The following is a 288,358-nucleotide window of genomic DNA, read 5'->3' on the forward strand; positions in this document are numbered from 1 at the left end:
ACGGTAAGCGAAGAAATCGGAACATTTCCGACGTATTCTGCTGTGAGAGTTCAGCAGAAGTATGACAGGAGCTGAGGCATCCAGAAACATTAATACCTTGTATAGGGATAATGAGTCTGCAGCTTATGGTCGGAGCACGGTGTCCTGGTTGCGATTTTCACTTGCACCGAGATCACTGGGTGTTGTTGTGTCGTCATCATCATCATTCATCCCCATTACGGTCGGAAGAAGGTAAGGGCACACCACCTATATTTGGACCTTGCATAGTAAGGCAGTTAGAGTCTCCTGCATCGTTCCCTTACGCTCTGTCAAGAAGCATGGCACTTCATTTCGATAGTGATAATGCAACTGGACAGAGATTGGAATGAAAACGGTTTTCTCGTTTTAAGGAGGATAGTTTTGACATTGATTACTCTATACATTCAAAAAGAATTTCGGGGTTTGATGAAGATCATTTAAACGCATTCATCCAAAGTGACCTGCCAGATGTGATGAAATGTGTTCATTCCAGCATAGCGCGACATTTGCATTCAATGGAAACAGTCCAAAAAGGAATGGGTACTGTACTCTCTAAGCCAAAATCCAAAAAAATCAGCAGGTGGTCATATATGCATCTCTGCTTGGTCGTCATCAAATGGCTCATGAACAACACCAACCATATATATTGCTGGTGATGAGAAATTGTGTCTTTATGCTAACATAAGGAGAAGGAAGTAATTGCTGAGCGCAAACAAAGCAAAAACTCCACGTAACGACTTGCGCGCATCCACTAATGAAATTGTTATGCATCTGGTGGAAATTTGTTGTAAGTTCCTACAGGACCAGACTGCTGAGCTTACACGCTATTTAGTCCAACTTAGACTAACTTACGCTCAGGACAACACACACACACACACACACACACACACACACACACACACACACACACACACTCACACACACAACACACACACACACACACACACACACACACACACACACACACACCCATGCCCGAGGGAGGACTCGAACCTGCGACGGAAATAGCAGGGCAAACCGTGGCAAGGCGCCTTTGACCGTGCGGCTACCCCGCGTGCACATGTGGTGGAACAGCGACGGTGTGGTGTACTACGAATTGCTTCCCCGAAGTATAACCATCACTGCTGACATTTACTGTCAAGAACTGAGACGTCTTGCAGACACAATCCAAGAACAACGACCAAGCAGACAGTGTGAAGCATTCCTACTCCACGATATTGCTAACTTGGATTGTGTCTGCAAGACGTCTCAGTTCTTGACAGTAAATGTCAGCAGTGATATATATATATATATATATGGATGGGTTCGGCGGATGCGACCAACGCTGTAGACAGAGACCACGGAAGCGGCGGAAGCGGAGAGAGGAGACACTCCATGCGGTATTGGACGACGAGGAGACGCGTCTGTTTTGAGAGCACTCGTAGTGGAGTGGGCCCTGTCGCGGCATCGAAGGAAAAAGCGAGATGACTGAATGCTGCGTTCGTGATCTGAATGTTGGAGAAGTCGTAGCAGCGGCAGCTGTCTCGTGTCAGTTGTCTGGGCCGCAGCAAGCAGGCAGCAACCGCCTACCGTCGGTAGATTTATTTATGGAGGCAAAGGGCAGGCCGTACCGCGATAATATTTTCTTTCGAGACGTGAGCAACATCCTATAGACTTATGCTGCTTCTAGACACAGCGAGTCTCTCACATCTATTGTATTCTCAGTCACTGAATGTAGGTTTGATGTAAATGTAAAGTCTTTTGTTACAACCAAATGAACTCATACTCAAAGGGCACACTGCCCATCTTTAATAAGTCACGCACATATTATATTTCAAGATGTTTTACTGGTGTCACATGTTAGCGTTCTCAGACAGTTAGCCGACCGTTGTGGCAGAGCGGTTCTAGGCGCTTCAGTCCGGAACCGTGCTGCTGCTGCGGTCGCAGGTTCGAATCCTGCCTCGGACATGGATGTGTGTGATATCCTTAGGTTAGTTAGGTTTAAGTAGTTATAAGTCTAGGGGACTGATGACCTCAGATGTTAAGTCCCATAGTGCTCAGACCAATTTGAACCATTCAGATCGTTAGCCGTCTCAGCTGATACGCCTACGTGGATGTACTCACCATAAAGTGAAACTGCGACAGCTATCGGTGGGGAAGATGAGGGGAGGAGCGCCCCAGCTTGTCGACGTGTGTAGTTTCTATTGTGGACGCAGCCAGTCCCGTATATTTGCTTACGTGGTTCAATTCTACACCAAGTGAGAAGGCATTCATGTTTGTACCTCCTTTCTACGTTGAGATCGTTCGACTGCGAACTCATATTGACAAGAACAGGGAAAAATTCGGCGAAAGCGTCTCAGATAAACCTACCAACCATTACGAAAAGCAACTGAATGACTAGATACTACTTATTAATACAATCATTCTTGTAATTTATTTTCTGCCTTATAATTTCTTTTCTGCCTTTTTAGGTAATGATATTTGAGACCGTCGTATTATTCAATTAACTTAAAACTTGCTATACTTTCGATCATACAAGATAACTAGTTTTCATTTCCAAACCTCTTAAGGCACTCAGTCATGAATATCAATAAAAACTACCTATTATTTGAGTAATAAATTTGAGCACCTGAAGCCGTAGTTTCGATGTTATGTATTATATAGCTGCCAGTTTCGGTGATTCAGCAGTCCATCTTCAGGCCTTATATGGCGCTGAAGGCACCTCCGCGTTTCTGTTTCACATAGACCACCACCAGCAGCAGCAGCAGCAGTCAGTCTCGATAGCTTCAGAGACCTGAAATGTCCCCGATGGATTTGTTATTCAGGCGACGTCAAATGACTAAACCATTTCCCAACTCACTGAGCTGGCGAGACCGGCCTATTTTACTCTTACAACTTCTCCACTGACAACAGAGTACTCCCCGCATCATTTTCTACTTGTGGGTCCGCCTCTCGTGACATCTAGTAGTCAATTCTGCAACTGTTTTTGGTCATCTGTGTAAGTAACGAGTCATGAATCTGGACACACCGGTCAGGGGTCCATATGTTCCTCAATGAATTTGTCGTGTGAATTGTAGTGTGGAGTCCTGTGTTATCCTGGAATTTGTCACTGGCGATCCTGCTCATGAAGGTTTAATATTCTTGTCACATTTACTCTCCATTGAGCAAGTACCAAATGAATCCTGCTATCATATACAGTAGCTTCCCACGGCGTGTGGAGAAGTTTGGGATGCGACAATTACTGTTTTCTGTGACTTTGAGCAGGTAATCTACGGATACGTCAGCAATGGTGTGACAGACACGAACTGAAGACCACAGGACGCCACTTAATATCCCACCTGACTGACCCTACTTTACATTGAACATAGCCCTCCTCAACTGGTCGTTACCATACGTCCATGACGGTTGAGAAACGCTGAGCAACGCCAGCGGATATATCTCTTACTGATTACGAGTCGTCACAGTATACGCTCGTCGCCCTTACAGGAGGCGCACCACGAACTTCTCACAAGCATTCAACATTCAAACGCCATTTTTAAATGAGAAACCACTACCTGATCTGCCCTTACATAGGTTGGCCCTCCTTAAGAGTTTTGCAACATATAACTGGAGTCAACCCAAACTAATGCTGCCCTTGATGTCTTTCAGGCGATGCCCAGTATCGACGGAAAGCGTCGCTCTGTTCCTCATTAGACACAACATTACTTTCAAAGAGGAATTTTATGTACCCATTCAATACAGCGGTCCCAGACTGGTCTATACTGATATCTGTTTTAGTGATACGCATTAACAAGGACGGTATACCACGGAGAATAATGATTAATCAGTTCTGCAACAGCGACTGAGCAGTGCCGCTACACGGAGGTATCAGTAAGTGCGGACCAAAGTGATGGTGTCATTGCTGGAGTACTGCTCATTCCTAGTGTTTTACTTTCCTTATTAACGCATCCCGATAAAACGAAACCTCACTACGCTTATCCGGCACAGTTCTATTGAATGGGCACGTAAAAATCCTATTTAATCCTCGCTTGATATCAGCATTGTAAAAAAGCACATTACATGCCAGGGGTCTATTTTAAACCCCCAAGTGATTCTAGTTCTTTATGGCGATAAAATGTAAGATATTCTCACAAAAATAATAATAATTTATTTAGACACACTTGCACAATGTAAAAATTACAGCTCCATTGTTGCTTGCTATAATTAAGTTATATACAGGGTGGTCCATCTGAAGTTTCGGACTAGATTATGTCGAAAACTATACATTCTTGTACGATAAAAGAAAACAAATTAAATTTAGTGCATTTCAATGTTTTCAATTTTAATCTGATAATTACATATGTATTGTGTTTGATACTAGAATGTCGTGTTCCCAGTTGGGCACAGCTTTGCCACAGGATCGTTGTCAGAAGGAAGCTAGTTTTTGATTACGCAAAGGCTTCTATTATTTTGAAAAGAACAACCCGGATTCCTTTACGTAATCAGTATGAATTTTATTATTACCTAAGGGACCTTTAACAATGAACAATAAGATAATTGCATTTGCAAATTAAATCATTAATGAATGGGGCAGATATGAGTTGTATAGAAGACAAGGAGCGGCCTTCTGTCTACGACCAGGATGCCGCAGTATTCTCTGCTGTTGTATGGGCTGTTTTGACATTTATAAAAATTATATGACATGGAGGTAAAAAAAAGGAAAAGAATATAATAAGAAACCTGGTGAACACTAAATATATTCAAACAATTCTCACAAGCAATTAGGGATTATGTATAAACTGATAAACTTACATAATTAATTTTCTGACTGTGTTCGTGTGATCAGATTTCATCCTGTCCTGTGCTCGCTTCTTGGTTCATGCCTTTATCACAAATTACTCTCATTACTTTTCTCCTTCCTTCGAGACAATTCTTGCTCCGTTCAATACGTTCATAACAATAACTTGCCGATTTACAGTATCGAACATAAATTCCTTGGATTTTATTGATTAATAACTGTTGTCTGCACGCTGACAAGACAGCTCAATTTTATGGCTTAAAGACGACCTTCTTTACGCTTTCACATTACAAGAAGAAGTACGATAAAATCTGAAGATCTACAAAGGTTTTTTCTGTCATGATTTTTATTCAGATCGAAGCGGAACGCTCAGTTCAGCTTCTGTTTCTTTGATTGCGCAGACGATGTATAGCGTCCGCGCTAGATGTGCATCTTTACAGTTATGTAAATTATATAAAACAAGTGTCTTTCAAAGAATAGGTCTCATCTCATAAGCTGATTGTTTAATAGACAGGTAGGTGAATGCCTTTCCAAGGGTACTCACAGCTTTCATACGATGGAAAGCCCAATAATATTACAACATCGGGTAAAAATAGTGGCTAAGACCAGTTCGCCAGCTCAAAGGGGGACATCAAATGATGTTACACCTGACCCCAGCCCCAGCACACTTGGGCGGGGCGGGGGCAACTTTTAAATCTTAAATGGAGACCCCCATTTTTATTGCAGATTCGGATTCTTCATAAACAAGTTATCAAGTTTTGTCTGAAACATTTTTAAACTTTTGACAGATGCCGCTAAAATCGAGAAAAATGAAAACTGGGGAAGAACTCCGATTTATTTAGAACTATCTTAGAAGGACGTATCAAATGGACACAAAATGTGCACCAATTCTTTCATTACGCCAAATTCAGCTTTTTTTTTTTTTTTTTTTTTCAAAATGTATCCTACCCGCCACAGTTTTTGATGGAGGGAGGCGGAATGGTATTAAAATCTCGTTAGGGAACTCTTCACAACTGCATTACTCACCTGACTCTGGCGCTACCATGGCCAAACTGTGAACTATGGCTCAGTATAAAGGTCGGTGCTATGCGATCAGATGTCACTTCACTTTCAGATTGTGAACCGTTAACATCAACTGACAAAGGTAAATTATTCTTTAGCGAAACATGCCTCACTCTCCTGTTACAGAGATTATTGATATGTATTACTTTTAGGTGAATGCCATAACAATTACACTGCAGCTGCGCAATTGAAAGCGGATAGTTTCCCAAACAAACGACATCCAAGCGAAAACATTATTCGAAATTGCATTCAACGAGCTCGAAATGGATACATGCACCGTCCACCTCGTTATCGCGAATACAGTTAAAATGACGCTCGCACCCTTACCGTTCTAGCCTGTGTTCAACTGGATCCCGAAATTCGTAGTCGTGCTATTCAGAGACAAACTGGAGTACCAAAATCAACTGTTATGAGGATTTTGAAGGCACATAAATATCATGTGTTGTAAGATGGCAAGAACTATGCCCCTTACATGAAGTCATTAAAGATCACCTAACTGACGTTGAGTGAACAGTAGGGCTGAACAAAAATGACTGAAAAGGCACAATGCATCTTGTAGAGGGTATAGTATGGACGTATTGGAATAATTAATGTCGGGTGACGGTTTTAATGTAATTCACACAACATGAAAACTTTGTGGAAACTTGTCGATTTACTGGAGGCTACTTTCCCCGGGGAAGTACTCAGAATTGACCATAGCCGCCGGGGCAGCGGCTAAGGGAAGCGACAATAGGCAGCTTAGGGCGGCTCAACCTCTGAGAAAGCCGCCTTAAGATGAGTGACAGTGAGTGGGTGGTTGACTGCGACTCCATGCTGGTGTACCGGGAAACAGACAGAGAACTTTATGCCTGTTGATAAATGTCCGTCGTCCCGTTTTCTGTGAAACATGCGAGAAAGCCACGCAAAGCTATGGTGGAGCAGTCAACAGAGGTCAAAATATGCGTGTTCATGACTATAGCAACTTCAAGGTGAATTCCCGGTCTGCAGAGCCTCAAGTAAATCAGGTGAAGAGCGACAGAATGAAATACGCCGACCTCCAATGGGAATGTAGGACCAAGGAATTTGATGTACTCTACTGGGAGTCAGAATTCTGGAAAAATTGGTGTTTGTGCAGACAGTAACCTTAATGGGTGGCCTGGGAGGAGCGAGAAACCGGAAGTTGAGAGGAAGGGAAATTTTTTGGGAATTTGTTCACTTCCCAGAGCAGGCATTGGTTAGCACTGGGAAGCGACACATAATTAACGTGACTTGCGCTGCAATTGACGTAAGGGATTTGGCTGGAGAGGAAACCAAGGCGAAGAGTGGACTGTGAGAAGTCTCCGTAGAGGTCTTCCATTCCTAGAGTGCGTACGTGGCATTGTTTACTCAGCTTGCCTGGGAAAGAGTGAGCATCTCTGCAGTTTAGCGGTTTAGGATCTAGCAAATGGAACGATTGAGCTTCGAGATAAGAAGTTTTGGTTCAGCTATATACTGAGCAAGATAGCTAGGAGTGAATAGACAAGCGCAGCCTTGCAACACCACAAGGTCAGCCGACGTATGCACAATGACGCCGCTCTGCCATGCTGTATTCGGTGATATTGATCTCTCTCCAGCCACTGATTAATTTGTTGGATCACGTTGGCAAAGTTTGCATGAGGGTTTCATGAGCCGTGTATTGTTGAATTCTTCTCACACTTCGCATTACACCTGGGTCAGTCGATAGGAATTACTTTTGAGTTATCGCACTTTACTCCACACAAACGCAATTTATTACCACTGCCTGATAGGAAAGTCTTGTCATGTAATGATTGAAGGTTGGGACTCAAAATAAATTTGTACTAATCGCCTGCATCTGTTTTCAATGAAGTAGTTAAAATCCCAAGTCACTTTCTTAATTAATTTTATGTTCAACATTTGCACCTGGTGTTCAATAGCTGAGTTTAACATCAATGCACACCCCTTGTTAATTAAAAGTGATAAATTCTGAATAAATTAATGTCAACACTGCCACCGCAGTTCAATCAGGAGTCACAGGGCCATATTACTTTTTTGCATTATCCGATATTGCAGCAGTTTTGCACTCTCTGTTGATCTGTTAGTCAATTAGTTGGGGTGAACACACGCCAAAACCAGCTAAGTGACAGGTGGGGTGTTACAGTGTATCATATTACACTGATACAGGCATTGACGCCAAAAGGTGTGCAAATATGCGCGCATTTCTGCCAATGGGCCTTGGAAGTGATAAGAGGTAACAATGATTTTTTTTACATACGTTATGTTCATCGAAGAAGCCACATTCAAAAACAATGGCGAATTAAATCGTCATGATTGTCATTATTGGTCCCCTGTCAATCCACACTGGCACAGACCCATTGACAATCAACACAAATGGTCGTTAATGGTCTGCTGTGGAATTTTAAACAAGTACTTGATATGACCGTATTTTTTTGACCAAAATGTTACTGGGGAATCTTATTTACAAATTCTCCGCGGTGATTTGTTGGAGCTAATGGAAGATGTTGATTTAGAAACTAGGCAACGAATATCGTTCCAACAGGATGGAGCAGTTCCCCATTATGCTAAAAATGTGTGGAACGTTTTAAATTTACAGTATCCTGGTCGGTGGGTAGGACGCGGGGACCAATTCAGTGGCTTCCACGTTCACCAGACCTAACATCTCCTGATTTTTTCTTGTGAGGTTATATAAAAAATATTGTTTATGAAAGACAGCCCACAGCCAGAAATGATATGGAGCAACGCATTCGAAGAGCGTGTGCAGCCATACCACGGGATGTGCTGCTCAAACCTGTGGCCAACTTTCGCAGACGATTGACTTTATGCATTTAAGCATATGGGGATATTTTTGAACAATTTCTTCGTGGCTTATTTCATTAATTGAGCACCCCAAATTGTGAGAGGCAAATGGACTCACACTAATGAAGCACCCTATGGGAACATCATTCTACTGTGTCCATGTCGTCCATGTAACGCTATAAGAAGGATAGAGTACATTTTGTACAATAATAGCTTAATTTAACGTAACGAAAGAATTGGTGCACATTTTTTTTCGATTTGTTGCGTCTTTCTCGGATAATTCTAAATAAATCAGAGTTCTTCCCAAATTTAACTTTTTTCCTGATATCAGCGCCACCTGTCAATGGTTTAAAACAAATGTTTCAGACCAAACTTGATTACTTTTTTATGGAGAATCCGAATCTGCAATAAAAATGGGGTTATCCATTTAATATTTAAAAGTTACCTCCCGCGCCAATCAAGGGGGCAGGGGGCTAGAGGTCACGTTGTAAGTAGGCTGTTTAGGTTTTTTTATTGGTAACGCCGCCGCCACGTAGCGCTCTGTATGAAAATCACTGGCTGTGCCGTGTGCAGTCTGTGGCTGGTTTGCATTGTTGTGTGCCATTGTAGTGTTGGGCAGCGGCAGCTGGATGCTAACAGCGCGTAGCGTTGCGCAGTTGGAGGTGAGCCGCCAGCGGTGGTGGACGTGGGGAGAGAGATGGCGGAGTTTTAAATTTGTAAGAATTGGTGTCATGAAGTGATATATATATTATGACTATAAAGGTAAATACATTGTTTGTTCTCTATTAAAATCTTTCATTTGCTAACTGTGCCTATCAGTAGTTAGTGACTTCCATAGTTTGAATCTTTTAGTTAGCTGGCAGTAGTGGCGCTTGCTGTATTGCAGTAGATCGAGTAACGAAGATTTTTGTAACGTAAGTGAATTGTGAAACATATAGGTTAATGTTAGTCAGGGCCGTTCTCTTGTAGGTATTATTGAAAGTCAGATTGCGTTGCGCTAAAAACTATTGTGTGTCAGTTAAAGCACAGTCACGTATAATTTTTCTAAGGGGACGTTTCATATGTCGACCTTAGCCAAGGATACCTCACTGGAATCTTCTGATTTTTTTCTTGTAGTTTGTGTAATTAGTGTAGCTTTTGTTTATTGCTAGCGCGTAATCATAGAGAGAATTTCCTTTGTAGTTGCAGTCTTTCATTGTTGTACAGTAAAATAGTTGTGGCATGCATGTAGTTTTGCACGAAGTATTTCGCAGCTGCGCTTGCAACTAACTAGATATTATTTTCAGTGCTATGTTAATGTGTTCTCTTATTATTGCTCTTCAAATTGTGCTTTTATGTGTTATCGTGTGAAATATTGTGACAATAATGGCGTGTGAAAAACGTAACACTAGGCTCCTAAGTAAACTGAGAAATGACAGTGAAGACGAAAGCAGTGTGTTAGCGTCACCATGTAATGAATTCACTAACGTTCAAAGTAGTAATTTGGTAATAGCGCATAGGGAAATGGAGCGGGCTGCAAATAATGGTGTAGGCAGTGACACAATTAGTGAATAGGGAAGCATTATCGATCGATCGGTCGGCAACAGCTCGCGTCAGGATTCCGAAATGACAGGACACAATCTTGCAAACACTGTAGATTCAGATTTTGCGTCCTCACCGTTTTCTCAAATAAATCAAGACACATTTTCTGCTTTTCAAAATGCGAATAATGCCGGTTCAATAGCACTGCCGAAAAGCACTGAGGAACATGTTTCAGACACCAGTGCACTGTTATTACAGTTAATGCAACAAATGGGACAAAGGCTACAAAAGTTAGACACAACGCTTGAACAAAATCAGAAACAAATGGGACAAAATCTTGATAAGTTAGACACAATGGAACAAAATCGTCAAAAGTTGGACACAATGGAACGACACCAGAGACAAACGCAGCAACAGTTAGACACAATGGAACAACACCAGAGACAAACACTGCAAAAGCTTCAAAAGTTAGACACAGTGGAACAAAATCTTCGGAAGTTAGACACCACACTTGAACAAACACGTGAAGATTTAACTACTGAGTTACATAACATTGAATCGAAATGCCAAAAAATCTGTAATGACATAAAAACACAAATTTGTGAGCATTTTCAACCTATTTTTTCGCGGCATGTAAACGCATTACAGAATCATGAAGCAGCCATAAAAGAACTGCAAACTATTGTTCGTGAAAATCACGACACCTGGCAAGCTAAAATGGACTCAGTTGCATCCACCGATTCGGTTACGCAACTTGCAAGAACTCAGGAAAACGTAAAGGTCACAGTAGATTCGATTTCAACACAAATGGACACTCTGAAACTTGGTTCAGAAAAACACACTGAGGAAATGTGTTCACTATCGGAGAAAGTAGCCGAAATTTCAGATCAGTTCACTAACTTATCTACAAAGGTAGATGATGATCTGATTGATATAGAAGAGTGCGAACAAATTAGGAAATTCAAACAAAATCTGAATCAAATTAATACACAACACCAAAGAGAAATCCGGGAAGTGCAAGATCAGCTGACACAGGTAATACAAGAATTATGTATTTCAGAGGACACTCGCGCTCCAACACGGGAAGAGGGACTTAGAAATACGGAAAAGCCACAAAATAATAACACAGGGCATTTCGGAAATTTTGAAAGAAATTGGCAAAGTGCACCGAATTTTGAGATGGAACTGCCGACACGACGTAACAATGAACGATATGCTACCCGCCGACACGATGATTTTGACTATAGGCTGTTCATTACTACACGTAAATTCAAAACATTTAAGAATTCTGGCAACGACATTCATCCACAAGCGTGGCTCCATCAATTCTCTCATTGTTTTCCTCCCAACTGGTCATTAGAGCACAGATTAGAATTTATGTGTGGCTACTTGGAGAATGAACCAGCTGTAAGAATGCGATCGGTCATTCACGGTTGTCATAGTGAAGGAGAATTTTATCATGCCTTCCTCTCAGCATATTGGTCTCAAGCTACACAAGACCGAGTAAAACATAGCATCATAATGATGAAACATTTCGAACAATCTGAATTTTCTAGTCTTGTCAAATATTTCGAAGACATGTTACATAAGAATCAGTATCTTTCAAACCCATACAGCCCCTCAGAACTCATCCGCATTTGCTTAATCAAATTACCTGAACATTTACGACAGATTATTTTAGCAGGACGATGCAAAGACGACATTGAAGTTTTTCAGGGACTGTTACAAGAACTGGAAATTGACACTGACAATCGCGGAACGCGAAAACAGGAACACAACAATTACAGGTCACACCTGTCACAATTCCGCGATGACAGAAATAATACACGACAAGGCTATTCGTACAACGTAAATCGTGACCAAAACGGACACCACCCGTATGACAACCGTTGGCAGAGTAGCAATTATTACAGGGAAAGATCACCTCTCCGCGGTAATGACTATCACAGAGACAATCAGAGAAACAGACAATATGGAAACCAAAATAATTATTATCAAGGGAGACGGAATAACTTAAGACGCAACCGTCCAACGCGCAGTTACGATTCAGGGAGAAATTCTCCACCACGTGACCGACAAAAAGAAACTATGGAATCTATCGACATGACGACACACGATGTGATCGTAACGACAGCCCTGAATTGCAGCAGAACAGGCGGGATTCAAACAGAGCAGGGCCCTCTCGACAAGGTGAATTTGTAGAAGTTAGGTCTCCAAATCCCATTAACGACTCGCGCCAACAAAGACACAATAGACAATGACTCATACCGCTGGCAGCCACAAAACGTACGCATGAAACTGACGACGCAGCTGCCGTAGCTAGTAATTACGTAAAAATGGAAGACATTAGGGACAACTTACTCCAGGAACAGGACGTAAAACGTAACAACATTGCATATCCTGTGATTCACATTACTGTAAATGACGTAAAATTTACACCAGTACTTGACTCAGGCAGTCCCATTTCAGTAATTAGTGAAACAGCTTTTAGTAAATGCAGCAAATCGAAAGATTGCCCCACACTTCCGTTACGCAAGATTAAATTACAAGGTGCAGTCATTGGAAAAAGTGTAGATGTACGCCAACAAACCAACTTAGAATTCTTTTGTCAAAGCCACAGCTTCTCTATGAATTTTCTTATTGTTCCATTATTGTCGACGGAAATTATACTGGGAGTAGACTTTTTGAATGAAAACAAAGCAATCTTAAACTTTCACGATGCTGAAATAAGTTTAGAGAAAGAAGGTAAGTCAATAGCTTTGAAATTTGAAGATTGGCTCTCAAACCATGACGAGGAAATTAATCGGCTTTACCTTCTGTTAGACAGCAGTTCGGAATTTTCTACGGAACTAGACACTAACAGTCGCTCTGCAAGTACTGACAGAGATGATATCAACGGTACAATTGCAAGTAATGAGTTAATTCAGAATAAAATTCAAACAATTGAGAATTGTAATGACACTGATAGGCAGGACCTTTTTGAGATTTTACAAGCACATTCCACAGTTTTTACTCACAAAACAGTAACAATCAAGGGATTTCAATACTAATTTCGTGTTCGTGAGCATACTAAATTTTGTGTTAGACCATACGTAATTCCAGCACATTATAGGGACCGTGTTAGAACAGAAATACAATCCATGCTTGACGACGGCATTATTGAGCCTGCAGTAAGCTCATACAATAATCCATTACATGTTGTTGAGAAGAAAAATGGATCGATCAGGCTTGTCTTAGATTCGAGACAAATCAATACTATCATTATTCCTGAAACAGACAGGCCGCAAACGCTGGAAGAACTTCTTCAAAATTTTAATGGTGTAAAAGTGTTGTCTTCCATTGATCTCAGATCCAGCTTTTATCAGATCGAACTTCATCCAGAATGTAGAAAATACACAGCTTTCCTTTGTTTCGGCGTTTGTTATCAGTTTCGGAAACTTCCTTTTCGTTTGAACATTTCCTCGGCAGCATTCATTTGCGGGCTAAATTCCATATTACCTGAGCTCTTAAAACGTCACATCACCTTATATGTGGACGATATTCTGATAGCAGAAGCCTCATGGGAACAACATAATCACATCCTCAACAGCGTTTTACATATTTTTGCAGAATCTGGAATTACAGTTAACTTGGAAAAGTCTGAATTCGGTAGGACAAAAGTGAAGTTTTTGGGACATATTATTTCTTCTGAAGGCATCCAGCCGGATCCTGAAAAGTTAGAAGCAATCAGAGCCATTCCAATTCCATCCACAAAAAAAAAAAAAAAAAATCAAGTCCGCAGTTTTCTAGGTCTCGTAAATTTTTACCGTCGTTTTCTGAATATGCAAATTGTAGTTACACCAAAACTTTGTTCTCTCACTGGAAAAAATACTATTTGGAACTGGGACGAACAAGCACATTTGGAATTCAATTCTTTGAAAGAATCGTTACTTAACGCGCCAATACTAGCTCATCCAGATCTCTCACAAGATTTTTGCCTTAGCACGGATTCTTCTAAAGTCGGTCTTGGTGCCCATTTATTTCAAGAAGCCACAGAAAATGACATTACTGTCCAGAAAACCATTGCTTTTGCTAGCCGAGTGCTAACAAAATCTGAAAAAAATTATTCCGTTACTGAATTAGAAGCTTTAGCTATCGTTTGGGCATTTCACAAATTCCGTTTCTTTCTTTATGGTAAGCACGTAAAAGTATACAGTGACCATCGTGCATTACAATTTCTTATGTCTTCAAAATTAAATCATGACAGGTTAAAACGTTGGGCATTGTTTCTGCAAGAATTCCACTTCACAATAGTCTACATTCCCGGCAAGGAGAACATTGTTGCGGACGCACTGTCACGCGCACCGGCTGGGCTTGAGAAAAGTAACACAGAAAGCAGCCTCGAGAAAAATTTCAGTATTCTTTACATTCAGAAAGTCGCCTTTGAAAACTTCATCACCACATCTTTAAAGGACATTGCTCATGAACAAGATAAAGATCCGATTTGGAAAGACGTCAAAAGTAAATGGCATGAAAAGACACACACACAGATTCGGCATTATTATCTGGTTAGAAACAACATACTGTTCAAACGATGCACTGTTGATGACAAGTTATGGGTACTTTGCATTCCAGACGATTTTGTTAATAAGCTCATTTGGTACATTCATTTCAGCTATGCACATTTTGGTCCACGAAAATGTTATCATATTCTTCGAACGACTTGTTATTTTAACAATATGGAAAAGAGAATTCGAAGAGTCTTGTCTATTTGTAAACTTTGTCAAAAGGCGAAACCATCCACTGTCTCTCATCGTGCTCCATTGTTTCCTATCATTCCTTCTAAATTAAAAGAATCTGCTGCTGTTGATCTCTTGGGACCGCTTGTCAGAACATCTAATGGATTTTCGTACGTTCTAGTCGCTGTTGAACTTACTTCAAAATTTGTTTCTTTCACTCCGTTACGTAAAGCCACTGGACGGTCTGTATCCAACGCCTTTGTTAGAAATTTCTTACGTGAAGTTGGACACGTTAGTAAAGTAATTTCAGATAACGGACCGCAATTCAGATCCGCTGTTTGGTCACGCATGCTTCGTAACCATAAAATCAAATCTGTTTTTATTTCATTGTACTCACCACATTGTAACCCGTCTGAACGGATTATGAAAGAAATCAATAAGCTTTGCAGACTTTATTGTCACAGAAAGCATCAGCATTGGGACAGATATTTACACTTATTTCAAAACGTGCTGAATGAAATGCCTCATGACTCCACTGCTTTACCACCTGTTCTTGTACTGAAGAATAAAGAACCACCAAACAGAATCAGAGAGCTTGTAACTTTTCGGAATAAGCGTAAACTTCGACACAAAGACATAATTGATTTGGCTATTAAAAATATAATTTCTGCTGGAGACAAAAGGAGAAAATTACAAGGTAAAGCAAATGCAAAGAAATTATATATTGGTCAGAAAGTTCTCATTAAAGCTCATTCATTGTCACATAAGAAGAAACACTTGAGTCACAAATTCTTTCTAGTTTACAATGGACCTTACAGAATCCAACGTACGAGTATACCACATGATAATTGCGTTGAAGTTGAAACTCTGCATACTCGGAAGAGTAAAGGTTTACACCACATTTCACATGTAAAACCGTTTATTGAAAGATAATCTGCTTTTAACTTTGTCTTTGCCATAACACATTTCACTTCACATTTCTAGTATGCTTTGTCACACTGAGAAACTGTTAACATGGAACAATGTTTTGAAGTTAACTATCCAGTCTAGAACGTAGGGAACATTTTTAAACAGAAATTACGAATGCATTGTTGTAGTGAACAGACGACACAGTGTTGTTATTTGTACATTCTTGCTTGTTAGTTGCACGATTACGTAATGACAATAAGGCTTACATACTTAGAACATATACTGTTAATGAGATTTTAATGCAACATTTTGGTTTAGTTGAAAATACATTCTTTATTTAAAGTACTTTCTAAGAGATACCAGATCACACAGTGGTTAGTTTATTTGACAGCTACACGATTATATCTCTACACTACTAATATGTGACACAATTTACGTTATTGCGTTTGTGCTGTATCTGCTTTATATGTGCACAGTTTTTCTGAATTCTCCTGGAAAGTAAAACATGTTTTAGTAGTAACTTTGTGGCATAGCTACAATGAGAAAGCCTTTTCCGTAGCACAACAATACGTTGCAGCACAGTACTTTCTTCATCACGGCAATAGGTGTGAGATATCTATACGCAAAGCATTTCACTTTTGTTTATCATGAGGTATGTACATTGACTTCTGCAGAATTTAGCTTTCAGTGGACGATAACTACGACATTTCCACACAGATTAACTTACAACAAGTCGCACAGTTTAGCGCTACAGTACACGTATTTGAGTGATTAATTTTGTACTTAAAACATGTATTTTTAAAGGTATTTGAAGTAGAATGATACAAAGGTTTTCCGTGATACATTTCATTCCATTGCTGTAATCTGCAACACCTGAGGATATAATTGCATTAATCCTCAGAGGGGTACACGCTTACTTTGTGTACCATGTGTGTGGCAAGCACAAGGAGCCCTAGCTAATATGGTATTTGCTTATACAACTTTACACATCGGTACCATATTTCTCTAACACATAAATTACACTGCTATCTGATCATTTAACTGAGAGAAGCAAACATTTATTATACTACATCAGTGACAGATGTTTACGTAATTACACAGTTGGATAACTTCACACTTACGAAATTGTATTTTGTCTGTACTTTGTGATCTGTTCATACATTTTCGGAACCATTGTGATACTATGAGAGCTTTGAATGACATAATTGGGTATGAGATCATGATTTTTAAAGTACGGTTGAGGTATATGACACTTTTGACATGAGCAGAGAATTTTTTTTAGGTTTTGAAATTACTGGAAGAAGCTACGACGATTTTGAGATTTGGCTGAGGTTTTATGATGTTATGATGACGATGTGTATTACGCTGTTGCGGTATGTTTATGATCAATAAGCTGATGCTATATGAGTTATTTGATTACGCTACTTATCTGTTATGATGGAATATTGAAGAAGTGTCGACGAATAAGGTAAGAAATAATGAGTAGAGGTTAGGGACTCTGATTTGTGAAAAAGGTTGTTGGAAACTAAGAATCGTACTTTAAGAGTTATGAAATGTATGTAAATGCGTGAATGTATTACAATGCCGACGAAAATTTTTGGACACTGTTATATCAATAGGATTTTGTTTCTACTGATGTGTAACGCAAATTCTTGAACTGTGAATTTTTTTATATGAGACTGCCACTGTAGTGGAAACTGGTGTCGTAAATACACTTCTGGAAATTGGAATAAGAACACCGTGAATTCATTGTCCCAGGAAGGGGAAACTTTATTGACACATTCCTGGGGTCAGATACATCACATGATCACACTGACAGAACCACAGGCACATAGACACAGGCAACAGAGCATGCACAATGTCGGCACTACTACAGTGTATATCCACCTTTCGCAGCAATGCAGGCTGCTATTCTCCCATGGAGACGATCGTAGAGATGCTGGATGTAGTCCTGTGGAACGGCTTGCCATGCCATTTCCACCTGGCGCCTCAGTTGGACCAGCGTTCGTGCTGGACGTGCAGACCGCGTGAGACGACGCTTCATCCAGTCCCAAACATGCTCAATGGGGGACAGATCCGGAGATCTGGCTGCCCAGGGTAGTTGACTTACACCTTCTAGAGCCCGTTGGGTGGCACGGGATACATGCGGACGTGCATTGTCCTGTTGGAACAGCAAGTTCCCTTGCCGGTCTAGGAATGGTAGAACGATGGGTTCGATGACGGTTTGGATGTACCGTGCACTATTCAGTGTCCCCTCGACGATCACCAGAGGTATGCGGCCAGTGTAGGAGATCGCTCCCCACACCATGATGCGGGGTGTTGGCCCTGTGTGCCTTGGTCGTATGCAGTCCTGAATGTGGCGCTCACCTGCACGGCGCCAAACATGCATACGACCATCATTGGCACCAAGGCAGAAGCGACTCTCATCGCTGAAGACGACACGTCTCCATTCGTCCCTCCATTCACGCCTGTCGCGACACCACTGGAGGCGGGCTGCACGATGTTGGGGCGTGAGCGGAAGATGGCCTATCGGTGTGCGGGACCGTAGCCCAGCTTCATGGAGACGGTTACGAATGGTCCTCGCCGATACCCCAGGAGCAACAGTGTCCCTAATTTGCTGGGAAGTGGCGGTGCAGTCCCCTACGGCACTGCATAGGATCCTACGGTCTTGGCGTGCATCCGTGCGTCGCTGCGGTCCGGTCCCAGGTCGACGGGCACGTGCACCTTCCGCCGACCACTGGCGACAACATCGATGTACTGTGGAGACCTCACGTCCCACGTGTTGAGCAATTCGGCGGTACGTCCACCCGGCTTCCCGCATGCCCACTATACTCCCTCGCTCAAAGTCCGTCAACTGCACATACGGTTCATGTCCACACTGTCGCGGCATGCTACCAGTGTTAAAGACTGCGATGGTGCTCTGTATGCCACGGCAAACTGGCTGACACTGACGGCGGCGGTGCACAAATGCTGCGCAGCTAGCGCCATTCGACGGCCAACACCGCGGTTCCTGGTGTGTCCGCTGTGCCGTTCGTGTGATCATTGCTTGTACAGCCCTGTCGCAGTGTCCAGAGCAAGTATGGTGGGTCTGACACACCGGTGTCAATGTGTTCTTTTTTCCATTTCCAGGAGTGTATTTCGATAAGACAGTTAAGTGACCACCTGCACGTAATGCGTCGTGGCACCCAGCTGCGCGACAACCACCTGACAAAAAGAAATCCATTAGTGTGTGCCTTTCAGAGACACAGGTAAAAAAAAAAGAGACCATTATCCTCGCTATTGACATTCATTCCTTTGTAGAAAGCATTGCAAATACGACGCGCTCAAACTTGAAAACATATGATTATACTGTGGAGCTCTTAATTTATGATATTTACTAAAATGCCTAATGAAACGATGAGAAACATTACACGGCTATTACCTTGCTAGTTGAGAGAAATGACATATGGATTGCTTTATATATTTATTTACTCATTTTGTTTAATATCTAGTTTTTATCTGCACTGCAGCATTGGTTAAAATACAATTTAATAGATGTACTAATATAGTTATTTTATGCCCACAGATGCAGTAAATAATAACTTTACGATGTACTTAAAAAAACGAAGGAGCACAAAAAGACTTCCCTTCACAGGAACTGCATACATAATTTTCTTTTCAAGTACTTGGTAATTTTTATGGTAGGATAACTTATTGTGGTGCACCACTTTAATGACACAGATATTAATATGTGAATAGACATTTCCCTTTTCTGCATTGTTGTCTTTACTATAATATTTTTTCTGCTTGAGCTTTGTCATGTTTAGTTATAAGCTATTGCATTTGCTGCTGCTCTGTGCCCGGCGTAATGTTACTGAATTTGACTTTGTATTACTCTGTTAAGCCAGTTTTACTAGGGATTTGTTTTTCTTGTTTGCTGCACAGCGCCTTATATTAGTTGTAATATTGCAATTGCTTGACCAATTTCCAATTTTTGGGACATTGCTGTTTGTATTAATTTGTTTTGTGCTGCTGCTTTGCCTCGTCCCTTAGTTTAGCATCTGAGCTCAGTAGATTTAAGTTAGCTTAAGATGGGGTAGACTATATAAGAATCTAACTATGATGAATTGGAAGAAAAGCATTGAGAAGCTATAAGAAAATGGTTTGGCCAAAAAAGTAGTGTACAGTGGAGAAAAACTATTTTTGAAAGAGGATGTGAACAGAATACAGAAAGCATGCTTGTATAGGATTTTTTTGGAGGAAACAAATGTTGAGATACGATGAAAGATCTACAGAATTAAGTTTTGGGTTGAACTACAGTACCAAATGTTACCCTGAAAACAAACCCTGTCCTTTCCTTTTGTGTTATCCCACTATGTGTTTGTGTACCATTGTGTATTTATTTTCTTCCTGTCTCTGTGTACTGTTTCATAGAATTTTTTCTGTTCTAATACTAAGCTACATTCACTATGATGAGGAATACTGTTATCCTCAAATATAATTTGCATCAATAATATGTTATTTACTTTGTAAAGATGTTTAGACATTATTTATTCTATTTTGTTTTAATGCTCATGTGTGAAGTTGATGTTTCGAAATTTATTCTGATTTTTTATGTATGTGCTCCTGTCATAATTCCTGTAACACTGATGTATATGTTATTTCGATTCTTTTGTAAAGCCTGTATTACTGCAAATGTTATCTGTACTATTATGTTCTTCAATGATATATTTTGTACCTTTCTTATTGTATTCTCATGTTATAAAATTGTAATTGACACCTGTTCATCAAATTAAGTAACTTGTAAGTTACTTTTCACAGCACACATTTCTGTTGGTCATAGTATATGGACAATATGTGAGAAGTAGGGACTGATAGTGTTTGCACGTGTGTTAATAATTCAGTAAAGGACTGGATAACAGCATTGCTGGTTCTAAGGACATTTCAAAAACAATTTTTATGAGTGGACAAGTGGTGGTTTATGGACTTGCTGTATTCTCTGCAAGTCTCTTCAATGGTGATTGTGCACCTGCACAGTTGCAACAGATGGCTGCTAGCCATCTCTACAAGGACTACAGTGGGTCTGCACCTTTGATGACCCACCAATACCATTATTTCTACAAGGACTACAGTGGGTCAGCACCTTTGATGACCCACCAATACCATTATTTCTACAAGGTCTACAGTGGGTCTGCATCTCTGGTGGCCCACCAATACCGTAATCTCTACCAGGACTACAAGGGGTCTACTCTGTGATGACCTACCTACCAATATTCTTCAAAACTTCGACTGACTCTGCTGTGGGTTTGCTCTGTTGTGGCCCATTACCTGTCTGCATGTCAAGAGTCAGCTCTGTCTTTCCGTTGGAAGGACAACACTACTTCTTCAAGACTGCATGGAAATCCACTACTGCTGTGTGTATTTTCTTTTACTACTCAGACTTTGAGAAAAACACTGCAATTTTACTTTGATGAATGATTAGGACTGTCTTTATGGACTGTGAGAAAATTTTAGCTTTTGACCAACATTGTATCGATAAGTGTGTGCATTTCATTTCTTTGTCATTGTAATTGTGAAAAAATTTTTCAAATCTGTATTGGCCACTGCCCAAAACAATTTGTAAATTTTTTGTGGGGAGCATGGGGGCTGTGTAAGTAGGCTGTTTAGGTTTTTTTATTGGTAACGCCACCGCCACGTAGCGCTCTGTATGAAAATCACTGGCTGTGCCGTGTGCAGTCTGTGGCTGGTTTGCATTGTTGTCTGCCATTGTAGTGTAGGGCAGCGGCAGCTGGATGCTAACAGCGCGTAGCGTTGCGCAGTTGGAGGTGAGCCGCCAGCAGTGGTGGACGTGGGGAGAGAGATGGCGGAGTTTTGAAATTTGTAACAATTGGTGTCATGAAGTGATATATATATTATGACTATAAAGGTAAATACATTGTTTGTTCTCTATTAAAATCTTTCATTTGCTAACTGTGCCTATCAGTAGTTAGTGACTTCCATAGTTTGAATCTTTTAGTTAGCTGGCAGTAGTGGCGCTTGTTGTATTGCAGTAGTTCGAGTAACGAAGGTTTTTGTGAGGTAAGTGAATTGTGAAACATATAGGTTAATGTTAGTCAGGGCCATTCTCTTGTAGGGTTATTGAAAGTCAGATTGCGTTGCGCTAAAGACTATTGTGTGTCAGTTAAAGCACAGTCATGTATAATTTTTCTAAGAGGACGTTTCATAACGTGTAATATCATTTGATGTCCCCCTTTGTGCTTACGAACTTGTTTTACCCACTATTTTTACCCGATGTACTGTTTTCGAGATAATCTTATCTGAAACTTCAGATGGACCACCCTGTATAAGTTTTAATTATGTGCTAGCTATATTTGAAATCTGAAAACATATATATTTTTTAGTTTGGTTAGTTCTAAAATTAATTTTGATACAGAATGTTCATCTACGACACACTCTGTAACTATACTATAATTAATTAATATGATGTGTAATATGACTTACAAGGAATAGTGTTTAGAAATAAGCTTCTACTCCCTCTCCATGTCATGTGACGAACAATCATTACACAACTCTCTTACTGACTGCGGTATACTATAAATTGGTATGAAGCGCACAATTGCTGGGGTATAGAAATGAATTGCCTTTCGGCGAAACCGCAGAAGTTAGGTACGGGTAGTGCCAACTACGTATGTTGTATACTGGGTGTCCCTCCTAGGAGTCATCAGGTGCATTTTCTCTGGTGTCACGGTAGATATCGGTAACTTCGCTTTTGCAACGTGCATACGGAGTCATCCAAAACAGATACTGCTCATTACGTCTCTCATGTGGTGCCCATTGTCAACGGAAAGCGTCGTTGTATCCCATTAAAAGGAAAATGATTTAAAACCCTTGCTTGGTGTCTAGGGTCTTTCTATGCCCCAAGTCTCGTTTAAGTACAAATAACTGTTTCAGTGTGGATGTGGACTCCTCATCCACCAGATTTCCTTTTTATGAACCTTTTTATTATAACTGGGCAAAATATTTATGGTTATGTTATTGTTCGTAGTACAATAGTTAGAAATTTTTGCAATGGTGTCAGAAATCTTCAGCGTTATAGTCTAAGGCGGTGCAGTCATGGACTGTGCGGCTGATCATCGCAGAGGTTCAAGTCCTGCCTCGAGGATGGGTGTGTGTCTTTGTCCTTAGGATAATTTAGGTTAAGTAGTGTGTAAGCTTAGAGAGTGATGACTTTAGCAGTTAAGTCCCATAAGATTTCACACACATTTGAACGTTTTCTCACTGCACCTACTCTTGGGTCTAGAACTGGACAGATGTCATATGGCTTAGCACCATCTAATCTGCGCAAGGTGGCTACAAGGAATTGAAATATGAGAGACTGCACATATTACCCGTCACCTAAGACCACAATCGCATACAAAGGCTGATTGTCTCAGACAATGTCTCAGACATTGTTTCTGTTGCATGTAATGGTAATAATTCCTGCCCAAGTTCAAAGAAAAGGAAGTTAACCGACAATGTGTTGAGTGTCACAAGTTTGTAAAAAACATGCCACAGTAAGAGAGTTGTGTAATGATTGTTCGTCACATGGCATGCAGAGCGAGTAGAAGCTTATTTCTAAACACTATTCCTTGTAAGTCATATTACACATCATATTAATTAATTACAGTATAGTTACGCAGTGTGTGGTACATGAAACGTTTGGCCAAATACTTTTGCTAAAGAGGCCAAAAGAAAACAAGCTCTGTATGTCTTTTGCCGCAAAAACAAGCGGAAGTGAACTTCGGTTATTCTCGCCATTGAGTAGCATATATTTGTCATCTGACTGTTGGAAAATAAGCACAAATGTTTCCATGTACCGTACTTCTAGACAAAAAATAAGACTTTTTTTTGAAATGTGAAACTGGAATTTTAGTGTAGCATCAGCCGTAATTATGTCCCATGATAGGAACCATAACTCTGTGTATGAATTTTTAGGAACTTAGCACCACCGCAGTAGCTTCAGTACTTTGATTGTAATCGTGCCTCACGATATTAATAAGAGACCGTAACCTGATTATTACGTGAATATGTAATTTACATCTTTTGAAATTAATCATCAGTTTTATTTATCTATAACTCTCGTTCAAGTTTGCCCTCTTTTAACGTTTTTCTCGGTCGTCGCGGAATTGCGTACCAATTAGCATGTTTAGTTGCCGTGACGCACTGGGAAACGTTTTCATTATAGTGATATCTCAGGCCTTTCCCTTCTACTATTAATTTAAGAGGGAATAGTCCTGTGGTAGGCAATACCCTATTTCAAATGTTCATGTACCTACTTCGCTTAGGGCACTGGGAAGCAACAGTTTTCTCAGGTCCCTCAGTTTACCGTTAATTCTCTCCTCGCCTTCCCAACTCCACGTTCACCATCTAGTAAGATTTCTGAGCCGATTGGAAAAGGGGTAGGATGGAAGGTGGCTTAAGATTAATCTGTTAGATTTACTCAAATGTAGACGAGAAGGTGCACAGTTACTTTTTTTTGTGGTTCGAAGAAAAAAGTTTGTTTAACGATATGTTAACTGCAAAAAATATACTAAAATATGTTAAAGGGCTTTGAAAAGACAAAGATACATAGGAACATACGATAACTGTGCCGAAAGTGGAAATCAGCTGCGAAAAAATGTCTGTTCTAAATGAAAGAAAATAATGGCGGAACAACAATTCTAAAGTAGTTTGGTAGGACGACGTGTGTGGCTGATCAAAAGAGATCCTCTCCATCGCTCATTGCTAAGAACGTGGGAAGGGGTTCAGATACAAGACTCATCTAGCACAAAAACCAGTCTTGTTTCCTGCGGGTTAAATTAGCTTCTAATTTAGAGAGGAACGGATCTGAGCTTGACAAAAGCTCAACGGAAGTAAAAGCAACTGCATAGCAGCAGGCATCTTTATAACACGGGCAGAAATCTGTTGGTGGAGCCATTGTTTGCTCCGTTATGTGGTCAGGATTCCGCAGACAATACCACAATTATTTGCGGTACCTTGTTATTTATTCCTGGCCAGGAAGTCGTACTAATTATTCGAGGGTTGTTAGAGCTCCGCCAGAAATAATTGCTCTTTTGTGTTATAGGGAACAATGCAAACTGTCAGAAACGAAAGAATAGGGTAGCGATTACATTAATTTTACAGAGTTTCTTCTTAAATTGCTACGGACCAGCTTTGCTGCTGCCCGCTGAGAAATTTTGAAAAGAAGAAATATCTGACGTTCGGTAGGAGAACTCCTGGAAACATAATGAACCAAGTAAGTATTTGAGTAGCGCCATCTGTGGGTGTAAAGCAAGTGCACTAAGCAATTACTCATTGGTTTTATATTTTAGTAGTGAAGTAAATTGTGGGTGTCACCGCCAGACACCACACTCGCTAGGTGGTAGCCTTTAAATCGCCCGCGGTCCGGTAGTATACGTCGGACCCGCTTGTCGCCACTATCAATGATTGCAGACCGAGAGCCGCCATACGGCAGGTCTAGAGAGACTTCCTAGCACTCGCCCCAGTTGTACAGCCGACTTTGCTATCGATGGTTCACTGACTTCTACGCTCTCATTTGCGGAGACGATAGTTAGGATAGCCCTCAGCTACGTTATTTGCTACGACCTAGCAAGGCGCCATTATCTGTTGCTATTGGTACTGTGAATCATGTAATGTCAAGAGCGACGTTCGTCATTAATGGATTACAGTTAAGTATTCCACCAGTTACGTCCGTTTTTCTCAATTCTAATTCCCTTGTCATGTTCCAGACCTCACGCCAGACTGCGTGAGATAAAACGCGTGCATTTCAGCCTCCTTTAGTTATACGGGTTGGCTCTCGTGCCAACCACAACATAAATAACATCGATAGACAACTCTTCGTATTCCACTGAAGGCTACATAAAAATTGAAATGAATTAAAGTTTTCATAGTGTTAATGGTAATAAATTACACTTAATTTTATGTTACATACACAGTTTAGCAATTTTCAGTTAAAAGAGAATACGCATGTTCCACTGCCACGAGGCATCTCAAAGACTCCTTTCGACAGTAATCGTGAACCATGCTGTACTTAAATGTGATACGATACGTGGTCGTCCGTCATCTGCAACTCATTCATCGGAAGCCTGAATTCGGCAACTGGGACTCGCTTCTGTATCGGTCAGACAACAGTCGAACAATTGCTTTATCAGCCATTCGGGATATGTTCTATCAATTGATTGTACGGAGGATTCCGATTATTGATTGGTCGTCTGTGTTGCAGTTTACCCTGTACGAAAAATAGGAAACTACATTTTTCCTCGTTTGTTCTTTGTTTAGTAGCTCATTCTTCGTAGCTACTTCGCAGACGTGTGGGAAAACGTCAGAGGCATGTTTTCACATTAAAAGATCCTATAAATGTTCATTTTCCCCGCAGTGGACCTCAACATTTAAAAGTACAACAGTTGATATGCAATGTAATATGCCCTGAGAGAACAGCTTCTGTGTCAATTGATATCATTTCTCTCTGGATCACACAGTGCATCCAGTTGGAGATGCGTTATTCGATGAAACAACTTGATAGTCTTATCTCAAACTCTGGAGGCAACAAATAACTCCCGTAGAGACTGCCTGCTGAATCTCAGCGAAAGTGGCTTACCAATGTGTGTGAGATTCAGAGGTGAGACTAAAATATGGAAACACTGCTAGAAATGTATGCTCTAACACACACTGAAGCGTTGAAGAAACTGGTATAGACATGCGTATTCAGATACAAAGATATGTAAACAGGCACAATACGGCGCTCGGTCGAGAATGTCTATATAAGACAACCAGGGCATGGTGCAGTTATTACACTACTCGCCATCAAAATTGCTACACCTCCAAGATGACGTGCTACAGACGCGAAACTTAACCGACAGGAAGAAGATGCTGTGATATGCGAATGATTAGCTTTTCAGACCATTCACACAAGGTTGGCGCTGGTGGCGACACCTATAACGTGCTGACATGAGGAAAGTTTCCAACCGATTCCTCATACACAAACAGCAGTTGACCGGCGTTGCCTGGTGAAACATTGTTGTGATGCCTCGTATAAGAAGGAGAAATGCATACCATCACTTTTCCGACTTTGATAAAAGTCGGATTGTAGCCTATCGCGATTGCGGTTTATCGTATCGTGACATTGCTGCTCGCGTTGGTCGAGATCCAATGACTGTTAGCAGAATATGGAATCGTTGGGGCTACGATGGTAATACGGAACGCCGTGCTGGATCTCAACGGCCTCGTATCACTAGCACTCGAGATGACAAGCATCTTATACGCATGGCTGTAACGAATCGTGCAGCCACGTCTCGATCCTTTAGTGAGCAGATGGGGACGTTTGCAAGACAACAACAATCTGCACGAACAGTTTGACGACGGTTGCAGCAGCATGGACTATCAGCTCGGATACCATGGCTGAGGTTACCCTTGACGTTGCATCACATACAGGACCGCCTGCGATGGTGTACTCAACGACGAACCTAGGTGCACAAATGGCTAAACGGCACTTTTTCGAATGAATCCAGGTTCTGTATACAGCATCATGATGGTCGCACCCGTGTATGGCGATATCGCGGTGAACGCTCATTGGAAGCGTGTATTCGTCATCGCCATACTGGCGTATCACCCGGCGTGATCGTATGGGGTGCCATTGGTTACACGTCTCGGTCATCTTTTGTTCGTATTGATGGCAATTTGAACAGTGGACGTTACATTTCAAATGTATTATGATCCATAGCTCTACCCTTCATTCGATCCCAGCGAAACCCTACATTTAAGTAGGATAATGCACGACTGCATGTTGCAAGTCCCTTACGGGCATTTCTGGATACAGAAAATGCTCGATTGCTGCCCTGGCCAGCACATTCTCCATATCTCTCACCAGTTGAAAACGTCTGATCAATGGTGGCCGAGCAACTGGATCGTTACAACACGCCAGTCACTACTCTTGATGAACTGTGGTATAGTGTTGACGCTGCACGGGCTGCTGTACCTGTGCACGCCATCCAAGCTCTGGATCAATGCCCAGGCGTATCAAGGCCGTTATTACAGCCAGAGGTGGTTGTTCTGGATTCTGATTTCTGAGGATCTATGCATCCAAAATGCGTGAAAATGTAATCACATGTCAGTTTAAGTATAATATATTTGTCCAATGAATACCAGTCTTCTTCTGCATTTCTTCTTGGTGTAGCAATTTTAACGGCCAGTAGTGTAGATCGGTTACTACTTCTACAATGGCAGGTTATCAAGATTTAAGTGATTTTTTGAACGTCGTGTTATAGTCGGTGCACGAGCGATGGGACACAGCATCTTCGAGGTAGCGATGAAGCTGGGATTTTCCCGTGTGAATATTTCACGTGTGTACAGTGACTAATCAGGAATCCGGTAAAACGTCAAACCAGAAGTTGTTAAAAAAAGCTAAACCAAATAGAGAAAAACAGGAGACTTGAAGGACAGATTCAAGCTTTGTAAACAACAACCAAGAACAGAATATGATGTATATAAAAAGATTTGATTGTTACTTATGCAGTCAAGCAGATAAAACAAGGAATTGAAAGATTAAATTACATTGATCAGAAATCTGTTGAATAAAATGGAGAATATAAAAAAACAAACGATTAAATTAGTACAAAGTACTATTCCAGAAGTTGGAGATGTACCCCAAATTAAACATTATTATAGTGATAGTAGAAATTATACATTAAGTGAATCAGAGATGTAAGACAAATTAAAAAGAAAAAATTGAAATATAAAGAACCAATTGAAGGGAATAAAATACTAAAAAAGCGCAGTCCATAGTCATGTCGTACTGTACGAAAAGCAAATGTCAGCTTCACACTAACGGGCGTGAGCCACAGATGCACAACAATGTTTGCACGATTTTTCAGTAACTAGGCCTTCCACCATTCCTTGCCTCTTGCTGTGAGCTGAAGTCTTCTCCTGGACACTGGCAGAAGGCGTCGTCCACTGTCCAACCAGACGACGTTCGTGTACAGATGGCCACGTCCCTCAGTGACTGTTGTAACTCATCACAATGTGCTGTCCGGTTCCGTGGATGGAGCTTCGCCACTATATGCCTTGTTTGCCAGCTGCCAACCAACTGTCTCACTTCGCTACGCCTGCTACGCATTCTGAGAAAGACTGCGGCGAAACCCGTCTTCCAATCACTGATAAAAAAAAAACTGGTCCTGGTGGCAAGTCAGCAAAGCCCCTAGGCCGCTGCACAGCTTGTCCACCTACATCACACAGAATCCCACTCCTATCACAAGATGGAGTGGCTTGTACCGCTCCTTACTTTTGCCTGCATCCAGTGACGACTCCTTGGTCAACCACGGCGACACGAAAGGGACTTCGCCAACGCTCCCACAGAAGGCACCCTACAACAACTGGTTATTAGCTTGCATGGTGCCCACCATCACTGGTCCAAGACGGTGTCGTCTTCTGACTCCAGCCCGACACTCGGACATTCGAACCTCCATTTCGCAAAATTACAAATGAAAAACATGTGGAAACTGTTGTATTAGAAAAACACAAAGTGGAAAACTGTAGTTCCTGAAAATTAATACAACTTTATGAGATACTTCCGTTAGGTATAATTTAAGGAACACAGTTCACGAGCCGGCCGCGGTGGTCTCGCGGTTCTAGGCGCGCAGTCCGGAACTGTGCGACTGCTACGGTCGCAGGTCGCAGGTTCGAATCCTGCCTCTTGCATGGATGTGTGTGATGTCCTTACGTTAGTTAGGTTTAAGTAGTTCTAAGTTCTAGGGGACTGATGACCACAGCAGTTGAGTCCCATAGTGCACAGAGCCATTTGATCCATTTGAAAAGTTCACGAAATCATAGAATTACAAATGAACTTGTATAATGTAGGAATACTTTTCGCCGAAAATAGGGATTTTATATGAACTTATTTTATAACAGAAACTTCCTTTTCTCTTGTACGCTGCAAGGCACGTGCTTTCGTAATATTTACAACAGCTATGGTCATCAAAACAGTGTCTGTTCCTTCCGAGATGATTGCATATCTAAAGACGTTGTCGTGTAAGATACACTGTATACATACAGATATTGTAGTAATCGATAATATTAAGAATCACGTTCAATTTACCTTATATATGAGAAATTTCACAACTCAGAATGTGCCGTTCTTCATGAATGACCCATGAGCTTCGGGAAATGGCACCGCTGAAATGACACTTTTCTTGTCGTGGCAGATCATGAAGTAACATGCAACGAAACTCACACATCTTAGCGAAGTGGATAAATTGCGAGATAGAGACGTGATGTTTTTCTGGCGCGATGGGGGTCTTCACGCGTATTTTTCAGTTAAAAAAAATAAAAGTTGCCAATTTTGACTTCTCACTTCTCTTGCCGGGGTATGAGAAGATCTTATAATTGATTTCCTTTCACCCTGAATGTTAATTCAACTCCTGAATCTTTCCTTTATTTGCATCACTGCTTCTTTGTAGAGATTAAAAAGTAGGAGTAAACCATTTGACCTGCGCCTTAATTTCCTTTTAATCCGAGCATTGGTCTTGCTTCCATTCTAGAGATCCCTATTGGCTCTTGTACATATTGCAGATTATTCATCTTTCTCTACGGTGTACTCCTATTTTTCTCACGGTTGCATCATTTTACATTGTCTAACATTTTTTCTATGTCGACAGTTGTGATTAATATGGTTTGATTTTTCATATGTATTATCTCCATAACCAAACGCAACGATAAAACTGTCTCACCTGTAAATTTACCTTTCCGAAAGCCAGTCTGATTGACATCTGACAGATGCTCAGTTTTCTTTTCTATTCTTCCGAATATTATCTGCTCAGCAATTTGAATGCATAAGCTGTTATATGACGTGATAGTTCTCAGACTTATCTGCCCTTGCTGTCTTCGACATTGTGTGGATGATGCTTACGTATCTTTGCGCATTACTGTGTGTTTCCCAATGGGCTATCAATGGAGTGGCCCAGACAGTCGTGTCTTCACCCCGCTCATCTTAAACGCCACCAGCAACGTCTTCGACGGCTCAGTTCCCTTGGCTGAGTGGAGATGGAGAGAGTACTCTCAGCAACTCAGCCTTCACAGTAAGGAGTGGAAGAGAAGATACTGTGACGCTCATCATGACCAGACTGTGCATCATTGTGGCAAGTTCAATCCCGTACTTCCCAGAAAAGCGTCATTAGAATCGTGCCACTGTTAGTGGTGATCTGTCAATAGATTGACACGTTAAGTAGTGTATTGTACATATTTGGAGCTATGTATCGTCTCTGGACTTCTTCCACTATTTAATCTATAGACAACTCTAACACAACAACTAGCTCTGTATTGAGCCTTCATAGTCACCTGCACTAAACAGGCAATACTTACGGAACATGACACATCATGAAGGACAGATGCCAGATTGTAGTCATTTCTAGTCGTAATTTGGTAGTTAACTAAATCCTCGGTGTGCTTCAGCTAACAATGTTGTGAATCTGTTCCGTCGACATAAAACGTTATGGTATGTGTGAGAGTGGAGGCTTTTAAGTAGTGCCTAAACAAAGAATAACTACAATGTCCTCAGAGTATGTGAATAAAGGAAATAGTTTCCTAAACGTCTTAGATCATTATGCATTTCCTGTGAATTAAACAGAGATCACTTGATATATTTGTTAAATAAATGTCGTGTGACTAGGGCCTACCGTCGGGTAGATCATTCGTCGGGGGAAAGTCTTTCGACTTGACGCCACGTCGGCGACTTGCGCGTCGATGGGGATGAAATGATGATTATTAGGACAACACAACACCCAGTCCCTGAGCGGAGAAAATCTCCGACCCAACCGGGAATCGAACCCGGGCCTTTAGAATTAACATTCTGTCGCGCTGACCACTCAGCTACCAGAGCAGATGGAAACTCTCACAAATTGTAGGTTGTAGCTTCTATCAGTTACAACAAAGCTACTCCATTTATGCGTAAGGTTCGAATTACAACTGAAGCGGAATTTTGTTTTACGAATTCTCTCTATGGATCTAACGATGGCAGTAGCCGAATCGTCGTTATAAATAAAGGAATATGTTACCCGACCTAGAGGGCTTTAATCACGAATACTCTGCTCAGAGGTTCATTTCCGCCAAGATGACCAAAACTGATTAGAATGGAAGGCTGGAGCTAATGATGTAATCATATTCAGTTTTTGTCGATGTGTGGATAGATTTGTGTTGGTTTAATGGAGAGCTGTGCCTTGAAGTGTGGACACGATATTTTGTCGCTATTAAATCTGTGGATCGTTGCGAGCATTATACGGATGGAAGATATTAAGTGAGCCATACGGATTCGTTCTCCCTTTTCCAGCTAAGTAACACTGAACTGCAATCACACTGATAACCTGCAGTTGTCCATAAGTAAGCTGAAGCATCAGTTTCCCCAGCTGTGTTACCACTGCCCCAGCTTCACGAAATAAGCAACATACATAAGCATATGAATTTTTATGGGAATTGTTATTTACACGTTTCTACATCTACATCTACATCCATACTCCGCAAGCCACCTGACTGTGTGTGGCGGAAAGTACCTTGAGTACCTCTATCGGTTCTCCCTTCTATGTCAGTCTCGTATTGTTCGTGGAAAGAAGGATTGTCGGTATGCCTCTGTGTGGGCTCTAATCTCTCTGATTTTTATCCTCATGGTCTCTTCGCGAGATATACGTACGAGGGAGCAATATACTGCTTGACTCCTCGGTGAAGGTATGTTCTCGAAACTTCAACAAAAGCTCGTACCGAGCTACTGAGCTTCTCTCCTGCAGTCTTCCACTGGAGTTTATCTATCATCTCCCTAACGCTTTCGCGATTACTAAATGATCCTGTAACGAAGCGCGCTGCTCTCCGTTGGATCTTCTCTATCTGTCCTATCAACCCTATCTGGTGCGGATCCCACACTGCTGAGCAGTATTCAAGCAGAGGGCGAACATGGGTACTGTAACCTACTTCCTTTGTTTTCGGATTGCAATTCCTTAGGATTCTTCCAATGAATCTCAGTCTGGCATCTGCTTTACCCGACGATCAATTTTATATGATCATTCCATTTTAAATCACTCCTAATGCGTATTCCCAGATAATTTATGGAATTAACTGCTTCCAGTTGCTGACCTGCTATATTGTAGCTAAACGATAAGCGATCTTTCTTTCTATGTATTCGCAGCACATTACACTTGCCTGCATTGAGATTCAAATGACATTCCCTGCACCATGCGTCAATTCGCTGCAGATCCTCCTGCGTTTCAGTATAGTTTTCCATTGTTACAACCTCTCGATATACTACAGCATCATCCGCAAAAAGCCTCAGTGAACTTCCGATGTCATCCACCAGGTCATTTACGTATATTGTCAATAGCAACGGTCCTACAACACTCCCTGCGACACACCTGAAATCACTCTTACTTCGGAAGACTTCTCTCCATTGAGAATGACATGCTGCGTTCTGTTATCTAGGAACTCTTCAATGCAATCACACAATTGGTATGGTAGCCCATATGCTCTTACTTTGTTCATTAAACGACTGTGGGGAACTGCATCGAACGCCTTGCGGAAGTCAACAAACACGGCATCTACCTGGGAACCCGTGTCTATGACCCTCTGAGTCTCGTGGACGAATAGCGCGAGCTGGGTTTCACACGACCGTCTTTTTCGAAACCCATGCTGAATCCTACAGACTAGATTTCTAGTCTCCAGAAAAGTCATTATACTTGAACATAATACGTGTTCCAAAATTCTACAACTGATCGACGTTAGAGATATAGGTCTATGGGTCTGCAGATCTGTTCGACGTCCCTTCTTGAAAACGGGGATGACCTGTGCCCTTTTCCAATACTTTGGAACGCTACGCTCTTCTAGAGACCTACGGTACACCGCTGCAAGAAGGGGGGGCAAGCTCCTCCGCGTGGTCTGCGTAAAATTGTGTTTAATTGATGTTTTATTGCGATCTCTTCGAACAAATGTTTTTAAACATGCAATAAGACCCTGGCTGCGTCTTATACACAGCGAACACCAATAAAACCAAAATTGTATTTAAACATTTTCACAGCTTCTGTCAGGAAATCATGGAGACGGAAGGAGTGGGTGGTGTGGCCTATGATGATCGCTTGGGTCTTAGAGGGGCTCATCAACCAGTTTGTAAGCTTGATCTCCTTTGGAATACGGTTTTAATTATCTGCTGCTGGAACTACTATTGCGCGATGAATTACAGGGTCCGTAGCGTGAAATGAGAGGCCTAACCACTCCAGTACGGTAATCGATTCCATTTATCTGGGTATAACAGAAATTAAATTCTTTCCTTTGTCTGTGCGACCACAGTAGCTAGCATGATGTCTGAATATGCAGCAATGTCTGCTTGCAATGCAGAGATGCGATACGATTATACAGCGTGCGTTAAATGGCCTGTTTTGCATCAGAGTGTGAGCAGCTGGAGAGATTCCACGATAATTGAGGGCGACTGGTACGCAGGGACGGACCGCTAATGCGCTGATCGTGAATCGCGTCTGATACTCCGCCGCTTCGGAAGAGACGGAATTTGCGAACCACTGATCAACAACGCGCATTCCACCAGTATCCGTCTGCTCTGTTGCTAATACCTGGTTTCCCGAGGAGCAGGACATCCATCAGCTATGATATGTTACAACATACGGAGATAACTGGTAATCAAAATTCAGATTGCAGTGATGGTTCTTAATTTTAACTACACAACCATTTATTTTGAAAGACAAAAGAGTGAAGGATACGGTCAGATATGGACAAATTAAACTCGTTTATTTTGTAAGCCGTCGACATCTGTTTCTCAAACTTAAAATACATGCTTTACAGTTGTGGAGGACTCGAAACCTATAAGTCTGCAAATAACCTAGTTTTTAAAATATTGCCCGCATCTCGTGCTCGTGCGGTAGCGTTCTCGCTTTCCGCGCCCGGGTTCCCGGGTTCGATTCCCGGCGGGGTCAGGAATTTTCTGTGCCTCGTGATGGCTGGTTGTTGTGTGTTGTAGTAGGTTTAAGTAGTTCTAAGTTCTAGGGAACTGATGACCATAGATGTTAAGTCCCATAGTGCTCAGAGCCATTTGAACCATTTTTAAAATATTTTTGAAACGTTTTATCCTGTTTATCTTGGCAAGTCAGCGTTTATGTTATATATTTTATATAACAAAACAATACCAACCGCATGCAGATGTTTATTTGTTTACTGGTGACCGGTTTCGACCACTGTTCTGGTCATCATCAGACCGTTTACTTCCTGGGAGGAGCAGTGGTTAAATGCTTCCTAGAGTGACGCTTGCTCCCAGCTTCAGCAGATTCGCAAGAAGTAAGCGGTCTGATGATGACCGGAACAGTGGTCAAAACCGGTCATCAGTAAATAAACAAACATCTTTATACTGCTGGAACTGTTTTATTACACAAAAGATTTAGCTTTTTGTGCGTCTGCTGTACTGGTATATCTTGCGCAACGTGAATCCGTTGATAGGATAAGATCGACTGAGCTTAGAGTAAACCCTTGCAGCGAATTTCAACGTGCTAATCACTTCCATTGAACAGTAGAGATTTGGCTTTGTCCTTTTTTATGCATGTTAAATACGATAGTCATTATATAAGGACGTGGTGAAAAGTAATGCCTCCGAATTTTTCTTTATGTAAACACTGTTAAAGCTTTTTAAATAAAGTGAACACTACTTGCATGCTAAATCTAAGAACCTTTGTTCATCATGTCTACGTATTTATTTCTGAACGTAGTCACCTTGGCGACGAACGCATTTCCCCCGACGGGAAACCAGTTGGTTGATTCCGTCACTGTAGAATTTTTGGCTTTCTTATTGGAGCCGCAAGTTCAGCTTTGCTGGCAACACTACCAAGATATTTTTAAGTTTTGGAAGAAGATGAAAATCGGATTGGGAAAGCCAGGTGTGTATGGAGGATGCTCGAAGACAGTGAGTATTTGTAGCTTTGAAGGATGGTGGAAGTATGCAGTACCCATGTCCGGCCGACAGGGGTTTCAGGAGGCGGAGTCTGTTGTGAGCTTTGTGTTGAACTGTAAGGAGATGGTGAGTCCAGGTGAGGTGGCGGTCGAGGGTGAGGCCAAGGTATTTGAAGGTAGGAGTGAAGTGGTTAGCATGGCCATAAACGGTGGGGTAGAAATCATGGCGACGGAAGGAGTGTGTGGTGTGATCTATGATGATCGCCTGGGTCTTGGAGGGGTGATATATTAACATTCATTTACTTACAGGATCACGTGTCATTCGCTGCACTAACAATCAATTTCTTTCCGCTGCATTCTTCTGGCGTTGTGCCACTCTACAGATAACTGAGTCATCTGATCAGGATTATTCAGCTTCCGACGTTACTACTAGTTCATTTGTGTATACAATGGCAAAAAATGGTAAATCTGACGTCGATTTTGATCTGATGACGGAATACGCCATCTGGTGGTGGGTAGATGTACTAATAACAGTTTCAACGTTGTCTATCAACAGATACCGTGGAGGAATAGCTGACAGAGTGCCATCTGTATCTATCCTTTAATAGGGAATGCTCGCAGCTACAAAGCACAATGAGAAGCAAGGAGGCTACCAATGCCATGGAGCCACAATCGCCCTTCCTACAGCCAGATGAGCGAGTTTTAAAGGGTGAAACTGTGGCCTTCCGAGTGCCTGGATGAGCAGTGACTGTGACTGTTGTGCTACGACGCTGGAATCAGTGGTCACGTGAACACTCTTACACCCGTAAACGACGTTTTGGGCATTCGCGCATCAAGACTTCCGCCATGATTGTCGTACTGTAAGGGCACCAATGGCAGATCCTATAGCTACCACAGCATACATAAGAGAGATTGTGTCAACACGAATTGCAATACGGCTATTATAAGTAGGACTTTGGGCATTCCCCTCTCTAGACAGTCCACAACTCACGGCACAGGATCGACATGCACTCGACTGGTAGAGTCAGAGGATCACTTGGAAGATGGAATGGCGCGCAGTGTTCTTCAGCGCTGAAGGCAGGTTTGCTTGCACGCAAGTGATGGTCGTTTGAATGTGAGACGTAGAGATAATGAGCGTTGTCTGGTAGAGTGCCCTCGTTCAAGACAAACTGATCCCACCCCAGGCCTCATGGTGTGGAGTGCTAAAAGCTACAACTGCCCCACATCTGTGATATATCTGGATGGGACACCAACCATCTTTCGGTGTGTGCAGAATGTTGATATATCAGTTCTTTGCCGTTTTTGTAACAGGAAGATGTATTTTTCCAAGAGGATAAGGCTCACCCTTATACTGACCGTGAAACACAACGTGCTTTGCAAGAAGTGCAGCAGCTTCCCTGGCCAGAGCAATCTCCGGACTAGTCTCCAAACGATATGAAGGTTCGAGAAACGACTCGTGCAATTCCTCAACCAACATCTATTATAGAACTACGAGAACAGGTCGAGCAGGCATGACACAACGTAGAACCGATTGGACGCCAGAGCCAGCGCCTGCATTGCTACACCACGTACGAATATGGTTGTTTCAGCATGCGTCGATACCTCATACCTCAGAACCGCTTCAGTTATTGAACTGTAAATGGAATTATTTCATGCACTATACAGGGTGGTCCATTGGTAGTGACCGGGCCAAATATTTCACGAAATAAGCGTCAAACGAAAAAACTACGAAGAACGAAACTCGTCCAGCTTGAAGGAGGAAACCAGATGGGGCTATGGTTCTCCCGCTAGATGGCACTGCCATAGGTCAAACCGATATCAACTGCGTTTTTTTAAATAGGAACCCCAATTTTTTATTATATATTCGTGCAGTACGTAAATAAATATGAATGTTTTAGTTGGACCACTTTTTTCGCTTTGTGATAGATGGCGCTGTAATGGTCACAAACGTATACGTACGTGGTATCACGTAACATTCCGCAAGTGCGGACAGTATTTGCTTCGTGATACATTACCCGAGTTAAACTGGACCGTTTACGAATTACGGAAAAGGTCGATATCGTTTGATATATGGCTATTGCGATCAAAATGCTCAACGGGCGTGTGCTATGTATGCTGCTCAGTATCCTGGACGACATCATCCAAGTGTCCGGACCGTTCGCTGGATAGTTACGTTATTTAAGGAAACAGGAAGTGTTCAACCACATGTGAAACGTCAACCACGACCTGCAACAAATGATTATGCCCAAGTAGGTGTTTTAGCTACAGTCGCGGCTAATCCTCACATCAGTAGCAGACAAATTGCGCGAGAATCGGGAATCTCAAAAACGTCGGTGTTGAGAATGCTACATCATCAGCTGCACCCGTAACATATTTCTATGCACCAGGAACTGCATGGCGACGACTCTTAGCGTCTTGTACAGTTCTGCCACTGGGCACAAGAGAAATTACGGGACGATGACAGATATTTTACAGGCGTTCTATTTAGCTACGAAGGATCATTCGCCAACAGCGTTAACGTAAACCGGCGTAATATGCACTATTGGGCAACGAAAAATCCACGATGGCTGCGACAAGTGGAACATCAGCGACCATGGCGGGTTAATGTATGGTTCGGCATTATGGGAGGAAGGATAATTTGCCCCCATTTTATCGATGGAAATCTAAATGGTGCAATGTATGCTGATTTCCTACGTAATGTTCTACCGATGTTACTACAAAATGTTTCACTACATGACAGAATGGTGATGTACTTGCAACATGATTGATGTCCGGCACATAGCTTGCTTGCGGTTGAAGCGGTATTGAATAGCATATTTCCCCACAGGTGGATTGGTCGTCGAAGCACCATACCATGGCCCGCACGTTCACAGGACCTGACGTCCCCGGATTTATTTCAGTGGGGAAAGTTGAAGGATATTTTCTTTCGTCATCCACCGACAGCGCCTGACAACATGCGTCAGCGCATTGTCAATGCATGTGCGAACATTACGAGAGGCGAACTACTCGTTGTTGAGAGGAATGTCGTTACACGTTTTGCCAAATGCATTGAGGTTGAAGGACATCATTTTGAGCATTTATTGCATTACTATAGTATTTACAGATTGACGGACATTTTGAGCATTTTTTGCTTTAATGTGGTATTTACAGGTAATCACGCTGTAACAGCATGCGTTCTCGCAAATGGTAAGTTCACAAAGGCACATGTATCACATTAGAACAACCGACATAAAATGTTCAAACCTACCTACTTTACGTATTTTCATTTAAAAAAATCTACCTGTTACCAACTGTTCGTCTAAAATTGTGAGCCATATGTGACTATTACAGTACCATCTATCACAAAGCAAAAAAAGTGGTCCAACTAAAACATTCATATTTCTTTACGTACTACACGAATATTTAATAAAAAATGGGGGTTCCTATTTTTTTTAAAAAATACGATGTTCATATGTGTTTGACCTATGGCAGCGCCATCTAGCGGGCCAACCATAGCGCCATCTGGTTTCCCGCTTCAAGCAAGACAAGTTTCGTTGTTTTTAGTTGTTTCGTTTGACGCTTATTTCATGAGATATTTGGCCCGGTCACTATCAATGGCCGGCTGCGGTGGTCTCTCCGTTCTAGGCCCGCAGTCCGGAACCGTGCGACTGCTACGGTCGCAGGTTCGAATCCTGCCTCGGGCATGGATGTGTGTGATGTCCTTAGGTTAGTTAGGTTTAAGTAGTTCTAAGTTCTAGGGGACTGATGACCTTAGAACTTAAGTCCAATAGTGCTCAGAGCCATTTGAACCATTTGCGCCATTATCAATGGACCACCCTGTATAGCCCATAATTTTGATTGTTATTGCTTTCTGTCCCTAAATTATTAAATTTTCTCTCAAGTGGATATTTTGTATATAATTAATTTATGTACGTTATTAATGCTCTACCAGTAATGTAATACGTTCATGTCCTGCGTATGCGAAGTATATACTAACAGACATGAAGCATATGGTAAGAAGATAACTGTTAAGAAAACTGTAAGTGTTTAAGATGACCGTTGAAGGGTGGGAAGTCTGCTGTCAAATCATTGAGGGAAAACTGGAAACTTCACCAAAAATTAAAAGTGTATCAGAAATCGGGAGTATGAATAAAAATGTAGTCCAGGAAGCATTAGAAGATAAGCTTTTAGAAGTCAGGACAGAAGAAGTTTTACATGTAAAGCTTTTGATAAAATCGATTGTTTCTTTTTCAGTTCAGACGATAATACTGTGTTTTAATGTGTACAACAGAGTTTCTGAACGCGGCAGGCATTTATGTTTTAAGATATATATCGTCTTTTAACATTAGAAATTCTTTTCATCTTTGTGGACGAGAGCGGAATGTCCTGGATAATTTAAATGCTTAGTGATCTTTCTGTAGATTAGGCCAGCGCAAGGCAGATAAGCGAACCACGGCTCCTCGGCGTATCTTTTTCTTCCTCAATCTCAGTCTCTTACTCGAGCATTGGTAATGTTGACTGCAGTAGTGAAATACAGTGACACAGTTACTAAGGAGACCAGTGAAATAAAGATATCGAGAAAACATAAAAACCCGTGATAGAGATTTTGTAACGTCCCCTTAGACAAATTAATGAACTACTGTGCTGATAAACATCTTATGTTATTTGATTTTCGAACAGCTGAGCAAAATTTAACGTACTCAGACATTCACTAAAGTGACACAAAATATTTTTAGCGCAACGCAATCTGACTTTCAGTAATCCCTACAAAAGAATGGCCCTGACTAACAATAATCTATACCTTTCATGAATTATTACCTAACAAAAATCTTCGTTACTCGAACTACTGCAATACAGCGAGCGCCAATACTGCCAGCTAAATAAAAGATTCTAACTACTGAAGGCACTAACTACAGATAGGTACAATTAGCAAATGAAAGATTCTGATAGATAACAAACAATATATTTACCTTAATAGTGTTAAAAAGTCATATATATATATATATATATATATTGTTGGAGTATATGCTATTGTAGTGTTGGGCAGTTGGCTGTTAACAGCGGGTAGCGTTGCGCAGTTGGAGGTGAGCCGCCAGCAGTGGTGGATGTGGGGAGTGAGATGACATCCAGCCTTACAAATTTACTTTTTCTGTCTAGACCATCAGCTCTCAAAACCCGGCCATCTCACTCCACACATCCACCACTATTAGCGGCTCACCTCCAACTGCGCAACGCTACCCGCTGTTAACAACCAACTGCCCAACACTACAATAGCATATACTCCAACAATGCAAACCAACCACAGCCTTCACACAGCACAGTCAGTGATTTTCATATAGAGCGCTACGTGGCGCTACCAACAACCTAGACAGCCTACTTACAATTTCAATTTCCACCAGTGTTGGAGCCCGGCACTTAATTTATAAAGACTGTATCGGTCGTCTAATGTACTTCATATTTCCCCCTTTATCAATACTTGGAAGGGGCAAATGTACAGAAAATGTAGACCAATATGAGGACTCAAACCCAGGAACTTTAGAATGATTTTCTAGGTGCGGGGCTAGGAGGACAGAGAAAGCTGGAAGCTTGTCACTGGCAGCAGAAGATGTAGATTTGGCATGGCTAAGTACGAGGAGGCATCAAAACAGTTGCTTTTGCACACAGCAGGTGACACAAACCGTTAACCTTCTCGTCTTGTTGCTGATTTACGGTTGCCAGTAACTGCCAGACGCGTACGGCAAACGTTTGTCACATGACAAACATCTTGCGTCCGAGAACCTGTTTCAACGCACAAACAAATACAAGCTAGATTGGAACTTCCTGGAAAGCGTGTATCATGGACTTCAGAATGGAATAAAGTGGTCTTAAGTTACATTTAGATGGGCCTGATGGATTTCAGTATTATGAGCAATGAGCAGAAATTTTGGTGGTAGAAGTGTCATAATTTTGGCAGCTTTCTGCACTAGAGATAGATCACACATCAGTTGGCTATAACACTGGAATGAACTCTAACATGTACGCCGAAATGCTAGAGGCAGAACTGATTACAATGTATAAGTATCTAGACAACGAAAGTGTAATGTTACAACAAGATACTGCACCTGTGCTTGCTTCTGCTACAACCAAAACGTGATTTGAAAATAAAGTATCGCTGTCTTGCCCTGGCCAGCGCGTAGACCAGATTTAAATCCCTCGGAAAGCCTTAGGGGAATAATTGCGAGCCATGTATGTCGCACTAGAGGACAATTTGAAGCCTTATGCGAGCTGAAAAGAGCGATACGAGAAGAATGGCCGACAATTTCACGGCAAGAATTACAAACCTTAACAAAGGCAATGCCGAAGAGAATTTATGAAGTAATTGTAAGGAACGGAGGTTGGACAAAGTGTGAACAGTGCAATGACACTTCACAACAGTGAATGCCTTTATACTAACTTCCATCCAAGAAGTGGAAACGCCTTATTTTGTTACTCGTGTTTTGAAAAAAACTATGTCATTCAGTCGTGATTGTTTCGGCCTTATGAATTCGTCGAACAAACGTTGTGCTCTCTCGTAGGGACCCAGCCTTTATATGTATTTCGATTACTGTAGGACTACACAGCTCAACTTCAAAAATGTTATTGAAGTACACTCTCAGAAAAAAAATTGTAACTTTCGGGAATACCTGTTTCACTCAATGTGCTTTAAACAAAAGTAAGCGCACTACGGTCAGAACTTCGACGTGTTGGAAAGCGTTGGCGCTACCAACACAAAAGCCGCAAATATACACCATATCTGCATATTCTTCATTAGCGCAGATGTGTCAATTTAGCCAGTGCATGTACATAGTTAGCCGATGCTTATCTCTCGTACACTCTGAATACTTCGCACAACTTCACTCACAACACACCATGGACAACGGCACGTTCGGCGGACTAGACAAACAAACGAAGCAAAGTGACTGCAACCAACGAGGTAGGTTGGGCTAGAAAAAACCGCTAAAAGAGTCTGTGTGGGTAACAAATATACGTGTGCGCCACTAGACTACAAAGAAATGTACATCGAATGTGTTCTATCTCGGAAACCATTCCGAATAGGCTACATGTCCATATGAAATTATTTCCTTCAAATGAGCGTTCTGTCATATCACTGAATACTGACCGTTCCTCCTGAAATTCCATGTATATTCAAATCTGACGACGTTATACAAGGCGATCCATATAATCCTGAACTACTTCAATGGGTCATAATTTCTCTTCGAAAGCTCTTAGAACCCGTCATATGGTTTTTGATTGTTCTTTCTGGGCATGAGGTGCTTTGTCCTTGACTGCTTGTCTCGTGCTTGTTCGTTCACAGCCTTGACGGTCGCGGCTCTTGGTCTCTGCGAGTATGACAACAACGAGCAAATCATTAGCAGTCTTTAGCTGGAAGGAACATGCAGTACACACTTCGAGAGCGGGTTTTTGTTGTAAAAAACATACTGGAAGACAGAATAATTGGTTACAACACCACTAGCACTCCGTAGAGAACTGAATGTGCACGATGTTCCAACAAAGGCCACAATTTTATCAACTGTAAGAAAGCTGGAGGCAACTGGCGTTCTAACAGTGACAGTAGTAAACATAGACAATTGCTGAGCACAGAGATTATTGATAATAATCGAAGACGCTTTCAGAGTTCTCCAAGGAAATCGTTGAGCCGATTGAGCAAGGAGCACATGTCAGAAAGCTGCGAAGAAATAGGCATTGCGACCGTACAGAGAGCACATGATGCAAGAACTGCAGGAAACCGATCATGAGGAATGCGTTACTGGCAATGGTTTCAGAGGTCCAGACATTCTCTCAGTAACTTGGTTTACAGGTAAGGCGTGGATCCATCTGTCAGGTTACATCAACACACAAAACAGCAGATACTGGGCTCGTGAAAGCGCCTATAATCGTCCACAAAACACCAATGCATGAAGAAAAGGCAGGATTGGTGGCCACATTTTCTTTGATATGTTACAGTTCATACGAGCAATGTATTTGTGGAGCTGCTGGATGATGTCGAACTTATACTTGGTTATTTACAACAAAATGGAGGAACATGTCACAGTTCTGTCGTTTCCACGCAAATTGTAACCAGTTTGTTTGGTGCCTGAAAAATCTCAAAAAAATCTCACCTGATATAAACCTCCTCCCCCCCCCCCCTCCTTGCCAGGATTTTTTCTTGTGGTGGAATCTTAAAAGCCGAGTTTAGGAGAACAGACCACGGACAACAGCAGAAATTCGTAAGGCAATTAAAAACGAAATAAGCAGCATTGGCACGGATACATTTTACAGAACGTTGCGGGATATGGTGAAATGAGTACAGTTGTGCAACGTCTGTTGGTGGAGGACACTTTCAACGTTTGCTGGGAGGGCTTTGCATGTATGAGTGTAATCTCACAGTTTTGTGTTAGATTCTGCTGAATTTGCAGATGTACCTCATTATTGGTTCAAACGGTATGACACGCTAAAGTACACGCACGCAAAGTCTCTCCGCAGCGGCGTGCTCCGCGTGTCTCGCCGTCTCGCCGTTTCGCCCTGCGGGGCTGGTACGGCCGGCAGCACGCTCTTGTCGCCGTACAAGTAAGGAACAGCGATTCACTACTAGTGGCTGCAGCTGTGTTGGCAGACGAGGTTCAACATTATTACAATAAAAACAATTATATTAATCATATAATTTACAATTAAATACAACGTACTCACCAATGTCACTGTAAGTGCTGAAGATGTCTTCTCATTGTTGAAGTCATTTATTTGCGAACACTTCTACCAATGCTTCAAGTGTGATTGAATGCAGGTAATCAGTTATCGCTCTGTTCAGTTAATCTGTTGTCTTCGGGTTATTTTGATACAAAAATGTTTTAGCTGATCCCAAGTGAACCAGTTTGGCGGCGACAGACCCGGTGAGTGCGGATGCCAGATACCTTTCGTAATTACTCTCTCTCCAAAGATTTCCATTTAAAAGTCCTAAGGACTCGTGTGCCATATGAGCAGTAGAGTTGTCTTGTTGGAAAAATGAATGTTTGATCACATTTTCACTAAACAGGACAACAAACTAATAAATTATCTGCGAAAAATAGATGTCGGAAGTTAGGGTACTACCGAAAGAGATCGGTCCTTTGACACGCGCTGGTTTTATGGCAACTCACACTCCAATTTTCTCTGCGTTCAACGGCGTTACCTAATGCATGTGGATATTCTGACGACCAAATTCGTGAATTTCGAGAATTTATGTCACGATATAGGCGAAAACAAGCGTCGTCAATGACGAAGGTTTGATCTAGAACTCGATCTCCATGACGGTTAACAAATTGCTGAAATCATTCTCAATATGCTACTCGCTTCACATGGTCCATCCAATGCAGCTGTTGCGCAGCAGTAATTTCATACGGATACATCCCCAGTTCTTTGGTTACGGCCTTACGTGCTGTAGTACAAGAGACTTCAGCCTCTTTGCGACAATCTCCTCACTGATAGTTTTGGAGTCCACAGCATGATATCCGAGTCGTCAAGTTTCCGTTGTATTAAAACCGTGGCCCTACCAGTTCGTGGTCCACCATGAACCGAACCTGTTGTCTGGAATTTCCGAGTTAAATCACGTATAGTGCCACGACATGAATACTTCGAAGTAGGAAAACGCAATCTAAATTGCCGCCTCACGTGCTCTGTAAAGTTTTCTCTTGCATGGAAAACTTATTCCACTAAAACGCTTTCTTTGCAACAGTAATAATTCTCTTTAATCACCTTACACGAGAACGAGGCAATATATTTCCCAAGAGATGAAACGCACACGCAACACTACGAGGGTTACTCGGAAAGTAAAATTAGGCGCGAAAGGGAAACAATTTTGAAAATCCGAGGGAACTTTGCACAGGTGTGTTGGGCAGTGCCTTTAGTGTGCCTGCCGACCGCTTCAAGTCTCTCTCTTCAGTTCAGAGCGCAAAGTAACCACGCAGAAATGCCTAAAACATTGTCTGCGCCAAGTACGTATATGGATCTGGTGAGAGATTTCGCCTGAAGATATGCAGCCCACATAACTTAAAATCAAGACAATATTCAGCCGCATTCTGCAGGGTCAATGAAGACACTCCTGTCGTGTTTTCGATGGGAAGTGTTAGACAACCCACAATTCAGCTCCTTCCGTTGTTCATCTCTACTGACATGAACCGCTGGAAACGACGACAACATTTTGGCACAAACAACGGAAGGCAGACCAACGTAGAAAATTGGCGGAAAGCACAGGCGGCTGCTTTCTATGACGTGGGTACTGGAAAGTCTGTACAACGCCACGACAAATGCATATGTCGGAGTGGCGACTATTTAGAGAGGTAGGGTAGAAGGTGAGGCTAATTCTACAACTTTTTGATTTTCACTGTGGTTTTCATTTCGCGACCGATCGCACCTTACTTTCCGAATAGCCCTAGTACAACTTCCACCCTACCAATGCATGTCCACGGAAAACGTTGAGGCGAGACTCGAATGAGCTGCCGACACGCGAGGCTCACCGCTGCGGAGAGCAGTGCACGTCTATGTGGATCGCACTGTACTTCAGGCACGCAGAGAATTCAGTAAGTAATTAGCGGATGCTGGGGATGCGCAGGGGTCGGTTTCCGCTGTGGTGTGGCCTGCGGCAGCTGAGAGCGCGCCCCTCGCCACCAGCGCCGAGTGTTGCCTGCTGGTGCAGAAAGGTGGGCTGGCCCTCCGCAGCATTTGTTGAGTGCCCGGGAGCTTCGGCCATCTGTCTTCGCGGCCGGACCACGCCCTCCACGCAACACAAACACTCCGCTACGGGGCTACGGCGCTCGCCGCGTGGATTCCGCCAGCTTCGAAGGAGATACGGAAGCAACAACGTCCTGCCGTTCATCAAAATGCTGTGTATGCCTATAGCGGCGTTCTTCCCCGTGAGCTATGGCGTGCAGTGTCCCGCTTTTTGCATCTGCCTGCTCCTTCCGTTTGGTTCCGCTCCCAATCTTTCATGGGCGAGAAATTCATATCGTGACAACTTCCCTTCTTTGGTTCCTTTTTGCATTTAAGAAAATGAGAAAAGTATCACAAGTATGTGCTTTTCTGTTCCTGCAAACGTGTTAGAAACGACGTTCGCGTCGCAAAGCGCATATCTATAGGTATTTGACTCGCTCGACGAGAGAAGATATATCTTTCTGTAACTTACTGGCAGATTAAAACTGTGTGCCGGACTGAGATTCGAACTCAGGACCTTTGCCTTTCGCTGGCAACTGCTCTACTGGCAGAAGTAGAACTGTGATGAGCGCTTCTGACTCATGCTTGAGTAGCTCAGTTGGCAGAGCACTTGCCCGCGAAAGCAAAGGTCCCGAGTTCGAGTCTCGGTCGGGCACACAGTTTTAATCTGCCAGGAAGTTTCATATCAGCGCACTCTCCGCTGCAGAGTGAAAATCTCATTCTGGATATATCTTTCTGTTGAACCGTAGAATGTACCTACCAGAGAGTTTATCTCAACTGTACACAGCCAACTTCATCCACTCTTATCTATGACGGCGCCGCTACATACAGTCCGATTTTTGAATCTTGCGGCTCTCGGTTACGAATTGTTATCATGCTGGAAGTTGCATTTGTGAATTTATCTTATTATATGGTGGGGTAACACACTCTGTTTCCATAACTCTGAAGATGATAGGATTCCTTGAGTTAAACATGTCAAAATTAATAAAGAGTTACATACCACTTGTGGCCGCTCTCCAATTTAATTACTGGCGGTTGCTGTTCTCCTACAGGCAGTGCCTGCGTTCGTTCGATAAGGTTTGTGTTACAGTGAACTTTTCGCGAGTAGTAGGCGATTACAGTTGAGGCACGTTAAACGGAATCACAGAGTAAATGACCTCTTCCCCCTACTAGTTTTTACTATTTTATGCAGGACGTTGGAAGGAAGAGGTTCGGGATGTGACCAATAGAGACAGTGTCACATGAACTAGTGGGGAGTGAAGATAAAAGGCGTAATCCTGGATATCGGTGTTAAATAACACAGCTACCTTTTTTTGTAGTTGGTGAATGGGACTCGTCAACGAGACTCCGTAGGAAAGATCACTGACGCACAAATATTCACTGGCACTCGACTCGGGTGCACTTTGTTTCTAATCCTGATGTTCGATGAAATTTTAATTGGCAGTGATTGGCCGGAAAGGAGAGGAGAAGTGGTGGCATAAAGTTCCTGCCTAACCGTCTTTGCGCCAGTGTCCATGATTAAATTGCGAACTTGTCCCCAGAGTCTCCTGAAATGAGAGCACTTGGCACTTTTGATAGTCATCCGTCCGTCGGATAGGAACGTTAAACTGGCTTACGTTGTGGGGTCGTTTCAGAGATATGAAGATCAACGTTGCTTTCTTTTTGTAATGGGATATTATAATTTGGTACTTATTTTCTGATAGTGGCTATCGAGACGAATCCAGTTTATGTGTAACAGTAAGGTTTTAAAGGTCAACGAAGGTCACAAAGGTGGGATGAATGTCCATTTACAGTAGGTGTTCGAAGTGATGACCATTGGTATCAACGAAGTGCTGCAGTCTTCTTATCATGGATTGAGTGGTATTCTTTATCACTTCGGCACTTATCGAAGCACGTGCTCTGACAATTCTCTCTCGCATATCTTCAGGTGTAGTTGGAAGGTCTTTATAAACAATGTCTTTTACGAATCGCCACAAGAAAAAATCCAGAAGCATCAAGTCTGGTGAACGAGCCAGCCACGACACATCTCCTCAGCGTGCAATCGAACGATTTTGGAACTGTCTCTGATTCATCTCTATCCATCAGCGAAAAATGTGGCGGCCACCCATCGTGTTGATACCACATTTGGTTCCTTCTTCGTAAAGATATTTCTTCCAATAACAGACCTAATGTTTCTTGCAATAATGTGGTGTACTCCTACCATTAAGATTTCCTTCGATGAAATAGGGGCCTATAATTCTGTCCTCCAGAATTCCACACCATACATTCACCAACCACGGTTTTTGATGTGCAACTTGACGCAGCTAACGTGGATTTTGAGTTGCCCAATAATGCTTTTTATGCAAATTAACATTTCCATGGTTCGTGAATGTAGCATTGTGAATAAATAAAATCAAATTAATAAATGTTTCATCCCAAGAATCTCGAGCCACAGTGGCAAGAATACTAATTTCCGTTTCCTCGTTAGTAACTTTCCTTCGCCGGAAATGTTTCCGATGCGTTAAAGATACAGTTCTTCCAGATTTATCATACACATATTTAAATGTACGACGTGTAGGGTGAGTAAATTGGGGATATCTTTCAGCATATAAATCTCTAGCTATCACTGAATTTCGTTCGTACTCTCCGTAAATGAGAAGAAAAATGTTCAAATGTGTGTGAAATCTTATGGGACTTAACTGCTAAGGTCATCAGTTCCTAAGCTTACACACTACTTAACCTAAATTATCCTAAGGACAAACACAAACACCCATGCCCAAGGGAGGACTCGAACCTCCGCCGGGACAAGCCGCACAGTCCATAACTGCAGCGCCTTAGACCGCTCGGCTAATCCCGCCTGGCTAAATGAGAAGCATACTGACTTGTTCTTCGAAGGAATACATCATTCACATTCACTTGACTCGACGATACTAGTCTTACCGTTTCTATTAGCGTTGTGTTGCGAAACCGTCGAATGGTGTTTAAATGTCAATGGCACGTTAGATGGACACTGCGTATTCGACGAATATTTGAGGCGTTCGGTCGTAAAATATTGTAACCAACAAAATGAAAACTTACGGGAAATCGGCTGTTAAGTTTTGAGGAAAATATCAAATAGTTTGCTCTAACAAAACTTACATAAGTATGTTGCGCAGATATTCTATGTGTGCTGAAAAGTAAAATTCGTCTTATCTGCTTCTCATAACATTTTGTTTGCGAATATAAGAACGAAAATCAGAGGAAAGATGCCGGTAGATACCATGTTTTTCATTCACGTATGAGATATTGCTACCTTGTTATCAGCCAGATACCATGTTTCACAACAACTGACTTTAAATGTTGCTTCGGGTATGTGGCAGTTACCACATAGATGGAATCTTACCAGGACGTTTACAGTGCAGTGGTGTAACATGATAATCACATTGGAAATAAAATAAAGTAGCCAAAAGTTGCATTACCAATTGTTTTATTAGTAGTTTTTAGGTACAATAATTTTACATTTAATGCTCAGGAACTAAGCTCGTGTAATATCCGTGATATGCCTTTGGAATATACTTGTACAGGCTGAGGATATCGCGCAATTTTTCCTTATTGACTGGTATTGGTGTATTATTCAGCAGTGGAAGAGGTGTGTTAAATTTCTCCAGAAAATCTTCTGTAACAGGACACCCTTTTAACTTCAATGATATTTCTTCACCAGATCCGAAATATGATTTATAAACAGTCAGAGAACATGGTTCTTCACGGACCAGCAGAAGTTTGACAGACGCAGCAATTACATTCTTAGGTGCTCTAAACAATGCTCTCAGTGAAAAGACTTGAAAGAAATCTCCCTGCTGCATTCTGTACACAATAAACGGATGTGAGCGTTGGACGTTTTTCAAGATCTGTCCCCATTCCTCCGGGCAGTACATACACTGAATATGATCCCTCACATACTGCTCTACTCGGCCGAAATCTCTATCTGATGGCAACATAATATGTCCAGCTACTGGAAAAACACGTTCAACACTTTTTACACGGCCACTTGCCAATAACTTAAGCCAGAGAGAGACTATTCTCCAGTTTTTATTTTGACCACAGCAGTTATCTGATATTACTATGGGTTTCTTGCACTGAATGTCATTCACGGTGAGGTGTTTCAATATGCAACTTGCAACTTCATCACTTCCTCTCCTAGCAGTAGCCTCGTTCCAGTAATAACAGTACCCTCCATTATTGGAGCAATCATGCATGAATGCTGAGGTTGTAGCAAAACAATTTTCTTTTGTAAAATGCAGGTCCAGTGGATAATTTTGGAATGGGCAAGGCGTGTTGGAGATCAAATGTTAGAACAAGGGCTTCTTTGTCCTCTGGGGCAACTTGCAAAAATTTTTGGCCGGCAGCAGCATGTAGGTGGTGTCTCTCGATTTCCTGTCCAATTTCTTGGACTTTAGCGTCATTTTCATCGTTTTCGGCTTGTTACAGTTCAATTCTCATTGAGTCGTAGTCCTTACATGTCTGTCTTAGGAGACTTGAATCCTATATTAAATTCTTTCGGAAATATTCTTCTGAACTGGTCTGAAGATACAGGACTGCTACCACTTTCTGAACAGAACTGAGTATATCCTTCAAAACAACGTTTAACTGTGTATTCCATAGACATAAACATCTTATAAGGATTTTTGCGCCTGGTGTAGTGACTTTCGTATTTGGGAAGTTTTGATATAAAAGTATACACATTTTTTATATCGTCTTCTGAATACCTTTTTTTGTGGTGCCCATGTGCACCTCTTTTATCTGATGGTGGAGTATGAGCGCCATGGTTTTTTTTAAACCAAAATTTCGACTCTCCCCCTACTTTTTGCAATCCGTGGATGTTGAGGAAAGCAGTTTTACATACCTCTACTTTTTGCCCTTCAACCAAGACATTGTAAGTAATGGAAAATTTTCTTCGAGAGGGACTTCCACACTTTTTCGTACTTCTGGCAGTTTCTTTAACATCTATTAGACCAAATAGATAAGCGTTTTGGATGTTGTAGTTTCCCATTCTATTGAACTCTTCAAACACCGAGTGTCGTTCGTCAGCATCAATCTTTGAAAAACAGTTTTTCTTAGAAAAGCATTCTGGGCCTGCTTCTCGAGGTGCTTGTGGATTTCCTTTTCTTCGGTAAGAGAAATAACTTTTACCTAAATTTCTTAATTTTTTATTTTTTACCTGCTGGTTTTCTGCACGTTTCCTTTTTCTGCCTTTTTTGTTTGATTTTTCCTGATCATCTACAGTATCCTTTTGTTCAAGAGGTACCGACCATCCTCCGTAACGGATTCTACTAGTCGGATTAGATTTTCCAGAAGCAGTAGGTGACCTCACAGCCGCACTCTTTTCATCATGACTGTTGGTTGTTGACCTACTGGTGCATGGTTCCGATTCACAATCCTGGTTGATATTGAGCGCGGTCGATTCCTGAAACAAATTAAGGAATCTTGTATCGAAAAGCTCATTACCCTTCTTTCTAAAAAAAGTGCAAGGGATAATAATAAAAATCTCATGTGCCTCCCTTCTCTGTTGCTAGTCTATCAACGTGAAGCCACTTGGGAGGTTCCCGTATCCCCAACCTGCAAGAGAAGGCGAACCGCGGCTGTATCTGGCGTAATTCGTACCTTATTGAAAACGATCGGTCCGAAGATTAACTGAAAACTCTTCGTGATCCGACCAGGATTCAATCTCGTGACCTTTGGCTTAGTAGTCAAGCGCTTACTTCGCTACACTACAGGAAGTAAGGTAAAAGTGTTGTGTTTACGTTTCAGGCAGACATTTCTTCTGAAGAGCTGAGCTACACCATGATAATAGAAAAAAATCCTGAGTGATTTAACCTGGTGGATGTAAAACATGGTAACTCTAGTAGATACCGAGGTCACCCTCTCACATATTTATAATTTGCGAGTCAAAATGAAACCTATTTCGGTTATTTCTATATAATGCATTGTGTTTATGTTTTACGAAGTTTGGTTACCATGTACTTAGTTCATATTTGATGAAAGGAACGTTCAGAATTTCCTTTTTTGAGAAGTTTCAATACGGAACAGGCAGTAAAACTTGGTAAGTGCAGTACATATCATCTTTTACTTCAAACAGACTAAGAAATAATGGCATCTGTTCTTACCTTTTTAATGAGGAATTTGCATCCGATTTGTTTGCACTCCCAAACAGGATAATACTCTAGGCTTTCATCTTCGTCATTACAGGAAGAACTGTAGTGAGAATTATTGTTAGCGCTCGAAACTTTCTATTCAAGTTCCTCATCACTAGGTAACAGACTGCGTCGGGCGCCATGTTTGTTACTTACAATGTTTTACCTGCAGTCAACTGTCACTTACCATAACATAATACCAACATAATTTCTTACAACGTACACATCTCCCACATATTCCTTCACTAACCTATGAAATGAGCTGTAAGGAGTCCGACGTTCCCAAAAACGCCATTTGGCAAAAATTGGTAGATACCATGTTTTACTACCGAGTGCCTCATTTATTATTTGCACGATATACGAGAGAGAATTGTCAGAGCATGTGCTTCGATAAGTGTCGAAGTGATAAGGAATACCTCTCAATCTATGATAAGAAGATTGCAGCATTGTATTGATACCAATTGTCATTACGTCGAACACCTTCTATAAATGGACCTTCATGCCACCTTTTTGACCTTAGTTGACTTTCAAAAGCTTACTGTTACACATAATTGGATTCGTATCGATAGCCGCTATCAGTAAATAAGTACCAAACTATAGCACCCCATTTAAGAAAACAAAGTTGACCTTCATATTTCTGGTGCGACCCCACCTAGCAACAAAAAACCAACGTCATATTATGGCCCCCGTAGTCCCATGCAACGTTTATCCCACAAACGTTTCAGCTACTATAATACCTTCGGAGCTATTCTAGGTGGCTCACCCTCTATAAGAATCCATTAACTAACCTACGGTCCATGTGGGCGGACGAAGAACACTCTTTCCGCTGCGCAGCTGAATCCACTACAAGAAATTTACCAGTCAACAATTTCTTATGACATTCACATTTTTAGGGCCGACGGGACGTACTGTTTTCAACACGAGACTGAGTAGGGCGGACCTGCGCGCTCGAATGAACGCAGAGCTGTGTCGCTCAGGTGCATAGAGAGGTATTTACAGACAGTGTTATCCCCGAGTATCTCGGCGTTCAAGAGTGCTACAGGCGAGAGTCTGCTTGAAAATATTGAAGTCAGCGCGCAAATCAAGCGATTTTTGGGCTGCGACTTTCCATCACATCTAATAATTTGCTAGCGTGTTCGCGATAAGTACTTTAGTTACAGTCATTCTCCGTACCGTGAGCCCCTTTCATTGAAAGAGTTATTGTCAACGAGTATTAGTTCACGATACTAGAATTTTTAACTAGAGATTATCGTTTGCTCGAAACGTCGTAGAAAATTCTTTTGCTATAATAACGGAACAATTTAAAAATCAGCATACGTCAGGCAACGTGAAGGCCTGAAAGATAAGTACATCATTTAGGCCATGACTTATCGGACAACTGCGCGCGTTACCCCTCTGCTTCGGGATTAGGGGGACGCGCGGTCCCAGAGAAATTCCGACCAGCGGATTAACCACAAGAGTCGGTGTGGCAGTCAACAGGGATGTCGTTTATAAACGGATTCTCACATCCGAATAGGTGAATACCGGTCCTAGTTAGACAACTCGCGAACATTTAGAAGGCTTTTGCTCACTTTGACATGAGATAACGCTAGACGAAGACAGCTGGGCTGCGTGAAGTCCGGGGCCGACTGCGTAAAGATACAGGATAAAGTCCAGGACAAGGAAGAAGATGCCTGTAGATCACTTGTGCTTTGTTATAGACTCTATACTACATGAGGGTGATTGAAAGCTAAGTAACTACACTGCTTATTTTCGCCCGTTTGCTGTCTCGAGAAATCACACTGTAGACGCAAAACATAATGGCGAACCTCATTGGGTACATTTTGTATCAGAAGGGAAGATAATGTGGCAGGAAGCCATGTCACAAACTGATATGTTTCATGACACAAGAGACAGTGTAGTAAAAGAGACAATGTTGTTGTATCATTCTGCTATAAGTTAAATATAGTACACGCTATAGTTACTGTATTCTAGTATCCCAGCGGTTGCTTAACTCCGCACCTGCCTGCTTCATTAGACTGCGTCCGCACGGATATCCTTACGATCTGCTGAGTGCTTGGTTAAGCCTCTCTGTATGAGAGCACTAATGCAAACTGCTGTTAACGCGGATCAGAACAAACGTCGTCGCACAATGCCCAGATAGAGACTGTAAAAAATTAAATTTCATTTACCGTACTTGCGATGTATAATGTAAGGCGGTACCTCACAAATTTTCACAAAATGCTTCTCAATATACAACTCACGTTTTGCAATGCGAATACACAAATACAGAGATGAAAATTGAATGATGAGTGAGAAATTTAACTGAAAAATTAGCGAAATAGTTCTTTCTAACTTTCCTGTGTACACTTACCTTAATTGACATTTGTTTAAACTACGAAGAAAAGCCATATATTTCTTTATAATATTTTTACTGCAAACTTCAGTCAAATGCAATGTTCAGAATAAGAAGTTACATAGTTACAAAATACTGAATTATCTTAAAATTACCCTTTTGACACTCTTCTGTTGATATAATCTAGTTATCATTCCTCAAAACATATTAGCACAAAATACTTTTTAGATACTGCTGTTTCCACTACATGGCAGGCCGTCTTCCATACTTTTCAAACCAAGTACATAGCCAGACCGTCTGACACACGCTACTTGATAGCCTCTTCAAAAGAAGTAATGTCTCTGACTAATATCTGATGTTATGACTGGGAATTGTGTGATGTCCTTAGGTTAGTTAGGTTTAAGTAGTTCTAAGTTCTAGGCTACTGATGGCCATAGATGTTAAGTCCCATAGTGCTCAGAGCCATTTGAACCATTTTGGACTAATATCTGTGGTCTCAAGAACAGACTGACAAAGAATATCGTTATATCGATATGACGGACGTTGAGTACATTTATGAACTTCACAACTTCATTCACATTTATGGCCAAAACTAACAGACAATTTTCATACCAAAGGGGCAGTCCCCTTTCACCCTGAACTACACACTGTTTAATCAACATACACCAGATATTTTTGCTCATTACAGACGTAGATTCTCCATACCATTGTGCTGCTGCTCGACAGACAGTAGACGTGCTCGTTTGATCGATGGAGGAAACAGTTGTTAAGGCAGAATCTACCATTACAACAAAACACAATAGTTTCTGCATTCAACATAGTATTTCCGTCATTCGCTACGCCACAGGATTTCTGGTCTTCGATTATGTCTGAGAAAAATGGAATGAGGCATGCTTATCCGTATTCCAGCTTCCCACCAAAAGATTTCCCACTGAAATGAATAAAATAATATAAGAAATTTTATAAGGTAGCTGTTTACAGCTGTCAAACATTTGAACGTGCATCTCTGAGCCATCATCTGTTCCAATACGTCTTTATTCTCTACCGGTTTTCCTCCTCTGAAGATGATTATTTATCCGAAGCCGATAGAGACTAAAGATATTTGTACTTCAGATGGCTCAGAGATACACCTCTACAAAAATTAAAACAATGATAAACATTAGCAGACACTAAACGTATTCTGCAGTCGCCGTACCATGGGCTATCGCTGGTCGTTCATGTGGACATCTGCCTTGAGTATGAACGGAGGATCACCGGTACTGTCATTGATATACATCTAAAGAAGACGTCCGCTGTGCGTGTGGTGGCGTTGGGATCCCAGAGCATGTCATTGTTTACTGTAGGGACGTAGAGCGTGATACTAAACGCTTCAGATGTATTGCCCAAGGAATCTCGACATTTGAAATGCTGAGATTGAGATAAGCGTGTGAAGCTTTGGTGCATCTTTGAGATATTCACTAGTAAAAGAACTGCAGGTATGCATCACTGTAAGGTGTGCAACGTTATTGTCGGAAGACCACAATGTGCCACGGCGGTTCGAAATTCGAATGATTGCCACTGTAAGGACGCGACACAGCAACACTGACAGTGAATACGCAGGGCTCGTAGCAATAAAGACGTACAACGTGAAGCGAAGAGCGCCCTCTCTCTAGGTCATCTCAGGCACCAACAACACCCGTATTGGTCGTCGAGATTTGTTGAAGAAAGACTCCAGGGACTTTTTTTTCCCGAAGCCTATGGAGATGGAGACCATGGTCACATGGAGACATAGCTTGAGGTGAGCTGAAAGTAAGCCGGAGCGCTATGAGGAGGGAGAGTGGGGACGCAGATTCATAGCCTGAGCCACACATACATTCTCATCCTATCCCTTCACAAGAGTTCAGTGTTACAGCACAACATGCACAGGCTCGTTAGTTGGAGACTGAGCACTAGTGATGCTCCAAAGGTTTTAATTTCTGCTACGTTTATGGTTGAATTGTTCCAGCAACTGTTTTCTAAAGATAATCGATGTGCATTAAATTTGACTAGACCATCTTGTTAGCGTAGAACCATTCATGTAGCGTCGGGTAAGGTGCTTGGTGGCTTGTGGATGTTATTTCTGAAGGCTACGTTTACCTTTGTTGAGGTGGTTTTAATATTTTCTACATATAATGCTTTAATAAATTTCGGATTTAGCTGTGCCCACATTTGTATTTGACTTTGACTTAAGACTTAAGTGTGGTGGTATTGGAGCAGGCCAAAGGTTTATGATTGTGTCATTGTTGCTTGTGAGGATTATTTTCTGAAGCCTACTTCTACATTTAAAGTGGTTTTAATATTTTCCACGTCTAATGCCTTTGGCTCGTTTAAAAGTTTATATTGTTCTAAGGAAAACAGACATTAATGCGTGGACCTTGTAACATGTTAGAAAAGAGTTTTGATGTACAATAAATTGATCGTGAGTACAGCTAAGTAACAGGCTACTTTCAGTAAGTTTCCCAGGACTTTCTCTAGGAACTGACTGTTGGTGCCCTTATCTTGGTGTGCGTCCTTCTTCACTGTGTCAAATAGTATCTTCATTTTGTAGAGCAGTTAGAAATCTATAATAATAATTGTAATATTACCAGCTACAGTACCTAGGTAGTAGAGAAAAATTCAGTGCCAGCAAATTCACACAAATTACAAAAATGTTTGAATGTATGTTCAACATCTCTTCGTAAATTACTGGACTGGTTTCAGTCGAAGTTAATACACATATCATTTACTATGCGGAAAGAATCACTGTGAAGGTATCGACCACTCACCTATAAATGGGTGAGGGTACGGGTGAAAAAGCTGTGTAACCCGCGACGCGAGAGTACCCATTCTTTAGTGATCCAGGATTTGAGAATGAGACCACTTAAGGAGTTATAAAAATTTTAAACATGATGTCAAACCTTTGCGAATATTTTTCTCTCTGATGAACTAGAAAAAAATGATGAAAGGAAAAAAATTGCGTTTACTACGTTTTCACTGGTGGTGCAGAAAAACTGTCACATGAAGCATGACTTTTAAAGTTATTACTTTTTTTGCTACTGGCTATAATCGTGACAGATTTTAAGACAGTATTCATATATATCACTAAATTTACTGGAAAAATTACATCATTATACGGCATATGTTTTAGGAAATATGACGTCATATGTAACACCCCAAGAAACCTGAAAACCAGAATAAAAATGTCATGATAATTGAAAGTAGGGAACAGCGTTATCCTGACAGGTACGGCAACTTTGGCAATAATATAACATCTTAAAGTTTTGATGAACACTAATTTCAATAATTACTGAGTATGTCATGATATAAAGGTAGAAAGAAAGGTTATTTTTAATTAGCTATCAAACATCTCAGTAATAACTGCAAATCAGTACGACGGGAGTTAATTCCAAAGTAACATGTCGGTCAGAAATAACATTTATTCTGAAAGAGAGTTGTAAACGAGACGAAAAGGAAATTCAATGCGTCTACAATGCTCGATCATGGAAATGTTAGTCCCGTGCTACCTTGCTTGCAATCAAGTCGTGCGAGAGCACCGTTTGTTATAGTACTACAAAAGGTACGCTACGAGATTGTTTCTATTAAAAAATGCACTATTGCGTGATACAGATGCGCGGACTTTGTCCTCAGTTATTCTGACTTGAGAACTTGAAGTGAAGACATATTCTGATAGTGTACGACGAGTTAATGAATTTTAATTATTGGAGATATTATTGTTGGACTCAACCTTCATCAAAGTGAACAATTACAACGAAGAATGGACATAGTATCGAAGACTGAAATACCTGATTAGCCTTGAGTAGGAAACGTTAATACGACCCCACAAAGATAATACAAATACGCAGATTGTAAAAGTTGTCGTAATTGTCACGATCTCGGAACTGAAAAGAATCGTAATTGATCTGATCCATCAGTGTGAGTGTGGTGTGATGATTATAAACTAAATGCTAAGAAGAAACGATAAAAATTGTTTGTCAGCAATGGAAGTCTCAAGTGTTGGCTCCATCATTAATGATCAAAATTAATTAACTGTGAACATTTTAATTGAAAGAGAGACTTGATGAACATTGAGCATTTAAAGGAATGTTACGCTGAAATAATATTACGACGCAAGAAAGCAAGATAGCATTATAGATTATCTCTGGATTTGCGTCCAGTCGTAGTGAACAATGCTGCCAAGCAACGTATCAACAACTACAGATACTGAACCTCAAATGAATGTTTCCTCGCTTCAGTGGTGTGAAACGACGCCGGTGATGAATGATTCACTCAATACTGTAATAACTAACTAACCGGGCATAGCAAAACATCATAAAACCATAACATACAATTAAATACAGCAGTTCGCATCCCGGAGAAGGCTGCGCGGACTCGCAAACGGACTTTCATACATTACGCGAGGAACAATTTTCTTCAGATATTTTCAGGTGTTGTTCCACGTTATCCGACGGGGACAACCATCACTGCGCGTCGTGCCTCCATTCCACCGACAGAGCTGTAGCCGTAGCGGCTCAACATCAACAGCGACAGCAAAAGGGGAGAGGGGACGTCACATCATAAATACTGAATGCGTGAAAAACCACCGCATCATGCAAGACGTTTAAATTTATCACATACCGCAGAATGTACATAGAAAAATATATCATTGTCAGCACAGAGTTCGTCAGATTTGACGACATAAACACTGACATGCCTGAGAAACTGCCGCATCATGCAAGAGACTTTAATATATTACTTCTTTACTACTATCTCCATTCACAACACATTTCGCAGACAGTATTCACACCCACCACTGGATTTTATCGTTGTTTAGCACAAAAGTTCAGGAGATATGACGTCTTAAACATAAAGCTAGATGAAAATGCAACTGCAGGGCGCAATTCTCCGCAGACATACGTAAAATAAGTGTACTTCACCAAAAGACATAACTTCCATAATAAAATCTTTATAAACAAAGCATTCTAGTGGTTACGATGAAATATCAACAAAGTTAATTAAGGCATGTTCTTGTGAGTTTAGTACAATTCTAAGTTACTTTTGTAAACACTCAATTATAACTGAGACATTTCCTGACTGGCTGAAATATGCAGATGTCAAGCCTTTATTCAAGAAAGGGGTTAAAGAGATACCGTCAAACTGCAGACCGATTTCAATTTTGCCAGCATTCTCAAAAAGTTTAGAAAAAGTAATGTACAGGCAGCTTCTCAACCATCTGACCACAAATAACATATTATCAAGAACACAGTTTGGATTTCTGAAGGGATCTGATATCGAGAAAGCTATTTACACCACAATGAAAATGTACTTAATTCATTAAATATCAAATTACAAGCAGCAGGTATTTTCTGTGATTTATCAGAGGCATTGAACCACAACATCCTTTTAAATAAATTAGAATTCTATGGTGTCACGGGCAGTGCTGCAAAATGGTTCAAGTCATACCTCGCTAACAGGAAACAAAGGGTGCCAGTGCAAGGGACTAGTGAATTAAGTCATCAGTCATCATCAGAATGGGAATAAAATACATGTGTTGTCCCACAGGGATCCATCTTAGGGCCATTGCTTTTTCTTGTGTACATTAATGATCTCTCATCAGTTAGACTGCCAGAAGCAGAGTTCGTTTTGTTTGCAGATGACACAAGTATTGCAATAAATAGTATGTCGAGTGTAGTTCTAGAAAGATCTGCTAATGATATTTTCACAGATATTAATAAATGGTTTAAAGTCAACTAACTGACATTAAACTTCGAAAAGACTCACTATATGCAATTCAGAACCTGTAGGAGGTTTCCACCCAGCATATCCATAAAGTATGAAGAAGAGCAGATAGAATAGGGTGACAGTCTCAAATTCCTAGGATTACAACTTGATAGTAAATTCAGTTGGGAGGAGCACACCACAGAACTGCACAAACGCCTTAAAAATTATGTATTTGCAATTCGAGTGTTAGCAGACATAGGCGACATAAAAATGGAGAAGCTTGCATACTTTGCCTACTTTCATCCCATAATGTCATATGGTATAATATTTTGGAGTAACTCTTCAAGTCAAACAAAAGTTTTCAGAGTGCAAAAGCGTGTAATACGTATTATCTGTGGAGTAAATTCACAGACATCCTGCAGAAACCTCTTCAAAGAACTGGGTATACTAACTACTGCCTCTCAGTATATTTACTCTTTAATGAAATTTGTCCTAAATAATATATCTCTTTTTTCCAACAAACAGCTCAGTTGACACATACAATACCAGGAACAAAAACCATCTGCATATGCACTTAAAAGCGCTTACTTCAGTTCAAAAAGGGGTCCACCACTCAGGAACACTCATCTTCAATAATTTGCCAGCAAACATAAAAAATTTAGTTACAAATAAAGATCAGTTTAAAGGAGGCTGAAAGACTTACTAGTGGCCAACTCCTTCTAATCCATTGACGAATTTTTTAATAGAAACAAATAATATATTGTACATACTCATACTATTAATATTGTTATTTCAGCTAAAAATGATGTATTATATATATTCATACTATTAGTATTGTTATTTCAGCTTAAAAAAATTGACAGGTTCGACATCCACAAGGATCTCTTCAGCGCGGATCTATGGAACGAAAAACTAATCTAATCTAAACCATAAAATGCTTTCATTCTTTGATGAATCTCTTTTGGGGTGCACCTTCTGCTATCAAGAATTCAATGACTACATGTTCCTTAAATCGCATTGAACGACTGTGTGATCAGGTTTCCATACTTTACACCGTAACAACACAACCGTTGAATGCTGAGGCCTCCTGTCAACTGGAGCTGTAGAGAAGAGGCTACGTAACAGTACCTGTCGCATACCAATGTTGCCAACTGTTGAAGAGTTACGAATGTGGAGGCATTAATTTTCAGTCAACCCTCGTACATCGTGGTTTATACTATCTGTTTCTGTTTTGTTTGTCTGTTTCTTTCTTTCTTAAATCATTTCTGCCCACGATACCTTCTTTATAGAAGGAAATATAATGCTTTACGAGTTATCGTTTAAAAAGGTGCTCCGGCGCTTGATCCCATCTAGAAACGATAAATTTAGCATACAACGGTGACACATATTGCTTCACCATAACACATGAACAGCTACAGCGTGTAGTGCCTAAGTAACTGAGCGCCATTCAGACTTTAGGAAGCCACTAATGTCAGAGGTGCAGCTGCTGTGGAATTGTAACTATCGACATGTTTAGGCCTCTTGTATGATAGTAGAATACGCAGCAGAAGCAAGGTCATAAGTTAGAACATTGTTTCAGGCGGCAAGCACAAATGAGAAACAGTAATACCCACGACGATAAAAGGGCGTGCAACATTACCGGTTGGTATTTATAGTTGTGAATGACCAAGGGGTGGTACTGTTTACCCGTAACGTTCTGTTTAGTCCAGGAGCATCGATTTTCATAAAAAGAAGAATGTCTAAGAACACAGTTGTCTCAGTTAAAGTCTAATACGCCACCGATGTAGGTGACAGACGTAAGATTTTTACCGTTTGAAGCCATCTTTCATGCATAAATAAGTATCTTAGTAGTACATTTCAAAAAAACATTTGCGTTTCACATCAGTGTAAGGTTTGGTCGTAGTAAGCATACCAAAAACCATGGAACCTCTTCTCTATGCTTCAGAGTTATACAGTTTACAACCTACTACAACATTATTAAAATCTTCAGAATCGATCTCCCCTTATTGTTAACAGCTTTCCTTTAAGCTGATTAGAGGAAACATTGTGAGATTTACACAACCGTAATCTCACGGCAGACACAGAATTGTGTATCCTATAAGAGCAATCATTCGAAATGATCGTTGTTGCAATACCAAATGTGTGTAACATGGTATTTATCGATGAAACAAAATGTACCGTTCTTGTTTCTGTTAACTTCTGTGAATGTGAGTGTATGGTATCAAATTGCTTCTTCTTTTATATTCAGTGCAGTAACAATATTAAACATTCCACCTAATGACACATCTAGTTAGTTGGTTGGTTAGTTCTGTGTTGCATGAATCGTTTGTACAATTTACTGTAATTATGTGGAACGAGGTAGTTCATTTCGTATTAAACATTAGAATGTAGATACAGTTAGATGGTGGACATTAACAAAGTTATTTTTAATGCTGATGTGAGTCAGTAATTCATGCCCGCCACGTTATCCATGTCACTTGAATAGAAATTTTCAACGAAATGGGAGTTGTCAAGGAGACACTTTTTCAGTTTGTTTTCGGGTTTAACTATGCTGTCAGTCAGTCATTTTAGATAATCACAAAATATCGTAAATTTTGATAGCAGCGTTGTGCACCGCTTCTTCTGCTGAAGGCAACCAGCATGTAAAAAATGAATGCCATATTTTCGTCTGGTATTGTAATTCGTGCTTTGTTGTCCCTACTGAACTTCGGTGGGTTATATACAACCAGCTTCTCTAGATATGGTAATATTCCGAACTCAGGTGCATGTTTTGACAAGATGACCGTGTGTGTCCACCACATATTATTCCTACAGCACCTTTTTGAGCAATGAAGACTCTCTTCCTTAAAGATGAGTTACCCCAAACATTGTTTAGTACGGCTTTATTGTGAAAATATGAACAAAAGTTAATTACAGATATATCGCTCACCAAGATTTAGCCGTGCGGGATTAGCCGAGCGGTCTAGGGTGCTGCAATCACGGACTATGGAGCGGGTCCTGGCGGAGGATAGAGTACTCCCTCGGGCATGGGTGTGTGCATTTGCCCTTAGGATAATTTAGGTTAACTAGTGTATAAGCTTAGGGACTGATGACCTTAGCAGTAAAGTCCCATTAGATTTCACACACATTTGAACATTTGAACCAAGATTTAGAATGGTTCGAAATGCAAATGCAACTGGAGAGAGTTGTTTCAGAAATTGAAAATCATCAATATGAAAACTTAAAATTTTTGAAGTTTCTACCTAGTTATAATTTATTCAGCATGTGTTGCACGCGTAGTATGCCTGTAGATACGCAGAACTGAAGTTCTGTTTCCTCGTTTTTCTTTTTTTGTTTGGGTTTGGACTGATTAAGATAGTAAAGTCATTTGCAGAAATAACTAGCGTATTGTATATTAGACACAAGTTCGTTTACAGGCATAAGAAACCACGGTGGACCAAAGACTGACCCTTGTGGAAGCTCATAAGTGATTTTTTTTCACCACTCAAAAGAAATCCCCCTGGTTACATTGATTAAATTACTAAGTACAATTTTCTGCATTATTTTCGTGGTATAGAAGATCGTTCATTTGTTGGCAATAACATAAATATCACAAAACCTCAATTCATTTGGTCAGACAAACGCTGTAGACAGGCCACAGAGAGTAAAAACCTGTATTATTTTGTTTTTTATGGTTTTAAAATTCGACGAGTGAACTTGTAATGCGTCCGTTTTGTGTTTTGTGTTTACTATGCCTTCGCATCCATTCCTGTTAATTTAGAGCAACCTGTTTCCAAACTTGACAGAGTTCTGTTTCATCTAATACTCTCGCAAGAAGTACTGTTAGAAGCTGCAACATATGTAGAAGAAGAAACTTCTCACAAGAAAGCATTAAACCCTGCAGATAGAAATGTTTTACTGTGTTTCTTTTCCTGGAGTACATAGAAACGAGGACAGGAGGGACTGGACTTACATTCTGGGATCGCCCTCCAATATGAGACTTCTGACAGAAACAGGAAACAGATTTTGGAGTTGCGTGCCTGAATTACGAATTTATCGAAAAGACACAACGACATAACTTGAAATGTGCCGGCTGTATGGTGCCCGCGACTCGGCAGTAGCGCCGTGGAATACGGAAAGAGGCGCCGCAGCTGTCGGCGCCCAGGGCCCAGCGCCGCGTCACGGGCTGGACGGAAGGGCGCCCGGGCGAAGGGAAGCTCCGTCCAGTTCGACTCTTATTGTCAACTAGAGGCAGTGCAGACAATCAGTACCCCTACAGTAAATGACGAGTCAGAGGTGTTTTACTCTTTGCTCAGGATTGCTTATTTCTATGAGAGAGAGAGAGAGAGAGAGAGAGAGAGAGAGAGAGAGAGAGGAGAGAAGGCGACGTGGCAGACACTTGTCTTGGCGTTGTGATTAAGACACTGACAATGATATACTAGGAAGAAGGATCACCATGCTTTCATGCGTAGTACATATTTCTGTAACAGTTCATACTAAACTGGGAGACACCGCTTAAGACAGTTTTAAACATTCTCGTCCAGCTTTAATATGTGATAACAGAAAATTTACGTTTCTCTGTGTTCACTTTTGTTTGAAGTTACATGTTACCTGAAATTTAATGGCAATCTGAAAGAAAGTGTCTTAAGTATATACACTACTCGTCATTAAAATTGCAACACCACGAAGATGACGTGCTACGAGACGCGAAATTTAACCGACACGAAGAAGATGCTGTGATATGCAAATGATTAGCTTTTCACAGCATTCACACAAGGTTGGCGCTGGTGGCGATACCTACAACGTGCTGACATGAGCAAAGTTTCCAACCTATTTCTCATACACAAACAGCAGTTGACCGGGTTGCCTGGTGAAACGTTGTTGTGATGCCTCGTGTAAGGAGGAGAAACGCGTACCATCACGATTCCGACTTTTATAAAGGTCGGATTGTTGCCTACCGCGATTACGGTTTATCGTATCGCGACATTCCTGCTCGCGTTGGTCGAGATCCAATGACTGTTAGCAGAATATGGAATCGGTGGGTTCAGGAGTGTAATACGGAACGCCGTGCTGGATCCCAACGGCCTCGTATCACTAGCAGTCGAGATGACAGGCATCTTATCCGCATGGCTGTAACGGATCGTGCAGCCACGTCTCGATCCCTGAGTCAACAGGTGGGGACGTTTGCAAGACAACGACCATCTGCACGAACAGTTCGACGACGTTTGCAGCAGCACGGTCTATCAGCTCGGAGACTATGGCTGCGATTACCCTTGACGCTGCATCACAGACAGGAGCGCCTTTGATGGTGTACTCAATGACGAACCTGGCTGCACGAACGGCAAAACGTCATTTTTTCGGATGAATTCAGGTTCTGTTTCCAGCATCATGATGGTCGCATCCGTGTTTGGCGACATCGCTGTGAACGCACATTGGAAGCGCGTATTCGTTATCGCCATACTGGCGTATCACCCGGCATGATGGTATGGGGTGCCATTGGTTACACGTCTCGGTCACCTTTTGTTCACATTGGCGGCAGTTTGAACAGTGGACGTTACATTTCAGATGTGTTACAACCCGTGGCTCTACCTTTCATTCGATCCCTGCGAAATCCTACATTCCAGCAGGATAATGCACGACTGCATGTTGTAGGTCCTGTACAGGCCTTTCTGGATACAGAAAATGTTCAACTGCTGCCCTGGCCAGCACGTTCTCCAGATCTCTCACCAATTGAAAACGTCTGGGCAATGGTGACCGAGCAACTAGTTCATCACAACACGCCAGTCACTACTCTTGATGAACTGTGGTACCGTGTTGAAGCTGCATGGGCAGCTGTGCCTGTACACACCATCCAAACTCTGTTTGACTCAATGCCCAGGCGTATCAAGGCCGTTATTACGGCCAATGCCCAGGCGTATCAAGGCCGTTATTACGGCCAGAGGTGGTTTTTCTGGATACTGATATCACCCAAAATGCGTGAAAATGCAATCACATGTCAGTTCAAGTATAATATATTTGTCCAATGAATACCCGTTTATCATCTGCATTTCTTCTTGGTGTAGCAATTTTAATGGCCAGTAGTGTATGTAATGACCGTGTAATCGTCAGTGCCCTAATTAAATGGCACTTCCTTTTCACTTTGCTCAACAGAATGTTCCCAAGTAGTCTACGCAATGACGCAACTCTAAAACACAATGGATCTGACCGTGCGATGGCTAGACTATTTTCTACCAAAGTCCAGCCGTCTGAAGGGCTATTAAGGTGTGCAACTCGTCGGGATTCACTTGAAACAGAATCGTAGTTACCTTTTCAAATTAAACAACAACGTATTTTTCAGTACTATTCTTACACAGCGTGAACTACTGTTTGTATTCAACTTACTTTGTCTTTATCAATTCATTAACTTTTAGAAGTCCAAAAGCTCACAAGATGTTTCAGTTCCAATAATACATTCAATTATCTTCATAACAAATTGATCACACGTCTACATAGACGGATAATTCATACCAATGTGAGTCATTTACTTCCCTTCATTGCTTATTTGCGGAGTCCAGAAAGAAGCACCGCTCACCATAGAGCGCATAGCGTCTGTGTCGCTGTCATAAGATATTGTCCGTTATGTAATATTTTTTTCTTTTTCGGACTAACAGTTTACATACTGCATTGCCCGAGCTATACACGCCAGGCACATCATTTATGACAATGCAAATATCAGAAATATAGTCGCCATCATAATAGTTCATTCCAATACAAACAATTGCTGATGGAATCAACATGAAAATGATACTGAGATGCTATGTTATACAGCTTAATTTCCAAACCGCACATAGCCCAAACATCAGAGCCACTTTCGGTGGCAGCGAGGCTCATATGTCCGCAAGCCACTAAGGTTCTACATCGCGTAAGGTGAGTGCCAGAATGACTTCATCCGAACGAACATGGCAGGTTTCTGTGACTGGAGCTACTGTTCTACCTTCAATGTCCTCTTCTTGGATGGGACATTAAGTAAACTTCGGTTTAATCTGTTTGGAGCGCATGTTAATTTCGACTACTTTTTCCTCTTATTGGCAAGAAGGTGATATTGCTTCTGGTCAAGCACCACAAAATTGCATATAGCGGACGACTGCTCTCTATTCAGAAATTAATTATACTTTATAGGCCAAATTGATGGAATTTCGCCATCCAGGCTTCTCACTACATCCCGTGCAAGGCACATTTCCAATTGTTCAATCTATTTGGTAATGTTTTTAAGCGTGTCATGAATTATTTCCGTACAGTGATACTGTGTGAATATTGAAACAGAGACGTAAACAGCGGAACGTCATAAACGTACCCGATCACCCGGGAGAAGTAAAAAAAGCGAGATTGTCGTAAAACCTTTGAGACTGTAAATGATGAAGTGTTACCCTGACGGCCTAGTTACGTGAAGGAATTACGTGCGCTTGAGTTATCAAGATTTCGCGTAGCTCAACACAGAATAGGCACTCACTGTCTCTGCACTCCTATTTCAAGTACTCCACTTTATTGTTCTTTTCTATAATACCATCCATTACAAGTTTTAGAGTTGCCTATCAAATTTTATTTGTTTGGTGTCACTACGTTGATTCATTAGCGGAAATTCACAACTATAATCAAAAACCGTAAAGTCGACACTGAGTCTAGTCTCCGTTACTTCTTATAATACCGTAATAGTTTGTTATGAACAGTTGGAGGTTAATTATTTTAATTGTTTCTTCCCTTCTTCCAGAATGATCAAAGAATGTTCCTTAGCGCCGTGTGAGGAACTATTGTGTGATGTGAGTGTGTAGTAGCAATTAAAAGAAGACGAAATTTCATATTACGGTTCCGTATTGTGCTGTGTTTCTTAATACCGGCCTGGATCTCGTATTGTTCAGCACAGTCATAATATTCAATTTTACAGACACCTGTTGCACGGGAAGCAGACGTTTTCTTGTTTACATCTGATATAAATTTAAAATGGGGAATCCCTCCTTGCGCGGAGACCCAGTATTAATACGGTTTTTTGAGTTTCAGTGTTTCCAACTAAAGTTCATTCAAACATGTACAACAATCGTTAATTTTGCATTTGCGGATGTAAGGGTAAAGGTTAACTGATCAAAACTGGTCCTATTTATAAGATATGCAGCTCAAAAAATTTTGAAGTCTTTGTCCGAGGAGCACATTTCAGACAAAAATACAGCGCACTTATGCATTAAATCATTGCGTTGAACCCAAAAATTGAGAGTCAGGCACTTATCTTTGACAGGAAGCACTCGTAACGGAGGACCTATTTAGGAGGGAGTCAGCTGTCGTTTTGGTGTATCGCAGAGAGAATTATAAAGAGTGTCGAGGAACACACACTGCCAGAGGTGGATTCCAGCCAGAGGCAGCGAGGCCACCATCCATCGTAAAAGGGCCGATGTAGAAGTATCCGTTTGAGGGCGCTCCTGCAGCTCATATGCAACGACGCAGGTATTGAAGCACCGACATTTAGGCAAGGGATCAGTGTGATATCCGAGTCTTTAGGACGTGCCCGTGGTAAATGCATGTAAGTGAACTATGGCGAATGTTTTTACCAGATGCGTCCAGAAAGGACCAACGTGCTGTTATTGTTTTCTTAGCTGCCGAAGGACAAAAACCGGTAGAAATCCACCGGAGAGTGAAGGATGTGTATGTAATTATGACTACGAAAAAACAGCGACGAGGTGTGCTGCTGCTTCATGATGCGATTTTAACTCTTTAGGTCCATTGAAAAAGTTCTTAAATTGTCAACGATTCCAGTCGGACAAAGATGTGCAACAGGCGGTTTTGAACTTCTTCACTCACCAGAGCATGCTGTTTTACCAGACGGGTGTCTTCAACCTGCTGCGTTGGCCGGATGTTTGTCTATGCTCAGTTAGAGATGTTCAAATGTGTGTGAAATCTTATGGGACTTAACTGCTAAGGTCATCAGTCCCTAAGCTTACACACTACTTAAGCTAAATTATCCTAAGGACAAACACACACACCTATGCCCGAGGGAGAACTCGAACCTCCGCCGGGACCAGCCGCAAAGTCCGTGACTGCAATGCCTTACACCGCTCGGCTATTCCCGCGCGGCTCACTTCGAGATGGCAGAGTTTGAGGAGTAACGCGTTTGCATCAAATTTTGTGTGAAACTCAAGAAACCTTTACAGAGGCACATACAATGATGCAGGAAGACTACGGTGATGAGTGTTTAAGCCGTAGTTGGTGATAGGAATGTTTGATACGGTTTAAAAATGGCCCGACAGAAGTTAAAGGGGCCCTCGTTCAAGACGCCCTTCGACGTCTACCGGCAATGCTGCAAGTCAGCAACGTCGGCAAAATTGTGCGTGACAATCGAAGGATGACTGACTGACAAATCGCAGAAGAACAAGCCATTTCAGTTGGTACATGTCATGAAACCTTGACACGGCATCTTGGAATGCATCGTGTTGCCGCCAAGTTTATCCCACGGCTCATGAGTCAAGTCCAGGAAGACCTTCGCCTCGCAATCTGTGAAGAATTTTTGGAGCGCGCAAATGAGAAATACATGTTTCTTAAGAGAATCGTAACTAGTGATGAGACGTGCGTCTACGGTAATGATTTTGGCCCAAGGTTGAGTCTTCCCAAAGGCCCGGGAAACGTTCTCCTAGACCAGAAAAGGACGTCAGGTCAGATCAAATGTCAATGACATGCTGATAGTTTTCTTTGACTTTGAAGAATTAGTTCATCATGAATTGGCACCACACGGACAAACTGTTAATCGGTGGTACAATCAGAACGTGTTGCGACGCCTGCGAGAGAATGTGAGAAGGAAGCGGCCTGAAAGACGCCGAGGCACTTGATGGCTGTTGCGTCACGATACCACACCTGCACATTCATCCCTTCCGGTGCATGACTACTGCAAAAAAAACGAAGTCACTGTGCAGCTTCATCCTCCTTACTCTCCAAATCTGGCCCCTGCAGCCTTTTTTCTAAGCTGAAAATCACACAGAAAGGCCGTGATTTGCCTTGATATAAGAGAAAAAAATTTTGCAGTCGGCGCTTCTCGTGATCCAGCAAGAGGCGTACTCAGACTGCTTCAGGAGTGGGAACGATGTCGGGAGAGGTGTCTCAGTTGTGGAGGAGAGTATTTCGAAGGAGATCACGCACAATAAATAAAACTGAATAGTAGAAACATTTTTTGAACAGACCTCTTATGAGCACGTTCACCATCGGCAATGTGAAACACATACCTCTCTCTGAGCAAGTGCTCATCACTATTAAGAGATGCATTTTAGAGCCCATATTTACTAGAAAATTTTTTCTTGTTTCGATGCATACGACCTTTCAAAACAGTGAAAGCAAAGAGATTAAAGTAGAAAAAATGGCTCTGAGCACTATGCGACTTAACTTCTGAGGTCATCAGTCGCCTAGAACTTACAACTAATTAAACCTAACTAACCTAAGGACATCACACACATCTATGCCCGAAGCAGGATTCGAACCTGCGACCGTAGCGGTCGCTCGGCTCCAGACTGCAGCGCCTAGAACCCCAAGGCCACTCCGGCCGGCGAGCTTAAAGTAGAAGGGATATGTTTCACAGTAACGAAGATGGAGTGTTAATACGACGGTAATCCCAAAAGTAAGGTCTCCTAGACCTGTTTATTTCTACAATGGTCTACATCAGTTTACAGCTGGAACATTTAGCTATTTTTCGACATAATCACCATTTCTGTCGATGCATTTTTGTAGACTTTGTGGCAGTTCGTGTGTGCCCATGTCATACCAGCTCATCGCCATACTGTTCAGAAAATTACGTACTGGCGTGATTGTCGCTTGGTCTCAGATGTAAAGTGCTATGCCGAGGTTTCGTCACCCGTGACAACTGAGTCCAGAAAGTTGTCCTGTTCGGCTGCAAGGCGGTGAAGAAATGCGCGGGAAGCATCAAGTCGTTGTCGCATGTTGTCCTCAGTCACACACATGGCACCCATCTTGCGCACACCGTCCAGTAATTTCCTCAGAAACTGACTGTCTCCTGCTCCATTGTTCGTCGTGAATTTCGGTCCGACCAGCTGGAAACTCGCTACACCACATATGAACATTTCTGCCATCCATGCACGACTCACCATACACTTCCCTCAATTGGCGATGGACTTCAATCGTTGCAGTGCCATTTGCGTCCAAAAACCGAATAACTGCGCGCAGTTCGCACTTGGCGGTAACATCCAACGGGAGCTCCATTCTCAAAGGCTGCCGATCCAAGACTGAGCCCCTCAGCGCGGAGTGCCCATGCTTATACAGCACTTTTCATAACAGTGTGACCAACTGCCACACAAACAGAATTCTGCACTTATAAAAAATAGGAGATCTACTTTTGGGATTACCCTACTAACTCTTAAGTTATGCATTTTAGAGCCAATGTTTACCTCATTTTTTGCTTGTGATGATCGTTCTGTCATATTCCGAAATATTTACTTTCCTCCTGAAACACACTGTCTATACAATGTGCGTCTGAAAAGTTCGATGAATTGTCTGAGAAAATACAGGTAACAAGAGTGACAAACATATTGTTTCCGGCTTTCGAAGTAATCACCTTTACCTACAACACACTTCTGACATCGGTTGTAAGGCTGTTGGAAACTGTCAGTAAACGTTTCGTGAAGAATCACTCAAAGCGGCGTGATCAAGCTTTGTTGGATATCCGCATCGTTAGGAGATATTAGACCATCCAGAGGCCGAGCGACAGTCACTGGCATGGTATCGGAAGACGAAATCTAACATTAAGACTATTGCGTTTTCGGACACCAAGGGTTTGATCCATAATGAATTTCTACCCGAGACAGGCGAGGAAGCCGATAAACACCAAGTCACTGACTGTCGCTTAGTCTCCGAGTCCTCCTGGTAGCACCAGATCACAACTCCTGTAATAATGAGAATATCCAACAATGTGTGGCCATGTTGCTCCGAACTATTCCACAAGAAGCGTTTGCCTACAGTTTCCAACAGCCTTACAATGATGGCTGGTTCTACATCTACATCTACACGACTACTCTGCAAGTCACACTTAAGTTCCCGGTATGTTTATCGAACCACCTTCAAACTATTTCTTTACCGTTCCAGTCTCCAGCAGCTCGAGGGACAAGCGAGCCCCCCCCCCCCCCCCCCCCGTTTTTTTGTGCGAGCTCTGATTTCTCTTGTTTTACTGTGAGGATCGTTTCTCCCTATGTAGACGGGCGCCAACGAAATATTTTCACAGTCTGAGGAGCATCTTAAAGATTTAGATTTCATGAGAAGATTCAGCCGCAACCAAAAATGCCTTTGTTTTAATGATTGTCACCCCAAATTTTGTATTATATCCATGGCACAATCGCCCCTATTTCTCGATAATACAAAACGTGCTTCTCTTCTTTGAACTTTCTCGATGTACTCTGTTAATCCTATCTGGTAACGATCGCACACTACGCATCTGTACTTTCCGCGCCAAACAGACATATTGTTCAAATCATTGTACATTTGATTTTGATCATGTGACGAGTCTACATTGTGGTAAACTATATAAGGAATGGCAGTGGACTCAAAAAACTGGGCAAAGCCAGATATTACTTTTTTTTATTCGATGACTTTCTGTCAGTTACTACGAATGTGGACTTTCTGGCAGGAAATCACAAATCCAGTCACACATCTTAGACGATACCCCATAGATCTTTTCTGAACAAAGGTGTCAAAAGCCTTCTAGAATCTGATATTTGGAATCAATTTGACATCCCCTGCTGACAGCATTCATTACTTCACAAGATGGGGCTCTCCGCGGAACTCACGGACTTCGAACGTGGTCAGGTGATTGGGTGTCACTTGTGTCATACATCTGTACGCGAGATTTCCACACTCCTAAACATCCCTAAGCCAACTGTTCCCGATGTGACAGTGAAGTGGATGGACTGACGGAGACCGCCCAAAGTTGAAATGGGTCGTAATGTGTAATAGGCAGACATCTATCCAGGCCATCACACAGGAATTCCAGACCATCAGGATCCACTGAAAGTACTATGACAGGCGGGAGGTGAGAAAACTTTGATTTCATGGTCGAGCTGCTGCTCATAAGCCATACATCACGCCAGTAAATGTCAACGACGCCTCGCTTGGTGTAGGGAGCGTAAACATTGGAGATTGAACAGTCGAAAGACGTTGTGTGGGGTGATTAGTCACGGTACACAATGTGGCGATCAGATGGCAGGGTGTGGGTATGGCGAATGCCCGGTGAACGTTATCTGCCATGGTTTGTAGTGCCAAAAGTAAAATTTGGAGGCGGTGGCGGTATGGTGTAGTCGTGTTTTTCGTGGAGGGGGGCTTGCGCCCCTTGTTGTTTTGAATGGCACTATCACAGCACAGGCCTACATTGATGTTTCAAGCACGTTCTTGCCCCCCACTGTTGAAGAGCAATTCGGGGATGGCGATTGCATCTTTCAACACTATCAAGCACCTATTCATAATGCACGGCCTGTGTCGGAGCTGCTAAACGACAATACCATCCCTGTAATGGACTGGCCTATACAGAGTCCTGACTTGAATCGTATAGAACACCTTTGGGATGTTTTGCAACGCCGACTTCGTGCCAGACCTCATCGACCGACATCAATACCTCTCTCGGTGCACCACTCAGTGAAGAATGGGCTGCCATTTCCTGAGAAACCTTCCAGCACCTGATTGAACGTGGGCCTGCGAGAGCGGAAATCCGGCCTTTGTAGCCGAGCTGTTCTAGGCGCTTCAGTCCGGAACTGCGCTGCTACTACAGTCGCAGGTTGGAATCCTGCCTCAGGCATGGATGTGTGTGATGTCCTTAGGTTAGTTAAGTTTAAGTAATTCTAAGTTTAGGGGAATGATGACCTCAGATGTTAGGGTTTTTTTCCGGTGGAGTGGAAACTGTCATCAAGACTATGGGTGGGGCAACACCATATTGAATTCCAGCATTACCGATGGAGGGCGCCAAGAACTTGTAGGTCATTTCCAGCCAAATGTCCGGATACTTTTGATCGTATATATATATTAGTCAAGGGCGACTTAAGACGCCTACGTCCTTGAAGAGTTACCCACAAAACGACTAGGAGTGAATGCCGCGTATTATTCTTGCTCTTTATTTTCGTACGATCGGTACTTTCTAAGTAATGATTTAGTCCAAAAAGTTAATCTGCAAAACATTTTGGAGTGAAAATACGCTGCCTGACAAATAAGAGAAGCAGTCAGAAAATATGATCGGATATAGTGAAACATAGTAGACGTACACACTGCCGGCGGGGCCGGCGGGTACGTACATCATTAGAGTTGAAATTCTCTATGTCAGGTGGAGCGACAACTAGAGTGCTTTAGTGCTGTCTATTTTCTGTTTTGTTGTCAGGCCCAATAGGGCATGTAAGCCTCAGATGTTGAATGATCACTGCGAATGACACAACATAGCTGCGACGTACCTGTGTGAGACAGCGTTATCAGCACCTGACATACTCTTAAAAAAAGACACACCACAGAGACATTATCCGAATGTGACGGAACTCGGTAGATGTCATGTAAATTTATATATATAAAAAAAACCAAATAGTTACAGTTTCAGAAAAGTTGAATGATGTATTACAGAGAAAGAGCTCCACCAATTGAGCAATTCAATAACGCTCCCTAATGCAAGCAATTATTCGTCTTGACACTGATTAATAGTGTTGTTGGATGTCCTCCTGAGAGACATCGTGCTAAATTATGTCGAATTAGCGCTTTAGATCGTAAAATTCTAGAAAGGTTGAGGACCCTGCCTATAATGCTACAGACGTTCTCAGTTGGGCAGAGGAACAGCGACCTTACTGGCCGTTGTGGGTTTTTGCAATCATGAATACAAGCAATAGGATCTTCGCCCTGGAATCTCACCAACTGGAGTAAAATTGCCTGCAGTGATGTTCCGCTTCTGACTGATCCCCGATGAACATTGAAGACATGTCTGGAGATGTCCCGAAAAGGGATTTCATAGACTGTCGCCCGCCATACGGACCTACAGCTAGAGTTGCCATTTCTTTTTCCTACCACGACCCCTTTGCTTGTCTTCCGCTGCACCCGTAAGCATAGTAGTACGTGGATGACATTCTATGCCCGCTTTGTTGCCCTTTATTTCAATCCATGCCGGGGGAAAAGGAGATAAAAAAATGTTGTAATTTAATCTCAAAGATACAAGAAGAAAATTTGTTCGACTGTCATACCAGAGAAATACTCTAAAAAACTTTTTTATCATTGAGATACAAAGGAGTAATTTCGAGATTCTTTTATTACTTCTAGTATTAACACCCCTTTTTGTTCTGATGTGCTGGCGTAAAGGCGTACTGTATACTTTCATGTCTATGTGTGTGTTAAATGATGAAAAATGTGTTTTATAATTTCTGTCAAGATCAAGCGTAAATCCCATACCAATGGAGTACCAATTATTCTGTTAATCCAAGAAGGCGAGTTTTAGATGGAGGCGATGATCTTTACGACGGCGCTGCTCAACAATAGAGGTACGTGATTGTGCTGACTACTTTCCTTTGGTGGCCGCTAAGATTAATTTCGATGTGTTTCTGCCGAGACATTCAGAACCCTCAATCTTCATTTTCGTATAAAAATAGGAGTCCGATTGAAAAAGGAATATTCTCAAATATTCAATAATTGCAATTCTTTTACCCAGGCTGCGGGGAATGATAAAAAGTACGTGCCTCTACCCTCTACCTTGGTTGTACGTTCGCTATCTCCGAGTGTGTTGCGACGTAATTATTTTACACAAAAAAATTAAGCTAGATCTTTCTCATCAGATCGCAACCACTGGTACGCGAATGTACGTACGCTCTGAATGTGTCTAGCCAGTCTTGCGCATTGTTATAAAGCTCTTCTGTTAATATTCTATGGATTGCATCTCCGCAATTAATTTTTGTTTATGCCGCAAATCGCACTTCACGTGAAGTATTTATTACGCAAGTTTCAGGCTCCATTTAATGTCAAAAAATTCCGAAGTACGGCTGACAAAGCAAACCGCTACAATAATTTCATATTTATACAACTACAATAACAAGAAATAATAACAAAAAAACAAAATCAATAACAGACAGGGTACGTTACACGGGCTACAATTTCTACAAGATTATGCCATCCTGCACACGGCGAGAGTTTGTATTAATTGTCTTCGTGCTTGTCAAACAAAAACACCTTGGCCATCAAGGGCGACGACGTTGGAAGAGGTCCCATGGATCTAATGCGCTGGAGAGGTATAACGGTGATATTCCTTGCGCCACGATGTAGGGAGACATCGGGTATGACCTGAGGTCACGGCTGGTGGTGATTCAGGGACAACGGTACGTCATGGACATCCTGCATCCCCATGTGTCATTTTCGTATGTCAGTATTGTGATACCCATTTTTCAATAGGATAACGTTCACACACATGGGACGTGAATCCATGAAGTGCCTACATAATGTTCTGGTACTTCTGTGATCAGCAAGATTCCCAGATCACTTCCCGATGCAACTTGAGTTGGACGAGCTAAGGCATCAACTCTGCCCCAACAATAGTCTCCAACAAGTCAAGGACCATTTAGAACAGCTGTGGGCCAGCTGGTATCAGCTAAGGATACAAAGATTATGTGACACTCTTCCCAACTAAGTCAGTCGAAGGATGGTACCACATCATATTGATGAGCTCACACTGCCAAGTGCTTTATAAATTTGACCCGATTTTGTAATCGCTGAAATAGCATCACATACCTCCTCAACCTGTAAAGCTTCATTTTGATCCGTGCTCTCTTTACGGGTACTTCGCAATTTTTGTCAGCCAGTGTATTTCAAATATGTTATGGGGATGATTTGTTTGTTTCCAAGTATAGCAATAATATAAACCGCAAAAGTGGCTTCAGTTGACTGTTTGAGTCGCTCACTAACATGACTCTTCCACTTCAAGATTTCATCATTACGTAAACTAAAAAATTTTAAGAATTCTACCTTATTTGATGGCTTCTGTTAATGTGGTGTATCAGTTGTTGGTATAGCTTTCTTTGTAGTACAGGACTGAATATAGTATGTCATCTGATGTACAATTTCATTTCAAGACAAAAATACATTTATTATTTCAAGCAGTCAAAGGAAATGGAAATGAGCGTTAGGCGTCATTGGCCGGGAGGCCCCTTACGGGGCATGTCTGGCCGCCTTGGTGTACGTCTCATTACATTCGACGCCACATTGGGCGACCTGCACGCTGAACGGGGATGAAATGGTAACGAAGAGAACACAACACCCAGTCCCTGAGCGGAGAAAATCCCCGACCCAGCCGGAAATCGAAGCTGGGCCCCTTAGGACGGCAACCCGTCACGCTGACCATTCAGCTATTGGGGCGGACAAGCAGTCAATGTGTGCATTGAACTGGGCGCCTACTTTCGTGAAATCCTAAACTGAATCCAACAGAGGTAAGAGATAAGTATTGACTCCCTTATTAGTGACTGATATAGAAATGGAGTGTAGACAGGGACTGGAAGTTCCTTTATAATATGATTAAAGAGTACAGTGCAGGCCTGTTTGATGGGGAAGAGTTGTCTGATGACGTGATAGGAGAAGAAACAGGTGTTGATATAGGAGAGAGGGGATCCAGTGTTAGAATTTAAAAGAACTTTTGAAAGACTAAGATCGAATACGACAGAAAGGATAGATAAAATTCCGTCACAATCTCTAAAATCGTTGTGGGAAGAGACAACGAAGCGACTATTCACGTTGGTGTGTAGAATGTATGAATCTGGCGATATTCCATTTGACTTTCGGAGAAACCTCATCCACACAATTCCGAAGTCAGCAAGAGCACACAGGTGCAAGAACTATCGCACAATCAGCTTAACAATTCATGCGCCAAAGGTGCTGAAAACTATAGTTGTACAGAAGAATGGGAAAGAAAATTTAAGATCTGTTGTATGGCGATAATTTTGGCTTTACGAAAGGTAAATATATCAGAGGGTTAGTCTTGACGTTGCGGTTGATAATGGAAGCAAGAGTGAAGAAAAATAAAGACACGTTCATTTCTCGACCTGGAAAAAGCGACAGCTTCAAATGGTGCAAGGTGCTCGAAATTCAGAGAAAAATAGGGGTACGTTATAGAAAAAGGTGAGTAATATACAATATGTTCAAGAACCAAGACGGAACAATAACACTGGGAGGCGAAGTAGTACGTGCTCGGATTAGAGTGTAAGACAGGGGTGTAGTCTTTCGCCCCAGCTGTTGTATCTGTACGTCGAGGAAGCAATAGTCAGGGATTCTCTCTGCCTCGTGATGACTGGGTGTTGTGTGCTGTCCTTAGGTTAGTTAGGTTTAAGTAGTTCTACGTTCTAGGGCACTGATGACCATAGATGTTAAGTCCCATAGTGCTCAGAGACATTTGAACCATTTTTGAGGAAGCAATAACGGAAATAAAAGAAAGGTTCAAGAGCGGAAATAAAGTTCAAGGCGAGGGGATATCAAGGTTGACATTACCATCATCAGTGAAAGTGAAGAAGAATTACATGATCTGCTGAACAGAAAGAACAGTCTAATATCTACAGAATATGGATTGAGAGTAAATCGAAGATAGACGAAAATAATGAGAAGTAGCAGAAACTTAACATCAGGATTAATGTTCGAGAGGTAGGCGTAGTTCAGGGATTCTACTACTTTGTTAACAAAGTATATAAAATGCAGACTATCACTGGAATAAAGAGCGTACCTGGCCAAGAGAAGTCTGCTAGTACCGAATATGGGACTTAATACGGGAAGAATATTTCTGAGAATATTCGTTTGGAGCACAGTGTTGAATATTAGTGAAAATGGAATGTGGGAAAACCGGAACAGAAGAGAATCGAAGCATTTGAGATGTGGTGTCACAGGAGAATGTTAAAAATCGGGTAGTCTGATAAGGTAAGGAATGAGGAGGTTCTCTGGATATTCAGCGAGGAAAGGGAAACACTGACAAGAAACGGCTTAAGCACCCCGATGCTTCTTGTGGTAAACACGCACGTGGTGTCACTGAGGGCGGCGGCGAGGCGAGGTCACGTGACGGGTGGGCGCTGCCGCGTTCCGCGGTAGCGTCTGCCCGGCCCCTAATTTATTCAAAACGGCGCATTGCGACGTCCGCGACCGCGAGACTCGTGAATATTCAGGGCAGGCTTTGTAGCGGGCCGGCTCCGAATTCCGGCCCTCCGTCTGCCGACCGAGACGGAACGCGCAGTTCCGCAGGCGAGGGGCATTCCTGATAAGGCCGGCCGCGGAGAACACTTCCGCGCCGACCTGGGCCGCGGCTCATTATTAAAACATCGAAAACGCCAATTGCAATTCTCAGTCTACGAGATATCCTGCACGTTCCCGGTATTGACTCCCGAATTCATTTCGATGGAAATCGGAATATTCGTTTTCGAAGCTGCTTATTTTTGGCCTTTCTCCGATGACGCTTGCAGAGAGAGGCATATTTCTCTGGAAGATTGCGAGTGCTGATATTGAATGTATCGCTGCGTAGATATCTGATGTGCGACTGTTTCAATCTTGATATATTAAACACACTGAGCGGTACCGTCTGCAAAGTAAGCTCTTATTCCTGCGGAATAAAACAGCTGCAACAGATTCACAGCGTGTTTCACAAGTGTACTGTTTATCAAATGACTTAGTTTGTGCTGAACGATATAAATTCAACAAATTCTCGATTTTTTATTAGTGGTGCCAAATGAGTGTCGACTATGTTGGCGTGCCTCCGAAATACACACCTGGAAATGGAAAAAAGAACACACTGACACCGGTGTGTCAGACCCACCATACTTGCTCCGGACACTGCGAGAGGGCTGTACAAGCAATGATCACACGCACGGCACAGCGGACACACCAGGAACCGCGGTGTTGGCCGTCGAATGGCGCTAGCTGCGCAGCATTTGTGCACCGCCGCCGTCAGTGTCAGCCAGTTTGCCGTGGCATACGGAGCTCCATCGCAGTCTTTAACACTGGTAGCATGCCGCGACAGCGTGGACGTGAACCGTATGTGCAGTTGACGGACTTTGAGCGAGGGCGTATAGTGGGCATGCGGGAGGCCGGGTGGACGCACCGCCGAATTGCTCAACACGTGGGGCGTGAGGTCTCCACAGTACATCGATGTTGTCGCCAGTGGTCGGCGGAAGGTGCACGTGCCCTTCGACCTGGGACCGGACCGCAGCGACGCACGGATGCACGCCAAGACCGTAGGATCCTACGCAGTGCCGTAGGGGACCGCACCGCCACTTCCCAGCAAATTAGGGACACTGTTCCGCCTGGTGTATCGGCGAGGACCATTCGCAACCGTCTCCATGAAGCTGGGCTACGGTCCCGCACACCGTTAGGCCGTCTTCCGCTCACGCCCCAACATCGTGCAGCCCGCCTCCAGTGGTGTCGCGACAGGCGTGAATGGAGGGACGAATGGAGACGTGTCGTCTTCAGCGATGAGAGTCGCTTCTGCCTTGGTGCCAGTGATGGTCGTATGCGTGTTTGGCGCCGTGCAGGTGAGCGCCACAATCAGGACTGCATACGACCGAGGCACACAGGGCCAACACCCGGCATCATGGTGTGGGGAGCGATCTCCTACACTGGCCGTACACCTCTGGTGATCGTCGAGGGGACACTGAATAGTGCACGGTACATCCAAACCGTCATCGAACCCATCGTTCTACCATTCCTAGACCGGCAAGGGAACTTGCTGTTCCAACAGGACAATGCACGTCCGCATGTATCCCGTGCCACCCAACGTGATCTAGAAGGTGTAAGTCAACTACCCTGGCCAGCAAGATCTCCGGATCTGTCCCCATTGAGCATGTTTGGGACTGGATGAAGCGTCGTCTCACGCGGTCTGCACGTCCAGCACGAACGCTGGTCCAAATGAGGCGCCAGGTGGAAATGGCATGGCAAGCCGTTCCACAGGACTACATCCAGCATCTCTACGATCGTCTCCATGGGAGAATAGCAGCCTGCATTGCTGCGAAAGGTGGATATACACTGTACTAGTGCCGACATTGTGCATCCTCTGTTGCCTGTGTCTATGTGCCTGTGGTTCTGTCAGTGTGATCATGTGATGTATCTGACCCCAGGAATGTGTCAATAAAGTTTCCCCTTCCTGGGACAATGAATTCACGGTGTTCTTATTTCAATTTCCATGAGTGTATTAATGGGAAAACTCTCAAAACTTTTAAAATAAAGCAAATATTATTACGATGCTACGCCTTTATTTTCGTGTGCACATGATTGCAACCCTGTACGTAAATTGTAAAGTGTAGCAAGGCGGTGTGTAACGTAACTACGTCGATGACTGAGTAACAACGTGCCGTAATCAAGTTTCTAACAGCAGAAAACGTTCGGCCACACATGGAGCATCCTTATGACATATTGACAAAGTCACACCACACACGAGCACTGCAACATCTGCCACTGTCCGACGCCTTGGCTTTACAGTCATCGATCATCCTCCACGCAGTCCCGAATTGCCCCATCAAATTTTTATCTGTTCCCAAAATTTACAGAATACCTTCGAGGACTTCAATTTGATAGTGATGAAGCGGTGCAAGCAGAGGTGATGGTATCAATGTTCTCTCGTTGGAAAAAATGTCTTGGTCACCAGGGTCAATACGTTGAAAAATAAAACTGAGGACGTGAAGAATAAAGATGTAGAATCTTACTAACTTTTATTTTATTGAAAAAAATTTAAACGTTTTCATATTAAAAAAAATCGTAGTCTTTATTTTTCAGCGCGCCCTCCTAAATGTACATCGTCGACATGCAGCTAGCAAAATGCCAGGTGTTGGTATGCAAGGTAGCACATACGTAGTTTCAATAGATTCTAATAGTAACTCGATGTCAGCACATCGCATATAATAAACATAATCTCTGTCAGTGAAGCGGGAAATGCAGAACGGAACACATGTTGCACTAAATTTCACTCATTCATCCGAAGCAGCGCGATTTCGCATCATACCAATTCGATGTAGCTTCAACATGAAACTACCAATACTTCTGACATGTGCTGCCACGATTTCGTGGTTCGTGTACTTCTAGATCGACATAATTATTATTTTCCTTCTACACAGACATATCCACGTACAGAGGAGTTAATACTATCATTTGGTATGATGCGCATCGCTTATATATGCTTAGCTTTAATATTTATCTCATGTGAAATAAATCAAACTTTATGTAGCCTTTTTCTGCACCAATCGTCATACGTTTACCTTTGCATACTTAACGTCTTCAGTTGACTACAGCCTTCTAAACCAAGTCGAAGTATAAGTAAAGAGAAGTAAAGAATTTAATGTTCTAATTACTATTTTCTGTAAGGAATTGGTTCAATTAAGGATTGACGGAAGAATCTATTGTAAGTGGTTTTGTGGGCCAAAATTAATTGAAAAACTAACCCAAGGGGAAATTTATAGAGTAACTGTAAGAAAACAGGAATGAAATGAGCATATTTTGAAAATCTGGAGCACACTCGGATTCAGATTGGTGGATGAAGTGAAATATATCTTGCAAAAAAATATCGAGTAGTTGTCTACAATTTTACGAGGAAAAATTTACGTGTGAGGAAAGCCAGCAGAAAACAAACGGGCAGATAGGGTCTTCAAAGCAAATGGGATAAATGGTCGTCAAACCACAAAGCATCTTCTCCTAAAAATGGTTGTGGAACACTTCCAGAAAACGCTGGAATGTAAAAGTGTTGACAGTTACTAGTGACGCACGGAAATGTGGTTGCAAAGTTCTCAATACCTTATACAATTGGTGTTGTAGCCCTTAGTCCTAAGACTTGTTTGAAGAAGCTCTCCATATTAGTCTAGCCTGTGCTTGTCTCATACTACTGCAGCCTACATCAGATTTAATTTGCTTTCCATAAGCGGGGATTGGTCTCTCTGTTTTCTTTGTCAGGGATTTTCTCTGCGTAGTGATGGCTGGGTGTTGTGTGATGTCCTTAGGTTAGTTGGGTTGAAGTAGTTCTACGTTCTAGGGGAATGATGACCATAGATGTTAAGTCCCATAGTGCTCAGAGCCATTTTGAACCATTTTTGTTTTCTTTGTTACCACGTTAACTGTTCCTTGATGCTCCAAGATGTGTCCTACCGACCTACTCCGTCTTCTAGTCAAGATTTACAAATAAAGTTTTTGCTTCCTGATTCAGTACCTCTGTTAGTTATCCATTTACCAGGACGTTCTTCAGCATCATTCTGTGATGTTACATTTGAACCAGGTGTATGACTTAAAGTGATGTTTGTTGTCCATTTTTAGATCTACATAAATGTGCACTCAGAAATAACTCCAAAGCACAAAAATGTATGTTAAATGTTAACATGCTGTCTTTTTTCAGAAAATCTTTCTCGCTATTTCTAGTCTGCATTCTGCGTCCGCTTTACTTGTCATCAGTATTTTAATTCTCCAACAACCCATCTACTAATTTCAGCGTCTAAGCTTCTGGTCTAAATCCTTTAAATTTGTCGGTGTCCATCTTATAACCGCTTCTCAAGACAATCCATTCCTCTCAACAATGCTACACATAGGGCGACTCGCATGCCGGTGATGAGGATGAAATGATGATGCCGCCTTTGACAGGATTTCAAAGGAGAAGACCGCGCCGCCGTCGCAGTGAGTCACGGGTGTGGTACTGAATGGAAGAATACGCTGCCACCAGCCGCTGCAACACGAGTCGTCGCCGCATCAGCTGTTACTGGGATGTGCACGCTACGACTCCGCCGTTCTGCAGCCGCGAGAAGCTGAGCGAGTTAAAACACACTATGCCACTCTATTTGTTTAAAGGGTCTAATGCCTCAATAAATAACATTTAGTGAAACCGCCAATGTTTCGCTCACACCTCACCCACTGAGCCAAGGAAAGAGCCCACTCCACCGCCCACAAAGTGGTGTTTCCTTTTCGTCATCGTTGACAAAATAACGACCTTTGCTCCTCTCTGACACTGACGCTCAATATGTAATGTTACTAAACCCTGCCCCGCTACAATCCAACTATCACTCGCCACGAAAACCTCTTACAGGTCTCATAAATGATAATGTTCACCGTTAAAAGTTATTGTAGTTGTAGGATACGTATGGTTTAAGAAACGGCGTACAGTGTACTGTTATTGGGTAGAACAAAATTGACAACTACGCCCTAAACTCAACACCCTATCTCTAGTATTCTAACCATAAACACTGTACTCGAAAAGATACTTGTGATACACATGGGTACAGTGTTATTGTATATTCAATGACGTACATTTTCTACCGAAAATATGAACATTACAATTGTTTTCGACATATTTGTGTTGCTACTAAGCAAGGAATCATTTTAAGCAGTCCAACAGCGCTAATTTTTCTACACTTCATATGAAATGCATTCAAGTTATAACACTTCATATTCACTGTTAACACTATAAACTTTGAGACTTGTGCCACTTCTCCCTACAGCCGTACACATTTTTCACAACTTCGACTCCATGATCCTATGATCGTTACAAACGTTTCTTTGGTGATCTGGTCTGACCACTGACACAATAGCGCCAGGGCTAGTGAATGTGCGACCACGGAGAGTATCTGTCATTCTTGGAAACAGCCAACCCTCGCTAGGAGCCACGTCAGGTGAGAAGTGAACATGAAACGTTACTTTAAAGTTTCTGTCAAGAAGAAACTGCAGCGTCGCGTTCGCCCAATACGTTGCGCCGGAGCGCTGCGTTGGTGGAAGAGCACACGTTCTGCCTTTTCCGGTCGTTTTACACACAATGACGGAAGGAGCTTTTTCTTCAAAACATATTTGTAGGATGCATCAGTCACCGTAATGACCTTTGAAAAGCAGTGAGAAATGGTTACGCCATCGGTTTCCCAGATGATGGTCATCATTTTTTCTAGCACTGGCCCTTGCTCGAAATTTTTTTAATGGCTCTAACTGTGTGAGCGTGCTTAGATTGAGATGTGTGTTTGCTTCCATTGAGCTGACTTGTGATTCGTTTCAAGACTGAAAAACGGCATCCATGTCTCATCAACTGTCACAGTAGATGAAAGTCCCAATAGATGAAATGGAAGTTCCACTTATGCCGTCATCACGCATCGTCATTTCCTGACAACATGCCTCGCGCGGGTGGTCATCTGTAGGCATTCGTGGAACCTACCTGGAGCACACGTTTGAGATTTACAAGTGTTCGTGTAGGATTGTGTGCACGTATCTCACGGAAGTTACAAGTCTGAAGTCGATGTATTTCACACGCATTCGGCGATCCTCCAAACAACTTTCTCAGCTCCCTTGACTATGCCATCAGTGCGGCTGGTGCGAGGCCAAGATAGTCTTCGTTTCGTTTCATACGTTGTTCTGCTTCCTTAGAACTGCCTCACTCACAGACACCCATTACACACAGCCGTGGCATCATCACTACATGTCCCATTCAATGGCGATGCAGTTTATTCGGTATCACACCACGGAACTAGAGCAAACGCTGTTCATGTAATGAAATCGTCGTCATTTTAAGTTCTCTCTCTTGCCGCTGCAGCTAAAGTTGTGTGCTACGCTATCACTCTACACGGGGATTTTAAAACAAACCGCATGTTTCTATGCAGCGACGTTGCGCGGTGGTCAGCACACTGGATTCGCAATCGGGAGGACGGCAATTCAAATCCGCGTCCTTCCATCCTAATTCAGGTTTCCCGTGATTTCCCTAAATGGCTTCAGGCACGGCTTCAGGCAAGGCCGCATTTATTTCCCATCCTTCTCGTGCTTCATGCCTTATGACCCCGTGGTCGACGGGACGTTAAACGCTAATCTTCACTTCCCCCCTCGCAAACTTCTCTTTGCCAGTAATACGCGTGGTATAAGGGGAGTCGGCACGGTAGCTCAGGATGTTCGGTCAGAGGGTTAGCTGCTCTCTGTAACAAAAAACTGAGTGAATAGGTCAACGATCAACTTGAACAAGCTTCTTGGGACCGCCACGAACAAATACAGCGATCAGTAACAACAAAATGAAATTTAAAGAAAAGAAAAAAATGGAGTAGCGTCTTTGATCAGTAATAAAAACGTCCTCGATCCCGGGTTCGGAACCCGCCACCAGTTAAATCTTGAATTTTGATTGGCGCTCGAAGACTTCCTGCATAAGAACGACCTTGTCAAGAGGAGGGAGAAGCGGACATGGGTTCAGGACATTCACTTGTCCTGCCCCTAAAAACGGAAGAATCGGCAACGATCAATGGCATGAGGATAGAGAAAGCAATGGAAACTACTGCTTTAAAGGCACAAAACATGTACCCACAGTGCATGTGGTATTCCGGAGCCAAGGTAGACCCTGAGGGCCGGCAACCCATATTACACCACAGAGGGCGAAGTTGTCTATGTCCAAGGCGTACCAAACGCTCCACGGTAAACACCGACTATTTCAATACAAGGTAAAGGAAACAGACTTTCCGAGCACTACTTCCTGCAGGGGGAACTCGAGCCACGGCCTGGAGGAAGTATCACTACGCCAAAACCTGATCGGCTGGAGACAGCTATTTAGGGGCTAGAACCAGCCCTGAAGTTCAGTTCACTCCGGAATGCTGACCTTGTGTAATTCGAAAATTACGTCTTCGTCTCTGAATTTGACTCTTACCACTAGTGTGTGTGTAAACTTTTGTTTGCCTCAATTATGAGATTTTTACTGGCATCGTTATTGTTACCTTCCGTTTGTTGTTCAGTCATCAACCTTGTGAACTTACATCAATAATAGTTGTGCTTGTGAAAAATTGCGAATTGTCAGTCGCAACAACATGTGAACTGTAATTAAAGAAGTGCTGTAGTGATCTCTCCATTGGCAAAATTTCGGGAATAGTCTCCCACTGGGATCTCCCGGAGGGGACTGCCAAGGGAGAGGTGATCATGAGAAAAAGCATGAATATCGAACAAAAAGATAAGTTTCTACAAGTCGGATCACGGAATGTCAGAAGCTTCAACGTAGTACATAAGCTAGAAAATCTGATAAGGGAAATGCAAAGGCTCAATCTAGATATAGTATGGCTCAGTGAAGTAAAAAGGAAAGAAGACAAAGATTTCTCTGCAGATGGGTATAGGTTAATACCAACAGCAGCAGAAAATGATATAAGCTGAGTAAGATTCGTTACGAATAGTAAGTTAGGACAGAGAGTGTGCTATGGTCAACAGTTCAGTGATAGGGTTGTTTTTATCAGGATCGACAGCAAACCAACACCGACAACGATAGTTCAGGTATACATGTATAATACGAGAAGATTTCAGTTGGATTATGTCATGCTCAAGGAGAGATTGCCACATCAGATACTGTATTGTAAAGCCTACCCAGGATCAGATATAGACTCAGATCACAAATTATTAGTGTTGACGAGCAGGCTGAAGTTTAAGAGAGCAGTCAGGGAGAATCAACACACAAATAACTGGGACCGAGAAGTACTAAGGAGTTATGAGATTCGCTTGAGTCCTCTGAGACCGTAGATAGAGCAATAAAGAATAATTCAGTAGGCAGTACAGTTCAAGACGAATGGACATCTCTAAAAAGGCCAATCACACAAGTTGGAAAAAAAACACAGGTATATACAAGGTAAATGCGGAGAAAAACCATGGATAACAGAAGAAATATTCCAGTTGACCGATGAAAGTAGGAAGTACAGGGAAATTCAGGAATACAGAAAAACAAGTTGCTAAGGAATGAAATAAATGGGAATTGCAGGGAATCTAAGGCGAAATAGCTGCATGAAAAATGTGAATAAATTGAAAAAGAAATCATTGCCTGATGGACTTACTCAGCATATAGGAAAGTCAAAAGACTTTCGGTGACATGAAATACAAGTGTGGTAACATTGAGAGGGCAACAAGAATTCCACTGATAAATGCAGTGGAGAGAGCGGACAGGTGGAAAGAATATACTGAAAGCCTCTATGAGGGGGAAGATTTGTATGATGTGACAGAAGAATAAACAGGAATGGATTTGGAAGAGATAGTGGATCCAGTATTAGAATCAGAATTTAAGAGAGCTTTTGAGGATTTAAGATCAAATAAGGTAGAAGGAATAGATGACATTCCATCAGAGTTTCTAAAGTCATTGAGGGAATTGAAAAAAAAAATGACTGTTCACGTTGGTGCGTAAAAATAGAAGTCTGGCAACAGGCCATCTGACCTTCGGAAAAAATATCATCCACAAAATTCCGCAAGCGCTGACAAGTGCGAGAATTATCGTGTAATCAGCTTAGCAGCTCTTGCATCCAAGTTGATGATAGGAATAATAAATATAAGAATATAAAAGAAAATTGGGGATATGTTAGATGACAATGGCTTTAGGAAAGGTAAAGCAACCAGAGAGGCAATTCTCAAGATGCGGTTAACGATGAAGTAAGTCCAAAGTATAATAAAGACACGTTCATAGGACCTAGAAAAAGCGTTCGACAATGTAAAATGGTTCAAGATGTTCCAAATTTTGAAAGAAATAGGTGTACGCTATAAGGAGAGACGGGTAATATACGAGACATACAAGAGCGAAAAGGGAATAATGAAAGTGGACGACCAAGCACGCCGTGCTCGGACTACAAACGGTATAGCAGGGATGTAGTCTTTTTCCCCAATTGTTCAGTCTTTACGTGGAAGAACGCGGTGTTCTAAATAAACGGAAGGTTCAGAAGTGGAATTAAAGTTAATTGTGAAAGGATATCAATGATACGATTCGCTGATGACATCGCTATCATGAGTGAAAGTGAAGCAGAATTACATGATCTGCTGAATGGAATGAACAATATGATGAGTACACAATATGGATTCAGAGTAAATCGAAGAAATGAAAAGCTGCAGAAATGAGAACAACGAGAAACTTAACGTCAGGATTCATGGTCACGAAGAAGATTAAGTTAAGGAATTCTACTATCTAGGCATCAAAATAACCAATGACGGATTGAGAAAGGAGGACATCGAAAGCAGACTAGCACTGGCTAAAAAGGCATTTCTGGCCAAGCGGTGTCTACTAGTATCAAACATAGACCATAATTTTACGAAGAAATTTCCAAGAATGTACGTGTTGAGGACAGCATTGTATGGTAGTGAAACATGGACTGTGGGAAAAGAGGAACAGAAGAAAATCGAAGCATTTCACATGTGGTGATTTAGACGAATGTTGGAAAGGTGAGGAATGAACAGTTTCTGCGCAGAATCAGAGAGGAAAGGAATGTGTGGAGAACACTGATAAGGAGAAGTGACAGGATGATAGGATATCTGCTATGAACATGAGGGAATGACTTCCGTGACTACAGAGGGAACTGTAGAGGTCAAAAACACTAAAGGAAGAAAGAGTTTGTAATACACCCAATAAGTTTTGCAGGACGTAGGTTGCGACTGCTACTATTATTTGAAGATGTTGGCACAGGAGAGGATCTCATGGCGGCCGCATAAAACCAGTGAGAAGACTGCTAACTCATAAAGAAAAGTTGTGAAAGGATTCTGATTTTTAGCTGAAAAATATGTGCGAGTATTTTAGATAATGGTAGCATTCAGAATCCGTGATTAAGCTTTGAATGCTTTCATTATATCAAACACGGATATGGATTTTTAATTGACACCATTCAGTTTGACATGCATTTAATGAAAACAGGACGCAATAAAAAAGCGTTAATTTTGCATCAGTAGTCTTTTACTAATTAATTGCATTTGCTAATGATGTTATAGTTCGAATTTCAAATTAAATGAGAGCAGGTTTTAGAACACTCCATCTCATTATTGACTGCTGCTGTGCACAAACAAATCATTTTGACAGAATTGGTCTAATTGAAGGGCTGAATAAAGCGCAAACAACTTTATAGCAAGGAAAAAGCTTTTTATTTCCAGTGTGGTCTCATCTTGTAGTGCTATATCTCAGGCTATATTAGAACTCTTAATATCATATTGCGTACTGCGTACCGTATAGGCAGCACGTGGAATAAGACACATGTCGGTTGTTCATGTTATTGAATTTTGGATGTGTTATAGAAAAGACATATCTTATAATGCTGCCGATCGCTTTTTTACTACATAAAAATAAATTGAGGATTCTGGATCTTCTTACAAATACGCCCATTTCTGACAAGATGATGTGAAATAATTTTATCATCGGGCCATAAAGTTTGTAGGCAGCCACTAATAAAATTATTTTGGTCATTCAGACGTGATGAGATTTCTCTTTCCATATAAATTTATTTAATATCTTTTAAGACATTTCCGTGATCTGACCTGATCAACCATATTTCTTGTCAGGCACAATAAACCCAGTTTCAAAGGAAATTATCGTTATGGTTGGCATCGGCTATCCCCAGATCGTAAAATTCATGCATTGTTTCAATCCCGCCCCTGCGGAAACCACATTTTCGTTTGAAAGTAGTGTGATTGTGTCGGACTATATATTATTTTAGAAATAATCAATCTCTGTGCTTCTCCAGCATGACTAATGGTTTTATTTTTTATTTTTAACGAGCTAAAAGTTTATCCTTCCCCTTTTTCTGTCATTCTGGCAATCAACTTGCAGATACCATACCGTATTCTAGGATACAATGATCTGAAATATGCCTCCTTCACTGAAGCCTCATTGCACACTTCATGAATAGAAAATCATCATTGGTTGTAAAGAACCTCAGTGGATTGTCTGTACTGTACGTTGTGAGGATCGCTTCCAATCCCAGAACATACTCCTCGACCAACATATCTTTCTCTCCACATATTACAGAATCATTCATCGTCATTTAGATCCACGAGAATTATGGATAGGGTATCATATTTGTAAAGAGTTTCGGTAGAGGTCGAATCTATGGCAAATCGAATGTAAAAAATTTCCAATGTAGACTCTAAGAACTACATTTGACAACACATTCCATTTAAATGGTTTGTTGCTTAGTGTATTATTTCGAGTGAGCTGTTAGTAAATAAGGTATTTCCTAGTTATTCTTCTCCGGTTTGCGTCTTAAAACAGTGGGTTGGTTGGGTTGTTGTGGGGGAGGAGACCAGACAGCGAGGTCATCGGTCTCATCGGATTAGGAAAGGACGGGGAAGGAAGTCGGACGTGCCCTTACAAAGGAAACATCCCGGCATTTGCCTGGACTTAAAACAATATTTTTATGGAAAGAAAGATGCAGACTACAGGCGTTCATTTCTGTACAGATCATGTGTGACAGTAATGTTAATATAAAGAGGCAGAGTATCGTGTTCTCTGCGAGCTACACTAGTGAATAAATTTTGTAAAACTTATTTACGTGGAACTTATCTCTTAAACCATTTTTACTTCAATGAAGCTATTCATATTCCTCCCTTCGTCTGCCAAGGTGCAGGTTCTTGTACAAGTCCTCCATATAGTAAAGTAGTGGAAAGTAAAATAGTATGGCATGAATAGTAGCTGGGAGAACCCGAAGGGCAGGTTCATGCGCCTAATTGCAAGCGTTTTCCCTAACCTTCGCGCCTGCAGGCACCTTTCCTTCGCGAAGTATTAGAACTGTGTGCGTAAGAGTATCTGTTAAGTGTAGGTGATGGGAATAAGTGTGTGTGTGTGTGTGTGTGTGTGTGTGTGTGTGTGTGTGTGTGTGTGTGTGTGTGAGGCCGCCAAACTTAACATCCCCATCAGACAGACGGATCACCATAAACAGTGTCACACACCCTCACTTTACGAGACACTGTAGAGAGGTTTTTCGTATCTAAACCATGACATTGGTGCAAACTCTGCCGAGAACAAACTTTACGCCATCACCTCTCCTCGCGCAGTCGGCCAAATGTTGGCAGTGAAAATTTTTTCCACCACCAGGGTTCGAAACAGCTTACATCAGGGTCGAGCGCCACCACACAGGCGTGCATTAGCGGACGACGGCCACGAAAAGGGGTAGTAGTCCTTGTTGCTCCTTGAGCCGTGGTGGCTCGTGTTCGTGCCATATCTCATTTGACATCCTGTTTTACTGTGCTACCACATCGTTATGTTAATTTCAGTTACTGGTGTCACTGAGTTGCCGCCTTGCCTGCCCGTGAGCGGCAGCAGCGGCGCTTATCGATATAAGCCCTGGCGTATTATCTTTGCTGACTGCTATTACTTCCCGGTTATAGTGTGTTCGGAGTTAGTCCGGATCTACCAGTGAGTTGCGAGGCGCTAGCAGTGCAATTCGGACCTGGCAATGTCGTCAAACTGCTCAGTTATTTTAGTACTGTCTCCGTGCTGACAGTGGTGTGGGTCAGCCAGGAAATGTCCGCGCAGCGAAGTGGGCCTGGCCCGCTGGCGGTCTCTACGCAGTGTCGGAGTGTGTGCGAGCTGTTCCGATTGCTACGAGGTTCGTGGTTCACCGACCCAGGACATCAAAGTTGAGTGATGATTTAATTACAGAAGCCAGTCTGTTCATATTGTGCAGTTGGTTTTCATGGTTGGCTGTTGAGGGGTATTCCCGTGAGCAGCAGCGGGTTTTCGAGTTGGCCAAGGTCTGGCCACCATTCCGTTGAGTTTAACTGTATTTTGGTTATTTACAGTCCAAGTGCACCAGCGGAATTTTCTGCCTTGTGGCCGTTAGCGTTCCGTTTACCTGCCCTGTCCGCTGATGAAAAATTCAGGCAGTGTCTTTTCCTCACAGTGTTGTAGCTGACCAACACGTGTGAGTAGTTTTGACAGCTTGTGCATACTTGGTTGTGGGCGGCTACGCTTTTTGCGTTTTGGCATTGCAGTTCCTTGTGTACTGGTCGGGTGGAAAGCAAGTCTTCTTGTCGGTGGGTCCATTGACTGTCTCTTGGTTGGGTTGCTGTCGGATCGGATATAGTTGGGCCGACTACCTGCGCAATCGCGCTGGGAGACGAGTGTCAACGGCTGCCGAACGAGCGTTATGACCGTTATATGTTGTGGTGTAAAACTGGTCGGGCGTTTTGGGGACATGGGCAGCTTGGAGATACAAGTTCTGTGACTTCGCTGGGAACATAATTTGAAGTGAAGCGGTGAAGCTGTGGAACCCGCTCCTTCATATTGTGTACGTGATATGAGTAAGTGGTCGTAATTGTGTCTTGTTGACCGACGCACTCAGAGGCGTTTAAATTTTATTATTATGTAGAGTATTTCATAGTCGAACTTTTTGATGGCGTGGAAGAGTTCAATTGACCTAGTTAAATGGTAGCCGTTATTAGAAAGTTTTTTCAGAAGTTTTACTAGTACTCTGTGTGTCCTGTAAACAAATGATATTATGTTGGCGTTTTCAAAGCCTGCACTCTATTAATACAGTTGTCCATGTGTAATAGCCGGCCGCTGTGTTCGAGCGGTTCTAGGACCTTCAGTCCGGAACCACGCGGCTGCTACGGTCGCAGGTTCGAATCCTGCCTCGGACATGGATGTGTGTGATGTCCTTAGGTTAGTTAGGTTTAAGTAGTTTTACGTATAGGGGACTAGTGACCTCAGATATTAAGTCCCATGGTGCTTTTACACTCTTACGGATATATCAAGTCAAAGGTTCGGCTGAGTGTTTCTATGTTTCAGAGTTATTGGAATGACTTTTTGATTCGCGCAAAAACCTTTGATTGTGCCAGCGCCTTGGCGTGGAGTGAAATGTCGTCCGAGGTCCAGGTGTGGCAGTGTTCAAGAACCTGGCCACTACCGGGAGTTGTTCACATACCGCCTTCCAAAGTTCAGTAATTATCTTCCTTCCTATACGAAACTGTTTCCTTAAATATTAGCGACTTGGAACTGGATAAACTTTAAAGTGAATAGCATCTGCTGAGTTCCTTGCGCAGCTCTTTCTAGTAGACTCTTATTGAGGTCTGAGCACGTGAACATTCATTTTTAAAGATTAGTGTTCTGCTACAGTTTTTTGTGTAAGTGGTTCTATCATATTACGTAATTGGATCTTAGCTTGGCACTAGTGTTGGAGTGTCATTAACTCGCCCTTTATTGGGAGCTGTTTTCATTATATGTATTTCGAGGGAAAATTGTCAGTAATTCTGTTTTCTTAATAAGGGAAAAATGCGAGGGGCATTAGTGCCCACCAATGCTAAGTTTGTAATTGACCTTTTAACAATTGCTTCTTTAACGGACTAAAATAGTAAATTTATAAGGGTATTTTAGTGAAGAATGTTAACAGTGGCCATCTTAATGCAATACGTGGTTGAAAGGAGTTTTATGAAGTCGCTATGTGAAGTAATTGAGAATTGCTTTCATGAAGTCGCAATGTGAAGTAATTGATAATTGCTATACTTAAGGTTTCTATAAATGTCTGCCACATTAAGTTATTTATAACTTTCTCTTAAGGGACTGTTTATTCGAATACTGAGTACGCTGGCTTTCTAACTGTATTTGTAGAGCTTTATGTAGTGGCTCATCCACAATTTGTAATTGTCAAATTCCTTAAAAGGCGTAATGTCAATAAACGGTCTTAATTATGAATTGTGACAGCAAACCACGATTCCATCCCGCTTCCTCTTTTATGGTATCTGAGTTTGGTGGGTTAGTGTGGTACGAATAGGGAACCACGTACCACAATGCTAGTTACTTAGGCGGCTCTGAGTAGGAATTTTCGTGCATATTACCCACTTCTAGACATTCCCTTATGCGAGCTTCAGACACTAGGGCTAATTTTCTATACGCCGGTATTATCGGTAATTACGTGTAATAGAAATACCACCGTTATTATTATACCTTGATTGCTCACATTCTTTTCCTTTCCTTTCTTGCCCTTTCCAGATCCTGCTCAGCAGTTGCCTGTTGTGTCGTTTCCGCAGTAGTGCACATTGGGAGAATTATTCTCAACTAGCAACTGCTAACTGATCGTCGAAGTACAGATGTCATTTCTTCAACGTCCGAAATGCTGAACTATGGTCAATATTTCAGTGGTGCGAACATGATCAAATCTTTTTAACACTACTTTCCTCATTTTCTGTGCTTGTTAATATCTTCCACGAGTAGTATACACTGTGAGGAAAAAGGAAACAGAAGGGAATTGAGGTGGTTTGGTACTGTAGAAAGTTTTTGAAAACCGGCTACATTTAAGATATGAAGAGTTTCTTCACAGAATCGGCGAGAAAAGATAACTACTGCCGTTCTGGCCACGGACGGCACAATTTGAACAGTGTAACATTATGTGATTGCCTTATCATTTTAAATCATTCACTAATCGAGTAGTCACGGTTTTCAAAGTCAATAACTCACTGCATCTCTGACGGCGCTTCGACAGTAAAAAAGTTACGTCACAGGTCGTTCACCTTTTACATTCTCGCAACATTATTTGCTAACTGTAGCTGTCGCTCACGAGTCATAATTTATATTCATACAGAATGCAAAATTGTTAACTTTGGCCACCCATGGATGAATGTATGACGCTGTAGCACTATTTCACAGGGACAGTAAACAGGGGACCTGTCTTTACCAGGGCACAAAGTCTTTGCGAATTTCATTTCGTGTACTCAGATTGACAGTAACTACGCTTCGTAGACAGGAGCGTGAACGAGATACGCAGATGTCAGCATTTGAGAGAGAACCTGTAGTTACTCTCAAAAAAGTCGGTTGGAGTAATCGACCAATCGTTCGACAGCTGCACAGAAGCGACACCACTATTTGACGATGTTGGCAGGAATGGGTGTACTATGGCCGAACAGGGTGTTACAAAGGGAGCGATTGGCCTAGATAAAGAAGACGAAACCTGAGAACAGAGCTTATATTCATCATTATCGCCTATCCGACGTACAGCTGGTGCTTCAGCGATTACAAGGACCATTTATAGGCGACTCACAGAAACGGCGCTGAGCTCATTACGTCCCTTGCTTCGACTACCATTGTAGCCTAGAACAAGAAGACCTTTGCAGTGCTGCCGGACACATTCGGCCTAGATTGTCATTGACTGGAGTAGCGCTGTTTTCAGTGATGAGTCTCGCTTCGAACTGAGCCCCTACGGATAGTGAAGACACGTCTGGAGACGCACTGGCCAGTGGCGCGGCACCAACCCCACTGTCGCCCCCCATACGGCCCGACATCCAGGAGCGATGGTCTAGAATGCCTTTTGATTTCATAACAGGACCCCTTAGGTTGCCGTCCATAGTAGCGGCTTACAGAACAGACGTACGTCAACTGTCTCACACGGCCCGTTTAGTTGTCCTTCATGGCAAGCCGTCCTAGATTTCAGCGGCGAGAGTTTGTACCGTTTGCCTTCGTGCTTGGCCAGCATTTTCACCAGATCTGGCCCTCCTATCAGCTCGCGGTTTTGACGATCCAATTCACCAACTGAACAGAATTTAGCCTGATATCCCTCCGGACTACATCCAACAACTGTGACAATCAATGTCAATTCCGATAATTGCATGCATAATGGCCAGAGGTGGATCAATGCGTTATTGGCTTGCTAAATTTGTGAAACTCTCTCTTGAACAAATCAGCCAATTTTAATTTAATCATGTGTTTGTCTGTACATGAACGTCACATCCTTCGCAGTGCGACTTTTGTCTTTGAGTGTTTCCTCTTTCAGTTAACTTACGTTTGGTACTAGTAAACTTCGTTTGGCCACGAATTCCCTCTTTGCCTGTGCTGGTCTGCTTTCTATGCCTTCCTTGCTTTGGCCGTCTTGTTATTTTGCTTCCATAGTATTTCTTTACCTTATCTACTTCTTATTAACCAATGATGATGTTAAATTTATCATCAGTCTCACTTCTGTTACTTCCTATTACTTTCGTCTTAAATCGGTTTGCTCTCATTCGAAAAGTATGATCACTAATCTGTTCATTCCAATAAATGTCTTGTGAAGTTCTTCATTTCATTAACGATTCTTATCGTTGGCATTCTTTTACTTTGAACATAAATCCCGCTATTCAACCTTTATTTCCATCATAGCTTCTTCGATGTACAAGTTGAATAGCCGAAAGACTACATTCCTGTCTTACACTCTTTTTAATCCGAGCATTTGGTCCTTGGGTTCAGTTCTTATATTTCTTTCTTACTTCTTGTTCAGATTGTGTATTTTTCGTTTTGGCTTCTACCTTACTACTATTTTTACTAGAATTTCGAACATTCTGTTCCGTTTTACATTGTCGATTTTCTATTCTATTTCGACAAATCCTATTAACATGTCTTCATTTTTTGAATCTTACCCCCAGTTTCAAGTGTAACGTCGGCCTTCTCTCTGTAGTACTTGTGACTTCCCTAAAGCGAAACTAATTGTCACTCAAAAGATTGTCAATTGAAAACCTCTGCTATAAATAATGGTAAGAGTTATTTTATGAGAAACACCGTTATCGCTTGCAAAACGTGGTAAGTGGCATGCTTAAGTCACATTACTAGACAGTTCACATGTAAACTGAGAAATGGCAGTTCAGTATCTAATTCCAGATGTTCGCTGACGGAAACATTGTCAAAATGTGTGTACGTAAACAGAGGTAAATACCAGAAACATAGCTGACAGCAGTAGTAATGCATGAGATGTTCGTGCCACTAAAATGCTTTTCAGGGACAGTTTTACGAATCAGAGGATGATGCAGTTTACTATGACTCAGATGAAGGCACTGAATATGTTTCTGAATTCAGATGGGCTTCAAAAATTGTTACTAATCAGATATATGTGAATATTTATTTAAGCAAGTGAACAATGGTAAGGTGTGTATCTCACCAGACGTTAGTGAATTTACATGCAAGGGTGGTGGTTGAAATGTTAATGGCCTTCCTTACAATTGCTTACATACTGTTGTAAGATGGGTACTAAAATTAATTTTCATATTGTGCTAAATCAAAGATTAACTTGTGAGAGTGTTGCATTTTATTATTGCAAAAATTGTTAATCCAAATCTTCAGAAACTTAAACAATTCTGACTTCTTACATTTGTATTTTTTACAGGTATCGCAGTAACATTTCATTTATTCGCTCAGAAAGTAAACAGTGGTAAGACAATGCTGAGCTATTTTAAGAGCGAAGTATCTGAGAGAGAAATGCAGTCCTGCACAGCTATAGATCGGAGAAGAAATGACGGAGAAAGTAGGAATATGCAGGGGTTGGACTAAAATTCAGAGTTTATTTAGTTATCATATGGCACATATTAGGGATACTGAACTCCTATATACCAGCACTTCATTACAGCTCTTCAGCATAATATAATACGACTGACACTAGTTGTAGGGGAATATCGGGGTCTTTCATGTACTTTATCACTCCACGCGCTACTGCCCGAAAATCTTCGAAAGCACCTTTCAAATACAATATAAGTTACACTTTGTTGTTCAGACTAGAGTTACAAAATGGTGATTAAAGCTTCCGGCACTGGCGGAGAGTGATTCCATGGCCCGTTCGGATGCGATTCAGAATAATCGAAATTACCCGATGCTGGTGAAATCCAGTGGTTTCTGCTGGATACAGAGCAGCATCAGACGTTGTGAAGGACAGTTATATTGTAGCAGCGTTTCCATTCATCGATGGCAATGAATTTATATTCAGCAAGTACCCTGGCGGTGATAAGGGTGAGATGTCTTGAGCTCAGCTTTTTTCGTTCGAAAGACAATACATCACATAAAACTAGAAGGTCATGGTTATCAACAATCTCCCGATATTGACGTCGTAGCGAACCTCCCATCTGATATGAGGAGTTGGAATGCGACTCAGGATAGAAAACAAGTATGTAGGAGATCACATTGACCGATTATCGACGTGCATGGATTCTTTTCACACATTGACTATCAAGCCAAACAGAAAAACAGTTCAAATAGTTCAAATGGCTCTGAGCACTACGGGACTTAACATCTGAGGTCATCAGTCCCCTAGAACTTAGAACTACTTAAACATAACTAACATAAGGACACCACACAAATACATGCTCGAGGCAGGATTCGAACCTGCGGTCGCGCGATTCCACACTGAAGCGCCTAGAACCGCTCAGCCACCCCGGCCGGCAGGAAAACAGTACTCTGCTGTTAATTGCACCAATCTAATTGCCAATAATAGAAAAGAATCGGGTGAAGTTCTCCAGCTATTGCCACAGAGAGTATTAAGAACATTATTCCTGCTTTTGCAATCAGCAGATGCTCTTGGGAAATGCTTCTTAAGAGAAAGGGCCCTATGTGAGGTGATCTCAAGGTACTACTGTTTCATGTTATGAGGAATATGTCAAGGGCTCTGTGTGGCAAAGTACTGGACAGAAGAAAACGTGGACGTTCCTACCACTCAACGACGCATCCATCAAACCATTTTCGTAGCCGAGGTTGCTAACTCGCACATGTGTGGTGGAGCTCGACTCTGGGGTAAATCGTTTCGAACTCTACAGGTGGATGAAATTTTGAGTGCCATAGTTGGCCTGCAAGTGGAAGGGCTTATCTGGAGCAGCAGCAGACGCTTTCGCAATTCCTGTTGCGGGCGCCTGCCCTGAGGTGCTCACCGTGATTTCAGTTTGGCCATCACTTTCTCGTTCTTTATTAATATCACTTAGTTCCTGATCGAGGGAAACAAATGGAGACGGCAGTTTTGCAACCTCTTCCTAAAGGTGTTTATTAACAGACAGCTGCTGATCTTTGCAGTCGGCTACTGCACCTGTTGTTTCTTGCAAATTAATACTGATTACACCCCTTCATTTTCTTTTCATTACCTTAAGTGTACTATCTTTCTGTTCATCAGTTTCCATTCGCATTTTTCCCTCCGGTTCCTCTGCCTCCTCATCGTACTGTTTTTGCTTGCGAAGTGAGGGAGTTGGACAGGACAGCTCGTCCTTGGAACAACTATCAGTTGGCTCCAGAGGTCGTCTTTTCGGTTGTATTTCAGTTTTACGAGTAGTCGTAACAGGATTTCCCTTCGTTGTTAACTGGGGAAATTGACTGTTATCGTGAAGGGAGACATCAACTCGGCCCGCTGCGTTAACATCCTCAACCAGTTGATCCGGGATATTCTTTGGTAACAGATCATTTAAGGTAAGCTTCTGATGCTGTATCAAATTACTTTTAAGAACAACAGTTCGCCGCGGAACTTTCCTGTCTGAAGTGGCCGATTTAGTTACATATATCACATGTAGCTTTCTGACCTGTATACACAATTTGTGCCTTATATCCACAAACGGTTATGTGAGACGGAATATTCGTCTTAACGTCCATCTCTACACATCGGACCCCGTTGAAACACTGCAGTTTAATGTGAGGAGACCATGTGTCATTTACAATTGATTTAACGTTCCCGTAGTTTGAAAGAGCCTCCTTAATCTTATCATTTTCAATTTCAATGGGACGATTCAAGACACGAACGGTTTTACAATGAATGTCCGCTTTATAGATGGAAACCTCACTTTTATAACCATTTCTAAGCACAAAATCTACTTCATAGCCCCACTTTCGCAACACTTTATCAACAGTCGCAGCACTGATTAACTTGACAAAAACACAGTATTTTTCATGATCCAGTTGCCACGTATGGTCGGTTTCAGAATTGAGACCTGTTACCTGTGTAATCCAGTCATCTGTTACCAGGAATGTCGGCTGAATAGGACGGAATTCCTTGTCAAAAGCTAGCACCAGAGTATTCTTCCTGAGGTTTGTAGCCACGGTTAATACAGCGACGCAGTTTCGGTTAAATAACCGAAGTTCCAATTAGCAGCAGCAGGACCAGAAAGAGCGATCAGATCACAAGGAATATGAACGAACACGGAGATTAACGGACGGACAGCACTCGGCGAAGCACAAGCGCAGCGATGTAAACACGGAAGTGCAGCCAAGCAGCTAACAGCGTCCACTCGCTAGCTCGGCTGAAATGGGACGGACCAACTGGGCTACTGAAGCACTACTCACGCCCCGTCCTCACAGCTTTAATTCTGCCAGTTCCTCGTCTCCTACCTTCCAAACTTCACAGAAGCTCGTCTGCGAACCTTGTAAACTAGCACTCCTGGAAGAAAGTATATTGCGGAGACATGGCTTAGCCACAGTCCGGGGGATGTTTCCATCGTGGAAGTCAAGATTTATGCACAATGAGAGGTAGAAAAACTGTGTTTAGGAAACGGGGGTTAATGGATATCGGTTTACCAACAAAAAAGAGAAAGCAATTTGAAATGTTGAACGTAAGCTCTCAGCTTCAGCATCGAAACTAGGGACACTAGAACTGTACAGGTGCGTGAATGATGTTGACATGGGTTCCACTGGATTCAGACATCGATTTTGAACTTCTCTGCTAGGCTATAAAGTTTTCATATTCATGTGTTAGTTGTAAAAATACGGAATGCACGACTGTTGTTGAAAAAGGAAGAGTGAGAATAACTTGTGATTTTAAATTAATTTCTAATACGTGTGACTATGAAATTTCATTTTTCTACTCCAAAAACATTGGCACTGGTACCTACGAAAGCAGTTTTAGGTTAGCAAATGCTCTGTGATGCCTTGGACAAGGCAGTGAAGGAGGGAATTTATTGTGTGGTTTTCTGAACACGCCTCCATCTTGTGCAAGGTTTGAAAAAATAAATAAAGAAATGTCTCATGCTGTACGCAATGCTGTCAAAGTTTCTATATAGAAATCTGTGGAGTAATTGGTGGAAAGAAACCAAAAGAAATAGATCCTAAGGTAGATATTCATGACAGAGAATCTCCTACAAATGTTACTGACCTGTGTGTGTTTGTAGATGGGACCTGGATGAAAATGGATCACACATCTCTGTATGGAGTTGCATCTGTTCTTGGTATTGACTCAGGTAAAGTTTTAGATCTAGAAATTATGTCTAAATACTACCACCAGTGTGCAACAAGGAGAATGTATAACAAATAAGACAGTGAGAAACTGTGGCAAGAAAAGCATACAGTAGCGTGTGGCTCAAGTGGGGGCATGGAGGCTGCTCCAGCTGCGACGGTGTTCTCCAGATCTGAGGACCAGTATGGTGTTAGATATATTAAATACCTTGGTGATGGGGATCCTCTCTGTTCAAAGCTGTGACAGATAAAAATCCGTACAATACAACAATTGAAAAGTTGGAATGCGTTGGCCACATCCAAAAGAGGCCGGGTGGTAGGTTTCGTCGCTTAGTGAAAGGGAAGAAAGATGAAATACTTGAGAATGGAAAAACACTAGGAGGAAAAGGCACGTGTACTCTCAAAGAAACTGATTCCATTCAGCTATTTTATGGGAGAGCTGTCAGGAAAAACACATATAAATTTGGCAATAAGGTATGTTGTGTGTGCTATTTTTTTCCAAAAAATATCCACTGACCAAACACCAATGCACAACCTGTGTTCGAAAGACGACTGGTGTAAGTTCAACAACATAAATGAGACATGTTCACATAAACACTCATCACCAGAGCCTGTTATGAATGCAATTAAGCCCACATTCAGGTTTCTTGCAAACCCTGATTTATTGAGGAAATGTGTGTGTGTGTGTGTGTGTGTGTGTGTGTGTGTGTGTGTGTGTGTGTGTTTGTGTGTGATATCCTAAGGGACCAAACTGCTGAGGTCATCGGTCCCTAGACTTACTCACTACTTAAACTAGCTTAAACTGATTTACGATAAGAACAACAAACACACCTATGCCCGAGGGAGGACTCGAACCTACGGCGGGAAGGGAGGGGAATCCGTGACATGCGCCTCTAACTGTGCAACCACTACGCGCGCTGAGGAAGTCTCTTCGTGGAAAGGCACAAAATGCAAATGAAAGCCTCAATTATTTAATTTGGTTTAGATGTTCAAAGTGGACATTCAGAGGACTTGAAGTACTCAAAATAGGTGTCTATTATGCAGTTTTACGTTACAATAACGGAAATGTTAGGAGAATTGAAGAACTGAAGATAGTTGATATAGATCCTGGTATGCTTACATGCAAGGCATTTTACACCATCGAGGAGAGCAGGGTCGAGAAAGCTAACAGATCAGTGTCTTACCTGCAAATACAGGCCAGGCAGATTCGAAGAGGAGAGAAGAGAAGAGAAACCTGGAGGATGAGGAGTGTCAGTACGGAGGATTTTAAAATGGAGGTAAGCTTATTAGATGTAAAAGTATGGGAAGAAAATCTTTGAACCTCATTTTTTCAGCTTAACGTTTTATATGTTATCAGAAGCAGTTCTCAAACCGTTTGTGCGCTAATGCTATGAAACTTTCAGGAACTGTTTGCAACTTGTTACTGTCTCCTCGAATTACATTCTGATCTTTAGGTGATTGTATATAGAAAAAAAGTTAAATTTGGATGTGCAAAATTAATAACTCTGTTAACGACACAATTGGTACCATAAATTAATAATTGTAGTTCAGAGGTCTTATAACCTTCTCAGGACACTACAATAAAAATTCCAGATTAATTGCATAATTAGAATTTGAGTTATGGCTTTTTTTAAAAAAGACAATATAAATTCTGGCAAAATATTAATCCTGCATATTTTATTATATTTTTCCATTAAAACACAGCTATTTACCTTTACACATGAAAAATATTAGATTTGTACATCAATAAATATTGCTGTAAACATTTTTTTTTAAATTAATGCTTACATTTTCCGTTACATCGCCCCTTAAAAAAATAAAAAAATTTGGCAGCTCGCAGATTGATGACCTGTGTTCTGGCCAAGACCTACCTTTCCTTCCCGTCCGGCCTGCGCGGCGTCTGCTCACCGGAGGTCAGCAGAGCGCGCTCTCGCAGCGTGAAAAGAGCTCCAAACCAAAACACCGCCGCCGGCTTATCCGAAATACATCGATACAAAAGTATCAGAGAGGATAGGATCTACAAATGTTATACAAATGTTGTAGGTACACAATGTATAATTATTATTTTAATGAAGACTGTAATAAACTGAAGGTGTTACATACAGGAAATCAAACAATAGATTCTTAGTAAGGTAAATTAAAGAAATATTCGGAATTAAAGCCTCGTCAACGTCTAAGTCATTAGCGGTGAAGCACGAGCTGGCACTGCGGAACGATGGGGAAGGAAATCGAGCGCGGTCTTTTGAAAGAACCATCCCGGCATTCGCGTTCAGTTGTTCAGTGAAACCACAGAAATCCTAGGCGGACGAGTATTGGAATTTATGTCCTTTAGTGATGTATTCTTAATACACTGGGTACTGATTTGTTAACTCGCCTTGGAGAACGAGTCCAACTCAATCAAATAGAGTCAATCTGAGCTCTGGAGCGTTATCACGTAAACGACAAGTTTGTAACTGTACGTGTTTTTGAGGATATGTGTGGTATGAGAATATTACAAAAGAATGAAAATTGTAAATATTAAAATAAATTGGTATTGCCTTAGGTTCCGTTTGGAATTGAGCATTACGAGACCAATGAGAGAGTCATTCAGTGACCTTGAGAGTAAAATTTTATCAGTCAATCTGAGTTTAACCCGTAAGAGGTTTTGGTCTTACGTTAAATCAGTAAGCGGCTCGAAATCATTCATTCACTCAGTGACTAGTGACCATTCCGCCACCGATACGGAAGATAACAGAGAGGAGGCCGAAATGCTTAGGTCTTCTGAAATTGTTTCATTGCGGAAAATAGTAGCTAGGTCCATCATATCAATCATCGTACGACCGCCAAAATGGCAGATGCTGAGACAACTGATCGCGGAAGAGAAAGGCAGGTACCTATCAGGCTTACCACGGTCTGTGGAATGAAACAGAGAGAATAGTAACGCTTTTTGTTTGGTATTTTCATGCAAAGAACTTTTAACTGTGAATGCACGGTCTTGGAGAAGGGTCGTAGGACACATGCATACAATTATAGGTGTAATTGTTCACGTCAATGTGTTATACAATAGTGGGACATATTTAGTGCTAAAAAATGATGACCTTTATGGAGACCGAAAATCTCCTCTATGAAAATCAACGTGGATTTGCAAACAGGTATGTTACGAAACTCAGCTTGCGCGGTTCCTCCATGACATTGATAGCGGTGCAGACTACGGCGCTCGGGTTACTGCCTTGTGAAGATAACTCTGCGACCGATCAAAACTTATTATATTTTTAATATCTTCTTTTACTTATTTTCTGCTTTATTTTCATCAAACACTGAAAAGATTATATCAGATTAGGTTCAGTAAATTTAATTCTCGATACCATTGTCTTTCTTTTTACGTAATGCAGATGTTATGAATGTAAATGCCATTTTCAAGTATCCTGGTGTTGTCTGATTTCTTATTTGTTAGCATCGTATTTGAATTCGTTCACTACGGGCAGAATAACACGAAACTGTGGTTTTATATAAAACTTTAAATCGTTGTAATCAGAATCTTTGAAAGTGTTGTGTAAAGGATACATACACTCCTGGAAATGGAAAAAAGAACACATTGACACCGGTGTGTCAGACCCACCATACTTGCTCCGGACATTGCGAGAGGGCTGTACAAGCAATGATCACACGCACGGCACAGCGGACACACCAGGAACCGCAGTGTTGGCCGTCGAATGGCGCTAGCTGCGCAGCATTTGTGCACCGCCGCCGTCAGTGTCAGCCAGTTTTCCGTGACATACGGAGCTCCAGCCCAGTCTTTAACACTGGTAGCATGCCGCGGCAGCGTGGACGTGAACCGTATGTGCAGTTGACGGACTTTGAGCGAGGGCGTATAGTGGGCATGCGGGAGGCCGGGTGGACGTACCGCCGAATTGCTCAACACGTGGGGCGTGAGGTCTCCACAATACATCGATGTTGTCGCCAGTGGTCGGCGGGAGGTGCACGTGCCCGTCGACCTGGGACCGGACCGCAGCGACGCACGGATGCACGCCGAGACCGTAGGATCCTACGCAGTTTGGCCGTTAGGCCGTCTTCCGCTCACGCCCCAACATCGTGCAGCCCGCCTCCAGTGGTGTCGCGACAGGCGTGAATGGAGGGACGAATGGAGACGTGTCGTCTTCAGCGATGAGAGTCGCTTCTGCCTTGGTGCGTATGCGTGTTTGGCGCCGTGCAGGTGAGCGCCACAATCAGGACTGCATACGACCGAGGCAAACAGGGCCAACACCCGGCATCATGGTGTGGGGAGCGATCTCCTACACTGGCCGTACACCTCTGGTGATCGTCGAGGGGACACTGATTAGTGCACGGTACATCCAAACCGTAACCGAACCCATCGTTCTACCATTCCTAGACCGGCAAGGGAACTTGCTGTTCCAACAGGACAATGCACGTCCGCATGTATCCCGTGCCACCCAACGTGCTCTAGAAGGTGTAAGTCAACTACCCTGGCCAGCAAGATCTCCGGATCTGTCCCCCATTGAGCATGTTTGGGACTGGATGAATCGTCGTCTCACGCGGTCTGCACGTCCAGCACGAACGCTGGTCCAACTGAGGCGCCAGGTGGAAATGGCATGGCAAGCCGTTCCACAGGACTACATCCAGCATCTCTACGATCGTCTCCATGGGAGAATAGCAGACTGCATAGCTGCGAAAGGTGGATATACACTGTACTAGTGCCGACATTGTGCATGCTCTGTTGCCTGTGTCTATGTGCCTGTGGTTCTGTCAGTGTGATCATGTGATGTATCTGACCCCAGGAATGTGTCAGTGAAGTTTCCCCTTCCTGGGACAATGAATTCACGGTGTTCTTATTTCAATTTCCAGGAGTGTATTAGTGGTGTAGCACCATATGGTTACGTCGACAGAGAAAGCAGCAAGAGTCGGGAATGAAAAGAGGTGGGTGAAGGTGGTTGTCATGGCGCGCATGTATTGTTACACATTGTGATCGTGGCCGCTGGAAAAAATCTGTCTTTGGATAGTGCTACATTTATGATCTCAATAGGTACCTGAGACTAACAGCTAGTGACTTTATGTGTCGCGTTGCTCATTTGCTGAATTTTCTTTTGACTTGCTAAGTATAAAACTTTGATATGAAGGTCGATAAACTGTCTGCACGCCGTAAAGATACTGTTTTCCATTGTAGACAGCACAAACTGTTTAGTGTGTAACGCAGACTGTGGAATGAAACAGCAAATATATGAACGCATTTTATTGTCATGCATTTATACAAAGAACTTCAACTGTGAATGAACGGGGTGCTAATCGCCGCGTGATTGAACTGATGACGTACACAACTGTGCTCTATGCTTATTGTTCGGTTTAAACCTTGGACTAATGTTTTTCAGTGCAATAGACTCGGACGAATATACTGTGACAAGTGCCGCACTGCGGTTCTAGAGCTTAAATCTGAAAATTTACACTGTGCAACAAATATTATAACGTTGTAACGATTCATGTTGAATGTTACTTAAGTTTCTTCTGTCTGGTCCATTGATGAATGAATGCGAAATTTTCATGCTTTACAAAATTTATACACATTAATTGGCATCCGAACTGCACACTCGTCACGTTAACAAAACATGGACAGACTTCACAGATCTCTTTGACTTCCAAGAGTAACTTCAAAACTGACTCGCTCACAACATCGCTTTATATAGAATTTTAATAATAACTTCCAAAATAAAGCATTATTAATTTTGTAAAATTTTGATGTTAGAATTAAAATTTACAAACGCAAAGAAACTGATGTAATATAAAATACAATATTCAATGACAATCTTTCATAGTAATAACCTTAGTATTCCATAAGAAAATCATTCTGAACTTTAATTACAGTAATGTCTCTCCTTTTATCTTAGTTACGTAATTAATTACAGTTGGGATTTGGTTACTAATATTCAGTGTCAGCACAGGGCTCAGGCTTTATCCGATTTCATACATAAAATGCACAAATAAGGCCTCGAAGTCTGGAAGTTGGAAAACTGTGAGATGTAAACAATTGGAGAGTTAATTAGAAATATAATTACAAAGAATATTAATTTCAGAGGAAGACATAAAAATAATAACAAATGAAAATAAATCGCTTGGTAATAACTTTTAAGCTATTTGTCTTCCCTGTACATTTGACCATTCAAAAACTCACTCTTAAACCCTAGCTTGCTCAGATTCTGACCAAAACGTATTTAAGAACTTTCTTTCAAATTCATCATATGACATGGTACAATTAACATTCTGATAGACCCATGAGGTTGCTTCTCCATACAAAAATCTCTTAACAAATTTAATTTTAACATTGTCTGTCGTACTATCACTAAAATTATCTTGACAATGCTGTAAAAAAAATCAACAGGATGCAATTTACCATCGAAAAAAAGTTCAAATGGCTCTGAGGACTATGGGACTTATCTTCTGAGGTCATCAGTCCCCTAGAACCTAGAACTACTTAAACCTAACTAACCTAAGGACATCACACACATCCATTCCCGATGCAGGATTCGAACCTGCGACCGTACTGGTCACGCGATTCCAGACTGTATCGCCTAGAACCGCTCAGCCACTCTGGCAGGCCAATTTACCATATCCTGGACAGAATTTTAAAGGTATACCACCCTATACACAATTAATTTTGCTAACAACATCTCTTTGAGCTGCACCCTCTTGTAGTTCTGCAACTTTCTTACTTCAATCTACAACATTACTTTTACACAAACTATTTTTTCATCATACTTCAGTTATTTGTTTGGGAATGTCTGTAAGTTTTAGGTCAGAGTTCCTTTTCTAAGCTTCTACTTTCTCTTCTAACAATCTTCTAGTCTGAACAACATGTTCTTTAAGTTTAGAATTTTCTACATCTACTTGTTTATCTAGTTTTTCGAATCTCTCTTCGGTTTTATACAACACTTACGTCAAATTATTTTCTTATATCTCTAATCTTTCTATTGCTCCTACATGAGTATTGAGTTCACCTTGTCCTCTCTCAACAGTAATTCTTAGTGCTGCCAAACCCTCCTGGATTTCCCTAATCTGATTAGTATTTTCAGTGACGGTATTCTTTAATTCTGCCATTTGTTCACTAAATTGCTGACTGAACTGTAGACCCTGTTGACCAATATCCTTAATCTGTCCCACCTGTTCCTTCGGTTCTTGCCTAATCTGTCCCATCTGTTCCTTCGCTTCTGGTGTAATCTCTCCCATCTGTTCCTTCGCTTCTTTCATACGTTGCATTAATAACATTAACAAATCATCTCCACCTACTCTAACCTGTGCAAATGGAGTACTCGAGGCGACATTTTCACTGGAACCCTCTCCACCAAAGCTCCGAGCTATACTTTGATAGTTCACTGATACTTGCACCTATGTTCAAAGTGTTTTCCATTGGTTCGCTGCGTACGAGTTCTTCCTCACTCATTTTTATCTTATTTCTTTATTGGTCATGATAAATTACCAAATATAAAAACTTTCTCACACAACTTGTCACTGTCACAAAACTATTTAATCATAAAGATAAACTGTTATTCATCCGATGGTTGATGGTGTTGTCCGAGAATTTGGTCCTTTTTATCCACACCAACTATTTCCTCGAGGCAACATCCATTCGTTCTACGCGTCCATAACGCAAAATTTTTCAAGACAATTTATGTTTGGCATAAAAGATTCATGTTGAAAGTTACCTAACTTAAATTTCTTCTGCTTCGTCCATTGATGAACGAATGCGAAATTTTCATGCTTCACAAAATTTATTCACATCAATTGTCATCCGAACTGCTTACTCGTCACGTAAACGAAACACGGACAGATTTTACTGATCTCTTTGACTTCCAAAAGTAACTTCAGAACTGACGCCTCGGAGCATCACTGCATCGCTTTATATAGAATTTTAACAATAACTTCCAAAATAAGGAATTATTAATTTTGTACAATTTTGATGTTACAGTTAAAATTTACAAAACGTAAAGAAACTGAAGTTACAGCTGTTACGGTGTAAAATACAATATTCAATGACAATTTTTATAGTAATATCTTGACTTTTCCATAAGAAAATCATTCTGAACTTTAATTGCATTAATGTCACTCATACTATTTTAGTTATGTAAGTAACTACATTTTGGATTTGGTTAATAATATTCAATGATAGTACAGAGCTCGTGCTTTATCCAATTACGTATATAAAATGCACAAATAAGGCCTCAGATTCTGGAAACTGGAAAACTTTTAGATGTAAGCAGTTGGAGAGTTAACTAAAAATGCAATTACAAAGAATATTACTTATAGAGGAAGCCATGAAAATAATAAAAAAATGAAAATACATAGCTTGGTAATAACTTTTAAGATGTTTCTGTAACTTCGGTTACACGATAAATCAGACTAATCTAAAAGCGGTAAATTCAACTAAATACCTAGGTATTACAATTACGAACAACTTCAATTGCAATGAACACACAGAAAATGTTGTGAGAAAGGCTAACCAAAGACTGCGTTTTATTGGCAGGACACTTAGACAATGTAACAGACCTACTATGGAGACTGCCAACACTACGCTTGTCCGTCCTCTTTTAGAATACTGCTGCACGGTGTGGGATCCTTACCATATGGGACTGACGGAGTACATATAAAAAGTTCAAAGAAAGGCAGCACGTTTTGTATTATCGCTAAATAGTGTCACAGAATTGATGCAGGATTTCGGCTGGCCATAATTAAAATAAAGGTGTTTTTCGTTGCGGCGGGATCTTCTCACGAAATTCCGATCACCAACTTTCTCCTCCGAATACAAAAATATTTTTTGACACTGACCTACATAGGGAGGAACGATTACCAAGATAAAACAAGGGAAATCACAGCTCGTTCGGAAGGATATAAGTGTTCATTCTTTCCGCGCGCTACACGAGAGGAATAGTGAAGAATTGCGAAGGTGGTTCGATGAACCCTCTGCCAGGCACTTAAATGTGATTTGCAGAGTATCCATGAAGATGTAGATGTAGATTGTGAGGTCTTCTGTTACTGGATTTTCAGATGACCATTTTATTAATTAAAAGCATTGAATTTTTATGCTAACATCTCTGCAGTCTCTAGTTATTTATTGCTAAGGATTTATTAATTCAGTTTTTTGATTAGTTACTTAATTTAGTATATATACTTAATTTAATCAACGACAACAATCCACCGATAGTTATGACAACGCACGTCCTTCCAGAACATTCCACACACCTGCACAATTAATATCAAGTTTTTTATCAAATAGGACAGAATGATATATATAAAGACACACATACAAGGCCTTAGGAAGCACTGAATTGTCCGATAACCATCCGGATTCATATAAAAAGGTGATATCAGACATTTCATATGAATTCTGGGGAAGGCTGTATCGTTATAACGTCATGTTAATTCGTACGCGTTAATGCGACGGAGCATGTCCTATGTTCGTCACTGCATGCAGTTACGCAAACTGTGATTAAGTCTGACAACATCGAACATTCCTGTCAGATTCGCAATAGGACCCCACTATGAAGGAGCTCACACTGACGGATCATGGACTAAGGACGTGGACGTCGACGACCGGCAGGCAGCATCAGCTAAGTGCTAAGTTTTCCGGAGGAACATTGACTAAGGAACACCACACACTACATTGTTCTAGTGAGTGATGAAAAAATCTTTATACAGAAAAAAACAATAACGTTTTGGCCATTCATTGTGAGTAACTGTAACGCTACTCCGCATTATCTTCAGTAACATTCGTAAGTGTAGTTAAAAATTCGTTTTGAATCATTCCTTTGCCTAATATTAATAATTTTGCAAGCTCATTAACCTATGGCACCGTCTTTGTTATTGCAAACAATTGCTATCAATACAACTGATGTTGTTGTTGTGGTGGTCTTCAGTCCTGAGACTGGTTTGATGCAGCTCTCCATGCTACTCTATCCTATGCAAGCTTCTTCATCCCCCAGTACTTACTGCAACCTACGTCCTTCTGAATCTGCTTAGTGTATTTATCTCTTGGTCTCCCTCTACGAGTTTTACCCTCCACGCTGCTCTCCAATGCTAAATTTGTGATCCCTTCATGCCCCAAAACATGTACTACCAACCGGTCCCTTCTTTTTGTTGTGCCACAAACTCCTCCCCAATTCTATTCAATACCACCTCATTAGTTATATGATCTACCCATCTAATCTTCAGCATTCTTCTGTAGTACCACATTTCGAAAGCTTCTACTCTCTTCTTGTCCAAACTATTTATCGTCCACGTTTCACTTCTATACATGGCTATACACCATACAAATACTTTCAGAAAAGACTTCCTGACACTTAAATCTATACTCGATGTTAACAAATTTCTCTTCTTCAGAAACGCTTTCCTTGCCATTGCCAGTCTACATATTGTATCCACTCTACTTCGACCATCATCAGTTACTTTACTCCCTAAATAGCAAAACTCCTTTACTACTTTAATTGTCTCATTTCCTAATCTAATTCCCTCACCATCACCCGACTTAATTCGACTACATTCCATTATCCTCGTTTTGCTATTGTTGATCTTCATCTTATATCCTCCTTTCAAGACACTGTCCATTCCGTTCAACTGCTCTTTCAAGTCCTTTGCTATCTCTGACGGAGTTACAATGTCATCGGCGAACCTCAAGGTTTTTATTTCTTCTCCATATATTTTCATACCTACCCCGAATTTTTCTTTTGTTTCCTTCTCTGCTTGCTCAATATACAGATTGAATAACATCGGGGAGAGGCTACAACCCTGTCTCACTCCCTTCCCAACCACTGCTTCCCTTTCATACCCCTCGACTCTTATAAATGCCATCTGGTTTCTGTACAAATTGTAAATAGCCTTTCGCTCCCTGTATTTTACCCCAGCTACCTTCAGAATTTGAAAGAGAGTATTCCATTTAAATTGTCAAAAGCTTTCTCTACGTCTACAAATGCTAGAAACGTAGATTTCAATTTTTTTAATCTTTCTTCTAAGATAAGTCGCTAGGTTAATATTGCCTCACGTGTTCCAACAGTTCTACCGAATCCAAACTGATCTTCCCCGAGGTAGCCTTCTATCAGTTTTTCCATTTCCCTGTAAGGAATTCGCTTTAGTATTTTGCAGCTGTAACTTATTAAACTGACAGTTCAGTAATTTTCACATCTGTCAACACCTGCTTTCTTTGGGATTGGGATTATTATATTCAAAATGAAGCCTGAGGGTATTTCGCCTGTCTCATACATCTTGCTCACCAGATGGTACAGTTCTGATTCATGACCAACTGTACTTGCTCCAACGGCGGGGTACATAAGTATCCTTCTGCTGGGTGCCTGGTCATGTTGGCATATGGGGCAACGAACAGGCCGATCGGGCTGCCAAGGAGGTCTGCAGAGAGCAGGATGTGGTCCAGTCAGTCGTCGCTGCACTTCACAGGAAGTGCATGGAGTTGTGGGAGGACGAATGGCTGGCGGTGACGGCCAATAAACTGCGGTTGATAAAGTCAACCACTCGGCCGTGGCGTTCCTCCTGCCGGTTGCTCAGGCGGGAGGAGGTGGCCCTTAGTCGTCTGCGGATTCGGCACTGTCCTCTCACACATAGCTTTTTATTACGGCGGCAGGATCCTCCGTTTTGTGATGCTTTGTGGTGTGCACATCTCTGTCCGGCTCATTTTAACAGACTGCATTTTATACCGCGATGCACGGGTAGAAGCAAAAGTTGATGGGGATCTGCCTTCTGTTTTAGCTAATGATGAGACATGTGTGTCTAGGGTTTTTAAGTTTTAAGATGTGTCTGGACTCTGGCCTAAACTTTTAGGCTGGAGGTTTTAGTGTATTGCAGAGTGGCTGACTCCTCCCTTTTTTTCCTTGCGGCCAGCCAGCCACTTCCATCTGCTACATTGTTTTAGCTCCCTCTATCATTTTCTTCCTGTGTTGTCCATGTTTTACTGCTGACGCTCTGCTTCATCCCACGCTTTGGTGTGTGTGACCACATGTTTTTCAATGATTGTTACCCATGTTTTCTGTTTCGTTTTATATTCCTGTTCTGGGATTTTTCTTGATACTCGTCTCACTAAGTTACTGAACGGGCGCTGAAGACCTTGCTGTCGTGCGCCCAAACCCCTCTACTACAACTACTACTACTACTACTACTACAGTTTTGTCAGGACTGGCTCTACCAAGGCTGTCAGTAGTTCTAATGGAATGTTGTCTACTCCGGGGCCTTGTTTCAACTCAGTCTTTCAGTGCTATCTCAAACTCTTCACGCAGTATCATATCTCACATTTCATCTTCATCTGCCTCCTCTTACATTTCTATAATATTGTCCTTAAGTACATCACCCCTGTATAGACAGTCTATATACTCCTTCCACCTTTCTTCTTTCCCTTCTTTGCTTAGAACTGGGTTTACATCAAAGATCTTGATATTGAGACAAGTGGTTCACCTTTCTCCAAAGGTCTATTTAATTTTCCTGTAGGCAGTATCTATCTTACCCCTAGTGAAATAAGCCTCTACATCCTTACATTTGTCCTCTAGCCATCCCTGCTTAGCCATTTTGCACATCCTGTCAATCTCATTTTTGAGACGTTTGTATTCCTTTTTGCCTGCTTCATTTACTGCATTTTTATATTTTCTCCTTTCATCAATTAAATTCAATATTTCTTCTGTTACCCAAGGATTTCTATTAGACCTCATCTTTTTACCTACTTGATCGTCTGCTGCCTTCATTACTTCATCCCTCAGAGCTACCCATTCTTCTTCTACTGTATTTCTTTCCCCCCTTCCTGTCAATTGTTCCCTTACGCTCTCTCTGAAACTCCCTACAACCTCTGGTTTAGTCAGTTTATCCAGGTCCCATCTCCTTAAATTAGCACCTTTTTGTAGTTTCTTCAGTTTAAATCTACAGTTCATAACCAATAGATTGTGGTCAGAGTCCACATCTGTCCCTGGAAATGTCTTACAATTTAAGACCTGGTTCCTAAATCTCTGTCTTACCATTATATAATTTATCTGATACCTTTTAGTATCTCCAGGCTTCTTCCATGTATACAACCTTCTTTCATGATTCTTAAACCAAGTGTTAGATATGATTAAGTTATGCTCTGCTCAAAATTCTACCAGACGGCTTCCTCTTTCATTTCTGCTCCTCAATCGACATTCACCTACCATGTTTCCTTCTCTCCCTTTTCCTACTGACGAATTCCAGTCACCCATGTCTATTAAATTTTCGTCTCCCTTTGCTACCTAATGATGTAAGAGACAAATAGTTTTGTTTCTTTTCATTTGCTTTTAATTACCAATTTCCATTTATTTATGTTGTTTCTAAATGTTTACCTGGATTTGCATGCTTTATTGCTCTGCATTTAATCTTGTACGAGTTACCGTGCTGTACCGATGAAGTTTGCACACTATGCATTATCCGCCATTACGTTGGTAGGCATAATCAAGCCAAGTGTTGCTAACTTTGTTGTGAAAATATTTTGTCAGTGGTAATGTTTTTGATAGAGGATAATGGGTGAGCATTCGTAATGTTACAGGTTTTAGGCAATTACTTGTAAGCGTAAGTGTAACGTTGAGCTAAACTGTGGAGAGGTTGGGTACTCCTGGTTACCGCTATCTTAAAATTTGTGGGCGTGGTAAATTTAGAGGAGACGGATCGGGGTACCGTCGGTCCGAGTGTTTGTACGTGGTCGATTCTACCTCAGTCAAGGTACGAAGAGTTACTGTTTCGGATCATTCGACTACATTTTGTGATACCATTGATCTGTTATCTTCTCACTGGACTTCAGAAAGACATTTGAACCCATCAAGCGCTGACATTTACTGAAAAAAATACGAGTTTACCGTGTTTCGGAACAAATTTGCGACTGGATCCATGATTTCCTTGAAAATAGCACTCAGCTTACCGCTCTTAACAAAATAGACAGATATAACTGTAATTTTCGCAGTACCCCAAGGAAGTATGATAGGACTGTTAATGTTTACAATGTATGTAAACCATTTGGTAGAAGGTGTCAGGAGCTCTAGAAGACTGTTCACAGGTGATTCTGGAGTCATTAAGAAAGTAGAAACGCCAGAAGACGGTGTCCATTGGCAGAATTACCGGCACAGGAGCGATGAATAATACAGGTTGTGGCTGTTATTCAAGAACATAAACGAATGTAACATATTGCGCATACCTAGGTAATGAAATCCGTTATTGATGACAAAAAATGGATCTGAGCACTATGGGACTTAACAGCTGAGGTCACCAGTCCCCAGAACTTAGAATTACTTAAACCTAACTAACCTAAGAACATTACACAAACTCATGCCCGAGGCAGGATTCGAACCTGCGACCGAAGCAGTCGCGCGGTTCCGGACCGAAGCGCCTAGAACCACTCGTTATTGATGACAAATTGCTACAAAAAGTATCTACCGTAAAATACTGTCCAGGACGATCTTAAGTGAAATGATCAAACAAAACAAACAGCAAGAAAAGGAGATGGCAGACAGATTCATAGGAAGAATGTTAAGGAAATGTTACTCATCCATGAAGGAAATGGCTTACAAGTCACTTGTTTGACCGATGGGGGTGGGAGGGAGGGAAAGAGAGAGAGAGAGATAGAGATAGAGAGAGAGAGAGAGAGAGAGAGAGAGAGAGAGAGAGAGAGAGCAAGAGCAGATCCATTGAAGACCATCGCCTTTTGTCACAAGTTCATTTAGTCTGCGTGACAGCTCTATAAAGATGCTCGAATATCTCCCGTGGGAGACAGTATAGGAGAGGGGTTGTGCATCATAGAGATGTTTACTTTCGAATTTTCGGGAGATTACTTTTTGGGAAGAGTCTGACAACATATAACGTCCTGTCACATACAACTTGCGAAGTGACCACGACTAGAAAATTCGACAAACTAGAGAAAATATGATGGTTACCGACAATTATTCTTCCCATCCGCCAATCGCAAATGGAAGAGGCACAGGAGGATGAGTTATTCGTACCAGGAGGGCCTTCCGCTACACCATTATGTGGCTTGCAGAGTATGATGCAGACGCAGATGTAGACGGTAATTACAAACCACACAAGACTGACTTGGTACAAATATAACATTAGCAAATTATGTGTCTAGAATCACCAGGTTATTTCCTAGTCTTCAGACTGATTGATTATAATTGAGGCATTTAAGGCCAAAGGACTGTAGACTTAACAGCACTACTACACATCAATGCTGCCCTCCAGATGAAGCTTGTGCAATGATAAGAGATATTTAGAAAACCATTTTGGAATCCGTATTTTGAGACTTTGTTCAACTTCCTTTAGTTCTATAGTTGCACATGATAAACATAGCTTTTCTCTATGCCATCAGCAAACGAACATCAGTATTAGTGTGATTAATCGTCCTCGGTCAATTCTCTACTATACCCTGTATAGTTATTGGGAAACGAAAAAGCCCGTCTACAAAAATCAATATGAATTCCGCAAACAGAGTTCAGCTGAAATCCAGTGAACACTGGCTGTTCAGCATTACAAATCTATTGCCAAAATTAAAATCTCGCGTGGTGGTCTTTTGACCTCAGAGCTTGAACACTTTGCAGAAATATGGATATGGTAACTGCTAGTGCAAAAATAACCTTAGAAGAGAGAAATTATGCTTACAATAATTCTAGTTCTTGTTCAACTTGTTCCAGCATCATCCTCTACTTGTTAAAACAGGTGGGAGTGCGAAATTTGCGAGAGCTACCGTGACCCCAAGTATCCTTTGCGAGTAATCCACTGTATGCCAGATTCCGGAGCAACTTTCTGAAAACATTTTCACATGGAATGTGGCACTGAGGACGTAATTCTCTTTATATGACATGCGCCAGTCGATTAATGCCAGTGCCACTGCGTTAGCCGAATCCCATCTCTGACGTTTCCCACAAGGAATAATAGGACTTCATTTCGCCGCTTACTCTATTAACAGTCCACAGAATAACTAATTTTATTCTGATTCCACAAGACGTCAAGATCATACGTACAGAATGGCTGGTTTACGTGAGAGTTGTAAATAACGTACCTTTTTTTCCTTTTATTGTTATATCAGCCCCTCGCCCCATATGAGCGGGGGTGAGCTGTTAGCTGATACAAATCACCGATCTTCAGCGAGAAAATAGTAAAAAGTTTGAAAACAAATAAAATTGGATGTGACGGTTATCAAAAACGAATGTGTGGCAGAATAAAAGACAGATTGTCAGCTATAAAAGTTAAAATGTAAAGGCTGATCCGTTGAGTAATTAAGATATTGACACAGATGAAATGTGAAATGAATATTTCACAAAATATAACACACAGATGGACAGTTGCATAAGTCAAAGCTAAAAAGACGATGTGTTGACTGATAGAGGCAGAGAACAGTGAACTGATGAGTGGATGTAAAGTGCCGGGGACAGGGGTACAATGGGAATTTAGTAGTTGGTGTAATGCATACAAGAGTCTTTATTTGGGTTGATGTTTGGAGGAGAGACTTGGAAGAGTGAAGAGGGATGCTGTTTTGGACGAAGCCTTAGGATGTGAGTGGCGAGAAGTGGAGAGGGATCCCTAAATAGGTGAAAAGGGGTGCGTTGTTTTAGATCTAGAGGGACACGTATAGATCAGGGCAGTTTTCCTGGTCGTGTAAGGGAAGTTTTGTTGGAGGAGGAAGTGGAGGGTTTGCAGGTGTAGTGGAGCAGTGAACAGGGGGGAAACTAGAGGGTGATAGTGTCGAGTTAACAGGTAACCTAGGAGACTCGGAGGTGTTTAGGATGGAATAGTAGGGGGTGGAATTTTACAAATTTTTAGAGGACTCAGATGGAGGAGGGTTGACATGTCTGGCAACAACGTCACCATGTATTGAGAGGCTCGACTTATACACAATAAGCACTGAAGGTCTACAGCAAGGCAGCCTGCACTACAGGATGTGACTGTTCTCGACGCAAGTGAAACCGCCGATATCTCGACACTTGTTTTTGGACGTATGTTTAGAGTACCTTTGATTTTATGTTATACCAATATTAATGGGCCGTGCGCGCATTATAATCGATTCCTACACTTCATAAAACATCTTTGCTCGGAATTTCTATGCGACAGGTCGGAGGACGCTTCGCAAGAGGGCACGGAGTCGCTCATCAAGCTCACGTGACAACAAGCGCGCTCCTTCCTGGCCAGAATATTTGTCTGGCGTTCGGTTTAGTAACTGCTCTCGTTCACCGAGGACGGAACAGGTGAGTGGCTGCGGAAACAGCACGGTTGAAGAATTATTGCTTTACTGAACTCACATGGTGTCGGGTTTGCGTCTTTGAAATCATCGCGTTTCATATTTCTGCTGCCTTCATTGTAGATACTGGCCTGTCGGGATTAGCTCACCACCGAACACAGGCATACCAGGGAAACGGTGAAAGCCACTGTTACTTTTACCTAAAGGGCTGAACAGGCTGTTAAAATTCGCGAAATCTCATTTTCTTTGAGCGAAATTCACTCTTGGTTGTCTTGTATATCGCCGCTTACCATTCTTCAGTGACGGTAAAATTTGATTCAAATGGTTCAAATGGCTCTGAGCACTATGGGACTTAACACCTTAGGTCATCAGTCCCCTAGAACGTAGAACTACTTAAACCTAACTAACCTAAGGACATCACACACATCCATGCCCGAGGCAGGATTCGAACCTGCGACCGTAGCAGTCGCGCGGTTCCGGACTGAAGCGCCTAGAACCGCTCGGCCACCGCGACCGGCGGTAAAATTTGCCTTAGATATTTATGCATTAAGCATTAACAATTCACGCCCAAGTTTCTTGAGCACTCTTGTAAGGGAAAAACAGAATTGCATATTTCATTATATGTTGCTCCGTGGAAATTGCCTGAACTCACCCCCTTACAAGATTAATTTTTTAAACGTTGTATTTCGTTTTGTGGCTGAAGTGTGTAGGCCCACCCTATTATTTTATTGCTTTTATTATCAAATATAGTTAATTAATACTTTTTGTAGTCTTCTGGTTAGTAAAATGAGGCTTTGGTCATTACTAAGTAGCCAGTTACAAACAGCGAACTTACTCCCAGAGTACATGCGCCAATACTTAAAAGTCTGACCATGAGACTAAGGCCCACGCCCTCCCTCTTCTCCCATAATGTCATACGATTCTGTCCCTTCCAAAATATGTGAACACTTTTGTACGTTATGGTTAATTTTATTGCGCTTTAAGTTCACACAACATGTCCGTACTGGTTCTGACTGCTCTCACTCTACAAATGTAGTCTCCCATTTATGACCAGCCTGTATGAGTTTACTAGTCCCGGTTCCCCGTTTCCTTTTCTTCTTTTTGTCCCTTACCTTAGCTTCACTGACATGGGTAGACGTTGCGGTTTCTCGCCTTGTGTTTTGCGTCGTGGGCTATCCATCATCTATAGTCACACAGACCTGCCTGTTCGAGGAAAAAGGGACTCATTACCTAGTAGTTTCGTCCCTTTAACCATCGAGTCAACCAACCAATTACTTCCTGTTCATTACTGTACGATTGCCTTTTCATTATGTAACAATCCGATTGAGATGAAATTTAAATTTGAGCTTCAAAATCTCATACTGCTCATACACATACCCGTTCTGCTTGCTGACTTTGTTGCGACTTGCATTATATTCATTCCACAAAATAATTAACCTTTACGCTTGAAGCGCGGAGCACGAGCTGGTGGAACCAGCCCTGCAGGCTTGCTCAGGATCGACCAACTCACTACATCGCGACAAAATATCGCCACGCTGCCAACTTCTCCCTTCCAGAACGAGGAGCACCTTTGTTGTTGACGCTGCTTTGCTGTAGCGAAAACCGTAGGGATGGATATGATCCTTCAGTTCTAGGGTCAAATATATGTGTCCTTACATCCCACAACCAACTGTTTTCAACTTCCGCGTGAAACAAGGTCTTTCCAAAAAATACACTCCTGGAAATGGAAAAAAGAACACATTGACACCGGTGTGTCAGACCCACCATACTTGCTCCGGACACTGCGAGAGGGCTGTACAAGCAATGATAACACGCACGGCACAGCGGACACACCAGGAACCGCGGTGTTGGCAGTCGAATGGCGCTAGCTGCGCAGCATTTGTGCACCGCCGCCGTCAGTGTCAGCCAGTTTGCCGTGGCATACGGAGCTCCATCGCAGTCTTTAACACTGGTAGCATGCCGCGACAGCGTGGACGTGAACCGTATGTGCAGTTGACGGACTTTGAGCGAGGGCGTATAGTGGGCATGCGGGAGGCCGGGTGGACGTACCGCCGAATTGCTCAACACGTGGGGCGTGAGGTCTCCACAATACATCGATGTTGTCGCCAGTGGTCGGCGGAATGTGCACGTGCCCGTCGACCTGGGACCGGACCGCAGCGACGCACGGATGCACGCCGAGACCGTAGGATCCTACGCAGTCCCGTAGGGGACCGCACCGCCACTTTCCAGCAAATTAGGGACACTGTTGCTCCTGGGGTATCGACGAGGACCATTCGCAACCGTCTCCATGAAGCTGGGCTACGGTCCCGCACGCCGTTAGGCCGTCTTCCGCTCACGCCCCAACATCGTGCAGACCGCCTCCAGTGGTGTCGCGACAGGCTTGAATGGAGGGACGAATGGAGACGTGTCGTCTTCAGTGATGAGAGTCGCTTCTGCCTTGGTGCCAATGATGGTCGTATGCGTGTCTGGCGCCGTGCAGGTGAGCGCCACAATCAGGACTGCATACGACCGAGGCACACAGGGCCAACACCCGGCATCATGGTGTGGGGAGCGATCTCCTACACTGGCCGTACACCTCTGGTGATCGTCGAGGGGACACTGAATAGTGCACGGTACATCCAAACCGTCATCGAACCCATCGTTCTACCATTCCTAGACCGGCAAGGGAACTTGCTGTTCCAACAGGACAATGCACGTCCGCATGTATCCCGTGCCACCCAACGTGCTCTAGAAGGTGTAAGTCAACTACCCTGGCCAGCAAGATCTCCGGATCTGTCCCCCATTGAGCATGTTTGGGACTGGATGAAGCGTCGCCTCTCGCGGTCTGCACGTCCAGCACGAACGCTGGTCCAACTGAGGCGCCAGGTGGAAATGGCATGGCAAGCCGTTCCACAGGACTACATCCAGCATCTCTACGATCGTCTCCATGGGAGAATAGCAGCCTGCATTGCTGCGAAAGGTGGATATACACTGTACTAGTGCCGACATTGTGCATGCTCTGTTGCCTGTGTCTATGTGCCTGTGGTTCTGTCAGTGTGATCATGTGATGTATCTGACCCCAGGAATGTGTCAGTAAAGTTTCCCATTCCTGGGACAATGAATTCACGGTGTTCTTATTTCAATTTCCAGGAGTGTATTAATTACAAAGTACTCCAAATTACCAATTCACCTAACTGAAATTGGCTGTGATTCCCTGGTAACTTTCTCCATATTTATACTTCACAGAACCACATCCATCGATCCCCATTATATTCTGATATTTACAAAGATATATTCAGTTTCATAATATATAGAGTAATTCAAACAGGATACGATCATATTGCAAATTTCAAATTTCATAAAATATTAAAGTCCTTGTTCAAAGATAAATACATGGAAATATATTTTTCACAAATATTCCAACCACAAGATCAAATTAATGATTAAAATTGCATTTTCAAATCTAAAAACAGTCCAATCTCATCCAAACCCAATTTTCGACAAAATGTATGAAATGTCCGCCTTCGTGGCGTAGGGGTAGCGTTCCCGCCTACCATGCAGGGGGCCTGGGTTCGATTCCCGGCAGCGAACTGTGTGTTGTGTGTGCATCATCAGTTTAATTATCATTGACTCGCAAGTCGCCGAAGTAGCGTCAATTAAAAAAGGGCTTGCAATACAGCAGCCGAACTCCCCCGAATGGGGCCTCCCGGCCAACAATGCCATACGATCATTTCATTGTTACGTGACGAATGTGGCAGATATGATACGTGAGTTTGGATGGAAGTCATTAAAGCAAAGACGTTTTTCGTCGCGGCGAGATCTATTTACGTAATTTCAGTCACCAACTTTCTCTTCCGAATGCGAAAATATTTTGTTGAGCCCAACCTACATAGGTAGGAATGATCATCAAAATAAAATAAGAGAAATCAGAGCTCGAACAGAAAGATTTAGGTGTTCGTTTTTCCTGCGCGCTGTTCGGGAGTGGAATGGTAGAGAGATAGTATGATTGTGGTTCGATGAACCCTCTGCCAAGGACTTAAATGTGAATTGCAGAGTAATCATGTAGATGTAGATGTAGAAATATAAAAGTTCGAGGTAAAAGAAAAATATGTGGTAACACATTTCACCAATGTATTCACTCCACAATATCAAACTGAAGATAACAACTAATTTCGTTTCAGTCCATTTAAAAATTTACGAAATATTAAAGTCCATGCTGAAAGATGTTTGCTCAGAACATATTTCCCAGAAATTTTTCACACAAGTTCGAACTGAAAACTACAGTTACATATTCAGATGGCAGGATTTCAGACTTCACTGGTCTCATATAGATATAATTTTATGTATATAGACTAAAACAGCGAGTGAAAATCAGGAAGCGAGCACGGGTCTCCCTCCAGCTGGCTAGGCGCGTGTGCAGCAGTTCCATGAACTGCTGTCCCAAGAATGCTGGCTTAGTGTCTAGCGAACCTACGTAGTAAGCAGGAGACCTGAGTGCGATTTCTGACCTTGGAACAAATTTTCGCTTGCTGCTTCAGTCTATACATAGTAACATATTGTTTCAGTCAATTTCAAAATTAATGAAATAGGAAATTTCATGCTGAAAGAAAAATATAGAGAAATATATTTCTCAAAATTCTTTGTCCTACATTTTGTTATGAACTTCAACAAAGTAGTTCAAATCAGTTAAATATTATTTGACGAAGGGCTTTTTGTATGACCACAATTCTATAAGCACATAAGTTTTGCCAGTGTCACATTTTATAGAGAAGCATTTGAAATTCAGTAAAGATGAGCAAGACAGACTAAAAATCTCAGTTTACTGCAAAGATAAAAAGAAGAAAAGTATCAGAAGTAAGGAAAAATATAAGATTTCGTGGATGCACGAGCATATCTTTACACTGCAGAGCTAAATGCACAGAAAGATACAACTGGGGTATCACACAGGATTTGCGCACACGCCCACATTTATTCGCTGTCATCCGCCACAAATTTGCTCTCCTCGCACATTGCTCTGGTACGGTGTTGCGTTAAATACGGTAACGACACAGATCCACCTATAGCTAAGCCTCCCCCTCCCATTAGCTCCTTCGGGCGCCACGTGAATGAAGTCTCACCAGCGCCCAGACCGCTCTGCGCAGCGCCGCTCTGGTGTAATGCTACGGCTCTCTCAAGGTGCAACAACACATTACGCTGTGTGAGCCGCAGCTCCTCCTCGTAAATTCCCTGCGGCCACTCGCACCTGCCACACCACCTAACAAGTGTCGCAGGTGCTGGGCCCACTCTGACCATCTATTTAATTATTGCGCTTTAACACAACAGTCTGACAAAGTGGCTGCGTAATAGAGTACCTCCAAAGCTACCATTACTAACACACTACACAAGTTTACACGTAGGCATTTCTTTATCATTGTGCAATAAAATAGTCGAGAAAAACGTGCAAAATATAATATTTCTTATTCCTCAAAACAAGAAATTAACGTTTCTCAAGCTGGGAAAATTAAACTCGTTGTTATTGAACTAATGTTTTTAGTGTCTCGTTTGTATGCCTGTGAAGTACAATATTCCGGGCGGCCTCAATGACCCCCACGACGTAAGTAATTTTGTACACGTAGACAAGTTATTCTCGTGGTGGAGAAGCAGCTGCCGACTCCGATGGTTGCCTGCAAATTCTTGAAATGTAAGGGAAAGAAAACTTCTATAGGATCTTCTCTAAGTGGAACGCTGCCATTCGCATTTGGTCATTCGATGATTGTCTGCGAGTGAAATGAGTACCTCTTAGCAAAGAAAACTTTCTTTATGCTTTTGACTGTGTTATTGAAGAAGGTGCTACAGCAAACATCGACCAATAAATGTTCGAAGTCCTATACAAGCTTGTGGTACCTAACGGTTCATCACAGAATCCCTTGATCAAAATTAAATATGCGCAACTAACCTTCAAAATGCAACAGACTGTATTATGGACCTTACTAAACTCTACATTAACATTACGTATCGCCTGTGAATCTCAAAAAAAAAAAAATTATTAGGTACGGCTGCTAACAATGACGGTTTAATTGCACAAACTTCCAACATGTCGTCTCGTTATCCTGTCTCGTAACCAAGTCCTCTGACATTCCGAATTTCTTACTTTTCTTCATTCGCCATGGAGCAACTGTAAGCCAATGAATAAACGTTTCGCTCGTGCAGGCGAAACGTGCCACCTTGCGATACATCACTTTAAACCAGTAACAACAGAACGGTCGTAAAACCGATTTCTACCCATTTAGAAGAAAAAAAAACATTAGCACCAGCAAAATATACGAAGAAAGAAGTAAAAACAGAGAATATAATTATTAGTTTTAATAGTTTAGAAAAAATACCGGTCTTGTAAACCGGAAGTAAGTCTAGGCCCTACTTTAATTGAAGGGTGGAAAAGCTTCCGTCATCGGTCCAAAAAACTGATATTTTAATAAACTAACCCCTGAAATGACCAAAATAATAATTATATCATTATCAAATGTAATAAATATAAATTTTATTAAATTAACACACCCAATATCAAAAATACTCTTCATTATCCTTCAAACCTCCCTTGTCGGATTAATAACAGGATCAATAATGAGAAGTTATTTGTTATGCCGGAGCCAAGGTAGCCCCTGAGGGTCGGCAACCCGTATAACACCACAGAGGACGAGATTGTCTATGCCAAAAACACCAAGGTAAACACCGGCTATTTACACACAAGATAAAGGAAACACACATTCCGAGCACTACTCCCTGAAGGGGGAGCTCGAGCCACAGCCTGCAGGAAGTATCACTACGCCAAAATTTGATTGGCTGGAGACAGATATTTAGGGGCTAAAACCAGGCCCGACGTTCAGTTCACGCTGGATGCCGACCTCGTGTGCTGCAACCGTCGAAGATTACCTCTTCGTCTCGGAACTGCACTGTTACTAGTGTGTGAGTGTGTTACCATGAAACTTTGTAGAAAATAAAAAGTGAATTTTTGTTTGTTTCAATTAGGAGACTTTTTTCGATATTGTTACCTTTCGTTTCTATGTTCAGTCATAAACCTTGTAAACTTACATCAATAAAAGTTGTGTTGTGAAAAATTCCGAATTGTCCGTCACAACACAAGTGGGGACGAGATGGTGCCTGCGTGTTACTTCCTCATGGCGGGAGTTGTCCTTCAGCAGCTGGTCCAAAGTGTGCATGACTTACTACAAGTTTTTCAACAGTTTTGCAAGAACTCGCAGGATAAGCGGGAACGTTTGTTAATGGAACTCTTGTACAACCGCCCGGTTCCGCCGCCGCCGCCGCCGCCGTTTCCCGCTTTCAACGAGGATGCTGAAGACTGGGAAACATACAAAAAGCGGCTCCAGCAGCATTTTCAAAATCACCAGGTAGTCCAGGAGGCTACTCGTCGTTCCTACTTTTTGTCCTGGAACAGTCCAAAGTGTATGTCCTCGACCCCCGGATTCTTGGACTTTCTCCCAGATTTGTGATGTTCTCGCAGCTTACTATCGACGATGGTTCCATATGTTGGCTGCCAGTGTCGAATTTTACCAGTGTCGCAAGATGGCTGGCCAATCCTATCGCCAGTGGGCAGCGGAACTGCAAGGTCTCAGTCGGAAATGTGACTTCAAAACACGAGTCTCCAAAGAATCCTACGCGGACGAGATGGTCCGCGATCACCTCATCAAGGCCGATCATGGCGCGGCTTTCCGGCGCGACGCCCTCAGACGCCCGAAGTGGTGGCCCTCCGCGACCACGTCGCCTCGGAGCCCGTCGCATTGCTCGCGGAGGTCGAAGACGTTGCAACCGTGCGTCCCGATGACCGGCGCTGCCCATCCTGTTCTGCACAGGGTCGACAGGTAGCCGCCCTCTGAGGAATGTGCGCCCTCAGACGGCTTCTCGGGTCCGGCGCAGCCAGTCAGTGCACGGAGGCACCCACGCCCTCGCCAGCACCGCCAACCCCTCTGGCTGCAGTCCTGCCCGGATTGCTTTAAGAACCATGCACGGGAAGACTGCCCCGACAGGTGGGCGTATTGTGCTGTGTGTACCCGCAACGGACATGTCAGCTCGGTCTGCCAATCTCGGCAGCCCCTCTTACGGCCAATGACCGTCAGTGCCTCTACCCATGGATGTCAACCAGGTGCACTCGTCGGGATCTTCCAAGCTGATGATTGATGTTCAGGTCAACGGTCGGCCGCTACAGATGCAGGTGGATACTGGAGCAGCGGTCTCACTTATCAACTATTCCTCTTCTGCGAAGATTGGAGCGCCTCGCCCCCCCCCCCCCCCTCCCTCTCCACCCACTCTCCCACCCCCCCACACACACCCGCTGGCACCCACACCTCGGCGCCTCCTTACTTATAATAAGTTAGCGATCGTCCTCTTGGGTCAGTTCACGGCTTCCGTCTTGCATAAATCGGTTCGCTGGGAAGTTACCTTCCTTGTGGTCAACAGTGCGGTCACGGCGGATCTCTTCGGGTTGGATTCCTTCCGGGCTTTTGGCTGTACCATTGACGACAATATTCGTCTGGTGTCATCCCAGGTTCCGTTCCCGGCAGTCTATACCATGTACTGAGAATTCCAGGACCTCTTCTCGTCGGGTTCGGCTGTGCTATCTCTTAAAACTTCATCAGATTAATCACCCAGGTTACAACTTTAGATATACAATCACTCAATAATGAACAGCTCACCGGGCTTCTTACATATAACTGCAGATCGTTCATCAAGTGGTAGGAAACTAAGATGCAAAGTCCAAGTCCCGTTATCACGTCACATGTGACATAGCTTTGACCTATCAGACTCGTTACCAAATTCCCACTGAAGACGAGATTAGTTGGCCATTAGCAAATGTACATAAGCACACAACTGCACCTGTTTAAATCAAACATACATCATATACCCAGGCGAACGGTTAGTGCCAGGCGACTCTCCGGCTACCTCTTCTCAACGTGCACGAAGTCAAACACCACCACGTCTCGTGCCGGAACCCTAGCCTTTCCGCCGTCTCCGTCCGCGACACTCCAGCAATACCACTCGCAAAGGGCATGCGTAACAACTCAGGGCCAACCTGCTGACCCCTTTGTAACCGCAGCCGACAGACCACACCGTGAGCCCTGCTGCCTCGACGCTGCAGACTTACATCGCCGAACTGGAGATGAACTAATATCTCACGACCGGCCAAAGCGAAATCGGCGGCAAAGATGACACTACGAGAAAGACTTACTGGCACCAGCCGTGCGCGTATCAATGCCACTTTCGTTAGGATATATTAAACTTTCCTCTTCCACATTTTCTTCACAAGCTGCCAGTTGGTATACGCATGGAGAATCTTGTATTCTATTTACTGTCATTTTATTACTTAATGTTACTTTTTACTCCTTTTCTTCAGTATAAAACCTCATTTTGTTTTTTCCTTAATCTATCTCTGCACTGTGATCTATCAACCCATCGGACTTCCTTTTGAAAATTACGTACGGTTACAGTTTCCATTCGATATGATTCCCCTTATATTTGCACCTGTATTATCACTCGCCATAAAATTGTTTTCCCATATTCACGCCCAACTCCTTTTACTTTGAATCCACTGACCAGTAGACTCGGTTTTTCATGTCTTTATTTCGGTGACTCTTTATACACGTTTTCAGTCGCACACAGCTGGCTGCCCAAATAGCCTAATAATTTAATCTTACGCTCACATTTTTAACCACATTTACAGATGTGATATCTGCCCGTCCCACTCGTCTTCTCTGGCTCTACCCTTCACATCTATGTTCGCTCTCACCGCTCTTCTCTTCTTCTCGTCCGCCTGTTTCGAATACCTTGATTTGTGTTTCCGGTGGTCTTTCTGTATGCCTCACTAACTTTCTCCTTTGTGCCACCATTACTACACTCTTCTTCACTTGCTGATCTAGTATTTTGCGTTCAGTCAGGGTACACAATTCGACTTCCATCGGTATCCATATGGCTTGTTTTTCTTCCGCTGCTTTTGCATCTTCAGAAACAGCAACATACATCGTATCCACATTTGATGACCAAAATCAAGTAACTGCATTTTTCTTTGGTTTCTTCCCAGGTTCCTTCTCCTAAACACAATTTGTATTCGTGTAGATCCCCTGAGTCATACTTGTGCGATAAATTTTGTAAATAGTTTTTCACAATCTTCTGTTTACGCAGCATCGAAGTTGCAGCCACGTCTTCTGTTTATAGTTAAGACATAAGACATTTTTTCGTTTTTATCGCATGTTTTGTGTTATAAACACATTAAGTGCTCGTATCCTTTGTCAAAAGGTTTCCTGTAGTCTTGACTTTCTTAACTTGTTACAGTTTTCCTCTGGCTAGACCATCAAGAGTCTTTAGTTGGCTTCTGTATTTCGCTCGAATACGTCGCTTACTTTATCAGCTATTAAAAGCACTGGGAAGAGCATGTGAACGGAGACGACAGTGTCTTGAAAGAGAGATATAAAATGAACATCAAAAAAATACAAGACAATGATAATGGAATGTAGCCGAATTAAATTAAGTGAGGCTGAGACGGTTAGATTAGAAAACTAGACTTGAAAGTAGTAGATCAGTTTTGCTATTTGATGAGCAAAGTAATTTATGATGGCCGAAGTAGAGAGGATATAGAATGTAGATAGGCAATGGCAACGAAAACGTTTCTGAAGAACAGACTTTTCCGAAAATATTTTTATGGAGTGTAGCCATGTAAAGATGTGAACCATGGAAGATAAACAGTTTAGACAATATGAGAATACAAGCTTTCGAAATGTGATTCTATAGAAGAATGCTGAAGATAAGTTCACGTTACTAATGAGGAGGTACTAAACAGAATCGGGGAGAGAAGAAATTTGTGGCAAAACTTGACTAGAAAAAAGGATCGATTGACATGACACATTCAGCGATATCGAAGCATCACTAATTCACTACTGGAGTGAAGTGCGGTGGTAAAAGCCGTAGAGCGAGGCAAACAGGTGACTGCAGTAAGTAGCTTCAGAAGGATGCGAATTGCGATGGTTATTAGGAGATGAAGAGGCCTGTAAATGACAGAGTAGTAAGTACAACTGCATCAGACCAGTCGTCGGGCTAAAGACCACAGCAACAACACAAATATATTAATCTGGGTCTTGGTTTCTACTTACAGTACTGCTTTGCTAACCATAGATTGCTTTTCACGTCCTTGGAGTGTCTGTTGCACTCCATGTACTACGAGATTTCCATTGTCTGCTTCTTGTTCCACCTGAGCTACGTCTTCCGGAATCGTTTTGGCCTGTTGATTAGCATTTTCTTTGATTTACGTTTCTTCTTCATTGAACATTTTCTCATCCATTTTTTTCCTCCGCTGGTTTCTAAAATTTATTTGATATTACCATTACTTTTCTCAAATATTTTATCAATATTTTCCCATATTGATACTTCAAAATCTTCCTACTATTTCTTTAGTATTTATTCTTGTTTCTCCAGGTTTTATCTAGATCTTTCACACTTCCTCTTGTTTCCTAGATATTTTCCCCAATATTTCCATTAATTGCTGGAAACTGAAAGCGATTCCTATGAGCGTTTTACATACAGTAATTTCGCTAGCCAGTATAGTTTCTCGCCCTTCTGTTTTGAGAGTGCTCATGTTTCCCACCTTCGTCACTTGTGGCGTGGATAAGTTTCTCAAAGAATATTTCATTCTGGTCAGCGCTCAAATCTTCCACCGCACTATCCTTTTCTTCCTTTTTAATTCACTTTCTGATAAAAGTTGTTCTTCATCGTCAACATTCGACTGATAGTTGTCCTCATCTGACACTCATTTTTGGTCTTATCTACCGCCATCTTTGGCTCCATTTCTACAATCCAATTTTTGTATCATGTTTCCCAAATACTATACAATTTCTATAAATGTGTAAGGTGGATGTATGGAGTTACGTGTGGAGATGCTGAACTGTCCTTCCCTTTTGACCAAGAAAGAGGAACATGAAAATGGAAGGTTTCCTTGAGTCCATTAATTAAGCAGCTGCAAAGAAATCAGTAATAATTACTAAGCTGTTAGACACGGGCACAGCATACCCACCAGCCCCACATTATGCCGACAGCGGCCACCTGCAGTACTATGAACAGTCTGGTTCCATGTTGGTACGGGAACGTTTCAAAACAAGAAAAGAACGTACACACAACAACCGTTGCAATTATTTTAAAAGGCCACAACCAACACCAAGCTCGGCATTGTGATACACAATTACAGCAGTTATTATTAAAGAACATTTTCATGAACAATGGAAACTTTAAAAACCCAACCCTAAATAAAGTGTAAATGGTGTCCGCCTCTGGGGCTGTTAAAATTTCTCACCAGTTAAGTGTATGTGTGTGTGTGTGTGTGTGTGTGTGTGTGTGTGTGTGTGTGTGTGTGTGTGTGTGTGTGTGGTCTGGGATCTTATGGGCGCCCAACGGCGAGGTTATCAGCGCCCTGACATCGATTAAAACAAACGAATGTGGGTAAGAAAGAAAACTGTCGCACACACATGCACACAAAACGACCACACAATGACTCCATCGCACAGGCACTCTCGCATGCACTAAAACCTATGAGGAGGCACGATAGCCAATCAAGAAATGAAAACAGAGGGAAAACAAACCACAAAAGAGCTACCAGAACAGCACAGGGAAATGTGACTGGCTGACCCGGGCCACATCATTGACACATTAAAATTATCTCCCCACAATCTTGTTAAAACCGTGGGACAATTCACAGAACTTTAAAACGCGAACCACATTCGTTTGAGTATTACATAAATCGACTGCAGATTCGCCGGCAAATCCGCTGCAGTCCGATGGTCAGCAAATAAAATACAGTCTAATAAAATGCGGTGCACCGTGACCTGCACGCCACAAGCACCACACATCGGAGGGTCCTCTGTCCCGAGTACAAATCCATGCGCCATAGGGCTGTGGCCTATCCAAAGCCGAGTATGGAGGACCTCGTACCTTCGAAGTACTGGAAGAAAGTACGCCACGGCAGAGCTGTGGCTTGACGGCACGGAGCTCGCTGTCGGTCACTTCTAGCGACTCATGTCACCAGCGGCACAGGACTTTATACCGCAACAGCGAGGTGAGGGCATGCAGGGGGGTAGCACGCTGAATAACCTGGCGGTCACGACACTCCTCCTTGGCTGCCCGATCAGCCCTTCATTCCCCAGAATTCCCGCGTACTCTGGTACCCAGCAGAAAGAGACCTCCTTCCCCAGTCGATGTAGTTGGAGGAGGGCGTCGTGAATAGTCTGGGTTCCTTTATCTGCTGGGTGCAAACGCTGGAAACAGAAAAGGGCGCTCAAAGAATCTGAAAAGACGAGAAATCTAACACTGGGAGAAAGTCTCATCTGCTCCAGTGCCCGCAAGATGGCATATAATTCTGAGTCAAAGATGGTAAATTCGGGTGGCAGTCTGACCTTGAGGACACGATCCGGGAAGACGACAGAGTAACCAACAGAGTCACGCTGCTTAAACCCATCCGTGAAAACAGCTACATGGTCGTGGTACTCAGATAAAACGACAGAAGAGACTGCATTAAAAACGGAAGCTGGAGTCTCAGCAGTTAATTCCTTTGTAAGAAATGAAACTGTAGCCGTAATTAGCCAATAGAAAAACAATTTGTGAACGGTTTCTCCGGTAAGTTAATGGACCAGTGATTGAAACTAAAAGTAATTAAGTAAGAATCAATAAAGCAAGCATCACTTCAGATAGCTCAATAAAATCTAAGTCAAACTACAGAAAGAACTTTGACCGAATATATAACAACAAAACCCCTGCCTTTCAATGCAGCCAGCACGTCGGCTGATAAAGGTAACATACCAAAATTCAAATAAAACTAACAGAAATCAGTGCTGTTAAGAAGAGGACGAAACCTACGAAAACAATTAAAGCACGAGCAATGAGAAAAGTGGTTCAGACGTTCATATGCTCACTCATATAATGCGGAAGTGGAGTTCTTCTTTGTTCAGTCACAAAGAATAACTTTCCATCAGTCACAACGCCCTTGCAGAGTGACACCGACTGACGGCCCTTAGCATCCACCGTTTTCCACTTTTGCGAATCTCACAACACCGCAGTCCAGTACGCTTGCAACGGCCAACTCGGTCCACTGCTACGTGGGGCTTGCTTCACGTCCAGCACCGTATATGCGTGCAAGCCCGGACATAAAAGGTTAATAACACTTCACAGTACTGAAACTTCCTGGCAGATTAAAACTGTGTGCCGGGCAGAGACTCGAACTCGGGACCCATGCCTTTCACGGACAAGTTCTCTACCAAGTGAACTACCCAAACAAGACTCTCGCCCCGTCCCCACAACTTTACTTCTGCCAGTATCCGTCTCCTACCTTCCAAACTTTACAGAATCTCTCCTGCGAACCTTGCAGAATTAGTACTCTTGAAAGAAAGGATATTGCGGAGACATGGCTTAGCCACAGCCAGGGGGATGTTTCCAGAATGAGATTTTCACTCTGCAGCGGAGTGTGCGCTGTTATGAAACTTCCTGGCATATAAAACTGTGTGCCGGGCCGAGACTCGAACTCGGGACCCATGACTTTGGCGGGCAAGTGCTCTCATTCTGGAAACATCCCCCAGGCTGCGGCTAAGCCATGTCTCCGCATTATCTTTTCTTGCTGGAGTGCTAGTTCTGCAAGTTTCGCAGGAGAGGTTCTGTAAAGCTTGGAAGGTAGGAAACGAGGTACTGCCAAAAGTAAAGCTGCGAGGACCGGGCGTGAGACGTGCTTGGGTATTTCAGTTGGTAGAGCACTTGCCCGCGAAAGGCATGGGTCCCGAGTTCGTGTCTTGGCCCAGCACACAGTTTTAATCTGCCAGGAAGTTTCATAACAGCGCACACTCCGCTGCAGAGTGAAAATCTTATTCTGCTTCATAATACTGCTCGATATCCACTGCAGTCTATCACAACAATTGACTTACACTTTGACACCAGGCACCCAGTGCCTGCAGCAACTCGACTTCTAGCGAAGCACTGAAATCCTTTCCGGAAAGCAACACTCTGTAATAGCGACTGCGGGCCGTCTCAGCAAGCAGGGATGACACACAAAGCGTCCGACAAGCCACACGGAAGCAAATTTGTCAATTGTAGCACACCGAGTGCGGAGAGTCGTGTCATAGTCCAGCATTGCAATACACAGACGTCAGCTTATGTTACGAACCGTTCAATGTAAATTTGAAGACGATAGAGATGTTGGTGTTGAGTTCACGGTACCGACTCCACGAGCAGGAAATATTCGAAAGCTTCTGGGACGGAAATGACTCCACTGCTGTTGGGAGGAAACGTTCGAATCAATCGTCAAACTCTACGGCAAACAACTTCAAGCTAATGCGACTAATACTGAAACAGGATTGCCCTTTGTCTCTACGATTGCGATCTATGGAAACGTGGATAAGCAGAGACAAAGATTTTTGGTAAACTCGTCTAAAAAATCGTTTGATGAACAGAAGGTATGTCGATGGAGACTGCTGTCAACTTCACCGATACGTGTGTAACATTTTCTGTAAATCTTAATAACAGGAGACGAGAACTAGTGCTGCTACACTACTGCCCGTTTAAACTGCTACACCATGACGATGACGTGCTACAAACGCGAAACTTAACCTACAAGAAGAAGATGCTGTGATATGCAAATGATTAGCTTTTCAGAGAATTCACACAAGGTTGGCGCCGGTGGTGACACCTACAACGTGCTGACGTGGGGAAAGTTTCCAACCGATTTCTCATACACAAATAGCAGCTTAACGGCGTTGTCTGGTGAAACGTTGTGATGCCTCGTGTAAGGAGGAGAAATGCTTACCATCACGTTTCCGACTTGGATAAAGCTCGGATTCTAGCCTATCGCGATTGCGGTTTATCGTATCGCGACATTGCTCCTCGCGTTGGTCTAGATCCAATGACTGTTAGCAGAATATGGAATTGGTGGGTTCTGGAGCGTAATACGGAACGCCGTGCTGGATCCCAACGGCCTCGTATCACTAGCAGTCGAGATAACAGGCATCTTATCCGCATGGCTGTAACGGATCGTGCAGCCACGTCTCGATCCCTGCGTCAACAGATGCGGACGTTTGCAAGACAACAACCATCTGCACGAGCAGTTGGACGTTTGCTCGGAGACCGTGGCTGTGGTTTCCCCTGACGCTCCATCACAGACCGGAGCGGCTGCGATGACGTATTCAACGACGAACCTGGGTGCACGAATGGCAAAACGTCATTTTTTCGGATGAATCCAGGTTCTGTTTACAGCATCATGATGGTCGTATCCGTGTTTGGAGACATCGCGGTGAACGCACATTGGAAGCGTGTATTTGTCATCGCCATACTGGCGTATCACCCTGCGTGATGGTAGGGGTGCCATTGGTGGTATAGGGTGCCATTGGTTACGCGTCTCGGCCACCTCTTATTCGCATTGAGGGCACTTTGAACAGAGGACGTTACATTTCAGGTGTGTTACGACCCGTGACTCTACCATTCATGATATCCCTGCGAAACCCTACATTTCAGCAGGATAATGCACGATCGCACGTTGCAGGTCCTGAACGGACCGTTCTGGATACAGAAAATGTTCGACCTCAGCCATGGCCAGCACATTCTCCAGATCTCTCACCAACTAAAAACGTCTGGTCAATGGTGGCCGAGCAACTGGCTCGTCACAATACGCCAGTCACTACTCTTGATGAAATGTGGTATCGTGTTTAAGCTGCATGGGCAGCTGTTCCTGTACACGCCATCCTAGCTCTGTTTGACTCATTGCCCAGCCGTATCAAGGCCGTTACTATTGCCAGAGGTGGTTGTTCTGGGCACTGATTTCTCAGGATCTATGCACCCAAATTGCGTGAAAATGTAATCACATGTCAGTTCTAGTATATTTGTCCAATGAATATCCGTTTATCATCTGTATTTCTTCTTGGTATAGCAGTTTTAATGGCCAGTAGTGTATTAAAGTCACGGGTGGGATAGACAACCATCACGATGACAGTTAGCTGATGCATGTTGTCAATGAATGTTATCCCCACTTCGATAGTTTCCATATCAACGATTTGCTAACAATTTCAGGCAGCTTTAAAAACATCGCAAACATTGTATTGAACGTAAGTCCGTATTTTTTTTATTTTGCATCTTATATTTTCATTGTTTGTTGTTACTACTTACCACGTTTTTAAAGGAATATTTATGTTAATTCGTAATTACGAAAGTATAAGCACAAATCATACTCTTATCATACTGTTATTTTTAATGAACAGATCAAACTTCAGCTAGTATAAATCACAGGGTTTAGAACAAACGGGAATGAATAGAAATTTGAATCTGCAAAAGTACAGAAAACAATAATATTTATAGAATTCGAAAACTAATGTAAGCTCACTGAAGACAGAGCATTAGACTTTAGACTCCCATCAACAATGAGCTTAGGCAAATTTAACAAGGGAATGAAAAGCAAACAAAGAAAGGCAGAGTGATTCAAGGAATCCCGAAATACATGGAAAGGAAAGATGATGATTTGTTAGAAGCACAGATATTCAATATTACGAGTGACACACAGTTCGTGTCAATAGTGCTCTGTCGATCAGGATTCGAACCCTGACAACTACTAATTGTATCTAACAGGAAGGCACAGTTCCATATGGACTCAACTGTTCAATCGAATGTTCATTTCAAAACTATCAATATATGCAAAAAGAAAATTTGAAAAATAAGTTGTCTTAATAACGTCACATTCTGCTGTAAAAGAACAGAAAGGTTAAAAACCGAAGTGGAGTAGCATTAGAAACCACCTCAATATATTACTGAAACTACCTAACACATTACTGCAGCAATATTTTATTCTGAATACGAAGATAATGTGTTGCCCAACAGCGCGAAGAAATATGGACGAAGATTCATGAATTTCTGGTTCACTTGCAGTTTAGACCTGTACTTCAGAAATAAAAACGAGCGAGTGCAGGGGAAGGGGGGGGGGGGGGGGGAGGGGCAGACATATTTTTCTTAGTTTAATCATCCGCAGTTTTACATTTTCACTAAGAAAGAAGAGAGCCTGATGACCTAGCCTAAACAATAGAAGCGAAATTTGCAACTAGAGACCACACCTCAGTGTGTGAAAAAAATTGTATTCAAGGGAGTGCTAAGCTGTTGAAGTCGTTAAAACAGCGCAGCAGTCAAGTCAAAATTACTGGCCTTTCACCGCAATGCGTCCTCGTTTCAATTCCGCGTCGCATGAATGGCGCCTGTTTGTACTTTCTGACGTTTTCATCGTCCTGAGTGATCTTTTATTAATGACCTTGCCAACGGCAGCCATTAAACAAACTCTATCACAGCGGCTCACGCAAGCCATCTCGTTCGATGAAAGCGTTCGGAATAATGACGAGGCACCGATATCGCTTTTCCGTAGCGCTTAAAGTTGCGTAAATGCGAAACTTTCAACACAGGAGATGAATGTCATGCCACGACTACAGTTTGCTCTACAAATATCTGTTCGAAATGCTGGTAAACGAAATTCCGATGAAAAAGGTCCTCTCCCCCTTGGCTTGTTGCCTTTTCATCTCGCGTTTGCTGCTATGCATCTGGTGACTTCTCGTGGCAACAAAACCCATTTAATGGTTCAGCGTTTCGGAACTCATGTGCACACTCGGGCTATACAACTCACTCTAGACATGTGATTTTGCCATGCCTTATAAGGTTGACAATGTGTATAAAGAACGTTAGACAAATAGTTGTAGGCCATGTGAAATCCGTGTGACAGGGTATCAAACGTACACAGCGCGTTTCAGAATACCTTTAACGAGCTCTGAAACACGAGTGGCTACTCGTACAGTTTTGTATACACATTGGAAAACTATTTTTGACACACAAAAATGGTAGCACAGAACACAATAAATGAATTTTCTGATTGATGGATAAAGACCAATGACTACTCAGTAACATCTTACTGAGTGAAACGGACTCAGGAGACAAGGCAGCGGTAATTAGCAAATAGGCCTAACAGTTTCCGTATGGATTACATGAACAGTGATGTCCATTGTATACAACTGAGGAAGTTAGAGTAGTGAGCAAGAATGACGGAAGTGGTGGTAACACTGATGACGTTCATTGCGCTCGGAGCTCGGTGGCGTCCATTGTTTCCTCTACCATGTAACAGTCAACATTCAAAGATGTAGGACAAATGATCGTTTTAATTGTTAAGGAACGTAATATTTTTAAAAACGTATTCGCCTGTTACTTGCGTGGAATGTTCCTAATTGTATGCAAATACTGGATACTGCAGAATACTGTATCCTATTAAACGCAAGAGCCAATTATTTTACGACAGCGTTTCAAGAACTTTATACGTACCTTGTACGTATGCAAGAGATATCATCAAACTCTCGAAAATTCTCTTGCAGATCTTGAGATACTTTCTTTTAATCGGACAATCAGTTTAACTCTAATAGCAATTTCAGTGATGCACTCTTCACAGTTGACAAGCCTTGAAAGAAGAGAATCAAGTACCATTAAATTAGGCAAACCCACAGAGAAGGTGCTATTTGACCTACATAATGTTCCTCACAGTCTGCTGTTGCTTTCGAGTATCAACACCGAAACGTACTCGAGATATGACGTACCGAGTGATTGCTTCTGCTGATGAAGATCGTATGGTGCTGATAGCCGGGAGCCCTCACCAGGGGAAGTTCGGCCGCCGAGCTGAATTTTTTCCAGTTGACACCACAATAGGCGATGTGCGTTTCAATGTTGATGAAATTACGATAAGGACATCACAACACCCAGTCCCTAAGCTGAGAAAATCTCCGACCCGGCCGGGAATCGAATCCAACCGTAGCAGTCGCGCAGTTCCAGACTGTAGCGCCTAGAACCGTTCGGCCACCCCGGCCGGCGATGTGGAGTAACTAATGATAAATTCTTTCACTCTAGCATACTGGAGGGAAGAGTGGCAGAATGCGATTACCAAGAATTCCATCTCGAAAGTTCGTGGAAAAGACAAATAACTTGTAGGTTCTCATAGCCCAGCTTTTATTATTCGACCTGTTAAAATAGGTGTAAGAGTAAAGGAAGCCTAACCCATGGGTAACATAGTTTCGTTAACATTCTGAGAAGTAAACCACAGCACAAATATCATATGGGTGCGTAACTGAGTGGTTCATTTGGGAGCATCTTCTGAAGATGGAAAACATTTGGGTTCCGCTACTGAAATATCTGCAAATCCTCAGGTGGTATGTACTTGAAGAAAGTGACACAACGTTGGTACTAGCCGACGTGCATTTCCAAACCTTACTATAACGGCAGTCTCAAAACCGAATATCATCGCTTCACGTTTCTCAAAATCAACATCCGCAGTACAAAGTTTCACAGTTTCTCACATGGTTAATGTAAATGTGTCATTTTCAGCAACTGAGACTTGTAGGCTTGCACTCGAGAAATGACGTATAAAGAGGTTGCTGCTACTGATGATAATGATGATGATGATACTATGGCATTAATGGCCCACCTGGGAAGTTCATCCGCCGAGTTTCAAGTCTTCTGAGCTGGCGCCACATTGCTCTCCGCCTCACAATGACACGCAATCATGTCAGTCAGCTCAAACAGTTCGACTATACTAGATCCTAAAGCTCACAAATCAACAAAACGGACTAGGACTGTACAGCAACTACGATTTTGCTATCACATATGCTCACCACTGTAACTTGAAACACATGAAAATATATTTTCTATAACACCTTTGCGTTCCTGGATGTCCGAAGGTGGAAATTGAAAGGTTGCGTGCAGTAGATACAGGTGTTATAAATTGAAGAAAAGAAGTTCTATATCCTCATTACTAACATAATTTGTGTGTATATTTTTTGCCTGCCGGAGTGGCCGAGCAGTTCAAGGCGCTTCAGTCTGCTACCGCGCAACCGCTACGGTCGCAGGTTAGAATCCTGCCTCGGGCATGGATGTGTGTGATGTCCTTAGGTTAGTTAGGTTTAAGTAGTTCTAAGTTCTAGGGCACTGATGTAAAAAATGGTTCAAATGGCTCTGAGCACTATGGGACTTAACTGCTGTGGTCATCAGTCCCCTAGAACTTAGAACTACTTAAACCTAACTAACCTAAGGACATCACATACATCCTGCTGACTGCCATCATCAAATTATAGTTAGAAGCAACATCTGAGAATGTGCAATACAACTTTGCTCTATCTTTTTGGAGGCAAGTGAGGAGGCAGTGTCGACCCAGACAGCAAAGGATTTCAGGCGTCAGCTATGAACAACAGTACAAAACCCACAACAATGTGCTGCGTGAAGAAGGTGAACAAGTGAACACACAGAATGTGGCCAAGGAATGGTGTGCCTGGTTCGGTGGAGTCGTCAGTAAGATTTTTTTGATGGCTGATGATTGTTGTAGTAGAGTGCAGAGGTGATCAAGTATGAAGCACATCTCGAGAATCCAGCCCCACCGAAAAAGAAAGGAGAGTGGTGAATCACGTTTTAGGCCGATATCATGCCTACCAGCGCTATCGAAGGTAATTAGAGGGCTATGTTGTATAGGGATAAGGTCAGCCAATGTATAATCCAGTCCTTGCGTTAGCATTTCAGCGATAGATTCATCTCTGAAAGCAATAATCCATTAACCTTTACTGCCCAAAGAGCCACTACCTTCCGCGAAGAGGAAGGAGTGCAGAAAATGGCAAAGTCTAAGGTATGTGCTAACATAAATTCGATTGAGCATACATTGGACCTGTTGAATCGTACTGTATGGCATTAAAGAAAATATGTGTGTGTGAAATCTTGTGGGATTTTACTGCTAAGGTCATCAGTCCCTAAGCTTACACACTACTTAACCTAAATTATCCTAAGGACAAACACACACCCATGCCAGGGGGAGGACTCTAACCTCCGCCTGGACGAGCAATATACTGCTTGACTCTTCGGTGAAAGTATGTTCTCGAAACTTTAACAAAAGCCCGTACCGAGCTACTGAGCGTCTCTCCTGCAGAGTCTTCCACTGGCTTTATCTATCATCTCCGTAACGCTTTCGCGATTACTAAATGATCCTGTAAAGAAGCGCGCTGCTCTCCGTTGGATCTTCTCTATCTCTTCTATCAACCCTATCTGGTACGGATCCCACACTGTTGAGCAGTATTCAAGCAGTGGGCGAACAAGCGTACTGCAACCTACTTCCTTTGTTGTCGGATTGCATTTCCTTAGGATTCTTCCAATGAATCTCAGTCTGGCATCTGCTTCACCGACGATCAACTTAATATAATCATTCCATTTTAAATCACTCCGAATGCGTACTCCCAGATAATTTATGGAATTAACTGCTTCCAGTTGCTGACCTGCTATTTTGTAGCTAAATGATAAGGGATCTATCTTTCTATGTATTCGCAGCACATTACACTTGTCTACATTGAGATTCAATTGCCATTCCCTGCACCATGCGTCAATTCGCTGCAGATCCTCCTGCATTTCAGTACAATTTTTCATTGTTGCAACCTCTCGATACACCACAGCATCATCTGCAAAAAGCCTCAGTGAACTTCCGATGTCATCCACCAGGTCATTTATGTATATTGTGAATAGCAACGGTCTATGACACTCCTCTGCGGCACACCTGAAATCACTCTTACTTCGGAAGACTTCTCTCCATTGGGAATGACATGCTGCGTTCTGTTATCTAGGAACTCCTCAATCCAATCACACAATTGGTCTGATAGTCCGAATGCTCTTACTTTATTCATTAAACGACTGTGGGGAACTGTGTCAAACGCCTTGCGGAAGTCAAGAAACACGGCATCTACCTGTGAAGCCGTGTCTATGGCCCTCTGAGTCTCGTGGACGAATAGCGCGAGCTGGGTTTCACACGACCGTCTCTTTCGAAACCCATGCTGATTCCTACAGAGTAGATTTCTAGTCTCCAGAAAAGTCATTATACTCGAACATAATACATCTGTTCGACGTCCCTTCTTGAAAACTGGGATGACCTGTGCCCTTTTCCAATCCTTTGGAACGCTTCGCTCTTCTAGAGACCTACGGTACACCGCTGCAAGAAGAGGGGCAAGTGCCTTCGCGTACTCTGTGTAAAATCGAACTGGTATCCCATCAGGTCCAGCGGCCTTTCCTCTTTTGAGCGATTTTCATTGTTTCTCTATCTCTCTATCGTCTATTTCGATATCTACCATTTTGTCATCTGTGCGACAATCTAGAGAAGGAACTACAGTGCAGTCTTCCTCTGTGAAACAGCTTTGGAAGAAGACATTTAGTATTTCGGCCTTTAGTCTGTCATCCTCTGTTTCAGTACCATTTTGGTCACAGAGTGTCTGGACATTTTGTTTTGATCCACATACCGCTTTGACATAGGACCAAAATTTCTTAGGATTTTCTGCCAAGTCAGTACATAGAACTTTAGTTTCGAATTCATTGAACGCCTCTCGTATAGCCCTCGTCACACTACATTTCGTTTCGCGTAATTTTTGTTTGTCTGCAAGGCTTTGGCTATGTTTATGTTTGCTGTGAAGTACCCTTTGCTTCCGCAGCAGTTTTCTAACTCGGTTGTTGTACCACGGTGGCTCTTTTCCATCTCTTACGATCTTGCTTGGCACGTACTCATTTAACGCATATTGTACGATGGTTTTGAACTTTGTCCACTGATCCTCAACACTATCTGTACTTGAGACAAAACTTTTGTGTTGAGCCATCAAGTACTCTGAAATTTGCTTTTCGTCACTTTTGCTAAACAGAAAAATCTTCCTACCTTTTTTAATATTTCTATTTGCGGCTGAAATCAACGATGCAATAACCGCTTTATGATCGCTGATTCCCTGTTCTGCATTAACTGATTCAAATAGTTCGGGTCTGTTTGTCACTAGAAGGTCTAATATGTTATCGCCACGAGTCGGTTCTCTGTTTAACTGCTCAAGGTAGTTTTCAGATAAAGCACTTAAAAAAATTTCACTCGATTCTTTTTCCCTGCCGCCTGTTATGAACGTTTGAGTCTCCCAGGCTATATTCGGCAAATTAAAATCTCCATCCAGAACTATAACATGGTGGGGAAATCTACTCGAAATATTTTCCAAATTACTCTTCAGGTGCTCAGTCACAACAGCTGCTGAACCCGGGGGCCTATAGAGACATCCAATTACCATGTCGGAGCCTGCTTTAACTGTGACCTTCACCCAAATCATTTCACAATTTGGATCTCCGTCAATTTCCTTCGACACTATTGCACTTCTTATCGCTATGAACACGCCTCCCCCTTCATTGTCCAGCCTATCTCTGCGGTATACATTCCAATCGGCGTTTAGGATTTAATTACTGTTTACGTCTGGCTTCAGCTAACTTCCTGTCCCTAGTATTATATGGACGTTGTGACCGTTTATTAATGAGAGCAGTTCTGGGACCTTTCTATAGACGCTCCTGCAGTTCACTATTAGCACATTAATATTGTCATTCCCTGTTGCAGTTTGCCTACTCCTACCTTGCCGCGTCTCAGGAGGCGTCTTGTCGGGCCTAGGGAGGGAATTCTCTAACCTAAAAAATCCCCATGTGCACTCCACACGTACTCAGGAGGCGTCTTGTCGGGCCTAGGGAGGGAATTCTCTAACCTAAGAAACCCCCATGGGCACTCCACACGTACTCCGATACCCTTGTAGCCGCTTCCGGCGTGTAGTGCACGCCTGACCTATTCAGGGGGACCCTACATTTTTCCACGCGTTAGTGGAGGTCGAGAAATTTTCACCTCAGCTCTCCGCAGAATCGTCTGAGCCTCTGGTTTAAGCCTTCCACTCGGCTCCAAACCAGAGGACCACGATCGGTTCTGGGAACGATACTACAAGTAGTTAGCTCTGATTCCACCCCGCGAGCGAGGCTTTCCGCCTTCATCAATTCCGCCAACCGCCTATACGAACTGAGGATGACCTCTGAAACCAGACGGCAGGAGTCATTGGTGCCGACATGAGCAACAATTAGCAGTCGGGTGCACCCAGTGCCTTCTATCGCCGCCGGTAGGGCCTCCTCCACATCTCGGGTGAGACCACCCGGCAAGCAGACAGAGTGAACACTGGCCTTCTTCCCCGACCTTTCCGCTATTTCCGTAAGGGGCCCCATCACCCGCCTAACGTTGGAGCTCCCAATAACTAATAAACCCCTCCCCCCCGTGTGCCTGCTCGGACCTTGTTGAAGGAGCAGCCACATGTCCACTCACAGGCAGAGCGGGCGATGCCACACAGCCAGCCTCCACATTTACCCTCCGCCTCGTGCGCCGCGAACGCCGCTAAACCCGCCACTCTCCTTGGGGAGAGTGCCCGCGAAGATGTCTCGACAGCAGGGACAGTGGGTGAAGCATTTAACACCTGGGGTGTACCTTGCGACGCACCAGCCTCCCCACTGCCGCTACACTCCGAGGCAGCAGCCTGTAGATGGCTGACCGCGGCCATCAACACGCTCAGCTGTTCGCGAAGAGTGGCCTTAAACCGCTCGGCTAAAGAAAATACTTGCCCCCTCTCTCCCCCAGTCAAACACGTTGGAGCAACATGGTACTGTAACTAACAACACAGTCGACTCTTAAGTCCATAATCTTCGCAGCATACAGATGGTGCAACTCAGCATAAGCATCTTCCAGAGGCAGGAGGGGACATCTACATCTACATCTACATCTACATTTATACTCCGCAAGCCACCCAACGGTGTGTGGCGGAGGGCACTTTACGTGCCACTGTCATTACCTCCCTTTTCTGTTCCAGTCGCGTATGGTTCGCGGGAAGAACGACTGTCTGAAAGCCTCCGTGTGCGCTCGAATCTCTCTAATTTTACATTCGTGATCTCCTCGGGAGGTATAAGTAGGGGGAAGCAATATATTCGATACCTCATCCAGAAACGCACCCTTTCGAAACCTGGCGAGCAAACTACACCGCGATGCAGAGCGCCTCTCTTGCAGAGTTTGCCACTTGAGTTTGCTAAACATCTCCGTAATGCTATCACGGTTACCAAATAACCCTGTAACGAAACTAGCAGCTCTTCTTTGGATCTTCTCTATCTCCTCCGTCAACCCGATCTGGTACGGATCCCACACTGATGAGCAATACTCAAGTACAGGTCGAACGAGTGTTTTGTAAGCCACCTCCTTTGTTGATGGACTACATTTTCTAAGGACTCTCCAAATGAATCTCAACCTGGTACAAGCCTTACCAACAATTAATTTTATATGATCATTCCACTTCAAATCGTTCCGCACACATACTCCCAGATATTTTACAGAAGTAACTTCTACCAGTGTTTGTTCCGCTATAATATAATCATACAAAAAAGGATCCTTCTTTCTATGTATTCACAATACATTACATTTGTCTATGTTAAGGGTCAGTTGCCACTCCCTGCTCCAAGTGCCTATCCACTGCAGATCTTCCTGCATTTCGCTACAATTTTATAATGCTGCAACTTCTCTGTATACTACAGCACCATCAGCGAAAAGCCGCATGGAACTTCCGACACTATCTACTAGGCCATTTATATATATTGTGAAAAGCAATGGTCCCATAACACTCCCCTGTGGCACGCCAGAGGTAACTTTAACGTCTGTAGACGTCTCTCCATTGATAACAACATGCTGTGTTCTGTTTGCTAAAAACTCTTCAATCCAGCCACACAGCTGATCTGATATCCCGTAGACTCTTACTTTGTTTATCTGGCGACAGTGCGGAACTGTATCGAACGCCTTCCAGAAGTCAAGGAAAATAGCATCTACCTGGGAGCCTGTATCTAATATTTTCTGGGTTTCATGAACAAATAAAGCGAGTTGGGTCTCACACGATCACTGTTTCCCGAATCCATGTTGATTCCTACAGAGTAGATTCTGGGTTCCCAAAAACGACATGATACTCGAGCAAAAAACATGTTCTAAAATTCTACAACAGATCGACGTCAGAGATATAGGTCTATAGTTTTGCACATCTGCTCGACGACCCTTCTTGAAGACTGGGACTACCTGTGCTCTTTTCCAATCATTTGGAACCTTCCGTTCCTCTAGAGACTTGCGGTACACGGCTGTTGGAAGGGGGGCAAGTTCTTTCGCGTATTCTGTGTAGAATCGAATTGGTATCCCGTCAGGTCCAGTGGACTTTCTCTGTTGAGTGATTCCAGTTGCTTTTCTATTTCTTGGACACTTATTTCGATGTCAGCCATTTTTTCGTTTTAGAGAAGAACTGCAGTGCGGTCTTCCTCTGTGAAACAGCTTTGGAAAAAGGTGTTTAGTATTTCAGTTTTACGCGTGTCATCATCTGTTTCAATGCCATCATCATCCCGTCGTGTCTTGATATGCTATTTCGAGCCACTTACTGATTTAACGTAAGACCAGAACTTCCTAGGATTTTCTGTCAAGTCGGTACATAGAATTTTACTTTCGAATTCACTGAACGCTTCACGCATAGCCCTCCTTATGTTAACTTTGACATCGTTTAGGTTCTGTTTGTCTGAGAGGTTTTAGCTGCGTTTAAACTTGGAGTGAAGCTCTCTTTGCTTACGCAGTTGTTTCCTAACTTTGTTGTTGAACCACGGTGGGTTTTTCCCGTCCTTCACGGTTTTACTCGGCACGTACCTGTCTAAAACGCATTTTACAAGTGCCTTAAACTTTTTCCATAAACACCCAATATTGTCAGTGTCGGAACAGAAATTTTCGTTTTGATCTGTTAGGTAGTCTGAAATCTGCCTTCTATTACTCTTGCTAAACAGATAAACCTTCCTCCCTTTTTTATATTCCTATTAACTTCCATATTCAGGGAATGTTGCAACGGCCTAATGATCACTGATTCCCTGTTCTGCACTTACAGAGTCGAAAAGTTCGAGTCTCTTTGTTATAAGTAGGTCCAAGATGTCATCTCCATGAGTCGTCTCTCTGTTTAATTACTCGAGGTAATTTTCGGATAGTGTACTCAGTATAATGTCACTCGATACTCTGTCCCTACCACCCGTCCTAAACATCTGAGTGTCTCAGTCTACACCTGGTAAATTGAAATCTCCACCTAAGACTATAATATGCTGAGTAAATTTATGTGAAATGTAGTCCAATTTTTCTCTCAGTTGTTCTGCCACTAATGCTGCTGAGTCGGAAGGTCGGTAAAAGGAGCCAATTATTAACCTAGTTCGGTTGTTGAGCGTAACCTCCACCCATAATATTTCACAGGAACTATCCACTTCTTCTTCACTACAGGATAAACTACTACTAACAGCGACAAAGACGCCAACACCGGTTGCATGCAATCTATCCTTTCTAAACACCGTCTGTGCCTTTGTAAAAATTTCGGCTGAATTTATCTTTGGCTTCAGTCAGCTTTCTGTACCTATAACGATTTCAGCTTCGGTGCTTTCTATCAGCGCTTGAAGTTCCGGTACTTTACCAATGCAGCTTCGACAGTTTATAATTACATTGCCGATTGCTGCTTGGTCCCCGCATGTCCTAACTTTGCCCAACACCCTTTGAGGCTGTTGCCCTTTCTGTACTTGCCCAAGGCCGTGTAACCTAAAAAAACCGCCCAGTCCACGCCACACAATCCCTGCTACCCGTGTAGCCGCTTGCTGCGTGTAGTGGACTCCTGACCTAACCAGCGGAACCAGAAACCCCACCACCCTATGGCGCAAGTCGAGGAATCTGCAGCCCACAAGGTAGCAGAACCGTCTCAGCCTCTGATTCAGACCCTCCACTCGGCTCTGTACCAAAGGTCCGCAGTCAGTCCTGTCGACGATGCTGCAGATGGTGAGCTCTGCTTTCATCCCGCTAGCGAGACTGGCAGTCTTCACCAAATCAGATAGCCGCCGGAAGCCAGAGAGGATTTCCTCCGATCCATAGCGACACAAATTATTGGTGCCTACATTAGCGACCACCTACAGATGGGTGCACCCTGTACCCTTCATGGCATCCGGAAGGACCCTTTCCATATATGGAATGACCCCCCCCCCCACACCGGTACGCACAGGAAGTGCACATTGGTTTTCTTCCCCTCTCTTGCTGCCATATCCCTAAGGGGCCCCATTACGCGCCTGACGTTGGAGCTCCCAACTACCAATAATTCCACCCTCTGCCACTGCCCGGATCTTGCAGACTGAGGGGCAACCTCTGGAACAGGACAAGCAGCCATCTCCGGCCGAAGATCAGTATCAGCCGGAGACAGACCCTGAAACTGGTTCATTAGACAAACTGGAGAAGCCTTCCGATCAGCCCTCCGGAATGTCTTTCGCCCCCTGCCACACCTCGAGACCTCCTCCCACTCTACCACAGGTAAGGGATCAGCCTCAATGTGGACAGTATCCCGGGCAGCCACAATCTTAGTCCGATTGGGGGATGTGTGGGACGAGCTGGCCGTCCCCGACAAACCCCCATCCGCACCCTCACAGTGATGTCCATTGGCAACAGCCTCAAGCTGTGTGACCGAAGCCAACACTACCTGCAGCTGGGAGCGAAGGGATGCCAACACAGCCCGCAAACAAACACAGCAGTCGCAATCCCTATCCTTGCTAAATACTGTTATGCAAAGAACGTCTGAACTAATCTACAGAGAGGACAAACAATTCGACACTAAGTTTAAACGGTTATGAAAATACAAGACTGCCTACTAAGTCCAGTAATGCTGCTACTTGCTCACTGCTGACACACTGCTTGGCGACCGAAGGAGACTACGTGACATTACACTATTCAGGTACTAAAGGCGATGCTACAACTCTCAAATAATTTATGAATTAAACAATGCAAGTACCGAAACGTCCCCTTAGAAAAATTATACAAGACTGTGCTTAAACTAACACACAATATTTTTTAACGCAACGCAATCTGACCTTTAATAATCCCTACAAAAGAATGACCCTGACTAACATTAACCTATACGTTTCACAAATCGCTTACCTCACAAAAATCTTGGTTACTCAAGCTACTGCAATACAGCGAGCGCCACTACTGCTAACTAAATAAAAGATTCAAACTACTAACTACTGATAGGTATAGTTAGCAAATGAAAGATTTTAATAGAGAAAAAACAATGTATTTACCTTAATAGTCATAACATATGTAGCAGTTCATGACATCCAGTCTTACAAATTTCAAAACTCCGCCATCTCTCCCCCCACGTCCACCACTGCTGGAGGCTCAACTCCAACTGCGCAACGCTACGCGCTGTTAACAGCCAACTGCCCAGCGCTACAATGGCAGACAACAATGCAAACTAGCCACAGACTTCACATAGCACAGCCAGTGATTATCAGAGCGCTACGTGGCGTTACCAATATAAAAAAAACCTAAACAGCCTACTTACATAGCCCCCATGCTCCCCACAAAAAAAATTACTAATTGTTTTGGGCAGTGGCCAATACAGATTTGAATTTTTTTTTCATAATTACAATAACAAAGAAATGAAATGCACACACTTATCGATACAATGTTGGTCAGAAGCTAAAATTTTCTCACAGTCCATAAAGACAGTCCTGATCATTCATCACAGTAAAATTGCAGTGTTCTTTTTTCCTCAAAGTCTGAGCAGTAAAAGAAAAGGCACATGGAAGTAGTGGATTTCCATACAGTCTTGAAGAAGTAGTGTTGTCCTTCCAACGGAGAGACAGTGCTGACTCTTCACATGCAGACAGGTAATGGGCCACAACAGAGCAAACCCACAGCAGAGTCAGTTGAAGTTTTGAAGAATATTGGTAGGTAGGTCAACACAAAGTAGACCCATTGTAGTCCTGGTAGAGATTACGATATTGGTGGACCACCAGAGGTGCAGAACCACTGCAATCCTTGTAGAAATAATGGTATTGGTGAGTCATCAAAGGTGTAGACCCACTGTAGTCCTTGTAGAGGTGGCCAGCAGCCATCTGTTTTACTGTGCAGGCGCACAATCACCATTGAAGTGTCTTGCGGATAATATAGCAAGTCCATAACCCACCACTTGCCCACTCACAAAGTTTTTGGAATTGTCCTTAGAATCAGCAATTACCAACTTCTCACATATTGTCCATATACTATGACCAATAGAAACGTGTGCAGTGAAATGTAATTTACAAGTTACTTAATTTGATGAACTGGTGTCAATTACAATTTTATAACATAAGAATACAAAAACAAAGGTACAAAATATATCATTAAAGAACATAACAATACAGATAACATTTGTAGTAATACAGGCTTTACAAAAGAATGGAAATAACATATACATCAGTGTTACAGGAATTATGACAGGAGCACATACATAAAAAATCAGAATAAATTTCGAAACATCAACTTCACACATGAGCATTAAAACAAAATAGAATAAACAATGTCTAAACATCTTTACAAAGTAAATAACATATTATTGATGCAAATTATATTTGAGGATAACAGTATTCCTCATCATAGTGAATGTAGCTTAGTATTAGAACGGAAAAAATTCTATGAAACAGTACACAGAGACATGAAGAAAATAAATACACAAGGGTACACAAACACATAGTGGGATAACACAAAAGGAAAGGACAGGGTTTGTTTTCAGGGTAACATTTGGTACTGCAGTCCAACCCAAAACTTCATACAATACATCGTCCCTCTTATTTCAACATTTGCTCCAGCCAAAAAAATTCTTATCCAACCATGCTTTCTGTATTCTGTTCACATCCTCTTTCCAAAATAGTTTTTCTCCACTGTACACTACTTTTCTTTTGGCCAAACCATTTTCTTATAGCTTCTCAATGCTTTTCTTCCAATTCATCATAGTTAGTTTCTTATATAGTCTACCCCCTCTTAAGCTAACTTAAACCTACTGAGCTCAGATGCTAAACTAAGGGACGACACAATGCAGCAGCACAAAACAATTAACCTAAACAGCAATGACAAAAAAATGGAAATTGACAAAGCAAGCTACAGTCAATTTAAATTACCAAGCAATGCAACATTACAACTAATATGAGCCAATGTGCAGCAACAAGAAAAATAAACCAGTCGTAAAACTGGCTTAACAGAGTAATACAAACTGAAATTTAGTAACACTATGCCTGGCAAACAGCAGCAGCAAATGCAATAGCTTATAACTAAACATGACAAAGCTCAAGCAGAAAAAATATTACACTAAAGACAACAATGCAGAAAACGGAAATGTCTCTTCACATATTAATATCTATGTCATTAAGGTGGTGCACCACAAGAAGTTGTTCTACCATAAAAATTACCAAGTACTTGAAAAGAAAATTCTGTGTGGAATTCCTGCCAAGGGAAATGTCTTTCTGAGCTCCTTCGTTTTTTTAAGTACATCATAAAGTTATTATTTACTGGATTTGTAGGCATAAAATATTTATATTAGTACATCCATTAAATTTTATAGTAACCAATGTTGCAGTGCAGCTAGAAACTAGATATTAAACAAAATAGGAAAAGCAAGGCGTGAAACATCATTCGCTAGCCATATGGCGTTTCATAGTGGAGTAAACAATATTTCAACTAGCAAGACAATAGACATAAACGTTTCTCATCATTTCATTTCATATCATAAATTAAGAACTCTACAGTGTAATCATGTTTTCAAGTTTGAGGGTGTCGTATTTACGATGCTTTCTACAAAGGAATGTCAATAGTGAGGATAATGGCCTCTTTTTTCTCCACCTGTGCCTCTGAAAGGCACACACTAATGACTTTTTCTCAAGGCGGCTGGCACACCTGGACGCTCACAATGCATTACGTCTAGTTCACTTACCTTTCATACCAAAATATTTAAGACAGCATTTCCGCTACAGTGACAGTCTCATATAAAATATTTTCACAGGTTGAGAATTTGCGTTACAAATGTGTAGAAAATAAAATCCTATAAATATAAGTGTCAAAAAAATTTTCGTCGGCATTGTAATACATTCACGCATTTAAATAAATTTCATAACTCTTAAAGTACGATTCTCGGTTTCCAACATCCTTTTTCACAAACCAGAGTGCCTAACCACTACTCATTATTCCTTACCTTATAATGTTACTTAAAAACCGTCTTGATTGCAAATATTTTTATTCATATGACCGGTTTCGGTTCATTCAGAACCATCTTCAGATCTGATATTTCAGTTACAAGAGTAACCCGTCCAAATCCAGCAGTTTTCACATGCTACGTCACTGATTGCTCTTGTCCCATAAGACATTATATCTGTTTTTGCAAAATCCTTACCTTATTGCACATATACATATTCGTCGACACTTCTTCAATATTTCATCATAACAGATACGTAGTATAACCAAATAACTCATAAAGCATCAGCTTAAACATACCTCAGCAGCATAATTCACATCGTCGTCGTAATAAGAACATCATAACACCTCAGTCAAATCTCAAAAACGTCATAGCTTTCTGCAGTAATTTCAAAACCTAAAAAAATTCTCTGCTCATGTCAAAAGTGTCATCTGCCTCAAACGTACTTTAACAATAATGATCCCATACCAAACACATCATTCAAAGCTCTCATAGTATCACAATGGTTCTGAAAAAATATGAACATTTCACAAAGTACAGACAAAATACAATTTCTTTAGTTTCAAGTTATCCAACGGTGTAATTACGTAAACATCTGTCACTGATGTAGTGAAATAAATGTTTGTCTCTCTCAGTTAAATGATCAGATACCTGTGTAATTTATGTGTTAGAGAAATATGGTACCGATGTGTAAAGTTATGTAAGCAAATATCATATTAGCTAGGGCTCCTTGTGCTTGCCAAACACATGATACACAACGTAAGCGTGTACCCCCTGAGGATTAATGTAATTATACCCTCAGGTGTTACAGATTACAGCAATGGAATGAAATGTATCGGGGAAAACCTTTATATCATTGTAATTCAAAAATCTTTAGAAATCAATGTTTTAAGTACAAAATTAATCACTCAAATAGTTGGACTGCAGCGATAAACTGTGCGTCTTGTTGTAAGATAGTCTTTGTGGAAGTGTTGTAGTTATCGTCCTCCGAAAGTTAAGTTCCACAGAAGTCAATGTACTTACCTCATGATAAACAAAAGTGAAATGCTTTGTGCGTAGATATCTTAGTTATTGCGTTTACTGCCGTGATGAAGAAAGTACTGTGCTGTAACGTATTGTTGTGCTACGGAAAAGGATGTCTCATTGTAGCTATACCACAAAAGTTACTACTAAAACATGGTTTTCTTACCAGAAGAATTCAGAAGAACTGTGCAGAGATGAAACAGATACACCACAAAAGCAACATTGTAAATTGTCGCTCATTAGTAGCGTCGTGATAAAATCGTGTAGCTGTCACATAAACTAACCACTGTGTCATCTGGTATCTGACAGAAAGTACTTTAAATCCAGAATATATTTTCAAGTAAACCAAAATGTTGCATTAAAACCTCATTAACAGTGTATGTTCTAAGTATGTAAGCCTTATAGTCGTTACGTAATCGTGCAACTAACAAGCAAGAATGTACAAATAACAACACTGTGTCGTCTGTTCACTATAACAATGCATTCGTAATTTCAGTTTAAATATGTTCACTACGTTCTAGACTGGATAGTTAATTTCAAAACATTGTTGCATGTTAACAGTTTCTCAGTGTGACAAAGCATACTAGTAGCGTGAAGTGAAAACTTTTATGGCAAAGACAAACTTAAAAAGCAGATTATCTCTCAATAAACTGTTTTACATGTAAAATGTGGCGCAAGCCTTTACTCTTCCTACTATGGAAAGCTCGAGCTTCAACGGAATTATCATGTCCTATACGCCGGTAAAGAATGCTAAAATTTTTCTCAAGGCTAGCGTCTTACGTTATTTTTCTCGCAGCCAGCGGGCGCACGTGGCTGACTGCGGTGCGAGTCATTGTCTGTCTCTTTGTTGGCGCGCGCCGTTATTGGGATTAGGAGACATAACTTCTACAAATTCACCTTGTCGAGAGGGCCCCGCCCTGTTTGAATCCCGCCAGTTCAGATGCAATTCAGGTCTGTCGTTACGATCATATCGTCTGTCGTCATGTCGGTAGATTCCATAGTTTCTTTCTTGTCGGTCACGTGGTGGAGATTTTCTTCCTGAATCGTAACTGCGCGCTGAACTGTTGCGTCTGAAGTTATTTCGTCTCCCCTGATAATAATAGTTTTGGTTCCCATATTGTCTGTTTCTATGGTTATATCTGTCATATTCATTACTACAGAAATGCGATCTTTCTCTGTAACTGTTATTACTCTTCCAGTGGTTGTCATATGGGTGGTGTCTGTATTGGTCACGATTTGTGTTGTGAGAATAGCCTTTTCGTGTCCAGTTATTGTTTCTTTCATCGAGGAATTGCGATGGATGTGACCTGTATTTGTTGTGTTCCTGTTTTCGCGTTCCGAGATCGTCAGTGTCAATTTCTAATTCTTGTAAGAGCACCTGAAAAGCTTCAATGTCGTCTTTGCAACGTCCTGCCAAAATAATGTGCCGTAAATGTTCCGGTAATTTGATTATGCAAATGCCGATGAGTTCTGAGGGGCTGTATGGGTTTGACAGGTACTGATTCTTGTGCAACATGTCTTCAAAATATATCACAAGACTGGAAAATTCAGATTGTTCGAAATGTTTCATCATTATTGTGTCATGTTTTACTCGGTCTTGTGTAGCTTGAGACCAATATGCTGAGAGGGAGGCATGATAAAATTCTCCTTCACTGTGGCAATTGTGAATGACCGATCGCATTCTTGCAGTTGGTTCATCCTCCAAGTAACCACACATAAATTCTAATCTGTGTTCTAATGACCAGTTGGGAGGAAAGCAATGAGAGAATTGATGAAGCCACACTTGTGGATGAATGTCGTTGCCCGAATTCTTAAATGTTTTGAATTTACTTGTAGTAATGAACAGCTTATAGTCAAAATCATCATGTCGGCGAGTCGCATGTCGGTCATTGTTACGTCACTTCGGCGGCTCCATCTCAAAATTCGGTGTACCTTGCCAATTTCTTTCATGATTTCCGAAATGTCCTGTGTCATTATTTTGTGGTTGTTCTGTTTGAATTTTCTAATTTGTTCATACTCTTCAGTGTCAGTGAAGGCTACAGGTTTTGTGTCATTCAGATCATCATCTACCTTTGTAGATAAGTTAGTGAACTGATCTGAAAGTTCGACTACTTTATCAGATAGTGAACTAATTTCCTCCATGTGTCTTTCTCAACCAATTTTCAGAGTATCTACTGTGTCCTTTAAGTTCTCTTGAGTTTTTGCAAGTTGCGTAACCGAATCAGTAGATGCAACTGAGTCAATTTTAGCTTGAAAGGTCTCATGATTTTCATGAACAATAGTTTGCAGTTCTATTATGGCTGCTTCGTGATTCTGTAATGCATTTTCATGCCGCGAAAAAATAGGTTGGAAATGCTCACAAATTTGTGTTTTTATGTCATTACAGACTTTTTGACATTTCGATTCGATTTTATGTAATTCAGTAGTTAAATCTTCACGTGTTTGTTCAAACGTATGTTCCACTGAGTCTAACTTTTGAAGCTTTTGTTCCATTGCGTCTAACTTTTGAAGATTTTGTTCCATTGTGTCTAACTTTTGAAGAGTTTGATCCATTGTGTCAAACTTTTGAAGCTTTTTCTGTGTTTGTCTCTGATTTTGTTCCATTGTGTCTAACTTTTGAACGTTTTGTCCCATTTGTTGCATTAATTGTAATAACAATGCACTGGTGTCTGAAACATGGTCCTTAGTGCTATTCGGCAATGCATTTGAACCGGCAAAATTCGCAGTTTGAAAAACAGAAAATGTGTCTTGACTTATTTGAGAAAACGGTGAGGACGCAAAACCTGAATCTACAGTATTTGCAAGATTGTGTCCTGTCATTTTGGAATCCTGAGGCGAGCTGTTGCCGACCAATCGATCGATAATGCTTTCCTGTTCACTAATTGTTTCACTGCCTACACCATTATTTGCAACCCGCTCCATTTCCCTATGCACAATTACCAAATTACTAGTTTGAACATTAGTTAATTCATTACATGGTGGCGCTAACACACTGCTTTCGTCTTCACTGTCATTTCTCAGTTTACTTTCGAGCCTAGTATTACGTTTTTCACACGCCATTATTGTCACAATATTTCACACGATAACACAAAAAAGCACAATTTGAAGAGCAAAAATAAGAGAACACATTAACATAGCACTGAAAATAATATCTAGTTAATTGGAAGCGCAGCTGCGAAATACTTCGTGCAAAACTACATGCATGCCACAACTATTTTACTGTACAACAATGAAAGACTGCAACTACAAAGGAAATTCTCTCTATGATTACGCGCTAGCAATAAACAAAAGCTACACTAATTACACAAACTACAAGAAAAAAATCTGAAGATTCCAGTGAGGTATCCTTGGCTAAGGGTCGACATATGAAACGTCCCCTTAGGAAAATTATACAAGACTGTGCTTAAACTGACACACAATATTTTTTAACGCAAGGCAATCTGACTTTTACAAATCCCTACGAAAGAATGGCCCTGACTAACATTAACCTATACGTTTCACAAATCACTTACCTCACAAAAATCTTCGTTACTCAAGATACTGCAATACAGCGAGCGCCACTACTGCCAGCTAAATAAAAGATTCAAACTACTGAAGGCACTAACTACTGATAGGCATAGTTAGCAAATGAAAGATTTTAATACAGAACAAACAATGTATTTACCTTAATAGTCAAAATATATATAGCAGTTCATGACATCCAGTCTAACAAATTTCAAAACTCCGCCATCTTTCTCCCCACGTTCACCACTGCTGGCGGCTCACCTCCAACTGCGCAACGCTACGAGCTGTTAACAGCCAACTGCCCAGCGCTACAGTGGCAGACAACAATGAATACTAGCCACAGACTTCACACAGCACAGCCAGTGATTATCAGAGCGCTACGTGGAGTTACCAATATAAAAAACCTAAACAGCCTACTTACAGTACCAAAAACACGCAAAGAAATTAAGAATTAAACTATGTAACAGATGAGGGAGCTAGGAGTATACGACTTTCTGCTGGCAGCTGCTTATCCAATGGCGGCAGCGAGAACACGGGAGGGGGGGGGGGTCTATAGCCCAAGCATGGGATGGAGTTACAAAATCGCTGCTCCAGTTTCCGGAAACAACGTCCACGAAATAAGCAATTCCCCATTGTTTTTAAGCATGACCTTACTTTCTGCCTCCGATGCAAGAGACGTAAAACCATTAGCTTCATTCGTTTGTTCAAATAACTTGGATTGATTCAATACCAGTGCACTAGTGCCGACTATCTTGTCTTCTACAGGGCAAGTGATATTTCGCATGATCATAAACGCCGGAAATGTGATGTCGAGTAACTTGCTCCAGCAATAGACTAATCGAGCAGATTTCCTCCAAATCGTGCTGTTTACTGACAAGGCCTCATCTGATCGTGTTGGTATTTCGAACAGCAGGAATAGCCAGTGTGGGATGACGAAAACGCTTAACTGTAGTACAGTCACTCCATCAAGTACGTTTTGCTGTGAATATTTGGGCCAGCGTTAAAGGCGATAATCTTGCTGGGCCATATCTTCTACCTGACAGTCTCAATGACTACCTGCATCTGTTGTTCCTGAGAAGAGTTCTACCTGAATTGTTGTAGAACGTACCCTTGGCTGTTCGTGGAAGGATGTGAACACAGCATGATGGTGCATCGCCTCACTTCAGTGTGGATGTCCGCAACCACCTCAGTGCTGTGTCTCCTATGCGCTGGATTGGTAGGGGAGGTCTTATTACATGGCCTGCGAGGTCATCTGACCTGAATCTCCTTGATTATCGCCTGTGGGAATATCTAGAGTCACTTGTGTATGAGACCCAAGCGGATGTGGAGGTGGAATTAGTTGCCAGAATTGTAGCTGCCTGTTACGTGTTCGAAACACACGAAGGGTATTTGTTGGCCGATGTCATGCTTTCACTTAGGCTGACGGCCGTCAGTTTCAGCACATTTTGTATGTTACAGTACAAATGGAACTTTAACTGTGTCAGCGTCGGTATTTGTAGTTGACTGTAACTAATATGAATAAAAAATACGGCTTTAATCCGATTATTTCCGTGTTATTTCCTGAAGCTGGCTTCTCAGACCCACAGTTCCCTCGCTCAAATTGTTCAGTGAAGCATCCTCTAAGATCGGTCAAGTTTTTGCACACTCTTACGGAAAAACCCTGCATAAGTGTATGGCCAGATAAGTCTTTGATAGTTTACGTAGGTTTGCTATCAGGATTTTCTGCGCTTCATACATGATCAAAAAATTTGATAGTAGAATTGTTTGTTATAGCGGGATCATTACGTAGATTAACGAAAGCAATTTTTTTTCTAGTTATGTAATTATGAAAGTCTGGTTTCAAATAGTGCCAACTGCCTGCGGCCGTGAATCTCAAGCGTGAAGATTCCATACCATGATTGGATACACACATTTTGCGCGCTAGACGTGGATCAATATGCTGTTGAGTAAGTAGTCGTTTTGTTTCTCCTGATCCTTGAAAAAATTTTAGAATGACGATATGTTTGTGTGAAAAATCAGTGGCATCAGTCTCACAATTATTTCAAGTGAAGGCAGGCAGGGCTGAATTTCGGCCGGAACCCATTGGTATGGCGTTCCGGCACTGCGAGGGACCTCTCTTTGCTTTTTTAACTCACTGCAACAAGTCGTCATTGGAAATTTAAAATAGTACTCATGCATTACTTCGCAACGTAACTCACTATTATAAATATGACAAGAATGTTACGTACAGTCTGTCTCCAAAGCAGTGTCACATGAGGTGGGGAGGCGAGGATGAAGACCATGACAGCCGCTGGTTGTGAGGGGAGAGAGGGGGAAGGTTTTCCTCTTTATCTTGTGTTGGTACCAACGCAGGCGCCACGTGCCCATCAGCTGCTTCGTACAAATGGCAAACGAAGTTAACATTCTGTGAAGACTTATTTTATGGAAGTTTGTGTTAAAATATGTTGCTTATATGATAATGAGTATAAACTTAAAGCAGTACAGTTGTAATACAGCTCAGAAAATAGAAGACAAATGACATTTAGAGCATTTACTGAACATGTAACTCCGTTTTCATGTTACATCGTGTTTTGTTTTTCATAACTGTTCGAGAAGTCGAAATTTATTTGACGCCGATTGGCCATTAGTATCTTCATCATCATTCAGCGCTGAGTGCTTTATTAGTTAATATTGGACACCTGTTCACCGAGCAACTAAGCAACTATTATACAATGCACCTATTTGAACGTTACGTCTGGCAGCAGTTGAAAACATGGCGTCGTAGCCGACCTGTGGCGATATGAATCGAGCTAAACTAGGAAACAAACTGGCACTTCTTTGGTGACAGATGGTAGCAGCTCTTGTTTCTATTAAATCTTCTGGTCTTATTTTTTTGATTGTAAGAAATTATGTTTTAAACACCTGATTTCAGAACAGTACTTTGTAAAAAAAGGAGATCCTTGTTGTTTCAAATTTTCATGCTTTCAGTAAGTATACGCTTGATAAGGGCGTCCTATCTTATTCCTTTTAATTCAATGTCGCAACAATGGTTTTCTAACTTAAATCCCATAACTTTATCCGTTTCATGGACGACATAGTACTTTCATTGTCGATACTCAAAATCTGACAGAGCGGTGGTTTACACAGTTAGCAAAGGTGTTTTACTGATCACGGGAACTTAGTTCAGATTCAGTCCAGGCACTCAGTTATTTTATTTCATATTTCATTGTTACTCCAAAAACTCACTCTACCTTTCGAACTGAAGGCAGTGTGCTCCAGTACTAGTATTGTCGATGCTCAAATTTGAGATATGTGAAAATGATGTCGAAGACATTAGTCATTGTATAAACTTCTGCAGTTATATGTATTATCTGCTAGTTTATTGTACTCCAAAATCCATTGCCTATATAAATAATCAATTAAAAACAACATTTAGCAGTAGTTAGTGGAAACTAATGTTTTCATAAGTGCAAAAATATATTGCATTACTGCTCCTCCCTGTTATCGCGGAACCTAGTGTTATATTGCGTGTATTTTTTCAGTAGCTTGTTATCTCCATTCAAATTTCATTAACTGAACATGGTTGCAAATGCGTTATTAACCTTTGTAGCTGCGATTGTTAGGTTAGCAGGGCAAGGAAGGTTAATATCAGACCTTTCACATGTAGTACGAGCAACATCGTGGTCATATGCTGGCTCGCTCTGGTAGGACAATGCGTTAATGGAATTGTATAAATGTTAATGTAATGTTATAATAAATTCGTGTTTGCTATGTTTCATGTTGTTCCGAACGGAGAGAAGAAAAATAAGAAAACCATTACAAAAAAAGTGGTACACCGAGGAACAGAGAAATTGTCGTAGGTGATCAGCAAAAAAAGCATGTTAAAAGTTCCAGGAAGTTTTCATTAACCTTCTAGTATCTGGTTTTGACTGCTTACTCTAGCTCAAATTGCAGTTATCTGTGTTCAAGTATGGAATAAAGGACTTTCCGTTTGACGGTGACAACCTGACAGTAATTCGCAAGTGAAACCAGCCTCTAACTCAACAATAGGCTAGAGGGCGTCTGGATTATTTTTTCGTACTGATAGTGACGTAAATGGCATTATTACAGTAGTGAGAATTGGGTGATCAAATGTCATATTAAATATCTCGACATTACGTTTATTTTCATTGCAATATATTTGAATATACTAAGTTTATGGTAAAGATTACCATACAGTTAACCAGGGATCGTGAACATGACATGTCGCATCGGAATCCATGCTAAGAGAAGCGAGTACTCGGAAATTACGATCGGTGGTTCCAAAGACTGAATTACTGTAAAAATTCGGTTTTCCACTGTGGCCGAAGTAGCTATGGACCATAAGGCTATGGCTTATGATATTTGAGAAATATCTTAAAGGAGGGATGTTACAGGTACGGAAATAGTGAAGATTACAGAGATGATGTGCAAACAGAGCAAGCCTGTGACCAAGTGTACAGCTCTTTCAGGAAAACGTACTGACTATCGAGATACCAAAACTAAAGAGAGCACATGAACGTATTCCAGAGACAGTGCAGAATTTAATCAGAGAGGTCATTGGGCTAAATACTAGCATTTTGCACTCTGCCGAAACATACCACTGGTTTCGTTTAGAAAGTATAATCTTACAAAAGACAAGGGCATGTTTGGGATGAGCAGTTTGAAGTGCAGGGGAAAACATTTTGCACAACAGCTCATATCCTACGTATCCAAAAAGGACATCGAAATCGTATAACTATTCAAAAGGCCGCGGAAAAGAGTTCAAATGAAATTAAACAGTAATATCACCGTTACCGAGCTCCTGTGGTGATTAACTACGGGTTTTAACCGAAAAATTAGGCCAAGACCTACCGTATGTAAAGATGTTGTAAGAAAACAGTTAGAAAATGTAAAGAAAGAACTTGGAAAAGTTATAAATATCGTACAGAATAATCAGTCCGATGTGTGGAGTATGGAAAGTAATTCCATTTCTGAACCAGTTCCATACAGACTACAACAAATGACAAAAAAAAGGTTCAAATGGCTCTCAGCACTATGAGACTTAACATCTGAGGTAATCAGTCCTCTAGAACTTTTTTTTTGTCATCAGTCTACTGACTGGTTTGATGCGGACCGCCACAAATTCCTATTCCTGTGCTAACCTCTTCATCTCAGAGTAGCACTTGCAACCTACGTCCTCAATTATTTGCTTGTCGTATTCCAATCTCTGTCTTCCTCTACAGTTTTTGCCCTCTACAGCTCCCTCTAGTACCATGGAAGTCATTCCCTCATGTCTTAGCAGATGTCCTATCATCCTGCCCCTTCTCCTTATCAGTGTTTTCCACATATTCCTCCTCATTCCTTACCTTATTAGTCCACCTAATTTTCAACATTCGTTTATAGCACCACATCTCAAATGTTTCGATTCTCTTCTGTTCCGGTTTTCCCACAGTCCATGTTTCACTACCATATAATGCTGTATTCCAGACGTACATCCTCAGAAATTTCTTCCTCAAATTAAGGACGGTATTTGATATTAGTAGATTCTCTTGGCCAGAAATGCCTTTTTTGCCATAGCGAGCCTGCTATTGATGTCCTCCTTGCTCCGTCCGTCATTGGTTATTTTATTGCCTAGGTAGCAGAATTCCTTCCCTTCATTGACTTCGTAACCATCAATCCTGATGTTAAGTTTCTCGCTGTTCTCATTTCTACTACTTCTCATTACCTTCGTCTTTCACCGATTTACTCTCAAACCATACTGTGTACTCATTGGACTGGTCATTCCGTTCAGCAGATCATTTAATTCTTCTTCACTTTCACTCAGGATAGCAATGTCATCAGCGAATCTTATCATTGATATCCCTTCAACTTGTATTTTAATTCCACTCCTGAACCTTTCTTTTATTTCCATCATTGCTTCCTCGATGTACAGATTGAAGAGTAGGGGCGAAAGGCTACAGCCTTGTCTTACTCCCTTCTTAATACGAGCACTTCGTTCTTGATCGTCCACTCTTATTATTGCCTCTTGGTTGTTGTACATATTGTATATGACCTGTCTCTCCCTATAGCTTACCCCTACTTTTTTTTCAGAATCTTGAACAGCTTGCACCATTTCATATTGTCGAACGCTTTTTCCAGGTCGACAAATCCTATGAACGTGTCTTGATTTTTCTTTAGCCTTGCCTCCATTATTAGCCGTAACGTCAGAATTGCCTCTCTCGTGCCTTTACTTTTCCTAAAGCCAAACTGATCGTCACCTAGCGCATTCTCAATTTTCTTTTCCATTCTTCTGTATATTATTCTTATAAGCAGCTTCGATGCATGAGCTGTTAAGCTGATTGTGCGATAATTCTCGCACTTGTCAGCTGTTGCCGTCTTCGGAATTGTGTGGATGATGTTTTTCCGAAAGTCAGATGGTATGTCACCAGACTCATATATTCTACACACCAACGTGAATAGTCGTTTTGTTGCCACTTCTCCTAATGATTTTAGAAATTCTGATGGAATGTTTTCTATCCCTTCTGCTTTATTTGACCGTAAGTCCTCCAAAGCTCTTTTAAATTCCGATTCTAATACTGGATCCCCAATCTCTTCTAAATCGACTCCTGTTTCTTCTTCTATCAAATCAGACAAATCTTCACCCTCATAGAGGCTTTCAATGTATTCTTTCCACCTATCTGCTCTCTCCTCTGCATTTAACAGTGGAATTCCCGTTGCACTCTTAATGTTACCACCGTTGCTTTTAATGTCGCCAAAGGTAGTTTTGACTTTCCTGTATGCTGAGTCTGTCCTTCCGACAATCATATCTTTTTCGATGTCTTCACATTTTTCCTGCAGCCATTTCGTCTTAGCTTCCCTGCACTTCCTATTTATTTCATTCCTCAGCGACTTGTATTTCTGTATTCCTGATTTTCCAGAAAACATGTTTGTACTTCCTCCTTTCATCAATAAACGGAAGTGTTTCTTCTGTTACCCATGGTTTCTTCGCAGCTACCTTCTTTGTACCTATGTTTTCCTTCCCAACTTCTGTGATGGCCCCTTTTAGAGACGTCCATTCCTCTTCAACTGTGTTGCCTACTGCGCTATTCCTTATTGCTGTATCTATAGAGTTAGAGAACTTCAAACGTATCTTGTCAGTCCTTAGAACTTCCGTATCCCACTTCTTAGCGTATTGATTCTTCCTGGCTAACGTCTTGAACTTCAGCCTACTCTTCATCACTACTATATTGTGATCTGAGTCTAAATCTGCTCCTGGGTACGCCTTACAATCCAGTATCTGATTTCGGAATCTCTGTCTGACCATGATGTAATCTAATTGAAATCTTCCCGTATCTCCCGGCCTTTTCCAAGATACCTCCTCCTCTTGTGATTCTTGAACAGGGTGTATTCGCTATTACTGGCTGAAACTTGTTACAGAACTCAATTAGTCTTTCTCCTCTTTCATTCCTTGTCCCAAGCCCATATTCTCCTGTAACCTTTTCTTCTACTCCTTCCCCAACAACTGCATTCCAGTCGCCCATGACTATTAGATTTTCGTGCCCCTTTACATACTGCATTACCCTTTCAATATCCTCATATACTTTCTCTATCTGTTCATCTTCAGCTTGCGACGTCGTCATGTATACCTGAACTATCGTTGTCGGTGTTGGTCTGCTGTCGATTCTGATTAGAACAACCCAGTCACTGAACTGTTCACAGTAACACACCCTCTGCCCTACCTTCCTATTCATAAGGAATCCTACACCTGTTATACCATTTTCTGCTGCTGTTGATATTACCCGATACTCATGTGACCAGAAATCCTTGTCTTCGTTCCACTTCACTTCACTGACCCCTACTATATCTAGATTGAGCCTTTGCATTTACCTTTTCAGATTTTCTATTTTCCCTACCACGTTCAAGCTTCTGACATTCCACGCCCCGACTCGTAGAACATTATCCTTTCGTTGATTATTCAATCTTTTTCTCATGGTAACCTCCCCCTTGTCAGTTCCTTCACGGAGATCCGAATGGGGGACTATTCCGGAATCTTTTGCCAATGGAGAGATCATCATGACACTTCAACTACAGGCCACATGCCCTGTGGATACACGTTACGTGTCTTTAATGCAGTGGTTTCCATTGCCTTCTGCATCCTCATGTCTTTGATCATTGCTGATTCTTCCGCCTTTACGGGCAATTTCACACACCTATGACAACAGAGTGCCCTGAACTTCTATCCGCTCCTCCACCCTCTTTCACAATGCCGTTGGCAGAATGAGGCTGACTTCTTATGCCGGAAATCTTCGGCCGCCAATGCTGATTAATTATGAAAATTTAGGCACAGGCGGGGATCGAACCCGGGAGCGAAGACGTTTTGATTATGAATGAAAGACGCTACCCGTAGACCACAGGTAGAACTGCTTAAACATCGCTAACTTAAGAACGTCACAAACATCCATGCCCGAGGCAGGATTCGAACTTGCGAATGTAGCAGTCGCGCAGTTCCGGACTGAAGCGCCTAGAACCGCTCGGCCACCACGGCCGGCATACAACAAATGACAACCAAGCAGGAAGAGACACAGTTACGTTATGCAACGTGCAATATAGGAACCGTACAACTACACTCCCATACTGTGATGCTGGTGTAATAAAATGTAATCCACCATCGGCAACTTCAAACATTTCTACTGGAAAAGAAATCTGTGAACCCCGTAGTATTCACTACCGTATTTCACAGAGTCATGACGCAATATTGGTCAGATGATCAAAAAATAGGCTCCGTGCGTCAGACAGGATACAAGAAAGGTTTATGAAGTTCAATCCTACTATTTCAAATACGGCAAGGGAATTAGCCCACATATTTTGGAGGTTGCCAGTACGTGTATAGGAAGAAGTAATAAACAGTTTTTTGAAGCATATTTAGAAGAGTTTTTGTCGATGCTGGATTCAATAGATGTGATACAAGAAGACACAAAAGCTGCTTGCAACAATGGACCAATCAGCGGAAACGATAATGGGAAAGTTATTTCCAGTCACGATGACAGAGTAGGTCACAACAACGTATCAGTTATGTTCTACATGAATTGCCCAACGTAAATGTAGATTACGTATAAAGCCAAAATAAATAACCCGGTTTTGTGCAAATACTATTATCCACAACCAGTGCCAGAAACTGTCACAAACTGTTAAAAGTAATCCTGACTGACACATTTTGTCTTAGATAGTGGAAGTGGAAAATGATAGAAACCGTCCATCCATCATAGGCTCCATTAATCTCGACCATGCTGAACCCTGAAACGACATTCCATGGGTGGGGTAGGGTCGAAAACGAATTAGTTCAGTTGATACGATACGAGAACGAGCATGACATCGGAAATGAGCTTTATTCTAGTGGTGCAAGATGCTATAGTTGACATAATATCATGCCGCAATCAGCAATTATGCGGGGCGTTCAACAAGTAATACAATACTTTTTTCTGAAGGCTGGTTGGTATTATTCACTATTGGACACTCATTTAAAAAAAAATCTGTTTTTCAGTATATGGTTGTGGTTGGGTTGCTTAGGGGAGGAGACCAGACAGATAGGTCATCGGGCTCATCAGGTTAGGGAAGGATGGGGAAGAAAGTCAGCCACGCCCTTTCAAAGTAACCATCCCAGTATTTGCCTGGAGCGATATAAGGAAATCACGGAAAACATAAATCAGGATGGCCGGACGCAGGATTGAACCGTCGTCCTCCAGAGTGTGCTGCTGTGGAGGAGGAGGAGGAAGAGTTTGTATTTTTGTGGCGACTAACACGCTGACGTCGTTCCTTCAATTTCCTAAGAGCAGCACATTACATTTCAGAGCTTATCGTTACACCATGAGGGAGGATATCAAACAGAATGACCCTTTCGAAGCCCCATAACACCGTCTCCATGACGTTACCAGCTGAAAATGTGGTTTTGAACTATTTCTTCGGAGGAGAGGTGGTGTGGTGCCACTTGAAGGATTGCCTGCAACGCAAAGGACGAGATTATTTGCAATTTCAGCGTCGAATGAACACCCTCGACTGAAAATCATAAAGTGATACGGCGATGTTACATCTGTAAAGAAAGTATCTCAGTTTATTCAATCAGCAAAATTCATATGTTATTCAAGAAGTATCTCGACAGTAATACCGTTGTCAAACATATTCTACGTTGTTGCCAAGTTTCAGTTCTACTACGAGTGGGAAGAATTCGTTTCACCCGTCCATGGAGCGAAAGTGAGCATCTCTTGTGTCTTAAAGACATGCCGAATGAGGCCGATACCAAAGCTATATGTCAACGGACTCTATTCGCGTTTCTGAACTACAGGGTAGTTACTAATAATACTCAGATGCTCCGACTGTATTTCCGTTTTTCTGTCGTAAACACATTGAAAACTGGAAAGCTCTCACGAAACGCGGCCCACAAGGCTTGCATATAATATGACAAAGTAACACGTCTTTTGATCGTTTCAGAATTTGAAAATATTTATCTTAAGAATGTTTTCATTGGCATTTTCACCGAAACAGACGGACACAAATGAAAAGACAGCCCAGCTTTCATTGCAAATCGTGGACATGTAAGGAGAGGCTTGGTAAATTACGAAAAACGTTGTGTTCCAAACCGAGTATTATCTGAAAAGTGGGCTCAAAAAACTGGGTAAAAACTGACACCAGCGAACGTTCAACATGTTAGTTGGATTCGAGTTGCTGAAAACGTGAATAAACAAGCAGTTTCCATCGGGAGAAGGCGTAAGGAACAAAAAATGCAGACAGTAGTCATCTTAAGCAGAACTGTGATTGAGGCTATAAATACTGAAAACATGACAGGTATCAACTCATAATGATCATAGTATAATCACTGCTGATATTTTGTCAGTAAAAGTGAAAAGCAACCATGTTGCAGAGCTTTCAAATTGCATGTTGCTTAAGATAGAAAAATATCGAGATAACAATACGTGCAACATAATGACAGTTGCGGTGGTTTTCATTACAGAGATTCACAGTCGGTACACGCTGTTATTAACCGAGTCCCTGGTGGTATCATTTATGAACGACGTCTCTATCCTACCACAATACTCAGATGAGAATTAGCAGGTTGCAATATGACGGCAGAGATGGGCAGTTTTAGACTATCTGTACGCTATTGCTTCATGATACTAAACTACCACTACGTCGGACTGTAGCTCAGACTTATTTCCTGCTCGTGTGAAACAGTTGCTTAGCACCCACGTCCTGATATCCCACACATAACACAACCCCTAAAAAGGCCAGTTATTTCCAGTGAAATGCCACATGCTCACGTTTGTCAGGCAGCGCCTTTTTTTCAATTTATTTTCTTCTTTTGCACCAGATTGTCTCCTCCTTTTGGAAGGGATAAACAATTGTTATTGTGAAACCCCCAGGCAGATTAAAACTGTGTAGCGGACCGAGACTCGAACTCGGGACCTTTGCCTTTCGCAGGCAAGTGCTCTACCAACTGAGCTACCCAAACACGACACACGGCCCCTCCTCACAGCTTTACTTCTGCCAGTACCTCGTCTCCTACCTTCCAAACTTTACAGAAACTCTCCTGCGAACCTTGCAGAACTAGCACTCCTGAAAGAAAGGATATTGCGGAGACATGGCTTAGACACAGCCTGGGGGATGTTTCCAGAATGAGCTTCTGTAAAGTTTGGAAGGTAGGAGACGGATACTGGCAGAAGTAAAGCTGTGAGTAGCGGGCGTGAGTCGTGCTTCGGTAGCTCAGTTGGCAGAGCACTTGCCGGCGAAAGCAAAGGTCCCGAGTTCGAGTCTCGGTCCGGCACACAGATTTAATCTGCCAGAAAGTTTCATATCAGCTCACACTCCGCTGCAGAGTGAAAATCTCATTCTGGAACTGGTATCGTCTATCACACCATTATCCACACTCACTCCCTCGGCGCCCAACCACAACAACAACCGTGAATGTTTCTTAAAATATGACACTTGATGTAGTTCATACCAACCTTATCAGCTTCTTGTTGTCAGCCTTTTTTTGAGTGGTTACTCTGCTGTATGTTGGAAGTGAATAAATAAGATAAACACGAATGCTTTATTGTGGTGTACCCTCACTGTCTCCATTCTTCCACCTCCACCATTCAAAATGCAGTGAAAATGAGAGACATAAATGCGCTTATGAGCGATAAACAATTTTATATTATTATTTGGCAACGTATGGCGGGCGAATACTATCAGTCATCTGATGATAGCTAGCTCAAGTGTTTGTTAGGAATTCTTTAGTTGATAGAGCGGTAGTGAAGTATCGTCGGGAACGTGAACATACCCTTATTGCTTTAGTACAGGCTAAGACAGATATTAGCTGTTATACTAATTTATTGTATGCTTTATTTAACTTATTGAACCCATTTGAAGCATGTTTTGCTAATCATCACGCATCTGTGGCCGGCCGCGGTGGTCTCGCGGTTCTAGGCGCGCAGTCCGGAACCGTGCGACTGCTACGGTCGCAGGTTCGAATCCTCCCTCGGGCATGGATGTGTGTGATGTCCTTAGGTTAGTTAGGTTTAAGTAGTTCTAAGTTCTAGGGGACTAATGACCACAGCAGTTGAGTCCCATAGTGCTCAGAGCCATTTGAACCATTGAACGCATTTGTGCTTGATGATGACTGTTACTTAAGGATAAATTGTCTTTGCATAGAACTAATTAGTTCTCTGTTCGCCGCTGGAGTGGCTATTAGAGTATTCTATCGGAAGAGGCGCCAATGTGTGGCCAGAAAGCGATTGTGATCGGTGCCTTCTGTTGGCGCAGAGCTGTGTCTCGTCGTTTGTCGTGACTGAAATAACGGCCAGTGCGGTTTGCTAATGACGTTTCTTCAGTTGTTGCAGTGTGATATCGTGTGATACACTCCTTATACGTGAGTTGTTCACTTAAATTTTATCATTCCACGCTTCGTCTGCATCCTTGGCATACTGGATTAGTGGTTTATCTCAGTAAATACCAGTTGCATAGCAGACGTAAAATGCCTGCGCAGTCATCTGTAGAATTAATATATTTACCATAAGAATCAATTCTGTGTCTGCTTAGTACTAACGAGACAGGTGCAATTGACGAAGTTGACGGGTGTTTCCCTGCATACGTTGACGGTTGGTTTCATTCTGTACTTGTTCTGGATGGAAACATCAGGTGGTATATTAGTGAAGGCGCTTGTAATGACAGAGCAGTGCATAATTTGTGAAGCAGAATGATACAGACAAAGTCTCATAAAAGCTTCTGGTCATAAGAAGGGAAGAAAATACGATGCCACTTTTAACTAAATAGTCGTCGCTAGATTTAATGCACCAACACTAATCAGAGGGTCCCAGTTTCGATTCTGGTCCGGGTCGAGGGTTTTCTTCGCCCGGGGAATGGGTGTTTGTGTTGTCCTTACCATTTCAACTAGAGTGCTGCAACGCTCAAGGTTGGACCGGCCACGGCTGTTGACGGGGGGACCGAGCTGGTCGTGTCCGGCCCTACACGACTCGGCTCGGTCACGTACTCGCCCCATGTCTGTTGTCCGGATTCCGGACACACGGATAACCGAGCATAACCTGTCACCGCTGACGTCTCACCTCGCCTCGCCCCGGCTCACTGCGCTGTACTGTACTTACTGTGCAAATCCAAAGCCTCTCTCTCTCTCTCTCTCTCTCTCTCTGTCTCTGTCTCTGTCCCTCTCTCTCTCTCTCTCTCTTTCTCTCTCTCTCTCTCAATCAAAAACAGACACAAACACACACACACACACACACACACACAAATACACATACCCACACTATGTATTTATCTCTGTCTGTCTCTCTTTTAGTACAAAAGTAACGTTTTCAAGAACGGGTACGTGACACAGCAAAATTTATAAAGCACTTGGAAAGTAAAATGATATTTCAATACTATCGCGGATACAAGATGAATCTCATTTCCAAACAGAAAATATATTTTTCCTTTCATTAATAGGAAACAATAAATAAGTGCTGTCCCTGTAATCTAGAAGACAACCATCTTCATAAAGAAAGCATACAAAGAACATTAAACATTTACAGACGTAACTTGTATTGCTTTTCACTTGTTTGCAACAGAAACAAAATTATAGTTATTGTTGATCAGCAGTAAATCACAAACGTGTTCTGGATTTAATTGGGTGCGGCGATTTGTTAGTAACATGCCGGCTGTACTAAAGCGTCTTGCACTGGGTGCGCTTGTTGCTGGGATACGTCTTGCAACTGCAGCCAGGCCTGGCAGATCTGTTTCATGTCTGCTCCACCACTTTGTGATGTCATCATCATATCATAATCTCCAGGGTGCATTAAATGTGCCGGCTGCTGTGGCCGAGCGGTTTTAGGCGCTTCAGTCGGGAACTGCGCTGCTGCTACGGTCGCAGGTTCGAATCCTGCCTCGGGCATGGGTGTGTTTGATGTCCTTAGGTTAGTTAGGTTTAAGTAGTTCTAAAATCTAGGGGACTGATGACATAAGTCCCATAGTGCTCAGAGTCATTTTAACCATTAAAATGTAGAGATCTACTTCATTTGCTGCGGATGATTTGTTGTTCCTCCATTACTTGAAATGATCTCTCTTTCTGGGTGGTGATGACACAGTACTTGATGGATCTATGACAATAAACAAATAAGACAAGTAGTACAGAACTGATATGGCAACGTTCCCGTAAAAACGAGTTGTTTTACGTTAATGAAATAGTATACGAATTATAACATTCCCGTTTCTCTATAATACACTATCCACTAACTATCCAAAAACGATTATGTTAATGGTTGCATGTTGTACCTGCGTAAGTAGCACACATTTTTCGCACGTTGCTAACAATTTCCTGCATTTCATTTAATTCAAACATATTAATATCATTGAAAGACGGCCAAAGAAACGTAGCAATTTTACGCCTGGAAGTGATCACAATAATGTCACAAACGAAAGTCATCGTTCGATTTTTAATCCTTTGTACCTCCTGTTAAAAAATACATATCTCTTAGTACACATTAATTACGCTAGTTCTAAACATTCAAGGTGGTGTCTGATTGTACTATACCGTGTCTCCCTACCACTTTCGCGCAACGACGCTGGGCGCGTGTTATTTTAGGGAATTGACTAGTTTGAACGTGGGTCCTGTTGTTGGTAAGGAGACGCCAGACCACACATGACATGTAGAATTCAGAAGAGTTCAGTGAGACTAGTGATGATACAACCAAATACTTAATTATTTCAGCGTCAGCTCCACTGCACTCCCTTGTAAAAGAATCTTAATACTAACTAAATTTAGTGGAAGGGGTTCAAGGCTTTCCTATTTTTAGTTAGCTAGTAAAATAAAGTCGAAAAAGCAGTTAAGTTTAGCATTGGAAATTTTATTCTACTCACAAAGTATTGTTTATAAATTGCACTATTAATAAAAGGAAATGTTTCAATACAGGATGGTAAAAACCAACTGAGTTCAACAAAAATGTGAACGAATATTCCCTGAGTGGGTTTCCAAGTTCTACAATGGATCGAAGGATGGCCTATGCCATATCACATCTATAATCTAGGTTTAAATTAAGTTTCACGAGAGAGAAAACTATCAAAATGGTGTACAGTGCCACTCAATTACAGTGGCTGATGTGGCTTCTCAATCATTATGTAACAGAGAAATCATTGCGTTTCAGATTTTTACTTCAAGTGGCAAATGTGAACACCATGAGCTTTAATTTACGATCGACATTAGTATTACGCAAAAAAGGGGGTGTAACAGATGAGACTTCTGCAGTTCTGAGTGAAGCCTTATGCGCTCAAAAATGCGGCATCGCGTGCGTTCATTACCTTGTCGGTGTTTAGGCAGTATCAGGGGGCGGCGGGCGGCGCAGCTCCTCACAGCTCGCCGTCACGGAAGCAACTCTCTCCTAACTTCTCTTTACTACAATGTACCGAAGTTGGTTTAAAAAAGCTATCTGGCTGTGTTTTCAACTGACTAATCAGGGTCTCAAAGTTAATCTTAAGCTCCGCCTACAAAACTTCTGTCCATCCAATGAGAAACGTTATACTTTTCGTGGTGGGGCAATGTTTTTAAAGTTTGGAACGTAAGACAGACGCGAAAAAGTCTCGCGCTAAAACCTGCAGCTGGTGTGGTCCTTTTAGCGTTATCGTAAGATCTATACAGTTTTTCTAGAGGGCTCTATCTTTTAACATGGGCTGGGGGGTGGTCCTTGACGTAACAGAGACGCGAAAAAGTCTCACGCTAAAACGTGCGGGTGGTGTGGTCTTAGCGGTAGGCTGGTGATGTGGGTGTCCAGTCTGTCCCTTATCATAGGGCCTTGTAGCTTAACACGGTTCTGCTCTCGGCTTCTGTTCTCGATTCTCCCCTTGGAACTGCGTCTGTCTCACAGTGGGAAGGTATGATATGCATTTAGGCATTCTTGTATTAGTCTGTGGTATTCCATTTGTTCACTCGTTACTCGTATTACTTTGGTTAATTTAATATCACGATTTATTCGGAGCTATGTGACATACTACTGGATTTGCTTATCATTTCAGGGTTTTCATGGAACGTGTTGGATTTGCCTGAAACCTTACATATCACCAGCCTTCGAACTAAATTTTTGAACTGAATTTAGGCAACGATTGAATCGTTGTCTAAATCAGTCAAAAATTTTCTAATTTATCTAAATTTTGTTGTGTATTGTTCAGTCTTGTTATTCTGTTCCATGCTAGTTTGTATTACTGATTTATATTTTTATATTCTTCCACTTTATAATTAAAAATGAGAAGAGAAAAATATTTTTATACTATTATTAATTTTTAAGTATTTTCTATCTTTATGTAAGTGTGAAGTTTGTTTATTAAGAAGTTTGTTATCAAATGTGAGGAGCCATTCACATCGATTTTCTTAGAAATATTGTTTTAAAAAATATAGTAATTAAGTAAAATCTATTCCTAACACATTTTCTAAACATCATGTACAAGTAAAATGTTTTTGTTTCTAGACACTCATTTCAACATTGCTACACTAACAAATAAGATTATTCCCAAGAATTGCTTTGACAAAGAAATATACAACATAAGTATTGAGATATTATCCTAACAAATGGTACAAATGTTAAAAAAAAAGGAAAAACATCCAACAAGATAATTTTTATTCTATGTTTTTATAAGGCAAATGTAAGTAAAATATAGTTATTCTTTTATTTTTATGAGGAGAAAATAAGTGGCATATTGTTTCTTTATATAGTGTCTGTTTTAGAATTAATGACTTTTTTTTGATAGTCTATTTTTTACTTAAGTCCATAGTCAATGACTGTTATTTTTTAGTTTATTAGCTGTCTGGTGAGCTTAACTTATTTACTTTATCACATGTTTCTTTTGCACAATTCCTACATCACATAATTTGATTTCACACATTCACACAATCCTATGAATGTTTAAGCATGAAGTTGGCGAATGTTTTTGCACGAAGGTGATGGACTTCAGCGAGATGGTTGTGGGCCGGTATTTGATTTACAGCTTCGTTCGTCGTTCCTTGTTGGCTTTCCAAGTTTGTGTTGCTGTTGGGGAGGTCCCATAATGGAATGGAGCTGTGAGTGCAGAATCTTGTGGTTTACTGGCTTTGTATGCGTGAAAGTCATCGATATGTGTCGCTGAAAGCGGTTGTTTTCGTTGTAATGCATCACAGACGACTAGTTACAACAGGATGGGGATTTGGGAAGGTATGTCGTCTATTCTTCACCCATCTCCTTTCTTGGTCTCAATCCTGCGAATCTTCTACTTCTGTTCTTCCTGCTCTTACTTGCTTCTTTGTTCTTCTCTGGGCAGGATATGGAAATATTTATTGATGACTAGTCACTTTGAAATTCTCCTCCTATAACAGTTTGATAAATTGTTTTGGCGTGTCATTTTTAATTTGTGGAAGTTCTTCATCAGTTTCGTGCATCAGCGTGCTGAGTGTTTACGAGCGGTGAAAGTGGGGTGTCTGCTTGGCTGTCGGTGCACCAGTCCCTTCTGACATTCGGCGTCCCGTGGCGTCTCCTCTGCAGGGCTCTGTCATTGTGCGGCTCCATGTTCCATCCCAGCAGGGTTCCACCTAGCGGACAAATTTACTGTCCACTTTCTATACAAGGGCCTTCTGTTGTCTCGCTTCTACCTTGTAGGAATCGTGTCTTGCTAATTACGTCCTTTTCTTTCTCGGTACTTCTCGTGTTGCAACTTGTGGGTCGTTGCATCTCTTCCTTGCTGGAGTTTTTAAAATGGTTCTTGCAAAAAGTTTTACTTATACTCATCTAACATATGTCTAGTACGTACATTGTTTTGAGCCGTCTTAAAAAGCTTTACAAATTTCGGCGCCCTTTCCATGTTACAATTCTAAGATATTTGGAGTTTTTACATCTACTCAAGAATCCTGAAATTCGTTTTTTATTTTTGTGTAATGTTGTGGTGTATAGCATTTTAGTATTTCATGCTGTTAGACTATCTACGCTTTATCCCTTCACCTTAATCTATGGTACTATTGGTGTTATTATTGAAACTACTTTCTTTTTCCCACCTTCCTCTCTCTTTATTCTTCTTTCTCTTGACGATCTTATCTGCAACATAATCTTGAAATATTGTGCTGATTATTTACCAGTAATAAAATTAATCTTCAAACTTTTTGATATGTCTCACATGGTGAAGTCCTAAGGTTTTGCCTGTTTTTGAGTTCATTAGTTCCACAGCATTATTATGAGCAATTTTTCTAATTATGACAGGTCCTTTGTATGCAGCATAAAACTTATGTATTTTGTGTTTCTGTTTGCTGGAGAGATGGTGTGTTTTTACAAATGCTTTCTGGCCTACTGAGAATGTTTTTTAATTACTGTTCTATCTCCTCTTTCTTTTGTTTTAATGGCTGCCTTTCTGATGTTGGACAGTGCTGTTGCTATGACTTGTTTGTGCTGTCTACATGATACAATAGGAAGTCTAACGTTTTCTCTGGTTGTGTTTGGGGGTTCAATATTTTTAAGTATAGTAACTGGAGGTAGTAGTGTAGTGCTATGTGGCATTTCATTTATTACTTCTTGAAAATCTTTAAGGTATGTATCCCAAGTGTTGTGTTTTTTGCCTGCATATAATCGGCATAAAGTGCCTATGTCCTTCATAGATCTTCTGCTGGAATTACGCTAGGTTTTTACTTGGATATGTAGATGGATTTTATTTTGTGTTGTTTAAACGTGTTCTGCCATTGCACTGATTTGTATTGAGGGCCATTATCAGAAATTATTCGTTCCACTCGACCTACTTGACTGAGAAAATCTTGTCTAAATGCTTTACTTACAGTAAGACCTGTTGTCCATTTTAATGGTGTCAAGATAATATATTTAGAAGTAAGTTCCAAAACGACAAATATGAAAATATATCCATTTTTTGTGCGTGGGAGGGGCCCCATCAAATCTGTTGCAGCTATTTGTTTTAATCTTTTAGGGATTATTGGAAACATGGGTGGTTTGGTTTGGAAAGTGACGTGTTTAGCCCTCATAAATTTTTTGCATTCGACTAATACTGTTCTAATTCGTCTTTCCATATGAGGAAAATGGCTTGTTTGTTTTATTTTTAAAAGGCATTTCTTTGGTCCAAAGTGGCCGTTACTTAAATGTGTATATCATATGTACTTATTAATTAGTTCATCTGGGATATAAATTAAACATTCATTCGTTGCTACATTTCATCTAAAAAATAAAACATTGTTTTTTACCAAATAGTGCCTTCGAATGTCTGTAAAATCCTTACTTCTCCACTTGTGTTGGCTTCCTAGTATTTCGGGATCCTTGTCCTGTTCTTTGCCTATGTTTTTCAATGCTGTCGTAATGTAGTTTTCGAAAGGTACTTGTTGCATATAGTACATTGTAAGCTGGTCTTCTGCCGCTTCCAAACCTATGTTATTGGACGCACCCTGTGGACATCGTGATAAAGTATCTGCTACTACATTCGCTGATCCTGGTATAGTGAAGTCAAATTCTTGTAGTATTAACATCCATCTAAGAAACCTCCCATGAGTTAGTTTGGCAGATAACAGAAATTCTAATGCTTTGTGGGCAGTATATACTTTTGTTTTTCTTCCGAATAGGAAGTATCGAAAACGTTGGAAGCCCCATACAATGGCCAATGCTTCCATCTCCGTGACTGGATAGTTTTTCTCGCTTTTTGTGAGTACCCGACTGGTAAAGGCAATTGTTCTATATGATCTTAGCCCTACCTGTTCGTATTCTTGGAATAACACAACTCTATTTCGCGCTATCAGTGGCCGTACAAAATTTTTGTGTTAGATCAAGATGTGCTAAAATCGGTGCTGTTGTTAGTGCGTTTTTCACTTTTAAAAATTCTTCATAGGCTTGTTGATCCCATACCCATGGTGTGTTTTTCCCAGTCAATGCACATAAGCGTGGTGTTGCGAGAGAGTCGATCCAAATAAATTTTTTATAGAATGCGGTGCGACCAAGAAATCCTCTGAGGGTTTTCTTATTATATGGAGTACAGAATTCTTTGATTGCCGTTAGTTTTTCTGGGTCGGGCATTACCCCTTTCTCGGAAATTATGTATCCTAGAAATTTGACCTCTCGCCTTCCAAACTTGGAATTTGTTATATTTACTGTGACCCCATGCTCTTTCATGATCTGTAAAAACGGATTTAATGTGTCGTTGTGATGTTACCAAGAGGGTTCTGCTATAATAACATAATCAACATAACAAGTAATTTTTTGTAAAATTTCAGGACTGAGTATAGTATTAAATGCCCTAATAAACGCTGCTGATGATATGTTTAAACCAAACGGCAATCGTTTAAACTGGTAACATCTACCGAATACGATAATTGGTGTAAATTTTCTACATTCTGGGGCCAATTCTGTTTGCCAGAAACTACTTCATAAATCAATTGATGAAAATATCTTAGCACCGTGGAAGTTTTGTATCAATTCCTCTAATTTTTCTGGGCGATCTGTCTCAGTGATTATGATTGTGTTGATCTGTCTGGAGTGAAGCACTAACCTGATGCTCCCATCTAGTTTTTGTACAATATGGAGCGGGCTGTTATATGTGGAGGTAGCTGGTTCAATAATATCGTCATCTAACATTTTAGATATCTCCGGGAATACTTTATTCCTGTAGCTTAATGGGATTGTATAGGGTGGCACTCTAAATGGTTTGTGCTGTTTTACTTCAAACTTGTACTGTAAGTGTTTAATACTGCCAGTCTTATGGAAAAATACCTCTGCTTTATCTCGTAAAATACCCTCTAATTCTCTTTTACTGTGTTCCGAAATACCTTGAACTTCTTGCAATTTTTCGTCGATTTCTTTATGGACTTCTAACATGAGTTGAGGCGATTCCTTCTTTTGTGCATACCATTCAAATTCTTCATCCTCTTTATCTCGCGTCATTCTTAATTGTTTGTTTATAACTGGTATTTCTTCTAATTTTAGCTTTTGCTCAAAAAGAAGTGTGACATTCCCGAATGTTACGCTACCGTTCCCCATATCTATTATTGCTCGTCTCTCATTTAAAAAATCTGCACCTATAATCAAATCTACAGTTAGTTTAGGTATAATCACGAAGTTGGCTTCGATCTTTTGACCTTGGCACGAAAGAGTTAACCTTGTTTGTCTCGTAACTTGCGCAGCATTCTTTCTAATAGGACTTCTTACTTTAATCTTACGTGTTTTCAGAACTGGCAATTCCTCATTGGTATTACACTGCATGAATAAATTTTCTGAGATCGCAGTCAGTTCACTTCCGCTATCAATTACAATATTGACTGGGATATGCTTTACCATGGCCTTCACAACTGGTTGAATTTGAGAGGGTTGGTTCTGTTCTTCTTCTTCTTGCATCAACGAATCCTCCACTGAATCATACATGAGTCTTTTTAGGAATTTCCCTTGTGAATTCGAACTTTCTGTAGGATAAGCTTCGACTGCTAGTTCTCTCTCTTTTATTTCCTCTTCTCTATTTCTTCCTTCATTTACGCTTTATTCTACATCCTCTACTTTTTCCTCATCCTCGTCTATCTTCACCTTCTTCGTAGCTACTTCCACATAATCGCATCTAAATGCTCTAATTATCGCTTCATAACTTCCTTCATTATATACGTTGGGTTGTGTGCCCACTTGTAACTTATTTTCAACTTCTGTCGACTGCGCATTATCCTCATTGAATTCGCTTTCCCTGGTTTCCATCTCAAATAGCTCTGCAATACTCATTACTTCGTCCTTTCCTCCTACATTGGTTGTGCATGCCTCTGGTAATTCATCTTCCTCGTCAGTATTCTCCCAATTAATTTCATCCCAACACGATATTTTTATTGTCTTGTCTTCGTTTTCATCTGGTCCGTGCGGATTTGTTTCTTCCTTCTTCTCTTCTCGTGATAAGGTTTTTAATTCTATGTCCAAGGTGCTGCAATTGTCCTGGGTCGGTGCGTCATTCTCTTTGGCATGGGCGCTTAGCTGTCCATTCGAACGTTTATCGGGGTTTTGTGGTCTTACCTCCACCTCTTCTATCTGTATTCGCTTTTCTTGTTCAGCTTGTTGATAGTGGTTTCTTTGTTGATAATTTGTTGGTCTATTGGTTCTCCAGTACCCGTTCCAGTTGTCGTTATTTCCTCTGTAATAGTTGTTGTCGTTCCTGGGTCTATTATAGTTATTGCCATATTCTCTTCTAAATCCATAACCCGTTCTTTGTTGAAATCTATTGTCGTTTCTTGGTGCTAAGTTATCACGTGGTTCGTAATTATTGTTTCTCCGTACTGTGTCTTGTGGAATCCACTGCATTTTGCTTTCGTTTTCACGTGCGCTTCGTCTTTTTCTTGCATCATCTTCCGAAAATATGAACTCTAGTTCCCTTAGAATACCTTTAAATGCTTCGACGTCATTGCCTCCGCGATCAACTAATGATTGCTGGTATTTCAATGGTAACTTCATCGCGCATAATTTAATCAACTCTCCGACATTGTATGGTACTTCTAAACATTTATTTTTCTTTGCCATTAGTTCAAATAATTCACGGGACTCTTCTCTTCTGAATTTTCAAAATATGGTTTCTGTAATAATTCGTACTTCACTCTGTTTTGTGCTTCGCTGGACCAATATCGTGAGAGAAACTTCTCTCTGAAATCTTCGTACGATCGGCATGTCGCTGCAATATTTTGCATGGTTTCTGCGACTGTTCCTGACATGTGTGCACATATAAAGTCTAATTTGCGTGCTAGCGTCCAGTGTTCTGGTAACCCTACTCAAAATTGATCAATAAAAGTTCGTGGATGTAATGAGTTTCCTTCTCGAAAGTGTTGAAATTTTCTGACTGTGAGGAAATAATCGTTGTCGTACTTCGTCATAGTTCCGTATGAAATACGCGATTCTTCGCCACTTTTGTTTCTGATCATTTCTCCCGTCGTTCTTTCCGGTTGTAGTAGATCCATTGGATATTGTTCACTGTAACTTTCGCCTACCCTTGCGTGGTATCTTTGGAGTGGTACGCAATAATTTTCTTCCATCGGTTGTGAACGTGTAGCTGAATGCATTGCACTGTACTCTTCGCGACCTGGCTTTCCATTGTCACTTATGCTACTTTCCGCCTGTGATTGGAATCGCTAATGCATGATATCTTCGTTAATTGCTTGTTTTTCCGGTGCTGTTACAGATACGGATGTGGTGCTTGTTCGATCCTGTTCACTACGCTCTTCAATGGTTTGCAACAACTCTGTTCACAATTTCTGAACTTGTCAGTTCGTTTGCGCTTTTATTTTGACTATGCGGTTATCATATCTTTTCAGCGCTGCTTTTGTGATACGTTTGTGTAACACACAGTTTTCAAAAATTTCAAGCGCTGTACCTTCTGCTTGTCTAGTAATTACATTTATCTGTTTCTCTAGTTTCTTGATTTCTCTCTGGGTGTTGTTACGTAATGTTTTGGTCTCGTCCTGAATGTCATTACGCACTGTTTGTACGTCCGCTTGTACCTTGTCAATGTCTGTTCTCAATTGATTGTGACCGGTTATTAAGTTTCCTATCACTTCTCGAGATTCTTTTGCCTCGTCTTCAATACGACTTATGTGTAACTGATTTTTTTTTGTTTTGTTCTTTAATCTCACGCATTTGTCTCGTGGTTTCTGGATTTTGTTTCCTCATTTCTGCATTTTGAATTTTAATTTGGTTCGCAATTTCATTACTTTGTCTTGTCATGGTTTCCATCATTAATTGTAATAATTATGCCAGATTGGTGGGTCCTATAGCATTTTCTTCCGACGTCCTACGCTCTGTGTTTTCGGCCAATTGTTGGTTTCCAACCGATTGCATTGAACTGTGCGGTGACACGTTTCTGCTCGCATTCCTTGTACTCTGTGGTGAGGGAGCTCTGATTACTTGTACTATGGGTTCTACGTATTCAAGACGCAAGATAGAATCCTCATCGCCTGTCTCACTACATTCCTGCTCCTCTGTCGTATGCTGACCTAGATTTTCTGTGCCTTTGCGTACATTATCCTCGTTATGGTCCGTTATATGTCCTATTTCTCGCGATTGTGCATCGTCTGTTGCACTGTCCTCTGTTCTCTGTCCATTTTCATGCTGGGTCTCTACTTCAATTCGGTCAAGGTCTCGATCTGCCATTGCTAATCTTTCCGAATCCCTTATTTTTTGTTTTAAAAGCAATTCACGCGCCCTACTTCGCGTCAACATGCGCTCATACGATCTCACTCGTTTCATCAACTTTTTGTTCACACGACTTGACAAACAATTCACTTACTTGTAGGGTCAGAACCAACTTGTCAACGATGTATCCGCCACCTGTGCGCTTTCATTGGAGAGGAAACTTAATTCTAACAATATTAAAATTCATAGCTTTAGTATGCTATTGCCTCTGCTACAATGTCTCACTATTTGTTGAATGCTTTCTTACTATCTATCGCTGCAGCTACTGTTTTCGACCATGTATAACTTTAAGAAAAAAGAATGTACCACGAAAATTTTGTCAGCAGGATATTTTTCTGACCTTGTTAGGCATGTGGTCGACCTTCAATCATGGTATTTTACCATCCTGGCAGGGTCCCCATTTTCTAAACATTCATGGTGGTGTCTGACTGTACTATATCGTGTCTCCCTGCCACTTTCACGCAACGACTCTCTGAGTGTGTTTTTTAGGGAATTGATTAGTTTGAACCTGGTACCTGTTGCTGGTAAGAAGACGACAGACCACACATGACATGTAGAATTCAGAAGAGTTCAGTGAGACCAGCGATGATATAACCAAATACTTAATTATTTCAGCGTCAGCTCCACTGCACTCCCTGTAAAAGAACCTTAATACTAACTAAATTTAGTGGAAGGGGTTCAAGGCTTTCCTTTTTTTAGTTAGCTGGTAAAATAAAGTCGAAAAAGCAGTTGAGTTTAGCATTGGAAATTTGATTCTACTCATAAAACATTGTTTATAAATTGCACTATTGATAAATGGAAATGTTTCAATACATGATGGTAAAAACCAACTGCGTTCAACAAAAATGTGAACGAATATTCCCTGAGTGGGTTTCCAAGTTCTACAATGGATCGAAGGATGGCCTATGCCATATCACATCTATAATCTAGGTTTAAATTAAGTTTCACAAGAGAGAAAACTATCAAAATGGTCTACAGTGACCCTCGATTATCTTTAATTACTTATCTAACTTGTCGTAAATTACAGTGGCTGATGTGGCTTCTCAATAATTATATAACAGAGAAATCATCGCGTTTCAGATTTTTACTTCAAGTGGCAAATGTGAACACCATGAGCTTTAATTTACGATCGACACTAGCATTACGCAAAAAATGGGGTGTAAAAGATGAGACTTCTGCAGTTCTGAGTGAAGCCTTATGCGCTCAAAAATGCGGCATCGCGTGCGTTCATTACCTTGTCGGTGTTTAGGCAGCGTCAGGGCGGCGGTCGGCAGCACAACTCCGCTCACCTCGCCATCTCGGAAGCAACTCCCCTCCTAATTCTCCTTACTACTATTTTCCGAAGTTGGTTTAAAACAAACTATGTGGCTGTGTTTTCATCTGACCAATCAGGGTCTTAATGTTAACCTTAAGATCTGCCTACAAAAATTCTGTCTATCCAATGAGAAACGTTATACTTTTCGTGGTGGGGCAATGTTTTTAAAGTTTGGAACGTAAGAGAGATGCGAAAACTCTCACGCTAAAACCTGCAGCTGGTATGGTCCTTTTAGCGTTATCGTAAGATCTATACTGTTCTTCTGAAGGGCTCTATCTTTTAACATGGGCTGGCGGGTGGTTCTTGACGTAACAGAGACGCGAAAAAGTCTCACGCTAAAACGTGCGGGTGGTGTGGTCTTAGCGGTAGGCTGGTGATGTGGGTGTCCAGTCCGTCCCTTATCGTAGGGCCTTCTAGTTTAACACAGTTGTGCTCTTGGCTTCTGTTCTCGTTTCTCCCCTCGGAACTGCGTCTTTCTCACGATGGGAAGGTATGATATGCATTTAGGCATTCTTGTATTAGTCTGTGGTATTCCATTTGTTCACTCGTTACTCGTATTACTTTTGTTAATTTAATGTCACGATTTATTCGGAGCCATGTGACATACTACTGGATTTGCTTATCATGTCAGGGTTTTCATGGAAGTTGTAGGATTTGCCTGACATCTTACATAGTCAAAGATAAATCTGTCACGTGTAATAGTGAAACAGTGCTTTTAACTGAAGTAATTACTCACCTGACAGTCAGTGTCATTGACACTGCAAATTTGTTGCAATTTGTGAAACCAAAGAAAAACTAACTGTATTGTCGGTTCTCTTTCACCTTATAATTCATCTGTGGCCTCTTCAAATGGTCTAAGAAAATGCGCAATTATTCCTGCAAGCTCACTATCATATCCTTGCAATCTGTAAGCGGAGTCCTTTTACGTCAGCAAAGCAGCAACTTCGTTATGCTGCATGTGTAAGGATTCCAGCATAGTTTAAGAGCTGTCCAGCACGTGCAGACCAACGATGATTTCAAAGACGAGCAGAGGCCACTTTTCTTAATGTACCTTACAACGCATTTTGCAGTATTTATTGTTGATGCGGTGTTCGGCACATGGTTTAACAAGAAGTTATCTTCATCGAAAGTATGGCTAACTGCTGTGTTTATACAACAAGCAGCACAAGGAATCCTTTCGTGATTTTCCAAAGCCTTTATTACATTGGCACCGTGGTCGGAGTCGAAAACAAAACTGCGCAACATGTCCGGCGAAATGTCCCAATCAGCCATCTTCTCTTCAATTTCTTTCATAATATTTACTCCCGTCTTGTTAACGTCAGGCAATTTTGTTACAAATAAAACATTATTCACAAGAGACCAATCTGTGGTTATGTAATGTGTTGTAGGCGTTAAATAATGCACATGATTATGCGAATCAGTCCACATATCAACAGTCGCAGCACATGTTTTATTAATAACTTCCGCAATGACAGAAAGCATTATGGTGTTTCGTATTGCATCAGCTTGTTCTTTGACATGTCTGCTTATAGTAGAGGGATGTGGCATGACATCTGCCACGTTAACTTCTTCATAATGCACACCTAGATGTATTAATTCTTGGCCTTCAGTGGGGGAGGGGGGGGGGGCGTTTACGATCCACCCTTACATGTCGCCATACCATAATGAGTAAGATAATGCAAGGTTCATTCACAAGAAACACTCGCTGTTCGCAAATCCATAAATAAGAATTTTTGAACGGTCATGAAAAACGAAAGAAAATAGACTCTTTCCGATCGGGAGTACACTTAGAATCTGGTGTCTTATTATATTTCACAACCTTAAAATATTTCTTTTCTCACTTCATTCTTAGGAAAGCGTAGCGATAAGAGAGTAGGAAATGAATTACATGCTTTTCGGAAGAGTTGTTCACTTATGCACTATCATGAAGTCAGTCCATTTTGTGTGTGTTGCGTAAATTTTGATGTCACCTTATCTTACTTTGCGAGTAAGTTCTCTTCCTATCGGGGTAAGAAGAGAGTTGTCAATCAGTGGTTAATACTGTGATGAATTATGGCATGATACTGTTTCCACAGGCTCCATCGGATCGGGGAATAGATTTTCATTTCGGCTATGCGAAGAATGCGCAGATAGTGATGTCGGCATACTGCGTTCAGCGCCAACACGATGTCTTCCAGTTTGTATGGAATGTCCACTGGTCACTGGAATGAAGTCTCCACTCTGCAGCGGAATGTGTGCTGGTATGATACCTCCCGGGAGATTAAAACTTCTAAGTAGGCTGTTTAGATTTTCTTAATGATAACGCCACGTAGCGCCCTGTATGAAAATCACTGGCTGTGCAGTGTGCAGTCTGTGGCTAGTTTGCATTGTTGTCTGCCATTGTAGTGTTGGGCTGTTGGCTGTTAACAGCGCGTAGCGTTGCGCAGTTGGAGGTGAGCCGCCAGCAGTGGTGGATGTGGGGAAGTGAGATGGCTGATTTTTGAGAATGGATAATCTGCAGGTGTGTCCATCAGAAACAGTACATTTGCAAGAATGGATGTCAGGAACTGCTATATATATTGTGACTATTAAGGTAAATACATCGTTTGTTCTCTACTAAAATCTTTCATTTGCTAACTATGCCTATCAGTAGTTAGTGCCTTCCATAGTTTGAATCTTTAATTTATCTGGCAGTAGTGGTTCTCTATGTATTGCAGTAGTTCGAGTAACGAAGATTTTTGTGAGGTAAGTGATTTGTGAAACGTATAGGTTAATGTTAGTCAGGGCCATTCTTTTGTACGGATTTTTGAAAGTCAGATTGCGATGCGCTAAAAATATTGTGTGCCAGTTTAAGCACAGTCATGTATAATTTTTCTAAAGGGACGTTTCATAAACTGTGGGCCGGACAGAGACTTTAATTCGGGACCTTTGCCTTTCGCGGTCTGCAGGAGACCTCATGTGAAGTTTGGAAGGTAGATGAGGTACGGGCGGAATTAAGGCGGTGAGGACGAGTCGTCGGTCATGCCTGGGTAGCTCAGATGGTAGAGCACTTGCCCGCGAAAGGCAAAGATTCCGAGTTCGAGTTTCGGTCCGGCAAACACTTTTAATCTGCCAGGAAGATTCACAATGGGCAATGTTTATCGCTGCACTTATTTCGAGTCACGACATCCACCGCGCACTGTCTTTGCTGCATATATTAGACACGTTATAAATTTCCCCCCTCTCCCTGGAATTTCATTAACGTAATGTGCAACACACGGATTCGGTAATTATTAATTTTGTAGCTTGTCACAGCAATAAAATAATGCACTCTGATATTTACTGTCATATGTATTGTGTCATTAATTTTACCTAATACTGATATTTATTTATGCAATATTGTACCAGACTTTTCTTCCTTCTCACTAAGTGCCTCATAAACCTTTAACTTTTATTGAATAAATTTTTGTCTATCAGCAATAAAAGATCTTCTGTTTAGGTGAGGGTGCTGCTAACGTTGCCACTGGTGCACTAAATGCACGCTATGTGACGGGTGCCTCCACATACGTTTCAGTCATCATGGCCGCTCAATGGAATCGTGAGACGTGAGTTACTGCCCGTCCGAGGCGGGTGAGAGACGAGGCGCGCCGAAAACGACGTCGAGGGCGTTGCTGGAGAGAAAACGTCGCCAATGGCCGTTCTGGGCATAAAAGTGTCCAGTGAGAGACACGATCGACATCTCCTCGGCAACATAAGCGTCAGTCCGTTCCTCAGGAGAGATTTCTGAGTATCCTGGCAGAGGAGGAGGTTGAAAAATAGTGGACTCTTTATTTGGAAGAGCTGCTATGAAGCAACGTTTGACTGTGTATCAGAAAATCGGCCGCATGGCTTTTGCGGAAGAATGCATTACCTTTCACTTGAGCAGAGAATATGTTGCGACAAGAAAATGTTTTCTTTCGTGAGTAGTGCCCCAGCTCAGGTGAGATATCAATAAATTGATTGCGTACAGTATCATATAATTAAGCCTTTTATGTAAAATAGCTTAACGTTATTGCACTACAGAACACTCTTTATAAAATCTATTTCCCTCCTTTTATAGCTACTCTTTTGCGATGCTACATTTGTTCAGTAAATGTTTTCGTTGAACTTGTGAGCGGTTTTATTAACACCAAGTGTTTCTGATATTACAATGTGTATAGTCCGTGAGGATAGCGGTTTACTCCAAGGTATCTCGTGGAAAAAAAAGATGTGGACGCTATACTGCCGTCATTTGGGGCCATATCTCGGTTCCGGGAGCAGGGCCCCTGTGGCAAATTGAGGGCATTCTCAACGCAGAAGCCTACATTAATATTTTGGAGAATATAATGAAGCCACGCGTTGAGATGCTATATCTTCAAGGCGATGTCTATTTCCTACTGGTATGGACAACAAATAGTTTTCAAATATTCATTTATTATTATTATTATTGCTATCTTCTTTCATTTCTCAGACCTTAGTTCTGGTTAAAAATGGAAAGTGACGATGACCTTGATCAACTGTACGGTATAAGTTACATTGCATTTGGGAACTTTCGGCTGATTGAACATGTATCAATAATTACAGATTTCTGTAGTTGTATATATACGTTTGGATGTAGCTGTGTTGCCTTGATGTAATGGTGGATATTGTGTTTTATGACTCCTGTAGTTGATACTATAATTGGTATAATGTCAACTTTATCCTGATGCCACATGTCCTTGACTTCCTCAGCCAGTTGGATGTATTTTTCAATTTTCTCTCCTGTTTTCATATGTATATTTGTTGTATTGGGTATGAATATTTCGATTAGTTGTGTTAATTTCTTCTATTTATTGGTGAGTAAGATGTCAGGTTTGTTATGTGGTGTTGTTTTATCTGTTATAATGGTTCTGCTCCAGTATAATTTGTATTTATCATTCTCCAGCACGTTTTGTGTTGCATACTTGTATGTGGGAACGTGTTGTTTTATTAGTTTATGTTGTATGGCAAGTTGTTGATGTATTCGTTTTGCTACATTGTCATGTCTTCTGGGGTATTCTGTGTTTGCTAGTATTGTGCGTCTGCTTGGGATGTGATTTACTGTTTCTATTTGTTGTTTGCAAAGTCTGCATTTATCTGTTGTCGTATTGGGATCTTTAATAATATGCTTGCTGTAATATCTGGTGTCTATTGTTCGATCCTGTATTGCAGTCACGAATCCTTCCCTCTCACTGTATATATTGCCTTTTCTTAGCCATGTGTTGGATGCGTCTTGATCGATGTGTGGCTGTGTTAGTTGATACAGGTGCTTGCCATGAAGTGTTTTCTTTTTCCAATTTACTTTCTTCGTATCTGTTGAAGTTATATGATATAAAGGGTTGTAGAAGTGGTTATGAAATTGCAGTGGTGTAGCCGATGTATTTATATGAGTGATTGCTTAGTGTATTTTGCTAGTTTCTGCTCGTTCTATATAGAATTTTCTTAAATTGTCTACCTGTCCATAATGTAGGTTTTTTATGTCGGTAATTCCCCTTCCTCCTTCTTTTCTGCTTAATGTGAACCTTTCCGTTGCTGAATGTATGCGATGTATTCTACATTTGTGGCATTGTGATTGTGTAAGTGTATTGAGTGCTTCTAGGTCTGTGTTACTCCATTTCACTACTCGAAATGAGTAGGTCAACATTGGTATTGCATAAGTATTTATAGCTTTTGTCTAGTTTCTTGCTGTCAATTCTGTTTTCAGTATTTTTGTTACTCTTTGTCTATATTTTTCTTTTAGTTCTTCTTTAATATTTGTATTATCTATTCCTATTCCTGTATCCTAGATATTTATAGGCATCTGTTTTTTCCATCGCTTCTATTGAGCCGCTGTGGTCATCCAATATGTAATCTTCTTGTTTAGTGTGTTTTCCCTTGACTACGCTATTTTTCTTACATTTGCCTGTTCCAAAAGCCATATTTATATCATTGCTGAATACTTCTGTTATCTTTAGTAATTGGTTGATTTGCTGGTTTGTTGCTGCCAGTAGTTTTAGATCCTCCATCTATAGCAAAGTGTGATTTTGTGTGGGTATGTTCCAGTAATATTATAGCCATAATTTGTATTATTTAGCATGTTGGATAGTGGTTTCAGAGCAAGACAGAACCAGAAAGGACTTAATGAGTCTCCTTTGTATATTCCACACTTAATCTATATTGGCTGTGATGTGATATTATTTGAATTTGTTTGGATATTAAGTGTGGTTTTCCAATTTTTCATTACTATGTTTAGGAACTGTATCAATTTAGGATCTACTTGTATATTTCCAGTATCTGTAGCAACCATGAGTGGGTTACACTATCAAAGGCTTTTTGGTAACCAAAGTATGAGTAGTGCAGCGACCTTTGTTTAGTTTTAGCTTGATATGTCACCTCTGTATCTATTATCAGTTGCTCTTTACATCCTGGTGCTCCATTGCAGCAGCCTTTTTGTTCTTAATTTATAATTTTGTTCTGTGTTGTATGTGTCATAAATTTCTGTGTAATGACTGAACTTAATATTTTGTATATTGTTGGTAGGCATGTTATGGGGCGATATTTTGCTGGGTTTGCTGTATCTGCTTGATCTTTAGGTTCCAGATAAGCTATTCCATGTGTAAGTGGATCAGGGAATGTGTATGGGTCTGCAATGTAATTGTTAAATAATGTAGTTAGACGTGAATGTGTTGAGTTGGACTTCTTTAGCCATAAATTTGCTATTTTATCATTTCCAGAGGCTTTTTCAATTGTGCCTAGAATTAATTGCTTGGGTGACTTCATGCTGCAAAATAATCACTTCAGGCATTTGTGGTATCATCTTGTATCTGTCTGTTTCTGCTTGTATCTACTGTGCATGTCTATTATGTTGTAGCAGATTTGACCATATGTTTTCCAAAAGTGTTCCATGTCTGTTATGTTTGGTGGATTGTCTATTTTAATGTGTGTGTTATCTATTGTCTGGTAAAATTTCTTTTGGTTTGAGTTGAATGTTTGGTTTTGTGTCTTCCTACTTTCAATTTTTTTGTATCTTCTAAGTCGTTTGGCCAATGCTTGTATTTTCTGCTCCTTTTCATCTAATTGCTCTATCGCTTCATGCTGTGAGATTTTACCTAACCTTTCCCGGTTTTTGTCTGATATTTCATTTCTTATAAATTGTGTTAGCTGTCTGATGTATTTTCTCAGTTTTTCTCCTCTGATTTGTAACCTGTGTTGCCATGCTGGTTTTGTGGGTTTCTTCTGTATGTTGGTTGGTTATGATCTCTGCCTACTGTGTATATTTAGTGTAGTGAGTGCTCCTACAAAAACCAGTTGTTGTAACTCTTCTACAGTTGTATTTTCATTTATTTTGTTGTGTATGATTGTGTTGATAGTTGTTATTGTTGTTTCAACTTGTGGGTTATTTGGTGGTCTATGCAAGAATGGTCTAATGTCCGTATTTGTGTCTTTGTATTCTATATATGTTATTATTATTATTATTACTATTACTGTCGTATTTACCAACTAGGATCACGTACCAACATCAATTCCTCTTCTTGTGTTGTTGCTGTTTTCTATTTTCTCAAGTGTCCCATCATTTTTTCCCATGTTATCTTTCCCTCCCGTCCATATTGTTTCCAGTTTCTTATTTCTGCTGCTTTGAAGCATTCTAAATATTTTATTCTTAAAAAGTTTTATTTCCGTTAGTTCGATTATTTAAAGTTTCTTTCATGTTTTTTGTTTACCTCGTAACCTAACCTACTGTTGATTTATTTTTCCAAAAGTAAAATAATATTTGTTTCTTTAATATGTTCGCATGCTTGGGTACACATGTCCAACAAAGGCTAATCATCGCTTAGCCATTAGGTCTTATACATTCTCATTTACATTCACATATATCTCGCATCCTCTTACACATTTTTGTAGATCTCTTCAATACTACTCATTTACCAAGCATCTGTAATTTGTATTGGACCCGCTTTTTTCTATCAATCGCACTATTATTATTATTATTATTATTATTATTATTATTATTTTACTATTATTATTGTTATGTCGTCTGCAAATCTGATACAGTGTATCTTCGCATCACTCAAACAGATATTTAATGTACGTCCTAGTATTATCATAACATAGACAACACGAACGAGAATTTCTACAATGCTAGCATTAGTCATATTCCTCAACTTTCCCTGTGCAGTTGTTGCCTGTCGCACCATCGGTGGGATTTATTTGAGCAGCATTGTTTCAAATGCTATAGCTCAAACAGTCCAGTCGCTTCTATATTTCACAAGGAGATCATTGGACTTGTAAATTAGAGATTTTGATAAATCTTAGAAGTATTGTAGACGGATCTGTACTGATCAAGTGGCTAGCGGCTTTACATCCAACGTCACCTAGTTTCCGAGGAAACTGATTTTGTAGTTCTTGGCGCACCTCCTATACCAGTAACGTTAGCTTTGTTTCAAGATAGCGACAGTAGTGCAGTGGATGTACGGTAGGTCACTGTTATCATGTGTGTTCTGGCGTAACAACACACGCCGGAACGGAAAACCAGAGAAGGCAGGGAAGGATAGGCGGCTACTGGTGCGCGGAATCGGATGGCTCTGCGCCAGGTGCGCCCCCTGCAGCAGCTGCATATAAACGCAGCTCATGCCAGCCTCGGCCGCACAAGATCGGTCCGAGTTTGCAACGTGATTAGCGCTTCGCTCTACAGACCCCTATCGAATGGTTCCTTGGACTTGGTGTATAGCAAGAACTGTGTCGTTTTCATGTCGCCTCTCGCTTACGACATCTGGTGTAGTAAAAGTTAAGTATTGTCAGTTTGCTTCTCTGGAAATAAAACTACTAATGTTATTTGTTTGAAATTGTTGTATAGCATTCCGGGAACGCTATATCACGTAGGCACCCTATTGGCGATGAGAAGTTAAGACACCACAATGTGGACTATACCTATTCAAGTCCTGTCTATGTACTTTTCTGTTTCATCGTACAGAATATCATTAATTACTAATGTCGTGTACGTCGTGACAAAATTATACCTAAATTGTGGTTTTGCCGTAGGAATTTCATTAATAAATATGTACCGGAAAAGTTCTAAAAACCTGTATTCTATTTGTATCACGTATTTACAATTCGAAATACTTGGCTAACGTTCGTTTGAATTATGGGGAGTGAAGACTGACCAGGCACTTTCTGATCAAATCTTTGTAGATGAAAGAAAATCAGGAACTTGCAATGTAAAATCTATCCCTCAAACATGGACTCCACTTACCCAGGCCTGCAGCCTTTATTTTACTGGCAGTTTAAAAGTTTCACAAAAAAATTCAAAATGCTACACTTGCTAAAGACTAATAGAGAAACTGTTTCGAGGCAAGACCCCATAAAAATATATCATTCAATTCTGCATTAATTTAATGCGCCTGCTTTCACAGTAATGATCAAATATGCATGGTTCACATCGGAGTTGATGGCAGTAATAACAATTTTCTGTTATAGTACAAACGATAGTGAATACGAAGGTTCCTCATCCATTACGCAACAAACGGACTACACATCTGAAGAAAGTTTCCTGTAATGTTTGTTTTATTAATGACATTACAACATCCAAAAGGACTATTTTAGTAATTTTGCATGACACATGCTATTTAATTCTACAACATACATAAGAGTCATAAAAATCCGTGATTAACAGGTGCGACGGTCTCCTTGTGAGTTTGATACGACATCGTTCGATCTGATACAGCCAGTCTCTCTCAATCTGGCTTTCAGGCTACGATTTTGATCTGATACAGCCAGTCTCTCTCAATCTGGCTTTCAGTCTACGACTCATGTCACATTAAGGACACGGTAAGATACGCTCGTAATCGGATTGTTCAAATTACAATAGACTTCACCGCTATGACTGGAAGTGAATTCTTAGACACAGTAAAAATAATTAACACACTTTGTAAATTACAAATACGTTCTTCAAATATAAATAGACGAAATAACTAGATTCCTGTTTTTTATCGGATGACAGCCCCATCCATCAAAGTAGTACTGTTCATGAATGATTCTCGGCCAAGACAGAATAAACTATTGTCGTTCGTTCCATTATCACCGGACCTCAAACTTATGAGAAAATATGGGCGGACATGTCGAGGCCATTACCAGTTGGGTCTCGAAATGAAAACGACATTTGGGAGAATCAAGAAAACATGTGGTGGGAAATAAACCATTACGAATCACTGCCAAGGTAATTAAATGAATCAGTTTGCAAGACGCCTTGGACAAATCCTATGCAATAATGGTGGATGGGTAGACTATTAGAAGTACACTCTTCCCCAAAGACCAAGCAGTCGCTTTTCTGATAATCAGTCAAACGCTGCTTTATAGCAGCTTTTCGTAACCTTCTTCACACAGTTCATGCACTGTCAGTAAAATGAGAAATCTTTCTTAGCTGACAGCAACTAACTGAGGAATGAAATGGTGCTATGTTGTCGAGCAGACATTGGACGTCTGTCTCATTAGACACAATGACTTTGTGTGTGTGTGTGTGTTTGTGTGTGTGTGTGTGTGTGTGTGTGTGTGTGTGTGCGTGCGCGTGTGAGCATATGTTTTTATATGTGATTAAAAGACGAGTGACAATGAAAATTGCATTAAATATCACTGAGAGCTGTTTTAATGCGTCGGAAAGTTATAAAAATAATATTTACCCAACATGTGCACTGCACGTTAGTTAACTAAATTCGATGGGAACGTATTACGCCTGTATTATCTTTAGGAAAGAAAAGGCACTCTGGATATCGTGATTCGAGAAAAGTGCAATGATAACAGTGGCCAATGTGTTTATGTTGACTGACCAATGGACACTCCAGCTAACGCTGTGATACGAACTGCAAGACAGTGTCTTGGCTCTGAAGGCAGATTACCAACATCACTATCTGCACATTCTTCGCATAGCCAAAATGAAACTCTATTTCGGGATCCAGTGGTGCATATGGAACCAGCATCATGTCAATAGTCATCACAATATTAACCAGTTATCGACAACATTCTTCTTACTCCAATAGGAAGAGAACTTACTCGCAAAGTAAGATGAGATGACATCAAAATTTACGTAACAAACACAAAAGGAACTAAAGAGCTTTTCTGCTCTCGGTGATAGTACAGAAGTAAATACCTTCTCTCAGAAGCATATAGTCCGTTTCCTTGTCTTGTATCGAAGCACATGTTTCACTATGATACGAGGAAATAAACATTTGCCGGCCTGTGTGGCCGAGTGGTTCTAGGCGCTACAGTCTTGAACCGAGTGACCACTACGGTCGGAGGTTCCATTCCTGCCTCGAGCATGGATATGTGTGATGTCCTTTCTACGAGAGTTGAGAGAATTCTACTAACTTATGAAATGTTGCATGACTATTGAATGATATTTTTATGCTTTGTACATAGTTGCTTATTTCATTTGATATCTGTTTTCAGGCTGTGTTGCAGCATTGGTTTTATAAAATAAAATTAAATGCATTTGCTAATGTGAACACTTTCTGTCAACATATATATTAAATAATTATTTTATGATCCACATTCTTCGAAAAAGGAGCTCTTGGAATGGAAAGAGCAATAAGAAGCGACTAATAACAGTAACTGTATATATATAATTTTCCTTTCAAGTACTTGGTAATTTGTTGTAGCATTAGTTTTTGTGGTGCACCACTTTAATTACATAGACATTAAGATGTGATTATAACTTTCCCTTATCTGCATTGTTGTCTTTAGTATACTATTTTTTCTGCTTGTGGGTTTGTCATGTTTAGATATAAGTTATTACACTTACTGCTGCTTGCTTTGCAAATCTGCATTTTTTTGGGTCATTGCTGTTTGTGTTAATTTGTTTTGTGCTGCTGCATTGCCTCGTCCATTGGTTTAGCATCTGAGCTCAGTAGATTTTAAGTTAGCTTAAGAGGGGGTAGACTATATAAGAAAATAACTATGATGAATTGGAAGAAATGCATTGAGAAGCTATAAGAAAATGGTTTGGCCAAAAAAGTAGTGTATAGTGGAGAAAAACTATTTTTGAAAGAGGATGTGAGCATAATACAAAAAGCAGGCTTCGATACGACTTTTTGGAAATAATGAAGAATGAAGGGAGATCTCAGAGAAGTAAAGAAAGTTTTGTTTGCAAAATACTGCAGTAAAACAAACCCTGTCCAATCTTTGTGCTATCCCACTATGTGTTTGTGTACCCTTGTGTATTTGTTTTCTTACTGTCTCTGTGTACTGTTTCATAGAATTTTTTCTCTTATAATACTAAGCTACATTCACTATGATGAGGAATACTGTCATCCTCAAATATAATTTGCATTAATAACATGTTATGTACTTCATAAAGATGTTTACACATTATTTATTCCGTTTTGTTCTAATGCTCATCTGTGAATTTGAGGTTTCAAAAGTTATTCTGATCTTTTATGTATGTACTTATGTCATAATTTTTGTAACACTGATGTATTTGTTATTTCGATTCTTTTGTAAAGCCTGTATTACTACAAATGTTATCTGTACTATTATCTTCTTTAATGATATATTTTGTGACTTTGTTATTGTATTCTCATGTTATAAAATTGTAATTGACACCAGTCCATTAAATTAAGTAACTTGTAAATTACATTTCACTGCACACGTTTCTGTTGGTCATAGTATATGGACAATATGTGAGAAGTAGGGACTGATAGTGTTTGCACATGTGTTAATAATTCAGCAAGGGACTGGACAACAGCATTGCTGGTTCTAAGGACATTTCAAACAAATTCTTTGTGATTGGACAAGTGGTGGTTTATGGACTTGCTATATTGTCCACAAGACTCTTCGATGGTGATTGTGCACCTGCACAGTCGCAACAGATGGCTGTTGACCGTCTCCACAAGGACTACAGTGGGTCCACACCTTTGATGACCCACCAATACCATTATTTCTACAAGGACTGCAGTGGGTCTGCACCTCTGGTGGATCACCAACAGTAAATACCTACCGACCGATAGTCTTCAACGTTGACTGACTCTGCTTTGGCCCATTACCTGGCTGCATGCCAAGAGTCAGCACTGTCTTTTGTTGGAACGACAACACTACTTCTTCAAGACTGCTTAGAAATCCACTACTTCCAAATGCAATTTCTTTTATTGATCAGACTTTGAAAAAAAACCTGCAATTTTACTGTGATGAAGGATCAGGACTGTCTTTATGGACTGTGAGAAAATTTTAGCTTCTGACCAACATTGTATCAATAAGTGTGTGCATTTGATATCTTTGTTATAGTAATTATGGAAAATTTTATCAAATCATTATTGGCCACTGCCCAAAACAATTTGAAAAAATTTTGTGTGCGGAGCATGGGGGCTATGTAAGTAGGCTGTTTACATTTTCTTATTGGTAACGCCATGTAGCGCTCTGTAAGAAAATCTCTGGCTGTGCTGTGTGCAGTCTGTGGCTGGTTTGCATTGTTGTCTGCCATTGTAGTGTTGGGCAGCGGCAGCTGGATGCTAACAGCGCGTAGCGTTGCGCAGTTGGAGGTGAGCCGCCAGCAGTGGTGGACGTGGGGAGAGAGATGGCGGAGTTTTGAAATTTGTAAGAATTGATGTCATGAACTGATATATGTATTATGACTATTAAGGTAAATACATTGTTTGTTCTCTATTAAAATCTTTCATTTGCTGACTCTGCTTATCAGTAGTTAGTGCCTTCAGTAGTTTGAATCTTTTATTTAGCTGGCAGTAGTGGCGCTCGCTGTATTACAGTAGCTTGAGTAACGAAGATTTTTGTAAGTGATTTGTGAAAAGTATAGGTTTATGTTAGTCAGGGCCACTCTTTCGTAGGGATTTTAGGAAGTCAGATTGCGTTGCGCCAAATATATTGTGTTTCAGTTTAAGCACAGTCGTGTATAAATTGTTCAAAGGGGACGTTTCAAGGTTAGTTGGGTTTAAGTAGCTCTAAGTTCTAGGGGACTCATGACCTCAGATGCTAAGCCCCATAGTGCTCTGAGCCATTTGAACCATTTTTTTAAAATAAACATCTTAGGATTTAGAAGCGTAATAAGACAGCAAATTTTATTGCAGTCCCCATAGGAAACATTATAAAACCGAAGAGCTTCTTTTTTCATGCCCTTTTTGCTCACAAATTCTTAGTTGTGGATTTGGGGACGTCTATGATCTCTTCGTATGTGTCCCGTCCGCCATGACTGACATTTTCTACAATACGCATGAGGCAAAACAGTTGTCACATGATTCAGACAGCGTTCATTAAGTCGACAGGACATGGACTGAAAATCCAATTAACGTCGCTTTCCAAATTATATTCATCCCAAAATGGAATATTATTCACACCAGCTGGGTGTTTCGGCAATTAGGCTTAGATAATTCCCATACTAATAATCCGATTGCCGAAAGGGCCCATTAGTGTGAAACTGTTGGGAATTTATTAGGATCTAACGCAGGAACTGAGGCATACTGAAAATGTTAATTCTCAACTATGAGCCGCTTTCCACGATTCTTGGTAAAGCATCAGATGCAGTTACATTGTAACCATTGCTTTGCGACTACAAACACCTTCGCTATTATAGTACCTCACTTTTCCGTCAGGAAGAAGCACAGAATGGAAGAAAACCTCTTAACTTTTGAAGGGAAACACCGGTCAATCTGATCAATCGAACAAGCGAGACACCTGTCTCATTAGTATTAAGGAGACACATTAATTCTGCAGATAACTGGCTAGGAAAATTACCGTCCGCTACGCAACTGAGATGACAGTCATTATACAGATTCTATAGGTTGCAGTTAGTTGTTCACTAATATACTGCCCATTAGTTTTTCGAATCAATAGAAGCTTCTCTTGGAGTGACATGTAATTGACAAGTTTTAGCCGCATCACAAGACAATGACTGGCGAAAGGATTCTGTTAGAGTGCCATTACATGTATTTCCTGAAAATAGTTATATATGAAGTGTAAAATGTATATGAACAACTGACTTTTCAAAAGCGTATCACAAGATATCTCACAACAACAACAGAAGAAACATTATCCTCCACGCACCTGAGCCTGATTCAGTTATGACGAACGAAGAGACACAGCTCCACGCAAACAGAATGCACCGCAGGCAATCTATTTCTGGCCTCTCACTAGCACCGCTTCCTCTCAAATACTCCCATAGACACTACATTAGAGAACAGTGTAGCAAACATCTCCATGCTAAGAATATTTATCTTTAAGTCAGCAAAACATGTTTGAAATGGGTTGCAACATGTTAAATTAAACACAAATAAATTATTATAACAGGTAATTTCTACCTTAGCCTCTACTATAGCAATGAAAGAATGTTCACATATTCAACGATATCTCAGAAACTTTATAACTATAGCCATACATTCAGATCCCACTACGTACGAATATTTAAAGCCATTTGTTTTTCCTCTTCCATTGTTTTAATTGAAAACGACCACAACGATAGCAACTGAGGAAATTCTATGTAAGCCTTCGGTTGGCAATCGTCAGAGCACTGATGGAATTCACCATACTATAAAACTGTTTATCACTCATGAGGGCATTTATATCGTTCGTTTTCACTGATTTTTAAGTGGTGGAGATGGACGAATGGATACATTGGATGTTCATCACAATAAAGCAACTTATGTATTCATCTTCAAAATAACAGCAGAATAACCACCCAAAAAATCTGACACCAAGAAGCTGATAAGGAATGTATGACACTGCATGGAGTTTCATCTTTTGAGAAATATCCACGGTTGTCGTTGCTGTTGCACGGGGAGGGAGTGTGTGCGGATTATGGATTTGATAGACTATAGCAAACGAACAACTGTTATCTTCCAATTCGAGGAGACAGTCTACTGCAAAAGAAGAAGAAAGGAAGAAGAAAGAAAAACGCAGCCAGAAAGACGCGAGTATATAGCATTTCACTGAGATTAACTGCCATATTATGGATCTGTGTTATGTACGGGGTGTGTGGGTGTAGAGCAACTGTTTCACACGAGCTGATAGTATGTTTGAGCTACTATCCGATGTAGGGGTGCTTCAGCGTCATGACTCAGTATCGTATAAATAATCTTTGCAAGTAGTAGAACTTTGTGCCTATCTGTGCCGTCATATTATACCCTCGCAATTTTTATCTGAGTATTGTGGCAGGATAGAGACGTCGTTCATAAATGATGCCAGCAGGGACTCAGTTAATAACACCGTACACCGACTCTGAAGCACTGCATTGAAAATTAGCACAAATCTCAACATGAACGTATTGTTACCTCGGTATCCCTCTCTCTTAAGCGTAATGCAAGCTGTTACTGGCAAAACATCAGCAATGGTTATACTGTAATGATTATGAGTAGACACTTGCCATTCGTTCAGTATTTGTAGCCTTAAAGACAGTTTTGCGTAAAGATGACTTCTTACGGACATTACTCTCCGCATTTTCTATTCCTTATTCTTCTTGATGACAACTTCTTCTCCTTTCACGTTAGCACCAGTTCGAATCGAAATAACGCTGTGGATATTCGCTGGTGTCAATTTTTACAGTTTTTTCTGCACACTTTGCAATGAAAGCTGAGCTGTCGTTTCATTCGTGTTCTTCTGTTTCGGCGACGACGACAATGAAAGCATTCTTAAGAGGACTATTTTCAAAGCCTGAAGCGATCAAAAGACGTGTTCCTTTGTCATAATACATGCATTCATGGGGGTCGCGTTTGGTGACAGATTTCCAGTTTTCAATGTGTTTACGACAGAAAAACGGAAAAACTGTCGGAGCATCTGAGTATTATTAGTAACTACGCTATAATTCAGAAACGCGAATAAAATACGTTGACTCAAACTGTTGGTATTCAGGCCGTCATTCGCCGTGTCTTTCAGCTCGTTAGGTACTCACTTCTGTCCCTGGCTTCACTTCGTCTCGTGAAACGAATTCTTCCTGCTCGCAGTGTAACTGAAACTTTGCAACAACGCAGAATGTGTTTGGCAGCGGTATGACTGCCGAGTTACTTCCTGGATGACATATAAATTTACCAACAAATTCTCTTGATATTTCTATATCACTCTGATTGAATAATTTGAGTTATCTTGTTTAAAGGTGTGAGGTGTGACATCGGCGTATCACTTCACGCTTTTGATTCCAGGGAGTTCACTCCACGTGTAAATTGTAACACGTCGTCTATTACGTTTCATTTTATCGAATTCTACACGCCACTGGGACGACGAGGTAGAGACACTCACAGCAGCGCTTCAGTGGCACTGTGGTAACGTGTTGGCTTCTTAAGCGAGGGCTGCTTTAGGTCGTGTTTGCAGTTCGCTGAAAGCAAGATTCTCTAGCCGTTTCGTCACAGAGCTACAACCAGTCAGATGCAAAATCAATACATGAGTTATTACGCTGAAATGCCAAAATTACATACTGCTTCAGTTTGCAATAGGACATCAAATAAACACAGGCCATTTCGAATTCGAGAATGAGTAACATCATATTCACTCATGCTGATAAAGATTGTAACGACCGCTTAGAAAAATTATGAATGATTGTGCTGGTAAACCTCTTAAATTATTCGATTTTCAAACAGCTGAGTAAAACTGACAAACATTTCTCCCTTTACTTATTCTGATCATCACTAAACTGGCACACAATATTTTTTAGCGCAACGCAATCTTTCAATAATCCCCACAAAAGAATGGCCCTGACTAACAATAACCTATACCTTTCATAAATCACTAACCTCACAAAAATCTTTGTTACTCGAACTACTGCAATACAGTGAGCGCCAATAGTGCCAACTAAATAAAAGTTTCTATCTACTGAGGGCGCTAACAATTGATAGGCATAGTTAACAAATGAAATATTTTGATAGAGAACAAACAATGTATTTAGCTTAATAATGTTCAAAAGTAAACCTCAAAATGTTCAAAAGAGTATATTAAACAAATTCCCTTTTTCTGACGAACACACATCCAGATCGTCCGTTCTAAAAATTCTGACATTTCTGACATCTATCTCCTCACATCCACCACACTTGGCGGCTCACCTGCAACTGCACAACGCTAGGTGCTGTTCACATCATACTGGCCAACACTACAATAGCGAATATTTCAACAATGAGTCCAACCAGCCACAGACTGCACATAGCACAGTCAGTGATTTTCATACAGAGTGCTATGTGACGTTACCAACAGAAAAGCCCAAACAGCCCACTTACAAAATATGCTCGTGTTGCAGTACTTTTTCGTCATTTCCTTTGGGCCTTTGTTCGACGTCAACGCGGGATCGGCCGTGTTACTATGGATTTGGTGATATTAGTGGCAGATGGTGGCCGGATGGACTTCCGACCGCCACCCCGAAACCCGCGGGACGGAATGAGTTAGCGTCTAGCGTAAGCCGTGAAATAGTGCGAACGTTTTCAAATGTCTGCGAGACGTGTAACTGAGGTGGGACGTGGGCACCAATCCGGTATTCACCTAGCGGAATGTGGAAAATTGCCTAAAAACAACATCCAGGCCAGCCGGCACACTGGTTCTCGTCGTTACTCCGCCGGGCGGATCTGATCCGTGGCCGGCGTGCCTACCTGAGTCCAGGAAGCAGCGCGTTAGCGCCCTCGGATGACCTATTTTATTAAAATAGACTTTCGTCTTATGGTTACCGTGGGTAGATGAATTACAGTTCTAAGTTGTTGGCAACAAACACCAGCTGCGATAGACACTGTCCTGGGGAGGGTTTGGTAGTGCACAAGATCCTCATTGAGCCACCAGCTGCATAATATTGTGTTCACGCTACCCGTTGCTCGTGGAGATGTCTTTTCTTACAACTCAGACATCAATTTCCTGTTAAGAAGTTAGTAAAAACACGTCATAAATAGACATCAGTAACAATACTGCTTACCCTCAACAAGCGAAACGATGACGTTCAGTCTGAAATGTAGTAATAGTCACGCCTTTGGTTTTTGTTACCTTCAGTTAGAGCCTGTTGTACTATTACATCCGACTTCAGACATTTGTCTGTTGAGTTCAACTGGCGTACTATGGTTAAATGGTCGCCGTTATTTACACATGTCAGTTATCGAGCCTTCCCGAATGTAGAAAACAAGTCATGACAGAACGAACGAGTTTTTTTTTAAAAAAAACACTAAAATTCTTTACTGACATGTTTTCGCCTAAAGCACATGCTCCACACACACTGCAAGTGTTCCGAGCTACCTGGGATCTTTCACACCTCTTTTAATCCCAGAGCAGACGATATGTTGGAAATGTTTGATTTCTTTCCATGTGGTACCTTACAACTCTTATACAACGTTCATAAGTTTGTAGAATAAAAATCCAATATATTATTGCAAGATAAAGGAAATCTAAATTAGAATATAACAGTTGATAAACGCAATTATAGCACCACGTTCATTGATCGTACGAAGAAAAGGAATGTAGTGGATGAAATCTCGTGTCTTGGTGGCTATATTGCGCGACGTCTATCACCAGAGCAGGAGGAGCCCACTCTTGCATACTCTTGAGGAAAGGATAACTGCTCCTCAAGACTCTTCCGCATTCTAGAGCATTGCCATATTGTGCATATCACCGAAATTAGAAATGTAAGGGATGATCGACTTTATTGGCTACTTTAAGTGAACGACTCTGACGTACCATTTGCGGTGGCCGGCTGGCGACCAATTTTTTTTGTCCTAGACTATGATTATCTGTAAATAGTAGATCCTTAATTGAGTGTAGTATTGAGTAATTATTTGCCGATTGTCTTATAGACTACCCTTCCCTAATCCACAGCATTATAAGCTGCAAATAATTAAAAATTACACCCGAAAGAAAATAACGATATTCTCATGTTACAAACATAAGCTCTCTTAAAAGAAAGGAAAAGCTTTAACTTGACCAAAATAATACCCCTTTCTAAAACCCAAACATCTATGTCAAAACGGAATTGTAAAATCATTGCCACAGATACTACTACAACGCCACGCCTACACAAGGTTGGGAGCCCTTCGTCTTCCGAGCACAGCGCACCCTAGTTCGACGGAACTGGAGTGTGCCTCGTTCACTTCTTAGCTAGATTTCAACCTAGGCAGACGCACTTTCAATATCGGCCCTTAGCTAGTTCTGTAATGTTTGCATTCATTCTTTGGGGAGGGCCCATCAGGCTTAGTTCCTGAGAAAATGTTGTATTAGTTCATGGTATTCCATGTTACGAGTTTGTCAGTTCATAGCCACAGCTGCAGTTTTACAAACTACTGAAGATTAATTTCATTGTACTATGCGTTTGTTGAATAATAATCCTTCTCTCTAATAGTGTGCCGTACCGCATATTATTGCAACCTGGACTCCTTCAGCTCCTACCAATTCGGCCTCCTACTTATTTGCATTTAGCAACGAGCTGAAAACACCCACGCGTTTTGTGCCTCTCAACAGTGAGACACAATAAACATCAGCCTTGTTTATTGCATAGATAATGTCTGTCATCATTAAGGAGTATGTAACATAATTTAGGAAATACTAGAAAATTTGCATTACCTCTGGACTTGGCCAGAGATTAGGTAATGGTGAAGAGGGATTGATGGCGCGAAATGTCAATCCCTGCCAATGCTGACATGAGTCGCTAGCTACTAAATAATAGTATGAAATAAATTACGGTGATGTTAAAAAACCACTCATTCTTAATTTCTGGAAGAGTACAGTTTTCCTAATACAAAGATATCTGTACGTTTAGCAGGTATAAAAATTATTACGTGTTTAGGTACAATATCATGTACCATGTTATTATTGAAAACCTTCCACTTCAGAAGCTATATTAAAGAGAAGAAGTGACGGTCGTTAGTCAAATTTCAGGCTAATTACAGAGATATAGTTAGGCGACGCATTAGATCGTATCTGGATAGTCAGTTATATGACAGGAGAATTTATTGCTCATATTAAATGCGCCAAGGCAAGATCCTGCTGCCTTATCCGTTAGTTAAAAAGTTAACTTTTATTGCAATAATATTCAAACTAAATAAATTTCAAATTAGTTGTGTGTTGCGAGATATGGCAGCGAAGGTAATGTCAGTTCTTTCGACGGTAATATGATGTAACATATAATATTGTAACTGTCAAATTAGATGACATCCTAGAGTGAATGGTGGAGAGGAGAATGATATGGAAACCAGAGTTGCGATGTTTCATAAGCTTTTTGAAGTGAACAAAATCACAGAGGAAATTTTTTTGCGTCCCACAAATCTTACAGCATATGAACTAAACTATTGTGGCTGCTGTTTTTGAAGGTAGGAGAAGTGCTTGATAGCAGAAGGTGAAGGGTGCCGTAGAACGTGGCTGGTGAGTTGATGACGAACAAATAGGCTAAGCTCGCCTTGGTGTCTCAATGGACGAGTGCTAGAGACACGTTTGCTGACAGCTCTTGCTTTTTCCGTGCCTATTAAACTGTATCTCCCTCTCCTTCCTCCCCTCCCTCCCCCCGTCTCTTGCAGCATCTTTTACGTATAGTAGTGTCACTACATGTATCCATCATGGTACTCTACAATTGCACAGGGAGAGTACGGGGTTTGGTATGGAGATCGGAGGACAGATTTAATGTTGATGCAGTTTAAGGTGCCAGGTATGAGGGGCGCTCAACAATTAATGCAACACATTATTTCTCTGGAACCAGGCTGGTTTTATTTAGGATTTAAATGCTCCGGATTACTCGCCATTCCTTTGGCTTTCTGTTCAATATAATCTCCATTGGATGCAGCAGCCTTAGGCCACCTCACTGCTAGGGTTTGCATGCCACACGGTACCACTCTGCTGGTCAAATCGGAGCCAACGTGTTGCTGCAGCAGTATCAAAACCATCGTCAACGTACTGCTCCCAGATGAGTGCATCCCTCATTGGGCCAAACAGATGGAAATCGGAAGTGCGACATCACGGCTGTACAATGGGTGAGGAAACACAGCCCACTGAAATTTTTTGACGTCCCCTCGAGTGCGCGAACTAGTGCGAGACTTTGGGTTATCATGGGGAAAGAGAAGATCGTTTGCATTTTTGTGGTGATTAACACGTTAAAGTCGTGTCTTCAATTTCCTGAGTGTAGTACAATACATTTCTGAGTTGATCGTTGCGCCGTGAGGGACGACATCAAAGACATCAAACAGAATAACCCTTTCAGGGTCTCAGAACACGGTCACCATGACTGCCGACTGTGAGTGCGGCTTCAAACTTTTTCTTTGGAGGAGATATGGTATGTCACGACTCCAAGGGTTCACCGTTCTGATTTCGGCTCGAAGTGGAGAACCTCTCTTTCATTGCCTGTAACGACGTTCAACGAAATATTGTTATGATCAGTCTCGTAACGCTCAAGCAAAGCCGCAAAGGTGGTCTTTCGTTGCTCTTTATGACCTTCTGTTAGGTGGCGAGAAAACTAGCGGACACACACATTTGAGCACCCCAACTTCTACCGCCCCAGGTACATCTACATCTACATCTAAATGACTACTCTGCAATTCACATTTAAGTGCTTGGCAGAGGGTTCATCGAACCACAATCATACTATCTCTCTACTATTCCACTCCCGAACAGCGAGCGGGAAAAACGAACACCTAAACCTTTCTGTTCGAGCTCTGATTTCTCTTATTTTATTTTGATGATCATTCCTACCCATGTAGGTTGGGCTCAACAAAATATTTTCGCATTCGGAAGAGAAAGTTGGTGACTGAAATTTCGTAAAAAGGTCTCGCCGCGACGAAAAACGTCTATGCTGTAATGACTTCCATCCCAACTCGTGTATCATATCTGCCACACTCTCTCCCCTATAACGCGATAATACAAAACGAGCTGCCCTTTTTTGAACCCTTTCGATGTCCTCCGTCAATCCCACCTGGTAAGGATCCCACACCGCGCAGCAATATTCTAACAGAGGACGAACGAGTGTAGTGTAAGCTGTCTCTTTAGTGGACTTGTTGCATCTGCTAAGTGTCCTGCCAATGAAACGCAACCTTTGGCTCGCCTTCCCGACAATATTATCTATGTGGTCCTTCCAACTGAAGTCGTTCGTAATTTTAACACCCAGGTACTTAGTTGAATTGACAGCCTTGAGAATTGTACTATTTATCGAGTAATCGAATTCCAACGGAGTTCTTTTGGAACTCATGTGGATCATCTCACACTTTTCGTTATTTAGCGTCAACTGCCACCTGACACACCATACAGCAATCTTTTCTAAATCGCTTTGCAACTGATACTGGTCTTCGGATGACCTTACTAGACGGTAAATTACAGCATCATCTGCGAACAGTCTAAGAGAACTGCTCAGATTGTCACCCAGGTCATTTATATAGATCAGGAACATTAGAGGTCCCAGGACGCTTCCCTGGGGAACACCTGATATCACTTCAGTTTTACTCGATGATTTGCCGTCTATTACTACGAACTGCGACCTTCCTGACAGGAAATCACGAATCCAGTCGCACAACTGAGACGATACCCCATAGCTCCGCAACTTGATTAGAAGTCGCTTGTGAGGAACGGTGTCAAAAGCTTTCCGGAAATCTAGAAATACGGAATCAACTTGCGATCCCCTGTCGATAGCGGCCATTACTTCGTGCGAATAAAGAGCTAGCTGCGTTGCACAAGAGCGATGTTTTCTGAAGCCATGCTGATTACGTGTCAATAGATCGTTCCCTTCGAGGTGATTCATAATGTTTGAATACAGTATATGCTCCAAAACCCTACTGCAAACCGACGTCAATGATATAGGTCTGTAGTTAAATGGATTACTCCTACTACCCTTCTTGAGAGCCGGCACGGTAGCTCAGCGTGTTCGGTCAGAGGGCTACCTCCCCTCTGTAATAAAAAAACTGAGTTAATGGATCAACAACGAACTGAAACGGGTGTCTTTCCACGTCCGCCCAGAGCAGATACAACGATCGAAAACGAAAAAATGAGATTAAAAAAAAAGTTGTCAGCGCGACAGACTGTCAATCCTAATGGCCCGGGTTCGATTCCCGGCTGGGTCGGAGAGTTTCTCCTCTCAGGGACAGGGTGTTGTGTTGTCCTAATCATCACCGTTTCACCACCGTCGACGAGCAACTCGCCGAAGTGGCGTCAAATGGAAAAAAACTTGCACCAGGCGAGCGGTCTACCCGACGGGAGGCCCTCGTCGCACGCCCAACTTGTGGATGAATCTGTCTATCACATTGAATGAAAGTGTCTGCACGTTTCAACACTGCAGGAGTCACAGCGGTGTGCGGCCGGCCGGCACGAAGAAGATCGGATAGGATTGCGCGACCTTGATGCGATGATGACACACATCTGACTAACGTCTCAACGTGTTTCCGTTCACTAAAAGGTCTCCATAGGCTTTCTGCAAGTGACTAGCGATATCTGCGATGCTCTGGCTTTCCGCCGAAAGAAACTCAGTGATAGTACTCTGCTTGGAACGCACCTCCGTTACAGACGGCATTTTAATTTCGGTGGACGCGCGAGGTAGCCGTGCGGTCTAGGACGTCTTGTCACGGTCCACGCGGCTCCCCCCGTCGGAGGTTCGAGTCCTCCCTCGGGCATGGGTGTGTGTGTTGTTTTTAGCGTAAGTTAGATTAAGTAGAGTGTAAGCTTAGGGACCTATGACCTCTGCCGTTTTGTCCCGTAAGATCTTACCACAAATTTCCAATTTTTCTAATTTCAGTTAGATGCTGGTTTATGGCTGCAAACGCACAAGTGTCACCCTCGTTCGCAGCGGCAAAGATCTTCAGTGTGTTGTTCTTTATTCGTCTCTTTCGACTCACAAAGGCACAGGTTTTTGGAGAGGTATGTTCCATGCGGACTTAAACACACTCGCTCGCTCGAAGTGGCTCATCTGCAGCAGAGCAATGTGGGCTCCACCTCGGGTTCACGTGGTGACTGTAATTAGCCCTTTAGTGGCTAAAATTCATTTTACACTTAGCTCAAAAATAAAAGGGCACAGCCTATCATCCTTTACGGTCAATATCACAGTTAAAAAAAGAAAAGAAAAACAAAGTATATTACTGGCCATTAAAATTGCTACCTAGAACAACCACCGCTGGCCGTAATGACGGCCTTGATACGTCTGGGCATTGAGTCAAACAGAGCTTGGATGGCGTGTACAGGTACAGCTGCCCATGCAGCTTCAACACGATACCACAGTTCGTCAACAGTAGTGACTGGTGTATTGTGACGAGCCAGTTGCTCGGCCACCATTGACCAGACGTTTTCAATTGGCGAGAGATCTGGAGAATGTGCTGGCCAGGGCAGCAGTCGAACATTTTCTGTATCCAGAAAGGCCCGTACAAGACCTGCAACGTGCGGTCGTGCATTATCCTGCTGAAATGTAGGGTTTCCCAAGGATCTAATGAAGGGTAGAGTCACGGGTCGCAACACATCTGAAATGTAACGTCCACTATTCAAAGTGCCGTAAATGCGAACAAGAGGTGACCGAGACGTGTAAACAATGGCACCGCATAGCATCACGCCGGGTGATACGCCAGTGTGGCGATGACGAATACACGCTTCCAATGTGCGTTCACCGCGATATCACCAAACACGGCTGCGGCCATCATGATGCTGTAAACAGAACCTGGATTCATCCGAAAAAATTACGTTTTGCCATTCGTGCATCCATGTTCGTTGTTGAGTACACCATCGCAGGTGCTCCTGTCTGCGATGCAGCATCAAGGGTACCCGCAGCCATGGTCTCCGAGATGATAGTCTATGCTGCTGCAAACGTCGTCGAACCGTTCGTGCAAATGGTTGTTGTCTTCCACACGTCCCTATCTGTTGACTCAAGGATCGAGGCATGGCTGCACGATCCGTTACAGCCATGCCGATAACGTGCCTGTCATCTCGACTGCTAGTGATACGAGGCAATTGAGATTCAGCACGGCGTTCCGTATTACCCTCCTGAACCCACCGGTTCCATGTGCTGCTAACAGTCATTGGATCTCGACCAACGCGAGAAGCAATGTCGCGATACAATAAACCACAATCGCGGTAGGCTACGATCCAACCTTTTTCAAAGTCGGAAACGTGATGGTACACATTTCTTCCCCTTACACGAGGCATCACAACAACGTTTCACCAGGCAACGCCGGTGAACTGCTGTTTGTGTATGAGAAATTGCTTGGAAACTTTCCTCATGTCAGCACGTTGTAGGTGTCGCCACCGGCGGCACCCTTGTGTGAGTGCTCTGAAAAGCTAATAATTTGCATATCACAGCATCTTCTTCCTATCGGTTAAATTTCGCGTCTGTAGCACGTCATCTTCGTGGTGTAGCAATTTTAATGACCAGTAGTGTATTATGTTGTCTAGTCAAGTGGGAGACATGTGAGTCCGGAATGTAAAACTTTTCAATACAAAATTAGATGTCGGTTTTAACACATCCTATATTGTTCTTTTCATCGTGTGAAGCTCATGTGTAAAATCCTGTAGATTGGAGACATAGAACCAAACACTCGGGAAAATATCGTCCAATACATACCGATAATAAGCGTACAAACTACTTCATCTTAACTCCTCACTCATCTAAGACGTTGAGAAGAATAATACACGGAAGAATGGGAGGCAAATCTTAGATTCTGTTATACAACGATCACTTCCATGTTCGGAAAGGTAAAGGTATCTGAGAGGTGGTTCTGTCGTTGCTATTTATAATGAAAACGAAACTGTAGAAAATTACTTTCGTTCATAGCATTTTTAAACTAAGCAAAGCGTTCGACAGCATAAAATGGTGTCATATGTTCGAAATTCTGAGAAAGGTTCGAGTTAGGTTTAGAGAAAGAACGGTAATACACAATATTTACCACAACTAAGAGGGAACAATAAGAATGGAATATCAAGACCGTAGTGTCCGGATTAAAAACTGCATGAGACAGGAATTCCGTCTCCCAGCCACAAGTGAGATAGGAGTTTAAGGTAAGAGACAAATATTTTGAAAACGTCAGTTGAAATCAATTTGTTGCTACCTAACTACCAGGGTCCACGCACAACAGTATATTTGTTTATCGCTCGTTTGCTGCCTAGTGTTCCGGTTGTGCACTGTTCCATTGTGCCGTTATGGAAGCTCTGATCGATATCAAGGTCAGAAACACGAATGATTAGTGAATAGTACAAAAAAGCTCATAAGTAATTTGAGAAATTATTAAATGAAGGAGATAAAGAAGTAAACCCTCACGATAATTGTAGCCTAACTGCAGGATAAGAGTTCAAAATCAAATTTTCGGATCAAACAGAAGTTACTTCAATGGTTGACTTACACAGACTACTATTATACACAATGAAACAAACAATAAATGAAATAACTGAGCTGGGAGAGCAATCAGAGCATTCACAGGAAATTACTGTCAGCCAGAGAGTCTGCACACTGCACGAAAACCACCTAAACACAACATAGTTCCTAATGGGCAACACATTCATCCTAGTCTATAAGCAATATTCAATTAACCATAGCAAAGTTCAGCAACTAATAGCTGCACTGACATTTGCTTTTGAAATATTCTCTAAGTCCCAAACTGTTACACCGGAAAAAATGACTATGTACCGAATAGGTACACATCGAAATAACACAACAGTATGGGAATTGAGAGTTCGCCTTCTTGCAAAACAGTTTGTTATTAGTTTACTTGTTTATTCCCCCAACTAGCTTCTGCGACAAACATCGCCATCTTCAATAGGTCCTTTAAATCCAAAACATGCAGAAAGTAGCATAGTTATACAAACACAATACCAACTTATTACATTTTTACTGTTGGTTTTTTGAAATATCGTTTTTGCGGATACTTTCATAATACCTTATTCATTGTATGTTATGGCATAATTTTCGGAATTATTTCCGCATATTTCTGTGGATTTTCAGTTTCCGTTTTTTCTCAGCGTACATCATGTCATCTGCAACTGTGTGAGGGATTGTTAGTAAACAAATACTAAATGTTACCGTTATACACTTGGCGTAGCGGTAGTTTTGTGGACTACGGTTTTGGGGTGTACTCGGCTGTTGCTTACTTATTCGTTTACCAAAACATACATCGTCAAACATTTTGAAGATAAATAGTTGGGTTGGGTTGGGTTGGGCTGTTTTGAGGAAGGAGACCAGACAGCGAGGTCATCGGTCTCATCGGATTAGGGAAGGATGGGGAAGGAAGTCGGCCATGCCCTTTGAAAGGAGCCATCCCGACATTTGCCTGGAGCGATTTAGGGAAATCACACAAAACCTAAATCAGGATGGCCGGACGCGGGATTGAATCGTCGTCCTCCCGAATGCGAGTCCAGTGCCTAACCACAGCGCCACCTCCTCAGTAAGATAGATAGTACTTCAGTACAGGTTAAACATAGTCGAATAATCAACTTGAAGTTTTATTGTATACATTGACCAAAATTTAATGGCAAGCGTCCGCCTAATAAACAAATTTATTCAGCTTGACGCACCCTCAATACGTTACGGAACATCCATCTTATAAACACTGACCAACATATTTACTTATCAAACAAACTGAAACAGTACTACCAATCAGTATCTAACCTATCATGTATCTGTGGATAACTCTTTCCTTCGGCAGTCAACCAATAATTATAAAATTACTTATTTATTAGTATGTGCAATTTAAGATAAATATGCTCATTTCAGAGCTGATATCAAGACCTATCAGTGTCTTAAACATTTATAGCGTGTCTTTAGCTTGTGTTATTGTTTTCATAAACAATTTGAACAAATTTTAATATTCGTTGGACATATATGGTTATAATTTTATTGAACTCGTCTCTTTATTACTGTTTAAATGATATCTTTGGATTTTCTGTAGCTTGACTGGAAGTGATTTTAGCGTATTTGTGAATATCTGAAGCTTTAGCCACAATACAGTCAGAATCTCGCCATAATGCTTAGCGTTCATAGTCACTCGGGGACACAGTTTACCCAACCGCCGCGGTAATTCCCGGTTGTTTTCGCTCAAGGGTCCGCTGTTCACCACCCGACATCTCATACTTGCTGCAACGGCTTGGAGGTCTCCCCGGTGCTTGTGTTCTTATCTGATGTAGCAGCCTAATTTCAAAATGCCAGCAATGTGGTATTCAACCAAATTTTCAAAACTTTGATTAATTTTTACATACCGGACGCATCGCTCATAATGTTACAGACCCCTACTGGTCAGTCTATACTCCAAAGAAGCAATTATGGAAGTAAATTTTCAGGAGTGATACAATTAAAATTAAAGGTGAAAGGACATCAGGGATGCTAACTTTTGTGGTTGGCAGGAGAGCCAACACCGTGTTACTAGAGGAGGCTGAAAGCCACGCGATTTAGCTCACGCAGGCTGGCGTGAGGTCTGGAACAGGACAAGGAAATTAGAATTTAGAAACAACGGACGTAGCTGGTGGAATACTTAACTTTAATCCATTAATGATGAACGTCGCTCTTGACGGTACATAGTTCACAATATCAATAGTAACTGATAATGGCGCCTTGCTAGGTCGTAGCAAAAGACGTAGCTGATGGGTATTCTAAACTATCTTCTCGGCAAATGAGAACGTAAGTAGGCAGTGAACCATCGCTAGCAAAGCCGGCTGTACAACTGAGCGAGTGCTAGGAAGTCTCTCTAGACCTGCCGTGTGGCGGCGCTCGGTCTGCAATCGCTGATAATTGCGACACGCGGGTCCGACGTATATTACCGGACCGCGGCCGATTTAAAGGCTACCTCCTAGCAAGTGTGGTATCTGGCGGTGACACCACACTAACTTTACTGAAAAAGTAGTACAAGACCTGTCAATGGAATGAAGAGTCTAACTAGTACAAACTAACGATTGAAGGTAAACCGAATAAATTCGAAAGCAATGAGAAGTAGCAGAAATGGAACTTGCGATAAACATAAAATCAAGATTGATGAAGTAGGCGAAGTTGAGGAAACCTTAGCAAAATAATACCTGACGGACGAAACAAAGAGGACACAGAATCAAACTAGCTCAGGCAAAGAAGGCATTCCTGGGCAACAGAAATCTACTAGCAAAACTGCAGTGTGCTGTGCATAGTGGAAAAGCAAGTCAGTTTTAAATTGTGAGGCAAAAGAGATAGCCAGAATTGCAAATAAAATCGATGTTTATTTAGTCTGTAGCTCGTTTCGGGCTACACCCATTGTCAAAGCAACCAATGTTTGCCAAGTAAAATGTCCGTCAAGACAGCAGTAAACAAAGTGCGTACATACGCATGATGTTCCAACTAATGTCGTTAACGTACATAAGTTGGGATCATAGGAAAGTGTATGCACTTCGATTACTGAAATTTTGACGAACATTTTACTTCGAAATCATTGACTGGTTTGAGAACGGGAGTAGCCCAAAACCGGCCACTGACTAAATAAACATCACTTTTATTTGCAACTCTAGCTGTCTCGTTTTGCATCGGAAGTCTACTAATTTCTGAAATTTACGTGTGGAGCACAGTATTGTGTACCAGTGAATTATAGACTACGAGAAAACCGGAAGGGAATATAATCGAAGATTTAGAGATGTGGTGCTATTGCTGGGTGTTGACAATTAGGTGGACTGATAGGGTAAGGGAGGAGCACATTCTCAAAAGAATAAGCGAAAGAGGGAACTTAAGGTAAACGGTGACAAGAAAACGGGATAAAATGACTGGGCACGTGTAGAGAGATCAGGGTATAACGTAAAATTCTAGAGGAATCTGTAAGGGAAGTCTGAAATAGAAATACATACAACAAATGATATAGGTATAGGGCACGGGCTCTACTCTGAGGTGAAGAGATTGGCACAGGACAGGAATTCATCGTGGCCGCATCAAACTAGCCAGAAAACTTGTGACCATAAAATGTTTTCTTATAAGGAATACATGAGTATGTCGCATTACCTTCAAATTATCTGCAAACCAGCAGATTGCTTGGTTGGCTGATCTGGAAGGAGGGGATGAAACAACGAGGTCGTCAGGCCTATGGGATTAGGGAAGGATGAGAAGGAAGTCGGGCGTGCCCTTTCAAGGGAACCGTCCCGACATTTGCCTGAAGCGATTTGGGGAAATCACGGAATCGTGATGGCCGGACGCGGATTTAAACCGTCGTCCAAACTAATGCGAGTCCAAAGTGCTAGCCACCGAGGCACCTCGCTCGGTCAGATTAGCAGACTTACTGAGGAACAAAGAACTGTTTAGCAATAATGTACAAGATTTAGAAGGAAACACAAACGACACTGTCGTGCGTGAAACGGAGAACTGTGGATTTGCTATAATTTCATGAGGCAGCAGAACCGTGGCAGCTTCAAGCACTCTCCGCCCTGTACTATCGCTCTCTGTTTTCTATGTATCCAACCCACAAACCGAATTTTTCATTTTCTCAATGATACGAAAGCTTCTCTCTACCTGATAGCAATATGGATAATGATAAGGTGTATAGATGTTGCAACACTCCAAACTCCGTATAAATTTCAGGACACATACATGTCCCATCAACGACGAAATGGTTAAAGATTGAGCGCTTTATTTCTAAGCGCGAGGATACGATTTAAATACACATTTTTATTGGATTTAAGGTTCACTTGCCCTTTATGACATGATGGAACATCCATGATATGAATCAAATTAACAATTTTTCGGAACGAGAATAAACTGCATTTTCTCTTACATTTATTGAAGACTGTATGCCACTGTGGAAAGGAGTCCTTGGTATAATGTGCATGGTGCGAGAACAGTTTGTGTTACTTATGTTTCTATGACTACAGTCTCATTAGGAATTGTAAATATATCATAATATATAGAATTAGCGTGGAGCTACTGTATAATAAATATTAAATCAATCTATTTTGTAAACGTAATGTAGGTGGTTATCGACGTATTAGGAGTAGTGAAAGCAGAGCATGAATAAAGAAGAAGAGAGAGGAAACAAAACTCGGTTTGTATTGAGATCGGACCCAAGTCATTTACAAATTGAGTGCCATTTTAGTGGATGGTAAGATGGTAACGTCACCCCGCCCTCTTTCTTTAAACTGTATCACCATTCAGTCCCATTCTCCGAACTATACGATGTTACGATTTTTTTACACTGGCTGTTTGCACCACCTTCAACAGTTAATTATTGTACGTTTCCAGCTACAAGCGCACAGGTTGCGATATCGTGGTAAACAGGATGGGAATATGTTTCGTGTGTTTACTTTAGCGGGCACTGAAAATACAAATATGCAAGCTGTCGACGTGAAATACGAGAAAATCAGGACTGCAATCAAGGCGACGTAATTGCAGGTTCGCGTTTTCGCAGCAATCCATAAAACATCTCCGCAAAAAGCGCGTTGGGCTGCAGCGGAACGAGGTGAACAGTCGATTAATCGACGTGAGTCGCGGCCGTCCTAGTCGACAGGTCGACCGGCGGCCACGGTTGGCCCAGCGCGGCTGTCTGAATATTTCAGCCGGCGGGCCACCCTCATTTGCATACAGATTATCAGCCATTTTGCAGATTGTTTGCCGTCCCTGCGGCCATATGAAAAACGCGAGTTCCCCTGCGGCCCTGTCCCGCTTCGGTCCCATCCCTCCCACCTCTTGCACAAAACCTGTCTCTAGGGTATGGAGTAGGGGGTAGCTGTCAGGTTTGTTGTGGATGTGTATTGGGAAGAGACGAATTGTGTGTCATTTGGACAGAAGTGGCAGGCAGAATGCATCGATGGCTTATTTACAGCCAAATTTGTCACCTTTCAATGCCGTGTTATTCGATTAATCGAGCTGTACTTCATGTTACGAAACACGGACGTAAAGGATTTCCATATCTAAGGCGACTATTGCGGTGTAGCGGCAGCCTGTTGCCAGTAACTACGTGAAGGTAGCAGGCTTCGAACGCTCACCATTAAAAAAACTTCAAAGCATAATATCACGACAACTTCAATACAGAAGTTCCTAAATGAATATGCCCCATTAGAACTTTCTCCTTGAAATTGTTTTATTGACTGATTAATTCGAGGTAAGGTCCATTTCACCAAATGCAACTCTGTGATGTAATGAAATAAATAGAAGCTTCACCTGATTGTACAATAAGATAAAACACAATGTTTTATGTATCCAGTTTGCGTATAGGTAAGCGAATAAGTGTACACCATCTCCCACGAGGTGCATTAGTTTGTCTGCTTATTTAAAATGAAAGCTACAAATTTTAAATATAAAATTTAATTTTATTCTTGTGTACTACCTCACAAAAAAGTTGAGCATCCAGTAGAGAAGGAGGAAATGAAATGTACAATCACGGTATGCGATATAATTTTAGTGACACAATATCATCTCACATTAACTCATTATATGAGGCTGCACCTCCTCTGCCCTAGAAGTGGAAACTGAGTCGGATGGAAGGGTGTTATAAAGGTGTTGCAGCCAGTCTCCAGCTGTTATAACTGAATACGCCTAACACTGATACTGGGACGGAATTGACGAGCGAGGTGGTCCCACATATCTTCTGCCGGAAGAACGCAGCCACGTGTTTAGCGTGCCAAGCGTGGACGAGGATTATTTTGTCGGAAAATGGAGAAACACACTGAGACATGGTGAATGAGAGCAAACATATGAAGGTGCAGGATGTCCAAGACCTACGATTTTGCCATCACAGTTTCCTAAGTCAGTACCAGCCTTGAGCTGAAATCATACCTGAAAGCACCTTACATGATAATCCCATGAGTAGATATGCTATGCATCTCCAGAACATTGGAAGAGATTTCTTCCTACGTCGCTATCATTCTTGCCGACAATGGTCATCCAAGCTGGTACAGAACCACGATTCATCACTGAACACAATGTAGTTACATTCATCAGCAGTTCATGAAATTCGGTCACAGATCTCCTATAAATGTATGCGTTTGTTTTGTGGTGTTGAGAGCAGCCTACGCATGGGGCGAAAATTTCCTGCGCTGACTGTTGCTAATCCCCTAACAGTTGTATGGGATGACACAAGATGTTGTGTGGGGTCCGTTACTTGTTCTCAGACAGCAGCTTCAGATGTACACTGGTTACGATGTGATTTGTGCATAAAGTGGCAGTCCTCTCTTACGGTGATCAGACATGGTCGACCAGAAGCTTGACAGGAGTATATCTATGTGGCCGACAGTTAAAGTTTTCACCACTAGTTATAACACTATTTGTTTATTGTCCATCTAAAGTTTTGTGATATTTTGCTTTAAAATTTTCGAGTATTGATATTATATTTTCTGTATATGTAAAGTGTGCTATACTGAAGGTTGAAGTTCTATGTACTCTGTAATTGTTTATTACGTTCAATAATTTTCTTTTGACATTTTGTCTTTAAAATATTTGTGTGTGTGAACTGTTTATGTTGATGTAAATTTGACAGTTGTAAGAAATGGTCACGTTTAGGAACAATGTAAGAAATAGGTGTTATGTAAAAGCCAGTGTACTTTTGTTTGAAACGAAAGTGGCTCTGCTAAGTGGAAAACGTGGCAAAGGCGAATTGGCACGCTGCCTCGAGCAAGCGCGGGAAGTAGGTCACACACTCTGCACGTAGCAGTGATTGAGGCAAAACCTTTGCGGAGCAGGAGAAGCTTTGCCTGCAGATTTGCACAAAGTGCCTCGGATGAAGACTGCAAACTGCTTACGTTATAGCTTCTAGTTGTTGGCCTACTGTATGTAAAACTGAACGACGCCCAGAAGATAAATTAAGCCCATACAGCAAGATACTTGCAGGCTGTACTGTGCGTAGTGTAGCCGTCATAATTGTTCACCACACCCAAGACAACAGCCACTAGATAAGATTCTTTTTTTTTGTATTTTACTTTTGTACTATGTGAACTATTACTTTACACTGTGTTTTAAAAATCATTCTTCAACTTAAAAGAAATTGGTTCATCCAGCTTTTAGTCTTAATTGTACACATATGTAGAGCTCCCTCCTGGTGTTTGATTAATGAGAGTATTCTGTTTTACAGACTTAAGAAGTGACAAGTTAATATAACGAGGCACTATTTAACTTGTTTCTGTGTACATAATGAGAAAGTTTTCTTAACTATTGCAAAGTGTTATAGTAAAACTGCTTACGTAAAATTCAATCAAAGTGAAATCACTAGAATCTGTTAAATGACTATACAGAGTTAGTTCAGAGGATAATAACTTTTGTAAGTAAATTCCAGTAAGAAAGAGGTTTTCTTCACCCAATACGTTCGGTATAAAAAGTATGTGCTTTAGTATCTAAGTATTTTAGTATTTAAATACGTTGAAAGCTTTTCTGAAGATCCCCCTGGCAAAATTTTTTTTCGGCTTCCTTGAAGTTATCTACTGGGCTTTTTCGCTTTCTGAAACGTAATGCATCAGGGTGTAGTCCAACATTGTTTAAGTGAACTAATATTTATTTGAAAAACCAAATTAAACAGTAGCAAGAAAGTAGGCAAAATTCATACTCTGTAAACTTTCCAACTAGGATCACTAAATCCTCAAGGACAGCCATTGATAACATTTTTATAGACAAATCAAAGAAACAAAATCATATCATAAAACCTGTAATAAATGGACTATCAGATCATGACATGCAGTTCCTTGTGTTAGATGTAAATTCTAAGCAGATTATCAAGACTGCTAAATCTTAGTACAGGAGAGTATTCAATCAACCAAAAATTGAGTGTTTTAGAAAATTGCTCAAAGATATGAACTGGAAAGATGTTTATAGTGCTCATGACATGAATGAAAAATATAACACATTCATGAACAATGTCAGTATCATGTTTGAAAACTGTTTTCCTCTAAAAGTTACTCGAATTAAACAGAAATCTATAATAAAACCATGGATCACACAAGGAATAAAGACTTCCTGTAAGACAAAAAGGAAAATGTATCTGTCGACCAAGAATAGCTCCAATGCTGATGATTTAGCTAAATACAAGGAATACTGTAAAATATTAAAAAAAAGTAATTCAGGCATCTAAACAAATATACTACGAGAAGAAGATACCAATGTCAGGGAACAAAATAAAAACAATATGGGATATAGTGAAAGAGGAGACTGTTAGAACCAGAAAGGAACAGGAGCAAATAGCACTAAGGGTAGATGACACATTAGTAACCGATGGGCATAGTGTGGCAAATCTATTTAACAAGTACTTTATATCCATTACTGATAGAATAGGATTGTCAGGATCAGTAAACAATGCCCTTGAATATCTGAAACTAGCCCTTACAAATAGCTTTAGGAACTTAAATATGTCACTCACATCACCGAAAGAAATAACTTCCATAATAAAATCTTTAAAAACAAAGCATTCTAGTGGTTACAGTGAAATATCAACAAAGTTAATTAAGGCATCTTCTTGTGAGTTTAGTACAATTCTAAGTTACTTGTGTAACCAGTCAATTATAACTGGGACATTTCCTGACTGGCTGAAATATGCAAATGTTAAGCCTCTATTCAAGAAAGCGGATAAAGAGATGCCATCAAACTACAGACCGATTTCACTTTTGCTAGCATTCTCAAAAATTTTTGAAAAAGTAATCTACAGGCAGCTTCTCAACCATCTGACCACAAATAACATATTATCAAGATCACAGTTTGGATTTCTGAAGGGTTCTGATATCGAAAAGGCTATTTACACCTACAGTGAAAATGTACTTAATTCATTAAATAACAAGTTACAAACAGCAGGTATTTTCTGTGATTTGTCAAAGGCATTCGATTGTGTAAACCACAACATCCTTTTAGAAAAATTAGAATCCTATGGTGTCATGGGCAGTGCTGCAAAATGGTTCAAGTCATACCTCGCTAACAGGAAACAAAGGGTGTCAGTGCAAGGGACTAGTGAATTAAGACATCAGTCATCATCAGAATGGGAAGAAATTACATGTGGTGTCCCACAAGGATCCATCTTATGGCCATTGCTTTTTCTTGTGTACATTAATGATCTCTCATCAGTTAGACTGCCAGAAGCAGAGTTCGTTTTGTTTGCAGATGACACAAGTATTGCAATAAATAGTATGTCGAGTGTAGTTCTAGAAAGATCTGCTAATGATATTTTAATGGATATTAATAAATGGTTTAAAGCCAACTCACTGACATTAAACTTCGAAAAGACTCACTATATGCAATTCAGAACCTGTAAGAGCTTTCCACCCAGCATATGCATAAAGTACGAAGAAGAGCAGATAGAAGAGGTTGACAGTCTCTAAATCCTGGGATTACAACTTGATAGTAAATTCAGTTGGGAGGAGGCACACCACAGAACTGCAGAAACACAATAACAAATCTGTATTTGCAGTTCGAGTGTTAGCAGACATAGGCGACATAAAAGTGAAAAAGCTTGCATACTTTGCCTACTTTCATTCCATAATGTCATATGGTATAACATTTTGGGGTAACTCTTCAAATCAAACAAAAGTTTTCAGAGTCCAAAAGCGTGTAATACGTATTATTTGTGGAGTAAACTCACGGACGTCTTGTAGAAACCCCTTCAAAGAACTGGGTATACTAACTACTGCCTCTCAGTACATTTACTCCTTAATGAAATTTGTCGTAAATAATATATCTCTTTTTCCAACAAACAGCTCACTTCATACATACAATACCAGGAACAAAAATGATCTGCACAAGGACTTAAAAGCACTTACTTTAGTTCAAAAAGGGGTCCACTACTCTTGAACACTCATCTTCAATAATTTTCCAGCAAACATGAAAAATTTTCCAGGATGAGATTTTCACTCTGCAGCAGAGTGTGCGCTGATATGAAACTTCCTGGCAGATTAAAACTGTGTGCCCGACCGAGACTCAAACTCGGGACCTTTGCCTTTCACGGGCAAGTGCTCTGCCATCTGAGCTACCGAAGCACGACTCACGATCGGTACTCACAGCTTTACTTCTGCCAGTACCTCGTCTCCTACCTTCCAAACTTTACAGAAGCTCTCCTGCGAACCTTGCAGAACTAGCACCCCTGAAAGAAAGGATATAGAGGAGACATGGCTTAGCCACAGCCTGGGGGATGTTTCCAGAATGAGATTTTCACTCTGCAGCGGAGTGTGTGCTGATATGAAACTTCCTGGCAGGTTAAAACTGTGTGCCCGACCGAGACTCGAACTCGGGACCTTTGCCTTTCGCGGGCAAGTGCTCTACCATCTGAGCAACCGAAGCACGACTCACGACTGGTACTCACAGCTTTACTTCTGCCAGTACCTCGTCTCCTACCTTCCAAACTTTACAGAAGCTGTCCTGCGAACCTTGCAGAACTAGCATCCCTGAAAGAAAGGATATAGCGGAGACATGTCTTAGCCACAGCCTGGGGGATGTTTCCAGAATGAGATTTTCACTCTGCAGCGGACTGTGCGCTGATATGAAAATTTTGTCACACATAGAGATCAGTTTAAAAGGAGCCTGAAAGACTTACTAGTGGCCAACTCCTTCTACTCCATTGACGAATTTTTTAATAGAACCAAATGATGTGTTGTATATATTTATACTATTAGTATTGTTATTTCAGCTTAAAAAAATAAATAAAAATTTTTAAAAAAGTGACATGTTCCACATCCACGAGGATCTCCTCAATACGGATCTATGGAACGAAAACTAATCTAATCTAATCTAATCTAATCTAATCTGGTTTTCCAATACTTCACTGTTTCATTGCCTGGATAGGCTGGCGACCGTTAGTACATGTTTTAAACCACTAAATGAACTTGGAACTGAATTGTCCGAGCTTCAATATAATACTATTCGTACTGCGTTTTTTTTCTAACCGCTGGGTAAAATCTTAGGAAAAGAATTAAATAGTACGGTTTGCTTGTCCATTAGACACGACACATCGTCAACTCCTGCAAAAAGGGTAATTCTGTTGATTAGCTTTCCCTATTAACAAGACTATCTTCCCATAGTGCACTTTAATTGGAAACTAAAGTAAATTTAGTACATAGAGACAGAGATTCTGATATTTAGGTAAAAGCATACTAAATTACAACAGTAGTGGTAGGGTTATAAAGTAACACTCCTGTCACTGCAGTCTGCAGTCGCAGTCAATGGCGGGAAATCTAAAAATCCAAGCATATTGATGGCTGGTGATTAAAAAATGCAATATGGTGCTCGCACGCACTTTAAAAATTCGATAGTGTGCTGGTGGGAAATTCAAGACTGTAGAATACAGGAAATTGTTTTTAAAAAAAAGTATTAAAAGTAGAAAAAATTCAACTAGGGGAAAGTCAAATTCGAAAACCCCAGGTTGGTGATAATAGGGTTTTGTGACTTCTCCCCTCCTCCCCTACCCTCACCTCCCTTCCCCTCCAATACCATCCAAGTATATTAAATTCCATTAAAAGTAACAGACAGTCACATTATTGCCCCAGAGCCCGCCATCTTGGCTGTGTTAAAATGTATCTCAATGATCTGAAATTTTTGTACCAGGTTTAAAAGTATTTGTCGAAAAAAAATATGTATAAGGTGTAGCTTCCATTATTTACACATCTAAAATACGTCAGAAACATACACCCACGCGCACACGCACATGCACCCACCCACCCACACACACACACACACACAATGTTCACGTCGTGAACTTACACAAACCAAGCAGCACTAGCGAAATTGCAAAGTTTGAACTCTGTACCATGCGTGGTGCATGGCTCAACACTCCGTCAAAAATAATCGTTTTTCCCATCTAAATTTCCCGCATGTTATTTATGATGCTTGTCACATGTCCCAATGTTCCTTGCAAGTCAAAATGTCTGTGGAAATACGCCAACAACAAAAAAATAGATTGTTTATCTCAGATGTCATAAAATTATTGACACACACACACACACACACACACACACACACACACACACACACACAAGCATGTATATAAGTAATCACAATGAAACATGGAAAAAGCCCCTTTCACATAGACTCCCGTAATCGCAAATACATTTGGCATCAGACAAAATCATGAAAATTACAGCTACTATAAGATAAATAAACTAGATTTTTTCAAGTATCGTAGAGTGTAATCATTCTTGAATTGTTGTATTTCTCACATTCTATTTGTAGGGTACAATGTCTTCTTCAATTAGGCAAATATCGTAGCCTAGAGAGAGTATTACTCTTAACAACTGTGTCGTTTTTAGGGTTCAGTGCCTCAACCTGTGAAAACAGAACTATTGTAGGATTGCCTTTTTGTCCGTCTGTTGCCTGTGTCTCTGTTCGACAGCTGAAAATAATTTTTCTTAATAACGGATAGGCGCATGAAGATGAAATATACGTCACATACTGAGGCCTACTGGTTAATCGAATAAATGTGCCATATATCTGAATGTCGACCATTAAGCGGCACGGAGTAGCATCTCAGATCCATCCCTGGCTGTAAAGGTTTATCTACTGTTGCCTTGGCTTTAATGACCTTGGGTAGAGGGTAAAACGTTTCCTACGTATGGGTATTTCTCTAAGTTAATAAGTTTGGACTTATGGCACATAAGATGGTGACCAACTCGATTTCGTAACATAGTTTTACTGTTTGTTTTCCCGGTCACGCAGAACGGCTGAACGACTGTTACGGAATTTTCGCCCTTGTACTCTCGTGGCGCAGAATCTTTGGTTCGATGACAATGGTGGGGTGAGGATGACCTCATATGGTTAAGTGATTTTATTTCTTACACCTGATGATGGAACTGTAACTGTTCCGGAAACGGTCGTCTACCCAATAGAAGATTGTAGATTGAGCAACTATCCTGCAATTTTCTTCAGTTTTCAGAATTGCTGAACTTCGAGGCACATTTATACCAGTTTTTTCCCCATACCATCTTACAGTGACGTAACTAATCAGGCAAGAAATTACGGGGGTAGTCGTGAAGTAATGCCTGTTCTGTCACAAAAACAATTTATTGATGAACACGCAATGACGGTATTAGTATAGTTCACAGCTTGAACTACCGTCTGTACATTCCTGCCGCTCAACATAGTCATTGTACACATTGTTCCGTCGTTGAATGCAGGCATCAAAACCAATTTGGAAAATTTCGAAGCTCTTCTTCTTGATCCATACGATAAAAACCCTGATTCTGGTGTTGATCGTCTCCGTCACCTCGAATCACTTTCGATTACAATGAATTTTATGACGGAGAAACAGGCAGGACTTTCGGGATCAGATTTAAAAGACGCACACGAGACGAAATGGTCAACTACATTTTAGTTGAATTTAAAAAGGAAAGAACATAAAACAAAAAGTAACTGGACCAGTTTATTTGCAAACAAGAAACACGGTACACACCGTTGAATTTTACTTCACGTATGCAATCGATGTACTGTTGATACAAATAAAATGGGATAAGAAATCAATCTGAAAAGCATTTTCTCTTAACATGCAACTAGAGGCCACGAGCCCGATATACCCACAGACTCAGAAATTATTTCTGAAGGAATTCGGAAATTTTGGCGGTGAAGTTCAGCTTCCCTCTGTAGTAGAACTCATTCGTCAAAGAATTATAAATTTATACGATGAAAAAAAACAAAAAAAAAACAACAGATACCTGTAATAGTAAAATTTTTTCAGTATCAATCTCACCCGTTCCCAACCTCACGTTCCGATACGCTGAAGAAAGAACTGGAAGGGGATGAAACTTGTGTGGTGTATTCGTGAATGGTGCCAAAGCGACGGCGAGCAGAGATGAGATGTAGGATCGGTAGCGCGACGACGCGCAGTGGACACGAGATTTATGCCAGGCGTTGCAGGCTGGCGCTGGCGCGAAGGACATCACTCATGTCGGTCCACTGTGTCGCCGGAGCCGGCACAAACAAAGGCTGCCCGCAGTATATTCCGCCCTGGATGGATGGCTGTACCGCTGGTTGTTCAAGATCTCATTAGTGGCTGTGCGTGTTGCAGAACAGCCGCCGGTGCTTCGCCAACGTTCTGTACGGCGCCAGCTTTGGGACAGCCACATCTTGTCGAGAGAGCCCTTGCGGCGAGCTGCGCTTTCGGCTTTTGCGGCACGTACAGACAGACATTAGGAGGCAGCGAATGTTCCACAAAAATGAAAGCAACACTGAGCGTTCCCCCACGATTTAACTCAAATGTTATCAATATACTCTACAGAACGGCTCGAGTGGGATGCGATACATGGAAGATGTCTGTTGTTGGGGCGAATGAAAGTCATAAAGTCCAAGAAATAGGCGTTACTAAGGATCCTCCTGGAAGAATACCCCATATGTTAGTGACATTAGCTACGGGGTGGGTGACTATAAAGGTGTTAAAAAGAACAGTGATGTTTCGGGGCGACTACGTAGTAACAGAAAGAGACTAAGAGAGCGACAAACGGCACTTTGGTCTTTCAATCGCACACGTATGTAGCGGAACGTGCAGCTAGCTAGAAAGCCTCTGCACTGATGGCAAAAATTTGGATTTAGTGGCTTCCGGAAAAACTCCTCTACTGGTCAAGCTCGCAATTATTTATTTGTATGGATTTCTAGTTTCGGCTAAATTGCTAGCCATGTTCAAGACTACGATAAATTTTTTTTATGTGTATAGCTACGAACCGGTACGACACACAGTCACTAAATTTTGTGCAAGCTGCGTAGCTCAACCCAACTATACAGCTGGACGGAAGATCAATATAAAATCTCCCAAGACTGACAAGGTAAACAGGGAAAGTACCATAACCCGATTTCCCAGAAACGTCGCTCAGTGGAGGAGGAATGAAACCAAGCGAACACTTGTTTCGGCTTATCTGTAGATATTCGACCATTTGTGAGAAAACAACGTTCTAAGTTTACGAGGTAAAATATGTCAACCGAGCGGGGTGGCGCAGTGGATGGCACACTGGACTCGCATTCGGGAGGACGACGGTTTAATCCCGTCTCCAACCATCCTGATTTAGGTTTTCCGTGATTTCCCTAAATCGTTTCAGGTAAATGCCGGGATGGTTCCTTTGAAAGGGCACGGCCGATTTCCTTCCCAATCCTTCCCTAACCCGAGCTTGCTTTCCGTCTCTAATGACCTCGTTGTCGACGGGACGTTAAACATTAACCACCACCACCACAATATGTCACCTGTAGCACGCGACAGTGCCAGCTAAATGGGTGATACTGTGGATAGCGTCTGGGCCCCGTTTGGTTTAAAACCCGATTGTCGTTTTTATTTACTGTATTTTATTTATTAATTTATTTTCATTTATCCACTCATATCCGTAGAAGGTTAATACACGAATGTTTCTTATTAAGTTAGGAAATAATTGTAAAAATACAATTTGGTTTCACAATAAGCATCATACATTTATTACATAGTATATGTACGGTATTTTCATGTGTTACAATCTGCTAAAATTTTATTGTTCTTATATTTAATTCTTATATCAAATCTTATCTAACTTCTTATACATTATTTTTATGTCTGTTTTCAGGAAAATGTGATGCATTTCTTTCGTTGATACCAGTCGCAAAAACAGAAGAACCATCAAAATTCCGAACACAGTTACATTTCTTCGAATGGGTTTCATTCGGGAAAGAAACGTCGTTAACATTGCTGATAATTTCAGAATTTGGCAATAATTCCGCCGCAAACCACGCACAACGGATCACTTTGTCGGAAACTGGTGCTTGAATCTGATTATGAATGAAGAGGCACTACAGGAGTTTCATCGAAAGCAATTTCAAATAATTTTCTCATTTTCTTCATGTGGGACACCACAGCCATATATTCATTAAAGGACATTTTGAAGTATTAAACCTCGGCCGTATTTTTACAAGTATTCACTTTGTTACATCTTGCACGAATGGCAAATTTCACAACAGGCGTATATTTATTAAAGGACATTTTGAAGTATTAAACCTCGGTTGTATTTCTACAAGTATTGAATTTGTTACTTCTTGTACGAGTGGCGAATTTCAGCCCCACAGGTCATTTTCAACCGCTGTAGGTGTCGATCTGTTAACGTATCAATAAAAGGCTGTATCACCATTTATTATCAGGATAGTAATTTTATAATTCATCGACACATATTGCGCTTGAAAATGGCCTATATGTTGAATTTGGATAACCGTGCAACATACAATAAACTGAATACCTGTGAAAGAACTGCCGAGGTCAAATACTTCTAAATTCCTTTACTTTTCTCATTCACTTACTTATTTATATTTTTAAATTGATCCCTCAAACATATAATTATTAGACGAAGAACGACAACGTTATTTCTTCATTAATTTGAAACATTCATGTAATAATATTCAAAGGAAATGGGCAGATAAATGAAAAACAAAAATGAAACTAATAATAGGGGTTTCGAACACATGGCGCAAAACTGTCACTCGTTGGCATTAGCAACTGCGCCACCGTTCACTCTGAATCATGTGCGTCTCCCTGCCGCTGCACATCATCAGTACAAACACACTCAGTCATCCTGCGTTCGAACAGCGAGAGGACGAAAATTCCAGGATACGCTGGCATTCCTACGTTAATACAATATTTAAATCTTCCCTCAACCTAGGATGAGAATCTATTAAAGAACAAAAGATGTTGCTAGCCTTTAAAATTACTGCTCCATGTAAGCGGCACGCAACATGGGTCTAATTTACATTGAGTGTACTACATGTTTGGATATGAAAATGAGTAGCATTTCAGCTCACACACAAAACGTATGTAGGATATCCCAGGAGAAATGGTCATTTTTTTCGCTTAGGAGACTGCAACTTTCTTGGTAGTCACGGTAAACTTACAAATGTGACATTAAATGTGTTCTGGCTTGGAAGCCATTCGAGATAGGGCATACATCCTTCTGAAATTTTTTGCTTTAAATGAGCTTTATTATTATATCCCTGAATATTCACCATTTATTCAGAGACACCCTGTGTGTGGAAGAAGAGACATTGAGATATCGCATTTTCTTGTTGGTGGCCGACCGCTGTGGCCGAGCGGTTGTAGGCGCTACAGTCTGGAGCTGCGCGACCGCTACTGTCGCAGGTTCGAATCCTGCCTCGGGCATGGATGTGTGTGATGTCCTTAGGTTAGTTAGGTTTAAGTAGTTCTAAGTTATAGGGGACTGATGATCTCAGATGTTAAGTCCCATCGTGCTTAGAGCCATTTGAACCATTTGAATCTTGTTGGCTGTTTGTGAGAAGTTACTGTTAAGCCTTTTGCTAGAAGGGGAAATGTGTAGCAGCGTTTGCCGGAAATCGCTAGTGGCTGGGTCGTGACCAGTCGGTACTGCGGCTTTGTCGTTGCGCGGCATTGGTGCTCACATTGTTCGGGGTCCTATTAAAGTGATGCGAGCATTGAATCGACGATTCAGGAGGGCCGTACTCAACATACAGGATCACAACGGGCTTCACGTGACAAGCACGTGAGTGGACGGGCGAATTTTTCAGTCTGATTTGCAGGATCGTCCAACCACATTAAATAATTTGTGCCTATCTTATTTGCAGCCTTACAAGTATGTGTAAGGACTTTTTGCGTTTGTTGTAAATAACTAAAACCCACTTCCTAAAACTTTTGAGCGGGCTTGTTACGACTACACAATACTACTTGTTTCAATTGTGTCGTTATTTATTTAATAAAAAAGATACATAATAGCGTAAACCGGCCTCTTAAGGTGAACGCAGATTACTCTGACGTGACGTGTTCCCAAATCACGTCAGGCAGCTTGGGACCACGTCAGACATGAAGCTGTGTTCACATTGGCCTGACGTGCAGCGGAGATACGACTTGCAGTTTGCTTGAGGAAAGTTCTAATATTTTATAGTAATATATATCTGGGAGGTAAAAAATTTATCACAGAGACATTTTGGAATTTTTATTGATTTTCTTTTCACAAAGTGCGTATTATTATACATCAGAAAGATAATTACAAATTAGAAAAGTTTTCTTGCTGTTTCTCTTGCCAAGTGTAGGACAACATTGAGCCCGTTGACCAGTCCTATCTGTGTTGAGGAGGACTGATAGAATGATGATGGCTTTGTATTCAGAGTATTGTGGTAACAAGGGTTCCCCTCAAGTGAGCTCCCACGTGCTGCTGGCAACGCTGCCGCCAAAACAATGTTGCTCACTTCCATCTTCATTCTAATTTGCTCATCAGGACGCAATTTTTTCACTTTTTTCGCCATGCTGAGGTAAAAAAAGTTCGCATTCATTGTCCACGTTGTCACTTGATGTAGCGAGTGCACTTTGAAGAAGTACTTGGGAGTGCAAGAGTTGTTTGTCTTTCATTATTTTACTCATTTCTTGTACGGATGACGACAAACGTTTTTTTCCAACATAAGGCCTTACGGGCTTCGCTGAAGGTTGAGCAAAAGTTATTGGAGAATCTGATACAGTAGCAGTGGGATAATACTGGACAAAGCAAATAGTAGTGGAATCCACAAGACACAGTACAAAGAAACAATAATTACGAACCACGTGATAACTTCGCACCAAGAAACGACAATAGATTTCAACAAAGAACCGGTTACGGATTTAGAAGAGAATATGACAATAACTATAATTCACCTAGGAACGGCAACAACTATTACAGAGGGAATAACGACAGCTGAAACGGGTACTGGAGAACCAATAGACCGAGAAATTAGCAACAAAGAAACCACTATCAACAAGCTGAACAAGAAAAGCGAATACAGATAGAAGAGGTGGAGGTAAGACCACCAAACCCCGATAAACGTTCGAATTGACAGGTAAGCGCCCATGCCAAAGAGAATGACGCACCGACCCGGGACAATTGCAGCACCTTGAAGAGAGAAGTAAAAATCTTATCACGAGAAGAGAAGAAGAAAGAAACAAATCCGCACGGACCAGATGAAAACGAAGACAAGAGATTAACAATATCGTGTTGGGACGAAATTAAGTGGGAGAATACTGACGAGGAAGATGAATTACCAGAGGCATGCACAACGAATGTAGGAGGAAAGGAAGAAGTAATGAGTATTGCAGAGCTATTTGAGATGGAAACCAGGGAAAGCGAATTCAATGAGGATAATGCGCAGTCGACAGAAGTTGAAAATAAGTTACAAGTGGGCACACAACCCAACGTATATAATGAAGGAAGTTATGAAGCGATAATTAGAGCATTTAGATGCGATTATGTGGAAGTAGTGACGAAGAAGGAGAAGATAGATGAGGACGAGGAAAAAGTAGAAGATGTAGAATAAAGCGTAAATGAAGGAAGAAATAGAGAAGAGGAAATAAAAGAGAGAGAACTAGCAGTCGAAGCTTATCCTACAGAAAGTTCGAATTCAGAAGGGAAATTCCTAAAAAGACTGATGTATGATTCAGTGGAGGATTCGTTGATGCAAGAAGAAGAAGAACAGAACCCACCCTTTCAAATTCAACCAATTGTGAAGGCCATGGTAAAGCATATCTCAGTCAATATTGTAATTGATAGCGGAATTAAACTGACTGCGATCTCAGAAAATTTATTCATGCAGTGTTGTGCCAATGAGGAATTGCCAGTTCTGAAAACACGTAAGATTAAAGTAAGAGGTCCTATTAGAAACAATGTGGCGCAAGTTATGAAACAAACAAGGTTAACTCTATCGTGCCAAGGTCAAAAGATCGAAGCCAACTTTCTGATTATACCTAAACTAACTGTAGATTTGATTATAGGTGTAGATTTTATAAATGAGGACGAGCGATAATAGATATGGGGAAAGGTAGAGTAACATTCTTGAATGTCACACTTCTCTTTGAGGAAAAGCTAAAATTAGAGGAAATAAAAGTTATAAACAATCAATTAAGAATGACAAGAGATAAAGAGGATGAAGAATTAGTATGGTATGCACAAAAGAAGGAATCGCCTCAACTCATGTTAGAAGTCCATAAAGAAATCGACGAAAAATTGCAAGAAGTTCAAAGTATTTCGGAACACAGTAAAAGAGAATTAGAGGATATTTTACGAGATAAAGCAGAGGTATTTTTACGTAAGACTGGCAATATTAAACACTTTCAGTACAAGTTTGAAGTAAAACAGCACAAACTATTTAGAGTGCCACCCTATACAACCCCAATAAGCTACAGGAATAAAGTATTCCAGGAGATATCTAAAATGTTAGATTAATTTTATTATTGGTAAATAATCAACACAATTTTGCAAGATTATGTAGGAGATAAGATCGTCAGGAGAAAGAAGAATGAATAGAGGGGAAGGGGAAAAAAGAAAGTAGTTTCAATAAAAACAAAAACAAAAGTAACACCAATAGTACCATAGATTAAGGTGAAGGGATAAAGCGTAGCTAGTCTAACAGTATGAAATACTAAAATGCTATACACCACGACACTACACAAAAATAAAAAACGAATTTGAGGATTATTAAGTAGACTTTAAGACTCCAAATATCTTAGAATTGTAACATGGAAAGGGCGCCAAAATTTGTAAAGCTTTTTAATAAGGCGTAAAACAAGTAGGTACTAGACATATGTTAGATGATTATACGTAAAACTTTTTGTAAGAACCATTGCAAAACTACAGCAATTAAGAGATGCAATGACACACAAGTTGCAACGTGAGAAGTATCAAGAAAGAATTAGCAAGACATGATTCCTACAAGGTAGGAGCGTCGAGAGAAAGGAAAGAACAGCGAGACCAACAGAACGCCCTTGTATAGAAAGTGGGCAATAAATTTCCCGCTAGGCGGAACCCTGCTGGAATGGAACACGGAGCAGCACAGTGACAGAGCCCTGCAGAAATGGGACGGGACACCGAACATTGGAAGGGTCTCCGAGCCCCGAATGAACGGAGCGAGCAAAAAATGGCCCGACGCGAAGACCGCTTGGGCAAGCCACCACTGGCAAAATATGTGTGTAAAAGTCACACTACTGCTATTAAACAGCACACTGATGCACAAAATTGAAGAAAACCTCCACAAAGTAAAAATGACATGCCCAAACAATATATCAAACTGTTACTAAGAGGAGAACTTCAAAGCGACTAGTTATCAATAGATATTTTCATATCCTGCACAGGGAAGAACCAAGAAGTTACTAAGAAACAGAGAAAAAGCAGGAAGAACTAAAGTTGATGATTCACAAGATTGTGACCAAGAAAGAAGATGGGTGAAGAATAGACGACATACCTTCCCAAATCCCTGTCCTATTGTAAACTAGTCGTCTGCGAAGTATTACAACGAAAAACGACCACTTTCAGCGACACATAACGATGACTTTCATGCATACGAAGCCTGTAAACCACGAGATTCTGCACTCATAGCTTCATTCCATTATAGGACCTCCACAACAGCAACACACACTTGCAAAGCCAACAAGGAACGACAAACGAAGCTGTACATCAAATACTTGCCCACATCCATCTCGCTCAAGTCCATCACCTTCGTGCAAAAACATTCATCAACCTCATTCTTCAACATTCATAGGATTGTGTGAATGTGTGAAATCAAATTATGTGATGTAGGAATTGTGCAAAAGAAACATGTGAAAAACTAAATAAGTTAAGCACACCAGACAGCTAATAAACTACAAAATAACAGTCATTCACTATGGACTTAAGTAAAAAATAGACTATCGATAAAAATAAGTCATTCCTTCTGAAATGGACAGTATATAAAGAACAAAAGTAAGGCATAATAAACACTAAAAAAATATGCCACATATTTTCTCCTCATAAAAAAAAGAATAACTATCTTTTACTTATTTTCTCCTTATAAAAACAAAGAATAAAAAACTATCTTGTTGGATATTTTCCCTTTTTTAAACATTTGTACCATTTTTTAGGGGTAATATCTCTATACTTGTGTATGTATTCTTCTTTTCCTAAGCAATTTTTGGGAATAATTCTTATTTGTTAGTGTAACAATGTTGAAATGAGTGTCTAGAAACAAAAATATTTTACATGCATATCATATATAGAAAATGTGTTAAGAATAGATTTTACTTAATTACTACATTTATAAAAACAATATTTCTAAGAAAATCTATGTGAAAGACTCCTCACTTTCGGTAAGAAACGTCTTAAAAAACAAACTTCACACTTAAATAAAGAAAGAAAATAATTAAAAATTAATAATAGCATAAAATATTTTTCCCTTGTCATTTTTAATTATAATGTGGAAGAATATAAATATATAAATTAGTAGTTCAAACTAGCATAGAACACAATAACGTGGCTGAAAAGTATGCAACAAAATTTAGAGAAATTAGATAATTCTTGACTGACTTAGACATTGATTCAATCATTGCCTAAATTCAGTGCAAAAATTAAGTTCGAAGGGTGGTGATATGTAAGGTGTCAGGCAAATCCAACACCTTCCATGAAAACCCTGATATGATAAGCAAATCCAGTAGTATGTCACATAGTTCCAAATAAATCGTGACATTAAATTAACCAAAGTAATACGAGTAAAGAGTAAGCAAATGGAATACCACAGACTAGTACAAGAATGCCTAAATGCATGTCATACCTTCGCACAGTGAGACAGTCGTAGTTCCAAGGGGAGAAACGAGAACAGAAGCCGAGAGCAGAACCATGTTAAGCTAGTAGGCCCTACGATAAGGGACGGAGTGGACACCCACGTCGGCAGCTAACTACTAGGACAACTCCAGCTGCAAGTTTTAGTGTGAGACTTTTTCTCATCTCTGTTACGTTGCAAACATTAAAACATTGCCGCAACACGAAAAGTATAACGTTTCTCATTGGATTGTTCTATATCATGTCTTCCTACCACTTTTGTGCAACAACGCACTGAGTATACTTTTTTAAGGGAATTGACTAGTTTGAACCTGGGACCTGTTGCTAGTAAGGAGACGCCAGACCATACATGCCATGTGGAATTCAGAAGAGTTCAGTGAGACTAGCGATGATATAACCAAACACTTAATGATTTCAGCGTCAGCTCCACTGCACTCCCTGTAAAAGAATCTTAATACTAACTAAATTTAGTGGTAGGGGTTCAAGGCTTTCCTATTTTTAGTTAGCTGGTAAAATAACGTCGAAAAAGCAGTTAAGTTTAGCATTGGAAATTTTATTCTACTCACAAAACATTGTTTATAAATTGCAGTATTGATAAAAGGAAATGTTTCAATACAGGATGGTAAAAACCAACTGTGTTCAACAAAAATGTGAACGAATATTTCCTGAGTGGGTTTCTAAGTTCTACAATGGATCGAAGGATGACCTATGCCATATCACATCTATAATCTAGGTTTAAATTAAGTTTCACAAGAGAGAAAATTATTAAAATGGTCTACAGTGACCCTCAATTATCTTTAATTACTTATCTAACTTGCTGTAAATTACAGTGGCTTCTCAATAATTATGTAACTGAGAAATCATCGAGTTTCAGATTTTTACTTCAAGTGGCAAATGTGAACACCATAAGCTTTAATTTATGATCGACACTAGTATTACGCAAAAAAGGGGGTGTTACAGATGAGACTTCTGCAGTTATGACTGAAGCTTTATGCGCTGATATGTGGCATCGCGTGTGTTCATTACCTTATCTTTGGTTAGGAAGCTTCAGGAGGCGTCGGCCGGCGCAGCAGCCATCCAGCTCACCCTCTCGGAACAAACTAACTTCTCCTTTCTCCTTACTACCATTTACCGAAGTTGGTTTAAAAAAAACTATCTGGCTGTGTTTTCATCTGACCAGTCAGGGTCTCAATGTTAACATTAAGCTCCGTCTACAAAAATTCTGTCTATCCAATGAGAAACGTTATACTTTTCGTGGTGGGGCAATGTATTTAAAGTTTGGAACGTAACAGAGACGCGAAAAAGTTTCACGCTAAAACTTGCTGCTGGTGTGGTCCTTTTAGCGTTATCGTAGGATCTATATTGTTTCTCTGGAGGGCTCTATCTTTTAACATGGACTGGGGGTTGGTCCTAGTGTAACAGAGAGGCGAAAAAGTATCACGCTAAATCTTGCGGGTGGTGTGGCCGCTTTTGTGTTATCGTAAGATCTATACGGTTTTTCTGGAGGGCTCTAGCTTTTTACGTGGGCTGGGGGGTGGTCCTTGACATAACAGAGACGCGAAAAAGTCTAAAGCTACAACTTGCAGCTGACGTTGTCCTAGTGGCTAGCTGGCGAACGGGTGTCCAGTGTGTCCCATATCGTAGGGCCTTCTAGCTTAACACGGTTCTGCTCTCGGCTTCTGTTCTCGATTCTCCCTTCGGAACTGCGTCTGCCTCACAGTGGGAAGGTATGACATGCATTTAGGCATTCTTGTGTTAGTCTGTGGTATTCCATTTGCTTACTCTTTACTCGTATTACTTTGGATAATTTAATGTCACGATTTATTCGGAGCTATGTGACATACTACTGGATTTGCTTATCATGTCAGGGTTCTCATGGAAGGTGTTGGATTTGCCTGACACCTTACACGGTAGAGAGACAGCTTGAAGTTGGTTCATTGAACCCTCTGCCAGGCACATTGTTGTGAATAGCAGAGTGATCACGTAGATGTAGCTGAACCAGTCTTTAATATCTTTTACATTCGCTAGAGGCGCCCCTGTAATGTTCAGCACACAGTCAATATCTTGTTTCTACAGCCAATAGAAAGCTGCTTAATGGACACAGTCCTATAATAACCAGTACAGCATCTATCAAACTGGTGCTAAAACTATCCTTGCATCTCAGCAACACATTCCTCTGTATTCCTCTGACAGCCACTGTCACCTGCAACATGGGTGGTCTGTGTGTCCACTCACTTGCACCATGTCCCACGATGGGCCCAAGAAGGCAGTTGTGGTTCACGTGAACTGCCTTAGCCGCCATGTGAAAACGCCACGTATCTATTGTTATTAACTTATTGCATATGTCCAACGGTTTCACTGCAACCTGTTCTATATGAGGTCCAAAACTCCACCTCTAGTCCATATACACAATATCGGGCGAGTCTTTGACTTGAAACCATCGCATCACTTATCCAGTCTATTGGGTCTCGATTAAACTTACCTGTGAGCAACATAAAAAACGATTTACGTGGTGCTACTGTTAACTTGGACATATTGCACCAGTCCTTTAAAAACGCAATAGTCAGTCTAGATGGTCTCTCTCTGGTGATACGAGTATTACCGTCCACTAGTATAACAAGTTCATCTGTGCAAGCAATGACACGCAAATCCAAGGCATCCTACTGCAAGATGTTCAGCAGGTTCATATCCCAAAAAACGGGACTAAAAACTGTTCCCTGGGGTCATCCTCGGGATATCACTTTAGTTACCATGACTCCAGGGGTATTTCATCACAGTAGGCTTCAGGCAACCATGTAGCAGCTGTGTGCACCTTAAGTGAGACAAGAGCGCTGGCCACCACAGGTTGTCGAAAGCCCTCGAAATGTCCATCATTATACCAAAAACATACTTTGTTCTGGCCAAGTAGACAGTCCGTCATATCTCATCGATCGCATCCTGGGTGGAGCAACCCTTACGGAATCCGAACTACCTATCACTCATATCATACCAGGCCTGATTGCTTAAGAGTCTGTCAGTGAGCAACTTCTCAAAGATCTTGTCCAGTACATCCAGGAAACAGATAGGTCTATAGGATTCTGATACTGCCAGGTTCTTGTCAGGACCTTTTTTAATAATGAACACAACACCAATCTTCCACCTTGATGGATAGTACCCTATCTGAAAGCAATTATTCAATATCTTGACTAACACTGGAGTGATCTGATGTGCTAAGCAATGAAAAATTTCAACTGGGATCCCATCAGGGCCCAGTGCTCTCCCTCTGGTAAACGTCTATGGTGCAGCAGCCACGTCCTCCAAGGAGAAGATGCACAGATTCACATTAATAACATATGGTTCCAGCAGTGCTTGGCATATATCCCGCAGCTCTAAAGTATCCTCTTCCTCCACATCATCCAACAGCAAAGTATCCTGAAGTGCTCTTCCGATCTCCTCTGACGTAGTCCGACCACCGTCAAGTCTTAACTTGGACACCACAATCGGAGACCGAATCTTTACCCTGACAAGCTTATAGGGGTCGGTCCATCCCTCCTTCCCCGACTGTTCCCGCACAAATTGTTCCCAGTATTTCCATCTAACTTCCTGTATCTGATCTTTACATCTCCATTTAAGCCGCTCGGGGTAGCCGCGCAGTCTAGGGCGTCTTCTCACGGTCCGCACGGCTCCCCCTGTCGGAGGTTCGAGTCCTCTCTCGGGCATGGGTGTGTGTGTCGTCCTTAGCATAAGTTACTTTAAGTTAGGTTAAGTAGTGTGTGAACTTAGGGACCAATGACCTCAGCAGTTTGGTCCCATAAGACCTCACCAAAAATTTCCAAATTTTCTCTATTGAAGACGGCGATAAATCTGAAGGTGGAACTACTTCTCTTCTTGGGAAAAACTCCTTTGGGAGTTGCTCGGCACCTGCCTGACAGACCACTTAAGCGCGGTCAGCTCTGGGGTCCACAAAGCCGCCTGCCTGCTGACATACTTCGCTACACGAGGGACTGCCATAGCAACAGCCGTGTCAGTAGAAGATACGAGATCTCCTACCACCGCATCAGTGTCCTCAGGTCATAGCTCAGGAGAACTGAACTCCTGGACCAATCGATCGCAGTCTCTTCGAACATAGTTATAATACTCCTCCCATTCCCCCCAGGCTCTCCCAGTATAATTGTGTCATAGTTAAAGAATATGCAGTTACGATCACTCATAGTTACATGTTCCATTACTCTCCAGTTAATTACGTTGGGCGTTGCTCTTAGACTAGCAAGAGTAATATAAGTGTTGAAAAAATCATCCACCCTGCCTGAATAGGTGCCCAGGATGGTTTAACACTTCCAAGTGTTTTACTTTTTAAAGTTTCAAGGTCATAGTCCCTGTCATCCAGCACCCCACTGTACCAAACTGGAGACTTCAATATATTTTAGATAAATGGCAGCAATGGTCGTAAAGGTTGAAATCCTTAATTTTACAAATCGATTTCGGTTACTGTGTGATTATCTTCATTGCACACAGTGATTGAAATCGATATTTACAATAAAGGATTTCAATTTTTACGACCGATGACAACAATACGTTCATGGTCCCACGATTCCCAATGGAATTAGATATCAAAAAGTGCAGACTTGGCATTTGAATCCATTGGTACAATGATGAGCAGTGTTGCTAATGTTCTCAATATCCATTTCAGCTGACACAAGAAAATTAAAATACTTTGTGGGAGTAGACAGTAAACATTTACAGCAAACAAGTAATGAGACAACAAATACAGCTGAACCACCGTTAAGTGCTCATAACAAAACTGAGTCAAAACAGTCGTTTTAACAAACTTACTAATGACTACAATCACGCACAGGGGTTCTTTCCCGTGGACACCACCTGAGCGGATCCACGGAAACCCAGGATTTGACCAAAACAGGAGCTCGGCTCTTGTATCAACAACACGTCCATCTTTTCATCCTCATCTAGTTTCCTGAATTCATGCATAATCATAAAGCTGCTCAAGGTCTTAATTTAAACCATCTTAAACCTCCCCATTACCTAAGGGAATAGAAAATATGCACATGGCTAGCAGGCCAAGGCTTGCTGAAACCAGACACGTTTCTGTGGTACATCTTCACTATATATGAAAAAATCTTATGAAGATACGTCTGCTGCATCAAAAATTATAAGTTCACTAGATGTCGACGGAATATTTGCCCCCTGTAATTGTATGCAATCTACGTCCTCCAAAGCTAGGAACGTCAGTCCTTACAATACCTCTACTTCCGTCGAACAGATTGCATTAGCAGAACAGTTAGAAACGCGGGCTGTTCTAGCTAAGATAAATGTAACATCTCATAGAAGTTCTTGTATGTGTCTCCAGGACCAACTGTATTACACTGTCTACCATCACTATTTCTACTACTATTTACAATAGATACATCTGACAAATCACACCCACTACCAAGCCTTTCGAGAGGCAACACTCAGCCTCCTTTTACCGGTCTTCAGTCTGCAACTCTTGGTCCTAAATCTTTTTCTCCGTGTCTGGACCATGGGGCCGGCTTGTCAGACTCATCTGCAATGTCAACATCGATTTCAACACCAACGTCCACCATCAGGCAGCCAAAGGATGTCGAGTGACCCTCCAGACTTGCTAGATGACCTAAAGAGAAAGCTTTTTTGATTACCCTATCTCTCTCCGCGTCTCTTTTTAACTTTACTTGGGGGCTTCCTTCTTGGCGCCTTAAGGGTTACCATAATCTGCCTTTTTTCTTAAGCGGTCAAGGAACGTTCTGTAAGTAGGACAATCCTTTGGTCCTCCACACCTCCGAACTCTCTTTTTATTTGGTATGCAAATGGGAGGCTTGACCTTATTCGGACAGTCTTTCCTAGTGTGCCCTGACTGCCCACAATGGGCAGACACAGATCCTGTTTCGCCATACTACTTGCTGGTATGAGTTATGTACTGGCTTTTGGTGGAACGTGGTATCGCCAGGTAATCCTTTATGTTTATGGCTGAATAGGCCACGTATAACCTTACTTTTCGTGTCGAAATTTCTGCAGTCCCGGACATATCTCCACTACAAGATGTACAGTTGATTTTTATCGCGGACCCACTTTAAATCTGAGTTTGAACTGAATGTCAGACACCTCTCTGGTCATCGATACAACGAAAGTCTCTGCGTATATGGCATTCAATAAACTATCCGCCTTCATGAAAGTAGGCACATCATAGAAGCATATTAACGGTCGACTCTGCTGGGGCGTCTCACACTTGACTTCTGGATTTAACTGTTTGTCACCGACAACTCACATTATCTTCTTGCGAAGAAGTCTCCATTATAAGTACATTCTTATTAGTTCTTACGTAATTAATCTTAATCTTGTCACATTTGGGGTCAATGCATTTCTCAAACACCGACTTAACAACACGAATTTCTTCGCCAGCTTTAGGTTTGGTGAACACTGTAGGTGCCACATTCTCTATAATCTTCTGAATAGATTTCTTCGCCATTGACGGTGCGGCCACAGAACACTTGCAACGGCGGCATATTTTCGGATTGTAGCAGGCTGATTCCTGAGCCTTACATTCTCGTTCTCCAACTCAATTAATGTTCCCTCCAAGCGAGGAGGAGCCGTAGCGCATCTGGCCACACAATCTCTAACACGATTAGTTTCCCATTCTCAACGCTGGCAGCTGTGGCCGAGCGGTTCTAGGGGTTTCAGTTTGGAACCGCGCACCCGCTACGATCGCAGGTTCAAATCCTCCCTCAGGCATCTATGTGTGTGATGACGTTAAGTTAGTTAGGCTTAAGTAGTTATAAGTTATAGGGTTCAAAATGGTTCAAATGGCTCTGAGCACTGTGGGACTAAACATCTGAAGTCATCGGTCCCCTAGAACTTAGAACTACTTAAACCTAACTAACCTAAGGACATCACACGCATCCATGCTCGAGGCAGGATTCGAACCTGCGACCGTAGCAGTCGCGCGGTTCCGGACTGAAGCGTCTAGAACCTCTCGGCCACCGCGGCCGGCTAAGGTCTAGGGAACTAATGACCTCTGATGTTAAGTCCCATAGTGCTCAGAGCCATTTGAACCATTCTTGACACTGGAATCGAGCAACTTTAAAAACCTCGAATGTCGCTTAACGACAGTAATACAAACTTCTAGCGATGCATCCGCCTCGAGCACACTCTCCCTCCCCTGAATATCAGTCATATTGACCAGAGAGTGAAAAAAAACTTGGAGGCCTCGTCTCTTTGTTAGTACCTGCGGCTCGCTCACCGGTCCCGACCCATGACCAGGAGCTTTCTACAACAGAGCCGCTAGGTTTAGCCCGTCGTGGGCACACAAACCGAGAAACGGCACGTGGATGGAAAACCAGGTCGCGTTGCGACACATCATGCCCCACAGCGTTTATTGTCCACAAAGAGTATGTGGAACCAAACACTCAAAAGTACCTGGCTACCCCATACCACAGTTGAGACCCCATAAGGACTGTGTGACGACGTCTGTAGCACTACCGATTGTAAGCTATAGTTGAGCTGCATCTGACTCCACAGCAGGAAGAGGCACGCCGCCTTTGATGCGCCCAACAACAACGTTGGACAAAATGCTGGCTCCACACTATCTTATCAGATGGGACTATAGCTGCGCTGTTCCAAAACCAGGGGTCGGTAGCTTCGGTTCAGTATGAAAAATGTAATAAATGGTAGGGTCTGCGGTAGTATTAGTAGCACTGGCAGGGAAAGAAACATATAAGAACATGTGAGAGAGAAACTGGGAGCCAACGAATTCTATTTGTTTTTGTTTGCTTTGCACGTAATTAGAGACGCATACTGTTCATTGTTAATACAGTGTCTATTTTATATCCTTAGAACATATCAATTGTATTGTTAAGTAAAAAAATTAGTTGATCACGTAAACTCTGTGCGTTTATTTAAATAAAGCAGTTACATTTGACTCCAGAGCACTTTACATGTAAGAACACAAAAAAATCTGTAGAATTATTGTTGTTACTTTGTACTCAATAGTAACTTATTCATCATGATCAATTGCTCTGTTTCCTTATATTATTTTTAACTTCAAAAGTTGTTTGTGAATACCAGAACTTATTTCGTATAAGCTCGACGAACTATTAAATCAATGTTTGATATGTTTTTGTTTTGAGTTTATTTCTGTTTCTTAGTTTTATCTTTGAGATATTGCGTTTTATAGAGCTATGTAATCAATATTTATTGCTTTCTTTATATTTTTTCAGTTTACTACAACATCCCTCTTTCGATTTATAAATCACTAATTTTCGAATAAAACCCGAATTAAATATAGGCTATTTCAATTTTTCTATAAATACCCTTTGTGTATACGCATCAGAAAGGAGGATAAATATGTCGGACAAAAATGTGGGTTACGTTGTCCTTTATATACCTTCACTCTGTTTCTTCGTTGTTCATCGCTTCCTGTTTCTAGGGGAATCGAACAAGGCACTGATCGCTTACGCAAATGAAGCTAACGAAATGAGATAACGCCCGATGGGGTACAATAGCGGATTAGCCTCCTGGGATTGTACCCCGCGCCACGCAACTAAGTTACTGCAAAATAGGTTATAGGTACAGGCTGCTGGTCCTCTGGCGATTCATTATTACCTCCCGATACCCCAGCTGTTAGAGGATAAATAGCTATGAAATAAAACAGTTCATCCCAGGAGTACTTGACACACGACTTAGGGAGTAACCTCCGGCTCTTATAAATAAACGTAGGACTAAAAATTACTATCTCACTAAAGTATTAGAGGAAAATACGGTGGATGTCGTTTTACGGTAGGAAATCATTACTGAGATGAAACACAGTTTCATTCCAGGTGTAAGATGTTCAGCCATATACAAATTGCACTACATATCTATCGCTTGAGCTATGGATCAGTTGCATACACTAAAGAGCCATAGACACTCGTACACCTGCTATCGTGTAGGGCTCCCGCGAGCATGCAGAAGTGCCAACACGACATAGCACAGATTCGACTAATGTCTGAAGTAGTGCTGGAGGGACTGACACCGTGAATCATCCATGGCTGTCCATAAATCCGTTAGAGTACGAGGAGGTGTACATCTCTTCCGAACAGCACGTTGCAGTGCATCCTAGATATGCTCAATAATATTTATGTCTGTGGAGTTTGGTGGCCTGAGGAAGTGTTTAAAATCAGGAGATTGTTCCAGAAGTCACTCTGTAGCAATTTTGGACGTGTGGGGTGTCCCATTGTCCTGCTGAAATTGTCCAAGTCCGTCGGAACGCAAAATGGACATGAATGGATGCAGGCGATTAGACAGGATGCTTACGTACGTGTCAGCTGTCAGAGTCGTATCTAGACGTATCAGGGCTCCCATATCACTCTATCTCCACACGCCCCACACCATAACAGAGCCTCCACCAGCTTGAACAGTCCCCTGCTGACATGTAGGGTCCATGGATTCATGTTGTCTCCATACCTGTACACAACCACTCGCTCGACATAATTTGAAACGAGACTCGTCCCACCAGGCAATATGTTTCCAATCATCAACAGTCCAATGTCGGTGTTGACAGGCCAGGCGAGGTGTAAAGCTTCGTGTCACCCGTTCATCAAGGATACATGAGGGGACCTTCGGCTCTGAAAGCCCATATCGATGATGTTTCGTTAAGTGGTTCTTACGCTGTCACTTGTTGATGGCTCAGCATTGAAATCTGCTGCAATTTGCGGAAAGGTAGCACTTCTGTAACGTAGAACGATTTTCTTCATTCGTCATTGGTTCTAGCAGGATCTTTTTCCAGCAGCAGCATTGTCCGAGACTTGATATTTTACCGGATTCCTGATATTCAGGGTACAGTCCTGAAACGCTCGTCCGGAAAAATCTCCACTGCATCGCTATCTCGGAGATGCTGCATGCCATGGCGCGACCACCGACTACAACACTCTGTTCAAATTCACTTGAATCTTGATAACCTGTCTTTGTAGCAGCAGTAACCGATCTAACAACTGCGCCAGACACTTGTTGTCATATATAGGCGTTATCGACCGCAGCGCCGTATTCTGCCTTTGTACATATCTCTGAATTTGAATTCGCATGCCTATCCCAGTTTATCTGGCCCTTCAGTGTACATCAAAAGGATATTTAAGGGGTAACAGATGCCGAACCATAAGTGGAAAATATCAGCTAGAACATCCGGCTTAAAGTCGTCAACACAGAGAGTGTGAACAGCTATAAGACCTCAGCATAACTATGGGTAAAAGAAGCTGCTTAAGATATCCAACCTCAGGGGGTAGTAATTTGAGACTTTAACAGCCATAACGCATAATGGGGCTACAGAAGCACGAACGAAGATGGCATGAAGCTATCGGGTGAAATTGAGCCCCTTTTCTTATTATTTGACGGGAATCACAAATGGACATTCCACTCAGCTAGATTGGCACAAGACAACAACAAAGACTTCTCTTTTGTTACCAATGACAACAAAGGATTACCCCTGCAGAGCACCAAGAAGGTGCTCAGTGATTTTCCTAGGAGAGAAAACCGGGTTGTTGTGGTGAACATTGGACACAAAATCCCAATAGTGAATTCTATACCAAAGCCAAGATGAAACTTTCCAAAAGCGAAATGGGAAAACTTCACTGAAAACGTTGGTTATATTATCCAGCTTATTCCACCTACTTTTAGGCATTATGCCTACTTTCCAGACAGACTCATTCCATTTCCTGAAAACATATTCTAAGGGGCTACATGGAATCCTAGATTTCAGGAATTGTATGAATAATTTAAAATGACTCAAGATACCTAGTTAGCAGACGAATTGATCTCGGTTCTAGACTCAGTTAGGGAAAATAAATGAAGGGATCTAACTGAAAACATGTCTTTCCAACTCTCGAGAAAGAAAATTTGAAACCTTCTAAAGAAGCTAGGTAGAGCTACAAATTCTAGTAACCAATCATTTGTCTGCTACAAGAAAGTCAAGAAATAACGAGGAAAGGAGAGTCAAAGCTACGAAACGCGAGAAAGGTTCAAAATGTCTCAAGCATAGCCTTCTGAATTTGCAAAAAATCTCTACAGTCAAAGTTTATTCAGTCTTAGACATCTTCAAACACGGTAAACCGGCTGGTTTTCTTGGCATATGTCATGAGTTCCTTAAACATGCTGGGCAAAGAGCAGTGCAGTGGCTAGTTGCATTGTTTAACGCAGTGCTGGTAAAAAGCAGACTGTCAAATCTTTTTAAGAGAACGATGATAATTGCTCTCCTGAAGCCGTAAAAACCCGGTAACAATTCCGAACATCGTAGACTTATTTCACTTCTAAGTGCATGCTGTAAACTACTGGAGAGCGTAGACAATAAGGTAGCACCAACTGTCCTGAAGCACATTCGTTTAGAACAAGGTGTCTTTACACCAGTACCCAGCTGCAGCTATCAACTTAAGTACAGAAGGGCTTCGACGATCAGAAGGAAACAATGTCCATATTAAACTTCCTCGCAGATTAAAACTGTGTGCCGGACAGAGACTCGAACTTGGGACCTTTGCCTTTCGAGGGCAAGTGCTCTACCAACTGAGAGACCCAAGCAAGACTCACGCCCCGTCCTCACGGCTTTACTTCTGCCTGTATCTCGTCTCCTGTATTTCGTCTCCTACCTTCCAAACTTTACAGAAGCTCTCCTGCAAACCCTGCAGAACTACCACTCCTGAAAGAAAGGATACTGCGGAGACATGGCTTAGCCACAGCCTGGGGATGTTTCCAGAATGAGATTTTCCCTCTGATGTGGAGTGTGCTATGATATGAAACTTCCTGGCAGATTAAAACTGTATACCGAACCGAGACTCGAAATCGGGACCTTTGCCTTTCGCGGGCAAGTTTGGAAGGTTGGAGACGGGATACTGGCATAAGTACAGCTGTGAGGACGGGGCGTGAGTCGTGCTTGGGTAGCTCAGTTGGTAGAGCACTTGCCCGCGAAAGGCAAAGGTCCCGAGTTCGAGTCTCGGTCCGTCACACAATTTTAATCAGCCAGGAAGTTTCATAACATCGCACACTCCGCTGCAAAGTGAAAATCTCAATGTCCATATCTATTGACTTAACATCAGCATATGATACAGTGTGGCGGAAAGGCATGCTTATAAAATTCTGAAGAACAGTTCCACGTAAAAGAATTGCACAGCTAATCAATAACATGTTGCCCATCAGGAAATTCCAAGTTCACCTAAATGGTCAAGTAAGCAACGGGCACAATTTTCGAGCTAACACACACTAAGATGTTCGAACTTACATGCGGATCCCCTTCGTCGAAATGTCTTGGCTCAAACTCGTCAAGTGGTTGAACCGCAAGTGTCGCATTACACGCCCTAAATTAGACACTTGTGACCTTTTGGTTAAATTGCCTGGCCGATGGCAAGTTTGCAAATTATGAAGATAATATAACATACAATAACAGTAACAATAATATCGAGAACTAAATTAACGACCCTTAAATGATGTAGGCCACACAGTTGCGATTTGGTTAGAACAAAGTTTATTGAGAAAGCAAACTAATAGCGAAAGTGGTCTTATTTGTAGTTACTGTTACACTCGACCGCATATCCATTGATACAGTTCGATCATTCAAAATCTCATCGCGAAATCAAATCCAATACTCCGCATCCTTCACTACACGAAAAGTTAGAGTTCACACCAGGTGCGCGGTTGCTCACCGCTTAAAGACTAAGTCCCGCGATACAACACATCGCGAAATTTTCTAGGTCGTTTCACTTCTTAGCTGCCGCTTTCGCGTCGCAGTCCGAACTGTACCCTTTGGTGTCTCCAGCCGAACTGTCCGCTTTCGCGTCTGCAGAAGCGGTGTCTTCTGTCTGTGCCCGTCCTCGTTTTCCCACGCGCCGAACATCTTCGCTCAACTGGCTAGCGCAGTTCCCTTCCCTAAGGCCCTCCATCTGATTGTCTACAGCTTATTCTTCGTTGTTTTAGATTTTAACATATTTAAATAATCAAATCTTGACCACTTTCACGTTCTAAATAAAGTAACAATAATATCCATCATCTAATAAACATTAACTTCGTTTACATAAAACCAATACAATTTACTTCTTAGCTTTGAATGCCACGGCCAATAGCCTTGCACCAATGTGCTTACTGATAAATAAATAATGAACAAAAGTAGCTATTATGCACTAAACTTTACATAAAATATTATATTACCTAAAGATTCAATAAGGTGTCATACTGTCGTCGTGTTGTGTGGAGGAAATGATGATCTGATGCTAAAGGAAAATAGTGATAATTTAAATTTACTATATCTTTTAAACAAATAAAGTCACAAAATTGATATTTACAACATTTGTCATTTTAATGATGCTCTTCTATATGAAATACTGATCGTTAAGGTCGACCAAAGCGTTCACCCTTTAGCATTGAGGTCTTTCTTACAAAACTTATTAATTTCACTTTAACAGTATATCCTAAACTATTATAGATATGATCAGTATTCAACTTTTATTGGTATCACCATGAAAATTTATGGAGGATTGTAGATCAAAATTACTGTGGCTTTATTCCCTGAGCTTCTACAAAATGAAATAGTTTCAGTAAATGTTTTGCTTTTTGTCCGATCTTAGGTCTACCGTATTTAACACTGCTAGATGTCCCACAAAAGCCTTCTACTAGATTTCCCTATGACGTTGCTTATCGTTTGTCTCACTCGCACACTACGGCGCTCAGGCCTGTGAGTTTCCCCATCTCGTCGTGAATTAGCGCTCTTTGTGGCATGCGGTCCTGGACGACAGGGTTCGTTTCAGAATTCCTGTAGGCTGACTCTTTCGGCCATTTATTTAAATGAGAGTGCAGTGCTCGTTAGCTCACTTTTCAATTTATATGTTGGTGATGTAACAAAAACGAAAGCAAGCACTTCGAGCTATACAGATGACATCGCCTTAGTGTCGCAGTCTAATGATTCTACAACTTCAGAAACGAGTCTCTTTCAGTATTTGTGCGATGAGACGTTTGAGTGTGATCTGTCGATTACCCCGATGAGAGTGTCAGCACGTCTCACTGTTACAGGAGACACAGTTGTGTGACGCGTCAGGTGAACACTTTTGTGTAGCCTTGTTGCGAAGACGACAGACGCTTCGGCCAACAAATCATCGTGCTGTTGTTCACTGCCAGGTCCTCGTAGACATTCTACAGGCGCCTATGAACATCTGTGATGCTGTGGTTTCCCGCAAAGAGAAACTCAGTGACAACTCTCTCTTTGGAAGACACCTCCTCTAAAGACGCCAGTTTGGAGGCTGCGTATAGCGTCGCCAACTATCGGAACTTAATGGAAACGAACTTAATGGAAATATTTCGCAACGTCCCATAGCAAAGGCTGCATTTTTTCAGCCGACAGTGGCCGAGGAAAGAGTTGTATTGCCTTACTTATTGAATGCGACACATTTTTTCAGAGAAGAAAACTAAACAGTGTGGTATGGCGAAAGGAAGGTATTTCATGATGAAAGGAAGTTTTTCTTTCTTGGTGATTAAAAATATTACAACTATATTTTGCATGACTCGTATTCCACGGCTTCTCTGTGTTTTAAGAAATCATTGTAATTTTTTCGGTAGAAGATGCTGTATTGTTTATTTATCAACAGCTAAAGTAGACCATAAGCAGCTTCTGGAGGAATACAAAGAGTTTTTTATGTTGGTGATGTAACAAAAACGAAAGCAAGCACTTGTTATGTTTGAAATTATCAGAAGTTATGCACTGATCTGTTTCAAGTGCCACTAGTGCGTAGCATACAATTAGCGTGACGTGTGGGAAGCACACTGGACAAACCATAAAGTAATATTTCATTCATTTCCTCGAGTTCTCTAAGAGAAATGGATATATGTGGATTGTATGTTTATTATCTGCCCTCATATACACAAGCATGAGATATACTGACTAGTCTGTACTAATACATGTTGTATCAGTGTACTTCCCGCTTCAGAAAGTCATCAAGACAATCTTGTAGTAACATCTTCCTCATATTACTGCTTCAACTTTGTAAGGAAGAGCAGCAGAGAGAGTTGTTCCCTTATTCGTTGAAAGTTCAACCCGCTGTAACCGTTATATTCTTCTCAAGCAACACCGTGTCACACAGAGAAGGCAACAAATAACGCAAAAAAGAGTAACATTATGTTAAGGAATAAATAACCACTCTATAGTGATCAGCAGTTGCTGCTCGGCCTTCTAAGATATGTATTCCATTCTACAAGACCGCGAAAACATGAGTTCGGATCACACACGAAGAATATTGCGACAAAGATTTGTCCTCGCACCTTCCGAAATTTGAAGACACAATGTTAAATATGATATATTACAATATTATTTTAGAATAACACTATGAGAAGTAATTAACAGCCAAATTACCAAATAGCAGAGTGATATTTAGCAGTGTTGTATACGAATACAGCATACGGCTACTCAAGTATCAGCACGAGTCTAGTGTCGTACAGGATTTTTGCCTCCACGCAATCTCAATTCGACGTGAGACACGTGTTGTGACACGATGAAAGGATTTTGTAGCCATGACCTTTTATGTATCTGATTATGTGTGTTCATTTGAGTCGAACGGTTGTGGCGATGGCGGGGGGAGGGGAGGGGGCTCAGAATGAGCGTGAGAATGCTGACTACGCCACTGAAATGCAAAATTATTGTCACAGTGTATCATTATAGACATTAGCGCTGAATTTCTGTTGTTAAAAACAGCAATCTCTCAACCGCACTCTCCTTCCCTACACCCTTCTCCCTGTTATGCAAAGGTTCTTAGTTATTGTGAGAAATGTCATTGAACCGATTTCAAGGTACAAACTCTTGGGTGGACACTGATGTCCGAAAGATGATATAGAATCCCCCTTACCTTCTTTCTCAGTTGCAGACATAATGTAAGTAATAAGTAAAGCTTCTTTTGTGATACGGGTTATGTTGATGTTATCGATAAGTCCAGATTATGTTTCACCATTGATTTTGGCTGTAGGTGCGCCAGTACAGGTCGGCTACTGAAGGGTAATAACATAGGAAGATGGAATAACGAACGAACACTGTGTTAGTCGTAGTGTAGAATGTCAGAAATTTGAACGTGGTGAGAAAACTTCAATATCTGGAAAGGGAAATGATAACGCTCAGTCCAGAGATAAAGGGAGGAGTTGAAGTGAAAGTAAGTGAAGTAAAGCGAAATGAAGCTATTTGTGAGCAGACGAATATAACGTGATATTAAAAGCAGCACAATGGAAAAATAGTGCAGAAAGTTGCTGCGAACAGATCAGAGATAGGTACGTTAACAGTCGACAGAAAATCAACGCCAACAAGAATACTTCGGGGTATACATTTCATGACAAAAGGAGGAGATGAATGCTAGGGAAAGTCTATGAAGATATTGAACGGATAATTCAGCATGTAACGGCAGATGAAAATCTAATAGTCCTGTGGGGTTGGAACGCTGCAGTGAGGGAAGGAATAAATGAAACAGTTACGGGACAATTTGGCCTTCGTAGTACAAATGAGAGAGGAGAAATACTAATTTCAACTAGTAGACCTAATAGTGAATAGACTGTTCAAGAATCATATGAGAAAAAAGTGTACCAAGAAAAGTCCTGGAGGCCCGGGAATATTGCAGAGGTTTATTGCGTGGTCTGACACGGATTCTGAAATCAACTCTAGGAATGTAAGGTGCACCTAGTAACAGATATAGATTCAGATTACAATATAGTATTGTTGAATAATACGCTGAAAGAAGATCGTTAGGAAGAATCAAATTGGGAAAAAATATACTGAAATACTGCACAATGATGATACGCGCACGAGCTTTTCTGATGAAAGAACTATTGCGATAATAAATATCACAGTACGGAGACAAGTTGAAGAAAAACACGGGCATCTCTAAAAAGGGAAATCACAGAATTTATACAGAAAAACATAAGCACAAGGAAGAAAACTTCGAGGAAACCTTGCCTAACACTGCAGGTACTTCAATTGATCGACGATGAAGCGATTGGAGAAACAGAAACAGAGCAATGCAAATCACGTTGAAATAAATAGCATGGAAACGAAAAAGGAGTGGCTGGAGGAAAAGTATAAGGAAGTCGATAAAAAAAAGTTCATCTGAAGGATGAAAGATATAGAAATGTCGAAACGATCTTCGGTGAAATTAAAAACAACGGCGGAACATTAAGAGTACAACAAATTCCAGTGTTCATTGTAGACGAGAGAGTGGATAGGAGGGAATAGCACACTGATAATCTCTGATAATGTCTGACATTGAGAGGGGGGAGGGAGGGGGGGACCACTTGTCTGATGATGAGACAGAAGAGTCTGTATGGACGACGCAGATAATTTAGTATTAGAGTAAGGGTTTAACTGATTTTTGGAATTCTGGAGATGAAATACAGCGGAAGGTGTGGTTAACATTCCTTCGGAGTTCGAAATCTTTGGCGAGAGCCTTTGGGGGTGGTGGGCGGGGCAACGAAGGGCAAGGTAACCGAACGATCCTTGAGGCCTTGGTGGAATCCCTCCCCATATTGTTCACTTTAGCCCCAAGAATTTTAAGAAAGTGTTCCAAGTAGAATGCAGCATGTGGAGCTTAAGACTCAGGCTACATTCAAGTTCCTTGGACGCATTCAAAATTTTGTTTAGAAAGTTTCCGTACTCAAAATCCTTTGTATTACCTAGAAACTTTGTAACAACGTCTTGGTATGACTATCATGCTAACAACCCTTTCAAATCCATTTTACTTTCAAGAAGCAGTTTCCTGATGTATGGTCCTTTAAAATCCTTTCTCTGACTTTTGCGCTCCTTGAACCTCGGAACTTTCCACTAAAGTACAAGAAACAATGCCCTTCCTTGTCAAAGTCCCTGACAAGTTTTTTCATGGGCCTGAATTAATATGGAAAGAAAGTAGGAGGACATCGGATACCTCAATAAGACTCTTCTTCTTAATGATTTTTGAACCAACATTGCATTGTCTTCGAGTTCATTCCTTCTTAATCCAGTGCTGTGCCTTTCCACGATGGTCCTACTCATAAATGAAACACGGATATGTTGTGTAATTTAACTGTTGACCCAAAAAACTGAGATAAATTTGAAATCTGCATACGCTTGCCAATTATGTTCTTCATATTTTGTCTTAGTTTCAGTTTTCCATAACACTCTTTGTGAATCACTGAGTAACGAACTTGAAGAGAAACATATAAATTCCCATTATATAGCATGCCACTCTTCAAACTGCGTTTTGACGCATCAACAAAAAGTCTCCGTTCTGTAGGGTCACAAGTAGTCCCATTCTAAACATCACTTGCTGCATGTTGTTACAAAAAATTAGTTTTCCTTCTTCTGAATAATATGGATCAAATTCAATTTCTCGTTTTCAGTATCAGCTGTCCGAAGTCCCCGCACTCATAAAAATGTTTTCACTAAGCTTGGAACACAGATTTAAGCATATTTCTTTGAGGGCCCAAGACCATGAACTAGATCGTTCAATTTTGGTTGAGTCAAAGATCTGGGGATGTCTCAAGCATCTTCTGGTTCGTAGTTACTACCTAACTCCCTAACGCAGATTTCTGACTGATAGATGCCGAAAAATTGTCTGGTCTTTCTGGGACAGGGGCATCAGGACAATGAGACGTGGGCATACAGCAGACGGAATGTTTGGGTATGTTACCTTCTTGCATTATACCCTGTCAAATTGCTGGAGCAAAGATAAGTCTGTTCCATGGTTATTTTGCTCCCGACATATCGTAGGTACCCAATATGTCAATGCTTTTCCTGTTCCGCTGAGCCACTGTCGAAACTGCTCGCTACACTATCTGCATATTATAAGTGATGCTCATGATTTGTCCTCGTTGCCAATCTGTGCGCCAAAACAAGCACAGTGTGCTGCCTTCAAATATGTAGCTATGTACCGTTCCTGCTTCGTAGGAGTTATCTGTCCGCAACGTAACAGAAAATGTCAGGACTTTTTTTGCACGCTCGATGGGACATTTTGAATTAATCACTGGAACTCACTACTTCAAAGTCGTACAGTGTGGTCAAACCTAAGGGAAAAGAACACACAAGGTTAAGCTTAAATATAAATATCAATTTGAAAGTATTGTAAAACAAGGGTTTTTAGACAATCGCCCATATTGGAAATTCGTAAATTTTAATTTCATGAGGAAACGCGATGTGTTAAGATTTTTCTGAGTTCCGATCTTGATTCTATGGGTTTCACCTAGAAACATTCAGAATTTCCATGCAATGAAATCAGTGTTTCCTAGTGTAATCGCAGAATATAACAAGCCTTTACAGCTGCAAAGAGACAGAAAAATAAACTCAAGTATAAATAACAATAAAACTAAACAGATGAAATAGAGGACAAAGGAGCCTATCGTGGTCCAGTGATCAGATCATAACACTGTTGCCAATGTGTGTAAAACTATTAGATTTTACTACCAAGTCAAGAATTTACAATTACATGTACGTACCGCAGTAAGGTAGTATACAGCAACTACCTAACAACCAGTAGTAGCATATGTACACGCAAGCAATATTAACGTTCACGTATAACCGAAATAAATAGTAGAACACTTTACAGTGGGTATACGGAGGTGTATCCAGTCGAAAGGCTAATAATAAAGTAATTCATACCAACGCGGAAAACAGCCTACAGCAGGAGCCCTTGTTTTGATGAAATACACTTCACAGTATATGTGAGAAAAGATATTTCATGTGTGTAAAAACTGATGTAAATAGCATGCAAACTGGTCTTCCCGAATTTTCACGGTAATGTATAAACCATGTGGGAACAGTTTATACTCCTTTAGCCAATGTCTCCAGACGTTCTTCCTTCGGAGCCGCTGCATGTAGACAGATCTAACCATGGAAATGTAATTCTTCTACTCATACACTCGTACCTCTTATTTTCCACCGTAGTGGAACGGACAACAATGGTGAAATCTCATTATACTTCTTCAAAAATTCTGGTAATTTCTGAACACCAATCTACTTCTCAACAGACCCACACCGAAGTAGTTACCTTAAACAAGTAAGATTAAACAAGAAACTTTTGCTTGTTGATTCGATAGCTTCAGGTGTGGTTTACATTCTAAGGAACTGAACTCCAAAAAGCGATAAAATTATTTAGAAGCGTATCTGAAATTTTCTTAAAAGACCGTGTGACAGTATTTGCCACGAACAACTTACATTGGATTAATAATTGTTGTGCTTTTGTGAAATATGGACTTGGCTAAATCTTTCAGGAAGAGAAAATTTTTAACAGTTCCTTTCACTGACTACGCTCCATAATATTGATATACAAAGCTTTTGCTTCGAAGACATTCTGGAAGACATTATATAAAAACCAACCGGGGTGTGAAAGTAGTATGAGGTAATGCTTAATTTCCATTACTGGAATATTTGAATTGGAATGTACTCCTCGCGTCAGAACCACCAGCAAGGCTTGTGCAACCGACTTGATAAAGCTAATGGCCACACTGTGCTCCCTCAGTATTGGCCATAGGTTGGGAATTTTAGTATTTCAGTTCTCTTTAGATATTCTCAGCTCAGAAGAAACTTAATAAATTCATAAATGATCCGGAGTAGGTGAAATGAATAATTGTTCTCCTCAGATATATTTTATTACAGTATGAAACCTATGAAAACACAGAAATAAACACATATGTCAAAGTGATCAAAATAAAAAAAGTACGAATTAAAAGTGACGGTACAGATGATACGAATGGGTGGAAAAGTTATTAAATGGATTAAATGGAAAGAGGTGGGCAAATTAAGACGATGCCTCCCATGAAACAATCTCAACACAAACGCTACGTCTTATATGTAGGCTATTATATGTAGCATAGTCAGAGATGGTGAACCTATAGCTGGCAGTTCAATGTGAGATAGAATGGCTTGTATACAAGGGTTGGATGCCGGGTGGTCTAGTTTCCGTAAAGACTACACACCTCAAAGAACAGTCCCTAATATCCTAGTATGCAGGGGTTGTCGATATGGTCAACAATGTACTACTAAACGTGTGGTATGGAGTCTGTTCGTAGGTGCATAACTGCTAATATCGCTACCAGCTCACCCAAGAACCAGTTTTGGTCAAGAATCGCGTACTCTCGAGTGGATCTCTACCGAATGCCAGAAGGAACCTCCCCTGCTCCCCTTCTCAATACCATCACTCCACGAGGAGCGTCGTCAAACATTTATCGTCTCCAATCGTCTAAGCGAATCACGTAAACCGCGCCAATGGCGCAATCATAAGACCGCGCCATTTCTTCCAGTAGTGAAGCTTGCCGCCAAAAACTATGTACAGCCACACAAAGTGTTCTGACGTCATCTACGTTCGGTCTATTGTGTAGCACTATTTCCCCGCGCGCACGGGGATCATTCCGCGTCAGAAAGCATTTGGCGAGCTTTGGGCGGAAAATAATGCTCTTTTCACAAAGTGACGCTTTAAGTAGGCGTCAGAGTGTCACACGCGACATCCTGAACTCGTAAATGGCAAGCGCTAACCGAGCCGGAAAATACGTCCGGTAGCTTAACGCTAGGCCCCGGACGATGCGCTGCGGCCTACCGGTCGCTCACCTGGCCTCTCAAGGGGTTAAGTGGTCAAAGACGAAAGGCGCCTGACGCCGTACGTGTCCACACTGCAGTCCGCGCTTTTGTGACTCCCCGAGTGAGCCGAACATACCTTCCTAGAAAGTGATAATCGCAGGCCAGCTCGTCTTTCACCTGGCAATGCGTCCCTTCACCGACACGGATCCTTCTCTCACAATTGCCGTCATGCAATACTGAGTTCCTGGGGGTACTCTTCATGCTACGGCCCATTTAATTGTTGAAATCCTAAGAGTAATAAAATCTGCATGTCATTTATATTAAAAGGCACAAATATCATATATTAATTATGTTATTAGCAAAAGCAGGTAACGATATTAGAATTTGTCTATATCTGCGGCATTGGTAAATGGTATGTTGGTATTCGTTTCAAGTGTCATAGGAGCAAATTTCACAGCCTTTCCGAAACATAACTAGAATATCGACCTGCACAATATTTTTGAAATCGTTTCCCATGAGAAAGTCAAGACCAAAGTACATAAATGATAGTCTCATGAGGTCAGATTTTAAAATGAATTTTAACAAAGCACTGCTTTTATACTTAGTAGTAACGTCGTTTGTTCACTTCCGTTCAGTGCTGAAGAGGTCAAAGCGAAGTTTAAGATTCTATTACAGTTTGAGTGGAAACGATTCATAAATTAGGCAGCATTTCTTATCTCCCATGAAAAAATAGAGTAAGTTCTACAAACTTTATCCAACCGAATGTAAGTAGACTTTTAATTAAACAAGATATCATTTCTTCACGCAATAAAGTACTGAATTTTTATTACTGGCTTGACAATCCCGCAATAACATTTGGTGAAGGAAAAAATAGAATAATTGTCAGTAATTTAGATTTTTTGAAAGAAAAGCAATCATATATTTTCTAGAGATCCTCTGATAAAAATTATTATTTGGATACCAACAACCAGCAGTGAAGCTGGTGGGAATTTTCACAAATAAAGTTAGTTTTAACCCTGTTTAACCCTACTAAGCTGAAGATTAGATGGATAGATCATATAACTAATGAGGAGGTATTGAGTAGAATTGGAGAGAAGGAAAATTTGTGGCACAACTTGACTAGAAGAAGGGATCGGTTGGTAGGGCATATTCTGAGGCATCAAGGGATCACCACTTTAGTATTGGAGGGCAGTGTGGAGGGTAAAAATCGCATAGGGAGACCAAGAGATGAATACACTAAACAGATTCAGAAGGATGTAGATTGCAGTAGGTACTGGGAGATGAAGAACCTTGCACAAGATAGAGTGTCATAGAGAGTTGCATCAAACCAGTCTCTGGACTGAAGACCACAAAAAAAAAAAAAAAAAACAAACAAGAGTATAACAACACCTGAAGACCGTTGCGAACTTTATGTTCATAGAGCTCTTAGGGCCCTCTTTATAAATGTTATCCCATTACAAGCAGATCTGGTTCCTGAAAGGAAGACACCCCCCTCCGGGTTCGGGGGTGAGAATAGGCCCGCGGTATTCCTGCCTGTCGTAAGAGGCAACTAAAAGGAGTCTTAAACGTTTCGGCCTTAATGTGATGGTCCCCTAAGGAGTTTGACCACTACCCTTCAAAATTTTCTGTTAGTGCGTACCATTTGGGGAAGGATGCCTTACGTGGTGTATTATATATCCATCTTACCCTAATATCTGGCACACCCGATATTGTCATGGAGTTGGACTTATGTCGAGCTTGCGGCCACATCCGTTGCAGTGTGTTCTGGGTAGCATACATTCCCTCCATGGTACACTTCCATCTTTGCCCTCGTGATGTACATGGATATTTCGACATCCAACATCCAGCACGATAGCCAGTCCGTTGTGGTGGGGTTGTCATGTACCCTCTTGGTGGTAGCCCCCTGACTACACAGGGATCACACCTCTGATGCCTGAGCTGCTACCTCCCCACGTATCCCAAGGAGTCGGTGCCTATCCCTCTGGGGCATCAGGACTCCTGGCAAAGGGCATCCTGGCAGGTGGTCTTTGCTGCGGCTGGGTGGCGCCTGTGGGGAGAGCCCCTGGTTGGAGTGGGTGGCATCCGGGCGGATGACCCACAATGAAGTGTGGTACATCATCTCTCGCTGGTGGGCCTCTACCAGCAGTCTCTAAGCGATCGAGGTCTAACCTCAATGGAAAGAAGTTTCATCAGAGATCGTTTTCCTCCCTGGTCACTCCATGGGAGGAACGTATGGCTCAAGAAAGCAGTGGAGAGTATTCACCCCATTACCTCGTGTGTATGTGAGTTGATGGAGAATCGTTTATGTCGACCAAGCCCCAGTTTTTTGTGGAGCATTTAGAGGACAAGTTCGGGGAGGTGGAGGGCTTGTCCAAAATGCGCTCTTGGTCGGTTCTCACCAAAACAGCATCCTCTGCCCAGTCACGGAGGTTGCTCACTTGTGACAAGTTCAGGGATGTTGCCGTCACCATCACTCCCCATAAAAGTTTAAACATGGTCCAGGGTATTATATTCCACAGGGATCTTCTACTGCAGTCCGACGAGGAACTACGCGCCAGTCTAGAACGACAGAGTGTACACTTCGTCCAGCGCGTCCATCGGGGTCTGAGGGATAATCAGGTAGCGACCGGTGCCTTCATCTTGGCCTTCGAAGGTGATGTTTTACCCAAAAAGGTAAAGGTGATGGTTTACCACTGTGATGTGAAGCCATATATCCCTCCTTCAATGCGATGTTTTAAGTGTTGGAAGTTTGGGCCACATGTCATCCCGCTGTACTACCAGCATCACATGTCGAGATTGTGGACGTCCTCTGCATCCCAATACTCCATGTGCTCCGCCTCCCATCTGTGTTAACTGCGGAGAACACCATTCCCCTTGCTCGTCGGACTGTAGCATCTTCCAGAAAGAATAGAAGGTAATGGAATATAAAACCCTGGACCACCTGACCTACTCTGAGGCTAGGCGGAAATATGAGAGACTCCATCCTGTGCCAATGACATCAACGTACGCCGCTGCTGCAACAATGGTTCTTCCATCTCCTGTGTCGTCCCGTACTGTTGGTTCCATGATTGGTCAGAATCCAACACCCCCTTTGATTGTGGGGGGCGCTTCACACCTTGTTGCTCCTGCTCCATCTTCTTCAGGAGCAATACCCTCCCAACCATCGGGGACATCAGTTCCCCCTTCCCAGCCGGAGAAGCGTAAGACTTCTTCGGCTACTCTCGCCAGGAAGGGGTCCCTTGGGGACCTCCCTTCGCAAGCTCCGATCAGTGGAAAAGTGGGCACCCGCAAGTGGCTGAAACAACCACCAGTCCCTGGTGGTAGGGCCTCACGGTCGTCGTCCATCCCTGAGACTGACCCAGTGAAGCCCATGAAGCCTGGAAAACCAAAGGCACAGCATGACAAGCAGAAAAAGAAGAAAGTCCCCAAGACCAACGACATTGCGGTGGCACTGAAGACGGGGTGGAGATTCTGGCGTCCACTGAGGACCTCGATCTCGCCGGTCCCTCAGACGCCATGGATAGCACTAGCACCGGTGCTCAATTGGAGGCAGCAGGTGACCCAGTAGCGTAATCTGCCTTCCAAGTCCCGTCACGCCTTTCTCAGACATGGACAGTACCATCCTCCAGTGGAACTGCAGCGGTTTCTTCCACCATCTAGCTGAGCTCCGACAACTTATGAGCCTTCACCCTTTCTTCTGGATTGCTATTCAGGAAACTTGGTTTCCAGCAATGCGAACCCCCGCCCTCCATGGCTATCAGGGTTATTATAAGAACCAGGCAGCTTATGAAAGAGTGTCTGGTGGCGTCTGCATATATGTCCTCAACTCTCTTCACAGCGAGTCTGTCCCTCTACAAACAGCTTTAGAGGCTGTCGCTGTTCGGGTATGGACGCCACAGGCTGTTACCGTCTGCAGTCTTTACCTTCTGCCAGATGGTGCTGTTGCGCAGTATGTTCTAGCTGCGCCACCTTTTTTGTTACTGGGCGACTTCAACCTCATAAACCTCTGTGGGGTGGGTCAGTGGCGATAGGTCGAGGAGCCACCATTGAGCATTTATTAGCACAGCTCGATCTTTCGCTTTTAAATGATGGTTCCTTCACACACTTCGGCGTGGCACATGGCACATACTCCACCATCAACCTTTCGATCTGCAGCCCTAGCCTCTTACTGTCTGTCCAATGGACGACTTGTGGTAGTGACCACTTTCCGATCTTTCTGTCACTGCCGCAGCGTCAGTCTTCTCTGCGCCCTTGCAGGTGGGATATGAATAAGGCTGACTAGGACTTGTTTTCCTCCACTGTCGCTATTGAGTCTCTCTCTAGTGATGACATTGATGTGATGGATCGATCGGTCACCACTGACATCGTTACTGCCGTAGAATCTCCCATTCCCCGTTCTTCTGGGTCCCCTCGGCGGCGGACTGTGCCTTGGTGATTGCCTGAGATCGCTGAAGCGATTAAAGATCGCCGGCGACCGCTCCAGCGTCACAAGCGACGTCCCTGCATTGAACACCTCATTACCTACAAAAGGCTGCGTGCTCGGGCCCGCCGCCTTATCCGCCAAAGCAAGCAGGAGTGCTGGGAGCGGTATGTGTCCACCATTGGCCTCCATGTCTCTCCATCGCAGGTCTGGGCCAAGATCCGACACCTCTATGGCTATTGGACCTCTGTCAGCGTCCAATTAAAGAGCGGATGGAACGTCGGAGCCTTTTGTTTCACACCCACCATCCAGAATCGTACAATGTTCCATTCAGTGAGTGGGAATATCGCAGTGCTATAACCGCTTGCCATGATACCGCTCCTGGGCCAGATGGCATCAACTGTCAGATGCTGAAACGCCTTTCAGTGGACTGCCAGCGACGGCTCCTCGACCTTTACAACCGTATTTGGGTCGAGGGTGAGTTTCCGTCGCAATGGCGGGAAAGTATTGTTATCCCCAATCTGAAACCAGGCAAGAACCCTTTGTAGGTGGACAGCTACCGTCCCATTATCCTCACCAACGTTCTTTGCAAGTTGCTTGAACGGATGGTGAGCTGGCGCTTGAATTGTGTTCTGGAGTCTCGGGGCCTTATGGTTCCATCTCAGGGTGGGTTCCGTAAAGGCCGCTCCGCCGCCGACAATCTGGTGAGCCTGGGGTCGGCCATCCATACTGCCTTTGCCCACCGTCAGCACGTGGTCGCTGTCTTTTTCGACATGCGGAAGGCGTACGATACGACATGGCGTCATCACCTACTTTCTACACTTCATGGATGGGATCTTTGGGGCCGTCTGCCGATCTTTATCCGGAATTTTCTGTCTTATCGTACCTTCCGCGTGCAAGTCGCGGCCTCTCATAGTTCCTCTGGAGTCCAGGAGAATGGGGTACCACAGGGACCTGTCCTCACTGTCTGCCTGTTTTTAATCGCAATAAACGGGCTCGCTGCAGTGGTGGGAAATTCTGTCTCTGCTTCCCTGTATGCTAAGGACTTCGGCTTTTACTACAGCTCTAGTGCCACTGGAGCTGCTGAACGTCAGCTACAGGGCGCTATCCGCAAGGCGCAGTCTTGGGCTTGTAGCGCATGGTTTTCAGTTTTCGGCTGCCAAGACCCTCGTTATGCATTTCTGCCGGCGCCGAACAGTCCATCCTCATCCGCGTCTTTATCTTGACAACGTACTTCTTGCTGTGGTGGAGACCCACAGGTTTTTGGGTGTAGTTTTTGATGCCCGGTTGACTTGGCTGCCTCATATTCGGCAGCTTCAACAGGCGTGTTGGCGGCATCTAACTGCTCTGCGATGCTTTAGCCACACCAGCTGGGGCGCTGACCGATCTACCCTGTTACGCCTCTACCAGGCATTAATCCAATCTCGTCTGGATTATGGTAGCCTGGCTTATGGCTCCGCATTCCCATCTGAGTTGCGGGTGCTGGACCCAATCTTACACAGTGGAATCCGACTGGCCACTGGTGCCTTCCAGACCAGCCCTGTGGACAGCATACTAGTGGAGGCAGGTGTCTGTCCCCTGTGGTTATGGCGCCAATGTTTGCTGGCCGCTTATGCTACCCATGTTTTTAGCTTGCTCAGGCATCCAAACTATCGTCTTCTGTTTCCACAATCGGTTGTCCATCTGCAAGAATGTCGGTCCCGGTCAGGTTGTACGATCACGGTCCGTGTCAAAGAGCTTCTCTCCGGGCTTAATGTTTTCACTGTTCCACCTCCTTTCTCGGCCACTTTGAGTACACCCCCATAGTGTCTTCCTCGCCCTTTCCTTGGGCTGGACTTGGCACACGGCCTGAAGGACTCAGTCCCTCCAGAGGCTTCCGCAGCCGCTTTTATTCCATCCTGGCCACGTATCAGAACCCTGGCGTTGTATACACTGACGGTTCGATGGTTGCTGGTCGTGTCGGTTGTGCGCTCACTCTAGGGGACCATTCCGAACAACGTGCCTTGCCGAATGGCTGCAGCGTTTACACTGCTGAGCTGGTCGCCATCTTTCGTGCCTCCTGCTCAGGTGAGTCCTTCGTTATCTGTAGCGATTCCTTGAGCGGTTTACAAGCTCTCAACCAGTGTTTCCCTCGTTCTCGTCTCATGATAGCCATCCATGAGTCCCTGCATACTCTTGCCTGTTGCGGCCGCTGTGTGGTCTTTGTGTCGACCCCCGGTCATGTCGGTATCCCGGGAATGAACATGTTGACCGATTGGCCAAACAGGCCACCAGTGAACCCATTCTCGACATTGGCCTCCCGGAGACTGATTTGAGGGCAGTCTTACGCCGCAAAGTTTTTGCGCTTTGGGACGATGAATGGCGCGAACTGACCATGTGTAATAAACACTGTGCTGTCGAGAACTGTGTGGTGGTCATCCCTGCGAGCCACTCGCAGGGACTCAGTAGTCCTTTGCCGGCTCCGCATTGGCCACTCCCGGCTGTCACACAGTTATTTACTGCGCCAGGAGGACCCTCCTATATGTCGCTGCGGGGCGGCTTTGACAGTGGCCCACATTTTGTTGGCCTGCCCCCTTTTAGCTGTGGTCAGGCAGACATTTGTGCTGCCTGATACGCTCCCTGCCCTTTTAACTGATGACACTGCTGTGGCTGGCTTTGTTTTACGTTTTATTAGGGCAGGGGTTTTTTATCTTTTAACCTGAGTATTTGTTATGTTCTTTTGTGTTGATTCTGGCCTTTGGCCTACGCTTTTACTCTGAGTTTTTAATGTGTTTCTCGGTGGTTGGCTTTTCCTTTTTGTTTCTATAGTCCGCCAACCACCATCACACTACGTGTGATTTTAGTTCATCTTTTCTGGTCTTTGTCTACGTTTTTCTTGTTCTGTGTCGTCTGTGATCTATTCTGTTGATCGTTTTTATTTTCTGTGGGTGTTTTTAGTATTTGGAAAAAGGGACCGATGACTGTAGCAGTCTGGTCCCTTTAATCCCACAAACCAGCCAACCTGAAAGGAAGACACCTGGCTACAGACAGAAAAAATAAGAAGCGGAAGCGGAGGAAATATAATAGTGATATTCTGATGTTGATTTGGAACCTGCTTTCAAAACCTTTGATTCTAGATTTATAAATCTGAATTAGGGTTGGGTTGTTTCGGGGAGAAGACCAGACAGCGAGGTCATCGATCTCATTGGATTAGGGAAGGACGGGGAAGGAAGTTGGCCATGCCCTTTCAAAGGAACCATCCTGGCATTTGCCTTGAGCGATTTAGGGAAATCACGGAAAACCTAAATGAGGACGGCCGGATGCTGGATTGAACCGTCATCCTCCCGAATGCGAGTCTAGTGTGCCAGCCACTACGTCACCTCGCTCAGTAATCTGAATTATCTGCTTCCTTTAAGGCAAGAGTAAAAATAATGTTACAATTTTCTTCAGAAATAACTTTTAAATGTTAGACATTGGCAACAGGTCGCTCAGAGTACCTCTTACCTTCTTTCCAGAAAATCGGCACTGCCAACAACTACTAACCCTAGTGGCAAACAGCCTCTGACATTCCATGTTGTATATTCATTCAATTGCCCTGGTGGGATACTACATAAATAAATTGATGACAGTGCCCTACTTTTTATTTATCAAAGATGAAAGGAACCGAACACAGGAGTTTAGCTACGTTTCAACTATTAATGTGGATTACGTGACTAGTTAGTCTGGTTTATTTCATTCTTAGCACGTTGTTGGCTTTTAATCTTTTCAATTCCACGAGAGATTTTTACAGATTTCTAAAAGCTGTCAACTGGTTTTCGAGTGTTCCTATGTTGTGGGATCTGGTATTCTACCTTTTATTAGAAATGCTGCAGGATAATGAAGCGGTCGCAGGATCCGTGGCTTATGTCGACGACCTGACAATCCTAATGAAGAGAAGCTTGAGAAAGAACCTGCGAGAAGAATGTCAGTCCTTGAACAATTGCATCTGTGTGGCTAAGGAGTTAAACTGTCTGTTGTGCCAAAAAGGACATATACACATATTGCAAAGGGTTCAGAAGACACGATCATGACGTTAAGCAACAGACCCAGAAACAGAAATTCTGATGCCTAGGTCGTGTCTAGTGCACACTCCAAAATTGTAGCGTGCATACTGAGAAAACGAGAAGAGATTCAAGAAAAAGATGAACAAAAGTAACAGGCTAGCCGGTAACGACAATAAATTACGTGTGCAAACAACAAGGACAGATCATCACGCCATCGTAACTGCAATCAAAAGATTCTGTGCCGACGTTTGGGAGACAGACTTCTGCTCACGCTATCAGCCTGCAATATGGAATACGTCTTCAGTTGACGCGTTTTTGTGCTCTGTGGCAATTGAGGCGTTATAAGAAGTATTTGGAATACGCCCATTCGATCTCTAGATAGAGAAAAAAGTGGCGATGTATTCGCTGAGGAAAGAGCAACATCATGAAGTGCTAAATTTAATAGGAATGCGGCCCACAAGCAAGAAGCAAATTGCCGCAGGATCATCCGTCTGTGGCTTTTCTCATTCTGAACCACGCGAAGCCTTATGCAAATAGTAATGAAATCGGTTTTGGTTGCTACTTCCTAGAATATGTCCAAATAGCTAGGCGCATCTCTGGTTTTCTCCCAAATATAAAACAGAGATTGGAAATGAGGCAGTTGTATTCCTCAAGCGCACAGACACTCTTCTTGACGGGACATCGGCATTACGCCACATACTGGCATCTATCTGCTTGAAGAGAAATCGAACATGCCTGTCGCTAACAAAACATACTATTTGGGGATGTCTGCTGTATGCTGAGTTAACTGATACTGATCAGCAGCGACTGAATCTGGGCGGAAGTCTCACTGTCAAGGAGCTACTCCATAGTGAGAGAGAGTGGCAGATCCTCAACAGTATTGCAGGAAATGCTTGGGTAGCGCATTTAACTAACCATCATCCCCTGCCTACTGTACTATGGGAAGTTGTTGCTAAAGGTCGAGAAGCAACGCAGGTAGGAGTTCAACCGTTGAGGCAGATGAACGGCAAACACCGCATGCGCAGTGATCGTAACACCACCAGAGTGGAAGTGTAGCCCTGTGCAAGGATTCCCGTGTACCATATCGCTCCACGCAAGGAACTAGAACCGCAGTGGCGTGGGCTGGAGTCTGGCTGCACTCCCGATCGGCAACAACGATGCTCCTTCGGAACAGAAGTGTCGTCCCTTGCAACCAGGGAGCTAACAGACAACGGAAGAGGGAGAGGCATCAACGACGCCTTCCATACTGAGCGAGATGGAGCAGTGGTTAGCACGGTGGACACAGATTCTGGAGGATGGCAGTTCAAACTTGCGTCCGGCCATCAACATTTACGTTTCCCGTAATTTCCCTAAATCGCTTCAGGCAAATGCCGGGATGGTTCCTTTGAAAGGGCATGGCCGACTTCTTTCCCATCCTTCCATAGGCCGATGGGACCGATGGTTTCGCTGTTTCATCCCCTCCCCAAAGCAATCAACCTACCAAGCGCCTTTCACAGCGACCAAGAAACCAGTGTGGTATAGCTACGGACAAGGGAGCGATAGAGTATATTATAGAATGTGGCAAATGGTAACTAATGCTCTTCCTGTATGTTTAGGGCTTGAAATGGTGAAGAACATGGAAAGCGATTAATGTTTAAGATTAAGCCATGGTAAAATTTGCTGTTTTGAAGAGCGTGCCGCAGCGCGTAGTGTAAAACAGTCGCCCTCCGTTTCTGGCGGTGGCGCCGCTGTGGCAATCTCAGCTTTGGTGTCTCCCTCTGGTGGGAAAGGGGAAAGGTAGCCTGTTCACTTGCATTTATGGGGCGCTATGGGCTCACTAGGCCGAGAGTCTGGTCAGTTGATCAGCCGGGGTCTGTGTGGGGCAGTCAGTGTCTGTCGTTCGGACCGACCATTAAGGCCGGTTGGATCGATTGGTTGGTCGGTCGCACACTAATACACAAGATGCCTTGTCCTTCTTGAGCCTCTGCGCATGTGAGGTCGTCACGTCAGTCCAATGAGCCACGCCTTATAATGAGGGGTAGTGGCTTCGCGGTCGACACGAGAGCAACAGGACTCAACACCACGACAGCGGTCTGGCCGGCGCGAACTGCGACGCCGTCAGACGGGAGATCGGCGAGCCTTCCTGCGTTCGTTGAAGCGGCTAACAGCGGACGGTTCGGGAGAGCGTTTTGGGGGTGCTGCGCCAGGCCTTCGCCAGACATCGCAGTTTATTAGAAGTTAAGTGATTCGTGATATGTTGTTTCATTTACTTGTTAAATTCTACTTGTTTTCTAGGTCAGTCTCTCGTCCCCAGCTTGCTCGTCTGTCTCTCGTCCGCAATTGTTAGGTATTTAGTGTCTGTCATGTTTGTCGGATTCGGTGTTAACGAATTTATTGCTTGAAGTCTAACGGCAGAATTCTTGAAATACATTTTTATCTTGCCTATCATCTTGAGAGGCGGTATATGTGTAATGTAGAGCATGTTTGGCTAAACTTGTATATTTTATGTAAGACTGCATTTCATGGGTTTTTATTGAAATGGTCATTTTAGTATATAATGTTGCCACCCTTCCACCATAAGAGATTTTTTTTTTTAAATGAAGTTGCACCTTCGGTGGCAAGTTAATCTTTTAATGTTAGTGTTTTGTGCCATTTCCATCCCTCCTACTGGGTGCATAGTTTATGTACTTGTGTGAGTTGTTAAAATTTTTAGTTTAAAGGAATCTGGTGTGTTGCAGATTTGCATCAGTGTAGTCTTTCAGAGGTTGTTGTGAGCGGTCGTGACAACGGCCGTGTCAAAAGGGAGCGGCAAGCGCATACTGTCAAAAATTGGTTCTTTCTGCCTCTGATTAAATTGTAACTTGATATTTAGAAGGTGCTTTCTGATTATAATTTTAAATCTTTTTTTTTTAAAAAAAGGGCTCTTAGGAATAAAATTTCCATTTGTTGAAAGAAATTTGATTTGTTTTCATCAGTTAGCCACTGGCAACTACTTCCACGCTCACATAGTGTGATTAAAGGTGTTAATGTTCTTGATGAATCGCTAGTAAATAAAGTAAATTCTTAAGAAAAGGTTTTGAAAGGAAATTCACGGTTGAAATATAATCTAAATTTTAAATGTTGATTTGACACTACAATAGCAAATTTTTTAAATGGCTTATATTCCCAGTTTCAACTAACTATGTCGTCATTTTCAAATGTAGAACATCAGTTCGAGAATATATAACAGAAATTATGAGATTTCACATCATAATTCCCATTATGTATTCTCCAACTTATGTTTTACATTTGAAAATGACGACGTAGTTCGTTGAAACAGGTATAGTAACCCCTTTGTTTTTAAGAAAGGAAAAAGATATGTGCTGTGACTATGGATTCATTATTGTAGTGCCAAATAAATATTCGGCCCCTCAGGCCGGCGGTTCGAGTCCTCTCTCGGACATGCATGTGAGTGTTGTCCTTAGCGTTATGTTAGTTTAAGTAGTGTGTAAGTCTAAGGACCGATGACCTCAGCAGTTTGGTCTCTTAGGAATTCACACACATTTCAACATTTTCACATAAAAACTGAAGGTCTATTATGGTCACACTCATTACGACCATTATGTCGGAATATATAATCTTTCTTTGTCTGGACTGTGAGTTCACAAAGAAATATGACCAGTTTCAATTGGGCTAGGAATCATCTTAAAATAACGCGTCGCATGTTGTAGAACCTGTTGCTCTGGACGAAAAAACACTCGTCACTGTGGTAGGTTCTCGGATTTACTTCTGGAGAAGGCCAAGTTAATATTAAAACACACACAGAATAAAAACTTAACTCTGCCCGAACAGGTCTTAGCGGGCCCTAGCGCACCCACCGATCCTCGTGTCACCCTCAGCCGATAACCGTCACTGGAAGCGGATTTGGAGGGGCACGTGCTCAGTACCCCGCCCTTGAGGCCGTTGAAAGCTTTCGTGACCGGGGTCGCTACAACTCAATCTACACTCCTGGAAATGGAAAAAAGAACACATTGACACCGGTGTGTCAGACCCACCATACTTGCTCCGGACACTGCGAAAGGGCTGTACAAGCAATGATCACACGCACGGCACAGCGGACACACCAGGAACCGCGGTGTTGGCAGTCGAATGGCGCTAGCTGCGCAGCATTTGTGCACCGCCGCCGTCAGTGTCAGCCAGTTTGCCGTGGCATACGGAGCTCCATCGCAGTCTTTAACACTGGTAGCATGCCGCGACAGCGTGGACGTGAACCGTATGTGCAGTTGACGGACTTTGAGCGAGGGCGTATACTGGGCATGCGGGAGGCCGGGTGGACGTACCGCGGAATTGCTCAACACGTGGGGCGTGAGGTCTCCACAGTACATTGATGTTGTCGCTAGTGGTCGGCGGAAGGTGCACGTGCCCGTCGACCTGGGACCGGAACGCAGCGACGCACGGATTCACGCCAAGACCGTAGGATCCTACGCAGTGCCGTAGGGGACTGCACCGCCACTTCCCAGCAAATTAGGGACACTGTTGCTCCTGGGGTATTGGCGAGGACCATTCGCAACCGTCTCCATGAAGCTGGGCTATGGTCCCGCACACCGTTAGGCCGTCTTCCGCTCACGCCCCAACATCATGCAGCCCGCCTCCAGTGGTGTCGCGACAGGCGTGAATGGAGGGACGAATGGAGACGTGTCATCTTCAGCGATGAGAGTCGCTTCTGCCTTGGTGCCAATTATGGTCGTATGCGTGTTTGGCGCCGTGCAGGTGAGCGCCACAATCAGGACTGCATACGACCGAGGCACACAGGGCCAACACCCGGCATCATGGTGTGGGGAGCGATCTCCTACACTGGGCGTACACCTCTGGTGATCGTCGAGGGGACACTGAATAGTGCACGGTACATCCAAACCGTCATCGAACCCATCGTTCTACCATTCCTACACCGGCAAGGGAACTTGCTGTTCCAACAGGACAATGCACGTCCGCATGTATCCCGTGCCACCCAACGTGCTCTAGAAGGTTTAAGTCAACTACGCTGGCCAGCAAAACCTCCGGATCTGTCCCCCATTGAGCACGTTTGATATTGGATGAAGCGTCGTCTCACGCGGTCTGCACGTCCAGCACGAACGCTGGTCCAACTGAGGCGCCAGGTGGAAATGGCATGGCATGCCGTTCCACAGGACTACATCCAGCATCCCTACGATCGTCTCCATGGGAGAATAGCAGCCTGCATTGCTGCGAAAGGTGGATATACATTGTACTAGTGCCGACATTGTGCATGCTCTGTTGCCTGTGTCTATGTGCCTGTGGTTCTGTCAGTGTGGTCATGTGATGTATCTGACCCCAGGAATGTGTCAATAAAGTTTCTCCTTCCTGGGACAATGAATTCACGGTGTTCTTATTTTAATTTCCAGGAGTGTAGTTGCTGTTCAATAGGCCTCACAAGGCTGAGTTCACCTCACTTGCCAACAGCGCTCGGCAGACCCTGACGGCCACCAAACCAAATGAATCCTGGCCCAACATTGTTTAATGTCGGTCATCTGAGGGGAACTGGTGTTACCCGTGCGGTAATACCGTTGGTGGACAAAATGTGAAATCGATCCATTATAATTTGAACGAGATGAAATATTCAACTTTGTAACAGTCTGTGTGAACAGGAATGTCTATGTATGTTTGTCACTGTCACTGAACATAACGTATTACTTGTTACTGTACAAGACAATAGCCTCTTTTCTCAAAGTACCACTGACTATAAAACTTGCTATATAGTTCTAACACAACTCTCGCTCCTGGCTCAGTAGTGAGACGATGCTGTCGTCTTCGGTGATGATGACTACCCTGAGCGGGACTCCGTTCTGACGTGAGTATTCATCACCGGTATTGTATGGAAACTCTCAAGGGAGTGTCTACATCGACGTCTCTCATTCTTCGTTACGTCTGGCAGCGATTGTGCTTCCTTGTGGTTCCGTTGCGAGGTAACAACCTTGCATTGGGACCTCGTGCTCCAGACGACACAACAACAGCCAAGTACTGAGTCATTAATGAGGTTCAAAGACTCAGTAACTGATTGTGCAATTTGTGACGTGTGACACTCTGTGCAGATAATTTAAGAACTAAAGAGTATTGATAGCCCAATAGAAATCGGTCATATCATTTTATAAACTTGCGATCTAGACAAATGAAGGCTATTTTATTTATTATATCAATTAGTTGTAGAGTATACTAATGACAGACAGGAAGGAAACAAAGTGTAGGGCAACAATAGTGGTAGACACAGATTTAGAAAGTTTAGTTGTATTAACAGTAAGAATAATCATGGTGACTGGAAACAGTTTAATTCATGTTGCAGTAACGCATATTGTATCCATAGTTGGCGATGTATAGAAAAAAATGTTGTTGATAGTAACGATTTGTGTAAGAAATTATACTTAAGGGAATATAGTGTAATAAACATATAAATAATTTCAACCCGTAACACTTGCTCCCTGGAATTACTCCTTCTTTAGAGATATTTTCCACCACTCTCGAATGTCTAGTGCTTGGAGTTTCTTTCTCTAACGTCATGTCAAGGGTCTGCATTACTCATATCTAGCTTAAAAATCTATGAAGAAGTTATTTTTGGCAGAGCTTATTTTAATGTAGAAGAGGTTCTTTGCTGAATATTACTGATATTTGTCACCTATCACTTACTTAATGCTGTTTCCCATTTAATAAACGTTACACTAATTTAGTTCAAATGGCTCTGAGCACTATGCGACTTAATTTCTGAGGTCATCAGTCTCCTAGAACTTAGAAGTACTTAAACCTAACTAACCTATGGACATCACACACATCCATGCCCGATGCAGGATTCGAACCTGCGACCGTAGCGGTCGCTCGGTTCCAGACTGTAGCGCCTAGAACCTCACGGCTACTCCGGCCGGCACTAATTTAGTTTCTGATGATAATACTTAACCTGCTTTATAGTGCAGTCCTACAAAAATTTTTGCACACATTTTACTCTTTTCCTTGTTGTAGAAGTATCGAATGTATTTCCTAAACTGGAGAACAGGATTTCTTTCATTTTACAGTGATTCACAACAATTTAAATGTCCTGCTAGAGTAAAAAAATCTGTTTCTCTTTGGTAAGTAGAAGGAAAAGTCGACTTCTTGTTTTGAGAAACAGTGCGACACCTTTATAACTTCATAGGAGTCAATTTTTAAGAACTCTTCTTCGAAGGTGGCGGGAAATAGTCATCGAAATTCCACGCCTCCATTTCAATGCATATGGTAAAGCGGACAATCTCTCGGAAAATGTAACACATTATTAACAATGTCATATCTCCCCTAGTGTTTTAATAAAGGGCGGTAAAATAGCCAAGTACGAAGTATTACCTGTATGTAATTGATCCGGACAGACCCACAAATCTAGTGCTCATACGATCAAACACAGAATTCACATTGATCTGTTTGTAAAGTAGTATTACGTGAAATGAATTATTTGTCACTGATTTACCGCGAATTATAACAAACGTAGTAACTAAACCCTATTCACATCGTGTCTGGAAAAGAGCTTATTTATCCATTCATGATGTGATAAACATTGCTAGTCGCTTTGAACAGGAATTAAAATTCTTGCAAAGTAGTACTGTTGAAGACATCAGTATGAACACGAACTGAACGTCTGTGTGGCTGTTGTGCCGAATTTCAGACGTCAATTAACTTTCCAGTTTCGGAACAAATATTGATGATGCTGTTAACTGTCTGTTGCTTGGCAATAACTGCAATATAAATCGTAAAGCACATTTAGCGTCATCAGATTTTATTACATACTTTCTCAGTTTATTTGAAGCAATAAGAGGTGGTCTCCATAAGTTCACGAAATATTTTAAATAAGGTAATGTGATCTTAATCTGCAGTCTCACCTTCAAAATAAAATACATCCTCGAATCTTTCTTTGGTAGGTTCAAAACTCTATAAAATTTCGCTCAGTTCCTATCACGCTATCTAATAATTACTCCTTCAGATAGATGTATATCTTGGGGAAGAGACATCAGTCATAGTGAGCTACGCCTGGCGAGTGCTGTGGGTGTATGACAACTGTTCTCTAGTTTTTAGTCAATTATTCTGGAACAATGTAGGCCGTATAAAATCATAAATTGCCAATGTTGATTAGCAAGTAGTGCGTATGCCACTCCTGTGACGTTTTCTCCTGATGAACACCCTGAAACGTCTTAGAACATCGTGAAAGAACTGTTTGTTGACAGTCTAACTAGAACATCGAGCTCTTTACGAACAATCCAAAACAAAAAAAAAAGAAAAGAAATCAGATAAACATTGGCTTAATGGTAAATTTCATTTGCCGAGCTGTTTTTGGACATGGTAATGAAGGATTCTTCCACTTAAACGATTGTTGTTAAGTTTCAGTGCCAGAGCGACAAATCAAACTTTAATCATCAATGTCAACTTTCTATCGAAAGTTTTGATTGTATTGAAACAGTCTTCGGTACAAGTTGCTTTCGGCCAGTACATTCACATGTACCATAACGTATTGCAGAAGCCTTAAATGGTATGTCTGTCGTTTTTCAGAATCAAGTTCGTCGTTTTCTGAACAGTTTCAAGTGTGATGCTGGTTGGAGGCCCACCGGAACTGTAGCCACATCAGTTGATGGTCGTACGTGTCTGTATAGGTTAATCCAGATGCGAGTCCGATTCTGACCTACAAAGGTGTCTCGTGACGCTTGCTTCAGTATTTAGTGTATTTATGTAACTGTTTTCCTATGTTTAAAACAACAATGTATACAGAAGTGTCGCAACTGCAAATCCACAAAAAAAAAAAAAAATGACAACACGAATACGCTCACTAACCAAACTAGTCAGCATATGCGACACTGATTCATGTAGGTTCTAATCAGAGACATGTAGCGGTATTTCTATGCACCCATAACAATTAGAGAGGAAAAGTCAATTTTTGGGTCTTTAGCTTACCGTGCGTAACGGTGTAGTGTAGTTTGTTCAGTATGTTGTGCTTCAATAGATTTAAAATTAAATGCGTCTCACTAATAGTAGATCATTAGGAAACAGAGGATTCTAATATAATCTGTTAAATACATAAAATGACTGGGCGCTGCAGTCTGGAACCGCGGGACTGCTACGGGCATGGATGTGTGTGATGTCCTTAGGTTATTTAGGTTTAAGTAGTTCTAAGTTCTAGGAGACTGTTGAACTAAGATGTTAAGTCCCATAGTGCTCAGAGCCATTTGAAGTCAAATGTCTGGGCAAGGTTTATTTTGCTACGAATTAATCAGCTTTTGGTGGTGTTATAAAGGTGGAAGATGGCCGAATCCCACTGACGTCATTGAACATATCGGAAGCTGCAGTCATCTTTTTAGATATAAAATAAAAAAAAAAAGAAATCTGCATGTACAGCCAAACAAGCTCTTACAATTTCAGGCAATGCACCAAAGCAAATACAATAATGTTCGCGTAGTCCACAGCTGTCTTACTATCACAGGTCTTGCTTGAATGTCCCTTACTGAATAATGCTGACCCCACAGGTGTGGTGCGTTTTCCCGATCTCACTGAATCCGGACGTGACCATCGATGTGATGTAAGGAGAAACGTGATTCATCTGACATTTCGACACGTTTTCGTTGATCTGTGATCCAGTCTTAATGGTCCCGCGCTAACTGCATTCGACTACATCGTTGGCTTGACATTGGGTTACATAGGATAGGTCTGCTGCAGAGCCCCTCGCACGTTGAATAGTGTGCTCCGAGATGTCTGTATCTGGATCATTTATACTTTGTCAGCCGGTGTGCCACAGATTGCCACCTATCTTACTTTACAGAGCGGGAATGTTTTCGACCTCCACTTTACATGACGAGACATGGACGTCCGACACCCTTGTCACCTACCCGTGGTTTAACCGTCCTTTAACCACTTTCCATCGGTGCTCACTGCACCAACACCCGAGCAGATGACCAGCTTCGCCCGTTCATAGGTCCTCGTTCCCAGGCTCTGGGTCACAAAAATCTGCTGTTTGTCGAAGTCCTTTGTGTTAGAGGATTTCGCCATTAGCTGCCCGTGAAGACACAAGAATAATGGTCGTCAAACTTTCTTGCTTATGGGCCAATACTGACACTGCGGCGGACAGCGTACGTCCCTATCGTACTGTTAATTTAGAGCCTCCTGTGGTGATGCTAGTTCCAAAATCTGTACTGTTTCTTTCGAATACAACATTACTTGCAGAATTCACCATACTACATTAACAATGCATTTTTCTATGACAAATCAATAGAATTACGTTTTAAAAGTGCAAGAAACTCGGCTGAAATCCAGTCCGATTCGTTAACAAAGGATGCTTCGATAATCAGCAGTCGTGTTCCCTTTCTTTTCTTTTTTTGTGAAGGAAAGGAAAACAATATAAGACATTCACGTACAATTTGTAATGAAGATAATTTGGAAAGCAAGCTTTTTACGAAAACAATGGACACGTTTCGTAGATCGTACGGTTTCCGCACAAAATAGTGTTGAAATATTGGAGAAACAACAAATTTTTGTAAAAATAGTACAAACAAAATTAAAATTTTCCCTTTAGGTGAATTATTTCAACTGCGGTTCCTTACCTTTCACAGTGTTTAGCTGGCAAGGCATGAAAGCAGTCCTTCTGTGCCCTTTCTGATCTCGAACTGCCCCTTGACTAAACCACATGGCGAGGCGAGTGGGGTGTGGAGTGGTGGAGGGGGGAGGTCTTCATGACTAGACTCCTGACGGTCCTCAGTTCGCTAGTTCGTTTAAGTTCACAGCCGCCGTTGTGTCATTTTTCTATCCCTTCAAAGGCGTGAAGTGAATTTCGTTTATGAGTGTTTTGGTCGAGATCCAATACAACAACTTGGTCGCAATGAAAGTTATAAGTAATTATATTTGAGTGAGGGTGCAGTGAAAGTGGTCAACGAGAAAGGAATAGAGGCATTACGTGATGCTTGTAGAAAAGAAAAAATAGGAAGTGAACTGTTTTGGCGAGTGAAACATCTGTTACAATACGTGTTTCATGTTAGAAAAGTGACATATTTGAAAGAATGATAGCTGCTCACTTGAAGGAAGCTCCTGAACCAAGCACATTTTCAGGAAAATTAAGGTCATCCTCTGAGTACTTTCACTTCAGACTAAATTGTTTTGTGCGTGGAACGACTATTCCGGAAGATTACGCAAGACCACAAAACGGCTGCCTCCTCATATGCGTATTTCTGTATATCAGGTATCGGAAATAGAGATGGAAGATACAGTTACGAAAAGGCTCAACTGGGCGGCGATGATTTCATTGCAGCATTTACCAATAGGATCTATAATAGACATGGTGATTATTGATTGTCAGTATAATGATAAACGTTAAATGAATTGTACATCAGTAAGCCCAGGGTTGACGAAAGGAAAGGTTGGACTTAATGCAGAAGAGTTTGAGAGTGCACAGAATGACAGTTTCACCAGTGACAAGGAATGTCAGTTTTCACTAGATCAGCTCATGGTTCAGATAAAGAGCAACTACACTCCCCCAAGGAAAACTATAATACCTAATTTATTGGAGAGATATGGGGAAGATGTTATCGTATCAAAGATCAAACAGAATATCATCGTACGTTTCTAAAATACTGGCCATAAGATTTTGGCCGATGCGCGGAACATTCGAAAATGTTCATCAGAGCGGGAAGAACGTCTTAGATTAGTGGAGCCGGTGGATGAGTGAATTTTCGAAGAGATACGATCAGTATCGTGTGCCATGGGTGACTGTCCTCCTCTGGATGCTTCCTTGGATGAAAATGAAAGCCTTGTTTCGGAGGTTCTCAAAGCTGTCTTAGAAAGACTGATAGTCAAGAAGGGAGGGAACGCTGACAAATGGAAAAAAGTATTAACCATTTCACACCGTTATTAGCGATGTCAGGCCAACATATTTCCTTCTCTCCCCCCCCCCCCCCCCCCTTACAAGTTAACTGTTCTTTTACGTGCCTGAACGGCGAGAATTGCTGTAATAACACGCCCGTTGCATAAATTGAAAAAGAAGCAGAGCATGACTCGGAGTTCCTTGGATTACTTCAAGATATGTGAGCATAAATAGTTCCGTCTCATTATTATTTCTTCACTCACTACTTATTTGCGTGTTCAAAATATGTTTCTTAATAGGTACTCGTTTGATATATATTCAATAAATCCTCAAGTCACAGGTTATTTGTTTCAAGCGTAGATGAACTGGAAGTCTGCCGTGAAGAAATTACGGAACCCGTGTCTACGAGGGCACGAATTAGTACTTATATACATATAAATCGTATATAAATTCCCTTCTTTTCTTTTCAATTAAGGTGATGTTTATTTCCATTAAACAAAAAGTGTATATTATTGGTGCTTTTTGTTATTTTCCAAAAATTTCTGGTTTCTCCACTGTTTCAACATTTTTTAGCTTCGAAACCATACGACGCACAAAACATTGTTGCAGACATAAATTGCAGGTAATTTTGTCCTCTTTATTGTACCACGGGGTCACTCTTAGTGTAAATTTTTCACAAGTTATAATTTGAAAACTAGTACAAAATTATTTTAGCGTTTTTTATGATTTCTCATTCTTTTGTGGAGAGCCTCTGTCGAACAACTTCAGATACAAGTTCAGCAACAACAAAAAAAAACGTAAAATAAACTATTAGAAACAATTACACCAGAGCTTGCATTTTGAGCCCTTTTGTGCTCCATTTGCCTGGACTGTTATAACTCTGCTCCACGCAGACACTTCCGATCACTGACGACTCGTACACCAGCATTCAGCCACAGCAGTAGAGACAGACAAAAGTGCCATGCGACTGCTTAGAAGTATTGATGCTTCCTCCTTCTCCACACTCACAAACCCTCTCCAGTCGCATGACCGACTCCACATCTCTGCTTCAGCGACGCTATTGCATGATGGTGCCAAGCTCTGGCACACTACATAAATTCGTAAGTTATGAGACCCCAACAGATCAGTCGTAGTAATGGCGCAATACGTTGGCACTATTCGAAAAACTTCGTGTCAGCTGTCTCCTGTTTCAGATCGCCGCCACCCTCAGCGACGAAAGTTGTTACACAGTTAACGAAATGTTGTCGTGTTGTCTGTGTGAGATGATTCGCTAATGAATAACAGGAACTGTACTTATATTTAACACGTTCACGCCGTTGCTGATAACTGTTTTTCTCGCCGTAGGGCAGTGCGGTACTTTTGTGTTCTTTTTCGAGGGGCGGCGCGAGGCTACTATTTTAGTACATTGACCTCTACTAAATGATCTACAAATTATGCGATATCTCGTTTCGGAGAAAGCTCTTTTACTGCAGGGTCACAAAATAATTTTGTTCAAAGCGGTTCGACGCACCAGGGTGCTACGTAAATACTTTATCCGGTACTGTATTCCTGGAAGCACAATTAGGAGGCAATGAAGGCCGAACAAGCTGCCGCTCAATCTCATTTTCCGTTCTCGGAGAATCGTGTCAGGGGCGGCACAGCTATAGACTAAAAATGAACTTACACCATTTTCAAAATAAACTGCCCAATGTAAGGTCTGTGATCGATTACGTAAATGCTACAGTAATCAAAGCCATTAGAGTTGCCAGAGATATTCAAGGGCATTTCGACGGAACGTCAAAAGCGAGCTTATTCACTGTGTCTCCAGTTACTTGCTGAATTCTATTCATATCAGCTCATACTGAAAAAATCAAGTGACTGTTTTGACCCCCACCAGGCTCCTCTTCAATGATGTATTTGCTGTTAAAACTTAAATGATTTAAACTATACAAAACTCATGACGTTTGTTCATCCTCATATCTTCTATATCGAATAATAAAATCCATGGATTCGTCAGTATTGCAGTACGTAGAATGCCCCCGTTTGTAACGTTAATGCTGACAGTTTATATAATATGAATGTGTACAATGGTTTGCACAGTTTTACGATTGACTTTGTAACTTATGTTACTATTTGACTACACTGATAAATTCATGGATTTTATAATTGGACACCATTGATGTTATATCGTCCAGTACGATGTTGTAAATGTTCTCTTATCCAAAACTGGTTGTTCGCGGTAAAATAAGACGTTTTTCAGCCTGTGGTGATGTTTCATTTTTGTCTGTGTTGGCTACGATAATGCCTTCACTGTGCTGGTCATAGTACCCCGACCACATTCCGACTGTGTTATTCATTATTAGAACTGTTCCTGCTCAGATTAGTTCAGATGTCAGCATAGCAACGATGCTTGTACACAATCCTGATCTGGACACAAAGCAGTTACAGACACTGGCTGCTACTTGGGGTCGATGTGAATAAAAGGGAAGGTTGAAAAGGATTGCTGGACCGAGATTCGAATCCGGGTCATCAGCACACAGTCGTCAAGGCAACTGCACGTGCTACCCAAGCACACCTCCCGTGTCACACCCAAATTGCCAACCTTTCCACAAATTACGAATGTAGTGTACCTGGCCCAATATCCTAATTACTCGCAACATTTTGCCTATTTCTGTAAGAGTTCGAGCATGAGTTGCCTCTCCACTAAAGTATCCGTCCTCTTAGACATGTCCGAAAGAACAGATTCTACAAATATACAATTCCTGATTTGTTTCACTACAGGTAAGGCAATATTTTCATGCTCGACTTACAGGAAGACCAGATAGCAACCGGATTTTTGTAATTTGTTATATTTATGGTACGTGAAGTTCAGAATTCACGTATCAGTTGCATAAGGCACGTCGATACAACTCCACGAGAGACTTAAATACGCTAAAATAAGGTCCGTTTTTCGACAGGCATCGCGGAACTGGGGTAGAGTGCTTGCCCGCAACGTGGGCGGTCTGGTTTCGGTTCCTAGCTGTGGTAAATTTTTAAACAAAGGTGCGTGTTCTGAGAGCATTTCCCTAAATATTAATGTACGTAAACATGAGAAACGATTTGAATTGTAATGTTTTATTTGATTTTAAATGATCTTTATGAAAAATCTTTAATAAAAGGTCAGTAATCAAGAATTTTTATTCGCAATGCAAACTGGGGTTATGTGTAGAGTTAGAAAGCAGAAGACGTACACATTTCAAAAAGATTACGTTTATATAAGTGTTAATTAGCATGTATCTGATGAATTTTATATTCAAATGACTTAGGTATTTGAAAGTGACTCGAATTAGCAATTACGAATCTTGACGTCTAGTAACTTTTTTTCGTTTTTATGCGCTTTACGCTTCACAGAAATGCTCGGAGAGCATGCGTTTTTGTTTACAAATTTACAGAGGGCGCCCACTTTGTAGCTAAACAGATTACCACAGAGCCACGCCGGCTTCCAAAAGAAAGTCGACTCCACTTTAGAGTAGTTAAGACTTACGGAAAACTTCGAAGTCGACTTTCTCTAAAAATATTTTTAGTTGCATCGATATGCTTTGTATGATTCATATTACCTTTATTAATAATTCAGTCATTCACTAGCCATGGCTGGATAGATTGCGTAAAGATTAGAATAATATATAATATATAAAACTGAAACAATATTGTAGTTTTGACTATCACACTAAAATGGATACTATAAAACAAAAATAATATAACATTCAATATGAAACATGTTACTATCACTGTTAATAAGTCAACATCGTTCACTGGCCGTGGCCAGAAAGATTGTGTCACGTCCTCGTGATTACAGACTAAAATCACTACTGAAACTAAGATAACAGACAAGCATTACACAACGTTCATGTTAAAAAGAATGCTTATAAAAACATTTTGCAGCACTTAAATGTTCCCAGTTAGTTGATTCACATGCGATGGTGCATGTTGACCCGTCTACAGTTCCATTTTCAGAGGAAAATTCATTTACAGAATACGGTGGCTTTTTCTTGAGCACACGCATCACTCTAGCTCTGAACATTCAGTGGCAGTTTTCTAACATCCCGTGGTATGTGGTTGAACATCTTGAGAGCTGTTATTGGAAAAAGACCAGTGTCTTATGTGGGAGACAGCTTGGAATATCAGTGTCGGTTCTATTTCGTATGTAGTAGTTGTAAATCTCTTGTCTCTTCCAGAAGGATCGATGATTTTCTTTTATATAGACAAGAGAACTGAACACGTAATGGCTAAATGTTGTCATTATTCTCAACTACTTGGAAAAGGGGTCTACAGTGGTCAAATTTCTTATTGGAACATATTGTTATTACAGCATTCTTTTTGTAGGGGCAATATGCTTTACTTCCAATAGTGTCCCGAAAGCAGTAAGCCATATGTGACGTGACTGTGGAACAATGCATAACAGTAAACTGCAGGAGCGTCTGTAGAAAGGTCCCAGAACTGATCTCTTTAATAAAAGGTCACAACGCCCATATAGTACTAGGGACAGAAACTTGGCTGAAACCAGACGTAAACAGTAATGAAATCCTAAACTCAGATTGGAATGTATACCGCAGACAGGCTGCACAGTGAAGGGGGAGGCGTGTTTATAGCGATAAGAATAGTATCGAAGGAAATTGACGAAGATCAGGGTGAAGGTCACTGTTAAAGCAGGCTCCGACATGGTAATTGGATGTCTCTATAGGCCCCCTGGCTCAGCAGCTGTAGTGGCTGAACACCTGAAGAATAATTTGGAAAAAAATTCGAGTACATTTCCCCACCGTGTTATAGTTCTGGGTGGAGATTTTAATTTGCTGGATATAGACTGGGAGACTCAAACGTTCATAACGAGTGGCAGAGGCAAAGAATCCAGTGAAATTTTTTAAAGTGCTTTATCTGAAAACTACCTTGAGCAGTTAAACAGAGAACCGACTCGTGGCGATAACATATTAGACCTCCTGGTGACAAACAGACCCGAACTATTTGGAAGAGTTAACGCAGAACAGGGAATCAGCGATCATAAAGCGGTTACTGCATCGATGATTTCAGCCGTAAATAGAAATATTAAAAAACGTATGAAGATTTTTCTGTTAAGCAAAAGTGACAAAAAGCAGATTTCAGAGTACCTGACGGCTCAACACAAAAGTTTTGTCTCAAATACAGATAGTGTTGAGGATCAGTGGACAAAGTTCAAAACCGTCGTACAACATGCTTTAGATGAGTATGTGCCAAGCAAGATCTTAAGAGATGGAAAAGAGCCACCGTGGTACAACAATCGAGTTAGAAAACTGCTGCGGAAGCAAAGGGAACTTCACAGCAAACATAAACATAGTCAAAGCTTTGCAGACAAACAAAAATTCCGCGAAGCGAAGTGTAATGTGTAGGGGGCTATGCGAGAGGCGTTCCATGAATTCGAAAGTAAAGTTCTATGTACTGACTTGGCAGGAAAACCTAAGAAATTTTAGTCTTATGTCAAAGCGGTATGTGGATCAAAACAAAATGTCCAGACACTCTGTGACCAAAATGGTACTGAAACAGAGGATGACAGACTAAAGGCCGAAATACTAAATGTCTTTTTCCAAAGCTGTTTCACAGAGGAAGACTGCACTGTAGTTCCTTCTCTAGACTGTCGTACAGATGACGAAATGGTAGATATCGAAATAGACGACAGATGGATAGAGAAACAATTAAAATCGCTCAAAAGAGGAAAGACCGCTGGACCTGATGGGATACCAGTTCGATTTTACAGAGTACGCGAAGGAACTTGCGCCTCTTCTTGCAGCGGTGTACCGTAGGTCTCTAGAAGAGCGTAGCGTTCCAAAGGATTGGAAATGGGCACAGGTCATCCCCGTTTTCAAGAAGGGACGTCGAACAGATGTGCGGAACTATAGACCTATATCTCTAACGTCGATCAGTTGTAGAAGTTTGGAACACGTGTTATGTTCGAGTATAATGAATTTTCTGGAGACTAGAAATCTACTCTGTAGGAATCAGAATGGGTTTCGAAAAAGACAGTCGTGTGAAACCCAGCTCGCGCTATTCGTGCACGAGAGTCAGAGGGCCACAGACACGGGTTCACAGGTAGATGTCGTGTTTCTTGACTTCCACAAGGCGTTCGATACAGTTCCCCACAGTCGTTTAATGAACAAATTAAGAGCATATGGACTATCACACAAATTGTGTGATTGGATTGAAGAGTTCCTAGATAACAGAACGCAGCATGTCATTCTGAATGGAGAGAAGTCTTTCGAAGTAAGAGTGATTTCAGGTGTGCCGCAGGGGAACGTCATAGGACCGTTGCTATTCGCAATATACATAACTGACTTTGTGGATGACATCGGAAGTTCACTGAGGCTTTTTGAAGATGATTCTGTGGTGTATCGAGAGGTTGTAACAATGGAAAATTATACTGAAATGCAGGAGGATCTGCAGCGAATTGACGTATGGTGCAGGGAATGGCAATTTAATCTCAATGTAGACATGTGTAATGTGCTGCGAATACATAGAAAGATAGATCCCTTATCATTTAGCTACAAAATAGCAGGTGAGCAACTGGAAGCAGTTAATTCCATAAATTATCTGGGAGTACGCATTAGGAGTGATTTAAAATGGAATGATCATATAAAGTTGATCGTCGGTAAAGCAGATGCCAGACTGAGATTCATTGGAAGAATCCTAAGGAAATGCAATCCGACAACAAAGGAAGTAGGTTACAGTACGCTTGTTCGCCCACTGCTTGAATACTGCTCAGCAGTGTGGGATCCGCACCAGATAGGGTTGATAGAAGAGATAGAGAAGATCCAACGGAGAGCAGCGCGCTTCGTTACTGGATCATTTAGTAATCGCGATAGCGTTACGTAGATGATCCATAAACTCCAGTGGAAGACTCTGCAGGAGAGACGCTCAGTAGCTCGGTACGGGCTTTTGTTAAAGTTTCGAGAACATACCTTCACCGAAGAGTCAAGCAGTATATTGCTCCCTCCTACGTGTATCTCGCGAAGAGACAATGAGGATAAAATCAGAGAGATTAGAGCCCACACGGAACCATACCGACAATCCTTCTTTCCACGAACAATTCGAGACTGGAATAGAAGGGAGAACCGATAGAGGTACTCAGGGTACCCTCCGCCACACACCGTCAGGTGGCTCGTGGAGGTTGGATGTAGATGTAGACGTTGTGATTAAGCACTGATCTGTTACCATAATTTAAACTTCTTGAGGAGGCAAATTACTCTTGAGAACTTAGATTACACATGTGTGGGGTGTTCAATCCACATCAACATATTGTCAATCGTATATGCCAAGAATTTGGAGTTATTAAAACTTGCTATGACTCCACCCTCAACAAGGCTGGATAATATTTTGTTGTTGTTTTATTTTCATTTAATTTCATGTTTGTTGCTTTGAACAACTTTTTGGCTACTTGAAACAAAATATCAGCATCCTTTAGTGCCTCAACAGAATTTCTACTCTTAGTAACTAATGTTATATCATCTGCAAAGAGCAGGGTAGGATCATCACGGATTAAGTCGTTGACAAATATTAAGAAGAGCGGAGGGCCATGTGGTGCATCATGCCATTTGCAATGCATCGCTCCCTGGATGCAAACATTCTGCAGCCTACCTCTTAGGTAAGATGAAGATTGTAAGACGTCGTGGTCTCCTGACCTTCATTGTTTACTTATTCCGCCCTCAGAATCATATTCCGCACTTCAAGACGCTTCATTCGAACCCAGACTCGATAAGATAAAGTCAATGTTTTGCATGAATTCATGTAAACGCTATGCAAATAACAAGAAAGCGCACCTTGGTTGAAATACTCGAGGCTGGCGTACACACACACATTCTAGACACGATGGTCGCTGGGGCTTTTAGTTTGGGAGACGCAAACCGCACGCCAGGAGGCCAGTCTCTTCAGAGGACGACTGAACCTATCTACGTTAGCACACGACTGCCCATAGAGCAGACAGCATTCGTCCGAGTGAAAGGAAGAACGACCCCATGTTAGGCTTAAAAGCAAATTCCGCTACATTGTGTAGGAGCGCCCAGCCTGTGCATTCTTTACAAATATAGCACGCAGTTTCAGAGATTTTCGCAGGATGGCAGCAAACGCCAAACGCCGATGCTACAGATTTTCAGATTGGTCGCCTTAAACGAAACGTCATTCTCCCGTTTTAGAAGAGCAATGCTGATTGGCAGACGATATTTCTGACGGCTTGAGCTGAAGGAGTAATGGAAGAGACCAATAGATATACCCCTTCACATTTGGTGTGGGCAGGGGCGGTTCTGTCGTCGCTCTTGGAGCGTCTGCCAATCAGCAATGAGAGCGTGAACACGTAATGAGAGCGTGCACACTGTTACGTGTACTCAAAGAGCGAGGAACAAGTCTCTCCTCAGTACTTCACTGGGAGAGCAGCTCTGCTGAGAGCGAATCGGAGTGCGACTCTATGTTCAGTCCTTGCGGTTAAGCATTGTCCACTGTGTTGGCCACCACACTTATTGTGAGGTGTGAACGGACATACTTATAGTTAAACGCCTGCGAGCGAAATTTTAGTGGCATCGTGGTGGACTGATTATCTGACCGGTGTACCAGGTCAATAGTTAGACTAGGGGCGAATAGGAGTCCTTGACTTCATTGTGGTGTGGGGAGAGTTTGATTGGCGAAGGTCAATCCAGATAGAACGAGAGTTATATTATTTGTCAGCAGCGAGCGCCACAGACAGCAGTCATCGCAGCTTACAGTATTGTGCGCTACAGCTCTTGTGAGCCCCATATTTCCTCCACAACAGTACATTTCACTGCTCTTCATAGGCGACAGCCTCGACCGTACTTAGCAACATTCTAACTGATAATTATTCAAGTTGAGTAGGTGCGGCTGTCAGCCATTCTGCCAAGTCAATAACACTCTTAAACTTTGTATAGAAATTTCTTTAGCGAATTCTATCCTTGAAAGGTAGCTTCACATTTCGAAAGGAACCCGGAAATCACTTTTTCAGTTCATAACAGTGCCATTGTGATTTCTCGGAATTTTTGCAAAATAAATAATAGTTTTCGTTAGTTTCATGTTTTTCTTACACTAACTAGCACTACTCCAGTACCCAAGTATCCCACTAGTTACATAAGAAATTTAGTGAATTTTTGTGTCATTTCCTAACAGTGGACGACTCCGGACGACATTTATTGCTGAAAGTTTTTCGGGCATTTCTCTTTAGAACGTTGGGTGCGTCTGTCTTACTTCTCTAGTAGTGTGGGGGTTGGAAATTGCATCTTACAGGAGCCACAGGGTAAAGGGTACATTTCAGATTAATCCGTTGCACAGAATAGCAACCCCACATGTCACCACAACCCATAAGGCGTACTTCATCTTGTTTTTTCATGTACTGATTTTTACCACAGTGAATTTTCTCTCTGCCACCGAGTTTGTTTTGATTTAAACTTCTTATCAGATTTAGACCTTGTACCAGGCCTGGACAGAGGTTAGGATGACTGGGATAGGTCTTTTATAGATGTATAAAATGACAGAAGTATGTAATGACTATGTACGGTATGTTAGGAAGTTTTTGAGGTCAGAGTGGGAGGCAGAAGTACAGACCCTTTTCAACCTCTGCACATCAGCAGCGAAATGTACCAGTTCACCATCATGCATGCACCACATTCATCGACGGTACGCGAAGGAAACAAAGAGCAGCAGTACATCAAATTTTCTAGAAGGGATGGGTTGCCCAGTGAGACAATTGCCCAGGACCCCTAAGTGCACATGAGAAACGTTGCTCGTGTGATGGCTCATAAACAGCGTGTGAGTTCGTCTCTTCAAACATATGCATTATGAAAATTAAAAACAGTTTCGCATGTGAAACCCCATAGGTCGATACAGAAAATGTTGCTTTTAAGCTGTGCATATGTTGGTAAAAATTGCTCCAGAACCAACATCCCTTTCAAATTTAACTCGTTATAAATGGTATGGATACAGTGATCTAAAATGTACAGTTCTCAATACACTCGTACGGCTTAGTATAGGCCATTAGCCGTCAAATTCTCGCTCAAGAGCCAGTCCTGGCATTGTGGGCTAGCACGTTGGGCAGCATATGTTCCGATCTGGTTATTAATTGCTAATCTACGTAAATTAATATCTTATAAGATCTCAAGAAACTAGCTGCAGCAAGGGTGCCATTAGTTGGCCACCAGCCCCTCAGTATTAATCATTAAAATTCCGCAGCATTCAGAACGCTTTTTGTCATCTGTCATCTGTTTCGTACTGATGCCATACTCAGAGACCACAAAGTTGCGACACTGAATAATTGTTGTTGTGTGAGCGGACAATAAATTGAATAATAACAATAAATGTACTATTTTAAAAAGTCTTATGCAATATGAGATACGACAGCAAACGTTTCTTCTACTCATTACAACTTGTATTGCAATAGCCTTAATATAATTTTATATTCCTTGCCACAAGTATGAACCGCATTTGAAGTTGATCGTCTTTATAATTTGCATTCACGAAGCCATATTACTTCGATGTCAAAATTTATATCATAGCAGCTGCTTGGTAGTTTTGTACACCCCTTTGAGGTGTCAGTACTGGAAGTACTTGTAGAGAAAGAGCAAAATATTTCCTCTCTCACACCCTATAACCCCGCAAGAGCTTTGCTACCCTCAGATAAGCGGCTACCTTCACAGAGCTCATGGCCGAATGAACCAACAGAAATTAAAATTAAGTACATCTTGATATTTTACTGACTTTGTCGGTTTCTCTTACTGAGCACGGAAACTATGCTCTCAAGAACTTCCCAACGTTTTTTGACGTGTTTCGATTCAGCTGGCAGTTGCTGGTTGCATATTATGTTAAAATAGGCTAAGAACCGCGGGCCGTGCGAATAGTTGATTTGTGCTGCAAGTGGCCCGCGGGCCACAGTTTGACGACCACTACAGTAGAATGATTTCTCATTGGCATCTGATCCGCTTATACAGAGTGGTCGCAAACTGTCTGAAAAGCTTGTATGATAGTTTGGGTTACGCTGAGAAATAATTATTAACAAAAAGTTCAGTACGTTGCTGCGTTTCTAGTTAGGATTGAAGTTAGCCAATCAGGCCGTCGAGCGCAAATTGAAGCGACCAGCCAGAGACTGTGTCGCCAAACGTGTTCTTCGTTTGGTCTCCTAAAACCGAACAGGAGAGCGATTCAAAAATTGGACGTGGGACAGTAGTAAGGATCGAACCCGAGCCAAAGGCGGAGGCGTCTCGTGGGCTGTCATTCACGGTATGAGAACTATCTTACAACAATGAGGTATGTTCACACAATGCAGTGAGGCTTATTAATGATAACAGGATACAATGCCTTAAGAGTAAGGTTTAAGGAGGTGATATGGAATAAGATAGCCGGCCGCAGTGGTCTCGCGGTTCTAGGCGCGCAGTCCGTGCGACTGCTACGGTCGCAGGTTCGAATCCTGCCTCGGGCATGGATGTGTGTGATGTCCTTAGGTTAGTTAGGTTCTAAGTTCTAGGGGACTAATGACCACAGCAGTTGAGTCCCATAGTGCTGAGAGCCATTTGAACCGTTTTTGAATAAGATACTTTTAGAAAGAGATTCTAATGTCAAATTCAATTATTTCATAGCAAGTCTGCCAATATTTGAAATTCCTTTTCGTGAAAAATTATCCAGAAGATCTATAAAAAAAGTAGACCATGGATAAATAAGGGAGTTAAAATATTATAAAAACTGTAGTAATTTAGGCAAAGTCATAAAAATTCCAAAAGTAAGCACTTCCTGGCAGAAATAAACAATGCAAATAATAAGATTAAAAGTAAGTGTGACATTGTCAAATGGGAGACAGGATAGCCAGTCAGTGTACAAGATTCCATAACAATTAAACTAAATTACAACAGTCTGATAGTAGTTGCAAGCACTTTCAACAATCACTTTCTGAAAATAGTATGAAATACATGCTAGGAGGCCCAGTTGAAGAAGATAGGGAATATATTAAAAATGTTATTCCACAAAACATTAAGCAACTAGAAACTACTGAAATTAATACAGTCATACAAGTTCTAATAAAAAGTGCATACAGGTTTGGTAGAATTTGAAACAGAATTCTGATATGTTGTTCCAACCTAAAATGTAATATCCTTAGAGATATATTCAGTGCTTAGTGCAAACAGTTTACTTAGAATACCACAGTTTGGATTCCTGAACGTTCCTCTACTGAGAATGCTATTTATACATTCACCCATCAAATGGTACAAATCTTAATTAATAACACATCACAAGCCAGTATTTTTGTGAGCTTTCCAGGGCATTTGATTGTGCAGATCTCTCTAGGAAAGCTCAAGTTTGCGTCATGTAGGTACCTCTTCAGGAAGTTAGGAATCTTAACTACGTCGTGACAGTACATATATTCACCACTGAAATCCGACACAAACAATTCATCATACTTTTAGAAATGCAGTAAAGTGCATCATACCAACGACACTAGAGGGTAAAATGACTAACACCCTTACTAAAGACGTCAAGGGGTTCAACACGCAGCAACAATTTTTTGATCATTTGCTCAATAGCATAAAATATCTGACAGCTAGCGACGTAAGTTTTAAATCTACTTTAAAATCGTTTTCGCGGGTCAACTCCTTTGCAATTGAAGAATTTCTGAGTAAAAGCAGGTAACCAATATTTTTGTGTTAACTCCAACCGTTTATACATATCCTGTAAACTCCCTCCTTCCATTTCGATAAGAGAATCGTTAAAATATCAATGAACGTGTAAGTAACGAACAGACTAAGTAACTAACTGATACTAGTGACATCTAGCACGCCGCTTGAATTTGTGCGCATTACGTCCTGAATGCTAATTATCTCTAAAACGGCACATAAAAATAATTTTTTTTCGTAACAATTATTTCTCGGCCCAACCTACCCTCTAAAACATCGAAAAGCTTGTCAGATTGTTTCCGACTAACCTGTTTACTGTCTTTACAGTGTCGATACTAACTGACGTTGGCATTGGATCTGTAATTTTGGTTTATAAGAATAGTTCCACGGACAGACAATAGACGTCTTCAGACTTGTCGTATCGCATATTTACGACTCCAAAACGCAAGTGCCGGCTGCGGGGTTCTCGCGGTTTTAGGCGCGCAGTCCGGAACCGTGCGACTGCTACGATCGCAGGTGCGAATCCTGCCTCGGGCATGGATATGTGTGATGTCCTTAGGTTAGTTAGGTTTAAGTAGTTCTAAGTTCTAGGGGACCGATGACCACAGCTGTTAAGTCCCATAGTGCTCAGAGCCAATTTAACCATTTTTTTGCAAACGCAAGTTGTATTTTATTTAGGAGTGACCCCTCAGTGTTACACACACTATCACGCTGGTGATCTACTCTAGAAGAAGATCCTGCAGATTCCAATCAGGCGATCCAGATTTGTATTTTCAGCGGCATTGCTTAAGATAAATGACAGGATTGTTTCTTTTTAGGATACTCGGCCAATTGCGAACTTGCGCATTATCTCTGAGTGCCGCTAAGGGAAAATTAGCCCTCAGCTTCCTTCCTTCCTTCCT

The sequence above is a fragment of the Schistocerca gregaria genome, chromosome 6 (genome assembly GCF_023897955.1).
Source record: "Schistocerca gregaria isolate iqSchGreg1 chromosome 6, iqSchGreg1.2, whole genome shotgun sequence".
Lineage (NCBI taxonomy): Eukaryota > Metazoa > Arthropoda > Insecta > Orthoptera > Acrididae > Schistocerca > Schistocerca gregaria.